Source organism: Pan paniscus, chromosome 2 (assembly GCF_029289425.2).
Source record: "Pan paniscus chromosome 2, NHGRI_mPanPan1-v2.0_pri, whole genome shotgun sequence".
Taxonomy (NCBI): domain Eukaryota; kingdom Metazoa; phylum Chordata; class Mammalia; order Primates; family Hominidae; genus Pan; species Pan paniscus.
In genome coordinates this window covers 42,639,292-42,896,979 of record NC_085926.1, presented here as the reverse complement: position 1 = coordinate 42,896,979, position 257,688 = coordinate 42,639,292, and the positions used below count along the sequence as shown (strand labels likewise).

At 45.4% G+C, this 257,688-nt stretch overlaps 7 protein-coding genes, 1 long non-coding RNA gene and 2 pseudogenes across 25 annotated transcripts; 5 read left to right on the top strand and 5 right to left on the bottom strand.

The window, feature by feature from the left end:
• Positions 1-16,751: 16,751 nt before the first annotated feature.
• ZNF662 (zinc finger protein 662) lies at positions 16,752-33,605 on the bottom strand. Of its 10 annotated transcripts, none has more exons than XM_034956225.3 (5): positions 28,340-33,605; positions 27,960-28,092; positions 27,583-27,699; positions 22,767-22,868; positions 16,752-21,742 (listed from the first exon to the last, which is right to left on the bottom strand). In XM_034956225.3, exons 2-5 carry the CDS (start codon positions 28,000-28,002, stop codon positions 20,715-20,717), a joined length of 1,290 nt encoding a protein of 429 aa, XP_034812116.2. In that variant the 5' UTR covers positions 28,003-28,092; positions 28,340-33,605; the 3' UTR covers positions 16,752-20,714. The 10 variants fall into 10 exon arrangements, with proteins under 10 accessions (XP_034812116.2, XP_034812111.2, XP_054965716.1 ...); XM_034956220.3 differs by lacking the exon at positions 27,960-28,092 and having other exon boundaries at positions 28,340-28,466; positions 30,047-33,605; XM_055109741.2 differs by lacking the exon at positions 27,960-28,092 and having other exon boundaries at positions 27,583-27,696; positions 28,340-28,466; positions 30,047-33,605.
• A 2,516-nt stretch (positions 33,606-36,121) lies between these two features.
• Positions 36,122-55,450, bottom strand: LOC100972427 (uncharacterized). The gene is made up of 3 exons (XR_010111530.1): positions 55,238-55,450; positions 48,757-48,920; positions 36,122-39,412 (listed from the first exon to the last, which is right to left on the bottom strand). It is a non-coding gene; the product is annotated as an uncharacterized LOC100972427 (long non-coding RNA).
• Positions 45,000-47,293, bottom strand: LOC134729953 (heterogeneous nuclear ribonucleoprotein A1-like; annotated as a pseudogene).
• A 5,122-nt stretch (positions 55,451-60,572) lies between the features above and the next one.
• CYP8B1 (cytochrome P450 family 8 subfamily B member 1) lies at positions 60,573-64,263 on the top strand. The gene has a single exon (XM_003809295.5). It carries the CDS (start codon positions 60,636-60,638, stop codon positions 62,139-62,141), a length of 1,506 nt encoding a protein of 501 aa, XP_003809343.1. The 5' UTR covers positions 60,573-60,635; the 3' UTR covers positions 62,142-64,263.
• A 2,001-nt stretch (positions 64,264-66,264) lies between these two features.
• Positions 66,265-129,268, bottom strand: ACKR2 (atypical chemokine receptor 2). Of its 2 annotated transcripts, XM_055109739.2 has the most exons (4): positions 129,235-129,268; positions 124,291-124,350; positions 114,199-114,279; positions 66,265-71,972 (listed from the first exon to the last, which is right to left on the bottom strand). In XM_055109739.2, the coding sequence occupies exon 4, from the start codon at positions 71,933-71,935 to the stop codon at positions 70,781-70,783; it is 1,155 nt and encodes a 384-aa protein (XP_054965714.1). In that variant the 5' UTR covers positions 71,936-71,972; positions 114,199-114,279; positions 124,291-124,350; positions 129,235-129,268; the 3' UTR covers positions 66,265-70,780. The 2 variants fall into 2 exon arrangements, with proteins under 2 accessions (XP_054965714.1, XP_003809344.1); XM_003809296.7 differs by lacking the exon at positions 129,235-129,268 and having other exon boundaries at positions 124,291-124,546.
• A 28-nt stretch (positions 129,269-129,296) lies between these two features.
• HIGD1A (HIG1 hypoxia inducible domain family member 1A) lies at positions 129,297-147,076 on the top strand. 4 transcript variants are annotated; one of them, XM_055109740.2, is made up of 5 exons: positions 129,375-129,416; positions 131,833-131,953; positions 137,105-137,223; positions 145,215-145,349; positions 146,057-147,076. In XM_055109740.2, exons 3-5 carry the CDS (start codon positions 137,127-137,129, stop codon positions 146,104-146,106), a joined length of 282 nt encoding a protein of 93 aa, XP_054965715.1. In that variant the 5' UTR covers positions 129,375-129,416; positions 131,833-131,953; positions 137,105-137,126; the 3' UTR covers positions 146,107-147,076. The 4 variants fall into 4 exon arrangements, with proteins under 4 accessions (XP_008959741.1, XP_008959742.1, XP_003809351.1 ...); XM_008961493.3 differs by lacking the exon at positions 131,833-131,953 and having other exon boundaries at positions 129,297-129,416; XM_008961494.6 differs by lacking the exon at positions 131,833-131,953 and having other exon boundaries at positions 129,308-129,386.
• On the top strand, positions 131,965-137,093 carry LOC129397392 (protein MIX23-like; annotated as a pseudogene).
• Positions 147,077-159,805: 12,729 nt separating the features above from the next.
• Positions 159,806-227,488, top strand: CCDC13 (coiled-coil domain containing 13). 2 transcript variants are annotated; one of them, XM_063602271.1, is made up of 16 exons: positions 159,806-159,923; positions 174,737-174,963; positions 175,870-176,018; positions 180,374-180,516; positions 181,066-181,155; positions 185,528-185,644; positions 186,874-186,978; positions 189,822-189,983; positions 193,067-193,243; positions 196,960-197,166; positions 199,264-199,403; positions 199,903-199,986; positions 202,283-202,405; positions 219,562-219,716; positions 223,073-223,187; positions 223,733-227,488. In XM_063602271.1, the coding sequence occupies exons 2-16, from the start codon at positions 174,743-174,745 to the stop codon at positions 223,890-223,892; spliced, it is 2,148 nt and encodes a 715-aa protein (XP_063458341.1). In that variant the 5' UTR covers positions 159,806-159,923; positions 174,737-174,742; the 3' UTR covers positions 223,893-227,488. The 2 variants fall into 2 exon arrangements, with proteins under 2 accessions (XP_063458341.1, XP_054965701.1); XM_055109726.1 differs by lacking the exon at positions 199,903-199,986 and having other exon boundaries at positions 223,733-224,525.
• A 1,969-nt stretch (positions 227,489-229,457) lies between these two features.
• On the top strand, positions 229,458-239,698 carry HHATL (hedgehog acyltransferase like). Of its 3 annotated transcripts, none has more exons than XM_063602273.1 (12): positions 229,458-229,588; positions 231,356-231,474; positions 232,533-232,600; positions 233,214-233,327; positions 233,457-233,651; positions 234,007-234,216; positions 234,679-234,850; positions 235,212-235,356; positions 235,480-235,515; positions 238,541-238,742; positions 239,141-239,282; positions 239,484-239,698. In XM_063602273.1, exons 2-12 carry the CDS (start codon positions 231,369-231,371, stop codon positions 239,606-239,608), a joined length of 1,515 nt encoding a protein of 504 aa, XP_063458343.1. In that variant the 5' UTR covers positions 229,458-229,588; positions 231,356-231,368; the 3' UTR covers positions 239,609-239,698. The 3 variants fall into 3 exon arrangements, with proteins under 3 accessions (XP_063458343.1, XP_003809337.1, XP_063458342.1); XM_003809289.5 differs by having other exon boundaries at positions 229,493-229,626; XM_063602272.1 differs by lacking the exon at positions 229,458-229,588 and adding an exon at positions 230,997-231,082.
• Positions 239,699-239,711: 13 nt separating this feature from the next.
• Positions 239,712-248,346, bottom strand: KLHL40 (kelch like family member 40). 2 transcript variants are annotated; one of them, XM_003809287.3, is made up of 7 exons: positions 247,867-248,346; positions 245,589-247,079; positions 244,057-244,217; positions 243,642-243,749; positions 243,305-243,490; positions 241,354-241,500; positions 239,712-240,477 (listed from the first exon to the last, which is right to left on the bottom strand). In XM_003809287.3, the coding sequence occupies exons 2-7, from the start codon at positions 246,738-246,740 to the stop codon at positions 240,366-240,368; spliced, it is 1,866 nt and encodes a 621-aa protein (XP_003809335.1). In that variant the 5' UTR covers positions 246,741-247,079; positions 247,867-248,346; the 3' UTR covers positions 239,712-240,365. The 2 variants fall into 2 exon arrangements, with proteins under 2 accessions (XP_003809335.1, XP_054965702.1); XM_055109727.1 differs by having other exon boundaries at positions 248,059-248,114.
• Between the last annotated feature and the right edge of the window lie 9,342 nt (positions 248,347-257,688).

Below are 257,688 nucleotides of genomic sequence, written 5' to 3'. Positions count from 1 at the left end.
TACAAGTCTTACCCAGAATATGCAAGAAAATGTGAATGGTTATACGTTTTATTGATCTTGTTAAATTTAGCATTTGGATTGTTATAGCATAATCAACGAATCACACATTATACAACCAGGACTTCTCTTGAATTGCTGTAATGATTGCACTCCTAGAATGTGATGTCTTTCGATGTTGCTGACGCCTCTCACTTCCATACATTACCACTGGCAGAGAGGATTAGCAATGGACCATGGGCAAAGTGAGAGCAGTCAGTTTACCCAAGAAATATTCATCCCCTGTCCAGCAGAGCTTAACACTGTCCCAGGAAAACAGCATGACTACATCAATCAGAGGTAAGAAAGGATACCTATCATGATGAAAAACCTGTTGAAAGCACTTAGAGGAAATAGGTGTGGCCACCCCAGAGAACTTCCTGACATGCTGTGCCAAAGCCTGTGGAGAAGGTAGAGTAACTGCTTTGATGCCAACAGCGAAGGGTGTGAAGAATAAGGGACATTTGCTCCCACCTCCATTGTCCTTGGGTGTTGTGTATCACATGCAGTATCACTGTAGGAAGACAAATGAGCACAGGCTGACACAGGGGCCCACACATGCAGCTCACATCTGCTGCAGGGGTTTGCAGTCGTCCCCTCATAGCCCAGAGCCCTGAATTCACCCTGTGCCTGGCATAAGTGAGAGCCACCCAAAGTCACTGCCGTTCTGGTAGCTCAGTCTCTTTTCTTTATTTTTCAGGGTTTTTAAAAGTGTGATTCTTTTTGAAAAATCAAGAAATTCACCTTCTCACGATGTAGAAAACTGAAAAGCGCATGGCCTCACCCTTACAACAACAAAAAACAGCCAGATAATCTAAAATTTTCTCTTGAACACATCAGAAAGCTAAGATCTGGGGGCAAACGACTTAATCTAAAATCTGATGTAAGACAGGCACTTTCAAGAAGAGATGGTTGTAAGCACTTGTTTACATAGGACAGATGCCATTGGATGCCATGTAAGCTGTTAAGGAGAAATCAGCTAAAATGTTTAATGAGTTGCTGAGGTCCAAGTGTTGGCTAGCCTGAGAATATAGAGACTACAGAACTCCTGTGAACCACAGACACAAGCAGAATTTCCACCCACTTGTATATTCTTCTCTATGGACATCATCAAATGTGTGCACACACACATACACACATACAATTGAAGGTAAGGCAAGAAGAATCTTATGAAAACCTCCCCCCTAGAAAAGACATGAATCCCCATCCAGGTCCTTCTCTCCTATTTCCCCTACAGAACAAAAGCCCTAAGCCTCTGAGGATGAAAAAGCAAATCTTGTCACCCTTAGGGACTGGTTAAGATCCAGTGGAACTGAAGGGAATAAAGAGAACAAAAAGCTCTCCATTCACAAAATAGCGGTAGAATTGCATCCTGGTTCCAGACCATGGAGGTGTCCTACAGCTGAGGATAGGGCAACATCACTTAATAGACCCCACACTTAAGTCTCAGAGACACAGTGCCTACCTAAGATTAAAGCTGAATCACAACAGAAAATGCCATCCCTTCTACCACCATCAAAATATCAAATGCTGAGTCAATAAGAATAGCAATCTACTGCTAAAAGAAGGATAAAAACATGGAGAAAGACCCCTCTCTGAGGTACAGGAATGAAGGGAAGGCCTAAAGGTAAGAGTGGTGCAAACATTGAGAAAATCTCCTTTAGCAAACCATCCCACACACTAAACTTAAGGTAATACTAGAAGAATTTGAAGCCTGTGGATAACCATAGCAACAAAAACATCTAAACACAGTTTAACTCCTGATTAGATCAACTCAAGCCTTCACAATAAAGATCTACCGAAAGAAAAAGTATGCCTGTTTCATTTTTGCCTTAGCCACTATACGTATTTGTGTGTATGTATGTGTATGTGCATATATGGGTGTATACTATATGTGTATAGTATGTGTATATAAATATATATACATACACGAATATTTGGATACAGCCAGAGAAAAAAGACACATTACATACAGAGAAACACAAATAAGAATTATAACCAATTTTGCATCAGAAACCATGCAAGCCAGAGATAATGTAGTAACATCTTTAAAGTGCTGATAGTAGGTCAGAGAAAGGTCAGGAACTTGTCAACCCAGAATTTTATATCCCGCAAAAATATTTTTCAATAATGCAGGAGAAATAAAGACTTTTTCAGATAAACCAAATTCATTGCCACCAGATCAGTACCATAAAAAATGTTAACAGGTATTCTTCAGGCAGAATGAATATGATACCAGACAAAAACTTGGACGTACACAAAGAAATGAAGACCTCTAGAAATGTCAAGAAATGAAAATAAATATAAAATTTACTTTTTTCTTATTTAAAAATTTCTCTAAAAGATAAGTCACTGTCAAAAGCAAAAATAATATCAAGGTACTATGTTAATACCACATGTAAAAGTTAAGCCATGACAAAAAATAGCACAAATGTTGGGAGAGAAGGTTTGGCAGTTTGTGTTGCAAAACCCATACACTACATGAGAAGTGATATTATTTGGAAATAGACTCTAATTATAGATATATATTGTAAGCTCTGAAAATATGCATTAAACTTTTCAGTAGAAATAACAAATCAATTATGGGGGTAACACAGAATCACAGAAAATCCTCAATTCAAAAGAAGATTTAAAAGAGAGAGAGAGAAAAAAAAGAACAGATAGAACAAATACAAAACAATTAGCAAATGATAGATTTTAATTCAGTCATATCAATAATTATATTAAAAGTAAGTGCTCTAAACACACTAATTAAAAGACAGAGGCCTGGCACAGTGGCTCACGCCTGTAATCCTAGCACTTTGGGAGGCTGAGGTGGGCAGATCACAAGGTCAGAGGTTCAAGACCAGCCTGGCCAACATGGTAAAACCCCGTCTCTACTAAAAATACAAAAATTAGCTGGGCATGATGACGCGTTCCTGTAATCCCAGCTATTTGGGAGGCTGAGGCAGGAGAATTGCTCGAACCAGGACCCAGGAGGCAGAGGTTGCAGTGAGTCGAGATCACACCACTGCACTCCAGCCTGGGCAATAGAGCAAGACTATGTCTCAAAAAAAAAAAAAAAAAAAAAAAGAGAATGTAAGATTTGATTTTTTTTAAAAAAGCAAGAATCAACTGCATGCTGCATACAAGAAACATGCTTTAAATATAAACACATAGAAAATGTTAAGTAAAAAGATGGATGAGGTTCTAGGTAAGATATAATTAGCCTATTCTACCTAGTTGTTTCCATTAAATGCAGGTCTAAACCTTGGGTAGGATGCATACAGTAGGTATTTGACTCTGAAAGGTAAATAGGAGCAAACTGTTCGAGGAGGAACAGAAGTGAAAGTACCACAAGATTGACAGTGAGTTTACCATTTTTTTCTTCTCATATTCCCTAGCCTGAACTATACATAGCCCAAATTCTGGAAGTGTGCATCAGCAGAGACAGAAGTAAGGGAGAAGCCCTCAAGTTCTATAATAGCTCAAGGCATGGAAAGGAGTCATCTGATGCTCCAGAAGAGAATAGAAATCCTCTGATTTCTTTTCTTTGTACTTCCATGCCCCAGTCCCAAGTAATCTGTGCTGGGGATAGAAGCAAGACTAATGGGTGTTGTCCAAAACCTAAAACTCAGAGAGAGTAAGAATCTTTCTCTCTGATCAGAGGAGCTGTGATCTCAAGAGGGTGAGAGAAACTCAAGCTGCTTTTTTTTGTTTCTCGGTCCTCTCACTGCTTACTGTGACCATAAGGGAGTAGCATACAGTTTCAATTGCAAAAAGTTTATAACAGAGAGGGCTAGATAAAACCTCAGCTTTCTACCTGGAGGATCAGAAAGGAGGGGCAAGGGCCAGGCACGGTGGATCACGCCTGTAATCTTAGCACTTTTGGAGGCTGAGGAAGGCACATCACTGAAGGCCAGGAGTTTGAGACCAGCCTGGCAAACATGGCAAAACCCCATCTCTACCAAAAATACAAAAATTAGCTGGGTGTGGTAGTGGGCGCCTATGATCCCAGCTACTTGGGAGGCTGAGGCACGAGAATCGCTTGAACCCAGGAGGTGGAGGTTGCCCTGAGCCAAGATTGTGCCACTGCACTCTGGCCTGGGCAACAGAGCAAGACTCTGTCTCAAAAAAAAAAGAAAGAAAGAAAAAAAGAAAAGAGGGGCACAAATAGACCAGAAACTACTAGCGAAATTTCAGAGAAGGTTGAGGTCAGTAAAACAATTTGTTAAAGTTATTTATAAACTCCTGGGTTTATTCCTGAGCTACACATGCATGGATCTGACCCCAAACAGCATAGACAGAACTAAATATGGAATACATCACCTCCCAAGCCCCAGAATGGCCACTCGGTAGCCTGCACAGGGAACAGATATGGATAGTACTACAAAAAGTTTTGAAAAATGAACTGATATTAGGATTAAAAAAAATCAAAGAAAAATTGCCAGATTTTGCACCCTGAACCCAACAGGGTTGAATTACTGCTTTTTAAAAAAGTAGCACTTATACTTAAAATTTAAACATGCTTCGAGGTCTCATAATATAGCATTCAAAATGCTTAGGATACAATACAAAACTACTTGGCGTACAAAAAAAATACCCAGAAAAAATATTGTTTCATTGAAAAACAAATCAACAGATGCTAATGTTAAGATGACACAGATGTTAGAATTATCTCAAAAAGACTTTAAAGCAGCTATTACAAAAATATTCAAACAATTAAGAGTGGGCACTCTTGAAATGAATGGAAAGACAGAAAACCTCACCAAAGAAATAGAAAACAAAAGAACCAAATGAAAATTGTAGAACAACAAAAAAAAAACAAAAAAACAAGAAACTCAGTGTATGAGCTCAATGGCAGAATGGAGAGGACAGAGGAAAAAAACAGTGAACTTGCAGATAGATTCACAGAAATTACCTAATCTGAAAAACAGAGGAAAAAAGATGAAAAATGCAAAGTGCCTTAGGGGCCTATGAGGACAACATCAAAAGGTCTAACATTCACGTCATCAGAGTCTCAGAAGGAGAAGAGAAAGAGTGTGGTGTAGAATGAATATCTGCAGAAATGAAGGCTGAAAACTTTCCAAATTTGATGGAAAAACATAAACCTACAGATTCAAGCTTAGTGAATTCCAAATAGGATAAACACAAACCCAGGCCTAAATACAGCATAATCAAACTACAGAATAAAAAATATTTAAAAGCTAAGCACAGTGTCTCAAGCCTGTAATGCCAGCACTTTGGGAGACCAAGGTGGGAGGATTGTTGAAGTCCAGGTGTTTGAGACCAGCCTGGGCAACATAGCATGATCCTGTCTCTACAGAAAAATTTTAAAAATTAGCTGGGAGTGGTAGCGTATGCCTGTGTCCCCAGCTATTCAGGAGGCTGAGGTGGGAGAATTGCTTGAGCCTGGGAGGTCAAGGCAGTAAACCATGATCTCACCACTGCACTCCAGCTTGGCCAACAAAGTGAGACCCCATCTCAAAAAAAGAAATGTATTTGAGAAAAAGAAAAAACTTGGAAGCAGACAGAAAAAAAAATGCATTATTTATAGGGGAACAATGATTCACATTACTCTAATTTTAAATGGAACAATATTTTTAAAGTGCTACAAGAAAAGAATTTAAATGGAACAATTTTTTGTGTGTGTTTTTGAGACAAGGTCTCACTCTGTCACCCAGGCTGGAGTGCAGTGGCATGATCTTGGCTCACTGCACCCTCCGCCTCTCAGGTTGAAGTGATCCTTCCACCTCAGCCTCCTGAGGAGCTGAGACTACAGGCATGCACCACCACGCCTGGTTAATTTTTGTATTTTCTGAAGAGATAGGGTTTCACCATGTTGGCTGGGCTGGTCTTGAACTCCTGACCTCAAGTGATCCACCCTCCTCAGCCTCCCAAAGTGTTGGGATTACAGGCATGAGCCACCATGCCTGGCCATAAATGGAACAATATTTTTAAAGTGCTAAAAGAAAATAAATGTAAACACAAAATTTTATGTTAAGTAAAAATATCCAAGGGCCAGGTACAGTGGCTCTTGCCTGTAATCCCAGCACTTTGGGAAGCCAAGGCCGGTGGATCACATGAGGTCAGGAGTTCAAGACCAGCCTCACCAACATGGCAAAACCTCATCTCTACTAAAAATACAAAAGTTAGCTGGGCATGGTGGCATGTGCCTGTAATCCCAGCTACTTGGGAGGCTGAGGCAGGAAAATCGATTGAACCCAGGAGGCGGAGTTTGCCATGAGCCAAGATCGTACCACTGCACTCCAGCCTCGGCGACAGAGCAGGACTCTGTCTCAAAAAAAGAAAAGAGAAAAGAAAAGAAAAGAAAATGTCCTTCAGGATATTTTTCAATGTTTTACTTTTTCAGGGAGGTCTTACTCTGACAAACATTTAAAAATAGCAAACCCAGGCTGGGCACGGTGGCTCACACCTGCAATCCCAGCACTTTGGGGGGCCGAGGCAGGCAGATCTCCTGAGGTCAGGAGTTTGAGACCAGCCTGGCCAACATGGTGAAACCCCGTCTCTATTAAAAATACAAAAATTAGCCAGGTGTGGTGGTGGGCACCTGTAATCCCAGCTACTCAGGAGGCTGAGGTAGGAGAATTTCTTGAACCTGGGAGGTGGAGGTTGCAGTGAGCTGAGATCGCGCCACTGTACTCCAGCCTGGGCAACAGAGTGAGACTCCGTCTCAAAAAAAAAAAAAAAAAGAAATAGCAAACCCATCCCCAGCACTCACAACTCTTTTCCTTCAAGTATATGTGATTTATTCCTTTTGCTTATTGCCTTTTCCTCCTGACAACAATATGAACTCAAACACAGTCAATTCACTGTTCTGTCCTCAGCATCTGGCACTTAATAGGCACTTGTGAAATACTGTGTCACAATAGGCACTTGTAAAATACAGAAATATAGTGTAGGGTGACCACATATATAGTAGTCTGTAGACTATGTATTGTGGTCACCCCACAGACACAGTCTGGTCTCTCACCCAAAATTTGGTTTGGATGTCTAGATTTAAGACATCATGCTCACACCAAGCGGGTAGAAAAAGATTTACTACTCCCATAATGAGTAATGGCAGGCTCCCAAGCTGGTCTGAATGGCTTGAGAGAGCAGGGGAAAGGCTCTGGTTTCGGATTCTATGGTGTTTGGAAGGTGGGGCTGAAGTGAGGGTTTCTCCATATGGGACACGTAAGGAAAGCAGCACCTGAGGTATTTTTTATCAGCTTGCCCAGATATGAAGCAGATGGAGAAAGAGGAGTGATGGGGCTTGAAATCTGTCAGCAATCAACATCAAAAATGGAGCCAGACTCCTTATTTCACTATGTAGCATGCAGTGTGGTCTTAGCATTTCCTGGTTATCTGGCTGCTGGGACAGACTAATAAGTGTCTAGTAAACTCACATACACTCACCAACTATCACTGTATCTACTCACCCCAGTGCAGGGAAGCCTGAAGGCTATGGCAAAATCTGAGGCTAACACGTTTGAAAGCTCATTAAACATTTCCAAAAATAAATGGGATCACCTCTCTCCATACTCCTTTTGTCTATATATACTGCCAAAGTGAAAACCAAACATTACCAATTCCTTGCTCAAACACACTCAGTGCCTAATTCAGTTTCTCCAATCCCTCACGTAAGGATTCAGGACTCCACAGTATGTCCCAACTCATCTCCAACCTGACCTCCCTTACCTCCCTGCCCACACATTTCACTGCAGCCACACTTAAATTTCATCTGTGCCATAAATATGTTCCTGCCTGTGCCTATTCTGTCTGCAATGCCTGCCTGCCCTTCCTTTCTTTCTATCCATATCCCCACTGCCAAATGTTCAGATGTACTTTCTCCATGAATCTTTACTAAGACCTACAACTAAATAACTTCCTTCCCCTAAATAAACCTATTAAAAACTCAACCTACCCATCCCACTTACAGAAATTATTCTCACAGTTCCAGGCATTACAGACATTTGGTGCCTCTAAGAGACTTTTAGTTGTCCCTCAAAATGTTTTTCCCTTGTTGACAGAGATAAAACAACAAGAATAAAATCCTTGCATTTAACTGGTCAGGTGAATGTTCAGAATAAAGGCATTTCCCAGATGCCTTTGCATGTAGACATGGCCACAAAATGTGAAAACCAATGAGCATGTGAGTCAGGACTCAGCAATAGTGAGCTATCTTGGGCCACACACCCCTGTTCAAAATCTGCCATTGACTTTCCTTCATACTTACAGCAGAATCCAAAGCAATTACCATAGCCTAGTGGGTCCTGTATGACCTGACCCCTGCCTCTGTCTTTGATGTCATTTCTTCCTATAATAGTTTCCTGGGGCTGCCATAACAAATTACCACAGGCTGGGTGGCTTAAACAACAGAAATTTATTTTCTCACAGTTCTGGAGACTGGAAGTCCAAGATCAAGGTGCTGGCAGGGTTGGTTTCCTCTGAGCCCTTTCTCCTTGGCTTGCAGATGGCTGCTCTCTTGATGTCTCTTCACATGGCCATGCCTCTGTGCATGTGCACTCCTGGTGTCTTTCTGTGTGTCCTAATCGCTGCTTCTTTTTTTTTTTTTGAGACAGAGTCTCTCTCTGTCACCCAGGCTGGAGTGCAGTGGTGTGATCTCGGCTCACTGCAACCTTTGCCTCCTGGGTTCAAGCAATTCTCCTGCCTCAGCCTCCTGAGTAGCTGGGATTACATGTGCCCACCACCACCTGGCTAATTTTTGTATTTTTAGTAGAGACGGGGTTTCACCATGTTGGCCAGGATGGTCTCCAACTCCTGAGCTCAGTTGATCCTCCTGCTTCAGCCTCCCAAAGTGCTGGGATTATAGGCATGAGCTACCGCACCCTAATCTCCTCTTCTTATGAGGACAACAGTCAGATTGGATTAGGGCACACTCTCATGGCCTCATTTTGATTTTATTACCCTTTAAAGGCCCTGTGTCCAAATACAGTCACATTCTGTGGTACCAGGGGTTTGGGCTTCAACATATGAATTTTTGGAGGACACAATTCAGTCCACCTCCCATACTCTGAACCCATCCCACTCCTAAGCATTGCCGTCTCAATCTCTCTCTCTCTCTCTCTGCTTACACACTGCAAGCATGCTCCCTCCTGCCTCAGGGCCTTCCTATTTGCTATTCCCTCTACCTAGAATGCTATGCTCTCACTCATCAACACATCTTGCTCCCTATCTTACTCTAGTCTCTGGTTCAAATGTTCCCTCACCGGAGTTTGTCTTTGACTGCTCTATCCCTCTCTATCCCCTTTACCTGTTTTGTTGTCCTTCATAGCACTTTCTATTACTTGGCATAATAATTTATACATTGTGGGGTTCTCCCTGTGTTAAAAATATACCTGGGATTTGTTTTAATTGGTTATAGTAATTGATAGGCAAAGAAACAACTGCCTTTGAAAGAATTTATTACATACAGCTCCCAAGAGGAGGGGCATGCCACACCATGCAGAGCCATATGGGAAAGTACCAAGCCAGGAGGCAAAGAAGTGAAGCAAAATCATAGCAAAGGCCTTTATTATGTAGTGGCAGGAAGCTGTTAGGTGGCAATGTCCTCTATTGTGCAGGAAGTGAGACACAGATATTGGGGTCTACGGTTAGAGGTTTATAATATGATTTCACATGCCTGTGAAAGGCTTACTGCAGGAGATATAAACAACTTTGGCCTTTAGTTTGACCCTGTGATCAATGGATGCCAATTTATCAATTATATAATCTATAAATGCTCATTAGAACCTCTCACATTTTGATGTTTTGCCAATATATTCAAATATTAGTTCAATAAGGGATTAGATTCCCATATAACTGGTTTAGTTTGCTCTTCATGTATTTCCATGTCCTAAGGGCATCTCTTGCTGCCACCACTCTGTTTCCAGGCTTCATCCTGTCCTCTCAGGCCAGGTGCACTTCTGTGCATCTATCTCATCCTACCTGGGACCTCTCAAACGTCATCCTGCTGGTGAATACAAATGGATACATCTTCGCCTTTGGACACAGATTCAATGAAATGCCTCCATTGACTTACCTCAAAACTCAAGTGAACAGAAGTTTGAAGGAACCCAAGTTCACCTGAGGCCTGGCTATAAAGGACACAACTGTCAACCTTTGGGTTAATTCCTTTCATTGAGAAAAGTATGATTCTCATGAGCTAAAGGCAGTACATCAGCAAGACTGGACTGATCACAACTCCTGAATAGAACCTCTACCCCAGGCTCTATTTTAACATTTAACATTGTACATTGGTAGCATGACTCTACGCTCACAAAAGGGAGATAACAGGCACCCATCAGAATGCTGAGGTGAAGCACAGATGAATCTAGGTAGAAACCTGAGAATACTGTAAGTTCCATGGATCCAGACCCATAATCACAAGATCACATGATCACAGGAGAGGAGACTGGGGGAGTCAATGGATAGAGGATTTATAAGCCAAGAAAAAAAAATGGAGCCCCAAAGTGTGAAATCCAAGAAGGGGGTCATGTGAACCCCAATTTATAGCCAGTTTTTCAGAAGAATAAGTGACAACCTACTACTTGTGATTGGCACTTGAAGTGGGAGGCAGTCGTGTGGGAGTTAATATGTGGGAACTAACCCTACTCTGGGTAGTGTTGAATTGAATCAAATCATAGGACATCTAGTTGGTGTTTGCTGGAAAACTGGTTGTTGGTGGAGTGAAACCCCTACATATTTTGGTGATCAGAGGTGAAGTGTTGTGTTAAGTGGTATGAGACTGGGAAAAACACTTTGGTTTTTCCTGTCTCTCACAGAATTAAAGTTTCCAAGAGAAGCATCAGAAGAGTGGAAGGTTGGGACCAGCAAACCACAAGCCCTAGGCCCCAAACTAGGGTCAAGTGGAAAAGCAGGGTATAATAGTGAAATGGCCCTCCTCTCCACTTCTGCAGCTCCAGTGATGCTGTTCCTACTCATTGTCACACTGGAATGGTTGCAGGATGAACACGATCCTCTGGAAATGGAGACATCTTCTGAAGGTAGAGGAAACTGCAGTCTTCCTGCCCCCGACTGCCACTCGCAGAGGTTGGGAATGTCAGCCTCCTCCAACCCAGTCTTTTCTATGGTATTTTCCTTACTTTGGGGGGGGACTGTAATGTTACCTATCTTTTCTTTTACAATATTGGGGGTGTTCCACCCCCACCTTAATGACCACAGGTATGCGCACAGGATGGACAGGTGAGTGGCAGCTCCCCGACCCCACTCTCCTCCCAGTTGGGGCTGGGGCACATGGACCAAGGGCCCCATGCAGCTGGCTGGCCAGCATTCCCTGCCACGCACCCACAGTGTCTTCCCCTCCCCCAGCCGAGGTGTGCAGCTCAGTCCAACAGCAATAAAATATTTCTCTCCCTGTTGGAGAAACCCACTGTCATAAGAATAAGAGGATATTCCCCCAGGTATCTTTCCCACCCTGCACTTAAGCTGTTTTTTGTTTTTGTTTTTTTCCTTTCTCTACCCTGTTGGCAGTTAACACAGCCCTGTACTTAAGCTGTTTTTTTATCTTTCCTCTACCCTGTCAGGAGTTAACTTTTATGCAAGAGGATTTTTTTTCCTTTTAGAAGACATTTTACTAGGCCGGGACCCAAATTCACAGGACACCCTTTTTTCTCCCTTGTTGGAGGAGGGCTCAATTCCACAGCTTCACCTTAGTATTTGGCTTATGCTAAGGAGTTCATGTAACCCCTGAGACATATTTCTGTCCCAAACTCAATTCCAAGCTTATAAACTTGAAGGCTACTGACAGCAGGGGGACAGGGTGTGCATAGGCAAGAGTGGACAATCCCACCACCTAGACCCCTGTTAACATGGGTGAAAGCCGCACTGACACCCATGGGCAGCACCCTTTCATGGTCAGTGGAACTTAGGGATATACGGATGGAAGAAGTAAAGAAGGCCCTTGTTTCTTCTCTTCCTCACATACCCCAGGCATTTGCTAGGAAGAGAAAGGAACCAAGGACACCTGCTTCCCTCTTTCTAAATGAGAAGCCATTCATCTTCAATCTAGTTGGCTTGGAATTGAACTTGGGGGATGGGGACCCAGAAGCCTGGCATGCCGGCAAAAGGGTAAAAGTTTTTTTTACCAGTCAGGCTTTTGGCCTCCCTCTCCCTGTGCAAACCAGTAAAAGGAATGCTAAGGATCACTGTTTATATTCTCTGTAAAGTTTTGTTTAATGAAAAAGGATTTATGAGGTTAATCTTAAGCTGTAACCAACCTGGTGTGCTTTGCATGCCTTAATTGAGACTTGTTGGTTTGACCTGTGAGGTTACTTTTGATAAAGATCAAAAGCCAGAAATATTGGTTGCTTGGTATGGCTAAAGTCAGGTAATAAGGAATTTAAAAGGACTTTATTAAAGAGTGCTCAGCTTAATTAAAAGTGGATATCCAAGGCCGGGCACGATGGCTCATGACTGTAATCCCAACACTTTGGGAGGCCAAGGTGGGCAGATCACCTGAGGTCAGGAGTTCAAGACCATCCTGGCCAACATGGTGAAACCCCATCTCTACTAAGAATGCAAAAATTAGCTGGGCCTGTAATCCCAGCTGCTCCAGAGACTGAGGCAGGAGAATTACTTGAACCCAGGAGGCGGAGACTGCAGTGAGCCAAAATCGTGCCACTGCACTCCAGCTTGGGCAATAAGAGGGAAACTCCATCTTAAAAAAACAAAAGTGGATATCTGAGATCTAGGTATATTTAAAAGGCCTTTATGTTTTTCTCTTCTTGGATCTTGTTTTGCTGGAAAAAGATTTTTTTTTCTGTCAACTGAATTATTTTTCTCCATTTTGCCTTGCCACCCTTAATGCATGCATGAGAGGCCCTAAGATAATCTCTAAAAGCCTGAACTCCTTGGGAAAAATGGAAAGGCAACACAGATTCCATTTTGGGAGAAACCTCTGTTTTCCTCATGAACCCAAGGAATTAAAAGCAGATAGATCCCTCTCAAAATCTGTTTTTGTCTTCTAGCCATAACTGTTTATTGGGCCCTGGAAACAGCATGATTTCCTGGCCATGCTCTTAAAGGGTCCACCCAGAGGCCAATAATCCAATTAGGAGATTGGTAAACAAAAAATCTTATAGCTACTGATCTTCTTCTGTATATGTAGTTATATATGTGTTGTGTTTGATGTCTATTAAAAAGAGCTCTAATTAACTGGCATAAAGAAAAATAAGTGCTTAGATCAAATATATTTTGAAGAAAAAGTAAGAGCTGTAATGCCTCCTAGTTCACGTGACTTTAATCTTTGAGAAATAAAAACAGTCTTAAAGATTATTGATAAAATATAAATGTCTTCAAAATGTAAATATGTGGTCTAAATTATGCAGTTTAGATACTAGGTTTGCTAAATGTTTTAAGGTTATGAAGTACTTCTTTGGCTTTTGAGAACTGTTCCACTTGCCTGCTTTACAGCTTGGTAAGGCCTGGGGACATATGGAATTAACCACTCCTCTCACTATACTGAAAAGAGTCAAGCCTGACCTGCCCCTAGAACATAAGTAAAACAACTTACCAAGTTTTACATTAAAGTTAAGAATTGCTAAGAGTTCGCAACCTACTCATCTGACAAAGGGCTAATATCCAGAATCTACAATGAACTCAAACAAATTTACAAGAAAAAAACAACCCCATCAAAAAGTGGGCGAAGGACATGAACAGACACTTCTCAAAAGAAGACATTTATGCAGTCAAAAGACACATGAAAAAATGCTCACAATCACTGGCTATCAGAGAAATGCAAATCAAAACCACAATGAGATACCATCTCACACCAGTTAGAATGGCAATCATTAAAAAGTCAGGAAACAACAGGTGCTGGAGAGGATGTGGAGAAATAGGAACACTTTTACACTGTTGGTGGGACTGTAAACTAGCTCAACCATTGTGGAAGTCGGTGTGGCGATTCCTCAGGGATCTAGAACTAGAAATACCATTTGACCCAGCCATCCCATTACTGGGTATATACCCAAAGGACTATAAATCATGCTGCTATAAAGACACATGCACACGTATGTTTATTGCGGCACTATTCACAATAGCAAAGACTTGGAACCAACCCAAATGTCCAACAATGATAGACTGGATTAAGAAAATGTGGCACATATACACCACGGAATACTATGCAGCCATAAAAAATGATGAGTTCATGTCCTTTGTAGGGACATGGATGAAATTGGAAATCATCATTCTCAGTAAACTATCACAAGAACAAAAAACCAAACACCGCATATTCTCACTCATAGGTGGGAATTGAACAATGAGAACACAAGGACACAGGAAGGGGAACATCACACTCTGTGGACTGTTGTGGGGTGGGGGGAGGGGGGAGGGATAGCTTTAGGAGATATACCTAATGCTAAATGACGAGTTAATGGGTGCAGCACACCAGCATGGCACATGTATACATATGTAACTAACCTGCACATTGTGCACATGTACCCTAAAACTTAAAGTATAATAATAATAAAATAAAATAAAATAAAATAAAAAAATATGAAAAAAAAGAATTGCTAATAGTTATTATCATAACATGTAATTGAGACTCCTGAAAATAGATTTACATGCAAGGTGTGTAAGAACAGTAAAATGTGTTTTTAGTAAAAGATTATAAGAAGGCATGGAAATGTAAATTTTTGCCTAGCGTTAAAGGATTGTTTTAAATTAGATAAGATAAAGCTAAAGGTTTAAACAAGTTATGGAAGGTTTCTAAAAGTTAATCTTGCAAAAGAAATTCTGTGTGTGAACATTAAATTCAAAAGGGTATTTATGGTTTTTCTGTACAATTGAGCATTGAAATAAAAGCACAACAAGGTTTTCTTAAGGCACTGATCTGCTCTTTAGCAAATTGTGTAAAAGGTTATAAAAGGTTTATAAGAATCTTACCTCATGGTCAAACTGGTTAAGATTTGATAGAATGGTCTATAAGATTTCATTTTTTAAATTGGGGTTGACATTAATAGTAAACAAATGCAAGGGTAAAATTTGGCTTTCTCTCTCTTGAACAGATTTTCATGTAATAGTAAAGGCTAAGGAAAGGTTTTTGCTTTTTCAAATTTTTGAGTTATCATTTTGGCAAAAATAATTACTTATAGTAACCTGGAATTCTATTTTTTTTTCTTGAAGATGGAGTCTTGCTCTGTCACCCAGGCTGGAGTGTAGTGGCACCATCTCGGCTCACTGCAACCTCCACCTCCTAGGTTCAAGCAATTCTCGTGCCTCGGTCCCCTGAGTAGCTGGAATTACAGGTGCCTCCATCACGTCCAGCTAGTTTTTGTATTTTCAGTAGAGATGGAGTTTCACCATGTTGGCCAGGCTGGTTTCAAACTCCTGACCTCAGGTGATCCACACACCTCGACCTCCCAAAGTCCTGGGAATACAGGCGTGAGCCACCATGCAGGGCCTGGAATTCTATTTCATAACATCAAGTGTTTTAAACATCTAATATATGTAACAGGCTTCCCAAAATCAAATTTCAGCTTCAAGGTTGTCTTTCTTACCCCTTGCTGTTGGATGCTACAGAGGGCCCCTGGAGCATCCAGAAGAGAGGTAAACAGGATTATTTGACATGTTTATGTACATGGAATTGCCAAAATGATGTTTAATCTTCATATTATATTTTAGTGAATATTAATATGTTCCAAAATTGTGTGGGATGTCTACAGTTCTAATGTCTGAGTATATGCTATCAATATCATAATTAAGGTTATTATGATATTGTATCAATATCATAATATCATAATTAAGGTTATTATGTTATTGTAAACCACAGAGATAACCAAATTTTCTTTGTCAATGTTTTTAACTGTATCTACCCTGGACATTTTGTCATTCATACACAATTGTCTTATTTTGATCCTCTTTGATAAAGGATCCTTTGATAAAGGATGATTTATAATCAGCCATAAGGCTTTGACAGGTGCTCTCAAATGCAGGTTTCTGATAACCTTAGAGATCGTGACATTGGAATAAAGGAAAACATGCAGGACTCATGAAGAGCTGAAATGTTCATGAATATCAAACAGAACAAGAGTTAACAGAATGTACTGAACTAAAAGAAAACTGAAGTAATCTTTTTTAAAAGTTTTTGCTTGAAATATTGCTGTTCCTTGTTTTGTTTTCAGAGTTAAGGAAATTTATTTTGAGCCATTTACAGCCTTTAATAATTGAGTAAGGTATACTCCTGTGATCAAAATTTGGAGCATATTTGTTTCTCTCCTACTTGCTTCTCCAGAATTTGGAAACTAGTTGCAAGTATTCTTAATTTATAGCAATACAGTTTTTTGCATCAGTGCAATAAGAATCACTTTCTTTTGCAACAGGACACAATTGGAGAAACTGGTTGTTTTACCAAGGCTTTGATTGGAAGGGTATGCTTCCCTTTTAGGAATCAAGCTTGACTTAACAGAGCCGATAAAAGCCCCTTGGGAAAACTGAGTTCATACCTTGTCTACACAGTCCCCATACAGGTTTCCTAACCTGCAGTAAGTAAGGAATGTCATATTCTAAAAGGCCCAGGAACCCCATATTCTTGGGACCCCAAGAAGAGAGGAATTCACCCAACTCATAGGTATTTGAGGGTACAAACTCATGGCTGGGCTCAGCTTTAAAAGTCCTAAGATTCCTTGCAGAACAGAATTCCATCAAAACCAATTTAAAAAGCCTACGTAAACATAATTATTCTTGCTGCACTTTATGGAAATAATCAGACCAAATACAAGACTAAAGTTTATTTTGCAAACAACTCAGTCCTATCAAGATTTATTTTTAACAAAAATGAGAACTGGAGAGAAATTATGTTTCAAGACTTATACATTTGTCATTAGATTTTAGACTCATTCGTTGTTTTTAAGTTTTTGCCCACATTTTAAACTAACACTGCTTATTCCTGTGAACCAACCAGCAATCTCTGGCTGCAGCTCAGAAGCAGCAAAAGGGATGAGTAATGTAAAAATCTGGATCAATATTCTAGTTCTGGGCAATTACCCTGCAAATCCTGCCAGATGATTGGACTAAATAAGGTGCCCATAACCTGGAGGTTTCTTTTTTGGGAAAATAAGACCAAGGGAGCTAACGAAAGCCAAGCCCCAAACACCCCAATCTTAGCAGGCATAACTATAGCTACCAGTTATCTGGGTGTGTCAGCAGCCTTAGGATTTTTTTTAGCTGTCCTTACCATCCCCGCTTTGTTTCATTTTGATTGTCTTCTAATAACCTGGTTTGTCTCTTCTCACCTTCAGGCCATTGAACTCTGAACGTTCATGCAATTGGAACCTCAAATGATGGCCACCTTTTACCAGGGACCCTTAGATAGGCCTCTGAGGGAGATCTCACTGCTATTTTCCCAAAACAGTGCCCCCATCAGCAGGAACCAGTTAAGATCGATCACTACCCTTATCCTTATCCTTATTCTAAGTTAGATGTACTTCTTTAGAGGGGGGAATGATAGAATCAGGAGACAGCCAAATGCTGCCCAGGTCACTGTGCACAGGGGGATTGCCTAAACATGCCCATGATGAAAAATTCCGTTCCTTAACACATACACAGTAAGGGAAATAATGTGGAGTGGCTCAGACTAAGGGCCTGCCTGCACACTGGGAGAATGGGGTGTAGCCACCAGGAATTCATGCAGGGGGAGAAGACTAGGCTCTTCAGCTCATGTGTGGTGGCCTGGTATTCAGTTTAGTGAGATGGAAAACCTGCATGCAGGACCCCTCTTTCTGTTGAGAGTTTTCCTTTTCACTTAATAAATTCTGCCCTCCTCACTTTTCAATGTGTCCCTGTGACTAATTTTTCCTGGTCATGAGACAAGAACCCAGATTTTAGCTGAACTAAGGAGCAAAAATTCCTGCACTAATGGTATGACTTAAAGCATCACTTAGTAGTATGCATGAAATTAACCTTAGGTCATGAGAGCCACCTATTTATTATTTTTATTTTTTTGAGATGGAGTTTCACTCTTGTTGCCCAGGCTGGAGTGCAATGGCACAATCTCGGCTCACTGCAACCTCCACCTCCCAGATTCAAGCAATTCTCCTGCCTCAGCCTCCTGAGTAGCTGAGATTACTGGCATGTGCCACCACACCTGGCTAATTTTGTATTTTTAGTAGAGACGGGGTTTCTCCATGTTGGTCAGGCTGGTCTTGAACTCCCAATCTCAGGTGATCTGCCCACCTTGGCCTCCCAAAGTGATGGGATTACAGGCGTAAGCCACTGCACCCAGCAAAAGCCACCTATTTAGATGCTCAACTTCCAAGCAACTGAGATGAGATAAAACTGAGAAGCTTATGAGACTACTGAGCAAGAGGAAAAGGTGACACTGAGGAGCTGTATGAGAAAACAGTGATTTCAAACACAAGACAGTATTAGTGTGGCTAAGTTGCAAATAACAGAAAACTCAACTCTAACTCATTTGACAGATGTTTATTGGCTCACATAGCTGAAAAGTTCTGAGGCAGCTCTGCTTCAGGTAAAGCTTGGTCTAGTGGCTCAAAAGATGTCACCAAGGACCTAGTTTCTCTCTGTTTAGTCACTGTTTTCTTTGGTATTGGCTTTATCCTTAGGCTCCATATGGTAGCACCTGGAAGCTTGAGAATCTCCCCTTTTAACAGAAAAAAAAAAGTTGCTATAATTCTAGGTCTCACATTTTCCTATGTGCCACACAGAGGACAGATAATATCTCCTCTTGTAGCTCTCGATGAAGAAAAGCCTCTCTTTTCCAGAAGAGCCAATATCTCCTCATATCACAATGGCTCTGTGGCCAAGGGGATGGGATAAACTGATTGACACAAGCCAAACAGGGTCCACTCATGAAGATGGTGGTGGTGCCAAACCACATAGCTGAGAAAGGATAGCTTCCCAAAGAATACCCGGGTAACTGTTCCCAGAGAGAAGGGGAAGAGATGATGGAAACCAATAAAAGATGACCACGTCTAAAAATGTTGTTTTATAAACTCCTGATTTCAAGTAGAATTAGTTAATTCTATAATTCTTTACTTTCCTGTGTAGACGCTACATGTTCCTCGTGTTTGTTTTATCTTTGGTCCTGGACCTAGGGAGGGCATTTCTGGCTCTGATGCCAATACTGGATTATGTGAAAACTTTTCAACTATTGACTGGATGAAGCTATCTAACAAAGCATTAACCACCACCAGAAAGTGACCATTTCTCCCTCCCTTGGCAGTGGCCTCACAGCTTATCAGAATGTAGACTATCATGGTAGTGAGGGATGGACAGACTGGAAGAGGATTTAGGATAGGAAGCAATGAGAGGGCTGGAACTATATAAATTTTTATGAAAATAATCTCCAGTTGAGTTTACATATTCCCAATCCCAGAATGATATCTCATAAAACAAAGGCAATGAGGTCTCTTAAGACCTGGATTGGCCAGGCGTGGTAGCTGAGGCCTGTAATCCCAGCACTTTGGGAGGCCGAGACAGGTGGATCACAAGGTCAGGAGATCGAGACTAGCCTGGCTAACATGGTGAAATCCCGTCTCTACTAAAAATACAAAATATTAGCCAGGCATGGTGGCGGGCACCCGTAGTCCCAGCTACTTGGGAGGCTGAGGCAGAAGAATGGCATGAACCCAGGAGGTGGAGCTTGCAGTGAGCTGAGATAGCACCACTGCACTCCAGCCAGGGCAACAGAGTGAGACTCTGTCTAAAAAAAGACTTGGATTACCCTCTGCTGTTTCCCTAAATTACTTTGGTGGCCTCAAAAGGAAAGCAACTTCTGAAGAAAAGGTCTTAGAGTTCACAATTTAACTGCAATGTTGCTTCCATCAAATAAGGTTTTCAGTGAGACAGAGTTATGAAAAGCAATACTAATAAACACTTGTATACAAAGAGTATCTACAGAGATACACAACCAGTAGCAGTGATTGCCTCTGGGGAGAACTCAAGAGATAGGAATGACAAGGAAATTTACTTTTCACTGAACACCCTTTTCAACTATTTCAATTCTTTTTTAACATGAGCATGCTATATCTAGTCAAAGATTAATGTTTCAGGATTTGAAAAACATAAAAGAAATGTACTGTTGGTCCTCAGAGTCATTTAGCTGGGGTTAAGACTAAAAGACATGAGACTATTAGAAAAATATAAGATGGCACATAATTAAATACTAACTTGGGTGGTACTGATTACAAGTAGATGAGGAAGAGAGATCGTCTTAGTTGAAGGAGCTAGATCTGAGTGATGAAGGGAAACTAAAAGCACAGGAAAATAAGCAAATAAAAATGGGCAGAGACATAAATATGTACAATTAAGTAAAGAACAGTAAACTCTGCAGTCAGATAGGCCTGGCTCCAATTTCAACTCTATAACTTACTAACTGAGCAACCCTGAATGAGTTTTATAACCTCTTTCAACTCTGATTTCTCATTTGTAAAACGGGGAGAAGAGCACCTACCTTAATAGGATTGTTATGCAAATTAATGTATGTAAAGTGGTTAGCACCTGATACAGAGTAGCTGCCCAACTAAATGATGCCTTGTTAAAACATCACAGAACAGAGGGACCAGTCTTGCTAGAGTACATGGTAAATGTTCAAAAGGGCAAGATAATACTGGCTATTTAAGTTAAGGGTTACAGCAAATTGTGAATGGTCATCTCATTTTGTCTCTAGGGTTCCTGCAGCATAAGAATTATAAACAAGTATCACCATTATGCACTCTCTAATGTTCAAGAAGGTGAGAGATCTGACAGTTATAGGGTTTGTCTCTAGCATGGCGCCTCTGGTGCTTAATTAAGACAGAATTCTGACTGAAGGCCTTCCCACAGTCATTACATTTATAGGGTCTTTCCCCAGTATGGATTCTTTGATGTCGAATAAGATGTGCCTTGCAAAAGAAGCTTTTCCCACAGTCAGTACATTCATGAGGCTTGTCCCCAGTGTGGACCCTCTGGTGCTGAGAAAGATCTGAGTTCCACATGAAGCCCTTCCCACAGTCCTTACATTCGTAAGGCTTCTCCCCAGTGTGCATTCTCTGATGTCGAAGAAGGGCTGGGTTTCGAGTAAAGCTTTTCCCACATTCTTTACATGTGTATGGTTTCTCACCAGTGTGGATCCGTTGATGTTGCGTAAGGCTTGTGTTCTGACTAAAGCCCTTCCCACATTCCTTACATTCAAAGGGTTTCTCTCCAGTATGTATTCTCTGGTGACGAATCAGGTTTGACTTCCAAACAAAGGCCTTAGCACATTCTTGACATTCATAGGGTTTCACCCCACTGTGAATTCTCTGATGTGCGATGCAATGTGATCGAAAACTGAAAGCCTTCCCACATTCCTTACATCCATAGACCTTCTCTCCATTATGAGTTTTCTGGTGTTGATCAAAGTCCTCATTTTGATCAAAACACTTGCCGCATTCCTCACATATATAGAATATTTGCTCGTTTAGAATTTTGTGATGTATACCAAGGAGGTTATTGACATCAGTATTCCCTGAACTCTCTTCTACTGAGATCATCTCATCCTTGACAATCACTTCTATAATATCATTTGTAGAACTTTCCATACGTCCCCCATTGAGGTAACCAGGCCATCTCCCTAACCTGCTTTTCTCTTCACAGGTTTTCCCAAACCATAATTTCTGGGATCCACACCACCGGGGTCCACTTGATAGGACCATGAGGTCCTGTACTTCCTCAATAATTTCCTCCTTCAGAATAAAATCTTCTTTCTTCCTCTTCAACACACCCTCTGAAAAAAGAAATTGGAGCTTCAAATGTCATCATTATCCATGACACAGCAACTAAGGTCACCAAGTGGTATTAATACGTCCACTTCTCTCCAAGTGCCACCCATGTCTCAGTGGCCCTGTCCCAGCTGAAAATGGCAAAAACAAGGCTAATACACAGAAAGAAACCAAAAGTAAAGACAGCAACTAGATAGAATCCCTGCGGGCTATGATTCCTGGCACCAAACGAAGGACCAGGGTAGGCTCTCAGAAAACAGGTGAATTGAATCTAAGGAAAACAAAGTCAGAATTCCTCCTAGGTAGCTGAGTACAGTTTATACCATGAGAAGAACAGGCCAGGACTTAGGACAGAGGACCTGTTCAGAAATAAGGAATCCTTAGTGGTATACCTGAGAACCTGGGCTTGTCACATGCAGCAGACAGTAGCAAGAATGAGCTTCCTCATACTTTTCAACACTAAAAGGAAGTATAGTCTTCTCTTTCAATCCAATCACCAAGTTCACCATGAAACCATGGGAAGTGCTTTCTCAAACTACTCCAGGCAGAACTCGGAAAAGACTCCCTCCTCTTTGTTCTCATAGTGTCTTATTCACATTCTGTTACAGTTTCATCATTTTTCTGTAATTATACATTTATGTATCATGTCCCATGAGACTGTGAGTCCTTCCGGGATAAGGGCCATATATGACTTGATTTTTTTAATCTCTAACAACTAACACAATGAGTAAAATACAGCATCTACATTAAAAATATTGGGTGATCATAGCAGCTAGATGGGGCAGGCCATCTGTTCAGTTTAAGTCTAACGCAAAAGACCCATCCTAATTTAATTAATTTAATTAATTGAGCTTGTCCTAATGAAAGTTGGAAGCTTAGGGTTTAAGTTTTCTCTTAATTGGTTGATTTAAGGATCTGGTCCCCATATTTGTTTAGAACATGAATGGCAAAATGGACTTTTACATCTTATAAAAGAAAGATAGGAAAAGATGTGACTGAGAGAAGAATGCTCATTTCCCTCTCACTTACCTGGACAAATCAGGCTTGGACCCTCTCCTTGCAGTTTCAGGTTTAATGGCTCTTCCACCTGCTCAGGATGGGACATCCCAGCAGGCTTTAGAAATGGATATCCTGCCAGGGTCAAGATACAAATAAGGCTGACTCAGTCAGAAGAGTGAGGCCCATCAGGAAAAGAGCAGACATGGAAGTGGTAGGGAGAGAATAAAGGTGGGTGAAAAGATTGGTAACATAGATAAGCAGAAATTTGATGGTACAGAATAATAAGGATAGGCTGGACGTGGTGGCTCACACCTGTAATCCCAGCACTTTGGGAGGCCGAGGTGGGTGGATCACCTGAGGTCAGGAGTTCAAGACTAGCCTGGCCAACATGGTGAAACCCCATCTCCATTAAAAATACAAAAAAAATTAGCCAAGCATGGTGGCACACACCTGTGGTCACAGCTCCTCAGGAGGCTGAGGCAGGAGAACCGCTTGAACCCGGGAGGCAGAGGTTGCAGTGAGCCGAGACTGTGTCACTGCTCTCCAGCCTGGGCGACAGAGTGAGACTGTGTCTCAAAAAATATATATATATATTTATATATATAAAATATATAAAAATATATATTTATATATATAAAATATATAAAAATATATATTTTATATAACACTATTTATATTTAATATAAATATATTTTATATAAGATATGTATTTATATATAAAATATATTTATATTAAATATATAAATATATGTATTTATATATTAAATATACAAATATATAATATATATAAATATATATTAAATATATAAATATATAATATATAAATATATATTATATATAATATATAATATATATTTAAATATATAAATATATAATATATATTATATATAATATATAATATATATATTAAATATATAAATATATATTATATATTACATATAATATATAATATATATATTAAATATATAAATATATATTATATATTACATATAATATATAATATATATATTAAATATATAAATATTATATATTATATGTATTATATATAATATACTATATATTATATATTATATGTATTATATATAATATATTATATATAATATGTATTATATATTTATATATGATATATAAATATATTATATATTATATTATATATAAAATATAATATGATATATTATATATTTATATATCATATATCATATATAATATATCATATATAAATATATATCATATATCATATATAATATAAATATATGATATATCATATATAATATAAATATATATGATATATCATATATAATATAAATATATATGATATATCATATATAATATATAATTATATATGATATATCATATATAATATATAATTATATATGATATATATCATATATAATATATATAGAGATGGACTATATATATCATATATTTTATATATAATTATATTTATATATAATGTATAAGATATATATTATATTTTTTATTTATATATTTATATATTTTATTTATATGATTATATATTTTATATATACATATATTTTTAATTTATATATTTATATATTTTTATATATATTTATATAAAGGATAGAAAATACTGGAACAGAGAAGTTGTAATTCCATCAGTTCCCAAAGATATGAAACATATCACTCACTTTAAAATGTCAAGAAGAAATAGAAAAGATGAAGGCCTCTTCTTCACCTATCCCTAGGAGGTGAAATCAAATTCACATAGAATAGAATCAGGATAGGATGGAATTGCAAATAGTTATTCATGAGGACTTCCTGTCTAGCCAGGCTATTCTGGGAAACCGTAATCTCCTAGTTTCCTTCCTATCCATTTATTGCTTTCCATTCCACAAAGATTCAATGGATGGGGTCTCTCTATGGCATCCATAAGAAATGGACTCACACCCTCACTCAGCCATTTCCAAAAGTCACTTCTTACTCAATAACAGACACCTCTGTTCACAGAGATCTACTGTAATACACCTTACTTCTGCTTTCGCTAGAACTGTCTCTTTGTAACCTTCATCCAAAACCTCCTAAGAAACAGATCAATTCTACACCTTCAAATGACAACCTTTTCTGTTGCCAAATCCAGGGACTATGTATCCTCTGAGTATTAACTTCTGTAAGACAAAAGTGGACTTTGAGTAGTGACATGTATGTGCCAAGGAAGTCAGCTGCACATCAGAGAGTTAGAATTTTGCTCAAGGAGTAACTTAGCTGTTGGTTTTCTACCTAAAGCAAAGCAAAGCAAAGATGAGAAATTCCCTTAGGTGGTGAGGAGAGGAAGCACTAAGAATGCAGAAGACGCTGTGGTGGTCTCCCCATACCCCTTCCACTACTCCCCACTGTAAAGTAGCTATGCCCTTTGTAGGGGGCTGGAGTGGGGAGTTGGGTATCCCAACTCCACTTCCTAGGGTAGGCTCTGACTTGGCTAAGCTAAGCAGGTTAATCCCATCCCACTCACTACATGAGAGACTGATTCAGAGATCGGCAATTCAGACCAAGTCAATCAGTGCACAGTAGTTACCTTGCCACAGGGATTGATTTAGAGCTGGCATATGACTTAAGGTAGTCCATTAGAGTATACTTGGCACTTTGACTCACAATGTTTAAAGCCTAAGGACGGCCTGCCAGGTTTCTTCACCTAGGTATGAAGCAGCAGAGTCCTGTTACTACCACCAATCACCTTACAACCAAAAGGGGAGCCAGACTGTAGACAAAGCCAACACATACGGAGACAGAGCAGAGAATGTAATTCTGATCAAACTATACCTGCAGCCCACTCTACCTCAGACTTCCCAGTTACATGAAACAACAAATTCTTTTTGTTTAAGCCAGTTTGAATTGGGTTTTAATACCTGCAATCAAGAGTATTCTAATATGAAAAGACAGAACAAGGAACTGTGAGAATGAGGAAATTTGGAGCACAGCTCAAGTCACACTGCGCCCACATAAAAGCCCTATGGGAAGATGAAATGGGGCCAAGGAGGCAACCAGGAAACACAGTTATCACTAGGAAACTAAGAGTAAGAAAGTCCTGTTGGGCCTAAAGTAATCCCAGGGTTTTCCCCTGAGGAATAGGAACTATCTGGCTGAGGGTTGAGAGTTCTTGGTTTCTAATGATAAAGATGGCCATTATATCCCAAGCTGGAAGACTGTAAACAGGCCAGGAAGTAGAAAGGGCACCCAAGATCAGAGTAAACAGGAAACTCATGGGGCAAAGATACGTGGTAGCCATAACAGCAGCGATGGGGAAGAGGCAAAACAGGTTAATGAAGATGGCACACAGAGGAGCCAGGATGAATAAAACAAGAACTCAAGAAGATATAAAAGCTCTCCCTCTCCCCTTCCCCCTCCCCCTCTCCCTCTTTGCACAGTCTCCCTCTAATGCCCAGCCGAGGCTGGACTGTACTGCCGCCATCTCGACTCACTGCAACCTCCCTGCCTGATTTTCCTGCCTCAGCCTGCCGAGTGCCTGGGATTGCAGGCGGGCGCCGCCACGCCTGACTGGTTTTCGTATTTTTTGGTGGAGACGGGGTTTGGCTGTGTTGGCCAGGCTGGTCTCCAGCTCCTGACTGCGAGTGATCTGCCAGCCTCAGCCTCCCGAGGTGCCGGGATTGCAGACAGAGTCTCGATCACTCAGTGCTCAATGTTGCCCAGGCTGGAGTGCAGTGGCGTGATCTCGGCTCGCTACAACCTCCACCTCCCAGCCGCCTTCCTTGGCCTCCCAAAGTGCCAAGATTGCAGCCTCTGCCCGGCCGCCACCCCGTCTAGGAAGTGAGGAGCGTCTCTGCCTGGCCGCCCATCGTCTGGGATGTGGGGAGTGCCTCTGCCCCGCTGACCCGTCTGAGATGTGAAGAGCGCCTCTGCCTGGCCGCAACCCCGTCTGGGAACTGAGGAGTGTCTCTGCCCCGCCGCCACCCCATCTGGGAGGTGAGGAGCGTCTCTGACTGTCCGCCCCTTCTGAGATGTGAGGAGCTCCTCCGCCCGGCAGCCGCCCCGTCCGGGAGGTGGGGGGCAGACCCCGCCCGGCCAGCCGCCCCGTCCAGGAGGTGGGGGGCAGCCCCCGCCTGGCCGCCGCCCCGTCTGGGAGGTGGGGGGGGCACCTCTGCCCGGCCGCCCCATCTGGGAAGTGAGGAGCCCCTCTGCTAGGCCGCCACCCCGTCTGGGAGGTGTACAGCTCATTGAGAACGGGCCATGATGACGATGGCGGTTTTGTCGAATAGAAAAGGGGGAAATGTGGGGAAAAGAAAGAGAGATCAGATTGTTACTGTGTCTGTGTAGAAAGAAGTAGACATAGGAGACTCCATTTTGTTCTGTACTAAGAAAAATTCTTCTGCCTTGGGATGCTGTTAATCTATAACCTTATCCCCAACCCCGTGCTCTCTGAAACATGTGCTGTGTCCACTAAGGGTTAAATGGATTAAGGGCGGTGCAAGATGTGCTTTGTTAAACAGATGCTTGAAGGCAGCATGCTCGTTAAGAGTCATCACCACTCCCTAATCTCAAGTACCCAGGGACACAAACACTGCGGAAGGCGGCAGGGCCCTCTGCCTAGGAAAACCAGAGACCTTTGTTCACATGTTTATCTGCTGACCTTCCCTCCACTATTGTCCTATGACCCTGCCAAATCCCCCTGTCCGAGAAACACCCAAGAATAATCAATAAATACTAAAAAAAAATTTTTTAAAAAAGAAGATATAAAACTATGGGAACACAGAGAAGAAATGCAATCCCACTAGTGTCTACAACACTAGATTAAAAAAACACCTATCTATGACATTTTAAAGATCATGACAAGAAAACTGGTCAGATGACCGGCACGTGTGCCCTCACTCACCTGAGGAGATGCCCCTTGGGGCCTCTCCATCCAGAGCTCCCCGAGGAACCAAGCACCAGGGTGTTTCCCCTCGCTCCAGCTGGGAAATCAGAGCCGGTTTGGGAAATGGAAATGCTGCTTAAGAGGAAAGAAATGGGACAGGCAGGTGAGTGGCGTGGCACACAGTAATCCCAAGGCTCCTCCCAGGCCAGTGTCTTCAGGGGTAGGAGGGGAAAAAAACGGAAATAACTAGGAAGAACAAGAAAAGGAATTCCAGGGGAAAGGACAAGAGAGGGGCCAGGAGACTTACAAAGGTCAGGAAGTTGACAGACGACTCAGTAACTGAGTCAGCAAATGGATGATTTCACTCATTGAGGAATTGAGTCCTCAATTCTTACCTGTCCTCTCCCTCTTAGAGCTCTCAAGTTCAGACATCCTCATGAGGATGCTTGGAATTAGGCTGGATCTTGCAAACCGAGAGGGCAGGGAACTGAAGGCTCAGTGGAGCACCATGAATTTGCTCTCTTCTCACTATACCCACAACACAAGGGTAGGGGTTTGGCACCTCTCACTCTGGAGCAAGGAAGTCCTGTATAAGGCCCAAACTGATACCAGGACTTCCTACTTTCCAACGACTGCTGAGGTTAGGTCATTAAAAATCCAAGAGCCTGAAGCTGCCATTGAGCTGAGGGTTATCAACAACTCCTGAGCCTTTGAGAAAAAAGGAGCCAGCAAACTCTGAAGGGTGGAGGCAGGGCCCAAAGGGAGAGACCCTTACCCAGGGAAGCCACAGCCCCATAATTCTCCAGCATCACATCCCTGTACAGGGCTCTCTGAGCAGGGCCCAGGCCGATCCATTCGTTCTCAGAGAAGTAGACGGCCACATCCTCGAAGGTCACTGACTCCTGAAACAACATGTGTTCAAATGCCCTAGGACAACCCCAGGACCAGGCCAAGAGGAAGGGGAGACAGGGCACCAAAAGGTACTGTGGGGGTGCCTGTGGGGATTCTGGATTCTGAATGTCTACAGGAACTCTATCAGCAGAAGATTTTTGCCTCCTATGTACAAAGAGACAAGGCATCAGCCATCAATTTTCTCATGTCTCTTCATCTTTATTTCAGCAAACATTTTCTCCTCTTTTTCATGAGTCTGCAAAAGTTTTCTTGTTTCATCCTTATACCCCAAACCACATCTGTGCTCTAGGTCCCATCCTGTCTCCACAATGTGTCCTCCTTCAGAGGTCACCCACCCTTGATAACAACTATCATTTATTAAGCCTGTGCCAAGCACTTGACATATATTCTTTGTTATGTCTCATAGCCTACTATCAGATCCATTTTTTAGAAGAGGAAACTGAGACTCGGAGGGATTAACTTCCCCCAAAGTTCCAGTACTGAGACAGAACCCAGGCCTGCTTGACTCTGGCTCTTGCCTGTTATGCCACACTGCCTTCCGTCCCCATTCCTGCCATCCCTGCTGCCCCTGTATAGGACTCTTCCTCCTTTGTCCTCCCCAGTCACTGCCACCAGCCACAGAGGCAGCTAGGGCTCCTCAGAACATTCAGGTTGCTCTGAACACTGTACTCAACAGGGCAGATCCTCGTTGTGACTTTACTCCCTGCACCCCCACCACCCGCAACACACTCTCACAAAGATCCCACCTCACTTGCTTCCCCACGTCCCAATCTCCATGTCCCCATTTTCTATATCTCTAGGAGTCTCAGCTCCTGCACTTTCTTTCTCTCATCCTCTTAAGAAACAAATACTGCTGACCTCCAGCCATTGGGACTTCCTGTAATTCTCAGCCACTGCCTCCTTCAGGGTCTCAGTCTCCACACTGTGGAGGAGCCCATTCTGGTCCACTGCACTTCAGTCCTTGCGCACTAGAAAGTCTCCACAGCTATTTATCCAGCACTCCAGGGCTCCAAGGCTTTGGCTGGCTCAACTTTGTCTGCCTAATAGAGTCCACATTCCTCTGCACTACAGACAATTCCATTCACTACTCACAGACCCAGCTTTCCTGGCCAGGATCATCAGCCACCACCACTCTCATCTCCGATCCTCTCACCATTCCATTGGGAAACCAAACTTTCCTCACCCTGTTCTGTGTCCTTGCACCTGCGGCTACTCTTGCCTGAATATCCAGTTCTTCCCTCCTGCTCCTGCATTGCAAATTCCTTTTCAACCTAATACCCAGCTCAAACATAACCAGCTCTGTAAAGGCGGCTCTGAAATTCTGGCCATTCATCGCCCCCCACAGCACTCTGTGCGCTCTGCCCCAGCAGTCGGCTCAACCCCGTGCCGCTGCACGTCTGCTCTCCTTGAGGCTCAGGTCCGGGGGTGTCGACTCCGCTGTGCTGCCTGTCCCTCGAGGCCCCTCACTCTGGGTTGTACCCCCATTTCCCAGCCGCCGCACCACCCCGTCTCCGGGCCTAGAACCCAGGGCAGGGCCAAGATTGCTTCCAGGCTCCGGCCCCGCACTCACCCGGCGCGCCCGGGGCAGCGCGGGCTGTCCCGGGAGCAGCTCGAGGACAAGGCCGAGGCGTGTCCCGCTCGCCAGCGCCACGGCCGCCATAGCCCAGGTCGCCCTCTGGGAAAGCGAGCGCGCGCCAGACCAGACCAGAGGCTGTTGGGGTCGCGGAGGAGCGCTCTGCACCTGGGCAGGCCTGACACGGCTACGCTGCGCCCTGCAGCCACCGGAGTAAGACCCCGACTCCACTCCCTGCCCGCCCCACGCCCGACTCCCCGTGCTCCACGCCCGCCAGGCCCCAGCATCCGGGAGGCCGGGGCTCGGGCCGCTCCGGTTGCTCTAGGACGGCGGAGGGCGCCGCATCTCTGTGGTCCTCCTTTCTCGCTCGGGGAGGGAGGGGAGAGCGGTCCGGTTCTCCTGGAGACACGGACGATCCCAGGGACCGCTACCGGGGTAGGGGTGCAGGCAGCTGGGGAGGAATCCTTCCCCTGCGCTCTAGGCCACCCCTTCCTCTCCAGCTCGCTGCACCCTAGGTGGACAGATATTTGCTGATAGGAGGTAGCGGGTACTTCACTAGACTGCACCTGCTCTTTTCTCTCTCCTTTTACCAGTTTTTGCATTCCCAGAGCAGACCTGTATTTTATGTCTTTTAACATTCTCATCTTTGTGCCTCTAACATGCGCCCGATGTGTAGCACCTCCTGGGGAGTTATTTCTTTAACTGCCAAGGAATATTTGTAGAATTGTCCACGAAAAGTCAAACTGTAAAAGATTTGAAGGGATTTATCCTGAGCCAAATATGAGTGACCATGGCCTGTGCCACAGCCCCAGGAGATCCTGAGAACATGTGCCCAACGTGGTCAGGCTACAACTTGGTTTTACACATTTTAGGAAGACATAAGACATCAATTAATACATGTAAGATGTACGTTGGTTTGGTATGGAAAGGTGGGACAACTGGAAGAGGAGGCTTTCAGGACATAGGTGGATTCAAAGATTTTCTGAGTGGCAATTGGTTGAAAGAGTTAAGTTATTGTATAAAGACTTAGAATCAATAGAAAGGGATGTCTCAGTTAAGGGCTTGTGGAGACCAAAGTTTTATCATGCAGATGGAGCCTGTAGCAGGCTTCAGAGAATAGACTGTAAATGTTTCTCATCATTATCACACTACCGGATAGTCTGTGAGACTTAAAGAGGCTGTTCTATCAGTCTTAAGGTCTGTGTTGATGTTAATGCTGGTCAGCTGGTCCTGAATTTCAAAAGGTAGGGGAGCATAATGAGCCATGTCCAACTCCTCCTTCCCATTATGGCCTGAACCAGTTTTTCAGGTTAACTTTGGAATGCCCTTAGCCAAGAGGAGAGATCCATTCATATGGTCAGAGGGCTTTGAATTTTATTTTTGGCTTACGGAATAAAAGAATGAATAAATGTTGAACCAGTTTTTCAGTTGAAGAAAGTAAGGCCCAAAGAGAGAAAATGGCTTACCTAACATTATGCAACATGCCAGGAAATTAAATTTTTTAAGAAGTGTGAAAATAAAGATTATTCAAATGAGAACAAAGACTATTATTCAGAGCTTGCTATATATGACAAGAGAGTCAGCCCTCATCACTTGCATTCAGCAGACTGAAAGTCAGGCAGAAGAGTGGGGAAAGCTTCACAGTGGAAAAAAGGAATGGCTTCAGGTATTCCCTTATTGGAAGTTGCTGGCATGGGGAAACTACAGGCGGGCTAACTAGAAGCAGGGAATCTTATGTAATTGGTAGGGGGAAATTTTTGGCTTTCTCTGTTTGGTCCTAAGTTGGAAGTAGTATGGGAAAAAGTAGAGAATCTGATAGTTTTTAATCAAATTGCTACCCCATCTCTACAAAAAAAAAAAAAAGAAAGAAAGAAAGAAAGAAAGAAAAATAGCCAGCTCCTGGCTACTCAGAAGTCTGAGATGGGAGGATCACTTGAGCCTGAGAAGTCAAGGCTGCAGTGAGCTGTGATTGCACCATTGCACTCCAGCAAGAACCTAGAAAGAAGAAAGAGAAGAAGAGAAAAGAGAAGAGAAGAGAAGGAAAGAGGAAGGAAGGAAAGGAGGGAGGGAAAGAAAGAAAGAAAGAGTGGGAGGGAGAGAGGGAAAGAAAGAAGAGAAGAAGGAAGGAAGGGAAGGAGGGAAAGAGAGAGAGAGAAAGAAAGAAAAAGAGAGAGAAAGAAAGAAAAAGAAAGGAAGGAAGGAGAAGGGAAGAAGGAAGGAAGGAAAAGGGAGGGAGGAAGGAAGGAAAAGGGAGGGAGGAAGGAAGGAAGGAAGGAGGGAAGGAAGGAAGGAGGGCACGGAGGGAGGGAGGAAGGAAGGAAGAGATCAAATCCCAGCTGTTTGGGGTCAATTGCTACCAGGGTTATTGTTTTGATTAGTGGACTGGTTGCCACAGATAGTGATTTAGTGGTTTGACTTCCTAGAGTGGTTACCATAGAAAATGGGTTGGCTTCCTGGACTGGTTGCTACAGATTGTGTGACACAGTCCTGTTTTTCTATGTAGTATGGCCATTGCCCATTTGTATATTCAATGTCTCGGGGTGAATAAGGTAGGAAGATAAACATAGAATTCAAGTCCACAGGCTCAGATGCTCTGATGCCTGAATAGCTCCCCAGGTACTAAGCACTTACAGATACCATACCTGTGAAAAATCACAGAGCAAAAGAGACCTCAGATGGGCTCCCAGTCTTGTTTGTATGCAAGAAGATGATAGAGAGGTTCATAAATGGACACTACCTGATAGTCTGTGAGTACTGAGATGGAAGCAGTAACTCTTACCATGGGGAAGATCACTAGGTAGTTGAGCATACAATGAAGTCTCTTAAGATTTTCTTGGTGACAAGATGGAGAAAACTGGACTGGGTGACAAAACAATTATGAGGGTTTTAGCTCAGAACAAGGAGCCCTGGAGATGCACGATTACTAAGTCATCGTCCACCAGAAGGAAGGTCTCTTATGGCTCTGAATAGTGTTTTTGTTCAAAACTTTTAGAAATCTGAAAAGGAGAAGAATAGGTAGTCTATTATATTTACCTATATTTTTACTCATTCCATTGTCCTTTCTGTCAAACACACACAGCAGGCAAAGCCATGGCCTGACTGATTTGGCTAATAAAGATAAAATAGGCAGGGTGCAGTGGCTGACGCCTGTAATCCCAGCACTTTGGGAGGCTGAGGCAGGCAGATCACCTGAGGTCAGGAATTCCAGACCAGTCAACATGGCAAAACCCCTTCTCTACTAAAAATACAAAAATTAGCTGGGTGTGGTGGCATGCGCCTGTAATCCCAACTACTCGGGAGGCTGAGGCGGGAGAATCGCTTGATCCTGGGAGGCAGAGGTTGCAGTGAACCAAAACACCACTGCATGCCAGCCTAGGCAACAGAGTGAGACTCTGTCTCAAAAAAAAAAAAAAAGATACGATAAGCCATTTTTAGACTCATACAATGTATTATTTGTAGACAAACAGGCCATCTCTCCAGGTCTTCATCCACCTGCTAAAAAGAATGCCATGAAACAAAACGGAGCTGGATGCCTGCAATGTGAGTTGTCGGATACCCCATTTCTGAGGAGCCAATTTTAGACTGCAACAAAGTAGACTATAACACTACTTTTTGCAGTCTAATATTGGCTCCTCAGAAATGGGGTATCCGACAACTCACATTGGGTTGAGTGACGAACCAATGTGGTGGCTTATGCTCTTGAGAATTCTTAACCGTATGTGTGGTAGGTTGGGAGGTGGAATTGTGGACCTGGGAGGACCCACCCTCCTCAGGATATAACTGCAGACTACAACATTACTTCCTTCTGGGGGACGAAAGTCTCATGCTTCATCAGAACCTCGGAGGCAATGAAAAACTGTCTCATGACAGCCTCCCATAGGAGATAGGGAAGGGAGTGAGGGATGACCTTGTAAAGCTCCTCTCATCCTCTTGTGTTCTGGAGGATCACAAGATAATCTGCTAAGACTTAGATTAGCTGCTGTTCATGCCTTTTCCTGTGTGGCCTATGTAGATATGTGCAAGATAGCCAGGGTACCACAGCAGAGTCATTCACCTACAACTCTACCTCCCAACTTATCACACATATGGTTTAGAATTCTCAGGCGCATAAGCTGCCACTTAGGTTCATCAGATACTCTAGTTAATTGTACTGATAAAGGCTTGGACCAGATCCACTCCATTTCTCCTAGGCAACATCAAATCAGAGTAACCATGATTACGAGTCCCTATAGTTTAATCAGGCCCACTGGATGGTAGATATGTTCCCAATCCAGAACCAAGCTAGTTAATACGGCTGAATGCAGGCGAGGCAAGAGGTGTTGGTAATGACACATATCGCACCTGAACTGACCAGCAGGAAATCCAAAACAATACAATTATCCACTATCAGTCATGCTAGAGAATTTAGAACAATAAGTGGTCTGTGAAAAATGTACAAAAGTGATAACAGAATGAGGCTAAAGGGAATAATATCAACTTTCAGAAAGTTAACCTTGTTATGTTATATCTTAGTGAGGCTGTTCCCCTTCTGGAGCCAGTGGCTTTGGGAAGATTCTGATAGTTTTAAAATTAAGATTGTTTGTTGGCCAGTGGTCAAGTTGATAGTGGTAGCAGAAGTCTAGGTTAAATTGGCCAGATATCCTGCAGATAGTAGTGAAGAGAAGTTAATTGACCTTCCTTCTGAAACCACCTTTGCAAAAATTATAACTGAGAAAATTATGACGGTGAAAGAGATCTGAATTAACCGATTCCATCTTGCTTTTAACCTCCAAGCTGTCATTGTTCATTCCTGGGCACAGGCCATACTAACTTTGGGAGGAACTTACTTAGTTTATAATTTAACTTTGAAACAAAGATGGTATCAGCCCTTTCCCAAACAAACCCCTTTCCTGCCTGGAGACTAGACTGCCCTTGCAGGACTAAAAAATTAGCCACAAGATTAGAAATTACGGTTTAAGAGTCATGCAGCTGGAGGCTGGAAGATTCTAAACCTCCCCAAATTGTTCCTGGGGATAATATCACTCTTATAAAACCTAAGATCAGTGCTTGAGATGTTTTGCAGAACCTGCGCGCAGTGGATCAGCTGGCACCACCCAGACTGGTAAACTGGCCCATCTGGTATTGTGGCCCCCACCCAGGAACTGACTCAACACAAGAGGACAGCTTCAACTCCCTATGATTTTATCTGTGACCCGGCCAATCAGGACTCTCCACTTTCCAACCGCCTACCCACCAAATTATCCTTAAAACCCCAACCCCCAAGTTTTCAGGGTAATTTGAGTAATAATAAAAACTCCAGTTTTCCATACCCTGGCTCTTTATGAATTAAACCCTTTCTTTATTACAACTACCATGTCTTGATAAATCAGCTGTGTCTAGGCAGCAGGCAAGGAGAACCTGTTGGGCGGTTCACCTCTGCCCTGACAACCCAGAGTCTAAGGTGTTCTCTTCTTACCAATCAGGGTTGTCGTTCCTCTCATTCCACAGCTACGTGATCAATGTGACTAGTCTCTGCAACAATCACTCTACCTATTTCCCAACTCTCCTGTGTCTTACCCACACCATACACTCAGACTCATCTCTAGTTAGTTCAGTAGTTTCTTTCTTACATAATTTGTAGCATCCTAGAATGTCTCCCACCCTCTGAAATGTGGGCCATGCCAAGACCACCTTAGGAGTTGCCTTCTCATATTTATGATTTATGATCACTATAATCATTATCTATAATTGCCCAAATCCAATTAGCACAGCTGGGTGGCAACACACACACACACACACACACACACACACACACACACACACACACACACGGTGTCAGTCTCCCGCCCCCTGGCTCTTATTTCCTACTGTCAAACTGCAGTAGTTCAGTTTCCCAGGGTTAAGCATAGGAGGGGAAAAAATAGAGAATAATTAATTATGTGCTTATGTCTCTTGCAGTCAGGGCCTTCTCCCACTCCTGAACCTTGTGAAAGTGTTACTGACAGTGAGTCTGCAAACAGTGGCGAATCCGCACTGATCCCAACCCTTGTCTTCTCAGAGGAAAGATTTCAACTGAAAGACCGAGGCAAATTTTAAAGCAGAGGCAAAGGTTTATTAAAAGAAGCAAATCACACTTGGAAGAGGGCCAAGTAGGGAACTTGAGAGATCAAGTGCCCCCCTCAGCCTTTGGCTCAGGATTTTTATAAACTGGCTTTTGGTTCCGGGGTTTTTCTTCTCCTCCCTTGATCCCTCCATTGGGGTGGGCTGTTGCTCAGTTGTGACATGTGCAGTGGCCTGCTAGTACTTGGGAGAAGCCACATGCACAGTGTGTTTACTGAGGTTGTGTGCATGCTCACTTGGAGCGATTTTCCCTTACTGGTTGATCACCTCCAGAGGAAGGTCATATACCAGTCAAACACCACCATTTCCCCCACTACTTTTGCCCCATGCTTAAGACCAGATCAGGGACTGGGCACGGTGGCTCACGCCCAGCACTTTGGGAGGCCAAGGCAGGTGGATCATTTGAGGTCAGGAGTTCGAGACCAGCCTGGCCAACATGGCAAAACCTTGTCTCTACTAAAAATTTAAAAAAATTAGCCAGGTGTGGTGGCAGGTGCCTGTAATCCCAGCTACTGGGGAGGCTGAGGCAGGAGAATCACTTGAATCCGGGAGGCAGAGGTTGCAGTGAGCCGAGGTCGTGCCACTGCACTCCAGCCTGGGTGACAGAGTGAGACTCCACCCCAAACAAAACAAAACAAAAACAAACAAAAACCTGATCAGGGAATTGTGATTTGCTGGCTCCAGATGTTTTCTATCTGTTGCAGAACTCCTCTCTGTCTTGGTCCCAGTCATGGCCACTTCTCATTTCAGAGGGACAGTTTTATGATAGCCTGACCATTACCCAGTGAGTGCCTGCCATTTCCAGAACCCTCTCTACTGCCACCTCCTGGGTCAAGTGAATGGCCTCTAGTAGCTCTAAGATTTGGGGCCTCTACTTAGTAGGAGTATCCCAAGTTGCTGGGTACTCCCTTCCCTTCCAGATAGTGGCTTGGGCATGAAGCACCAAAAAGGCATATTTGGAATCTGTATAAATGGTTATTCTTTTCCCTTCCCCTAGTGTTAGGCCTGTGGTTAAAAGATGAGTTTTGCTAGTTGTCCTGAGGTCCCCAAGGATAGAGCTTTAGCCTCTGTGTACCCTGCATATATAGTTTCATTCTGAACAAAACTGCTCCCATCTGAAAACCACATTTTGACCAGGTTGTCCAAGGGCTGATCCTTTAAGTCTTCCCATCTGGCATAAATTTGGTTAAGTATCTCACAACATGAATGTGTTGAGTCACCCTCTCCTGGTAATGGCAGTAAGGAGGCTGGGATGAGGGTGGAGCACCACTCAACTGTTACCTGTGGGATTTCTAACAACACTTGATACTTTAGCAATCTGTTGTCAGTGAGCCATTGTGGCACTTTTATGTCCAGTAAGGAGCTTATTTGTTGGACATCAGGAGCTGGATTGATTGTATCATGGTGATTTTGAGGACCTCCTCCAGTAGGAGGGCTTGTGCAGCCACTACCTTGAGGCAGTGTGGCCACCTGTGTGCTACTGGGTCTAGGTTCTTTAAAAAGTAACCTACAGGACATTTGATTGACCCAACAGTTTGAATTAGGACTCCTAAGGCTACACCTTGGCTTTTGGTGATGAAAAGCTAAAACAGTTTGCTTAGTATGGGTAGCCCAAGGGCTGGGGCTTATGAGAGAGCAGTCTTTAGCTGCCTAAAGGCTTGCTCCTGATCTTTTTCCCAGAGAAGTGAGTCCCTATCAGTCCCTTCTTTTAGAGTCTAATATAAGGACTTAACAATCCCACCATAACCCAGTCTAAAGTCTGCAATATCCTGTGATCCCTAGAAAGGCCTGATGCTGATTTTGGGTGGCTGGGATAGGTATTTTAAGGATGGCCTGTATCCGTTCTGGGGAGAACTTATGTTCTCGAGGGATCAGGATTATCCCCATGTATTGGACCTCTTGTCTTAGAAGCTGTGCCTTGGCCTTGGATGCTTTGTACCCTCTGTCTGCAAGAAAATGTAGTGTCTGGACTAGATGTTGGATTCCCAGTTGTCTTGTGGGGGAGGAGATTAGCAGGTCATTCACATACTGTAGGACACATCTGCCCCCTCAAGAGTCAGGTCTTGAAAATCTTTAGCCAAGGCTTGCCCAAACAAATGGGGACTATCTCTAAAACCTTGCAGAAGCACAGTCCAGGTGAGCTGTTGGCTCCTTCCTTTTTCATTTTCCCATTCAAAGGCAAATAGCAATTGGGAAGATAGGTCTATGGGGATACAAAAGAAGGCATCCTTCTGGGGTGTCTGGGTCAAGGTTAGTATGTTTCACTTGGGCCTAATGTAGCCTCTCTAAGAAAGTAGTGGGATTTTCAAGAGAGTCTTGATCTATTAAGGCCAATTTATTGTAGTTTACAGGCTTTCCTCTGCTATCCTTCATCCCCATTATGGGGATGTGGTTCACTGCCCATATACCCCCCTGGGTATTTTATTCCCAGTTGGGGGCCAACCTGGAGAAGGGCAGTGGCCCTCACAAGGTAGCCACCAGGGTCAGTCATGTGCATTGCACTTGCAAATTGCTGGGCTGCCTCCATAATGGAGTCATGTTCTCCCTTAGAGTTTGGCCTAGTGTGACTGTGAAGTCCTCCCAAGTAAGTTCAAATGTTAAGCCTAGTTAATGGAACCCTTCAATGCACTAGTCAGGGTTTTCCATAAACTTCCATAGCTCCATTTTAATCTGGCTCAGGTCTTACATAGTGAATGGAGTCTGGACTCTAGTTGACCCAATAGGGCTGCTAACCTCCTGAAGTGGGGATAACTTAAGGGGGTGGTATCCAGAGGGTGGCCCTGGGTAGGGAGGGGAAGGCTATGGGACTGGGAGACTTGGATATAATGGGAATAAAAGAGGCAATATTTGAACTAAATTCCACCTTTGGTTCCTCTGGGGCTTGAGTCCTGTGCAAATCTGATAAAGGGTCTCCCAAATCTACTGGAGGAGGTTGCCTGGTGATGGCTGCTATCATCACTGGGTCCATTTTACAAGCCCAACAAAGGTCAGGGTTGTCTCTTACGGCCATGAAAGCCTGTGCATAAGGGATTTCTGTCCATTTTCCCTGCTGGCAGCAAAACGAATCTAGTTGATGGATAGTATTAAAATTAATACTTCCATTTTCTGGCCAAGATTGCTGGTCCCCAAGTCCATATCAGAACCAGGCTGTGTGACAAAAAAAATTAGCCTTTTCCTTTTTAGAGCTTGTGGGTCAAACTTTTCCCAGTTCTTGAGGATGCATCCAAGGGGTGTGTCCTGTGGTATGGAGATGTGATTGCCCATCTGCGAAGAGAGAACAGAGGAGAGAAGGGGAAAAAAGATACCCCCTTGTTTCCCTTCTATCTTTTGCCTGCATTTATGGCATCAGAGTGAAGAGGCCATCCTCCATTCATTCTAGGGGTTCCTAGGGGTTCCTTCACATACACAGACCAGAGTGAACAGGGTATCCCCATTCATCCTTGGGGTTCCTGCACTTATGGCAGACCAGAGTGAATAGGGCATTCCCCCATTCAACCTACGTGTTCTGGAATGAACCAGTGCTTACCAGGTACCCCTAACTTTGGTTCCATCTTGTTTTATGGAGGCACGATTACCCACCTGTGAAGAGAGAACAAAGGAGAGAAGGGAACAAGAGGACATCCCCCCTCATTCCCTTAATCCTGCCATATGGCAAACCAGAATGAGCAGAGTACCCCCTGCCCCATTCATCCTTGGGACTCTGGAATGAACTGGTACTTACTGTGTACCCCTAACCCTGATCCCATCCCATTTTGGGGATCAGCCTTCATCTCTGTTCTATGGATAATTTGGTCTCCTGAACCTGTGGCCTTGGGCTGGCCTGTATCTCTGTCTACAAGACCTTGTAGTGACCTTTGTCTGGAGCATTCTTGCAATGAAATGGTTTCCTATCCTCTCATGTTCCCATTCCCCATGTCCTTTTAGGTAAATGAGGACCCTGTTCCCAGCCAATAGCCTTAAAGAGACTGGGCTCCTTTTTCCCTGCATGCAGCCTTTGAGATCTAAGTGAGTGTTGAGGATGGCATGAAGGGGGACAGAGAAAGGTAGGAAAATTTCATCCTCTGTAGGCAACATGCAAAAGTAATGTTTAAACAAGCAGGGCAATTCTTCTGCAACAGGTAGGAAGGGAGGAAGCATTGGGGCTGCTTGTGGAAAGCCTTTGTTCTTTCACAGAAACAACAACCCCCAGTCCCTAGGGGACAGTACTTGTCTACCTTCTTGATATAAAGGAGAAAACTCCAGAGAACCAGGGAATTTTGAACAAGGGCTGTTATGGTGACGTTATGGTCACCATAATGGTGAAAATGGCAGAATAGGGACCTCTAAAAATTTTCTCTTCTAAAAAAAGTGATTAGAAAACTAGCAAAAAAAATTGTCAGAATCAACTTTTCCAGGATTCTAGAAGTTAACCTAAGGCTTATAGCAACCTAGAGATGATTTATTCAAGAAAACAGCTGAATCTTGGTAGAAGCAACAAGCTTTGTGGTGTTTTAACTTGCCCTATTCCCATCCCCCCCTCCAGTTTTGCAGTATCCTTGAAAACCAACAGCCCACAATCATAGTGAAAATCAGCAGCCTGGCAGCCACCAGAGGGGGAAGATGGGGTTGGAGTTCCTTCAAAGCCTCATTCCTGGAAAATTGTCATTATTTGACCTGTCTAGTGGTTCCCTGGAAAACCCCACTTGGGGTTTAGATGAGGGGGGTTAATGAGGTTGGATTAGACCAACCTCATTATACCCACTCCCTTGCTAACCACAATTAGGCTTTCTTCCCTAAAAGTAAACAGAAACCAGACCTTTCAAAATACTCCACCTCTGATATCAACCAACTGCCTAATGCTATCACTCCTTTTTGACTGATTAAAAACCACCAACCATTGAGTGGTTCTGGCCATTCTACAGAGAATGCACAGTAAGGGTGAGGCACATCCTCTGCTTCACCTTTTGACATCAGAGGGCCAAAAACTTCATCTTCAGATCATGCTAATGATGCCATTTTTTGAATATGGGTCCCATGGAGAACAAAGTTCAATTGTGCATGTGCACGTGTCTCCTCAAAACTACTCATGACTCTTCCTATAGATTACTGAATATGTATATTTGGCTGTCTTGCTCAGCATAAATTCCTATTTCCTTTTCACCTCCCTCAAAGTGTGTTTCTGGCTTCTGGCTGGAGGCTATGCCTCCCAGCTTGTCAGAATGGCCACCCTGTAAGCTGCAATCCTTTATGAGAAATAAAGGTCTCCTTATCAAATGTATGAACTTCATTATTCTTTGGTTGACAGTATTTTAGAAGCACATAACTTGTTTAATTTCACAGGTTTATAGCTGGAGGAGACTTTGCCTCAGGATGAATCGCACCTTTGAGTCTCACTCATATCTGATTTAGATGACAGTCTGGACTTTAGACTTTTGAGTTGATGCTGGGACATGTTAAGACTTATGGGAGTGGCTGGGCACAACGGCTCATTCCTGTAATACCAGCACTTTAGGAAGCCAAGGCAGGAAGATCACTTGAGGCCAGGAGTTCGAGACCAGCCTGGGCAACATAGTGGGACCCTATCTCCACACAAAAATTTTTTAAAAATGAAAAAACAAAAAGGCTTATGGAGCTATTGGAATGGAATGAATGTATTTTGCCTGTGAGATGGATATGAATGTTGTAGGGCCAGGGGCAGAATGCTGTGTCCTTCCAAAATTCATGTTGAAACTTAATCTTTTTTTTTTTTTTTTTTGAGACGAAGTCTCACTCTTTGGCCAGGCTGGAGTGTAGTGGTGCAATCTTGGCTCACTGCAATCTCCGCCTCCCAGGTTCAAGTGATTCTCCTGCCTCAGTCTCCCTAGTAGCTGAGATTACGGGCACGCACCACCAAGCCCAGCTATATTTGGTATTTTCACCATGTTGGCCAGGCTGGTCTCAAACTCGTGACCTCAAGTGATTCACCCGCCTCAGCCTCCCAAAGTGCTGGGATTACAGGCATGAGGACATGCCCAGCAGATGAAACTAAATATTTATTGTTATGGTATTAAGAGGCAGGACCTTTTGGGAAGTGGTTAAGTCATAAGAGCCTCATGAATGGGACTAGTGCCCTTATAAAAGAGGTTGAAGGGAGCTCTCCAACCCCTTCTGCCATATGAGGACACAGCAACAAGGCACCATCTATGAAGGATGGGCCCTCACCAGATACCAAATCTGCTGGTGCTTTGATCTTGTACTTCCAGAACTACAAGCAATTGATTTCTATTGTTTATAAATTACCCAGTCTAAGGTATTTTTTTATAGCAGCAGGAAAATACTAAGACAAAGGAGCCCCCTGCAATTAAATATGAATTTGAGAATCAGCTTTTCTATGTCTGTGAAAAAGTCTATTGGAATTTTGATTGGGATTGCATTGAATCTGTAGATCACTTTGGACTGTATTAACATCTTAACAATGTTAAGTCTTCCTTCCTATTCATGAACATAGGATAGTTTTTCATTTATTTAAGTCTTTAATTTCTTTCAGTAATAGTTTGTAGTTTCAGGATACAAGCCCTTCACCAGCTTGGTTAGATTTATTCCTAAGTATTTAATTCTTTTAGATGCTATTGGAAATAAAATTGCTTTCTTAATTTCCTTTTTGGATTATTCATACCTGCTATATAGGAACACAACTGATTTTTGTTTTGATTTTATATGCTGCAACTTTGCTAAATTAGTTTATTAGCTCTACTAGTTATCTTTTGGACTCAGATTTTCTGTATACAGGATCATGTTATCTGAGAATACAATTTTCCCTCTTCCATTCAAATTTGGATGACTTTTTTTTTTCTTCTACTATTGAGCTCTAACTTTATCCTGTTTGGGATGGAGAAGATATGTATAATATCTATCTTTATAAATCTATTAAGACTTGTTTTGTGGCCTAACATTTGGTCTTTCTGGAAGAATGTTCCATAAGCATTTGAGAAGAATATGTATTCTGCTGTTTTGGGGTGGAGTGTTTTATATTTATCTGTTAAGTCTAGTTGGCTTATTGCATTGTTCAAATTCTCTATTTTCTTATCCTCTGTCTGAATGATCTATCCATTATTGGAACTGGGGTAAATAAGTCTCCAACTATTACTATAAAAATGTATTTATCCCCTCAATTCTGTCAATTTTTGCTTTATGTATTTTGAGGGTCTATTATTAGGTGTGTAATGTTTATAGCTGTTTAACTTGCCTGCTGTATGGAATATTTTATTAATATATTGAAACTGCCATGGCAAAATTATAACTGATACAGTGAAAGAGATCTGACCTAACCAACTCCATCTTGCTTCTAACCTCCAAGCTGTCCTTGTTCGTTCCTGGGCATAGGCTGAACTAACTTTGGAAGAAACTTAGTTTATAGTTTAAAACAAAGATGATACAGCCCTTTCCCAAAACAAACCTCCTTCTTGCCTGGGGACTAGACTGCCTTCATAAGACTGTCAAATTAGCCACAAGATTAGAAGTTATGGTTTAGGGCCAGACACAGTGGCTCACGCCTGTTATCTCAGCACTTTGGGAGGCCGAGACAGGCAGATCACTTGAGGTCAGGAGTTCAAGACCAGCCTGGCCAACACGGTAAAACTCCGTCTCTACTAAAAATACAAAAATTAGCTGGATGTGGTGGCAGGCGCCTGTAATCTCAGCTACTTGGGAGGCTGAAGCAGGAGAATTGCTTGAACCCGGGAGGCGGAGGTTGCAGTGAGCCGAGATTGCACCACCGCACTCTAGCCTGGGTGACAAGTCTCAAAAAAGAAATTATGGTTTAGGAGTCATGTAGCTGGAGACTACAAGATTCTGACCCTCTCCAAATTGCTCCTAGGGATAAAATCATTATTGTAAAACCTAAGACCAGTGCTTCAGATATTTTGCAGACCCTGCACTTGATGGATCAGCTGGCACCACCCAGATCAATAAACTGGCTCAGCTGGTGGTGTAGCCCCCACCCAGGAACTGACTCAGCGCAAGAAGACAGTTTCAACTCCCTGTGATTTCATCTCTGACCAATCAGCACTCCCAGCTCACTGGTTTCCCCCTGCCCACCAAGTTGTCCTTAAAAACTCTGATCCCTGAATGCTCAGGGAGACTTATTTGAGTAATAACAAAACTCTGGTCTCCTGCACATCTGGCTCTGCATTAATTACCTTCCTCTATTGCAATTCCCCTCTTTTGATAAATCAGCTCTGTCTAGGCAGTGGGCAGGGTGAACCCATTGGGCACTTACAATATAACATACTTCTTTGTCTCTTATAACCTGTTTGTTGTATAGTGAAACTATACCCATTAAACACTTAATCCCCATTTCCCCCACACTTCAGCTTCTGGCAAACACCATGCTTTCTGTCACTATAAATTTATCACTCTAGGAAACTCATTTAAGAGGAATCATACAATGTTTGTCTTTTTTGTTACTGGCTTATTTCATGTCGCATAATATCTTCAAGTTTCATCTGTGTTGTAGGAAGTGTCAAAATTTCCTTCATTTTTAAGACCAAGTAATATTCCACTGATGCATATATACCACATTTTATCCATTCATCTGTCACTGGTTACTTCGTTGCTCCCACCTTTTGGCTTTTGTGAATAATGCCGCTATGAACACAAGTGTGCAAATATCTTGAGTTCCTGCCATCATTTCTTTTGGATATATACCCAGAAGCAGATCATGTGGTAATTCTATGTTTAATTTTTTGAGGAATCATACCATTTTCCAGAGGCTGCATTTTACATTCCCACCAGCAATACACAAGGGTTTCAATTTCTCCACATCCTCACTATCACTTGTTATTTTCTTTTGGTTTTTTAAAAAATGATAGTTTTTCAGAGTTTATCTTACTTGGAGTTTGTTGAGCATCTTGAATTTGTAGATTTGTATTTTTCATTGAGTTTAGGAAGTTTTCAAGCATTATTTCTGTGGCAGGCCAGGTCTCACTAATGCAGGCCTCCATAACAACTGTTTTAGTACTAAGTGGTTAAGTTAAATATTCAAAGCTGAAACAGCCAATGCCCTTTATACAAAGGCTGGAATGTAAGAAATGCCCACCAAGGGTTTTGCCTAGGCCTTTCCTGGGCCTTAAAGCATTACAAAACAACAAAGGAATTCTTAATAGGACCCATTTAGAATTTAAAAAGTTTTACCGGGGATCTGAAGGAACTCCCCAAACCTCTGCGATTTAGCAGGAGACCAGATAAGGGTAATCACCTCCGGCACCTGGACCCATTTAGATTAAGTAAATTTACTGAGGCTCCAGAGGAAGGTTTTAAAGACTCAGACCTTAGTTATAGATTAAAAGAAGCTAATCACTTATGTCTTTAGATGAATGCACACTTACACGTAGACATATAGCTTAGAAGGTATATAAGCTTTGGAAAACTTTGTAATTTTGAGTTGGTCTGGCAATAATTTCCAGGCCTTCTCCCTGTAACCGGTTACAGAAATAAAAAAACTCTCTTTCTCCCCAGTTCATTTGCATCTTGTTATTGGGCAGCGAGAAATAGCAGCCCGACCCTCAGTTTGGTCTGGGAACATTTCTTCAACTAGTCTTTCTGCCTCTTTCTTTCTCTCTTTCCTTCTGGTATTCACATTATGCATATGTTTGTCTGCTTGATGGTGTCCCCTGGGTCCCTTAGGCTCTGTTCACTTTTCCTTTTTTTTTTTTAATTTAAGACATTTATTCAGCATCACCATTAGGCTATTACATTTAGCAATCAATATCATGGGTGCAAAAAATAAAACTACATTAAAACCCTTTGTTGGAATGCTTTACACTTTCCACAGAACAGAAACTAAAATAACCTGTTATGCAATTATTCACAAATACAGTCCTCAAGCTTTTTGCCCATACACATAAGCATTTGTCTAAAACATGTCTTCTTTGTAGCAGCTAAGCCCTGCCATCACCGTGCTTGGCTGAGTTCACAAATCTGTAGTAACCTGTAGCTTCCATCACTTCTCTGGCTCCTCTGTCTTACTAAGCTTTGTTTCCTAATTAAAATCTTCTGCCACTGACATATCTACTGCTGCTACTGGAACCGCCATAGCCACCTTGGTTTTGTGGTTTGGCAAAGTATTGGCCTCCACCACCATAGGGGCCAGAGCTTCTGCCTCCAAAGTTTCCTCCCTTCATGGGTCCAAAATGTGAAGACTGATTGTTGTAATTGACAAAATCATTGTAGCTTCCACCACCTCCATCATTACCAAATCCATTATAGCCATCCCCCTGCCACCATATCCACCACCACCATGGCTGCCACCAAATCCACCATGACCACTGAAGTTTCCTCCACGACCAAAGTTGTCATTCCCACCAAAACCACCTCCACGACCACCACCAAAGTTTCCAGAACCACTTTGACCTCTTTGGCTGGATGAAGCACGAGCCATCTCTTGCTTTGACAGGGCTTTCCTAGCTTCACAGTTGTGGCCATTCACAGTATGGTATTTCTGAATGACAGTCTTATCCATGGAGTCATGGTTGTCAAAGGTTACAAAGGCAAAGCCCCTTTTCTTGCCACTGCCTTGGTCAGTCATGATTTCAATCACTTCAATTTTCCCATACTGTTCAAAATAATCTCTTGGATGAAGTTCTTCAGTGTCTTCTTTAAGGCCACAAATATTTTTTTCACAGTCAAGTGGGCACCTGGTCTTTGAGAATCTTCTCTTGAGACAGCTCTCTTTGGTTCCACAGTTCTTCCAACCACCTTGCATGGCCTTGCATTCATGGCTGCATCCACCTCCTCCACAGTGGCACATGTCACAGACCCAAAGCCCCTGGAGCGCTTGGTGTTTGGATCTCTCATTACCATGCAGTTTGTGAGTGTTCCCTATTGCTCAAAATGGCTCCTCAGGCTCTCATCAGTTGTTTCAAAGCTCTACCCTCCAATGAAGAGCTTCCTCAGCTGTTCGGGCTCTTTAGGAGACTCTGACTTAGACATGATGGCAGGGAGAAAAGAGACTTTAATGATGCTTCTTCGGCAGTGTCCACAGGCAAAGGAACAAGCTGATGAATTTATCTGCCAGCCTACCTCTCTGTTCACTTTTCTTCATCCTTTTTTCTTTCTGTTCCTCCAGTTCAATAATTTCAATCATCCTATCTTTAAGTTTGCAGATTCTTTATTTTACTTGCTCAAATCTGCTTTTAACCACCCCCACCCCCACCCCAGTGTATTTTCCCTTTTTGTTATGATACTTTTCAGCTCCAGAGTTTCCTTTAGGTTTCTCCTTATCATTTCTATCTCTATTGATATTCTGATTCTAATTCGTACATTGTTTTCCTCTTTGTCCATGATTACCTTTAGCTCTTTGAGTATCTTTAACCCATTTCCCATTTGCCGTGAAAATATTCCCCAGTGGCCCTTGCAGTCCAGTGAATACACCACGATAACTCATGGATTACAGTCCTAACCTTACCCCCAAATTCTGCCCACTTATTAAATACTATCATCATATACATTTCTGTTACATTAGGATTAGAGAAAAGTTCTGTTTGGAAATAACTCCAAGAACAGTTTTTATACTTTATTTTCACATTGAAGATCAGTCTGATTTGCTTCAGCCTCAAAGAGTGTGTTTATGTAAAATTAAATGAGTACTGGCGGTGAGCTGCAATTTTTTTCTAAACGAGAAATGGGTTAAGACAGTCATTCTAAAGTCTTTGTCTATGAAGTCCACCATCTGGGCTTCCTCAAGAACATTTCTTATTGATTTCTTTTATTCCTTTGAATGAGCCATACTTTATTGTTTCTTTGTATGCCTTGTGATTTTTTTTGTAGAAACTGGACATTTGAATTTTACATTGTGATAATTCTGGAAATAATATTATCCCACTTATCCCAGGGTTTGACTTTTAAGAAATATTTTAGAGTGTCTGTGCTAGGGATCATCCTGAGGTGAAAGTTTAAGGTCTTTTCTGAACCTATGTCTTTCCCTGGGTATGCACACATGGCTTCTAAATTCCCCCATACACACAGTTGTTTTTGAATGTAAAAAAAAACAAAACAGGCGGAGAGGTGGCTCATGCCTGTAATCCCAGCACTTTGGGAGGCCGAGGCAGGTGGATCACGAGGTCAGGAGATCGAGACCATCCTGGCTAACACGGTGAAACCCCATCTGTAGTAAAAATACAAAAAATTAGCCCAGCATGGTGGTACATGCCTGTAGTCCCAGCTACTCAGGAGGCTGAGGCAGGAGAATCGCTTGAACCCGGGAGGCGGAGGTTGCAATGAGACGAGGTCACACCACTGCACTCCAGCCTGAGCAACAGAGCGAGACTCCATCAAAACAAAACAAAACAAACAAACAACAAAAAACCCAAAGGTGCAGCTCCTTTTAATGTTTTAATGCCCTAGAGACTGCTTCAGCCAATGGAGGTGAACCAATGGCAGCCAGCCTCTGTAGCTACACCTCATTGATAAGAAGCAGCTATCAGCAATTATAACACAGAGCCCCAATATCTGGAGGACAAAGTCCTAATTTCCCACTCTGGCTTCAGCAAGCCATGTCAGAAACATGTCATGGCTGCCTGCCATGAGACTTATGGGTAGGTATCCAATACAAGCTGAAATCAACCAATATTAGCCACAATTTACCAACCAACCTTTCCTTTGGAAGCTGCAAGTATTCAAATTGATCCCAGAGTTCCAAAATAGTCACTTTAGACAGTTCTGCCAGTACAATGCTCTCTAGGTGATGAGATGGATTTTTGGTGCTTCCTCTTCCACCAACTTCTCTGCTCAGAAGTCCTCAGTAGTTCTCCACCGCCTGTCAAATGAGATCCATGCCTCAGGTGAATTCAAGACACCCCAGAATAGGCACCAAGCCATCTTTCCAACTGTTTGCCAGATCCTACTGCACAACTGTCACAAGGATGATAGTGATCGACAGGAAGGTAACATCACACATGGACAAAGGATACTAATCCAATCTCTTCATGGAAAGTCATGCTTTCCTGGCCCCCAAATTCCCCATGAAGGTGCATGATTGCTAAAGATACTGCTTGATTGCAGTGGAATGCAGTGGAAGTTCAACCAAGTATTTTACAAAGTTCTCCTTGCCTTGGGCTGCAGGGGGTGGGGGGACTTAGACTCTCCAAGCTACTCTAGAAACTATGGCATTAAGATCACATCATTTACACTTGCAAATGCATTGGTCCCCTCTTACCTGCAATTTCACTTTCTGTGGTTTCAGTTACCCACAGTCAGCCATGGCCTGAAAATATTAAATGGAAAATTCCAAAAATAATTCATGTTTTAAGTTGCACGCTGTTCTGAGTAGTGTTATAAAATTTCACACCACTCTGCTCCATCCCACTGTACACCAAAAGTATCTGAGAAAGGACTTAATCAATTTTGAAGTTTATTTTGCCAAGGTTAAGGACATAACCCAAGAGACAGGTATGTGTCTTTTTCCAAAGATGATGTTGAAGTCTTCAATATTTAAAAGGGAAAAGCAGGCTGCAGGGGAAAGACAGAGGTTATGGTCATTACTGAATCCACATGTAAGAGAAAAGGAGCAGGTAGGGGAATATTTAATTATGTATTCATCTCATGCTAAGTAAATCTGCAGGTTACATAAGATAAGGTGAACATAGAGTAGCTACCTGTGGAGATTTTTTACCTTTTATCTGTAACTATCTGCTCAGGAACAAAAGGAAAGGCAACTTCTTGCATGACTCAGCTTTTAGCTTGACTTTTTCCTTTCAGCATAGTGAATTGGGGTCCCAAGTTGTTATTTTCCTTTCACACCACCCAGGACATGAATTATCCCTTTGTCTAGCATATCCACGCTGTATATACTACCTGACCATTAGTCACTTGGTAGCCATGACAGTTATCACATTGACAGATCACAATAAGAAGGGTGAGTACAGTACAATAAAATACTTTTAGAACGAGACCACATTCACATAGCTTGTATTACAACTTATTGTTATAATTGTTCTCTTTTATTATGAATTATTGTTGTGGATCTCTTACTGTGCCTAATTTATAAGTTAAACTTTATCGTAGATATATATGTATATGTACAGAAAAAAATATAGTATATATAGAGTTCAGTACTATTCATGGTTTTAGGCATCCACTGGGGATCTTGGGATGTATCCCCTGCAGACAAGGCAGGACTACTGTAACTACTAACAACTCTAATTTTCTTGAGGGTTTGGTGTGCATGTGGATTGAAGGTTAGTTTCCTGGATAGCATGTTCATTAGAGTTATAGTCTTCAGGCCTGCCTGAGTTGTACCTGCATTGACATATCAGATGAACTGGACTTTCTTCTTCAAGCACATCTCACCACCTCTTTAGATGCCTTTCTTCACAGAGTTGATAGAAATGAGACAGCCAAATGCTGCTCAGGTCATTGTGCACAGGGGGCTTGCCTAACATGCCCACAGCGAAGAATTCTGTCCCTTAACACATGTGCAGTAAGGGAAATAAATCAATGTGGAGTGGCTCAGACTAAGGGCCCACCTGTGCACTGGGAGACTGGGGTGTAGCCACCGGGAATTCATACCTTATGCAGTGGGGAGAAGCCTGGCCTCTTCAGCTGGTGTGTGGTGGCCTGGTATTCAATCTGTGAGGTGGGAGCCTGTTGGCAAGACCCTCTTTTTTTTCTCTGAGCTTCCTATCAATAAATTCCACTCTCCTCACCTTTCAATGTGTCCATGTGCCTAATTTTTCCCAGTCGTGAGACCAGAAACCAGATTTTAGCTGAACTAAGGAGCAAAAAATCCTCATCAGCGTTTGCCTGAAATACCTTACCTTTCCATTCACAACCTGACCCTATATATTCTTATTAGCCCAACTCAAATGGCTTATTTTTATAAACCCCTTTCTGACCCTATTCCCTTTCCCCCAACAAAATGTGACACTGCTCTCAGAATCCATTGGCATTCGGCTCATACTGCTTTAGTATTGCACATTTGATATTACGTGCTTATCCCATTTAATCAGTGAGATCCTTGAAGGATGATTTAAAAATCCAATCAATCTTTGTCTCCCTGAGACTAAGATACTACCTTGCATATGGTTAAGCCTGCAATAAATTATTTGTTGCTATGAACTATGGAACTGTATATGGACAACTTGTTTCTCTAGCTCCAATTTCTCCCATTTTAGGTTTCTCTGACCCACTTAGCAGTAAAGCTGGCACAAACTGGCTGTATTAAATGTTTGGCTCTACCACTTAATAAATGTGTGCCCAAGGGAGAGTTCCTCACACTCTGAGCCCCATTGTTCTCATCTCTAAAATAAGACTGAATGCCTGCAACAGTAATCAGAGATGGAATTGGAGAATTATTCGTCCATTCAACAAACATTTATAGAGTATTTACTATGTGCCAGGCAATGTGCTAGGTCTTGAGGATACAGCAATGGACAAGACATAGTCCTTGATTTTAAAGAGTTTATTGTGGTGCCAGCACACACTGACTCAGGAAAGCTGATTATCACAGGTAGCAAGTATCTGGGGCTGGTGGTGCAGGTGGTAAAGGAATTTACCAAGACAGCTGTAGGTAAAGAAAGACAGATTTATTACAGAAAGTATAAAAATATGTTGCAAAGTTGCAACAGGCAGCACAGCAGGAAATGGGCTGTCTACAATGAGGCAGGGGCTGGAGGGAAGTTTTATAAGGTTCTGCTCTTGGGGCCACTTGCGGACAGGACAAGTCATTGTGCCTGCAGGTTATTTGTGATTAGCCATCTCTCAGAACAACTGTTCATTGTTCTTCCCCACCTGGGGTTCTCCCCTACCTAAGGTCCCTTCCTCATTGTTGCTTACTTATCAGGACTCCATGCTGACGATGCACATCTCTTTCCAACTCCTCCTTCAGTGACCTTATATGGGTGCCTGAAATTGGCCAGGGGCAATGTATTTACAATATGAAACTGGCCAACTCTACCAATCAAGACTTTTTTTTCTTACAGTGCCAATTTACCAGCACGCCACTGAGGAAGATTGACTTTTTATTTTTATTTTATTTTATTTTATTTTATTTTATTTTATTTTATTTTGAGACAGAGTTTTCCTCTGCCACCCAGGCTAGAATGGAGTGCAGTGGTGCGATCTCAGCTAACTGCAACTTCTGCCTCCCAGGTTCAAGTGATTCTCCTGCCTCAGCCTCCCATGTAGCTGGGATTACAGGATGCGCCACCACACCCGGCTAATTTTTGTATTTTCAGTAGAGACAGGTTTCACCATGTTGGCCAAGCTGGTCTCAAACTCCTCCTGACTTCAGGTGATCAGCCCGCCTCAGCCTCCCAAAGTGCTGAGATTTCAGGTGTGAGCCACTGCGACTGGATGAAAATTGATACAGAGAATAAAGAAAGACACTAGATCATTTCACATAATTATAAATGTTTTGATGAAACTAAAATAGGTTAATAATACAAAGTACTTTAAAAAGAGACTACTTTACATAGAGTAGTCAGGGAGGGCCTTTCTATAAGGTGTAATCTGAGTTGAGGCAGTGAATAATTGAAAGAAACCAAGCGAGGGATACAGCACATCCCTGTAGTCCCACCTACTTGGGAGGCTGAGGCAGGCAGATTGCCTGAGGCCAAGAGTTGGAGGCCAGCCTGGACAACATAGTGAGATCTTATCTCTTAAAAAATGAATAAATAAAATAAACCAGTTGTATTAGTCCATTTTCACAGTGCTGATAAAGACATACCCGAGACTGGGTAATTTATAAAGAAAAAGAGGTTTAATGGACTCACAGTTCCACGTGGCTGGGGAGGCCTCACAATCATGACAGAAGGCGAAAGGCACGTCTTACATGGTGGCAGATGAGAGAATGAGAACCAAGCAAAAGGGGTTTCCCGGTACAAAATCATCAGATCTCATGAGAATTACTCACTACCACGAGAACAGTATGGGGAAACCGCCCCCATGATTCAATTATCTCCCACCGGGTCCCTCCTACAACAGGTGGGAATTATGGGAGCTACAATTCAAGATGAGATTTGGGTGAGGACACAGCCAAACCATATCACCAGTCATGCAAATAGCTAAGGAAAGAACATTTCAGGCAGAAAGAATAAAGACAAAGGACTTGAGGAAGGCCCTGGGACTGGCAATATGGCAGTGGATGAAGAGCTGAAGTTCTGAAGTAAATAGAGTGATTAGACTCTTGGCTGTACCACTTGCTAGTAGTGCAACTCTAGACAAGTTACCAGCCCTTGAAATCTCAATTTTCTCCTCTGTAAAATGAGGGCATTTTTGCTTCATATGGTTGGGTGCATAAAATCACTAACATAGCAAGTCAGAGACCCAAAAAAAGGCCTGCTTGCAAGGTAGGCTCCTGGCTAGTGTCTGGGAACTTCACTTTCAAAGTGCGTCCAGTCAACACTTAACCAATAAGAGTAGTTCATTATGCCTTGACTATTTGTACAAACATGATTTATAATGAATATCTGCTTTCCTTCTAGGAGTCTGGAATTTTGGTATGTGCTAGGCAGAAGGTGACTACATGACCAGTCCCCCGATAAAAACCTTGGGCACTGACTAATTTTTGCGCTTCCCTAGTTAGAAACATGGCATATATGTTGCTGCGTTTCCATTGCTAGGAGGAGTAAGCTTTGTGTGATCTCTCCTGGCAGGGAGAAAGAACTCGGAATCCTGCACATAGATTCCTCCAGACTCCACCTATGTCTTTTTCCCTTATGATCTGGTTATGTATCCCACCAGATGGACAGGCAGAGAATTCTGGCTCTTCCTCAGGCAGAGGCTGGCTTGCCCGTGGGAATTCAGCCCACGTGGCTGCCCTCCCCACCCTCCCAAGGGGCTAGGGACCAGCAATCCAGTTGTAATCAATCTTAGTCATGATTACAACTGTATTCTGAGTCCTGTGAGTTCTTCTACGGAATCTCTGAACCGGGTTGATATAAGGGTTAGATGGCAAAATACGTGAATTTCGTGTAATATTAGCTCAAGGTAAGTTCTCAAAATAAGAATGGTGATGGTGTTGGTGGCGATGGGAATGATCAGCATAGAGCCATCCACTGGCTAGAAGCTCAATGCCAATCATTCCAATTCCCACCCTATCCCTCCACCCTCTCACACTATATGCCCTCGTTATCTCTTGGCAAATTAGTGAATGTACAATCCAATACCTTTATAATAGCATCTCACTGCTGGCGAGTACGTCAAATTCAGTACCTCTTGTTTTGACACATCAGAATAAAGGTCCAGAAGGGTAAAACAAAATGTTCTGGGTCATGCCATAAATTGGTGGAAAAGTTGGGACAAGAACCCAGGTTTGCCTTTTATGTCCTACACTGGTTCTACGACAACCTGGTATATGTGATTCAGGCTAGCAGTAAGCATAGTGACCCTTGAGTCAGGCTGTCAAGAACCCAGGCTGCCATGGAGGGGGTTCCTTCCCCTCCAGGAAAAACAGAAGGAACCTGGAAAGCTAGAAAGAAACAAAAAGGAGCCATACATAAGCCCTAAGTGAAACGATTATTACCTGCTCTAAAGGCAGGGTGAAATAATTTCTCCCCTGTATTTCCATTTCAATGGTACTACTTACTGCTGGGGGCGAGGCAGCGAGCAAGAGGTGGCACATACTGGGGGAGCAGTCAATATCATCCAGAATTAGAAAAAGGGGCAAACAAGACTCAGGGAAGAGCTAGTGCATCCGGACTAGAGAACCCACAGCGGAGAACCCCAGTAAAGGAACCACAGCAGATAAATAGAATCCTCAGGTCAGTGCCCAGTTGCTCAAAATTCTGGGCCATATATAGAATGAGAAGTCATGACATCAGACAGGAACATGGAACTACTAGGGCCCAGTGTAAAAAACTCAATCCACTGTCCTGCCCACCATGGAATGTGCAAATGAGGTTAGCAATAAAGGAGCTAACCCCCAAAACCCCCCAGGACAACCAAAATGATGCTCTTGCCGGGCTTATGCCGTGAAAACTGCCACGGGCGTGGGCCGAGGGGTAGTGGTGGGTTCAGCGCGCGAGTCGGAAACAGCTGCGGTGGGGAAGGAAGAAAGCAGCGCCTTCAGCACGTCCTCCCGTTGGCCCGGAACCACGCCCTTACCGGGGGCTCGGCCGCCGAACTGACACTCACCGCTCCTGAGCACAAAGAAGGTGCGAAGTCCCGCAGAGCGACCGCCAGAGGTCAGCAACACACTGCCTACTCCCCGCCGCGCCTCCCGGAGACTCCCTCGCTGAGGCTTCGGGGGCCGGAAGTGAACCCGCACCCTTCCCGAGCGCCCGCGGGCCCTCTGGCCGTCCCGGAGGCCGCCTCCCCGTGTGTCTTTGGTCCTACCTGGCCCCCTAGCCCACCATCGTAACCCCGCCCCGGCCCCTGACAGTTCCCGGACCGAAGGGGCGAGGAGGGGACGTGCCGCCCGCTCCCGGTGTTGGCTTGGGTTGCTGGTCCCCAGCCCCTCGGGAGGGAGAGGAGGGCAGTCCCGTGGGCTGACTTCCCAGGGGCAAGCCAGTCTCCGCCCAAGGAAGAGCCCGTATTCCCTGCCTGTCCATCCGGCAGCCCTGCGTGGCCCCCGTGGGCTGGCCCCGTACACAAGCGTGGCTGGGCCGGCTGGCGTGAGAGGGGTTCAGTGCCACCGATGTGTCAAAGTCCTAACCCGCACAGAGCCTGCCGGTTCTGCACCCTGTGGAGATTCTTCCCCCTTCTCCGAGTGCCCTGGGCTCATTGGCCCCAGGGTGGATATGCTCTCGGTACCTTGGGACCACCCTGCTGCATCCCCTGACCAGCACCCCTCTTCGGCCGCTAGCACCTCCACCACACACAACACACATTGACTGGGTCTTGTGGTCCTCCAGGCCTCCGCTGAATCAGTGTGGCCCAATCAGTGTGGCCTTCCTGGCTGCCACCTCCCTTCATGCTCTGCTCTTCTTTGCAGCATTTGTCACAATTACAGCCATACCGCGAAGATATTGCGGGTTGGGTTTCAAACCTCCATAGTGAAATGAGTCGCACGAATTTTGTTTCCGGGGAATATAAAAATTATGTTTAGACTATACACCATTAAGTGTGCAAAAGCATTATATCTAAAATACATATATATACCTTAATTTTTTTAAAAAACTTTATTGCTAAAAAATGCTAATGATCATCTGAGCCTTCAGTGATTCCTGTCTTCACCCTGGACTGATCAGGGTGGTGGTTGCTGAGGGCTGGGGTGGCTGTGACAATTTCTTAAAATAAGACAACGATCAAGGTTGCCGCACCAGTTGACTCTTCCTTTTAGGAAAGATTTCTCTGTAGCATGGAATGCTGTTTGATAGCATTTTACCCACAGTAGAACTTTTTTTCAAAATTGGAGTCAGTGCTCTCAAATTCTACTGCTGCTTTACTAACTTTATGTAATATTCTAAATTCTTTATTGTCATTTCAACAGTGTTCCCAGCATCCTCGCCAGGATTAGTTTCCAGCTCAAGAAACCACTTTCTTAGCTCATCCATAAGAAGTTACTCCTCATCCGTTCAAGTTCAATCAGGCGATTGCAGCAATTCAGTCACATCCTCTGGCACTACTTCTAATTCTAATTCTCTATTTCCACCCATCTGCAGCGACTTCCTCCACTGAAGCCTTGAACCCCTCAAAGTCATTCATGAGGGTTGGAATCAACTTCTTTCAAACTCTTGTTCATGTTGATATGTTAACCTCCTCCCATGAATCACAATTGTTCTTAGTGGCTCTAAAATGGTGAGTTCTTTCCATAAGGTTTTCAATTTACTTTGCTCAGATCCATTAGAGGAATCGCCATCTACAGCAGCTATAGCCTTACGAAATGTATTTCTGAATACTAAGACTGAAAAGTTGAAATTACTCCTTGATCCATGGGTTGCAGAATGGATGTTGTGTTAGCAGGCATGAAAACAACATTCATCTCTTCGAACATCTTCCTCAGAGATCTCGGGTGCATTGTTACTGAGTAGTAATACATTGAAAAGAATCTTTTTTCTGAGCAGTAAGTCTCAGCAGTGGGCCTAAGTAAACCATGCTGCAAACAGATGTGCTGCCATCCAGGCTTTGTTTTGTTTGTTTTGAGACAGGGTCTCACTCTGTCATCCAGGCTGAAGTGCAGTGACATGATCTTGGCTCACTGCAGCCTCAACCTCCCAGGCTCAGGTGATCCTCCCACCTCAGCCTCCCAAGTAGCTGGGACCACAGGCATGCACCACCATACCTGGCTAATTTTTGTAGAGACAGGGTTTCACCATGTTACCCAGGCTGGGCTCCAAGCTCTGGGCTCAAGCAATCCACTTGCCTTAGCCTTCAAAATTGCTGGGATTGCAGGCGCGAGCCACCACACCTAGCCTTGCTACTTATAGAGTACAGGCAGAGTAGATTTAGCATAATTCTGAAGGGCCCTAGGATTTTCAGAATGGTCATGAGCTTTGGCTTCAACTGAAAGTCACCAGCTACCTTAGCCCCTAAAAAGAGAGTCATCCTACCCTTAGAGGCTTTGAAGCAGGGCATTGACTTTGCTCTAGGAAAGTCCTTAGATGGTCTCTTCTTCCAATATAAGGCCGTTTCATCTACATTAAAAATCTGTTGCTTAGTGTAGCCATCTTCATCAATTATCTTAGCTACATCTTTTAGATAACTTGCTGCAACTTCTTCATCAACACTTGCTGCTTCACGTTGCACTTCTATGTTATATAGAGATGGCTTCTTTCCTTAAACCTAATGAACCAACCTATGCTACCTTCAAACTTTTCTCCAACTGCTTCCTCATCACTTTCAGCCTTCATAGAATTGAAGAGAGTTAAGACATTGCTCTGGATTAGGCTTTGGCTAAGGGAATGTTGTAGCTGGTTTGATCTATGCAGGCCACTAAAACTTTCTTCATATCAGCAATAAAGCTGTTTTTCTTATTATTCATGTATTCACTAGAGTAGCACTTCTAATTTCCTTCAAGAAATTTTTTCTTTTGCATTTACAACTTGGATAACTGTGTAGTGCAACAAACCTAGATTGCAGCCTATCTTGGCCTTCCTCACTAAGCTTAATCATTTCTGGCTTGTGATTTAAAGTGAAATTTAAAGTGATTTAAAGCGCAGCTCTTCCTTTCACTTGAACACTTAGATGCCATTGTAGGGTTATTAATTGGCCTAATTTCAACATAGCTGTGTCTTGGGAAATAGGAAAGCCCAAGGAGAGATAGAAAGAGGGGAGAACAGCTGGTCAGTGGAACAGTCAGAATACACACAACATTTACCAATTAAGTTTGCATCATATATGGGCCCAGTTCATGGTGCCCCAAAACAATTACAGTACTAACATATCACAGATCGCCATAACAGCTGTAATGATAATAATGAAAAAATTTGAAATATTGTGAGAATTACAAAATGTGACACAGAGACACAAAGTTAGCACACACTGTTGGAAAAATGGTGCCAATAGTTTTGCTCAATGCAGGGTTGCCACAAACCTTCAATTTGTAAAAAACATAGTATCTGTGAAGTGCAATAAAGCAAAGCACAATAAATGAGAAATATGTGTATAATTACTTTGGGCAGTGATTTAATATCTTTCTCCCTCCATTAGACCATAAACTGCAAGAGAGCAGGGACTGTGTCTATCTCATTCATGATTATAATCCCAGATCGTAGCAACATTTCTGCCAGTAAGTGCCCAATAAATATCTAGTGAATGGATAGATGGGGCTTCTCCAAGGAAGGAGGGAATGAATAGATGAGTGTGGGTTAATGAATGAGGTAAGAATGAATGTGAAATAATGGTTCATCCATTAAAAACTAGGGGACACGGTTCAGTTCATTGGATTTGGCCCAGTTTCGGACCGAATTCTAAGGTTGAGGAGAGTTGATGATGCCAAGTACTGTGGTGGTCCTGAACAATTAAAGAGGGATTCTGGGAAGCAGAGTGTGGACAGTTCCAACTCCCTGCCAAGGGGAAGCTCATAGGCAAAGGAAGCTCACTCCAGAGGGGATATGGAAGTTCCATACCCTCTTTTGTCTGAAGAGCCGAAGTCCCTGTTTTCAGGTCGTTAGGAAGTTAAAAAGTAATTTGGAGGTTATCAGAACTGATTGAATTGAGTTTGAACCTCACCTATTGCAACAATGGGCCAGGCTGCTTGACTAATGCCTTGGCGTCAATGGTACAGTTTTCTCCTTCTTGAGCTGCTGGCAGAGACCTGGGCTGACATGTCTCAGAAGGCCCTTAGTCAATGATTAGCTTATCTCAAGGCCCCAAGCCAGGGCAGCTGTCAAAGAGGGTCCCCACTGCATTCTGCACCTAGATCCTCATTGTGAAATGAAGTATGAAGTGATTGAGTGAGGTCTCTATTGTCTCTGACATTTTACAATTCCAGGATTCTGCCTTCTTGTCAGAGAAGTGTATGTATAGGCAAGCAGTTGGGCAGGTGAGAGGGCTCCGGGTGAGAGGCTCAGAGACTGAGGGCTCAGCCTCTGCTTGAAGAGTCATCATCTGGGAGGCTCTGTGGCCTCCTCAGATGAGTTCATTCACACTCATACCCCAAGATGGAGTCAACACCCCCTCCACCATCTCAGCCTTCTCAGCATCTAAAGCCCCGGCATCGATGCCTCTTTTTTTTGGGTTAGGGGTCAGAGCTGTTGTGGAAGGGCATACAGTCATTCTTCACTTGCCTTTGACTGTGTACTCTGTGCACATGGAGGTAGGAGCAGACATGACTTCAACAAGGTCATGCCCCCTTGGCAAGCATCTTTGAGACCAGAGAGGAAGACAGACTAGGGAAAGAATGAGGAGATAAGCACGGGCTGCTGTGAGGTCCAGGGGAGCGGGCAAAGGTAAGAGAAAAGGCTTTAGGATACTAACTAACATATATGGAGCACTAGCACGAGCCAGGCACTATTCTAAGTGCTTTTCAGGTGTTATCTCTTTTTGCCTCACAACAGCACCTACAAGGCACTGTAATTATCCCTACTTCACAGATGAGGGAGTGGAGCCACAGTGAGGTTAAGTTACTTGACCAAGGGGGCCAAGTAGGAATGGAGGCATTTGTTGAGTCTTCTAAAGATGAGGAAAGAGTGGAAGTGAGATTTTGTAAGTGCTTGATTCATTTCTACCAACTGAACTGGCAAATAAATAAAAGCATGAGTAAATGGGGATATAAATAGTCTGTCAGCTATGGGGGTGGGAGTGGGCTCAAGGCAGGCTTAGAGAGAAGGTGCAAGAGCTGTCTGAAAAGGTCAGAGCAAAGCATGAAGCTGGTGAGCAGCTGTGACCATAGCTGGAGGCTTCTCTCTGAGCTTTCTCCTGGTTACCTCCTCCTCCCCTACGTGACCAGTCAGCCAAGTGTTAAGTCCAGGGGAACATTTTGCTGCTTCCAAGTACTGTCTCACTAGTGTTATTTGCCATAACTTGCGGCCACAGGGCAAGGTCCAGGTGCTCAGACCTTTACATCCTGGACTTTCCAAGGCCTCCCAAAGCTCTCTGGCACCCAGGGAACAGTGTGCGTGTCGAGAGCTTAATCCGCAGGAGCATAGCCATGGTTCTCTGGGGTCCAGTGCTGGGAGCTCTGCTGGTGGTCATTGCTGGATACCTGTGCCTGCCAGGGATGCTCCGACAACGCAGGCCATGGGAGCCCCCTCTGGACAAGGGTACCGTGCCCTGGCTTGGCCATGCCATGGCTTTCCGGAAGAATATGTTTGAATTTCTGAAGCGCATGAGGACCAAGCATGGGGATGTGTTCACAGTGCAGCTAGGGGGCCAGTACTTCACCTTCGTCATGGACCCCCTCTCCTTTGGCCCCATCCTCAAGGACACACAGAGAAAACTAGACTTTGGGCAATATGCAAAAAAACTGGTGCTGAAGGTATTTGGATACCGTTCAGTGCAAGGGGACCATGAGATGATACACTCAGCCAGCACCAAGCATCTGAGGGGGGATGGCTTGAAGGATCTTAATGAGACCATGCTGGACAGCCTGTCCTTTGTAATGCTGACGTCCAAAGGCTCGAGTCTGGATGCCAGTTGCTGGCATGAGGACAGCCTCTTTCGCTTCTGCTATTACATCTTGTTCACAGCTGGCTACCTGAGCTTGTTCGGCTACACGAAGGACAAGGAGCAGGACCTGCTACAGGCAGGAGAGTTATTCATGGAGTTCCGCAAGTTTGACCTTCTTTTCCCCAGGTTTGTCTACTCCCTGCTGTGGCCCCGGGAGTGGCTAGAAGTGGGCCGACTCCAGCGTCTCTTTCACAAGATGCTCTCCGTGAGCCACAGCCAGGAGAAGGAGGGCATCAGCAACTGGCTGGGCAACATGCTTCAGTTTCTGAGGGAGCAGGGGGTACCCTCAGCTATGCAGGACAAGTTCAACTTCATGATGCTCTGGGCCTCCCAGGGGAACACGGGGCCTACCTCTTTCTGGGCCCTCTTGTTCCTCCTGAAGCACCCAGAAGCTATTCGGGCTGTGAGGGAGGAAGCTACCCAGGTCCTGGGTGAGGCCAGGCTGGAGACCAAGCAGTCCTTTGCCTTCAAACTCGGTGCCCTGCAACACACCCCAGTTCTAGACAGCGTGGTGGAGGAGACGCTGCGGCTGAGGGCTGCACCCACCCTCCTCAGGTTGGTTCATGAAGACTATACCCTGAAGATGTCCAGTGGGCAGGAGTATCTGTTCCGCCATGGAGACATCCTGGCCCTCTTTCCCTACCTCTCAGTGCACATGGACCCTGACATCCACCCTGAGCCCACCGTCTTCAAGTACGATCGCTTCCTCAACCCTAATGGCAGCCGGAAAGTGGACTTCTTCAAGGCAGGCAAGAAGATCCACCACTACACCATGCCCTGGGGTTCGGGCGTTTCCATCTGCCCTGGGAGGTTCTTTGCACTCAGTGAGGTGAAGCTCTTTATCCTGCTTATGGTCACACACTTTGACTTAGAGTTGGTGGACCCTGACACACCACTACCCCATGTTGACCCGCAGCGCTGGGGTTTTGGCACCATGCAGCCCAGCCACGATGTGCGCTTCCGCTACCGCCTGCATCCTACAGAGTGAGCTTGGCCAAGCCAGCTGCAAACCTGGCCAGAGGAGTTCTATTGCATCTCTCACCTGTTCTCACCCTTCTGCAGCCCCAAGACCCCACTGGCCACCCCTCCCTCTGGTCCTGTGGCACCCCCTACCTCTGTTCTGCCTGTCCTCGCTCTCTCCCCGCCTAGTCATCTGACAGGCTTATCGTTCTCTTTAAAATACCATCTCTCAGAGTGGGTTCTGCCGAACCCTCCTCTCACAGGAAGTCCAGAGGAAGGGGGAGTATCTGTGGGCAACTTGGTTTGGGAGATGATGCCTGCCTTGAGAAGTCCTGAGTACAGAGACTGGTTCCCCCCAGACATGAGTAACATGGCATCTTGCAAACATCAGCCTCCACTCTCCCAGCTTGCTTTAGTTTTTTCAGCAACACTTATCCCACATCCTATGGAATTCAGGTTCTAGAACAGTGTCATCCAACATAAATATGAAGCAAGCTACATGAGTAGTGGGGTTTTTTGGTTTTGTTTGTTTGTTTTGAGACAGAGTCTTGCTCTGTTGCCGAGGCTGCGGTGCAGCGGTGCGATCTCTGCTCACTGCAACCTCTGCCTCCTGGGTTTAAGCAATTCTCCTGCCTCAGCCTCCCCAGTAGCTGGGATTACAGGCACCTACCACCTTGCCCAGCTAATTTAGTTTCCTGGTAAACACATTTTTAAAAAGTAAAATGAAACAATTCATTTTTATAATATACTTTACTTAATCTAATATATCCAAAATATTGGCATTTCAACGGGATCACTATTAAAAATTTTAACGTAATAGTTTTTACCTTCTCTTTTTCATCCTGTCTTCAAAGTCTGGTATGTACTGTACTTTTGCAGTTCTTCCCAGTTCAGACTAGCCACATTCCAAGTGCTTAATTGCCGTGTGTGGCAGGTGGCTGCCCTATTGGATAGCACAGGTCTAGAGAAATGATACCTTTTTTTTTTTTTTTTGAGACAGAGTCTCACTCTGTTGCCCAGGCTGCAGTGCAGTGGTGTGATCTTGGCTCACTACAACCTCTGCCTCCCGGGTTCAAGTAATTCTCCTGCCTCAGGCTTCTGAGTAGCTGGGATTATAGATGCGCACCACCACACCCGGCTAGTTTCTGTATTTGTAGTAGAGACGGCGTTTCACCATTTTGGCCGGCCTCCTTGGCCTCCCAAAGTTCTGGGATTACAGGCATGAGCCACTGTGCCCAGCCAGGATGTCTTTAATGTAGGAATCATTCAAGATCCCTCCTCAGTGCCCATGTCTCCCCCACCTCAGGGTGCTGTCAACCCTCCCTTGGTTTCCATGATCATTGCTGAACTCAGAGCTTTCTTCTATCCCCAGACCCACATGGGAGTCTCCCAGCACCTCTGACTCAGCTTGGCCAATGCAGAACTTGGCATCTCAGCCCCTGCCTCTTCCCTGAACCACTCCTCCTCCTGATTTCCCTGCTCTCTCTGCTCAGAACACTACCATTCACCCCATCTCCCAGAGACACTCTCCCTCCTCCTCTTTCACCTTCATACAAGCAGGCCCCCGTCCTATCAGTACACCCCCCTGTGATGCCTCTGAAATATGTACCCTCCTCCCCTCTCCTACTGTCATTCTTATACCTGTGATCTCTGCGTTTCTCTTCTACACTGCTGCCAGAGGCCTTTTTGCCAAAAGCACTGCTGATTGTCACTCTTTTACTTTCCTGGTTCCCCTTTGACTTCACACACTTGACGTTTACATTTTGTCACAGTTGGTCCCCCTTGCCTTCACATACCTGATGTTTAAATTTTGTCACGGTTGGTCTCCAAACTTCTCAACTTTGCCAACTTTCTCCAGTGAAACCATCAGTAGAGGCATTGCTGTTCCTGCCCATCCCAGTGCCAGCTACTCCTTCCTGGAAGCCTTCCTGGATTTCACGCATCCCATCCTCTGGCCAGAAATGGCCTCCGAACTGTGCAGCTCCTGCAGCACCATTTGTATCATAGCATATCTGTTATGTGTCGTTGCTTTCCGTGTCTTGGTTTCTGCCTGCTGCCCACTTCCCTAGACTGGAGCCTACTGGGGCATGGTATTTTATTCATTTCTGACCTCCAATTCCCTAAGTGGAGATTAAATGTTAGAAACCTGACTTCCAGTCTCTGCTAATTTACTTTCAGTCCTCAAATCATTTCCTGGCCTCAGCCCTCCAATCTATGAAATGAAGACAATCCCCCTTCCCAGCGTGCTTATCAGTGCTACAAGAGGGTGAGGGGGTGGCTGCCATAGCTGCAGCTGGCTGATGGCAGGGCTCCAGCTGGAGCTGGGACAGGAGGAAGAATGATTGTGGGAGCTGGATAGAGTGTCTTGGAGGAGGTGGGCCCAGGCTGCATGGACCCCCCGACCCAGCGACCAGCCAGTGGAACTTCTCTCTGCTACTTTTATCTTACATCTCTGGCAGCCTCACATTTCTCCTGAGGCTGCCTGTTCTGCTCTGCCAGGAGAGTAGGCAAGGGCCTGAGCTGGGGTGACAGTCTGTCTCCAACTAGCTATGTGACCCTGGTCCAGGGCCTGCATTTCTCTGAGGTCAGCTGCCCGCAAATGCTGATGTCTGCCTAGGGCTTGATAGAGCTCTGCCTGGTTAGGAGAAGCTGAGATATCCCATCCTATTCTACAAGGACCAGGAGCACAAGGAGAAGAGTTGAGTAGGGGGCATGGAAGGAGGAGAAATGGGCTGGAAGGTGGAAGACTATCCATGAGAAATGTACCAATGACATCTCTGCCCAGCCAGGCCCTGTGCCCAGTACAATGGGGCTGGGGCTGTGGGGAAGCAGGAACAGAGCCTTAACACACCTCCTTGGCCCTCCCTAGACCTTGGTGCTGTGTCTCCTTTTGTGCCTCACACCCAAAGGAATATGGGCCAGGAGAGTGGCCTATGGATTGGCTGGGGTGGGGCTGAGGGCTGGAGTTCCCTGAGTCAGGACCAGAAGGTCTCAACTGGGAGTGACCATGTGCAGATAGGAACTTAATGGACCCTGTGGCCTGTCTGAGAGCTCCAGAGGAGATGCTTGGGACCTAGAGAAGCCTCAGCGGGTGAGGTGTGAGGTGAATGCAAGTGTACCATCCCACAGTCAGGGATATCCAGCATAACAACAGGCCTCCCAGGAAGCAAGAGCCCCCCAGGATTGGAGTGTGGGCAGGGATCCCAATGCCCCATGCCCGCCTGCTGGCATGGGAGGGGCCCATGGCCCATATAGCTCTCTGCCCCCTGCATGAGGACTGCTGCAGCCAACCCTGGCAGAGGCCTTGAGGCAGGAGGAAGACTGCGACCGCCAAGGATGCCTCTAGTCACCACCCACCCAACCTGGTCATTCTGTCCCCAATTCCTCATTTCTATGCCAAATATTTTCTTCCTCTCATCCTTTTCCTCATCAGGACCTCAGAGGAAAGCCCACTAAATGTGTTCTCTCTGAAGATAGTTTATAATAAAGCAAGATCGGGGTGGCTTTCCAATGGTGGAATTTCAGGCACCTGGGAAAGAAAAGAGATGCTTTTCTCATAGAGAATTAACTGGAGTCAAAACATCACATTTCGTGGCATTCAGCGCAGGCAGCAGCCCTGCCCACAGGCAAAGCAACTTCTACACTTCTCCCTAGGTTGGCCCATGGGAAGAGTCCACCTTGCCTCAGAGCCTGAGGGTCAGAGGAATTCTGATTGCTTTCCTGAGACCCCTGGGAAAGGTTTGAGCAGTGCAGTCAGGGAGCCAGACTTTGTCAGGCCTCTGGGAAGACAGAGAGCAACAGGAGGGACCAAGGCCCAAACCCGGAAGTAAGGCTGGGGTGGAGAGGGCTTTATCCTGGGCCTGGGCTGTGAGAGCTGCTGAGCTGCTCTCAAACTATATTGCACCTAAGACAGTGACAGAGAACCAAGTACCTGCAGCTAGCTCTTGCCCTCTCCTTTGGACATAGGCTTCAGGGCACTACTTGTTATATTCCTGCCTTTTGCAGCAAGTACACACTCACACATACACAGAGAAAGGCATGAAAGACAAATAGGACTGGGCGAAGTGGCTCACGCCTGTAATCCCAGCACTTTGGGAGGCCGAGGTGGGCAGATCACTTTAGCTCAGAAGTTTGAGACCAGCCTGGCCAACATGGCGAAACCCTGTCTCTATTAAAAATACAAAAGTTAGCTCATGCCTGTAATTCCAGCTACTCTGGAGGCTGAGGCACAGGAATTGCTTGAACCTGGGAGGCAGAGGTTGCAGTGAGCTGGGATCATGTCACTGCACTCCAGCAAGACTCCGTCTCAAAAAAAGAAAGAATAGGAAAGTTGCAGGCACATAACCAGACCCACTTGGACACAGTGATACAGCTGCATCATAACCACATACACAACCATATATACTACACACAGCCCACATAGTACACGTACTTCCCAGACAGATAGACACACACACACACACAAATCCACCAATGCTGGTGTGACAAGCCCTGCTGGGTGTCCCTTGCTTGACATCCTATCTGTGCATCATGGGCACAAAGTCAGGGCCTCTGAGCACCTAGACTGGTGCAGCTCAGGCTGTATCTCACCAGCCAGGCTGGCACACGAACAGAAGTTCCTTGTAGGACAAGATTTCCGGAGCTCTAAAGTAGAATTCCATCCTCCGCGTCCTCAAACAAACATCCACCTTCAGATCTAGAGCTTCATTTCCCAGGGAACTAGGAAGCTCAGAGTCCTTCCTCATGGTGGGGAATTGGGGGCCTTGAGGAGAGATAACTAAAGGCGGAGCTGAGAGAGATTGGATGTGGGGAAGGCACAGGGCAACTGGTGCTACATAAGAGACTGCCAGATGGCATGTGACACATGTGCTATAACTATGCCATCAAAAGCTCAGGGGAAGAGAAGAAATAGCGGGCAGAATACTGCTTGCCTGCTCAATCCTCTATCAGCCATTCGCTCCAAAAAACAAAACAAAACGAAACAAAAAAACTTATCCATTCATTCCAAAAAAAGTCTACTATGCTCTGAGCATGTGTTGAAGCACAGGGGATGCAGAGTTTACACATGGCAAAGTCCCTGCTCTCATGGAGCTTACATTCACCCAGCCGTCTGTTTTCCTACCCTCCATTCCATCCACCAAAAAGTTTCCTTTCCTGTGTGCCAGGTTCCACGTTCAATTGTGCAGGGCAGACGTGCTGGGACGTGGGCAGGCTGCACCAGGTAGTTCTATGAGGTGGGAAGAGCAGTGGGTGCTTTAGAAGCTCGGGAGAGAGAGATGCCATGTGGGCAGGCAGCTCCCTGGGGAAAGGCTTCTCAGTGGATGTGTCAGGGGGCAGGGAGAATGCCAAGCATTAGAGATATGAAGAGAAAAGCACTGGGCACAGTATATCAGTCAGAAATCTTTAGGTTGCAAGTAACAAAACAACATGACTCCACAAGGAAAGGAATTTATTGGTTCTTGTAACTGTCGAATCCAAGATTGGGACGAGCTTCAGAAGTGCTTTGATTCTGAGGCTCAAACAGTGCCCTCAGGATCTGCTCACTCACATGCACTATCTCCTTCACCTTCTGAAGTCTGGGTGGAGGAAGGAGTAGCTCCAGATCTCAAACCCTCTCAGCTTCGGTTTCATGCCTCTCTTCTCACATGTTCTAGTGACATTGCACTTCATTGGCTCTACCTAGGTCATGTGCCCACCCCTTAAAAAATCACCGTGACCAGGGAAATGTGAAGGCAGTAATTGGCCCATGTCCCATGCTCCACCCAACCTCCTCTCAAAGCACAGGGCAGAGTGACCAAGCAGTGGAGTCCCAGAGAAAGTGGGATTCAGTTATAAAACAAGGGTGAGGGAATACCTGGCTGGAAATTATCCTAATTACATGAGGGAGCCCACAAGAGCAAAGGCATAGAAGTTGGAATGTTCAGGAAATGAAAAGGGAGTGGAGGAGTATGAGGGCTGGAAGATGTATGGGATCCTATTTGCAAAAGCCCTAGCCTTGACATCAGACAAAGATTTTGGACTTGATTGTGCAGGTCCCAGGGAGAGGTGAAGGCTCCTGAGATGGGGCCTAGGCCAAGTGTGTTCACTGCCTCCTTCTGCAGACTGTACATGGTCCTGGGACATTCCCTAGGCAGAGTACTTCAAGGCCCTCCTGATTGCCAGATGCTGGGTCCACCATCAAGGCTACGAGAATGGTCCTTTTAATAGCATTTCCCAGCTGGACTACAGAGAATGTGGAACCCTGGTGAGTGGAAGGCCTTAGGTTCTTTTTCCCCAGCAGTGCCAGAAGGAAAATGCTCCCTCCTCCACCCATGCATTTAACAGATACTTTCTGAAAACCTACACACCAGGCCCTGTGTTAGGGGGTTGGGTACAGCAGTGAGCCTAACCAAGATCCCTACCTTGTGGAATTCACCTGGGACAATGTGGGTGGGGACAGTAGCCATTGAACATCACAAATAGGAGAAACATATACAATGTCTGAAAGAAATAAGCACTATTGAAAAAATTTAAAAATAGAGCATCAGGAAGATCAGGAGCGTCAGAGATGGGCCAGTTTGTGTTAAATAGGTTGGACAGGTGAGTGAAAGGTGGTATCTGAGCTAAGACCTCAGAAGGTGAGAGAGTGAGCCAAGCAGACAGCTGAGAGGAGAGCAATCCAGGAAGAGGAATCCCCAGGGGGATGTGTCAGGAGTATTTGAGATCAGTTGTGTCTGGAGCACTGGAGGCTGGTGGACATAAGGGCAAAGAGTGTAGCCAGGGTGGGGGCAGATCACACAGGCCTTAAAGGATTACCGTAAGGAGATGGGCTTGTTAAATAAAAACTATGGAAGGCCATTGTTTTGGACTAACCTCCTGCACTAGGTCCCAGCTGACCAGACCAAACCAAAATGGAATCTGTCGTATTAAAGTTCCATGTCCTCAAACCGAAACTAAGTTGTTATCTGACCTTTGAGACTCCTGGAGACAGAGTTAACAGCCAAATTCCCAAACATGACAGTTTCAGTTGGCGTAATAATGCAGACAGTAACCATGCTCATGATAATGAAGTTCCCCGTTTTAATCATTATTAAAAAGTAACCTGAAGAAAACTGATGTCAACCACCCTGTTCCGGCCGCATATAGAAGTAACTTTGAAATGACGAATCTGGCCCTGTGCAGTGGCTCACGCCTGTAATCCCAGCACTTTGGGAGGCTGAGGCAGGCAAATTGCTTGAGCCAAGGGGTTCCAGTCCAACCTGGGTAACATACTGAGACCCTGTCTCCACAAAAAATACAAAAATTAGCCAGGTGTGGTGGTGTGCTCCTGTAGTCCTAGCTACTTGGGGGCTTAGATGGGAGGATCACTTGAGCTCAGGAGGTGGTGGCTGCAGTGAGCCATGATTGTGGGATTGGACTTCAGCCTGGATGACAGAGTGAGATCCTGTCTCAAAAAAAAAAAATCAATCTTTTTTTTTGTTCTTCATTTCTTTCTGCCTTTGACAGCCCCTTCCTGTCTATAAAACTAACCTCTTCTACCCAGCTCATTGCAGCACTCTCTGTATTTTATGGAGTGAATCTGTTCTTGATTCAATGAGTCTATTGCCTGATTCTAGAATTGCCAATAACGCTAATTGAGACCTTTAAACTAAATTTGTTGTAATCTGGTGTTTTGACAGGCTGCTGCTCTGAGGGAGGCGGAAGTAAAGACCGAGAGTGTCAGGATCACTCTGGCTGCTAGGTGCAGATGAGATGGGAGGAGAGCAAGAGAGAGGAAGGACAGGGGCCAGTTGGAAAACTATTACAGCAATTCTCCAGCCTGGCCAACATGGTGAAACTCTGTTTCTAATAAAAACACAAAAATTAGGGCCGGGCATGGTGGCTCACACCTGTAATCCCAGCACTTTGGGAGGCCAAGGCGGGTGGATCCCAAGGTCAAGAGATCGAGATCATCCTGGCCAACGCAGTGAAACCCTATCTCTACTAAAATTATAAAAATTAGCTGTGCGTGGTGGCACGCACATGTAGTTCCAGCTACTCAGGAGGCTGAGGCAGGAGAATCGCTTGAATCCAGGAGGTGGAGGTTGCAGTGAGCCGAGATCGCGCCATTGTTGTCCAGCCTGGGCAACAAGAGTGAGACTCTGTCTCAAAAAAAAAAAAAAAAAAGAAAAGAAAGAAAGAAAGAAAGAAAGAAAAATACAAAAATTAGCCAGGCATGGTGGCAGGCGCCTATAGTCCTGGCTACTTGGGAGGCTGAGGCATGAGAATTGCTTCAACCCAGGGGGAGGAGGCTACAGTGAGCAGAGATCTCGCCACTGCATTCCAGCCTGGGTGACAGAGCAATAGAGCAAGACCCTGTCAGAAGGAAGGAAGGAAAGTAGGAAGGGAGGAAAGGAGGAAGGGAAGAAGCGAGGGAGGGAGGGAGGGAGAGAGGGAAGGAAAGAAGGAAGCAAGGAAGGAAGGAAGAAAGATTGTAGCAATTCAGAAAAGAAAGCGTGGTATCCTGGAAGCAAGTGAAGAAAGTGAAGGAAGAAGGCAGGGGCGAGCAAATGCTGCTGATGGCTGAGAACTGAGAACTGACCACTGGGTTTAGCAACACAGTCACTGAGGCCCCTGGAGAGAGCACTTTGAGTGGACACCCAATTGAGCTGGTTCCCATCTGTTCCCACCAGACCAAAATTTGGTCACTCAGGCTGATTTATTCCCCACATCCTCCTTGTTAGGGGAGTTCTCAAACTGCCTCTCTCCAAGGTCATTCATGCCAGTCATTTCTTCTTGGGCAGTAAGTATGCTGCTCTCAGAACAGCTGGATAATGAGGCCTGGGCAGTGCCAGGTGCCAGGTGCCATCCAAGCACAGCAGCCAGGAAAGCCTTCAGGTACTGGCGGAAGCGGTGACTGGAGAAGGCATACAGGATGGGGGAAAAGCAGCAGTGAAGGAAGGCGATGCTCTCTGTCACCTGGAGTGCGTAGTCTAGATGCTGGCTGACCTCACAGTTCCCGAATACTTGCAGGTCCAACAGCGTATGCAGAAACAAGGTGAGATTGTATGGGAACCATAGCACGAAGAAGGCCACCACCAAGGCTGCAGCTATTTTTAAAGCCCGGCCCTGGCCTGCGGGCCTCAGCCTCACCAAGACACAACCAATACGGGAGTAGAAGAAGATCATGGCAAGGAGTGGAAGGAGAAACCCTAGGAGGTTCTGCTGGAAGCGGAGGAAGAGCTTCCAAATGGTCCCATGCCCGCCGAAATCTGCGTGGCAGTTCCACACACCCTTGGGATTTTCATGTGTCTGTACAAAGACCATATCAGGGATGGAGACGGCCAGGGACACAGCCCATACTATGGTAACAAGGAGCAGGCTCTTGGCCCGGGTCCTCAGCCTGTGGTAGGGCTGAGCATGAACGATCTCCAGGTACTTGTCCAGGCTCATGCAGCTAATGAAAAAGATACCACTGTAAAAGTTAATAGTATAAAGAGTGCTCACCATCTTGCACAAGAAACTCCCGAAGACCCAATGCCAGGCCACGGAGATGCCCCAGAAGGGCAGTGTCACCAGAAACAGAAGGTTGGAGATGGCCAGATTCAGCAGATAGATCTCAACCATCCGCCTGCGAGGCACGTAACGGAGCAAGACCATGAGAAGAAGGAGGTTCCCGCTGAGGCCCAACACAAAAATCAGGCTATAGAAGACTGGGAGGAAGACTTTGCCAAAGGACACCACTGCATCCTTCCTGCAGAGCATGAAGGCCACCTCATCCAGGTAGTCATAGTAATAGAAGCTGCTATTCTCAGAATCGGCATCCTCAGTGGTGAGTGGCTGCGGAGAGGCAGTGGCGGCCATGTTGGAAGGAAGTGCCCAGTCCCGACGTCCTGTAGTGCTGCGGGGGGAAAATATGGTGAGACCTAGCATTCTCTACCTTTCTCTAAACCCACTTTTGCTGCTGCCCTGGGATGTCCAATAGACTCTTCAAATCTACATCAGCACCTGCAGTCCAGCAAGTAAGAGCAAAAGCTTAGGGAGCCATCTGCACCACTTAATAGTTATGTCACCAAGATATCCCCTCACCTTTGTCTTATAACTGAATCCCACTTACTCTGGGACACTTACTCTTGGATAAGTGACTAACCTTCAGGTGTTCTCAGAGTATTTAATTATTTCATTATGGTTTTGTTTCTTCATTTAAAAAGACCTATAGTGTCTTTCAAACTCTTCTTTATTCTTTAGGGATATCAATTCATCTATTTAATGTGTCTCCTGACCCTTCCTCATGTATGGTTTATAATTTTTTTAATGACAGCTTAGCTTCAGTGGGGCTTTTTAAAAAAAAATTTGTTTATTATACTTTAAGTTCTGGGATACATGTACAAAACGTGCAGGTTTGTTACATAGGTATATACATACCATGGTGGTTTGCTGCACCCATCAATCTGTCATTTACATTAGGTATTTCTTCTAATGTTATCCCTCCCCTAGCCCCCAATCCCCCAACAGGCCCGGATGTGTGATGTTCCCCTCCCTGTGTCCATGTGTTATCATTGTTCAACTCCCACTTATGAGTGAGAACATGCAGTGTTTTGTTTTCTGTTCTTATGTTAGTTTGCTGAGAATGATGGCTTCCAGCTTCATCCATGTCCCTGCAAAGGACATGAACTCATCCATTTTATGGCTGCATAGTATTCCATGCTGTGTATGTGCCACATTTTCTTTATCCAGTCTATCATTGATGGGCATTTGGGTTGGCTCCAAGTCTTTGCTATTGTGAACAGTGCTGCAATAAGCATATGTGTGCATGTGTCTTTATAGTAGAATGATTAATAATCCTTTGGGTATATACCCAGTAATGGGATTTCTGGGTCAAATGGTATTTCTGGTTCTAGATCCTTGAGGAATCACCACACTGTCTTCCACAATGGTTGAACTAATTTACACTCCCACCAACAGTGTAAAAGCATTCCTATTTCTCCACATCCTCTCAAGCATCTGTTTTTTCCTGACTTTTTAATGATCATCATTCTAACTGGGGTTAGATGGTATCTCATCTCATTGTGGTTTTTATTTGCATTTCTCTAATGCCCAGTGATGATGAGCTTTTTTTTCATATGTTTGTTGGCCGCATAAATGTCTTCTTTTGAGAAGTATCTGTTCATATCCTTCACCCACTTTTTGATGGGGTTGTTTTCTTCTTGTAAATTTGTTTAAGTTCTTTGTAGATTCTGGATATTAGCCCTTTGTCAGATGGATAGATTGCAAAAATTTCTCCCATTCTATAGGTTGTCTGTTCACTCTGATGATAGTTTATTTTGCTGTGCAGAAGCTCTTTAGTTTAATTAGATCCCATTTGTCAATTTTGGCTTTTGTTGCCATTGCTTTTGGTGTTTTAGTCATGAAGTCTTTGCCAATGCCTATGTCCTGAATGGTATTGCCTAGCTTTCTTCTAGGGTTTTTATGATTTTAGGTCTTATGTTTAGGTCTTTAATCCACCTTGAGTTTATTTTTGTATAAGGTGTAAGGAATGGGTCCAGTTTCAGTTCTCTGCATATGGCTAGCCAGTTTTCCCAACACCATTTATTAAATAGAGAATCCTTTCCCCATTGCTTGTTTTTGTCAGGTTTGTCAAAGATCAGATGGTTGTAGACCTGTGATGTTATTTCTGAGGCCTCTGTTCTGTTCCATTTGTCTATATATCTGTTTTGGTAGCAGTACCATGCTGTTTTGGTTACTGTAGACTTGTAGTATAGTTTGAAGTCAGGTAGCGTGATGCCTCCAGCTTTTTTCTTTTTGCTTAGGATTGTCTTGGCTATATGGGCTCTTTTTGGTTCCATATAAAATTTAAAGTAGTTTTTTCTAAGTCTGTGAATAAAGTCAGTGGTAGCTTGATGGGGATAGCATTGAATCTATAAATCACTTTGGGCAGTATGGCCATTTTCACGATATTCATTCTTCCTATCCATAAGCGTGGAATGTTTTTCCATTTGTTTGTGTCCTCTCTTATTTCCTTGAGCAGTGGTTTGTAGTTCTCCTTGAAGAGGTTCTTCACATCCCTTGTAAGTTGTATTCTTAGGTATTTTATTCTCTTTGTAGCATTTGTGAATGGGAGTTCACTCATTATTTAGCTCTCTGTTTGTCTGTTACTGGTGTATAGGAATGCTTTTGATTTCTGCACATTGATTTTGTATTCTGAGACTTTGCTGAAGTTGCTTATCAGCTTAAGGAGATTTTGGGCTGAGGCGATGGGGTTTTCTAAATATACAATCATGTCATCTGCAAACAGAGACAATTTGACTTCCTCTCTTCCTATTCGAATACGCTTTATTTCTTTCTCTTTGCCTGATTGCCCTGGCCAGAACTTCCAATACTATGTTGAACAGGAGTGGTGAGAGAGGGCATCCTTGTCTTGTGCTGGTTTTCAAAGGGAATGCTTCCAGATTTTGCCCATTCAGTATGATATTGGCTGTGTGTTTGTCACCAATAGCTCTTATTATTTTGAGATATGTTCCATCAGTACCTAGTTTATTGAGTTTTTAGCATGAAGGGGTGTTGAATTTTATCGAAGGCCTTTTCTGCATCTATTGAGAAAATAATGTGGTTTTTGTCATTGGTTCTGTTTATGTGCTGGATTACATTTATTGATTTGTGTATGTTGAACCAACCTTGCATCCCAGGGATGAGGCCGACTTGATGGTGGTAGATAAGCTTTTTGATGTGCTGCTTGATTTGGTTTGCCAGCATTTTATTGAGGATTTTTGCATCAATGTTCATCAGGGATATTGGCCTGAAATTTTCTTTTTTTGTTGTGTCTTTGCCAGGTTTTGGTATCAGGATGATGCTGGCCTCATAAAATGAGTTAAAGAGGATTCTCTCTTTTTTCTATTGTTTAGAATAGTTTCACAAGGAATGGTACCAGCTCCTCTTTGTACCTGTGATAGAATTCAGCTGTGAATCTGCCTGGTCCTGGGCTTTTTATGGTTGGGAGGCCATTAATTACTGCCTCAATTTCAGAACTTGTTATTGATCTATTCAGGGATTCGACTTCTTCCTGGTTTAGTCTTGGGAGGGAGTATGTGTCCAGGAATTTATCCATTTCTTCTAGATTTTCTAGTTTATTTGTGTAGAGGTGTTTATAGTATTCTCTGATCGTAGTTTGTATTTCTGTGGGATCAATGGTGATATCCCCTTTATCATTTTTTATTGTGTCTATTTGATTCTTGTCTCCTTTCTTCTTTATCAGTCTGGCTAGTGGTCTATTTTGTTGATCTTTTCAAAAAACCAGCTCCTGGATTCATTGATTTTTTGAAGGGTTTTTCATCTCTCTATCTCCTTCAGTTCTGCTCTGATCTTAGTTATTTCTTGTCTTCTGCTAGCTTTTGAATTTGTTTGCTTTTGCTTCTCTAGTTCTTTTAATTGTGATGTTAGGCTGTCGATTTTAAATCTTTCCTGCTTTCTCCTGTGGTCATTTAGTGCTATAAATTTCCCTGTAAACACTGCTTTAGCTGTGTTCCAGAGATTCTAGTACATTGTGTCTTTGTTCTCATTGCTTTCAAAGAGCTTATTTATTTCTGCCTTCACTTCATTATTCACCCAGTAGTCATTCTGGAGCAGGTTATTCAGTTTCCATGTAGTTGTATAGTTTTGAGCGAGTTTCTTAATCTTGAACTCTAACTTGATTGCACTGTGGTCTGAGAGACTGTTTGTTATGATTTCCATTCTTTTGCATTTGCTGAGGACTGTTTTACTTCCAATTATGTGGTCAGTTTTAGAATAAGTGTGATGTTGTGGTATCAGGATGCTGAGAAGAATGTATATTCTGTTGATTTGGGGTGGAGAGTTCTGTAGATGTCTACTAGGTCCACTTGGTCCAGAGGTGAGTTCAAGTCCTGAATATCCTTGTTAATTTTCTGTCTCGCTGATCTGTCTACTATTGACAGTGGGGTGTTAAAGTCTCCCATTATTGTGTGGGAGTCTAAGTCTCTTTGTAGGTCTCTGAGAACTTGCTTTATGAATCTGGGTGCTCCTGTTTTGGGTGCATATATATTTAGGATAGTTAGCTCTTCTTGTTGCATTGATCCCTTTACCATTATGTAATGCCCTTTTTTGTCTTTTTGATCTTTGTTGGCTAAAGTCTGTTTTATCAGAGACGTCCAAAGACTAGGATTGCATCCCCTGCTTTTTTTTTTTTTTTTTTGCTTTCCATTTGCTTGATAAATATTCCTCCATCCCTTTATTTTGAGCCTTTGGGTTTTCTTTACTCCTGTCACCTGAGGATTTCCCTTGCTTTTTGAGAATTTTTAAATATTTTATTTGTAAGTAGTTTCACATCAATATTTTTAATGACAAATATTTAATATTTTAAACATTTTATCCAATATTTCTGTTCGCAGCAGAAAGGTGTGATCCATCATGTTGATGGGCTCAGAACCTACTAAACTTTTCTCCCTCTTAGTTTCCTTATCTTTAAAATGAAAATAATAACAGTGCCTGTCTTGTGAGGTTCTTGTTATGCTTAAATGTAATAATACATGCAGAGCACTTTAAGTTCTACAAAACTGACTGGAACACAGCAGACATTCAATAAATGTGAGCCTAAATTATTGCTTTGCCCAGAACTGAGTTCATCATCTCCCCACCAGCCCCTTTCTTCTTTCCTAGGCCTATCTAACTGAATGACTCCACCAACTACTCAGTCACCTAAGACTGAAATATGGGATACCTTGCAGATTCTTTCCCCATCACCCTCACCACCACCACCCTGTGAGTCTCTCCTCTTGAATCAGCCCACTTATCTCTAAGTCCCATAAAAATATGTACAAGATACTCTTTTAATAAAATTAAGACAAATGAAACAAAACATATATACTTTGAAGGAGTACAAATAGATTACAGGAAGGCATAGGAATGAGAGGCACCAAATTCAAGATGGCAGGTGCCTGGGCAGAAGCCAGCAGCATGGGATTGGGGTGGACCATGGAGATGGGACAAGTCACTGTCCACGGTCAAGTGTCCTCTAAGGCAGTGACATCCCAGGATTTTATTGCATTATTTAAAATAATTTTTTGACGAGAGCTTCACATAAACCAGTGATGCAAGTATGTCATGAACTAAGAATTAGGCTCAAACCTGTAGTGTGTTCCAGGAGAAAGACAGGGAGAGAGAGAGACTTCATATTGAACAAAGAGCATTCACCAATGGGGAAGGGGGCTTGAGGAGGAGAGAGGAAGGAGATAAAAAGGAATTTGTGGTCCAAGCAGGCAATCGTGAAGAGCCACTGAAGAGGGGCCTGTAGACTGCTGATGGTCACGGGCCACAAACTGAGAAATGCAAATCAGCTCTACCCCGTACTTCTGAATTTTACTTTTTAATATTTTACTTGCATGAGCTTGAACTTTTTAATATGTTCAATACCCCCTTGTATTTCTTCTGTAAATTATTTATTCTTTTAATGGGTGGGATGCTCATTTTATGAGGTCTTATAATAGTGAGGATGTTAGCTTTTTTCATATGTATTGCAAACATTTTCCTTAGCCCTTTCTGATAAAAGTTTTATCCCCTTTTTTCAGGCAGACTTAGAAAGAAATGTTGACTCGGGTCCTCAGTTGACCCAAAGTATCTATGATACCATGATCTCATGGCTGGTGGAACTATTCAGTGCTGCTGAAACAGAACCTCTCCTGAGGGAGCCCTGGAGTCCTCCCACTCTGTGAGCCTCTGCCCCACCCTTGGGCTCCTATCCAATGGCATCTGGACCAGATGCTGTGGAAGCCACACATGACCTGCCCCCACCCCAGGAGCTCAGCCTGAGTGGCTTTATCTAAGGCCCAGCTCTGTTCCTGATCAACCTTAGGAACTTTACCCAGTGCCTTTTTTTGCTGGTCTTCCTGTCCTCTCCTCTGCACCAGGGGCCTCCTGGCCTTCAACTCCTCCCTTTTCTGGGCAGCAGTAAGGACACTCCTAGCACATGGCTGGTGCTGGGAGCCTGTGAGCTGCTGCAGAAGGAGGATGTGAGGAGTATACTCGGGCCTTATCAGGGCTTATTACTCAGGAGTTGACATTGATTAAACACCAGCTCTTCTGAGCTGCTGACATGGACCTTGATCTTGACTTGATTTCTCGAAGTCCCCTGACTTTTGTTTCAGCAAACAACCAAGTCTGATGAATGTTTCAATCAAAGCCAGAGGTCAGAGTCAGCAGAACCTGCTAGTCCAGGCCACCTTTGTTTTCTCTCTACATGGAACACTCTATTCCCTTCCCACTCGAGGTCTTTAGCCTCCTGATCTTTCACTCTGGGAATCTTTTCTGGTCATCCTCACTTCTGGAGTAACCATCCTCCTATCACTTTCATCAGTAAAGCCAACAAGAATGACAACAGCCATCAGGCCTTTGCCCTCCTGATCTCTCACTCTGGGAATCTTTCCAGGTCATCCTCACCTATGGAGCAACCATCCTCCTATCACTTTCATCAATAATGCCAACAACAGTGGCAACAGCAATCAGGCCTTTACCCCTGATCTTTCACTCTGGGAATCTTTCCAGGTCTCCCTCACCTCTGGAGCAACCATTCCCTCCTATCACTTTCATCAATAATGCCAACAATGACAGCAGCAGTCAGCACTCCCATATGCATGTTACAGCTGGCCAGACACCTTCATATGCACTGCAGTAGCCTTATAAGGCAAATTGGGAAGGAACCGTCAGTCCCATTTAACCCAGGAGCAAAGCAACTTTACCAGGGTCACAGAGGAAGTCACTAGTCAAGTTGCATCTGAAATCCAGGTCTTCAGACTCCAGGCACATGGTACCTTGTCCCTGGTCCCACCTCATCCTTAGCCTCTGTTCTGCTCTACCTAGCAGTTACAAAAAGGAGTCACTGAGAAAGATGTGATTGAAGGCTGGGTGCGGTGGCTCATGCTTGTAATTCCAGCACTTTGGGAGGCCAAGGTGGGTGGATCACCTGAGGTCAGGAGTTTGAGACCAGCCTGGTCAACGTGGCGAAACCCCATCTCTACTAAAAATACAAAAATTAGCCGGGCATGGTAGTGCACACCTGTAATCCCAGCTACTTGGGAGGCTGAGGTAGGAGAATCGCTTGAACCCAGGAGGCAGAGGTTGCAGTGAGCTGAGATCACACCATTGCACTCCAGCCTGGGCAACAAGAGTGAAACTCCATCTGAAAAAAGAAAGGTGTGATTCAGTCTTTGCTGGTTGCCCAGGATCTTACCCTCACTGGGAGATATCCAGGGCTCACCTCCCTTAGGTCTCTCAGGAAAGTCGCAGTTGAGGCAACAGGAGGAAAGATATTGTGATGAGGATGCAGCCATGTTAGTTGGGCTCCTTCTATGAGTTGAACACTAACATGTAATTTTCTCATCCTATCTTCACCATAGTCCTGGGAAGCAAAGTGATTATAATCCCCACTTTCCAGATAAAGAAACAGGTGTGGATAGGTGAAGCCCAATTGTCCACAGCCTCAGATTAGCAAATGGGGGGCCGGGGATTGGATGGCCCTCACAACGTGAGGTGGAAGTGACGACCCCTTCCCCCCCACACTCCCTTTCAAAATGGATCAAACTTAAATTCGAAGGTTGAGGTTCCGACAGTGGGACTTCTGGCCTTGGCAACTAGTGGCAGGAAGGTTCAAAGCCAGTGGTGTGCTGACAGCCAGTCATATGGCATCTGGGAGGCATTAAACAAATGATCATGCAATTAACCAACTCTGCGTTCAGTGACGTTAAGTTGGTAACCTGAAACTGGGAATATTTACACCATGGCAAATGCTATAAATCAAGGCTTTCCTCTCGTCTGCCATCCTACCTCCCCTGTGCCCCCAGCCCAGAGCTTGTTGTCAAACCTTCACCAGCACTCCCCTGATCAGGCCCCCACAGAGCTTGACCAAACCCTGCTTGACTCAGCGAACCCTCTTTTGTGTCTCCCACCATCTCCCCTCTTCCATCTTAGACATCAATTTCACGGCCGCCCTCCCTACAGCCAAGAAGCCTATGGACAGGGTCATGTGTAGGTCCCTCAGGGGCTGAAAGCACACCCATCCTGAGTGTACTGTTCACAGTGCAGCTGATTCAACATGCAAACTGACCAAATAAACAAGATTGAATGTGATCTCCAGAGGCCACACCAGCCTTTGAAATATGAAGCCAAGGACACCGTTTGATATCACTTCTAGTGGAAAATACTTTTGCTGGCTTCCTTTGAATGTGGAAATCATATCCTCCTTTAAAATACAATCTAGGGTAAGGGCTTTAAATATATTAATTTATTTAATCCTCACATTTACCTGATAGAAGTAAATACTATTATTAGCCCTGTTTTAGAGCTGAGGATGCTAAAACACAGGGAAGTTAGAGAACTGGCCCAAGATCACAGAGCAATTGAGTAGTAGAGCCAGGATTTGAAATGGGTGTCCATGCTCTTAAATGCTAGGTTACAATACCACTCAAAGAAAATAGTAAGCACAGCCAGGTGCGGTGGCATGCACCTATAGTCCCAGCTACTTGGGAGGCTGAGATTGGTGGATTCCTTGAGCCTAGGAGTTTGAGACCAGCATGGGCAACATAGCGAGACCCTGTCTCAAAAAAATAACAACAACTAGGTTGTAGATCCCCTTCCCTGAGCTTTATATGTAATAATGCACTGACTTCTCACAATAACCTTATAAAATGGGCCCCATTTTACAGATGAGGAACTGAGACTCAGAGAAGGGGAGTAACGTGCCCAAGGACACACAGCAAGTATATGGCAGAACTGGAAACCAAGTTCCTGCAGCTGGCTCCAGAGCTGGAGCCCCAAATCACACACTGGGAGTTCAGCCTGTGTGTACCCCTTCCTCGGGCTTGCAGGATGAACAGCTGCCTTCTGGATGGTCTGCATGGGAAGCATATTTGGATTGTGACTTATAAAACACAATGAAGATAATAGAAACCAGCCCTGACACTTACACAGGGTTTTGTGTTTCCAGATACCTTTTTTTATCCCAGTCATTGCTGTGTCTTCCTGGCTCCCTCGTGAAGGGGTGAACAGGTATCGCCTCTCTAGTTTCCCAGGAAATCCAGGGCCACACTGTAAGCTAGGCACAGCTGGCCAGAGGAATCAGCTGGCCTCTGATTCCAGATCACGGCACACTCTCTCTCCTTACTTTTTTAACATGTTATTTTTTCCTGATTGCCATAATAATATATATTCAATGTAAAATGTGGAAATACAGTGGAAAAATAGAAAAGAGGCCAAAAAACAAAAACAAAAGTCCCCTGAGATGCTACCACTGCAAAAATAACCCGCAGGAACATCTTAGTGTATCCTGTTTGTCTGTTTTCATGCCCAGAGCCACGTCTGGTACACCAGATTACACAAAGTCTGGCTGGAAGGGAGTGGCCTTGTCCATTCCTCAGCAGGGCAGGAGTCCCCTTGGCAGCTTCCAGCTAGACATAGCTGTCTGCTTCTCCTGAGATATGTGAGGCCTGCCTGCTCCCCACGCTCCCTGGGACCCCACATCACTCAATGTTTCCTGGCCTGGTCAGGAGATAGAGATGTTTGTGACATATATAAAATCACAAGAGTAACCCTCCTCCCAAAACTTATTTCAGCTAACAAAAAGTAAGCACTTTCAGAGCCCAACCCTTCAAGGAGCTGCTGCTGCAGAAGGTGAGACTTTCCTGTCTTTCCCAGAATGTTTTTTGATGTTTTGTTTTTTGCCTCTGTACTTGTTGCCTGTAATGTTCCCATGAGAACTCCTTGCGTGTGTATTTCAGCATGAAAATGAAACCCCACTATCCCCAGGAAGGTCAGGACACTCAGCATGGTAGAATAGACAGAATAGGCAGGGTAGAACAGACAGAATATAGCTTAACTCACTTCTTAATGGCTGTGCAACTCTGAGCTCATTATTTAACCTCTCTGAGACTTAGCTTTCTCACCTATAATCTGCCTCCCTTGCAGGGTTATTATGGTAAACTAAGGGCCTGGCATATACTATTGGTTCTCTTCCAGCCCCTAAAATGAATAAACTCGCTGATTAAATGACATTTGATTCAGGCTGGGGTGCATGGGAGGAGATCCAGGGACTATTTGAATCTGGAACTCTTTTGGGCAGAAGGAAGGGGGCCAAGAATTTGGGAAAGGAGCAGGATGGGGAGAGGGTGGACATGTGCAAAAGAAGAGACCACAGAGCTGTGAAACTTTGGCCCTGGGAGAGAGGCCCTTAAAGACCATCTCATCTGCCCCATTATCTTACAGCCAGGAACACTGAGGCCCAGAGATGGAAAGGAATGCCTGAGCTCCCCCAGCCAGGTTGGAGAACCAACTCTCAGGGGTTTTCAGAATCTGCAAAGCAGATTCTCAGAGCCAGAGTCAAGGAAGGGAAAGAGGTCAGAAGACCCATCACTCTCCAGGTGCTGGAAGCAATTGCTCCAACAGCTGCCCTGGAGAGAAAGCTCTGCACTGACTTAGCACCTCCCTCTTCCCAGCACCTGTGCCCACTCCCCAAGCCACTGGGTTCAGTCTCTCCCTGTGTCCCCTGGGAAGTCCCACCCCCACCCCGCACCCCGAGTGTGGCTATAACCTACCAGAGCGAGAATGACTTGCTTGAGAATGTCCACCACAAGCCTGGGAGGAGAGCAGCAGCGCCAGGTGCCTCTTCCTCAGGGAAGTGCAGACAGAGTGTAATTCCTTTCCATGCGCTCATCCCCTCTCTGGACAGCAGCCTATGTATATCCTGCTTTCAACTGGAATAAAAAAATCCCTTTGCCCTTGCCCCAGCCCTCATCTCAGCTGCATAGCCATGAGCTATTTCTCTCATTGATAAGAGTCAAGCTCAGATGACTCCCACCCCATAAAAGAACATCCCCCAAAGATAGTGTTTGGAAAGCATGTATCCCCTCTCTGGAATGATTCCCTAGTAGCTGGGTCAAGTACACTAACAGCCCATCCCAGAGGTCCAGGCCTTTGTTTACCCTGTGTCTACCTGAAGGGCCTTCCCAACATCACCTTCAGCTTCTTCATCCTGGATACCTTCTCAGCAAGATCTCAGTCCCATTCTGCCCCAATTCTAAACTCCACCCAATCTCTTTTTCTGGCCATAACTCCCACTGAGCAGGGCTGTGTCTGCTACACCCACTGTGTCACCAATAGTTTCATCTCCCAGACTTTCCAAATCATCTTCCCTCTTTCTTTCCCTTCTCCCCGACTCCCTTTCATGGCATCTCTGTATGATTAGCTGCCTATTTAACTATCTGTTCCCCTGCTGGGTCAGGAGCTCTCAGGGGAAGGACCATATCTGACCCACCACCCAGAGCCCAGGGACAGGCAAGAGCAGAGACTGAATGACTGAATGAATGTGGATATATGATGCATTACCTGACACATGCTTAGCAGTATGAGGGTCTGCCTTCCCAGGACAGCACCTGTGGTCCAGGATCAGTATCTCAGCCACCCTCACCTCCAGTCCCACTGCCCCCTTGACACACAGCAAGTGCTTGGTGAATGCCTGTTGTCTCCACCTGGACTGAGCAATAATAGAGTAGTAATGTCAGGTGGTTAAAGGCATGGCATTGGAGTCACACACAGCTGGGCTTGGATCTGGCTCTGCATTTACTGGCTGTGTGACCTAGAGATGGTGGCTTCACCTCTCTGGGCCTCGGTTTTTGCATCTTTATTGGGGGTACAGATAGTCCCTCAGACAGGCGTCAGAGAACGGAATGTCCCAAGAAGATGGATATGGACTTAGACATTTGCCTTTCTCTGGGGTCCACAGGCTACCAAGAATGGACATTAAGACTATGATGGGTTTTTACTCACGCAGAAGGAAGCAGGGGACCTTTCAAGTGAGGCCTCCAAGTTTCTCTAGGCCAAACACTAGTTTCCAATAGAGAGACCCAAGGAGCTGCCCAACAAGAGCCACAGGGTCCTCGGTCCCTCCCACAGAACAGCTAAGTTCTAGGACCTGGGCTCCTTTTTTATTCTCCCTCACCTCCCCCCTTTTGTACATCCTTATTTTAAAATAATTTTTAGACTTGCAAAATAAAGCACGAGATTCCTGGATACCTGTCTGCCAGCTTCCCCTAATATTAACATCAGTTAAATTGCGTTTAGCCTAAGGCTAAACATATATTTTTATATACTTTTAATATATAAGACATGTATTTTATACATTTAATATATAAAACGTACATATTTTAAATTTGGCATAAAGATTTCTCCACACATAATGAACTGTAACCAAACTGAATGTATAAACAGGCTATAACCTATTCTTGTGCCAATTACAGAGTTTCAGCCAATCGCATGTGGCCAACCATTCAAATGGTGTTCAAATAAGGCAAACGCCAAGCTGTAACCAATCCAGCTGTTTGTCCCTCACTTCCATTTTCCACATCACTTTCCTTTTCTGTCCATAAGTCTTCTTCCACATGCAGCAGCACCCAAGTTTCTCTGAACCTAATCTAGTTTGGGAGGCTGCCCGATTCTCAAATTGTTCTTTGCTCAATTAAACTCCATTTACTTTGCCTAAGGTTTTACTTTTTTTTTTGACAGAGTCTCACTCTGTTGCCCAGGCTGGAATGCAATGGTGTGAGCTCAGCCTCGGCTCACTGCAACCTGTGCCTCCCAGGTTCAATAAACTCTCCTACCTCGGCCCAGTGGCTGGGATTACAGGTGCCCACCACCACGCCCGGCTAATCTTTGTATTTTCAATAGAGGCAAGGTTTCACCATGTTGGTCAAGCTGGTCTCCCACTCCAGAGCTCAAGTGATCCACCTGCCTCAGCCTCCCAAAGTGCTGGGATTCTAGCCGTGAGCCACAGCAGCCGGCCTCTAAGGTTTTACTTTTAACACATCTACATAATCACAGTACTGACTAAGAATCTAAACAAGGAAATTAACATTGACATGATACTATTGAGTAATCTACACACCTTATTCAAATTTCAACAGTTGTCCCACTAATGTCCTTTCTCTGGCCCAGGATCTAAACCAGAATGCGCTTGGTTCTTATGTCTCCTTTGTCTCTTCATTCTGGGGCAGTTCCTCAGTCTTGCTTTGTGTTTCATGACCTTGACAGTTTTGAAGAGTACTGGCCAGTTCATTTGTAGAATGTCCCTAAATTTCAGTGTGGTGTTTCTTCAGGATTAGACTGAGGTTGTGTATTTTGGGCAGGAACAACACAGAAGTGATCTTATGTCCTCAGTATACGTATCAGAGGTACATAATTTAAAGATGTCTCTTTCCTGGTGATGTTAACTTTGATCACTTGAAAAATGTGGTATCTAACAAGTTTTTCCACTGTGAAATTACTATTTACCTTTTGTAATTAATAAGTATCTTGCTACTTTGAGACTACACAAATATCCTATTTCTCATCATGCTTTTGTCCACTAATTTTTGCATCCATTTATACTTTCCAACAGTAATTATTACTGTGGTTTTTTCCAAATGGTGATATTCTATTTCCATCATGTATTAATTAGAATTCTTTCTACATGTATTAATTAGAATTCTATTATAAGAAAGAGCTGGGCCTGGCACAGTGTCTCTTGCCTGTAATCCCAGCAGTTTGGGAGGCCAAGGCAGGTAGATGGCTTGAGTCTCAGAGTTCGAGACTAGCCTGGGCAACATGGCGAAACCTCATCTCTGCAAAAAATACAAAAATTAGCCAGGCGTGGTGGCATGCATCTGTAGTCTTAGCTACTTGGGAGGCTGAGTTGAGAGGATTGTTTGAGCCCGGGAGGTGGAGGCTGCAGTGAGACAAGATTGTGCCGTGCACTCCAGCATGGGCAACAGAGGGAGACCCCATCTCAAAAAAAAAAAAAAAAAAAATTTTTTTTTTTAAAAAAGAGTTAGCCTTTCTTCTTAAGTATTTATATTAGTATGAACTCATGGGTATTTATTTTATCCTGTTACTCTCATTATTTATCTTGCTGTTCAAATTGTCTCATCCTCTTTTAAAATATTTCAACCCATCTGTTTCCTGTTAAGCTGCTTTTCCTAATGAGAGGTGGCCCACGGCTAAGTCACTCCCTCAGTGTCACTCCCCAGCCATAGCACGTCAGACACTCCCTGGTATGCAGGGCAGGTGGTTGGGAGACCTCTGAGCCTTTGTGTGAGCAACTAGGTTTCCCATTTCCCTGAAACTCACTGAGGCATCTTCCCAACAAGGGCTGGGCTTTTTCCTGGAATGGGCAGGTTGCAGTCGGAGGAGTCAGTCCTAACTCCACAGGCAAAGAGTTCCAGGAAGGGCTGAGCCTGGCCAGGTAGCCCCAGATCCCCCACCCCCACCCCTGCTCTCCATCAGGCATCCTCCCTCCAGCACCACCAAGCTCATGCTCTGATTGCCCCTTCTTGAGTCTGGCAGCTCTTGACAGCCTGGTTTTTGATGGGAGAGCCCTGGGTTGGCCCTGCCTCATCCTCTGTCTCACTGTTTCTTTCTCTTTTATTTCTCTGTCTTCCTTGGGCAAAATTCACCCCATTCTGGCTTAACTCATGAGAGAGTCAGTCCAGTCCTTCTCTAGGGCCTTAAAACTTTGAATTCCTAGGCTACAAACTTGCCCTCCAATTTAGAAGCCTGGTTAGAGCCCACATTTACTCACTTTTATTTGCTGTTATGCCAGAACCTCAGATCTTCCTAACATGCTCCATTGACGGCACAAAAGGAAGGAAATGATGCTCCTCTCACCTCTTCCACTTCCTCTTTCTGTGCTGTCCCCAGCCTGGCCCCCGCTGGCCACTCAGACTGTGTTATCTCCTCTTTTGTACATCTGCCCAAGGCACCCTTCAGCTAAGGGGTTATGTATAATCCTTTCCCCAACTGCCAGTCCCTTGCCTTGCTACAAATGCATTTGTTTGAAATCAATATATGTATTCATTTATCAAAATATCTTCACTTACATATTTACTACATGTTAGAATCACAGAGTGGTTCTCCAGACATCTGCTTTGTGGGTTAGGCCAGGCTGAAGTTATCACATCCATTTTGCAGACAGGGTTGCCAGGATTCAGAAACCCCGTCACTTGCCCAGAAACACAGTTGATAGCAGCCACATGGACTTTCTGACTCCTACTCCGGTGCTCTTTTGCTCATTGTCTTTGTGAATATTCTGTGTAATTATTTGCTCCTTTTTGCTCCCCAGCCCCTCCACCTCAGATCTGGTTAGTGATTCCAGGACAGAATTATTGCTTGCTCATCTGAACATCCCCCACTGCATAGCCCAGCCAGCACTGGACACACAGTAGACACTCAGTAAATGTTTGTTGGGAGAATGCAGGCTTTGATGTAGAAAGCCTTCCTAGAATTACTTGCTCTTACCTAACAGTGGTCTTACTGCTTCTTATACAAAGACTCCACCACCTGAGGCTTTCTGGGACTCAGTTTCCCTGTCTGTAAAGTGACTATAGAGCAAGCTTATCCAACCAACAGGCCACATGCAGCCCAGGACAGCTTTGAATGCAGCCCAACACAAATTCTTAAAATTTCTCATAACATTATTAGTTCAGCCCAAGGTCAGGGACAAAAATAGCAGCAGCTGGGTGCACCCTCGGGTTCCAGGCAAAGAAGATCACATACTGTAAGGCTAGGAAGTTGGTGTTTGCAGGTGACCCTGGAAGTGGGTAAGTGTCATGGACAGGATGAGCTGTCAGCTTTCTGGAGCCAGTTTCACTTCTTGGGAACTATTTTCTTTTAAATATTTTCAAGGTCTCTGGAAACTGAGAAAGCTGACAGCTAATCAACAGTTGAGAACTGGAGACCTTGCCTGATCACTCCTTCACTTTATCACCCCATCTATCCATCCAGGAAGCCCTTCCTGAGTGCCTGTCCTGGGTTTCATTCCAGACAGGGCACTAGGGGCCGAACAATAATGCTGATGCTTACATGGCACTTGGGCTGGACAGGACACTGTTTCAAGTGCATTACATGTATTAATTTGTCTAATCCTCCCACCAACCCAATGTTATAATGAGGAAAATCAGGCACAGAGAGTTAGGTAACTTTTCCAAATTGCAGCACTGGGATTTGGACCAGACTACCTCCACCCCCACCCTCAGCCTCCACCCAGTTAGTTTACAGGATTTTCCCTTCTGAATCAGATATTTTCCCCTCTCCCCAGATACATTTTGTAGTTTTATGACGTTGTTTTTCTCTTTTCTTTTGTTTTCTTTTTTTCTTTTTTCTTTTTTTTTTTTTTTTTTTTGAGACGGAGTCTTGCTCTGTCGCCCAGGCTGGAGTGCAGTGGCACGATCTCAGTTCACTGCAGCCTCCGCCTCCCAGGTTCAAGTGATTCTCGTGCCTCAGCCTCCCAAGTAGCTGGGATGACAGGCATGCGCCACCATGCCTGACCAATTTCTTTTTATGGTTAAGGGTGGGGCCAGGGGTTCCCTAGGGGTTAAGGCACTATTACGTTTTTTAAAATGTCAGTCGGAGGCTGAGGTGGGTGGATCACCTGAGGTCAGGAGTTCAAGACCAGCTTGGCTAACACGGTGAAACCCCGTCTCCACCAAAAATACAAAAAAATTAGCCAGATATGGTCCCATGCACCTGTAGTTCCAGCTGTTCAGGAGGCTGAGGCACAAGAATTGCCTGAGCCCAGGAGGTGGAGGTTACAGTGAGCCGAGATCATGCCACTGCACCAACCTAGGTGACAGAATGAGACTCTGTCTCAATCAATCAATCAATAAAGTGTTAATTGGTGTTTTCCCACCATTCACTTTTCTTCTACTCAAACAGTGAGACTCAGGAAGGGTCTTTGAATTTTTTCTTGGTCTTTGAATACAGGAGTTTGAGAAAATTAAGGTTCTCTTTCTATTCTATACCAAACTAAAAAAGCATTCCCCAGGCTGAGAAGGTAAGAGGCAGCAGGGAAGCAGGTCAGTCTAAACATTAGAGGGACACTGTGCCCTGTCTTATGGCCACGGTCCTGGTGTTTGCGGGACTTAGGGGGCACAGGGACATGGCACATGGGGAGTCCAAGGTGAACAGGGCCACAGGTAGCCCCATCCCATGCCCTAGCCTGAAGCAATCAAATGAAGTCTTCAATGGGCTGCCAGGCCTGAAGGTGCTAGTGGACTACCCTGAGTGTGGACACATAGGCTGGTGTCCAACAGGGAGGCAGGATGCTGATGTCTAAGTGGAGGCCCGTGTGGACAGGTGCCACCAAGAACCAGGTGGCACCATGCTCCCTTGCACCTGGGCAGTAACCAGTTTCCTGGAACTGATGTAATTCTGGGCGAGTGGTGACCCTCACAGTGACTGCAATTAAGTTTCCATATCCTGTAGAATGGGGGTCTCAAAATAGAAAATAGCTTCTTCTAGAAAACTACAATCATATTTTCTCATCTACATGAGTGTGTGGCCAGAGGTGCTCACTGAAGGCACCTTTGGAATCCCCTGGCAGAGCTCCTGTAGCAGGCACCATTGGTGGCCCTCGTCTACCAGAGCTCCCACCTGCTGGGCACACACTGGCTGACTTCCAGCTGTGAGTACCCACACTGCTCTGTCTGTGGCCTTGCTCTGGCTAACAAAGCCTGTCTTGCCCCTGCCCACCAGTGCAGCATGCCAGAAATTCCAGGACATAATGTTCCCTGCCCCCCCCACCAAGAACCCTCAACCAATGACTGAGGTCAGTTGGTGCCTAAATACCCCACCTCCCTTGCCCTTGGGTGGAATAACTCCAAGGTGTGTGCACTGCACTGTCTCCCCGAGTTTCTCCTGGGGGATTAAGTCCAACCACCCACAGGGGAAGCTGGTTTGCTAACACACTCTTCACTGGCAGCCTTCCTTCCTCTGCCTCACCTCCCCACTCTCCTGCCCATGTCTCCAACTTCCAGATAAACTGTTAGTGGGACCATATGACATTGCCAATATTTGAGATTTTTGACCTATAAAAATGGCAATTTCATATAGTTCAACCTAAAATTTACACTCAAATCTTTGTCTCAGAGTCTGCTCCAGGGCTATTTCCCCTCCAATGCTTATCTACCTGCTTTATCCAAAGGCTGTCCGCTAGGTCTCCTCCTGTCCCACAGCACAGCGGGTTCCTGGAGAGGTAGAGGTGGGACAACAGGGAGGCGGCTCCAGGAATGAGCACGTGCCCCACCCACATCACATATCAGAGTGGGAAGTGTGGCTACAAAATGAGGAAGTCATGAAAGATATGGAAATGTTGTAACTGGAAAAGTGATGGAATGTTTGGAAGCAGAAGCTCTGGGTGTGGGCTTGGAATCTGGAAAAGGGAACATGGGTTCATGGCCTGTTTGGCCTGATCCCAGTCCTCTCTCCTAAAGAACTCAATTCCCTCTAAATGGAGAGTTCTGGGCATATAAATAGGCTCAGGAACACTTTGGCTAAATCAGAACACCAGGCATAAACATAGCACTTTGCCATCTCAGTTAGCCACCCAGCAAAATTAACCTGTTTCTGTGGCTCACAGAGTATGGAGACCACCCTGCTAGACAGCAGGGGAGGAGGAGAATTTGGATGAGAATCCAGGCCTGTTTCCATCTAAGCAGTTATTTTTGTCTGTATCCCACAATAGGAAATGTATTTTACCAGGCAGTCTATTGTACACATACACACACCTGAAAAAAAAAGTTTCACAAAATAATATTACCCAACTACCAATTAAAAGGATAGTTTCTATTCCTTTCTGTTTCATAGTTTTTAAAAGCTGAACATGAGCTGGGTATGGTGGCTCATGCCTGCAATCCCAGCACTTTGGGAGGCTGGGGGGGCAGATCACTTGAGGTCAGGAGTTCGAGACCAGCTTGGCCAACATGGTGAAATCCCGTCTCTACTAAAAATACAAAAATTAGCTGGGCATGGTGGTGGGCACCTGTAATCCCAGCTACTCTCGGGAGGCAGGAGAATCACTTGAGCCTGGGAGGCAGAGGTTGCAGTGAGCCGTGATTGTGCCACTGCACTCCAGCCTGGACAACAGAGAGAGAGAGAGACTCCATCTCAAAAAATAATGAATAAATAATAAATAAATTTAAAAAAAGCTAGACATGGCTCATTAACTGATTTCTTTTTTTTTTTTTTTTTTTTTTGGAGACAGAGTCTTACTCTGTTACCCAGGCTGGAGGGCAATGGTGCAATCTTGGGGCTCACTGCAACCTCCACTTCCCAGGTTTGAGCAATTCTCATGCCTCAGCCTCCCGAGTAGCTGGGATTACAGGTGCCCACCACCACACCTGGCTAATTTTTGTATTTTTAGTAGAGATGGAGTCTCACCATGTTGGCCAAGCTGGTCTCAAACTCCTGATCTCAAATGATCCACCTGCCTCGACCTCCAAAAGTGTTGGGATTACAGGTGTGAGCCACCATGTAATTAACTGATTTCATAACCTGCTTCTGGGTGGTGACCTTCAATTTCAAATATTGCCCTTGAGTGTATTCAGAAATGAATTGGGTGTGGACAGAATTTCTGGGCTTTTCCCAAACACTGTGCATTTGCTGTCAGCCTCTGTCCCATTCAGGGGTTCAGGAATTGCTGGACTGAGCCAGAGGAACTTTGAAAAATTCATAAGGTGAAGAGGGTTCCTATCTCCTAATCCAGTGATTAAAATGAGGCATTGCTGTCACCTTCATATTTTTTGCCACATCCCTCTACCACCTATACTATGTATTATTGTATAAATATATCTTCTATAAATCAACTCACCACTCTTTAAAACTTAAATACTCACTCTAGTCCTGTTTTATGGAATATTATCAGTAAAATCACACATTTGATGTTATTTCCCAAGGCAAACAAATAAAAACATAACTAGAAAAATAAAACATGTTTGTCCATTCCACCTTAACTCATCAAACCCATGACTTTCCCTGCCCAGTTCCTTTCACAAGAAAACCATCCTGTCTCTGCACAGTTTGTGCTGTTTCTAATGCCCAGAAAGGCCTCAACCTCTGTCTACCTCTCCAATGACAATCAGTGCCATCACTGTGGCCGACAACACCTAAACTCATCTAATCTTCACACCAACCAACCCTATGAAGTGTTAGGGTCATTTCCATTTTACAAATGAGGAACTGAGGCACAGAGAGATCAGGAAGACTTGCCCAAAATCCCAATGCTAGGGAGTGATGGAGCCAGGTTTTGAATCCAGGCTGATGAGAGAGCCTGTGTGCCTAACTACTAGGTGTTCCTGGCCCCTTCTAAAGCTGCCCATCCCAGTCTCAACCCTAGTATCATCCCTTAGAGGACACGTTCCTGGACTACCCAGCCCATTGGAGGCCTTTCGTGCCTGCTGAACACTGTGATCTTGCCTTGTTTAACAAACACTTAGCACTCTTTGCTAGTTGTCAGCTCACAGGCAGGTTTCCAGCAAAGCCCTGGGAATAGTCAGGGGCAAAAGGAGATGAGTCAGAGGCAACAATTAAAGGAGTCTTAATCTAAGGTCCATGGATCCCCAAAGGACCCATACCTGGTATGCAAGAGATCTGAGCTTACATGAGAATAAGATTACATCCTTATTTTCACTAACCTCTAATGGAAATTCAGTATTTTCTTTCATTGGAATGTCACCCATGACTTTGTCACCAGTGAAATCCCTGATAGTTTCATTTCACATTACCATCAGAACAGACATCTAAAAATATTTACACTCATTACTTCCTGGAAATTCAGACCCACTGCTAGATCTTGTATTTAAGGCATTAATAAAGATACACATAAATAGCACACACTATACTACAATTTTTTAAAAACTTGGTAACTATTTCAATGGGATTGACATTCTTAGAAACTTCAGTAGAATTGATAATCATATGTGTTTTATTTTATGCATTTTAAAACATGATTCTGAGAGGGGCCCCATAGGCTTCACCAGACGGCTGGGGGTAGGGGTGGGGGCCATGGCACAAAAAAGGTTAAGACACTTGGCCAGGCTCCTTGACTCACACCTGTAATCCCAGCACTTTGGGAGGCCGAGGTGGGCGGATTGCCTGAGGTCAGGAGTTCGAGACCAGTCTGGCCAACATGATGAAACCCCGTCTCTACTAAAAATACAAAAAAATTAGCCAGACGTGGTGGCATGCGCCTGTAATCCCAGCTACTCAGGAGGCTGAGGCAGGGGAATTGCTTGAACCAGAGAGGTGGAGGTTGCAATGAGCCGAGGTTGCGCCATTGCACTCCAGCCTGGGCGACAGAGCGAGACTCCGTCGCAACAAAAAACAAAACAAAACAAAAAAAAGGTTAAGACACTCAACATAGAGTATCATAATTTAGAAATGGGTTTTGGACCCAGACGGACTGGAATTCAAACGTTAGTTTTGCCACTTACAAGTCAAGTTACCCAGGCCTCAGTTCCCTCACCTGAAAAATGGGCATTACTACCTACCTTATGAGATTAGCATTTAGCACCTGAGTAAAGGTGATTTCCTAACCCAGCTGGACTTCCTAGTGAGGCAAACAATGCGTGGGACCCTGGGATAGGGTCCACCTTTCTCTCTGCTTCCTATCCCTCCCACCAGAGAAGTCATTTGTCTCCCTCAGCCTGGCGAACCCAGCTCTCTGTAGCAGGACAGAAAGTCTGGCCTCAGACTCTTCTTGGATACTCTATTTCATTTCCTTTTTTTTTTTTTTTTTTTGAGACGGAGTCTCGCTCTGTCGCCCAGGCTGGTGTGCATTGGCGCGATCTCAGCTCACTGCAAGCTCCGCCTCCCGGGTTCACGCCATTCTCCTGCCTCAGTCTCCCGAGTAGCTGGGACTACAGGCGCCAGCTACCACGCCTGGCTAATTTTTTTTGTATTTTTAGTAGAGACGGGGTTTCACCATGTTGGCCAGGATGGTCTCAATCTCTTGACCTCGTGATCCACCCGCCTCGGCTTCCCAAAGTGCTGGGATTACAGGCGTGAGCCACCGCGCCCGGCCTGCTCTATTTCATTTCTGAGCCCAGGATCTGCACCCACACCCAAAATTAGCTGCGACTATCAGAGACTCCCAAGACAGACCAGATATCTTGCTATTATATTTTAAGCCTTTACATGCACTTCTACATTTGTCCACTGGATGGGACTGGTTCACATTCTAAACACCGCAGCCCAACAGGGCAGAGTCAGAACTTCACTCAGAGAGCTGGAGCATCCGATCATCCTCTCCTGCCTCTCCCATCTCACTCAGATTTATTTTTATCTTTTCAAATACAGCCTGATGTACCAAAAAGTTCTCACTTTGTGCGCCTTTCCAGTAACCTACCACCCTAAGTATGGTAGCAACTCTCCTGACTTCTAATATTACAAGTTAGCTTCTAAAAATGCTAATCTGTCGTATAGAATATATTCTTTTGTGTTGGTTTCATTTGTTCAACATTATGTTTGCGAGATGACGTGCAGTTGCAGTTCATTCATTCTCACTGCTTCAAGGGCTCCATTGGGCAAATATGCAAAAAATGTATTTGTATCCTCATCTATTGCCTTGGCATTTGAGTAGTTTCCAATTTGGGGTTTGCTTTGCTGCTGCACTGTTGATGGGAGTTATCAGCCCTTCAAACCACCCAAGATTGATTCGGAGCTCCAGACTGATGATGCCACACTCATCAGGAGGATTTGAAAAGAGTTACTACTCACGTAGTGAGGCTTTCTGGGGACAGCAGGGCCCACACTCAAGCAAAAGAAGGGGCACGTGGCTCTGGTTTTTATAGTGGCTGGGCAGAGGGCAGGCGCGTCCAGGATGAAGGATCCCTCTCCCACAGGCTGGAGTTTGTGTGGTTTGAACTGCCCGTCTGCACCAAGGAAGGGAGCACCATGAGCTACCTGTAAGCATGTCCAGGTGTGGAGAAAATGAGAAAGGGGAGTGATGGGGCTTGAAAGCTGTCACAGTAAAACATCAAAAATTGAGTCAGACTCTTTATTCCAGAGTTATTACAAATGTGCTGCTATGAGCATTCTTATTCAAGCCTTTTCTGTTGGGTATGTTTCGAGAACATTTGACTTTGGCAAATACTACCAAACAGTTTTTCAAAGTGTCTGCAGCAAATTACATTCCCTCTAGCAACATTTACAGATGCACCACAGTTTAATCCATTCTGTAGCTGAGGGACATTTGGTTTGTCTCCAGTTTTTTTGTAATCAACAAATAAATCTGCCACAAACATTCACGTGCAGATCTTTGTGTGAACATAGGTTTTCATTTCACTTGGGTAAATACTTAGGAATAGAGTGACTATGTTGAATGGTAAGCGTATACTTAACTGTGTAAGAAACCAGTCAAACTGTTTTTCCAAAAGTGACCATACCATTTTTGCATTTCCACCCACAAAATATGAGAGTTACAATTGTTTCACATTCTCCTAAGTTCTTGGTATGGTCAGTCTTTTTACTTTTAGCCATTATAATGAATGTGAAGTAGTATCTCATTGTGGTTTCAGTTTGCATTTCCTTATGAACTAATGACATTGAACGTATTTTCATATGCTTCCTTGACATCCCTATACCTTCTTCAATGAAAGTGTTTTTTCACATATTTTGCCCATTTTTTACAAAATTGGGCTGTGTGTTTTCTTACTATTGAGTTCAGAGGATTATTTCCATATCCTTTATAAAAAGTCTTTTATCAGATATATGATTTGCAAATATTTTCTCCTAGTCTGTGTCTTGTGTTTTATTCTCTTAGTGTCTTTTGAAGAGCACACATTCTTAATTTTGGTGAAGTCCAAGTAATTGACTTTTTCTTTTATGGATTATGCTTTTGGTGTCTTAACTAAGAAATCTTTGCTTACCCTAATGTCATAAAGATTTTTTTTCTCTTATGTTTTCTCCTAGAAATTTTATAATTTTAGGTTTTACTTTTAGGCCTATGATTGATGAGTCTGTATTAGCAAACCTTGGAAGGCTATTTGAAAGAGGTTTCTGATAATATAAATTTATGTATCTTCAGTGTCCAGTAAACACTGAAAATACATAAAGAGGGTCATATTTCTGTACATAAAGTCAAATGTTAAGGATTTCTGCTAATTCAGAATTTAACTTTCAAAATAAATGGCATGGAAGTCCAGGGAGATGGGGGCTGATTTCCTCTTTGTATACTCCCTTTTATAGATGTATTGCCTACAGCGTATATTTAATAGTGTGACAGTTAATTTTAGATGTCAACTTGACTGAGTTAAGGAATACCTAGAAACCTCATAAAGCATTATTGTGGGGTGTGTTTGTGAAGGTGTTTCCGGAGGTGATCAGCATGAGAGTATGAGTGGACTAATGTGGGCGGGCACCATCCAATCTGCCAGGGACCTGGAGATAACAAAAACAGAGAAAAGGTGGTCTGCATCCATCTATCTGCTGGAGCTGGAATACACTCTTAGTCTCCTGTCAGAACTGCAGGCTCCCAGCTGGTCGCAGTGGCTCATGCCTCTAATCCCAACACTTTGGGAGGCTGAGAAGAGAGGACTTCTTAAGCCCAGGAGTTTGAGAACAGCCTGGGCAACACAGTGAGACCCCATCTCTAAATATATATATATTCAAAAATTAGTCAGGCATGGTGGCATGCACCTGTAGTCCCAGCTACTCCGGAGGTTGAGGTGGGAGGATCACTTGAGCCTGTGAGAGTGAAGCTGCAGTGAGCTGAGATTGCACCACTACACTCCAGCCTAGGCGACAGAGTGAAACCCAATCTTCCAAAAAAAAAACTTCAGGCTCCCCAGCCCCTGGACTCCAGGACTTAATACCAGTGGCCCCCCTGCTTCTCAGGTCTTTGGCCTTAGACTGACAGTTACACCATCCGTTTCCCTGGTTCTCAGGCCTTCGGGGCTTGGATAGAGCCATGTTTCCAGCATCCTAGGGTCTTGCACATTATGTCCCAAGGGTGAAATAAACACAATCAGATAACTTTAAGGAAGATGCCAAATCCTGTGTTACACCAACCATTGAGTTGTCAGACAACCACTGCAAAAGACATTTGAAAGAGAAACACGGTGATCAGAGGTGGGGAAGAAGGACCTTCCTGGTAGGCACCAGTAAACTATGACAGTAAGCAAGATGATGACTTAAGAGACCAGCAGTCAGTATTAGCCCAGCCGATTTCACACACTAGTCCTGAGGTTATTTATCTGGCATCTCCACACAGTCCTAGGAAACTTATCTGTAGTCTTCACTCAGTCCATCTTGAATGCCACACAGTAACTCCCTTTCCTTTCTTGGCTAAAACTGCCGCAGGGCTTTGGCAGACTCTGAATTGTATTCAAGTTCACCTTGTGCACTGCTGGTTGTGCACCTTGTGGCTTGTCACCCTCGTATCCTCAAGAATGGTCTAGAGCCCCACAGAGTCATGACAATGGTCAACAGAACGCCACAGGGCCCTTTCCATCTGAGTTGTTTCTCTGGATTTCTTTTAATAGACCCTGGTATACTGCTGGAATAGAGGTGCCGTATGGAGTCTAGGGTGGTCTGGGCTGCAAAGGAACACAGAACCTAAGTGAGGACTTGATAATAAGAAAGCAACAGACAAGTAAGAAACCTCTTGGGGTTGGAATGCCAGCTAGATAACCATGTTGATATGGCCTGAGTCCCAGGATCTGGTGGATTGTGGAATTGCAGCTCTAGGGTTCATCTTGATCCTTGGAAGAGATTCAGGGCACTTAAAGCCTTATTACAAAGTTTTATTTAGTTTTGCTGGTGCTATAGTTTTGCTTCTATCTCATCACAACTTTGGAGGTGGGAGAGAGGTGTGGTTTGTAATTTATATATATGTTTGGAAAATTGTTCCATAATACGTGAATTACTCTCAGTTTAGATATGAGATTTTTCTGGGGAGGAATGCATTCCTGGAGCAGTTCTTCTGACTGTAGTAATACCTGCCTTTCTCAGGGGTTGCCTCAGACCACCCAGAGAATAAGCATAACACAACTCAGACCTGGCAGACAGCTTCTAATGCACCAATCATCTCTTCTAGGGTGTTTCTATGATGCTCCTTCACCCAACTGTACCCCACAGTAAGATGCCCAGGCTCGGGTGGGCAGAAGGAGGAAGGAGGGACCTGGGAACCATGAGTCACCCATTTCAGTGGAGGTTGAATACGCAGAATCAGGAAGCACAGAAATCCACACCCATATCATAATGAAATTGCAGCACACCAAAGGCAAAGAGAAGATCTTTAATGCAGCCAAGGAAAAAGCACAGATTACAGAGAGCAGACGCTGAGACTGAGAGTAGACTTCGTAGTGGCCACAGTGGGAGCCGGAAGCCATGGGATACAGTGAGTGTGACTTGGGACTCTTCACCATCAAATTAGAATCAGGAGTTGAAATTGATGGTTGTTCAAGAATCTGCTCACGGTAAAGGGCATTTCCAGATGGGAAACAGAATTTATCACAACACGAAACTCAGGAGAGTGAGACTCAAGGAACTCACTGAAGAACGTACTTCCAGCAAAAGAAGAGTGGTCCTGGAGAAAGGGTGTGATTCTGAGATAGGCAGATGAACAGAGCAGTCAGTGAAGGTATGAGCAACGGAAAGCAACGTGGACTTTAAAGCTCTGTTAACTGGGTGACCCTGGTTATCTGGGTTGCAGGGAGAAAAATTAGAACCCTCACCAACACCACACAGCAAATAAGCTCTGAATGTTTTAAAACCTAGAAGATGCTATGGGAGAGCATCTTCATGAGCTCTGGAGACAAAAGGCCTTCTTTAACAAGGTCCTAAATGCCCAAACAGTGAAGGAAAACATCAAGAAATTCAGGCCGATCGTGCTGGCTCATGCTTGTAATCCCAGCACTTTGGGAGACCGAGTTGGGTGGATCGCTTGAGCCTAGGAGTTCAAGACCAACAAGGCAAAACCCCATCTCTACCAAAAAAGTGCAAAAATTAGCCAAGGGTGGTGGTGCGTGCCTGCAGTTCCAGCTACTCGGGAAGCTGAGGCAGGAGGATCACTTCAACCTGGGAGGCAGAGGCTGCAGTGAGCCGAGATCGGGCCACTGGCACTCCAGCCTGGGTAGCAGAGTGAGAAACTGTCTCAAAAAATAATAATAAAAAAAAATTTGCCCGGGCACAGTGGCTCATGCCTGTAATCCCAGCACTTTGGGAGGCCAAGGCAGGTGGATCACGAGGTCAAGAGATCGAGACCATCCTGGCCAACATGGTGAAACCCCATCTCTACTAAAAATACAAAAAATTAGCTGGGCATGGTGGTGCGCACCTGTAGTCCCAGCTACTCAGGAGGCTGAGGCAGAAGAATCACTTGAACCCGAGAGGTGGAGGTTGCAGTGAGCCGAGATCACACCATTGTACTGCAGCCTGGCGACAGAGTGAGACTCCATCTCAAAATAAGTAAATTAATTAATTAATTAATTAATTAAAAAATTAAAATAAAAAAAATTACCCAGACGTGGTGGCTCGAGTCTATAGTCCTACATATTTGTGGGGCTGAGGTGGGTGGATCACTTGAGCCCAGGATGTCAAGGATGCAGTGAGGCATGATCGTGTGACTGTACTGTAGTCTAAGCAACAGAGTGAGACCCTGTCTTCCCTACCAAAAAAAAGAAAACACACAACATTTATCCATTAGGTTCTCGTCTTATATGGACACCCAAAACAATTGCATAGTAACATCAAAGATCATTGATGACAGATCACCATAGCAGGTATAATAATGATAATGTGGCTGGGCACAGTGGCTCACGCCTGTAATCCCGGCACTTTGGGAGGCCGAGGCAGGTGGATCACCTGAGGTCGGGAGTTCGAGACCAGCCTGACCAACATGGCAAAACCCCATCTCTACTAAAAATACAAAATTAGCCGGGCGTGGAGGCACATGCCTGTAATCCCAGCTACTCGGGAGGCTGAGGCAGGAGAATTGCTTGAACCTGGAAGGTGGAGGTTATGGTGAGCCAAGATCGCACCACTGCACTCCAGCCTGGGCAACAAGAGCGAAACTCTGTCTCAAAAAAAATAAAAATAAAAACAATGAAAATGTTTGAAATATTGCATGAATTACCAAAATGTGACACAGAGACACAAAGTGAACACATCCTGTTGAAAAAATTGCTCTTGTAAGACTTGCTCAACACAGGGTTGAAAATCTGGATTTCTAAAAAAACACACATAATCACTAATATGTTTATCTGTATCCAATAAAAGAAAATGGTCTTAAAATACAATATGAATATGATCAATAAAGCCACAGAAGTCTGGTTTTGTAATGCAGTTTGTTTTTTTAAATGATCTCTCAAATCGTCATTCCCATTAAGTAGTATGTGTGGTCAAATCCTATTCTAGAACTGGGCCGTACAGTAGTCACTAGCCATATTTGGCCATGAAGCACCTGAAATGTGACTAGTCTGAACTGAGAAGTACAAGCATAAAGCACATGTCAGATTTCAAAGACAGTACAAATAACGGAATGTAAAATATCTCACTAATAATTAATAATTGTATAGTGTACACTGCTCGGGTGATGGGTGCACCAAAATCTCAGAAATCACCACTAAAGAACTTATGCATGTAATCAAACACTATCTGTTCCCCCAAAACCTATTGAAATAAAAAATACTTTAAAAAATGAAAATAAACAAAATATCTCATTGTTATGTTGATTACATCTTGAGATAATTTGTTTATATTTTGGGTTAAATAAATACATCATTCAAATTAATTTCACTTGTTTCTCTTTAGGGCTTTAATGTTGACTATTAGAAAATTTAAGGCTGGGCAACTTAGTGAGCCCTCATCTCTACAAAAAAATTTATAAATTAACCCAAGCACAGTGGCTCATGCCTGTAATCCCAGCACTTTGGGAGGCCAAGGCGGGCAGATCGCTTGAGCCCAGGAGTTCAAGACTAGCCTAGGCAATGTGGAGAAACTTCATCTCTACAAAAAACACAAAAATTAGCTGGGTGTGGTGGCACATGCCTGAAGTCCCAGCTACTCGGGAGGCTGAGGTGGGAGGATCACTTAAGCCCAGGAGGCAGAGGTTGTAGTGAGCTGAGATTGTGCCACTGTACTCCAGCCTGGGCAACAGAGTCAGACCCTATCTCAAAAAAATAAAAATAGAAAAATTAGCCAGGTGTGGTGGCATGCGCCTGTAGTCCCAGCTACTCAGGAGGCTAAGGTGGGAGAATCGCTTGAGCCTAGGAAGTTGAGGCTGCAGTGAGCCATGATCATGCCACTACACTCCAGCCTGGTCGACAGTGAGACTCTGTCTCAAAAAAAAAAAATTAAAATGACACATATGGATCATATGGTGGCTCACCTGTTTTTATTGGACAGCACTGGTCTAGAGTATTTCATTGCTGTGCGTTCCGTATGCGGTGACGGAGTGCCCTAATCTGATAGATGAACTGGTGCAGGTTTTTGCATTTTCTTAATTTGATAGCACTACATTTTCTTTTTCTTTTTCTTTCTTTTTTTTTTTATCCTTTTTTTGAGACAGAGTATTGCTCTGTTGCCCAGTCACCCAGGCTGGAGTGCAGTGGCGCAATCTCAGCTCACTGCAACCTCCGCCTCCCCAGTTCAAGCGATTCTTATGCCTCAGCCTCCTGAGTAGCTGGGATTACAGGTGCCCACCACTACACCCAGCCAATTTTTGTATTTTTATTAGAGACAGGTCCTCACTGTGTTGGCCTAGCTGGTCTCAAATTCCTGGACTCAAGTGATCTGCCCACCTCAGCCTCCCAAAGTGCTGGGATTACAGGCATGAGCCACCATGCCTAGCCTGATGGCAATGAATTTCTAACAATTAAGGGTCATGACATCTTAAGAGATGGAGGCTTTCTGGTATTAGGCTGTTCTTGGTGCAGTTGCCACTAGAGGAAAGGGGAGGGTCATCTCTATCTTTCCAAAAATCTCAGTCTCCAAAGTTTTGTGTTTCATTTCACTACCATTAAACCATATAATGATTTAATACCAATTCTAAGTACAAAATTCATAGACATAATTTCTGGCTGAATAAATTGGTTCTACCTCTTTAAATTTCTAGTGATATTAAGGCCCATGTATTTCCCTATGTTCACTTGATTTTGAAACTATCAAACCTTTCACCTACTAGTAATTGCATTTTTGGCATCATGGTCCATGAAAGGAGAGTCAGGAGACAGTAACCACAGTAAGTTGAACAGGGAAAGTTTAATATAAAGATGTATTGACTATTTGAAGAGAAGTAACTACTACAAGGGAATTGAAGAGAACTCTAAAGAACATCCTAGGCAGAGGGAGACTACTTACAAAAGTACTAATTTGGAAGAGAAGGGAGCCCTGCCCCAAAGCTAGGATGCAGACCTCCTTTGAGAGGGTGCGATTGCAGCTACTGGATGGCACAGATGTTCAACTGGGTTGCCCTAGATGGAGCTCATCCACACTCAGCAGCTGGGGCTAGCAGGCAGGAAACTATGGGTCAAAACTGGCAAGCAGCATCCTGGGCAACTGAAGCTGGAGGGCAAGAAACCACTGCCATTGGCCAATGAAATTAGCCCTCCAGCGCCCCCTGCTGATAAAGTTTAGCATCATGCCAGCTGGCAAAGAAGAAATGTTTTAACATCACAAAGCAATGAAGGTTGGATTTGAAACAGGCAGGCATTAAGTGACAAAAGGTACACCTCCTTTAAAGGTGGGGGGTCTGCTGTTTTGCTCTTGGGATATTTTTAACAGGTCCATAAGAGACTTTTCACTGAAAAGAATTTTCCCAACATCACTAAGGAGGTTTTGCAACTTCTCCTAGGCGAGCGTGGCAGTCTCGGATTTCACCTTTTATTTTTTGTTTTTCAACCCATCTCGCACACTGATAGCCTTTTACTCTTTAAGCCTCGTCTTCTCACAAATCTCTGGCTCCATCTGGCCATGATGAGAGTTTCTGTTTTTCTTTTTCTTTTCTTCTCTTTTTTTTTTTTTTTGCCTGAAGTTTAATTTCAGAAAATTATAGTCCCAGGATCACTCTCAGAAAACCACAGGTTTTTAGTCATTTCTGGTACACCAATCCCAAATTATACAGAAAAAAAGACCAAAATGTTTAAAATTAACTGACTTGGGGGAGGTTGGAGTTCCCTTCCTCATGCAGACCGGAGCATCCATAGAATGTCTATCTAGCCTAAGGGGATATAGAATGCACCTGATTTTGAGGGGTCTGGGAAGAGAGGGATAAAGAGAGGCCACACAGTCCAACCAACAGCCCAGCAGATTCAGTTTCTGATGCTTGCCTGAAGCAACAAAGACTTTCTGAAAATAAAAAAAAAAGAAAAGAAAAAAGGCAGAACTTACACCTCATCACCAGGAGACAAAGGCAGGGAGGGGGACTTGAAATAAACACATTACAGGATTTCACCAGCGGGGAGCTTCTTGTGTCCTGCACTACACCTCTTCTCCTCTCAGAGTCACTATTGCTCCATATCTTATTTTCAATATGCCAAATTTGGGGGAGGGGACAGACAAAATTTTAAAACAAGATTTTGCCACTTTTAGGGGTTGCATTACAGAATGAAGGAAGAGGAAAGAAGAGTTTATCAATCAAAGGCTGGGCGTGGTGGCTCATGCCTGTAATCTCAGCCCTTTGGGAGGCTGAGGCAGGGAGATAACTTGAGGCCAGGAGTTCAAGACCAACCTGACCAAGAGGGTGAAACCCCCATCTCTATTAAAAAAAAAAATTAAATAAATAAGAAGTGCTTATCAATCAGAGGCTAACGACCAGCATCCTCCAATTCCTTAGACATACTTCCTTTGATACAGGAATACTATCTAAGACCCCCTCTATGATTGCCACATGGTCATTGGAGGAGGAGAGGCCTTGGGACAGTTAGGCAGGAAAGAGGAAGCCTCATAACATTCAGGAAGAGAAATATGAACCCTGTTATAAGGGGCATTTGAAAGAGGGTATTGAAAACAAAAATTTGAAAACAAGTCCCAATATTTGTTTAGTAAATATTAGACATCTATGAAAGAATCACAATGTTTGTTAGTTCAGAGTTTAGGTTTTGGAATATGAGACCTGAAACTGGATTATGGGGGCTGATTTTCTTTTGAGAATAGGGTCATGTAGGATGACCTGCTGCCCCTAAACTCTTCTTGCCTCTACGCATGTACCCCGGTGCCCTTTGCAGTCAAGGTACAGCCCCTTCAAGTTTTCCCATGTTCTGTTTTGTGTCTCATTTGCCTCTCAGTTGGCATGAAGACTAAAAGAGTTACGTCACATGGCAGAGGACAGAGTGCAGATACAAGGGGTTGATGGTCAAGAGGTCCCTCTCCTAATCCCAACTGTGCTACAGGAAGAAGGGCAAGCCCCAATCCTCTTTAGGCCACAGGGTCCCTATCTATAAAATTAGAGAGGGTACAACTCCACGGCCCTATCGGAAAAGTGATAGGATGAGTGACCCGAGGGAGCTAGAATATGGGGGAAAGGTGACAAGAATGAGCAGCAGAGCCAAGAGCTCATGGCCTGATCTCCTGGTAGGAACATTAGGGAAAGTGACTCACTCTGGGCCAACCAGAATTGCCCCTCATTCCTGGCCTACCACTCCCATTTTCTTCCCTCACCTCTTTGGGAAGAGAATTTCTGATGAGTCAGAGATGGTTTACCTTTGTCACTAGCTCAATAGGGGCTATTGCCTGGAACAGAGTAATGTGGATAATTCATTTGCATCTAGTGAGCTAATATTGTTTGGAAGCTGACACACCTATGTGGACTTATGAACAGCAATTTTCCTGTGCCATGCCTCTATCAAAGTCCAGGTTTGCCACCTTCTGGTATTTTTGCATTGATGAAATGTGTATCTTACACATTCCAACCTCTGTGGCCTTTTACTCACCCTCATTTTCTTCTCCCCTTCTCTCCATCCAAAGATCGCCCATTCTTTCACCCTGTTCAAGTCCACTCTATACCAGGACACCTGCTCTGTTCCTTTTCTAACTCTTCAATTCCTTCCAATTTCAGATGGCTTGATGCTCCCCTCTCCCAGGAGTGTTTTGCCCTAAACTGACTGTCAATAAATGTGACCATGATGATCACAATAAAGATATCACTCATTTAGTCCACTGATATATACAACTATGGGCCTGCTCTTATATTATCCTCCTATTTCATTTAATGTGTGCTACCATAATTGCAGGTATTGTACTTCACATTATGATTCTATTTTCAGAGGTTACTAGAGAAAAGAGTTTGCAGTCTGTCTTGATAACCTTCTTCATCACACTGTATTCTTGAAAAGAATCCCGATTAGCCCCCCAAATCATCAGTCTTTGTCCTGAATTAGACAGAATAAAGTGTCTAACTGGCATGTGAGATGAATTCGCCTCTCCAAATCTCCATATCTCCAAATCTCATCCTCAGACCTTCCCAGAACATTCACAGACAGGTAGGCACTAGGAGAATAATAAGTCTCAGAAAACATTCCTTTTGGTTCCCCTTAAAACAAGATGTTGCCACTTTTAGGGGCTGCATTGTGGAAGGAAGGAAGGGAGAAGAAAGAAGTGACCTTCTCACAGTCACTTGATCTGACTTTCCTTATCTGAAATCAAAATATAATGCAAGCTGGCCAGGCGCGGTGGCTCACGCCTGTAATCCTAACACTTTGGGAGGCCAAGGCAGGTGGATCACCTGAGGTCAGGAGTTCAAGGCTAGCCTGACCAACATAGTGAAACCCCATCTCTACTAAAAAATACAAAAATCAGTTGGGCGTGGTGGCAGGCATCTGTAATCCCAGCTACTTGGGAGGCTGAGGCAGGAGAATCACTTGAACCCTGGAGGCAGAGGTTGCAGTGAGCAGAGATTGCACCACTGCACTCCAGCCTGGGTGACAGAGCAAGACTCTGTCTCAGAAAAGAAAAGAAAAGAAAAAAAAAATATATATATATATATAATGCAAGCATCCTTTGACATATCCTCCTGGGATTAGAATTTATGACTACAGCTCTTTCCTTTCCCTGTTGACTTTACACATGATTTTGCAGGCTTATGGTTTATTTTATGGAGAAGACTGAAGGGTGTGTGGTAGCTAAAGGGCAATTCATTTTTCCTGCTCTGCCCAAAGTTAGCAAACAACCATCAACAAGTCCTAAATGGGAGTGTGGGGGCGTCTCCCTGTGGGTGAGAGTGTCCACGCACAGGCTGGATGATGACTAGAAATCAGAAACCCTGAGGGCTGTTCCAGCCTCACAATTCCACAAGCCTCTTTCCCACGCATGGGGAGAGAGACAAAGTGAACAAGTCCAATCCCCTAGTGCCTTCATCTTGGCACTTGGTCAAATCTTGTCTTAAAGGTTTCCTACATTGGTATCTCGTAGACCTCTTAACTAAAATGTAGGTTCCCCAGAGGCAGAGTACACTGCCTTGCTTCTCCTTATCCATAATCCATTGTAGGTTGTTTATGGCTCTGGATTGACAAAGTGCTCAATAACCAGCAGATTCTTTCAGCCTTTCGATGACATGCTTTAAAGTTACCACTAGAAGTAAGGTTTCAGTGATATGGAGATACAGTTACAACATGGCTCTGCACAAAGAAACACATAACATCAGAATTTAGAAAGATTGAATTGGAATAAAAGTTATAATACAGTTATAGGTGTTGGCAGAATTATAGAAATTCAAATGAAGAAACTACATTTTACTTAGGGAGATGGATTAAGAAATATTTGACACAAGAAATCCTTTGGACCTGTGACTCAAAGAATGAATAATGTTTAACCAGGTGAAAAGTGAATACCTAAAACTGATATAAGTAAGACACTCCACCCAACAACTGCAAAATACATGTTCTTCTCAGGTGCACATACAGCATTCTCCAGGACAGAGAATATGTTAGGCCATATAACAAGTCTCAATGCATTCAGAAGAACTGAAACCATATATAATATCTTCTCCAACCATAATGGAATTAAACTCAATCAATAACAGAAGGAAAAATTTGGGGAATTCAAAACCATGTGGAAATTAAACAACACACTCCTAAATAACCAATGGGTCAAAGAAGAAATCACAAGGGAGATTAGAAAATACTTTGAGATGAATGAAAACAAAAATAAAATGTACCAAACTTATGGGACATAGTAAAAGCAATGCTTAGAGAGAAATGTGAATACAGATATTTTTAAAAAGAGACCCCAATTCAGTAAACTAACTTTTCGCCTATGATTCTGGAAAAAGAAGGGCAAACTAAACTGAAAGCAAGCAAAAATAAAGGCAAAATAAATATTGGAGTACAAATGAATGAGAGAATATGAATACAATAGAGAAAATCAACAAAACCAAAGGTTGTTCTTGGAAAACATCAGCAAAACTGACAAACTTTTAACTAATTGACTAAGAAAAAAGGGAGAAGACTCTAATTGCTAAAATCAGAAATAAAAGAGAGAGAATCACTATAGAAAAAAAGATTATAAGAAAATACTATGAACATCTGTATGCCAATAAATTAGATAATTCATATGAACAAATTTCTAGAAAGACATAAACTACCAAAACTCTCTCAAGAGGAAAAAGAAAATCTGAATAGACCTATAACAAAGAAAGGAATTTCATTAGTAATCAAAAAATGTCCCACAAAGAAAAGCCCAGAACCAGATGACTTCACTGGTAAATTCTACCAAATGTTTAAAGAATTACCACTAATCCTCTCAAACTCTTTCAAAAAACAGAAGGGGAAGAAACATTTCCCAACTCATTCTATGAGTCCAGTATTACTCTGATACAAAAACCCAACAAAGACATCACAAGAAAAGAACCCTACACACCAATATCCCTTATGGACCATATATAGATTCTCAGACACACACAACTCCCTAAACAACATACTAACAACCCAAATCCAACTACAGATATAACGGGTTATACACCATGACTAGTTAAGCTATTTGCCAGGCATGCAAGGTTAAACCGTTCAACATCCGAAACTCAAACAATGTAAGACAACATATGAAAAGAATAAAGGACAAAAACCACATGATCACCTTAACAGATGCAGAAAGAACATTTGGTAATCTTCACCACCTTTCCTGATTGAAAAAAAAAAAATTCAATAAACTAGGGAACATCCTCAACCTGATTAATGGTATCTACAAACAAACAAACAAACAAACAAAAAACCCAGAGCTAACATCACACTTAATGGTAAAAGACTGAAATCTTCCCCCTCCCTACCTCAGATCACAAACAAAACAAAGATGCCCACTTTCACCACTTTTATTTGACATTGTACTGGCATTTCTAGTCAGAGCAGTTGTGCAAGAAAAATAAAAAGCATTTGCACTGGAAAGAAAGCAGTGAAATTTCCTCTATTGGCAGATTACATGATTTTGTATATAGAAAATCCTAAGAAACACACACACACACACACGCACACACACACACACACACACACACATCAGAGCTAACAAGTTATCTCAGCAACATTCAGGATACAAGATCAATATACAAAAAGCAACTGTATTTCTATATACTAAAAAGAAATTAAGAAAACTATTATATCTACGATAACATAGAAAAAATAAGATACCTAGGAATAAATTTAACAAATGAAGTGCAAGGCCTATACACTAAAAACTGTAAAACATCATGGAAAGAAATTAAAGTAGACCTAAGTAAGTGGAATTACATTTCGTGTTCACGGATTGGAAGACTAAAGGTTGTTAAGAGGGATGTACTCCCTTCATTGATCTACAGATTCAACACAATCCCAATCAAAGTTGCAACTGCATTTTCTACAGAAACAGACATGCTTATTATAAAATTCGCATGGAAATGCAAGGAACCCAGAATAGCCAAAACAACTTTGAAAAAGGACAAAGTTGGACTCACACTTCTTTTTTCAAAACTTACTACAAAGTCACAGTAATCAAGACTGTGTAGTACTGATATCAGAATAGTCATATAGATCAATCGAATAGAACTGAGAGTCCATAAATAAACCCAGGTATCCATGGCCAATTGATTTTCCACTTCACATCCATTGGGATGGCTATAATTCAAAAAGAGAAACATGGAGAAACTGGAACCCTCATACATTGCTGCTGTGAATGTAAAATGGCACAGCCACATTGGAAAACAATTTTGGTAATTCCTTAAGAACTTAAACATATGGTCTGGTATATGCCCAAGAAAATTGAAATCATATGTCCCTAGGAAAACACATATACACAAATGTTCCCAACATTCATGATGGCCCAAAATTGGAAACAACCCAAATGTCTACCAATGGATGAATGGATAAGCAAAGTGTGGTATATCCATGCAGTGAAATATTATTCAGCCATTTAAAAGGAATAAAGTATCGATACATGCTATGACATGGATGAACCTTGAAAACATTATACAATGTAAAAGAAATCTGATACAAAAGTCCATATATTGTACGATTCCATTTATATGAAATGTCCAGAATAGGCAAATACCCAAAATAGATTCATGGGGCAGGGGGAAGGTGTGGAGATGGAAATGACAGCTAATGTGTGTCACTCATGTTTGGCATGATGAAAAATGTTCTGATTTTAGACAGTGTGATGAGTGTGCAACTTTGTGGTTATATTAAATTGCATAATTTAAGAGGCCGAATTTTATGTATATAGTCAGCCCTCTGTATTCATATGGGTTCCAAATCCATGGATTCAACCAACAAAGGACTGAAAATATTTTTTAAAAAAATTTAAAAATAACAATACAGCAATAAAAAAATACAAATTTTTAAAAATACAGTATAACAACTATTTACATAGCATTTACATTATATTAGGTATTATAGGTTGAGTATCCCTTATTCAAAATGCTTGGCACCAGAAGTGTTTTGGATTTTGGAATTTCCTGGATTTTGAAATATTTCAAAATATAAATAATGAGATATCTATGGGATGAGACCCAAGTTTAAACACATTTATTTATGTTTCATATACACCTCATACACATAGTCTGAAGTTAACTTCATACAATAATTTTGTGCATGAAACAAAGTTTTGACTGGGTTTTGACTGCAACCTATCACATGAGGTCAGATGTGAAACCAATCCCCTGTGGATACGAAGGGACGACTGTGATTGTCTCAGTGTTCTAAAACTCAGATCTAAGTTATGGAATCAGAATCACAGTGCGATATACTTAGTGTAGAACAAACTGGGACTAATTGCCTTTATTTGATTGCTTGCTGCAATAATGTTAAGGGAGAAAAGCAGAGCACAAAAGTCAATAGATTTTATTAATTCATTCCGCAAAAATGTATAGGTTTCTTGCCATCCTATGCAACTGTGTTAGTTCCCTCAGGGCATATACAAAGCTGAATGGTGCTTAGCTCCCCTCTTATGGTCTTAGAAGTTGATTGCATGGCTTAGAAGAGCACACAGTGCAGAGAGCCCAAAGAGGGTAAGTTCTGCTTGCTTACTGAGTATTGGACATGTCAGGGCAAGCCACCAAACTTCCAGTTCTGAACATCCCAGACAAGTCTGTCTAGGAAGAGAATGACTGGAGACACGAAGGCTGACAGGCTACACAGGAGAGAGACACTTGAATAAATTATAGAATGAAGGTCACACCCTGATCTCCCAGACAGGAGAGAAAGCAGTTGAGCATCCTTTTGTCTGGAGCCCCTGATTGAGGAGAGGGAGATATTGAGACAGATTACTCTGACTCCTGACCAAGTTCAGTACAAATTCCCCTAGGCAAGGTGGCAGGGGAGGGGATGCTGTAAGAAACAAAAGGAAAAACTCAAACGCAAAAGTCACTCCATGCTAGGCTTTATCGGAGATGAAGAAAACAAGAGGAAGGGATAACTTTTTTAAAGTGAAACCTGGATAGGAGAAGACTGTCCCGCCACTTCAGCAAAGTGAAGACAGGAGGCACAGCCTAGACCATGTGGGGCCTGGTGGAATAATGGGGCTTAGCCTAGAACCAAGTGAAAGGAAGGGGACAGCATCATGCAAAAACAAACACTGGAGTGAGCGTTAATGATTGACTCACATCAAAGGAACAGTGTTGTGGTGGACACACAGCCAAGACTACAGAGAGGGGAAGAGACACAAGCCTGAGATCTGGTGGATACAGCAAAAAGATCCTAGCTTTCATGATTGGGGAAGGGGGGCAGATTGGAATAACAATTATTCTGTTACTGGTTTTATTCTTTTTTTTTTTTTTTGAGATGGAGTCTTGCTCTGTCACCCAGGCTGCAGTGCAGTGGTGCAATCCTGCCTCCACCTCCCAAGTAGCTGGGCTGGGATTACAGGCGTGCACCACCACGCCTGGGTAATTTTTGCATTTCAGTAGAGACAGGGTTTCACCATGTTGGCAAGGCTGGTCTCAAACTCCTGACCTCAAGTAGTCCACCTGCCTTGGCCTCCCAAAGTGCTGGGATTACAGGTGTGAGCCACCGCACCCAGCCTGTTTTTATTTTTAACTGTGCCTGTTGTATTCTTCCCTCTCTGAGTTAGTGGGCCCTGGGAAGTTGAGGCTACACAGAATACAAAGCAAAATGCTAGAAGTGACTCAAGAAAATACAAGTACTAGGAAAAGGGAGTGTGTTTCAAAAGAGGGACAGAGAGCTTTAATTTAGAGACCAGGAAGAGATTCTATTCAGGTAGTGACATGTGAACTTAAAAGGATGTGAAAGGTTTTAAAAATTGTTTTGTGATTATAGCAACAATATAAATTTAGTTTCATAAATATATTTTTAAAAACAGAAATAAAAATCACGAAGTATTCTACTGTTCAGATAAAGCCACCATTACTATTTGAGGAGTATATCTTTCCATATTTTATTTATTTATTTATTTATATCTGTCTCATCTATCTATAAATACCTAGAAGTCTATGCATATAAATAAATATAGATGTAAACCTAAGTTGTATGTGTTTGTAAATATATACATATATGTATTTCAAAACAAAAGTTTTGATTGATAAAGATTCCGACAGGGGAAAGAGAAGATTGAAAAGTATATTCTGGCTGGGCGTGGTGGCTCACGCCTGTAATCCCAGCACTTTGGGAGGCCGAGGCGGGCGGATCACGAGGTCAGGAGATCGAGACCATCCTGGCTAACACAGTGAAACCCCGTCTCTACTAAAAATACAAAATATTAGCCGGGCGTGGTAGCAGGCCCCTGTAGTCCCAGCTACTCGGGAGGCTGAGGCAGGAGAATGGCGTGAACCCGGGAGGCGGAGCTTGCAGTGAGCCAAGATAGCGCCACTGCACTCCAGCCTGGGCGACAGAACGAGACTCTCTCTAAAAAAAAAAAAAATATATATATATATATATTCTATAAGAGAGAGAACAATCTGAGCATAGGCAGCAAAAAGAAAAGATAGAGAGGCAAGAGAGTGTTCCAGAAAGGGCATGAGCTAAACAGTACTGGGTTCAAATTCTACCTCTGCCTCTATGGAAACCCAAGCAAGTTACCTAACCACACGGAACCTCAGTTTCCTCCTGTATAAAATGGGGGTAATAATACACACTTGTAGAGTTGTTTAAATGATCAGAGACACTTTCGTATGTCAAGTGTGTAGGTCAAGTGTGCAGCAGTGCACGTAGGAAATGGAAGTGAGCTAAACAGGACTCCTGTGTGCGTGTGCTGTTGGCGTATTGCAGACTGAGCAGCTGTATGTGGTTTTTCTTGCTTCTAGTGGAACACATATGTAAGGAAAAGGGATGCCAGGGACAACTCACTCACTATAGCCTGTGGATCACAAGCATTCTGAATTAACGGTAAAAGCAAATTAGCCAGAAATTGTAACAGGTCTTTTAAAACTATTGATGAGGCCAGGCATGGTGGCTCATGCCTGTAATCCTAGCACCAGCACTTTGGGGTGCCGAGGCGGGTGGATCACGAGGTCAGGCGTTCGAGACTAGCCTGGCAAACATAGTGAAACCTCGTCTCTACTAAAAATTTAAAAAATTAGCCGGGCATGGTGGCAGCCACCTGTAATCCCAGCTACTCGGGAGGCTGAGTCAGGAGAATCACTTGAACCTGGGAGGCGGACATGGCAGTGAGCCGAGATCGCACCGCTGCACTTTAGCCCAGGCAACAGTGTGAGACTCCATCTCAAAGAAAAAAAAAAAAAAACTATTGATGAACTGTCCTTAAGCAATAACCCACCCAATTCCTAGAGAACTCACAAGCTGCACCTTAGCCCAGTCCCACTGCCTTGTGATTTCCTTCTGATCAGCTATATTGTACTAGGCAACAGGCCAAGGTTACTAGCTTTTTTTTTTTTTTTTTTAACTGTTATTTTAGTGCTCATAATCTTTGAAAATCTCTTCTGGCCCTCAGAAAGCAGGGTAACACAAGGACATTGGTGGCTAACATTTGACTGTTGGGTTGGGCAGATTATATTTCTTCTTTTTTTTTTTTGAGACAGAGTCTTGCTCTGTTGCCCAGGCTGGAGTGCAGTGGCGTGATCTGGGCTCACTGCAAGCTCCGCCTCCCAGGTTCATGCCATTCTCCTGCCTCAGCCTCCAGAATAGCTGGGACTACAGGCGCCCACCACCACACCTGGCTAATTTTTTGTATTTTTAGTAGAGATGGGGTGTCACCATGTTAGCCAGGATGGTCTCGATCTCCTGACCTCGTGATCCATCCGCCTCAGCCTCCCAAAGCAGATTATATTTCTTTTCTGGTTTTCCCTGAAACAGGGTAGGCAGGTTCCTGTCCCTGAGCAAAAACATCAACATACGGAGAGTCACTCAGGAAACCAATTTGGGTGAAGTATCTGTTTGCATAACCCATTTTTCTTCCAGAGCTATAAAAGTAATTATTCATCCATCTCTGACAAAGGAGACCATTATCCTGTTCTTACTGTGATTTGGATCTAATTTAGATGTCAACTACATTTATGAGTCCTCAATTTATTATGCAATCAAGATAAACAGATGGTGTCTCATAATCAGTATGAGGGCAGAATGACTTGGAGAGCTTGGAGATGAGCCAATAAAAACCTGTTTGCAGTGCCATTGAGTGTGGCAGTGCCTCCCAGAAGAGGTACCTCATCCTCACAGAATTAGCAGACCATAAAAACAGCCCTAATATTTGGGAGAGACAAAGTGAAGGAAATCAGAGAGGCAGTCAATATTCAAGGAAGTGCAGGAGGAGAAAGGGGGGCTCTGAAAGGAAGACTGTGTAAATGGTGGGTGAGCAGGAGGGCTAAAAAGCCAGAAGGGCCTGCAGCCCCTGCCTAGCTACTGCAGCCCCAATAGCTGAAAATGCAGCCAGCATCATTGAACTCAGCTGCTTACCTCAAATTTGCAGAGAGGCAGCCTTGAGTAATTCAATCAGTACTGACTGGAGGGCTCCTGTGTGCAGGTCACCAACAGGCTCTGTGGGCAATACAAAGAAGGACACAATAGAGGTTCTGCCGCCAGGGGGGTTGTAACCCAAGGTACATGCATAATCATGGAACTCAATATCATACCGTGTGCCAGGAAACAGTGAGGGAGCCCAGCTCTTTTCTACTGGAAAGAGCTGTTTGCCTGTGGTCAACAGAAAGCTCTTAGTTCCAGTGATCAATGTTGTTTTGTGTAATCTAGTCCCATACTTATACAAATATAGATTATAAAAACAAATCAATCTTTTTAGTTACATAGAATTACATAAAATTATGAGTTTCTAACTTTAAAAATCAGGATATAACCCACATAAAACTGAATATTATAAAGACCAAAGTCTTCCTACTCATTCTCTACTAAAAGACATATTTAATAACAAAATATATGCAAGATAAAGTTATACAGACTTTTAAGAGGAGATGGTTGTGTTGTTAATCTCAAATTCAAAAGTCTTCAGAACAAGTAAAAGAGGCAGGAGAGCTTCGGCTTAGTCAGGAAAATTCTGTGCCCACCTTCCCACCTGCCCCCCATTTCCCCCACCAACACCCCAGCAAAGAACTAACAGAAAGAACAAAAAGGAATTTGAGGAGCTGCAAAGAATCCAAGATCCATTTTTTAGTGACAACCTGACAGCATTTTGTTTGAAAATGTTGTCAGTAAAAACAATCTATGGGCCAGGTATGGTGGCTCACATCTGTAATACCAACACTTTAGGAGGCCGAGCCGGGCAGATCACCTGAGGTCAGGAGTTCAAGACCAGTCTGATCAACATGGCGAAACCTTGTCGCTACTAAAAATACAAAAATTAGCTGGGTGTGGTGGCACTTGCCTGTAATCACAGCTACTCTGGAGGCAGAGACAGGAGAATTGCTTGAACCCGAGAGATGGAGGTTGCAGTGAGCCGAGATCGCGCCACTGCACTCTAGCCTGGGTGACAGAGTGAGACTCCGTCTCAAAAAAATTATGCCAATGTCTTTCCTTATTTGATCTGTTTAAGTGCTTTCCTGTGTAAATGATCCTCTCAACATTACTGCTTGTAGGAAGCAGCCAATTCTGGGCCAGTTTGCTCAGAACACATCACTATGAAAGTGAAAACTCAGTCTCATGTCTGCTGTAGCTCTTCCCCTAGATCTTCATAGAGCTGACCCCTGGTCATTCAGTTCTCTGCTCAGATGTCACTGGCTGGATGTGAAGAAAGGAGGAAGTGGCATCAGGGATTGACCCAGGTTTCATGTTTGGTGAATGGGATGGACAGTTGTTCCATCAAACACGTCAGGGAATTTAGGAGAAAGTGCAGGCTTGTGCGGAGAGAGATGTAGAGAGCAGAGAAGAGGGGAGGAGAGAGATGGTTAACACGGCTCATTTATGGACACGTGGAGTCTGTGGAATACCAAAGTGAAGACGTCCAACACAGTTGAATAGATAGCTCTGGAACACAGGCAAGAAGTGTGGCAGACAGAGGAGAGAAAAGAACATCAGCATACAGATGAGAATAAAAAACCATAAAAGTACATGAGATTACTCTAAGAGAAGGGCAGAGAGTAAGAAGGAAAGAGAGCACAGAACCCTAGAGCACACCAATATTTAAGGGACAGAGGAAATAAATTCAGTCACTGTAACTAAGAAAGAATGACCAGACTGGAAGGAGAATGAGAAGAAGAGTGTCAATGGAAGATTCATAATGTCAAATATGATAGAAGAGTCAAGTAAGATATGGGCTGAGAAACTGAAATATGTCCATTGAATTATGTCCTTTACTATTGTTGTTTCAGTAGCGTGACAAGAATGGAAACCAGTGGGTTGAGAGAGCTGGGTTGGGGGGAAGATGTGGGATGATATGTACACTTTTTTCTCCTAAACTGAGGAGAAAGAAAAGAGAGCAATAGTTGGAGAAAGGATGAAGAATCTAGGAAGGAATCTTTTTTAAATGGAAGAGTATGAGAAGCCTGGATGCAGGGGCAAGGAGAGGCTGAAATTACAGGTGAGAGAGCAAAAAGCTGACAGATTCAATGGCAAAAAATGATGGAATCCAGAGCACAGGGTTTGATGGGTGTTGAGTGGGAGGAGGGTACCCAAAACCAGAAGAAACGACTGATGGAGACGCAGGTAGGGTAAGAGAGGAGGAAGCTGAGAGAATTTTTCAATGCTCTCCGTGAAAACGGTTAGTGGGGATATCAGGGGAATGGAAGTTGAGGCTGAACAAGAATAAATGAGAGAATTGATTTAGAGAAGGGGTCAGAAAACTTCACGGTCTAAAAAAGAAAAGTGACTTGCTTGAGGTTGCATTGCTGGTTAATGCTTAAGAAGATAGCAGCAAGAGGAAGGGGCCTGGTTTGGTGAGAGGATCTAACATGTACTGAGGCTCTATTACATCCCAAGCACTCTTCTTGGTGCCTTATGTATGGTCACTTAGATCACACAATGCTATCCTATAAGGCATATACTTACTAGTATCCCCATTGTGTTGATGAAAAATGTGAGGCTAAATAACGTGTTCAAGGTCATAATGTCCATAAGCATTTAAGCTGTTATTCAAAGCCGTGTCTTTTGACTTCAGGCATGGTAGCAATCCAGGGGCCCAAAGCCAGTGCCTTTTCCACTCTACCAAATTTTTTTTTCATTAGTACTTGTTAAGTGTCCTGCTGTCCCCAACAGCAATACAAAATACTGAGTGCTAGACAGGCATGGTGGCTCATGTCAGTAATCCCAGCACTTTGGGAGGCTGAGGTGGGCAGATCACCTGAGGTAAGGAGTTTGAGACCAGCCTGGCCAACGTGGTGAAACCCTGTCTCTACTAAAAATAGAAAAAATTAGCCAGGTGTGGTGGCAAACACCTGTAATCCCAGCTACTCGGGAGGCTGAGGCATGAGAATTACTTGAACCCATGAGGCAGAGGTTTCAGTGAGCTGAGATTGCACACTGCACTCCAGCCTGGGTGACAAAGCAAGACTCTGCCTTAAAAAAAAAAAAAATGAACTGAGTGCCTCAGTTCATTGACTTTTTCCACTGAGTTTCCTCAGCGGAAAAGTCAATTCAAGACTAAAATATTTAAAGTATAATTTTTTGTTCACTACAAAAATTATCACTACATAAACACACAAATCCTGCTGCCACTTTGGTTGCTAATGGGAACCAGTTGATGAAACCAGCAATATAAAAGGTAAGACACTATGTAAACTAAAGAGATCAAAGGTGGCTTCTAGCTCCTAGCTTCTTCTTTGCTGAAGTATACCATATTGATGGTGAGCATCTTATATTTATGATTTTTATGGAAACCCTCAGTAACCAAAAGACATTTTAAAATGCAAAGTACACACACACACACACACACACATACACATACATGAAACTATCAATTGTGTTTATAGGTTAGCTGAGTAGTATCTACGGGAACACACAAAAAAACCCACAGAATGTCGTACAATTAATACATATAACACTTACTATATGCCAGTTAATGTTGGGGTTTTATATATCATTTAACACTCCCCACAGTCCTACTAAGTAGGACCTATTATTGTACAAATGAAGAAACAGAGGCACAAGATGATTAATTAACTTGCTCAGTGTCACATAACTAGTAAGCAGCAAAGCAAACCCCAGAGCCTGTGGAGCCTGACTCATACCAAATTAAAAGTGGCTGTGACTTTTCTCCCTCTGGAGAGTTTTGAGCTTTCATTTTAGAGCTGTTCTTCCTAAAGGGTAGAGGAATGAACTAGGTACCTCCCTTGAGAATTAATGTTCTGGAATGCATAAAGTGTGAGAAAGAAAAATTGTCACCTTAGCAGAACATGGTCGGATATGATGCCAGCTGGTCCTTCTGGAAAAATATTAGTGTTTCTTATAAAACACCTGATAGATTTGAATAAGCAGATCAAGGAAGAGTCTGGTTACTTTTTGCCAAGAGAAAATTTTTTGTTTACTTAAAAGCTTCTACCTTTTAGGCAAGTTTTAAATACAACTTTGAAACATGTAATTAATGTGTCTGGGAAGTGTATTTTTGTCTAAAATGAACAGCTTAAGTACTATTCCATGACTCTGCAGTGTAAAGGGTACTAAATTGGAACACATTATGAATAGCCTGTTAGGGCAATTTTCTGACATGGAATCTTCTGATGGCCTGGCCCCTAGCCAATTCTCCCTGGGGACTGGTCTTTAAAGATTATTGCTGCCTCAAAGTGGCAGTCCTTGTCAAGAAGTAGAGATAACACTACTGCATGTAACTACCTCTACATCCTTAAGACCAAGGGGAAAATGGTCTCAATACACAGTATGTAATGGGTTATTACTGAATAGTTTCAAATTGTCTGGCTAAGGCTGACACTCCCTTTCTAATCCATTCTATTTCACTTCCAATAACCTCAAATGCCCTCTGCTCTTGTCAACATCCTGCTCCAACGTCTTCAGGCGGCACCTAATAGAACATTGTCCGGGTTCTTTAATTAACATGGAAGGTCCTCCCCACAGTGACTCACTTTTCATTATTCTCTCTGACTCTGCTCTAGTCACAAATGTTTGCCTTTTCACACTTGCTGTCCTCTGTGACACAGCTACAATCCCAGAGTCTGCCTCTATTCTTCTGCCCTCTGTTTGCTGTTTCTGAAATATCCTCCCAATTTATTTACATCCTAGTCATCCTTCAAGGCCCACTTAAGCCCCAGTCCCAAGAAGCCTTTGAAACTGCTCCACTTACTGTGATATCTACCTGAAATTTCATTCAAAGTACTTATAAACTGTCTTTGTTATTTCTATATACTTGTTCCTTCTACCTACTTAGATTATAAATTATTTCATGGCAGGGACTGAGTCTTTAACTTCAGAATCTAGTACAGGTACTTGGCACAATGTACGTATTCAATAATTGCTGATTGTGACTCCCAAATCTGGTATAAAAACACCGGTAATTATTACCAATTTTCTCAAAAGGTTTAACCTTCGTTTAAACAAAGTTCGACAAAGATCACACAGTACTTTTTAAAAAGGATGTCAAGAACAAGGTAATGTAGCTTTTAGTTGGGCCTCAGCATAAACAGACATCTGAATTTAGAAGCCTGTTTCTCCTATGGAAGATACGATCATGTGTACACAGCTATTTGCAGCATGAAAAGTCACAGAGGCTCTCTGAAGAGGGGAAAATAGCAAAGCTGGCAGACACTTTTTGTGCTGCCTTTCTTTCTATAAATTACAGGTGGGTTGGTTTAATACCTGAAAACCCAAATAATGTGTTAAGTCTTCTGCATCAATTATACTTCAAAATGACGCCCAATACGAAGAACGGAATAATAGATGTTGCATGTTTGTTACCAATTATAATGTCTGTATTATGAAAGATGTAAGTGTGTCATTGTCATTTTCTTGTAACATGATATGGTATAAAGTGTAGCAGAATAATCTTCACCAAAAATTGACTGAATCATCTGATTATGTTTCAGATATTTATCACCATCATTCACCAAGATTTTAGTTTCTGCATACTAATCAGAAAGAGAGAATTTCTCCCACAAACAGGCAATAAAACCTCAAATAACTAGGCATAAACAGATGTTGTCTCTCGTTATTACATTAAGTTTGGGTAAAGTGTGAACTTCTTAGAATTTGCAAGGAGAATTCAAGTTTCCCAGAATGAGACTAGGGTCATTAATGATACTGCGAAAACTTAAAAACAGCTCACCATGGAACAAATTCCATCTATTCCTCAACAGAGCTTGAAAAACAAAATACAACTTCCTAATAAATATGGCAGTTTTCAGTCTTTATGCTGTGAACCAGTGAAGTATGCACATGATGCAGAAAATAATAAAGGCACATTGTACCAAGTTACAAACTCTTGAATTTGTATGATATGGTTTGTGTCCCCACCCAAATCTCAAGTCAAATTGTCATTCTCAGTGTTGGAGGAGGGGCCTGGTGGGAGGTGATTAGATCACGGGGGTGGACTTTCTCCTTGCTGTTCTCTTATAGTAGTTCTCACAAGACCTGGTTGTTTAAAAGTGTGTAGCACTTCTTCCTTCACTTGCTTTCTCCTGATCCCACCATATAAGACAGTTTTGCTTCCCCTTCATCTTCCACCATGATTGTTAAGTTTCCTGAGGCCTCCTTAGCCATGCTTCCTATACAACTTGCAGAACTGTGAGTCAATTAAACCTCTTTTCTTTATAAATTACCCAGTCTCAGGTAGTTCTTTCTAGCATTGCGAGAACAGACCAATACATATATCTTTAGAATAGATTATGTAGGGCAAACTGAACCAAGATTTTAAGTTAATATTAGATACTATAACATACTTATTTAAAAACAGATCAAAATCAAACCCAAAAACAAACCCAAAACATACTATAGCTCTTGGACTAATTCTTACTTGCAAATTATCTTGCTTTCGTTATTCATATTTTGTCCCAAAGGCCCTAATGCTAAATAAAATAAAATAAATTATGGAGCTTTATTTTAATCAAATTCAATAACATTAACAGCATTGTTCACATTAACATAACTGTCTAAATCAATCACTTTACCACATATATGATTAGAACCAAAAGAAAGCTGAAGGCCGGGCATAGTGGCTCATGCCTGTAATCCCAGCACTTTGGGAGGCTGAGGCAGGTGGATCACTTGAGATCAGGACTTTGAGACCAGCTTGGCCAAAAAGGTGAAACCCTGTCTCTACTAAAAATACAAAAAAATTAGCCGGATGTGGTGGCACATGCCTGTAGTCCCAGCTACTCAGGAGGCTGAGGCAAGAGGATCACTTGAGCCTGGGAGGCGGAGGTTGAAGTCAGATGAGATTATGCCAGTGCACTCCAGCCTGAGCAACAGAGTCAGACTCCATCTCAAAAAAAAAAAAAAAAAAAAAAAAAGGCTGAAAATTGCCCAACCACTTTTATTAAAGGTTTTCAGTTTTAAGCTGCATGGAATACTAAGAGGTCTGATTCCATGACCTGGAGAGGTAAGCAAGCAAACAGAGCACTGGGCTAGTTCTCAGGAAGGCAGAGTTATTCAGATTCTGCCTGTAAGTGTGTCATCTAAAACATCCACTTACATTCTCAAAAACTGTATTTTCATTAAAAGAAAGGAAATGGACTAGATGAGCTTTAAGGCCCCTTTTAATACCTAACACTGAGACTCAATCTTCAGAAAAAAATTTAGAATGCATTGCTTTAAACCTTTCCTAAACATTTATACTTTGTCTCTCTCATAAAGCAATATTAGAAGGTATGACTATCTAGGAAATAAATTGTATCCATCCCATTAGTTTCAGTAAGGGCTTGGCACAACAAATGCAGTCCCATTACAATACTCCTAGCCAAACAAGGGCCGTTATGCACTATACAACCCTGAGGGAAAGAAAACTGAAGGGGGCCAGCCCCTCCACACCTCTGGGTATTCCTCGTCAGGTGGAACGAGAGACTGAGAAAAGGAATGAGACACAGAGACAAAGTATAGAGAAAGAACAGTGGTCCCAGGGGACCGGCGCTCAGCATATGGAGGACCCGCACAGGCCCCGGTCTCTGAGTTCCTTCAGCATTTATTGATTACTATTTTCACTATCTCGGCTAGGGGAATGCGGCAGGAGAACAGGGTGATAATGGGGAGAAGGTCAGCAGGAAAACATGTGAGCAAAGGAATCTGTGTCACAAATAAGTTTAAGGGAAGGTACTGTGCCCGGATGTGCACGTAGGCCAGATTTTTGCTTCTCTCCACCCAAACATCTCAGTGTAGCAAAGAGTAACAGAGCAGCATTGCTGCCAGCATATCTCGCCTCCAGCCACAGGGCGGTTTTCTCCTACCTCAGAATAGGAGGAATTTACGATCGGGTTTTACACCGAGACATTCCATTCCCAGGGACATGCAGGAGATGGAGGCCTTCCTCTTATCTCAACTGCAAGAGACCTTCCTCTTTTACTAATCCTCCTCAGCACAGACCCTTTACGGGTGTCAGGCTGGGGAGGACGGCTGGGTCTTTCCCTTCCCACAAGGCCATATCTCAGGCTGTGTCAGTTGGGGGAAACCTTGGACAATACCCAGGCTTTCTTGGGCAGAGGTCCCTGCAGCTTTCCGCAGTTCGTTATGCCCCTGGTTAATCGAGAATGGAGAATGGCGATGACTTTTACCAAGCATACAGCCTGTAAACATATTGTTAACAAGGCACACCCTGCACAGCCCTAGATCCCTTAAACCTTGATTCCATACAGCACATGTTTCTGTGAGCACAGGGTTGGGGCTAAAGTTATAGATTAACAGCATCTCAAGGCAAAACAATTTTTCTTAGTACAGATCAAAATGGAGTTTCTTATGTCTTCCTTTTCTACATAGACACAGTAACAGTCTGATCTTTCTTTTCCCTACAGAAAATGTATGTGCCTTGTTTCAAAATAGTGAGGAAATGAGGGCCTGCCACTGTGGCTCACACCTGTAATCCAGGCACTTTGGGAGGCTGAGGTGGGCAGATCACTTCAGGTCAGGAGTTCAAGACCAGCCTGGCCAACATGGTGAAATCCCATCTCTACTAAATATACAAAAGTTAGCCGGGTGTGGTGGCAGATGCCTGTAATCCCGTCTACTCACATGAGAATCGCTTGAGCCTGGGAAGTGGAGGCTGCAGTGAGCCAAGGTTGCACCACTGCATTCCAGCCTGGGCAACAGAGCGAGACTCTATCTCAGAAAAGGAATGAGGAAATGAAGTCGGTGTTAGGAATCACCCTTACAATTTTAAGGAAATTGAACACTCGAACAAAGGATTTTTAATGAAGCAATTTTACTTTTGCGCAGAGGGGTGTCTCTTCGGCCAGTTGCCATGAGAGCGCACTTGAACAAAGGGGCACGAGGGCCTTTATTTTTGACGCAAGTCTTGCCTTTGTATTCTTTTTTTATTGGTCGTGGTCGGGTCGTACAATTTAAACTAATTTTGGTTGGCTAAACATTCGATTTTTTTTAGATAGGGTGAGCATGTAAAAGAAAAAGTGGAGGGAAAGGGGAAAGGGTGTTTGTAATGAGCTAGAAAGTTAGTCTTTTTTTTAATAAGGAAAGGAATGTAAGTTGGTATTGATAAAACGTGGTATTGTGGCGTGCCTGGGCATTTAACAAAGGCAAAGAGGAAAAAAGGAGAAAAAGGAGAAAAATTGGGGGGGGGGTACTATGAATTAAAGAATAAAAGATTGATCAGATTATTTGAAGAGAAATCTTATCATATCCCACATCAGTTTATCAATACACCCAGTCTTTTTAAACAATTTCAACAAAAAGTTAATTTGTTTGAAATGGTTAGTTGACTCCTAACTCATCATTCCAATCACATTACCAACAGATTGAAAGATATTCTGCAACTTAATCGCATTACCAACAGACTGAAAGATATTCTGCAACTAATTCCAATAAAATGTTATTTTTTAAACGATGGATCACTTTAGAATTCAGGAAATATCTATGTCAATACTGTTTTCTAATTTCCTATTATTTATTCTTTCCTGCTGTTGGGGCTCAGAAAATGATACCCCAAAGTGAAGGCCTCAGAAGCAGCCTCAGAAGCAAAGTTTCTAACCAACCTGTCTTACCCTCCTGTCTATCTGTCATACCCTCATTCTCTCCCGAAGCAAGTCATAGAAAATAGAATTCCTCTTCCCCAAGGCTGATTACAGAAACCAGAACCTCTAAGCTTCCCCAACTTTTTTTTTTTTTTGAGACGGAGTCTAGCTTTGTTGCCCAGGCTGGAGTACAGTGGCGCGATCTCGGGTGACTGCAACCTCTGCCTCCCAGGTTCACACAATTCTCCTGCCTTAGCCTCCTGAGTAGCTGAGATTATAGGTGCACGCCACCACGCCTGGCTAATTTTTGTATTTTTAGTAGAGATGGGGTATCACCATGTTGGTCAGGCTGGTCTCAAACTCCTGAGCTCGTGATCCACCCGCCTTGGCCTCCCAAAGTGCTAGGATTACAGGCGTGAGCCACTGTGCCCAACCGCTTCCCCTACTTTTTGTCTAAGAATTGGCCATAAAGAAATTCTCTCACCTGCCGTGTTCGATAGCAGCTCATAAGACCTCCATTCCAGAAAGGATCCTGTACTGTATCCTGAAAGGAGAGATGCTACAATCGAAAGAAAGTTCAAGAATCTGAACAGACAGGTCTTGCTAGGTTTTCTATTACCATTAGCTCATATCCTTTGTTGTCCAATCACATTTCTACACGACTGTCCCTGTTTCATCAAACCTAAGCATATAATGAGACAGAGTCACCTGTATCTTTGGGTCTTCACTCTGAAGGCTCCTGCATCATGTAAAACTTTGATCAATAGGAGGCTGAGGAAGGCAGATCATGAGGTCAGGAGATCAAGACCATCCTGGCCAACGTGGTGAAACCCCATCTCTACTAAAATACAACAAATTAGCCAGGTGTGGTGGCACACACCTGTAGTCCCAGGTACTTGAGAGGCTGAGGCAGGAGAATTGCTTGAACCCGGAAGGCGGAGGTTGTAGTGAGACAAGATCACGCTACTCCACTCCAGCCTGGCGACAGAGCAAGACTCTGTCTCAAAAACAAACAAACAAAACAAACCTTGATCAAATACAGTAAATTTATAATGTTTTTCTCTTGTTTTTGTTTTGTTTTTATCTTTTCTTTTTTGAGACAGGGTCTCACTCTATGGCCTAGGCTGAGTGCAGTGGCACAATCTTGGCTCACTGCAGCCTTGACCTCCCAGGCTCAAGTGATCTGCTCACCTCAGCCTCCTGAGTAGCTGGGACTACAGAGGCACACCATCACACCCAGCAAATTTTTGTATTTTCTGTAGAGACAGGGTTTTGCCATGTGTCCAGGCTAGTAATTTTCTCTTGTTAACCTGTCTTTTGTTATAGGAGTGTTAGCTGTAACGCTTATGATGGGAAAGAAAGGGATCATCCCCTTTCCACCCCTACACTGCCTCTGTTTATGTTTTCTCCCTTAAACTGACAGGGCTGGTACACTTTTGTCGAAAGATGGGACTTTTTTCTCCTAAATTCAACCGTCATTCAAACTGGGTCAGACTAATGACAATTCTACCAAGTAGTGTATACCAGTAGCCTCAATAAAGAGATTTTTGGGGGACAAATGTGCATCTTCCACGCAGTTGTAGCCATAGAGTGCATATCTAACTTCCTTAAATTATCTATGTGGATCTGTCATCCTATAATTTGTCTAAATCCTTATTTTTTAATATTATGAATAGAGTCCAGCTTATATATAAAAATGTATTTTCTTTCTATGTCTTAAAAATTACTTGCTGTTGAGCGATACTATATTCCTAAAATATAGCGGAATCAAAATTCCTAGTTTACAGTCCCCTACCTCTATTACTTACTAGCTATTTGACCTTTATACCAATCAATCATCAGAGATGATTGAACCAGAGCAACTCCATCTTGAATAGGGGCTAGGTAAGATAAGGCTGAGACCTACTGGGCTACATTCCCAGACAGTTAGGCATTCTAAGTCACAGGATGAGATAGGAGGTTAGGCATTCTAAGTCATAGGATGAGATGGGAGATTGGCACAAGGTACAGGTCATAAAGACCTTGCTGATAAAACAGGTTGCAGTAAAGAAGCCAGCTAAAACCCACCAAAACCAACATGGCGACGAGAGTGACCTCTGGTCATCCTCACTGCTACACTCCCACCAGCACCATGACATTTTACAAATGCCATGGCAACATCAGGAAGTTACCCTATATGGTCTAAAAAGGGGAGGCATGAATAATCCACCCTTTGTTTAGCATACAATCAAGAAATAACCATAAAAATAGGCAACCAGCAGCCCTTGGGGGTATTCTGCCTATAGAGTAGCCATTCTTTTATTCCTTTACTTTTCTAATAAGCTTGCCTTCACTGTACTCTATGGATTCGTCTAGAATTATTTCTTGCAGGAGATCCAATAACCCTCTCTTGGGGTCTGGATTGGGAGCCCTCAATAGTAATTGGTTTAAAAGGTGCTTATCCTTACAGCTTCGAGGGCAAGGTCTGACTCTTTTTGCACAGTACACAGCAAGGAATTTTTAAAGCAATAGCTAACATTTTTCATGCCAAGCATGGGGCTAACATGCTACATATATTTCCTCTTTAACCATCATTCGTGTTACCCCCCATTTTACAAGTGAAAAAAGTGACACTTTGAGAAATCAAATCCAAGGTCATGGCTAGTATGTTGCCAACTAGTTGCTCTCCACTGATGGGGCAGTATATCTTATTCTCTGGAAATTAACAAGTTAGCTGATGTTAGTTTGAGGCATATACATTGCCTTCAGAAATGAATATGCTTTGGTCACTGCTGCTATTAGCCTTTGTGTTTACAGAATCAAGAGACTAATGACTTCCGGTTGACCTTCATATTGAAGGCAGTGGGGTTTATCCTATAGTTCCTGACTATCCCTACTTATCTTTTAAACCCTCCAGTTATTGCAGCATTTACATCTTTCTTCATTTACCATTATTGGATTTCTATTGAGCACACAGGCAGCATTCAAGGAGATACCAGGATCATCCAGACAAAATATGTGCCTTCAAGGAGCTGAAAGCTACCATATAATCAAAGTATGAAGTTCTTTTTTTTTTTTTTTTTTTTTTTTTTTGACAGAATCTCTCTCTGTCACCCAGGCTGGAGTGCAGTGGTGCGATCTTGGCTCACTACAAGCTCCGCTTCCCGGGTTCACGCCATTCTCCTGCCTCAGTCTCTCCTGTAGCTGGGACTACAGGTGCACACCACCACACCCGGCTAATTTTTTGTATTTTTAGTAGAGACGGGGTTTCACTGTGTTAGCCAGGATGGTCTCGATCTCCTGACCTGGTGATCCGCCTGCCTCAGCCTCCCAAAGTGCTTGGATTACAGGCGTGAGCCACCGTGCCCAGCGAAGTATGAAGTTCTTAATCATCCATAGCATGAAATGTTTCTTACATGTATCTTAATTATGAGACGAACGATTTTCAAAATCCTGAACCCATGACATTTAGTTCCTATCTGTATGACAGAGCACTTAGTAGTCCGCCTTGTTTTGTGGTTATATCAAGAAACTCTAACTTAATCACAGATTTCTCCATGGTGCAGTTGTAGATGCTTTGCATCTGAGGACTAAGCTCTGATTTTTTTTATCATGCCCAAATTCCTATCTAAGGGGTCTGGGGAGTCATGCCCCACAAATAATAAGTTATCATCAAATGGGTTTTATTTAACTCTATATATCGTGACTTACTTTCCAACTTGACTCTGGCATAACATTATGAGACAAGGAAGAAAATAAAAATATTTTACCCCAAAACATGTTTCTTTGCCATATCTTGAAATGGCCATACAAAGCTGTCCTTTGCGGGGAAAAATTCTCATCTATAAAGAATCCCTATAACATAGCTAGATCTTTTTCTTCCAGGCCCCCCAATCCTAAAGAGATTAAAAGTCTAGCACCTTTCAAACATCTGAATAGGAAACATTTGTCATCTATTGTCTCTAAAGGCAGCCACTACAAGGCTTCAAAAGAACCTTGGTCTCCACAATCTTTTATCTTAACTTGAATATTCCCTTTCTGTTGATCCCAGGTCTTCAGACAAACTCAACCAATTATCAACCAGAAAATGTTTAAATTTACCTATAGCCTGGAAGCCCCCTCCCCTCTCGCCTTTGAGTTGTCCCCCGTTTCTGGACCAAACCAATGTATTTCTTAAATGTATTTGATTGATGTCTCATGCCTCTCTAAAATGTATAAAACCAAGTGTGCCCGGACCACCTTGGGCACATGTTCTCAGGACCTCCTGAGGGCTGTGTCAGGGGCCACGGTCACTCACATTTGGTTCAGAATAAATCTCTTCAAATATCTTAGAGTTTGACTTTTTTCGTTGACCCACCAATTGGCCGGATTGTTACTCATTATTTACTTGACAAACACATTAGGAGCCCTGTCCCCGGAAGCTCGCTGTCACGAGGGGCCTCTGACATCTCCTTCTTGAGAGAAAGGTCGCCTGGCCTGGGTGAGGTCGTAGTTCCCGCGACCCCGTGCTTGCAAGTACTGGCTGCCTCCTACTATAGTGTAAACTCCAGGAAGGATCCCACGGGGGACCTGACAGCTCACGGTCCTGGCCGACAACCGCCCTGGGAGCGGAATGGATGGAGCCCGCAGTCGTCCCGGCGCACTGGGCAAGCTCTGCTCCCACTGTGGCAGGCCAGATCTCCATTAGCAACCAGAGCAGCTCTCACCAACGCCTCACTGTCATTCTGATGCATGTATAAGTTAAACATTGGAGAAACTGGTGCCTTAAGAGAATTGGAGAAACTGGTGCCTTAGGAGAAAGGCTAGAATGTAAAGACAAGTCCATTAGGATCCCGCCTGAACTTTTTCAGCCCCTAGAGTTTAATTAAAATAATGGAGTTGCTCTTGCACACCTTGTACCAGGACCCACTTTAGATTATTTCCAAGGCTCTGAAGCAATTGTCTAGACACCTGACCCTATTACCGTTAAAGATTGGCTTGAGTGAAACACTTTGGCTTTCGACTTGTAAATGCACTGAATGTATTTAAGCACCAGAAAAACTTGTATTAATAATTTTGAGTTGGTCTGGTGAGTTACTCCGACCTTCTCCCTGTAACCTGTTGCAGAAATAAACTCCGTTCTTTCTCAGTCTGTCTGCATCTCGTTACTGAACGGCGAGAACAAGCAGTCGGACCCGGGTGGGTCGGGGAACACCACCTCACCCGCAGCCGAAACCCCTCACCCGCATCCCTTCCCGGCCCATGAGGCGTCCGCAGGCGGCGGCGCTCGGGACACGGCGTTCGCGGTGCTCGCCTCCGCTGCCCGAGGGGAAAAGGGCAGGAGAAATCTGAGGAGTCCTTGGGCCAGGAGCCAAAGCCCCTCAAGTGCCCGGGCGCGAACCCTGGGCGCCGAGCTCTCACGTCTGTCTCCGCCAGTACGCTAGAGCCGGGGTAGTGGGCCCGCACTCACCGGCCCAGCCAATCCGGGACCCGCTCTGCGCTGCCCCACCCGCCGCGCACACGCACGCGTCCTTTTGCGGCCGCTGGCCTCTGATTGGCTGGGACGGCTGTGGGTGGGGAGAAGCCGGGAGGACTGGGTGCGCGTGCAGGGATCCGGAGCAGGTAGGCGTGTGAGAGGTTTTCTCGCTCTAGGTAAGCGAAACAAGCCGGGGGACTGCGAGCCAGGGACTCGGGCCGCGGGGCGGGAAGAAGTGGGGCAGCGCTTGGCCAGGCCGAAAGGACTTTGGGGGTGGGGGCTGGGAGTCCGTGTCTCGAATGAGGGAGGAGAGGTGGAGTTGCCGGGGCTCAGGCCCGGCCTCGAGCATGGGCGGATGAGAGGAGTCGGGAGCCGAGGCCTAGGGTCCTTCGGGTGAGGGGAGACGGAGCCAGCGAGGAGATGGAGCAGAAGCTTGTGGAGTGAGTTGCCGAGCGGGGAAGACTCGCTGATGGGGTAGTAATGAGAGACGGGGGCCAGAGGGTGTTGACTGGGCCCGACGGCGGGGAGCGAGGAGCGGGAGCGTCCCCGGAGCTTGGAACATTCTGAAGAGCGGGCTAAGCGGCAGGCGAGGCGGGATAGGAGAGCGAGCGCTCCGGTCACGGAGTCACGACAAGGTCACAGGAAGAGAGGCGGCGAGGAAGGTCGGGAGGTTGAGGGGAGGGCGTACTAGCAGAGGACCTTCCAGTCCTGGGCTTGCTTTTCTCCCGGACCTGGTGTTTCCTCCACCCTGGGAAAGTGATAAGGCCTAGGGCCCTGTGTAGTGCTTCTGTGACCGAATTAAATTTTTCTCCTGCCGAGTCGGCGGGTTAGAGATTACAAAGCACAGCGTAAGGGCAGAATTAGGAGCAGCCGACATGATGCAGCAGTGATATTCGCCTTTGTCTTAAATTCCCGGAGTGGGAAGCAGCTATTTCCCTCTTCGGAGTAATCCCCACGACAGCGATCCCTGCTTCCGGAAGTACAAAGGCACTTTCGAGTAAGACAGGTGTGGATGGAAAGTTCTAACAGGTTGAAGCGGTGACAACCTGGTCATGAAGCTCCAGCATGACACACATATTTGGAGTCCTGTATACTAGGAGTTCTCTTTGTGCATCAGAGTCACTTGAAGGGGCTTCTTAAAGATTCCTTGAGCTCTGCCCCAGACCACCTGAATCCGAATCTCCATGCTGGGGCCTTGGCAGCCATTTTAAACAAGCTGATGGGCGACTGATGCAAAATCAGTTTGAAGCCAGCGTTGCTTTAGATAGTAGTTCCCGTGACAAAGTGACTGTGAAGAAAGATCCTTCATTCAGCCTGTTACGTCTCCTGATGCTGGACGGCTCATCTTCCCTTAATGCCTCTTTAGGTTCCCTGTGGAAAGGTCTTCAGTCGTGTCTTACTAAGCGTACACAATTAATTTGTGCTCTCCAAACTGACTTTAAATATCTGGTTACTGGTGCCTTTTTTAGCGTCTATTCAACTTTCTGACAGAAATCTGGGACAACTACTGTGGGTGGATGAGAAAACGATAATGAAGGAAAGTCTGGCAGTGGTGTAGTGAAAAAAGTCTTTTCAAATCACAATTGAAATTGTTAGATGAGTTAAGTCACTGAAGAAGATTCCGTTTAACTTAGGCATGATTTTTTTATATATATCATTCAAAGAGAACAACGTGGGCTTCTGTTGAGTAATGGATTCTTAAATTTTCTAATCAGAATTCTTATCTGCCAATTTAATCTAATTTACATCAGCAGCGTAAGATTGATGCTTTGGCAATATATCGTCAATCAAAAGAACCCAGGACTCTCTATCAGAAGAGCTGGATTCTAATCCTACCCCACCAGACATGTATTCCTTGTACTGAGCAATTCGTATAACCCTCTCACAACCCTTTCCCCACCTGTAAAATAAGGCTATTGGCTTGGATTATTCATCTGATTTGTTACTCTCAAATTATATGATTAGAACTTATTGTTCCTGGTACTTAACCAGTTTTCAATTCAGGTGGCTATAAACCATGAATACTTTGGAAACTTCTACGTGGTAATTAGACAGTTATCAAAATTTTGTATTCAGAGAGTATTTTAGATATGTACTATATGGGAATTATAATATTTTGACTACAGAATAACAAATAACTGATATGTGTTGGATTTTTAAATATTAATCCTTACTAATTTTATTCTGAAATGTACACATAAGGTATTCTGGAATCACAGACAGATGATCATCTGTCGTTTCAAGCAAATAATGACCATTTTGTTCCCCACACCCTGATGCTTACCGCAGGGGCTACTTTCTGAAACCCAGGTCAAATGCCCTATCCATACAAGCTTCAGAGTCTGTATCATAGATGAAGAACGGAGAAATAGGTTTTCTTCTGTTCTTGATTTATATACAGGAAAGAGACAACTAACCCCCCTCCCTCCTGAAAGGAGAAAAAAAAAAAAAAAAACACCTTTTGCTCCATTGACCTGTTGGAGAATTAGAGTCAGCCAGATGTGAGATAATTATAAGAAAAACTACCAACTTTCTTGCTATTTTTAAAAAACGATTTATGTCCTGTTTTTGTTTGTTTGTTGGTTCCCTCAGCAAGGGTCTTGCCTGTTGCCCCGGCTGGAGTGCAGTGGCTGGATCATGGCTCACCGCAACCTCCACTTTCCAGGCTCAAGCAGCCCTCCTGCCTCAGCCTCCTGAGGAGCTGGGACTACAGGTGTGCACCACCATGCCCGGCTACCAACTTTCTTGCTTTTAAATTCCCAAATGATTTTTTAGTTTAGAAATGATTCAGGCAAAAAAGGGGAAAACATGCTTTTATATCTGCAGAAGTTTTTAGTTTTTAAAAGTGGATTATGGTATATAATAGTTTTGTCCCCTGTGTTGCAAGGAACTAAGACCTCAGGTTATTTCTCTTTTCATAGGTACAATATAAGAAACATAAAAGAAATAAGCACTTAGGTACATACAGTTTGGCATTTTTCTTACTGATTAAACTCTACAAATCTGTATGATTGTTATTTTTTTTCTACTCAATATTACTGAATAACCTAAGAATGCTTTCAGTTGTTGAGAAATGTAACTTTTAAATGTATTCAAGAAACATTTGTAGTGTACATATTATGTATAGGGTATTGCACCAGGCAGTGGAGTTGGATACAGGCAGAGCAGGTATTGGTCCCTGACTTCAAGGATTCTAGCAAAAGAAACAGACAAACTGGTGCTTATAAGGGTTATAAGGAAAGTACAAGGTCCTATGGGACTGCATAACCAAAGCACTTACGAACTTAAAGAGACAAAAATTTCTGAGAGGAGGTCAATTAAGATGTGAACCTGAGTCCAGTATGGTGGCACCCAGTGGTGGTGTGAACTGTGAGGAGTTCGCCGAGTTCCAGGAATTACTCAAGGTGATGTGGACAGTTGATACAGACTAGTACATTAATTAAACACTACAGTTCCAACAGCTTCCTTTGCAGGGAAAATTGATGCCAGCCAAACCTGTAAACAACTTTGAGTCTTTGATGGCAGCTCATGCCAGTAGGGACAGAGTCATAAAAAACTATATAGCCCAGACCTCAGCAGTAGTAAAAAACCTCTGAGAAGAGAGAGAAAAGAATTTGGATGATTTAATATTGTTAAAGCAACTCAGAACAGAGCAGACAAAGTTGAAATGGATGTAGTCAGAATGATAAATGACAGGAGCTGGAAGGAGTTTAATGAATGCTGCCGAATTCACTTCAAACCTCCAAATAAACAAAATAAACGGAGATACTTTTTTTTTTTTAAAGGACCGGGTCATCTCATAAGAGCTAAGCATGACAAATGTCAACAGGGCGGGCTTCCTAGGATGATTTCTGAGCCAATAGTCCAAGACCTTTTGTTGATTTCAGCCCTACTTAGGCAAGACCTCAAATATAAATAATTCTGATAGTTATGGAGAAATCAACTGCTATTTTATACTGATTCTGTTAAAAAAAAAGTTTTGTAACTATTAAAATAATGTTCTGACTCAGTGTAAAAAAAGAAAAACCAAACCTGAAAAAAAAAATGGGAGGAGTTAGCTAGGAAAGAGTATCTGAAGGGGATGGAAAGGGAGGGAAACTCTCACAAGTAGAGGAATCAGCTTGTGCAAAGGCTTAGAGGTATAGAGAGCATCTTAAAAATATTTAATGTGGTCAGAATGTGGGGTTGGGAAGGGAAGTGAAAGGATTTGTGATAAACTTCCCCTTTGAGAAGGTCATGTTTTTTTTTTTCTTTTTCTTTTATTTTTTAAAATTTGAGACAGAGTCTCTCTGTGGCCCAGGCTGGAGTGCAGTTGCACAATCTCGGCTCACTGCAACCTCTGCCTCCCGGGTTCAAGTGATCCTCCTGCCTCAGCTTCCCAAGTAGCTGGGATTTCAGGCATGCACACCACTATGCCCAGCTAATTTTTGTATTTTTAGTAGAGATGGGGGTTTCACCATGTTGGCCAGGCTGGTTTCGAACTCCTGACCTCAAGTGATTGCCCACCTTGGTGCCCCAAAGTGCTGGGATTACAGGCATGAGCCAGCGCACCTGCCCGAGAAGTTCATGATTAGATATGAAGGCAACTAGTAAACATACTGGCCTAAAATAAATACAGTGTTTAATCTCTCCATCCAGTCCATTTATGCAGTTTCTTCAAAGCCAGTCTCAAGTGTTTCTCTGTGAAACGTGCCAAACCTCCTTTAGCTAAAATACATCACTCTCTCTAAATTCAGACCTTGTCTGTGTTAGGCTTTTGACAACTAATTACACTGTGATTGAAACCACCATTGCAAAATTATAACTGAGACAGTGTAAGAGATCTGACCTAGCCAAAAAAAGATGGAGCCAGGCATGATGGTTCACGTGTATAATCCTAGCACTTTGGGAGGCTGAGGCGGGCAAATCACTTGGGGCCAGGAGTTTGAGACCAGGCTGGCCAACATGGCAAAACCCCATCTATACTAAAAATACAAAAAAAACCAGGCATGGTGGTGCACACCTGTTATCCCAGCTGTTAGGCTAAGGCACAAATCACTCAAACCTGGGAGGCAGAGGTTGCGGTGAGCAAAGATCGAGATCGTGCTCCAGCCTGGGTGGCAACTAGACCCTGTCTCATAAAACAAAAATAGAAAAATAAAGCAAAGATGGTAACAGCCCTTTCCTAAAACAAACCCCCTTCTTGCCTGGGGACTAGACTGCCTTTGTAGGTTTAATGAATTAGCCACAGATTAGAAATTATGGTTTAGGAGTCGTGCAGCTGGAAGTTATAAGATTCTAACCCTCCCTAAAATGCTCCTAAGATCAGTGCTTGAGATATTTTGCAGACCCTGCACTTGATAGACCAACTGGCACCACCCAGATCAATAAACTGGCTCGTCTGATCTTATGTCCCCTACCTAGGAACTGACTCAGCACAAGAGGACAGCTTCAACTTCCCATTTCATCTCCAACCCAACCAATCAGCACTCTATTCTCTGGCCTTCCCCCACCCACCAAATTATCCTTAAAAACTGATCCCTGAATGCTCCAAGAGACTGATTTGACTAATAATAAAAATCCTGGTCTCCCACACAGCTGGCTTTGGGTGAATTGCTCTTTCTCTATTGCAATTCCCCTGTCTTGGTAAATCAGCTCTGTCTAGCCAGCGGGCAAGGTGAACCTGTTTGGCAGTTACATGATTTCTCTTTTTTTAAAAAAAAAAAACAACAACTAATTTTTGAACGATTACTTTAGTGTTTATATTGTATTATTCAGATATATAGTGAGTATCTTGAACCTTGAGCTTATTGAACCTTATATATAATAAAGCTCATTACTTAGGAGTTTATTCAGTTAAGAAGTAATGGAGTACAAAAAGAAGGTTTAAGTCCAATCTAAATTTTCTTTTATTTAGCTAAGATTTTCTTCTATGTCAGATGACAGTTGAGTCTTCTCAATGAAGGTGAGGCTTATAGGGATGAATTCACTTTCTAAACTAAGCACACCACCCCCTCCGGAGTTGCATTTTTGTTGAGGACCTTAACTGCCACTGACTCCCCTTGAGTAGCAAGGTGTTGAATGAGAGGTACTTTTATCAAAGGGAGCATAATGCACATGAAAAACCCAGAAGTGAAAGTAAGATTTTATATGGGTGTTAGGATGGGCATAGACTTTTAAGTTTATTGTAATTGACACTAATTAGAGACTTGTATGCCTACACTATGCTTCAGGCCCTTATTTTATCTGTGAGTAAAGTTTATTGCAATTCAAAATAGTTCAGTGAAGAAAGTATACTTTGTTATTGTGGCTAAAATGAAATTGCATTTGTTAATGCCTCACTGTGATAAAAGGGCTATTCACGGAGATGACTGAAAAGGAGGAAAGGAGCCTTTGATCCCTGTGATAATGAAAATGAATCCTTTTTTTTTTTTCCTATCCCGTTACTCATACACTATCAGGCTAGATCTTGCCTTTGGGATACCATTTAAAGGAATTATAAAAAGAGGGTAGAGTTTTAAAAGGAAGCCTAGGGGATATAAGGTATGTAAATGAAGGCAGATCTGAAGCTTAGAAGATATTAAGAAGACCCTGAGGGTAATTCAGTTTTGTGCTGCAGTGATGTTAAAAGGTGCTAATCATAGGGTCAGGTGTGGTAGCTCATGCCTGTAATCCCAACACTGTGGGAGGCAGGTGGATCACCTGAGGTCAGGATTTCGAGACCAGCCTGGTCAAGATGGTGAAACCCCATCTCTACTAAAAATACAAAAAAAATTAGCCAGGCATGGTGGCAGGCACTTCTAATCCCAGGTATTTGGGAGGCTGAGGCAGGAGAATCGCTTGAACCTGGGAGGCAGAGGTTGCAGTGAACCAAGACTACGCCATTGCACTCCAGCCTGGGCAACAAGAACGAAACTCCATCTCAAAAAAAAAAAAAAAAAGCTAATCATAAGCTGGCACAGTGGCTCACACCTGTAATCCCAGCAGTTTGGGAGGCTGAGGTGGGTGGATCACGTGAGGTCAGGAGTGAAACCCTGTCTCTACTAAAGAATACAAAAAAATTAGGCATGGTGGTGTGTGCCAAATGGAGGTTGCAGTGAGCCGAGATCGTGCCACTGCACTCCACCCTGGGCAACAGAGCAAGACTCGGTCTCAAAAAAGATAAAAAACTAATCATAGGTCATTAAAAAAATCTAAAAGGCTATGAAGGAGACATTTCTACCAATATTTAAAATAAAAGCTTTGTTCTTAAAATGAGTAAATAATGAGCTAGGTAGAAACTTTGGCTATTCAGAATAATCTTTTCCCCAGAGGCAACCACCATGGATAACAGATTACTGTAATAGATTGGAAACTAATCTGAAGTGAAAATTGAAGCAAGGAAGCACATTGGAATAAGTAAATCAGCAGTTGAAAGCAATAAAGACTGCATTTAACTACACCAAAAAGTGCTAAGTAGGATTTCCAACATGATATTGAAGGTTCAATAGGAGTTGTCAGTTTGGTTTGAGTAACTTAAAATTGTCAAGTTAAATAGTTGATTAAGGATGAAGATAGCCAGAAAATTAGTAGCTGCTATTTTAATTGATAAAAGTAACATCAATTTAAAATTTTTCACTATTTTTAATTAACATGGTGCTAAAAATGAATGGGTTGTACAGGAGAAACGGCAAAACAATAGGGGGAATAAGTGTATACAACTCTCCCTTGAGAGTGACTGTACATTAAAACTACAGTTAATTTCTAAAAATATTTTTTAACTTTAGGATTATGGATAACATATACTAAGATTCTCATGGAAGTTAGGAATATTTTAAATACATCCAGATATTTAATAATGTTCAGATGCTTTTAATTACAGAACCTCATAGAAATTCTTTCTCAGGGGGATTCTTCAAGCAATCACTATGTCAACAGACACAGGTGTTTCCCTTCCTTCATATGAGGAAGATCAGGGATCAAAACTTATTCGAAAAGCTAAAGAGGCACCATTCGTACCCGTTGGTAAGTTTGACTGACATTTTAGTAGTCTTGAATATGGTAGAGCCGTGATAATTTGTTCATTTAGCAATATCCTGAAAGAATGTATTTTCCATTTTTTTCTTATGTTGAAATATGCTGAGATTGGCACGATATAAATCTCATCATAAAGATTCTTCTGTATGTATTCAGACTTTTTTTTTCTTTTTGGAGACAGGGTCTCTTTCACCTAGACTGAAGTGCAGTGGCTTGATCATAGCTCACTGCCCCCATCCCTCGACCTCTCAGGTTCTTGATCCTCCCACCTCAGCCTCCTAAGTAGCTGGGACCACAGGTGTGCACCACCACGCCCAGCGAATTTTTGTAGTTTTGTATAGACACGGGGTTTTGCGATACTGCCTAGGCTAGTCTTGAACTCCTGGGCTCAAGCAATCTGCCTGCCCTCAGCCTAGTGCTAGGATTATAGGTGTGAGCTGCCACTCCAGCTGAGACTTCTTATTTTATTGAGTCTTATTTCAGTGCATAATGTTGTACTGGGGGACCCCAAGACCATCCTCAGGTTAGATGATTGGGCCAAGACTCATAAGACTCAAAAATGCTTGTTACAGTCATAGTTTATTACAGCAATGGGATATAGGTTAAAGTCAACAAAGACATGTAGAATGAAGTCTAGGATAAACCAGACACAAAATTCTAGGTGTCCCCTTCCCAGGGAGTCCCACAGGGGGAGAGGGGGTGCATTTAATTCTTCAGTACTGATGTGATATGTGGCAATACATGCTAAGTCTTGCCATCCAGGGAAGCCCACCAAGCCTTGGTAACCAGGTTTTATTGAGGTGTCAGCTGTGACTGAAATTAGCTATTCAGTCTCCTATCCCCCAGAGGTTGGACTCGCAGGCATATTAAAATTCATTTAATATGCAGTTAAAACAGATGAAAGGTGAAATTTATGGTATATAAATTAATCTTAAGAAAGTTTAAAAATTTTTAATCTTACAAAGAATTTTAAAATTACCTTTAATGCCACCATTTAGATATAACTGTTGTTACCATTTTGATGTACATATTTCTCCAGTTGTTTTTTCTTTTTTTATCTTCACAAATTCAGGATCATACTAAGATGCATATATGTATTATAATTTTTATCTCATGTTTTTAACTATGTTATTCGAAACTCGACTTTTTTTTTTTTTCCGAGAAGGAGTTTCACTCTTGTTGCCCAGGCTGGAGTGCAGTGGCGCGATGTCGGCTCACTGCAACCTCCACCTCTTGGGTTCAAGCGATTCTTCTGCCTCAGCCTCCTGAGTAGCTAGAATTATAGGTGCCCGCCGCCACGCCAGCTAATTTCTTTGTATTTTTAGTAGAGATGGGGGTTTCATCATGTTGGCCAGGCTGGTCTCGAACTCGTGATCTCAGGTGATCCACCTGCCTCGGCCTCCCAAAGTGCTGGGATTACAGGCGTGAGCCACAGTGCCTGGCCTAAAACTCTACTTTTTTTTTTTTGAAACGGAGTCTTGCTCTGTCGCCCAGGCTGGAGTGCAGTGGCAGGATCTTGGCTCACTGCAAGCTCCGCCTCCCGAGTTCACGCCATTCTCCTGCCTCAGCCTCCCGAGTAGCTGGGACTACAGGTGCCCGCCACCACGCCTGGCTAATTTTTTCTATCTTTTAGTAGAGACAGGGTTTCACCGTGTTAGCCAGGATGATCTCGATCTCCTGACCTTGTGATCCGCCCGCCTCGGCCTCCAAAAGTGCTGGAATTACAGGCGTGAGCCACCGCGCCCGGCCAAAACTCCACTTTTAAGAATGACTTAATTTATATGATATAAATTACTGTTGTATATAACATTATTATAATCCTCTTGGTAGAAATTTATGTGATTTCTAATTTTTCATTATTAACAATTAAACTACTGAGCATCCTTTTAGATGGCTCTCCAAGAAGTTAAAGGACTTTGAAGTCTCTTGAAGGAATTTTTCTTCTGACCATATAATTAATAAGTTAGTTGCAAAAGTACATAAAACAGAAAGGTACCATGTCCTGTGATCCCGACTCTGAAAGACAACAGCAGTCTGTACAGTCTGTCAGTGTTTTCTTCTCCGTGTACTACCATAAACTATTATTTATAATTATTTTTAGATGAAATATTTTTCTTTAGCCTTGTTCATTATCTTTTTATAACAATGCATATAGGAACATTTATATTTTTAATAATTGAATCATTAATTTTGTAGATATACAATGTTTTGTAACAGTGATCTATAAAATTTTTTGGTTGTATATTCCCTCAGTAAAAAATCATTGAGCACGTACTTCCTGCCAGTGTGTTGTGTGTTTACCTATTTTTAAGTCATTTATAAGTACTTTTGTTCTTACACATTTGGTACATTATGAAATACGCAGAAAGACATTTCAAAAGGATAAGATACAAATATAAAATTTTCTGCTCTTTAATGGGTTGTCATTTATACATATCCCTTCTTGGGAGTACATAAACCCTACATTGATTTAACCATTGCTGTATTGACGACATAGGAGTTGTTCCCATTATGTTGATTTTACAAACTGTTGGAAGACTGTGTGTGTAAAAATTAAATATCCTTATATACTTAATTGTACCAAAACAATGATTTACACCAATAGGCTGTGATGGGCTGGTTTTCCCATACTCTCAGTAGCACTAGATATTATCATTCTTTGAGCATCTTTTCATATGTATTGGTCATTCAGGCTTCTCTTCTATGAATTAGCTTTTTTGTTTTTGCTTTTGTTTCTGTTTTAACTAGGTTGTCTTTTTCTAATTAAATTATAATTATGTATTTTAGGTATTAATGTTTTCTTAATATGTTGCAAGGCCTTCATGATCCTGGGATTACTTAGGTTCCTGTATTTCCTTATGTTGTCCATTTATCATTGTGATACTAATCTATCTGGAATTTATTTGTAGGTATGACATGAGGCAAAATCTAACTTATTTTCCATATGGATACTTTAATTTTCTATCACAGTGATTTGGGTATCTGTTTTGCATTCTTTTTCCACTTATTTGAAATGTGAACTATGTCATATACTAAACATATGAGAGATTTGTTACTCAACTACTGTATGTATTTTGTTGCTTTGATCTGTCTGCCAGAAACTTAATGGTATGTTTAGATACCTCATAAGCCAGTACACTTTCACTATTCTACCTTCTCAAAAAGAGCTTGCCTGTTTACTTTGAAATTAGCTTGTTAATTGCAGCTACTCAGCAGGCCAAGGCAGGAGAGTCACTTGAGCCCAGGAGTTCAGGGCTGTAGTGTATAATGATCATGCCTGCGAATACCCACTGAACTCTAGTCTGGGAAACATAGGAAGACACCGTGTCTGAGAAAAAGAAACTGGCTTGCCCAGTCCAAAACAGGGAAAAATGTCTCATTTTTACATTTGGATTACATTGAATTTATAAATTTGGAGAGAATGGAAATTTTAGAATGTGGTGCATCTACTGATTTTCATTCAAACCTTTTGTGTCCTTAAATATGATTTTATTGTTTTCTCTAGGTCTAGAAATTTAATTTCTCTAGATATGCTTTTTAATGTATTCATCAAAGTAATCTTTTTTCTTATTGGTTCTAGTTGTTTTTCTTTCTTTCTTTTGAGACGGAGTCTTGCTCTGTCGCTCAGGCTGGAGTGCAGTGGCACAATCTCAGCTCACTGCAACCTCCGCCTCCCAGGTTCAAGCAATTCTTGTGCCTCAGCCTCCCGAGTAGCTGGTATTACAGGCGCCTGCCACCATGCCTGGCTAATTTTTGTAGTTTTAGTAGAGACAGGGTTTTGCCATGTTGGCCAGGTTGGTCTCGAATTCCTGACCTCAAATGATCCACCTGCCTCAGCCTCCCAAAGTACTGGGATTACAGGCGTGAGCCACTGCACCTGGCCTCTAGTTGTGTTTCATTTGATTCTCTTGGATTTCCTATACACACAGTTAGATGATCTGCAAACCAGTAGAGTTTCTTCCTAATTATGCGTATAGTTTTTTTTATGTGATTTAAAATTGTTTAGGATATCCAGGCAACAACAGCAGTATTCACATGTATCCCTGTCTTATTCTGATCTTTAAAGGGAACTTTTTTTTCTTATCTCTTTTTCGTTTTTTAATAAAAAATAAGGCTGAGCACTTTGGCTCATTCCTGTAATCCCAGTGCTTTGCGGGGCTGAGGCAGGAGGATCACTTGAGCCTAGGAGTTCAAGACAGCCTGGGCAACACAGTGAGACCCTGTCTCTACAAAAAAAATTTAAAAATTAGCTGGGCATGGTGCCACATGCCTGTAGTCCCAGCTACTTGGGAGGCTGAGATGGGAGGTTGCTTGAGCCTGGGAGGTCGAAGCTGTGGTGAACCATGATCATGCCACTACAGCCTGGGTGACAGAGCAAGACCCTGTCTCTAAATAAATAAATAAATAGATAAAAATTAAAAATGGAATATTTATAGTGTTTTAACACTAAGTACAATTTGTATTTGCTTTTGGTGTCTGAACTATATTCTAATTTACTTTTACTATTCAGATGTTCACATAGTTTCATCTTTCATGAATCTTAAGAGATTTTTCCTTTTTTTTTTTTGTTCTTGGATGTTCTTCCAGTGAATTCTTTTTTTTAATTTATTTTTTATTAAAATTTTTTTTTTTTGTAGACACAGGTCTCACTCTGTTGCCCATGCTGGTCTCAAACCCTTGGCCTCAAGCAATCCTCCTACCTCAGCCTCCCAAAGTGCTAGGATTACAGGGATGAGCCACTACTCCTGGCCAAGATTTTCTTATGTAAAAGCAATGGTTAATTCCCAAAGTAGGCCAGGCACAGTGGTTCACACCTATAATCCCAGCACTTTTTTGGGAGGCTGAGGCAGGCGGATCATGAGGTCAGGAGTTCGAGACCAGCCTGACCAATGTGGGGAAACCCCATCTCTACTAAAAATACAAAAATTAGCCGGTCGTGGTTGGCACATCCCTGTAATCCCAGCTACTCGGGAAGCTGAGGCAGGAGAATCACTTGAACTCAGGAGTCGGAGGTTGCAGTGAGCGGAGATTGCACCACTGCACTCCAGCCTGGGTGACAGAACAAGACTCCGTCTCAAAAAAAAAAAAAAAAAAAACTCCCAAAGTAAAAACCTAATGATCATGGTTGATAATATTATTCTAATACATTTTAAAGTTGATAAGCTAGTATTTGGTTTAGGAATTTTATATCTATGTTTATAATTTATATTGCTTTGTAATTCTCTTCTCATGGCTTTTTTTTTTATTTTTTAGTTTTTGGAGACAGTCTCGCTCTGTCGCCCAGGCTGGAGTGCAATGGCAGGATCTCGGCTCACTGCAGCCTCTGCCTCCTGGGTTCAAGTGATTCTCCTGCCTCAGCTTCCTGAGTAGCTGGGACTACTCCCGCCACCATACCAGGCTGATTTTTGTGTTTTTAGTAGAGACGGGGTTTCACCATTTTGGCCAGGCTAGTCTCGAACTCCTGTTTTCAAGTGATTCACCTGCCTCGGCCTCCCAAAGTGCTTGGATTACAGGTGTGAGCCACTGCACCCAGCCTCTTATGTTATCTTAATTTTGTTTTGGTATCAGGGATTTGTTTTCTTGGAAAATATATTGGAAAAAAATGTATTGCTATGTTTTTAATGCCCTGGAATATTTTAAATAACATGAATTGAGAATGCCCTTATAATTTTTATTAGACCTTGTTAATGAAACTGTTGGGGTCTTTATCTTTTGGGGATAAAGCATGGATTGCCCATTTAATTCTTTCTATGGTTATTGGTATAGAAAGGTTTTCTACAACTTCTTGAATCAAATTTAGGAATTTGTATTTTCCTCAGAAATCATTCATTTCACCTAGATTTTCAAATTTAATTGGCAAAGAGCAATCATCTCTTATTTTTAAAAATCTCTTTATCACTTGTGATTATATCCACTTCCTCATTCCTAATGTCGTATGTTTATTTTCTCTTTGATCAGACTTCCTAGAGGTTTTACAATTTTATTTGTTCTAAGAACCAGTACTGTTTTTATTTTTCAAATAATGTTTGATAGTTTCCTAATCTCTCAGTTTTTACTTTAACCTCCAAATCTAGTTATTGGTGCTCAGCTTCTCAGTGGTTAGAGGGGGGGTATGTGTGTGGTTGTTTTACGTTTTCATTGCTAAGTTTTGGCCTTATGGTAGTCATCCAGGAAGAAGGACTTTTTGGAAGTTGGAATTTTCTTTGTGGCCTAATAAGTGATTGGTTTTGTCAAAGCTTCATAGACATTTGAAAGAATGTGGGATCTCTGTTTTAAATTAAAATATTAAATTTTATTTATTTTTAAGAATTTAAGTAAGTTTATTTAATGGTGCCGTGCAATTCTGTAGCTTTAGTTTGGGGCTTCTTATTCTGTTGTTTTCTGAAAGAGACAGATTTTCCCATTTTGTTATCTTCTAATAGAGCTAATCTTGTGTTCCTAACAATTTTTGCTCCATTTATTTATTTTGCTGCTATATTAGATTATTTTAAAGTTTTATGACTTTAAAAATTTATATATATATATATATATATTTTTTTTTTTTTTTTTTTGAGATGGAGTCTCGCTCTGTCGCCCAGGCTGGAGTGCAGTGGCGTGATCTCGGCTCACTGCAACCTCCGCCTCCCAGGTTCAAGCATTCTCCTGCCTCAGCCTCCCAAGTAGCTGGGATTACAGGCGCATGCCACCATGCCCGGCTAATTTTTTGTATTTTTAGTAGAGATGACCAGGCTGTTGGCCAGGCTGGTCTCAAACCCCTGATCTCAGGTGATCCACCTGCCTCAGCCTCCCAAAGTGCTGGGATGATGGGTGTGAGCTACTGCTCCCAGCCCTAATTTTTTTTTCCTTCTTATGATTTGGAAGTTCTGCGGCTATTCTTACACTGCTTGCTGGTGGTTATCTTTACATTGTCAAACTAGGATGTGTTTTTTTCATCTATTTCCTGTATTAAAATGAATATAAATTTATTCCCTAAGACCTTTAGCACACGTTTTGTTGTAATAATCATAGCCTAATTTAAGATTCTTAATTTTGCTATATTATACCAGTCATTTTCAAGGAACCAGTACAGATTTTCCTGTCTTTATTGCTCACCATTATATCTTAACCATTATGTCTTCATTTCTTGAACTGTCCATTTTGACTCACTGTTTTTATTTGACTGGATATTTTCCTCTAGGTTTTTGTATCAGTACCTGGGTGGCAGCTTGGGAAAGAGAGCTCTCCTGTAGTCCCAGTTATTAGGGAGGCTGAGCCAAGAGGATCACCTGAGCCCGGGAGAACAAGGCTGCAGTGAGCTATGATTGTGTGGCTGCACTCCAGCCTGGGCAACAGAGCAAGACCCCATCTCTTAAAAAATAAAATAGTAAATCTTAAAAAGAAAACATGGAAGGTCATGTCCTGAATGCTTTTGCCCTCAAAATGAATGAGAGTTTGGCTCTGTATAGAACTCTAGGATCATAATCCTTTTAACTGAAACTAATATTGCTCTATTCTTTTCCTTTATTTACTTCTTCCCAGTACAGTATCCCAAAGTTTGAAATATTCAGGCAATGTTTCTCAGTGGTAGTAGTGTGTAGGATTGTCTCTGGTATATTAACTGATTACCTTGAGGGAGGGAAATAGGACAGAGAGGAAATGGAATAAATTCATTCTCTAAGTCAAGACCTTTGGCACACTTTCGTTCTGATAATCATAATCTAGGTTCCTGTTAATTCCCTAGCACTTTTTTAAAGGAGTTTATCTACTGGCCCCACAAACCCACGTTTTTAAAGATAATCCTGACTTTCTGGATCTGTTGTTGTTTGCTTAAAGATTTTTGGTTTTGATAGGGGAAAACATGAAAAACTCAATTTGTATGTTAGCTAATTAATGATCTGATAAAGAATCCTCATAAAAATAATAGAATGTACATTGACTGATGGTAAAGTCATCTTGGTCCCTTCTCATGCATCTGACATACTTGTTACTTTGTTTTACAGGAATAGCGGGTTTTGCAGCAATTGTTGCATATGGATTATACAAACTGAAGAGCAGGGGAAATACTAAAATGTCCATTCATCTGATCCACATGCGTGTGGCAGCCCAAGGCTTTGTTGTAGGAGCAATGACTGTTGGTAGGTTCCTATAGGAAATTTCAAATTTTCGTTCCTCATTAAGGTATTTCTTTACAAACAAAATAGGTAAATATTTTTAGCTGACCTTTTAGCAGTTGGAGAATATCACTTATACTCATTTTCATGTAAAAAATGAACTAATGAAGATAATTCAAGTAGTGACATAGTTTTTCTATGATATATCCTACTAAGATTTTAAAGAAAAAAAAAATCCTGTCAATCACTGAGTTTATAATTTCATTGAAGAGCCTAGACATGTAATTGGGGTTGGTAGTAACATCTGTTATCTGGGAGAGACATACAATTGCTATTTTATTGTGTTTTTAAAGGAGAGATTCTTAAAGTTTAGGTATTACATGCTTCTTCTATTGGCTTTATAATTCATTGACTTTATCTGGTATTATGTAGCAAGAGTGATTCCTTTCAAAGTTACCAGATAAATATTGATTGTTCTTTAAAAGAAATATTGTAACATGTGAAGTAGCCATACCAGCCCTTTGCTACTTGGGAAACTACTGTATGTAACAAGAGTTTTAGAGATTTAAGATGTTTAAGAAGGCAAGAGTATAAGCTTCCTAGGGTCTTATTCCCCTTGTAAATATTCCATGCTAGCAATGGTGCTACTTTCAGCTATTTTATGAACTGGTTTTTATTTTTGAATATTTAAGAAAATACTGAAATGCTTAACTAGCATTCTTTTTCTTTAGGTATGGGCTATTCCATGTATCGGGAATTCTGGGCAAAACCTAAGCCTTAGAAGAAGAGATGCTGTCTTGGTCTTGTTGGAGGAGCTTGCTTTAGTTAGATGTCTTATTATTAAAGTTACCTATTATTGTTGGAAATAAACTAATTTGTATGGGTTTAGATGGTAACACGGCATTTTGAATATTGGCTTCCTTTCTTGCAGGCTTGATTTGCTTGGTGACCGAATTACTAGTGACTAGTTTACTAACTAGGTCATTCAAGGAAGTCAAGTTAACTTAAACATGTCACCTAAATGCACTTGATGGTGTTGAAATGTCCACCTTCTTAAATTTTTAAGATGAACTTAGTTCTAAAGAAGATAACAGGCCAATCCTGAAGGTACTCCCAGTTTGCTACAGAATCTCACATATTTTGGATGTTGCATAAGAGTCCTATTTGCCCCAGTTAATTCAACTTTTGTCTGCCTGTTTTGTGGACTGGCTGGCTCTGTTAGAACTCTGTCCAAAAAGTGCATGGAATATAACTTGTAAAGCTTCCCACAATTGACAATATATATGCATGTGTTTAAACCAAATCCAGAAAGCTTAAACAATAGAGCTGCATAATAGTATTTATTAAAGAATCACAACTGTAAACATGAGAATAACTTAAGGATTCTAGTTTAGTTTTTTGTAATTGCAAATTATATTTTTGCTGCTGATATATTAGAATAATTTTTAAATGTCATCTTGAAATAGAAATATGTATTTTAAGCACTCACGCAAAGGTAAATGAACACGTTTTAAATGTGTGTGTTGCTAATTTCCATAAGAATTGTAAACATTGAACTGAACAAATTACCTATAATGGATTTGATTAATGACTTATGAGCAAGCTGGTTTGGCCAGACAGTATACTCAAACTTTTATATAATATACAGAAGGCTATCACACTTGTGAAATTCTCTTGTCTAATCTGAATTTGCATTCCATGGTGATAACATGGTATATGTATTGTTATTAAAGTAAGTGACCCATGTCAAATGTCTTTTATTTATTTCATGAGGAAAAGCTTTCTGTAGAGGAACAAATTTGAGAACAAGTTTCAGGAAATTGTCTTTTTTGTTGTTGTTCTCTAATCATGTTCTCCTTTCTGTTTCAACGATTTTAAAAATATTTTACTTTATGGTATGTTTTATTTTTTTCCCTTTTGTGGGTAATTTTTGTTCTATTGATTATCCATATAAATTTTTTTTTTTTTTTTTGAGACGGAGTTATTCTCTGTCATCTAGGCTGGAGTGCAGTGGCACGATCTTGGCTCACTGCAACTTCCATCCCCCAGGTTCAAGTGATTCTCTTGCCTCAGCCTCCCGAGTAGCTGTGATTACAGGCATGCACCAACATGCCTGGCTAATTTTTGTATATTTAGTAGAGACGAGGTTTCACCATGTTGGCCAGGCTGATCTTGAATTCCTGACCTCAGGTTATCCACCTGCCTCAGCCTCCCAAAGTGCTAGGATTACAGGCGTGAGCCACCACACCCAGCTGATTATCCATATAATTATAACACTCTTCTATTTATTTTCAGTCACCAATAATTCCTTTTGAGCAATATTTAAGCCTAGCATATTTCTTCCTTCCCTCCTCCTCTACTACCCAGTTCTGGTCGATATATTATTGGATTTTACTCTTATACTGTTTGTTTGTTTGTTTACTTATTTATTTTGAGACAGAGTCTTGCTCTGTTGCTGAGGCTGGAGTACAGTGGTGTGATCTGAGCTCATGGCACCCTCCACCTCCTAGCTTCGTGCGATTCTGATGCTTCAACCTTCCGAGTAGCTGGGATTACAGGCATGCGCCACCATGTCGGGCTAATTTTTGTGTTTTTAGTAAAGGCGAGGTTTCACCATGTTGGATGATCTTGAACTCCTGGCTTCAAGAGATCTATCTGCCTCAGCCTCCGAAAGTGCTGGGATTACAAGCATAATCCACCACACCTGACCTACTTTTGTACGTTAAATGTGATTATACTTCTCTTTGACTTGTCAGCTTAGCTTTAGCTGATACACTCTGGTGCCCAACTATTATTGTATCAGTGAACTTCCACTTTCTTTTCCTTTTCTCTCAATTTTGTATCATTCCTACATTGTGAGGACATATAATATTTACATTCTGTTGTCATCCTCACATTTCTTAGTTCCACAGTTTACATGTATTTGAAACTCAAACATTCCCATTAATCTCTTGGTCAGCTGAAATTAATGATTTAATAGTTTCCTTAAAAAAGACTCATGGAACAATTTCCCTAAATTTTTGCCATGTCAAATATGTTTATCTGTAGCCTTTACACAGTAAAAACAATTTGGCTAGATAATACAATTCTCAGTTCATATTTTTCTTTGGAATATTAAAGTGTTGCTATAGAGAAGCCTAAAGTCATGTGACATTTTTCTTACATAAGTGATTTGATTTTTTGCTTGGCTGCTCAAATTATTCCTTTATCAAGTCCAATAACTCTAACAGGTCTTGGTATTGACCTTTCTGGGTCAGTTTTCACTACATTTTCAGAAAATTTTCATTCTAATAGATGAATACTCTTGGTTTTGTTTAAATAACTAATTTGAGAGTCATTGATCTAGACAAATGGCAGAGGATGGGGGAGAAGAACAAGTGAAGGGTTAAGATGTTAATGAGTGTTCATGAGAAATTTGTGGGATTGCATGTCTGAAAAGAATGGTAAATGGTACATTAGGTGGTTCAAGTGGATGTGATACTATTTTTTATTGAATGAGAGCTGGGTTCTTGGTTCTGCCACTCCTAACCAAGCAGCCATGGTTTCTTATCTATAAAATGGGGACAGTATCAGTGGCGTCGGGTTGTTGGGATTAAATACAATACTGACTATAAAGGGCTTACTTAGCATAGCACCCAGTGCATTAGTAAGCTCAATAAATGGTTGCTGTTTCCATTATTACTGTGTTAACTATGGGAATGCAGTAGCACAGGAGACACATGAGCCTTGCTTTCAGAATTTATAGTCTAGCAGGGAAGGCTGGCATTAAATAAGTGATTACAATTGTAGGGGCCAAGGGAAAACTTTACCTTCACCCTCTGAAGGTTTACTGAAAAATCAACTGACAAAAGGCAGATTATTAGGAGAAAAAACATGCAATTATTTTAATGTGTATATCACAGGGGAATGGCATAATGATTACTCAGTAACCCAATAGGGTACAGATGTTTATATATCCTTCTTCATAGGGGAAGGGGAGATGGAGGAAATGTGGCAATTTGAGGGATAATGAGTTATTTTTAGGGGGATTCAGTGGACTTAAAGAACATACGATGGCCTAAGACAAAGTCTGGCCTACAGGGCAGATAATAGTTTGTGACAAGTCTGTCCAGATATGTTGACAGATTTGTCTCTCTTCCTGCAATATGAATTAAACTAATGAAAACTCCGTGCCGGTGCAGTGGCTCACACCTGTAATCCCAGCACTTCGGGAGGCCGAGGCAGGCGGATCACTTGAGGTCAGGAGTTTGAGACCAGCCTGGCCAACATGGTGAAACCCCCTCTCTACTAAAAAAAATACAAAAATTAGCTGGGCATGGTGGCATGCACCTGTAGTCCCAGCTACTCATGAGGCTGAGGTGGGAGAATTGCTTGAACCTAGGAGATCACGCCACTGCACTCCAGTTTGAGCAACAGAGTGAGACTCCATCTCAAAAAAAAAAAAAAAAAAAAAAAACGGAAAGGACCAGGAGTAATTTCCCCCCCCGCCTTTGGCAGGTCTAGACTTTAAGCAGATAAGGAAACTTCACAGAACAGCTTCATGGCGGGGAGGGGGTAGGAGGTCAGAGAGACCTTGAGGCTGCATCTTCAGTCCAGCATGTCAAAGCATCGTATTTTGGGGTATTTGTTTCTGAGTCCCAACACAATAAAGGATGATAATTATTAGGTAGAGGATGCAACAGGAACATCCGGCTGGGGGAACCTAACCCAGGGTTGGGGTTGGAGAAGTTCTCCCTGAGGAAACAATGTTCTACTTTACGGAGATAGTATGTTGATTTTTCATTGAGAGTTAGAGTCCATGGGTTAATGTTGGATATTATTGGAGTGTTGGTGTGTGTGATTGCTTCCATGCCTCTCCTCCAGTTGTCTGAGGGCATGATGGCCTTTCTCATCCAAAGCACGTGGCACACATAAGTGTTCAGCATTTGTTGAATTAATTAGAATTAAAAGGTTTGGGGCTTCTACATTCAGAATCCTACTGTCCGTAGAAGGTATGTATTTCTAGTTACTGAACAACAGTGACATCTGGTGGTAAGAGTTGGAATTTGACTCCACACTTAAAAGCCCCCTAAATACACTCGACTTCTGAATCACAGACAGATTTTTGGAGTGGAAGGAGTATTGGTCATGTAGGCCATGTCTCTTGCCTCAGAGATGAGGAACTGCTGCTCAGTTTCAGGGACTTGAAATTTAGGTTGTATCCCCATGTACATCTATAGTTTTATCACATCATAACTACCAGACCAGAACAACACTGAATGAACATAAAGTATTTTAAAGTTCTCATGTCAGAGTGGAACTGCCAAATATTATTTATACACTTGGTCCCATTTGAAAGCTGTTTGAATAGAATAGGAAAATTTGAGAGAGGCAGCTGGGACATGCACCCTGACTGGTTTGCTACTTTTATCAGTGAATGATTTACCTGATATGAGTTCATGGAAGAACTAACACTGCTCATACAATCTAGTTTCCTTGCCTACTTCCCCATTAGTCACTGAACGAAGCAAAAGAAAGAATTTGTTTGTAGCAAGACAAAAGTTAGAAAAATTTCCCCCTGAATTCAGCAGTAATAAGTGAGTCTACGGTGGAGGCCGGTGTCCAGTTGATCCCCTCAGAGGAACCTAAGAACAGGTCCTTGCAGTAGTATTCTGAGCTTCTTACAACGTTGGTGTTAGGTCTTTTCCTATCCTGAATGCAACTCTGAAGTGTTAGGACTGACTAAAATTTTGCCATCACATCTTTGAGTTATGGTCCTTACCTAATCTCACCTTGTCTACAACCCTATCTGTTGTCTTCCCCACAGTGCCTCTTCCTAGCTCACTCATTTCTGTCAATGATAACCCCATCTCCCGCTGTCATCCCCTGAGCTCAAACCTCCTGGGCTCAAGTGATCTTCCCACCACAGCTCCCCAGGTAGTTGGACTACGGGCATGGGCCGCCACACCCAGCTGATACTTGTATTTTTTGTAGAGATGGGATTTCACCATGTTGGTCAGGCTGGTCTCAACCTCCTGAGCCCAAGTGATCTGCCTGCCTCAGCCTCCCAAAGTGCTGGGGTTACAGGCATGAGCCACTGTGCCTGGCTTATATATATGTATTTTTTAATTGAGACTGGGTCTTGCTCTGTCGCCCAGGCTGGAGTGCAGTGGCATGATCATAACTCACTGCAGCTCTGTCTCCTGAGCTCAAGCAATTCTGCCTCAGCCTCCTGAGTAGCTGGAACTATAGGTGCACACCACCACACCTAGCTAATTGTTTCAGCCTTTATAGAAAGGAAGCTGAAGAGATTCCCACATACAAATGGTCTTTACTGTGGAAGTGGTAAATTAGATACTATTAAGTGCACAAGGCATTGGGGACCTAGTTAATGAGAGAAATGAATAATTACTAGGATCAGGTGACTCACCCAAATGTTTTGAAAGACTATGATGTGAGCCAAGAATGGAATTGAGAAATTTGAGGATAAAATAAATATATTAGCAACCTTGTGCTGAAGGCTTGGTGGAGAGCCAGGGTAGATCTCATCTATCAGAGAGGTCCCTTGGAGCTAAGGATTGACGAATCTTGGCAGAACATTGAGTTTTCTAATAAAGTCAACATATGATGAGTGGGACCACATCTATACAAACACATCTTAGACAAAATAGTTCCGTGGATAAAATAAGATTGACTGTAGCCAAATGGTGTTAAGCTAAACACAAAATGTGCTGGAGGACTCTGGGAGGCTAGTAGCTACCAAAGCCCAAATCCATGGCAAGTTGTACAGGCAGAACTTCCAGCACAAAGGGGCTTGAACCTGGAGAAAATGAACAATTTTTATCTATGTAGGGCTCCTGATTGTGAAGTGGAATAATTTAATAAGGCTTAACCCTGGGCCAAAAATATCCTCTAGGCAGTTTGTTTCTGTTTGTTCTGAATCCATGCTCACAATATCTTTCTGATGACTCTTTTGGCTTTGTGGGTGCCTGATGCTGGGAAGGGAGAGTCTCTGGACATGGGTCACAACCCACAGATATAAACGAGAGACTTAGTGTTCCTGGTTTGTATGTCAGTTACACGTGACTGGTGTAAGTCTAGCCCCAAGAGATACTCATGGTATAATGACCAAATTGGATTTGGGGCCTGCAAAGCTGAGGTCTAGAATGAGAGCTGTGAAATGGAGAGAGCCAAATGAGGCCTTGGTTTTAAGCTGTAGCAGAACTTACTTCCATTACCAGGCAAAACAGCTAAATCTGTAGTAATTAATATATGTGACTACTAAAATAATAAAGATAACTGAAGAGAATTTCACATTTTACAAAGCACTTTCATGACCTATTTGATTATCATGATAATAAAGGTACTATTACTGTTTTAAGAAGAAAGTTGAGGTTTGTGACTTGACTAATGAAGTCAAAACTCAGGTATTCCCACTTCTGACTTTGTTCATTTTTGTTTCTCATAGTAAGAGTAGGGCCACTGTTTATGTTATGTTTACTTATTGGTGGGAGAGAGAATTTCAGTGATGGGAAATATATTTGGTGACTATTATCATTAAGATAAATAAGCATGGGTAAAAGTCCCACTTTAAAGTTGGAACTACATGGAACTGTGGGGAGAACCTAATTTAGGGATTAGGAAAAAAAGCCATTACACCCACACAAGTATGCACAGCTGATTTTTAAAACCTTTATTGTGGTAAATATACATATAAAAATTACCATTTTAACCATTTTTAAGTGTACAATACAGTGGAACTAAGTATATTCAAAATGCTATGTAACCATCACCACCATCCACCTCTAAAGTCTTTTCATCAGCCCAAACAGAAACTCCATGCCCTTTAAGAATAACTTCTGGTTGGATGTGGTGGCTCACACCTATAATCCTAGCACTTTGGGAGGTCAAGGCAGATCGCTTGAGCCCAGGAGTTCGAGATCAACCTGGGCAACATGGCGAAACACCATCTCTACAAAAAATACAAAAATTAGCTCGGTGTGGTGGTGCGAGCCTGTGGTCCCAACTACTTGGGATGCTAAGGTGGGAAGATAACCCGAGCCCAGGTGGTCGAGGCTGTAGTGAGCTGTCATTGCGCGACTGCATTCCAGCCTGGGCGATAGAGCGAGACCCTGTCTCAAAAACAAACAAAAACCCCCAAACCTCTCTACTTGCCCCGTTCTTCCACTCCCTAGCATCCTCTATTCTACTTTCTGTCTCTATGAATTTGTTCATTCTAGGTACCTAATATACATGGAATCGTACAATATTTGCCATTTTGTGTCTGGCTTATTTCACTTAGCATAATGTTTTCAAGGTTCATCCAGAGTTCAGAATTTCATTCTTTTCTAAGGCTGAATATTCTGTGGAGTATATATACCACCTTTTGTTTACTCATTCATCTGTTGAAGGTTGCTTGGGTTGTTTCTACCTTCTGGCTATCGTGAATAATGCTGCTATGAACACTGGCATACAATTACCTGTTTGAGTCCCTTCTTTATTTTTTATTATTACTTTTTTTGTAGAGACAAGGTCTCACTATGTTGACCAGGCTGGTCTCGAGTTCCTGGCCTCAAGCAGTCCTCTACCTCAGCCTCCCAAAGGGCTGGGATTACAGGCATGAGCCACTGTGTCTGGCCAAGTCCCTTCTTTCAAATCTTTCGGGCATATATTTAGAAGTGGAATTGTAAATCATATGGTAATTCAATGTTTAACTTTTTGAGGAACCACCAAACTGTTTTCTACAGTGGATATACCATTTTACATTCCCACTAGCTATACATAAGGGTTCCAAATTCTTCACATCCTGGCAAACACTTGTTATTTTCCATTTTTTGTTTAATATCCATCCTAATGGGTGTGAAATGGTATCTCGTGGTTTTGGTTTGCATTTCTCTAATGATTAGTGATGTTGGGCATGTTTTCATGTGCTTATTTGCCATTTGTATATCTTCTTTGGATTAATGTCTATTGAAGTCCTTTGCCCATTTTTGAATTGGGTTTTGTTGTTGAGATAGCTAACCTGATTTTTGACAAAGGTGCAAAAGCAATTCAATGGAGGAAGCATAGCTTTCCAACAAATGGTGCTGGACCAACTGGACACCATAGGCAAAAAAGCAAAAAAGAACCTTGATCTAAATTTCATACCTTTATATAAAAATTACATCAAAATAAATCATGGGCATAAAACTCTAACGCTTTTATAAAAATGGGGGGAAATCTTTGGGACCCAGGGCTAGGCAAAGAGTTCTTTCTTAGACTTGAAATCAAAAGCACAATCCATAAAAGAAGGAATTGATAAATTGGACCTTGTCAAAATCAAAGCCTTTTGTTCTGTGAAAGCCCAAGTGAAGAGGATTAAAAGATGAACTACAGATTCGGAGAAAGTATTTGCAAACTACGTATCCAACAACGGACTAGTATATAGAATATATAAAGAATTCTCAAAACTCGACAGTTAGAAATTGGGCAAAAGACATGAACAGACACTTCACCAAAGAAAATATACAGATGACAAATAAGCACATGAAAAAGATGTTCAATATCATTATCCGTCACGTACATTAGAACCACAATGATATCACTACACACCTATTAAAATGACTAAAATAAAAATAGTGACATCAAGTGCTGGCAAGGATGTGAAGAAACTGTGTCACTTAAACATTTCTGGTAAGAATGTAAAGTGGAACAGTCACTCTGGAAAACAGGTTTGGCAATTTCTTCTAAAACTAGATATGCAGTTACCATACTACACAGCAATTGCACTCTTGGGCATTTATTCCATAGGAATGAAAACTTATGTTCACACAAAAACCTATACATGAATGTTTATAGCAGCTGAATCATAATTGCTCCTAACTGGAAACAACCCAGATGTCTTTCAGTGGGTAAATGGTTAAACAAACTGGTACATTCATACTAGAACTACTCAGCAATAAAAAGGAATGGATTATTGATACACACAACAACTTGGATGAATCTCCAAGGAATTGTTCTGAGTAAAAAAAAAAAAAAAAAAAACCATCCTAAAAAGTGTACATGCTGAGTTATTTCATTTATATAACATTTTTGAAATGACAAAATTTTAGAAATGGAGGACAGACTGGTGGTTGTAAAGGGTTAGGGACTAGGGCAGGAGGAGGAAGGGAAGTGTACATAGTCATAAAATCACAACAGAGAGATCCTTGTGATAGTAAGTATTTGGTATCTTTTTTTTTTTTTTTGAGACAGAGTCTCACTCTTGTCGCCCAGGCTGGAGTGTAATGGCGCGATCTCAGCTCACTGCAACCTCCACTTCCTGAGTTCAAGCGATTCTCATGCCTCAGCCTCCCAAGTAGCTGGGATTACAGGCAAGCACCACTATGCCTGGCTAATTTTTGTTATTTTTAGTAGATATAGGATTTTGCCATGTTGACCAGGCTGGTCTTGAACTCCTGGCCTCAAGTGATCTGCCTGCCTCAGCATCCCAAAATGCTGGGATTATAGGCGTGCATGAGTCACCATGCCCGGCCAGTATTTGATATCTTGATGGTCATGGATACACAAACTGACACGTGATAAATCAAAAGAAAAGGACAGTTAAATTGGAGAAATCTAAGAGGAGTAGGTTGTATCGATGTCAATATCCTGGTTGTAATATTATACTAAAGTTCTGCAAAATATCATTGTGGAGAACTGGAAAAGTATACAGGGGATCTCTATTATTTTTTACAACTGCATGTGATTCTATAAAAATCTCAATATAATTTCAAATTAAAAAGCAAAAAACAAAGGGCAGTGTCCTACAGATACTTCTGGCTAGAGAAACAAAGTGGGCTGGAATTAACAAACATCTGTATACTGTACATGAGGAAATACTGGTGACCCAGATTGGATTCGCCAGCTTCTTGGATGATAAAATGTCAAGCTTATAAACTAAAGAAAATTCTCAAAAGAATTTTGGGCAGAAAAAAAAAATGGCATGAGAGCCTTAGTGGTGACCGTGGAAAAGTAACAAACCTAGAGGAAAATCATCCCTGCTTTTTAAAAAATGGGTTACTGCAAAAATGATATCCTCGTCAAAAATAATCCTTGGATTGCTGGAGCAAATGTTACCCCTTTCCCAAACTTTCTAATACACACATTCTAGAATGTCGGTTCTGAAATTCTCTTGCATCCTTAATTTTCTCACAGCATGTTCTTATTTTAATGAAAACCTGGCTTTCTGCTAGGATCCATGCTTTCCAGAAGCCCTCTAAGTAGACCTGGCTATTCCTTTTCCTATGCCACATAGTCCCATCGTGGTCATGAGGCAAACGAATGATACTCCCCACTACACACACCATATAAAAAAAACCCTAATCCTTTGAGGCCCACATCTACCTGAATCCTACTCTTTATCCTGTCTCTCTTTGCTGCCACCTGTATATTATACGTCTCCCACCCTCAGCTCACCAGGCAGCAATTGGAGACCAACGGGAAAGATCCATTTTTCCTTTATCAGGAAACTTTGGGTTTATACCTGCAGTGCTGATGGCAGTCTAGTGCCGTATCTTATGTATGCATGTCTATGGGATGGGTATTCATTCACCTTATGAGGAAAGAAAATAGAAAAACAACTGCCAAGGTTTTCAAATTATGAAGGCCTGGATAAATATTTGGGCAGGAGCTGTGGCTCACGCCTGTAATCCCGGCACTTTGGGAGGCCAAGGTGGGCGGATCACCTGAGGTCAGGAGTTCAAGACCAGCCTGGTCAACATGGTGAAACCCCGTCTCCACTAAAAATAAAAAAATTAGCCAGGTGTGGTGGCGGGTGCCTGTAATCCCAGCTACTCAGGAGGCTGAGGCAGGAGAATCGCTTGAACCTGGGAAATGGAGGTTGCAATGAGCTGAGATCGCACCACTGCACTCCAGCCTGGGCGACACAGCGAGACTCTATCATAGATAGATAGATAGATTAGATAGATAGATAGATAGATACATACATACATAGAAATCTCCCTTGAATCATCTTTTTTTTTTTTTTTTTCTTTTTTATTGATCATTCTTGGGTGTTTCTCGCAGAGGGGGATTTGGCAGGGTCACAGGACAATAGTGGAGGGAAGGTCAGCAGATAAACAAGTGAACAAAGGTCTCTGGTTTTCCTAGGCAGAGGACCCTGCGGCCTTCCGCAGTGTTTGTGTCCCTGGGTACTTGAGATTAAGGAGTGGTGATGACTCTTAACGAACATGCTGCCTTCAAGCATCTGTTTAACAAAGCACATCTTGCACCGCCCTTAATCCATTCAACCCTGAGTGGATACAGCACATGTTTCAGAGAGCACAGGGTTGGGGGTAAGGTCACAGATCAACAGGATCCCAAGGCAGAAGAATTTTTCTTAGTACAGAACAAAATGAAAAGTCTCCCATGTCTACCTCTTTCTACACAGACACAGCAACCATCCGATTTCTCAATCTTTTCCCCACCTTTCCCCCCTTTCTATTCCACAAAACCGCCATTGTCTTCATGGCCCGTTCTCAATGAGCTGTTGAGTACACCTCCCAGATGGGGTGGTGGCCGGGCAGAGAAGCTCCTCACTTCCCAGTAGGGGCGGCCGGGCAGAAGCGCCCCTCACCTCCCGGACGGGGCGGCTGGCCGGGCAGTGGGCTGACCCCCCCCACCTCCCTCCCGGATGGGGTGGCTGGCCGGGCGGGGGGCTGACCCCCCACCTCCCTCCCGGACAGGGCGGCTGGCCGGGCAGAGGGGCTCCTCACTTCCCGGTAGGGGCGGCCGGGCAGAGGCGCCCCTCACCTCCCGGACAGGGCGGCTGGCCGGGCGGGGGGCTGACCCCCCACCTCCCTCCCGGACGGGGCGGCTGGCCCGGCGGGGGGCTGACCCCCCCACCTCCCTCCCGGAGGGGGCGGCTGGCCGGGCAGAGGGGCTCCTCACTTCCCAGAAGGGGCGGCCGGGCAGAGGCGCCCCTCACCTCCCGGATGGGGCGGCTGGCCAGGCGGGGGGCTAACCCCCCCACCTCCCTCCCGGACGGGGCGGCTGGCCGGGCCGGGGGCTGACCCCCCCACCTCCCTCCCAGACAGAGCGGCTGGCCGGGCCGGGGGCTGACCCCCCCACCTCCCTCCCAGACAGAGCGGCTGGCCGGGCAGAGGGGCTCCTCACTTCCCAGTAGGGGCGGCCGGGCAGAGGCGCCCCCCCCCACCTCCTGGACAGGGCGGCTGGCCGGGCAGGGGGCTGATCCCCCCACCTCCCTCCCGGACGGGGCGGCTGGCCGGGCGGGGGGCTGATCCCCCCACCTCCCTCCCGGACGGGGCGGCTGGCCGGGCGGGGGGCTGATCCCCCCACCTCCCTCCCGGACGGGGCGGCTGGCCGGGCGGGGGGCTGACCCCCGCACCTCCCTCCCGGACGGGGCAGCTGGCCGGGAGGGGGGCTGACCCCCCCACCTCCCTCCCGGACGGGGCGGCTGGCCAGGCAGAGGGGCTCCTCACTTCCCAGTAGGGGCGGCCGGGCAGAGGCACCCCTCGCCTCCCGGACGGGGCGGCTGGCCAGGCGGGGGGCTGACCCCCCCACCTCCCTCCCGGACGAGGCGGCTGGCCGGGCAGAGGGGCTCCTCACTTCCCGGTAGGGGCGGCCGGGCAGAGGTGCCCCTCACCTCCCGGACGGGGCGGCTGGCCGGGCGGGGGGCTGACCCCCCCCACCTCCCTCCCAGACGAGGAGGGAGGACGCTCCTCACTTCTCAGACGGGGTGGCTGCCGGGCGGAGGGGCTCCTCACTTCACAGACGGGGCGGTTGCCAGGCAGAGGGTCTCCTCACTTCTCAGACAGGGCGGCCGGGCAGAGACACTCCTCACATCCCGGACTGGGCGGCAGGGCAGAGGTGCTCCCCACATCTCAGACGATGGGCGGCCGGGCAGAGACGCTCCTCACTTCCCAGATGTGATGGGAAATTTGCCTCCCACCCCCATATTGCCTTGAAATATAGTAGTGTCTTACATTGGAAGGTGCCATTTAAAAAAAAAAAACAAGTATTTTCCTTTATGAAAATAAACGATGTTCATTATTTTAAAAATCCTCTAAAGTGTAAAAATAAAAACACAGCACTGCTATTCCACCACCCAAATATAACCACTTTTAATATTTCTATTTCGGTCTTGTTTTAGTGCCTAGTTTGAAATAAACACAACTTTATTTATTTAGCATTGCTATATTGCGTCCTGCTTCCTTCACTCACCATCATAACATGGCCTTTCCCCACACTGTTTTACATTTTTCAAATATATCTGAATGGCTACTTTAAATTTCATGGTGAGATCGTTTGCTTTTTAACTCCCCAACAGGAGAGCGGAATGGGCATCTCTGTGCAGAACGTTTGGTCCACAAAACTTTTTAAAAAATATACTCCAGAAGATTTAAACTCTCCAGCGCACTCGAGATCGTGCCCGCTTGGATCCAGCCCAGCGCGCCATCAGCGCCTCTGTCACTTTCAGAACTCTTGGCGCCCCCTCGGCCCCCGTAGAGTAGCGTTGAAAACGCGCAAGTGACGTCGCTTGTTTCCCTGGTGACGGTTGCCAGGGCAGCGCGTGTCGGCGTCCGGAGGAGGTGACCTAGCCGCCGCGGTCCTAGAAGGGAGAAGTGGAGAAAGACCGCTGTAAGTGCCGGGGAGAGCGGAAGGGCCCGGGCCGGAGCTGGGAAAGCCCGCAGCTGCCGGGGGCGCGGAACCGAGCCCGAGCGCAACCCCAGCCCGAGCGCGCTGCCACTGGCCGGGCGCTCACCGCGTGCTGGGCGCCCAGCGAGGACTCTTCCCCTTCGTCCTTTGAATCTTCACACACAGCCCTCTTCTAACCCAGGCAGACGCTTATTTTCCATGCAGTACATGGGTTAATGAGGCGCAGAGGGTGGGTCGCCTGCCCCAAAGTCATAGCGTAGATGGCACAGTCAGAACTCGAACTCAGGTCCGCCTGACAAGCGCTGTTTGCTGGGCCTCTGCCACTGGGCCCTCTCGCACCGCACTGAAAGATGCGACCCGACGGCGTGCACTTCCGCATCTCCCAGTTCCCCTTCCAGGCCCAGCCCCCACAGGACTGGGGACTCGCAAGAGGGAGTTCCCCTCCAAGCCCGGAGTCCAGCCCTGAGAACCAGAGCATCACCCCGCTCCCATCCCAAACCCATCCCTACGAAGATGCTAGCAGTGCACAGGGCGCCAAACTAGGCATCCGTGGGCGGCCTCCCCACACCTCCAGGCCCCTAGACTGTTGTTGAGAATACTCGAAAAGAACACAGTAAAAGAAAAGAAGAAAGAGAAGGAGAGGGGAAGAGAAAAACAATAAAAAAAGTGGCAGGCCGATGGGGCAAGGGGTCTCAGTCCTTCCTCACTGGTCCCTGTCACCTATGGTCCCATATCCTGTGGGATCTTGCTTCCTCATAGGACTCCAGAGTGCATGCCACTCTTCCTACTCCCTGGCTCTAAGTCCTACCTGAGCCAAGAGTTCTTTCCATGCAGCTGTAGCCTTTATTTTTTTTTATTATTATTACTTTTTTTTTTTTTTTTTGACGGAGTCTCGCTCTATCGCCCAGGCTGGAGTGCAGTAGCGCGATCTCGGCTCATTGCAACCTCTGCCTCCCAGGTTCAAGCGATTCTCCTGCCTCGGGCTCGAGTAGCTGGGATTACAGGCGCCCGCCACCATGCCTGGCTAATTTTGGTATTTTTAGTAGAGATGGGGTTTCACCATGTTGGCCAGGCTGGTCTCAAACTCCTGACCTCAGGTGCCTCAGGTGATCCGCCCACCTCAGCCTCCCAAAGTCTTGGGATTACAGGCGTGAGCCACCACGCCCGGCTTAGCCTTTACTTTTAAAAGAAAATAGACTTAAAGCAGATTTTTAGAAGCATTAAGCAAAAAACAGTTCCTTTATACATTCCGTATTCCCATTTCCTTTGTTGTTAACATCTTACACATTGCATTGGTGTGGTACATTTGTTATCATTGATACAACTATATTGGTATGTTATTACTAACTAAAGTCCATAGTTTACATTAGAGTTCATCTGTTGTTGTTGTTGCTGCTGCTGCTGTTTTGAGACAGGGTCTCACTTTGTCACCCAGGCTGGAGTGCGGTGGCATGATCATGGCTCACAGTAGCCTCCAACCCCTGGGCTCAAGCAATCCTCCCACCTCAGCCTCCTGAGTAACTGGGAACACAGGCACATGCCACCATGCCCGGCTAATTTTTTTATTTTTTGTAGAGCTATGGTCTTGCTATGTTGCCCAAGCTGGTCTCAAACTCCTGGCCTCAAGTGGTCCTCCCACCTTGGCTTCGTAGAGTGTTGAGATTACAGGTGTGAGTCACCACACCTGGCCAGTGTTCATTGCTTAAGGTTGCACAGGTCTACAAGTTTTGCTAAATGTGTAATGCTGTGTATCCACCATTAAAGTATACAGAACAGTTTCACCTCCCCAAAAACCCCCTAGGCTTTACTGTTCATTCTTCCTTCCCGCCAACTCCTGGAAACCACTGATATTTTTCATTTAGAAGGGATTTACAATCACTGGTATCTTTTACTTCTCTGTAATTTTGCCTTTTCCAGAATATTATACAGTTTGCAATTATACAGCATGTAGCCTTTTCAGACCGGCTTCTTCACTTAACAATACACATTTAGGTTTCTTTCATGTCTTTTCGTGGCGTGATAGCTCATTTCTTTTCATCACTGAATAATATTCCCTGGTATGAGTGTACCAGGTTATCTACTCACCTATTGAAGTACATCTTGTTTTTTTCTCATTTTTGGTAATTATGAATAAAGTTACTGAGTCCGGAATTGTGGGTTCTTGGTCTCACTGACTTCAAGAACAAAGCCGCAGACCCTCGTGGTGGGTGTTATAGTTCTTAAAGGTGGCGTGTCTGGAGTTTGTTTCTTCCTTCTGATGTCAAGATGTGTTCAGAGTTTCTTCCTTTTGGTGGGTTCATGGTCTCGCTGGCTCAGGAGTGAAGCTGCAGACCTTCGCGGTGAGTGTTACAGCTCTTAGGGTGGCGCGTCTGGAGTTGTTCATTCCTCCTGGTGGGTTCATGGTCTCGCTGGCTTCAGGAGCGAAGCTGCAGACCTTCACGGTGAGTGTTACAGCTCATAAAAGCAGTGTGGACCCAAAGAGTGAGCAGTAGCAAGATTTAGTGCAAAGAGCGAAAGAACAAAGCTTCCACAGTGTGGAAAGGGACCCCAGCAGGTTGCCACTGCAGCCTGGGGCAGCCTGCTTTTATTATCTTATCTGGCCCCACCCACATCCTGCTGATTGGTCCATTTTACAGAGAGCCCATTGGTCTGTTTTACAGAGAGCTGATTGGTCCGTTTTGACAGGGTGCTGATTGGTGCATTTACAATCCCTGAGCTAGACACAAAAGTTTTCCACTTCCCCACTAGATCAACTAGATACAGAATGTCAATTGGTGCATTTACAAACCTTGAGCTAGATACAGAGTGCCGATTGGTGTATTCACAATCCCTTAGCTAGACATAAAGATTCTCAAAGTCCCCACCAGATTAGCTAGATACAGAGTGCCGATTGGTGCATTCACAAACCCTGAGCTAGACATAGGGTGCTGATTGGTGTGTTTACAAACCTTGAGCTAGATACAGAGTGCTGATTGGTGCACTCACAATCCCTTAGCTAGACACAAAGGTTCTCCAAGTCCCCACTAGACTCAGGAGCCCAGCTAGCTTCACCCAGTGGATCCTGCACCAGGGCCCCAGGTGGAGGTGCCGGCCAGTCCCGCTGTGTGCCCGCACTCCTCAGCCCTTGGGCGGTTGATGGGACCAGGCGCTGCAGAGCAGGGGGTGGCGCTCGTTGGGGAGGCTGGGGCGCGCAGGAGCCCACGGTAGCAGGGGGAGGCTCAGGCATGGCGAGCTGTGGGTCCCCAGCCCTGTCCCACGGGGAGGCAGCTAAGGCCCCGCGAGAAATTGAGCACAGCAGCTGCTGGCCCAGGTGCTAAGCCCCTCACTGCCAGGGGCTTGCGGCCAGCCGGCTGCTTGGAGTGTGGGCCTGCGGAGCCCACGCCCACCCAGAACTCTCACTGGCCGGCAAGCGCTGCACGTAGCCCCAGTTCTCACCGGCGCCTCTCACTCCACACCTGCCTGTAAGCTGAGGGAGCCAGCTCCGGCCTTGGCCAGCCCAGAGAGGGTCTCCCACAGTGCAGCAGCAGGCTGAAGGGCTCCTCAAGTGCCGCCAGAGTGGGCGCCAAGGCCGAGGAGGCGCCCAGAGTGAGCGAGGGCTGCGAGGGCTGCCAGCACGCTGTCACCTCTCACTATGAACATTTCATGTGCAGGTTTTTGTGTGGATATATTGTTAAACTCATTTAGGTAAATATGATCACTGGATCATATGGCAAGACTATGTTTAGCTTTGAAAAAGACTACCCAATTGTCTTGCAAAGTGGCTTTTCCATTTTGCATCCCCACCAGCAATAAATAGAAATTCTTGTTGCTTCACATTCTTGCCATCATTTGATGTTGTCAATGTTTTGGATTCTAGCCATTCTAATAGGTATGTAATGGTATCTCATTTTTGTTTTAATTTGCAATTTCCTGATTACATATGATGCTGAACATCTTTTCATATGTCTATTTGCCATCCATATTTCTTTTTTGTTGAGGAGTTTGTTCAGATCTTTTGCCCACTTTTCTTTTTTTTCTTTTTTTGAAATGGCGTTTCACTCTTGTTGCCCAGACTGGAGTGCAATGGCATGATCTCGGCTCACTGCAACCTCCACCTCCCAGGTTCAAGCAATTCTCCTGCCTCAGCCTCCTGAGTAGCTGGGATTACAGGCTCCTGCCACCACGCCCAGCTAATTTTTATATTTTTAGTCGACACAGGGTTTAACCATGTTGGCCAGACTGGTCTGGAACTCCCAACCTCAGGTGATCCACCCACCTCAGCCTCCCAAAGTGCTGGGATTACAGGCATGAGCCACCATGCCCGGCCTTGCCCACTTTTTAACTGGGGTATTTTCTTATTATTAAGTTATCAGAATTCTTTGTATATGTTGGATGTAGTCCTTTGTCAAATATGTGTCTGGCAGGTTTTCTTCCACTCTCTATGGCTTCTCTTTTCTTTCATTTTCTTGTTTTTATTTTTTTTATTTTTTGAGTCTTTCTCTGTAGCCCAGGCTGGAGTGCAGTGGAGTGATCTCAGCTTACTGCAACCTCCACCTCCCGGGTTCAAGCGATTCTCCTGCCTCAGCCTTCCGAGTAGCTGGGACTGCAGGTGCACACCAACATGCCCAGCTAATTTTTGTATTTTCAGTAGAGACAGGGTTTCACCATGTTGGCCAGGCTGGTCTCAAACTCCTGACCTCAGGTGATCCGCCTGCCTCAGCCTCCTAAAGTGCTGGGATTACAGGCATGAGCCACCATTCCCGGCCTCTTTTCATTTTCTTAACAGTATCTTTCACAGAGTAGAAGTTTATAATTTTAATGAAGTTGAATTTATCAATTTTTTTTGTTTCATGTATCATGCTTTTGGTATTATATATGAAAACTCATAGCCAAACCCAAGGTCAGCTAGATTTTCTCCTGTATTACCTTCTAGAAGTTTTGCATTTTACATTTCAGTATATAACCCATTTTGAGTTAATATTTGTGACAGGGATGAGGTCTGTGTCTAGATTCACTTTTTTACATGTGGATATTCGTTGTTCCAGCACCATTGCCTTTGTTTCTTTGTCAAGGATGAGTTGACTCTATTTATGTGGATCTATTTCTGGTCTCTTTATTTGGTTTCATTGATTCATTTGTCTGTTTCTTCACCAATACCACACTGTCTTAATTACTATCATTTTATAGTAAGTCTTTTTTTTTTTTTGAGATGGAGTTTTGCTCCTGTTGGCCAGGCTGGAGTGCAATGGCACGATCTCAGCTCACTGCAACCTCTGCCTCCTGGGTTCAAGCAATTCTCCTGCCTCAGCCTCCCAGGTAGCTGGGATTACAGGTGCCCACCACCACACCTGGCAATTTTTGTATTTTTAGTAGAGACGGGGTTTTACCACATTTGCCAGGGTGGTCTTGAACTCCTGACCTCAGGTGATCCACCCACCCGCCTCGGCCTCCCAAAGTGCTGGGATTACAGGTGTGAGCCACCACGCCTAGCCTAGTAAGTCTTAAGGTCAGGTAGTGTCAGTTTTCCACCTTTGTTCTTTTTTAATATTGTGTTGGATATTCTGGATCTTTTGCCTCTCCACATAAACTTTGGAATCAATTTGTCGATATCCATACAGTAATTTGCTGGGATTTCTTTATTGCAATTGCATTGAATCTATAGATCAAGTTGGGAAGAACTGACATCTTAACAATATTCATTCTTCCTATTCATGTGCATGAGATAACTATTTGTTTAGTTCTTGATTTTATCAGAGTTTTATAGTTTATAGTCTTTTCCCAGAGTTTTATATTTCTCCTAATATAGATCTTACACATATTTTGTAAGATTCATACCTAAGTATTTCAATGTTTGTGTTAATATAAATGGCATTGCATTTTTAACTTGAGCTTTCCGTTGCTTATTGCTAGTATGTGGGAAAACATTTGACTTCTGTATATTAACCTTACTTCTTGCAACCTTGCTGCAATCACTTATAAGTTCCAGGAGTTTTTTTGTTTTTTTTTTTTTAATAGATTCTTTGAGATTTTCTGCATAGACAATCGGTCATCTGCAACCAAGGCAATTTTATTTCTTCCTTTCCAAAATATATATCTTTTATTTCCTTTTCTTGGCTTATTCCATTAGGTAGAACTTCTAGTATGATGTTGAAAGAGAGTAGAGAGAAGGGACATCTTGCCATGTTCCCAGTCTTAGGGGTAAAGCGTGTAGTTTCTCACTGCTAAGTATGATGGTAGCTGTATGTTTTTTGTAGATGTTCTTAATCAAATTGAAGAAGTTCCCCTCTATTCCTAGTTTACTTAGAGCTTTTATCATGAATGAGCATTGGATTTTGTCAAATGCTTTTTCTGTGTCTACTAATATGATTGTGTGACTTTTCTCCTTTAGCCTGTTGATGTGATAGGTTTATGTTAATTGATTTTCTAATGTTAAACCAGCCTTGCATACCTAAAGTAACTCCTATTTGGTCATGTGGTATAATTTTTCAAATACATCATTGGATTCAATTTGCTAATATTCTTGGAGAGGAAGTTTGTTTGTTTTTGTTTTTTTTTTTCTTTGAGACAGGATCTCGCTCTTTTCCCCAGTCTGGAGTGCAGTGATGCAATCATGGCTCACTGCAGTGAGAGGAAGATCTGAGAATTACCTCCCCTCCTTTCACTTGACTGGCCCATCAAACTCTTTCTTTGCTGCAAAACTCGCTGTTTTCAGTGCATTGGTTTTCTGAACAGCAGGCAAGATGAACCCATCAGGCTGTTACTTGCTTCCAGCTGTCTCTTCTTCCTCTTCCCTCTCCTTCCCTCTCTCCCACCTCCTCACTCTACACCTTCTCCTCATGCTGCTTTGTTCATACTCTAGGTCTCAACTACCTGAGGCTCCAGCTCAGACTTCCCTTCTGAACCCCAGACCCACCCAGCATCTCAGCCAGCCAGCTGCCCACCCAGCATCTCAAAGTCCACCACCTTGTCTGCAGCGTGGAAAACTGCTCCTCTGTCAGGGCCTGCTATCTCCCCAGTCACTCAAACCCAAACCGCCTAGGTTTCTCCCCTCTCCTTCTCTGCATAGTTGCCTTCAGTCCCTTCCATTTGGCAGCAATTCCTGTTCCCCCTCCTCCATCTCCACTGCTGCAGTTTTGATTTAGGCCCACATGGCTTCCCAGAGACCCCCTCCTAGCTAGGCCCTTTGCCTCCAGCTCTGCAGAAGGCAAAGCTGATCCTGTGTGCACCCTCTGAACATCTCCAGCGCCTCAGGATAAAGTCCAGGCTCCTTAGCTGGGCAGATCAGACCCTTCTTCTGGTGCCTCCCCAAATGTGCCCTGCCCTCTGGCCATTCTGAACCTTTCATAGTTCCCCACACTCATCACATTCTCTGCACATGCTGTTCTGGCAGGAGAGCCCGTTGCCCCCCACTCAGGCACCGTCCCTTCCCCACCCAGGTGAATTTCTTCTGCATTCAGCTTCAAATTGACTGAGATGCCTGCCTCTCCTGCAGCTTCTCTCTCCCCAGACAGCCTCTCAGAGTGCTTAACACCTCTCATTCTCAAACCAGCTGAACGTTAGGCTCACCTGGGAAGCTTTAAAAATACAAAAATGTTAGCTGGGCGTAGTGGTGCACGCCTGTAGTCCCAGCTACTCGGGAGGCTGAGGCAGGAGAATCGCTTGAACCCGGGAGATGGAGGTTGCTGTGAGCCGAGATCGTGCCATTGCACTCCAGCCTGGGCAACAAGAGTGAAACTCCATCTCAAAAAAATAAAAATAAAAATAGACACCCTGGCCACAGCCCAGATAATTAATTTCAAATCTCCACTGGCCTCATGAATAGCACAGATTAGATACTAATACTCTGGGGGCCGGTCTGGACCACAGGTGTCCTCTCAGTGCAGGCATTACTGTCTATCCCAGAGGCTTCGTTGGGCCAAGAGCACCACTTTTCATACAGTGATAATGATAATTATTTCCATGCATTCTTCCACTTAATCTCACAAACTCCCTGTGAAGTTCGTAAGTATCAGAGTCCCATTTTACAAATGGGAAATGAAAGCAAAGAGGTTAAGTAATTTGCCTGGGGCACAGTGTACATTCAATGAGTACCAGTTCCTCAGTGACTTCAAGTGCAAATTGGGAGTGGAAAAGGAGAAAAGCTTTACAAGTTACTGTGTTCATTCATTCAGTGACAATTCTACAAATGACAGTTGAAGGCCTGTTCTGGGCAAGATGTTGAGATTTAGCAAATGAATAAGGTATTAGGACCCCTGCCCTTAAGAGGTCTCTTTGTAAAGGGAAGTAATGTAAATAAAATAATAGATAATTATAATACACTGAGGTTAAGTTTAGTGATCAAGGGGTGCCCTAGGGATTCTGGGAGTCCACAGAGTGCCCTGAGGGGAATCCTAGAGGCTAACTGGGAGTTAGTGGGAAGGTAAAGGGCTGAGATGGGGAGGCCTGGGAGGAAGGCCTCCCAGGTAGAGGAGTGGCTGAAGCCAGCCTCTGAGATGCCACTGGGCTTAATCCACAGCAGGAGCCACAAACCCAAAACATCTGCTGTGGCTGATGGGAAATAAAAGTGAATCCAGCAGGTTTAAGAGAAAGAACAACATTTATGTGCAGTGATAATGGGCAGCTGATGTGCCAGCTGCAGCATCTGGAAGTGGCAGGGACAGTGGTTTAATGGAAAGAACCTATTATGCACCAAAGGAACTCTCTGCATAGCAGCTGCTGTCCGTGTGGGACGATGGGCCCAGCATTGCCAGATCTGTAAACTTTTATAAAAGAAGCTGGACTATGGGCCCAGCATTGCCAGATCTGTAAACTTTTATAAAAGAAGCTGGTGTAAACTAAACATAAAATTCAGAGGCCCCCCATCCATCTGAATGGACTTCCTTCTCAGCCAGGGCACTCCAAAGTTAACCTGAAAGACCAGTTCAGGCCTTGATGGGAAGCAAGGGTTGGACACGCCTCATTATGCCCTCCTCCCTTTTGGAATTCAGGAAAAGTTGACCAACACTTAACATCAACACAGACCTTAAGTCTGATAAGAAACATTTACAATCTATTCTCTCTGAAGCCTGCTACCTGGAGGCTTCATTTGCATGATCAAAACTTTTATCTCTTTTATTCTAACCCAGACATTCCTTTCTATTTATAGTAACTCTTTTAACCAATTACCAATCAGAAAAATTTTAAATCTACTTATCACCTGGAAGCTCCCCCCTCCCAACCTTGGAGTTGTCCTGCTTTTCTGGACCAAATCGGTATATATCTTAAATGTATTTGATTGATGTCTCAGGTCTGCCTGAAATGTATAAAACCAAGCTGTGCCCTGACCACCTTGGGCACGTGGTCTCAGGATCTCCTGAGGGCTGTGTCACAGGCCATGATCACTCACATTTGGCTCAGAATAAATCTCTTCAGACTGGGTGCAGTGGCTCACACCTGTGATCCCAGCACTTTGGGAGGCTGAGGCGGGTGGATCACTTGAGATCAGGAGTTCAAGACCAGCCTGGCCAACATGGTGAAACCATGTCTCTACAAAAACATACAAAAATTATCTGGGTGTGGTGGTGCATGCCTGTAGTCCCAGCAACTCAGAAGGCTGAGGCAGGAGAATTGCTTGAGCCCAGGAGGCGGAGGTTGCAGTGAGCCAAGATTGTGCCACTGCACTCCAGCCTGGGTGACAGAGCGAGATTTCGTCTAAAAAAAAAAAAAAAAAAAAAAAAAAAAGTACATCTCTTCAAATATTTTACAGAGTTTGACTGTTTTTGTTGACACTGGAAATCTGATATTGAAACTACAATTCTTTGAATGTTGGCAACAAATTCAAATCCTAACATAGTGTTCTGTAAGAGCCAAACAAAAATGTCTGTGGGATGTGTTAAACTAACTGTAGCCTAAAGCTGCCTTCTTATATATTCTAAGTTCAGCCTAAAGGTTTCTCTGTACGTAGTAAACTGTAACCTGACTAGGAATTTAAACAGACTGCAATCTACTCTTGTACCAGTCACAGAGTTTCAGCCAATCACAGGCAGCCAGCTATTCAAATTGTATTCAAAAAAGGCAAACAGCCAGCTGTAATCAGTCTAGCTGTTTCTGTACCTCACTTGCGCTTTCTGTTCATCACTTTCCTTTTTCTGTTCATAAATCTTTTTTGACTAGGTGGCAGCCCTGGAGTCACTCTGAATCTGTTCTGGTTCTGGGGGCTGCTAGATTTGTGAATCATTCTTTGCTCAGTTGAATTCTGTTAAATTTGATTTGTTTAAAGTTTTTCTTTTTTTATTTTGGAGACAGGGTCTGACTGTCACCCAGGTTAGAGTGCAGTGGCGCGATCACAGCTCATTGTAGTCTCAACCTCCTGGGCTCAAGCTATGCTTCCACCTTGGCCTTCCAAAGTGCTGGGATTACAGGTGTGAGCCATCATGCCTGGCCTAACGTTTATCTTTTAACAAAGGATATAGCCTTTGGGCCAGCTATTATACTCACATGTATTGTTTATTACAATGAAAGAATACGGGTCAAAATCAGCAAAGAGACACATAGGGCAGAGTCCAGGAGACACCAGGTGCAAGCTTCCAGTTGTCTTCTCCCAGTGGAGTCATGTTGACAGTACTTACTTCTCCCAGAAACAATTCGTGGCAACTTACATGGAGTACTGCCAGCCAGGGAAGCTCCCCTGAGTCTTGGTGTCCAGGGTTTTTATTAGGAGATGGTTACGTAGGTACAGTTGACCTTAGTCACTCGGTCTCCAGCCCCCTCCAGCCTACCCCGCACCTGGCAATGAATCACATTGTTAATTAACATGGACTGGAATGGCCCAAGGTCCCCAGGTGAAGAAAAACACTCTCATCAGGAAGGATGGTCCAAGGGCTCAGAGATTCTCTCTTAGGAGCGGGTCAAAGGCCAAACATGTTTTTTGGAATGTGCGGGTGTGCACAATACAGGTTTTCTGAGTTAATTCTTTATAGTTCCTCTTACTGGGCAGAGCTGCCTGGTAAGGAATTTCAACATAACACCAGCTTCTGCTTTTGTTTGACCTTTGCCAAACCCTGGGCTCAGCCCACAGCACATTAAAACCAGCTGGGCAGCAGTTAAACCATCCCATGCTTGGTCTCCACTCCAGACTAATTTAAATCAGATTCTCTAGGGGTGGGCCTGGTTATCAGCATTTTTAGATTGTATCCTGGGGATTTGGTATTGAAGCAAGTTTAAGAGTAACTGGGTACAGGCTCTGGGACCACCCCTGTGTGTGAGATGGAGATAAGTATATTAAGAAGGTACAGATAGAGCAGTTGAAGCTGTTTGGGTAGGTAGAGTATTCCTCCTGGCGGGTCAGAAAAGGACCATGGTATTCATGCTGGGTGTAGGAGGACCAGCAAGATTTAGGCCTTGAGGGGAGAAGGAGGTATAGGAACAGAGGAGCATGTCAACACAACTAGCTAGAAGTTAGCATTATGAAAGGGAAAACAGGCTAGAAGGACACAGAGGCCAAATCCAAAGCGCTTAATGCCATTGGACTTGGCTTTGTGGCTAAGGGGCATCTGCTGAAGCTTTTTGCACAGGAGTCTGTCAGGCTCAGAGCTGTGGTTTAGAGAAACTTGTCCCTCAGCAAATGTTATTCATTTGTTCAGCAAGTATTCATTCCATGCCTGCCATATACCAGGCCCTGCTACAGGCACTGAGGATACAGCAATGAACAACACAGTGCCTGCCATTGTGAAGCTGGTGGGGAGGGAGAGAGGCAGTCAACAAGTAAACAAATCAAAATATAATGTGTCAGATGACTCTCAGTGCCATGGAGGAAGACAAAACAGGGCAAGGGCATGGGGAGCAAGGGCAGGGATGCCTTCTACAATAGGATATGAGGAGACCTCTGTGATAAGGTGACATTTGAGAGGAAGTAGGTAAGGTAGATGTCTGGGGGAAGGACATTCCTGGAGAGGTAACAGCAAGTGCAGATACCCCAAGGTGGTTATGAGCCTGGTATCAGTGGGAATGGAGACATGGGGGCAGATTTTAGGACATTTATGGAAAATAAACAAGATTTATGATTAATTGGATGATAGGTAGATGATGTGGCTTGAGGTTGGTTTAAGGCAGGGATGCTTACCACTGGCTACACTTTAAAATCGTGAGGGGAGCATTTAATAATTCCAGTGTCTGTGCTCTATTATTTCATTTATGTGAAGTTCAAACAGACAAAGTATCAAGAATGTACAAGAAACTGATCATTCAGTAACAGTGAGTGATTGTATTGTGACTGTAAATTGTATTGTCTAATACAATTTAAAAATGGGCAAAAAATGTGAATAGACACATCACAAAAGAAGATATACACATGGTCAACAAGCACATGAAAAGATGCTCAACATAACTAGTCAACAGAGAAATACAAATTAAAACCACATTGAGATACCATTTTATTTTTATTTTATTTTAATTAATTAATTAATTTATATTTTATTTATTTATTTATTTTGAGACAGAGTCTTGCTCTGTCACCCAGGTTGGAATGCAATGGCGCAATCTTGGCTCACTGCAACCTCGGCCAGGCTGGAGTGCCATGGCGCAATCTTGGCTCACTGCAACCTCGCCCAGGCTGGAGTGCAATGGCTCAATCTTGACTCACTGCAACCTCTGCCTCCCAGGTTCAAGTGATTCTCCTGCCGTAGCCTCCTGAGTAACTGGGATTACAGGCCTGTATCACCACACCCAGCTAATTTTTGTATTTTTAGTAGAGATGGGGTTTCTCCATTTTGGCCAGACTGGTCTCAAACTTCTGACCTCAGGTGATCCACCCACCTCAGCCTCTCAAAGTGTTGGGATTACAGGCATGAGCCACTGTGCCCTGCCTATTTATTTATTTATTTATTTATTTATTTTGAGACAAGAGTTTTGCTCTTGTTGCCCAGGCTGGAGTGCAATGGCATGATCTCAGCTCACTGCAACCTCTGCCTCCTGGGTTCAAGCAGTTCTCCTGACTCAACCTCCCGAGTAGCAGGGATTACAGGCACATGTCACCACACCTGGCTAATTTTGTATTTTTAGTAGAGATGGGGTTTCATCATGTTGGTCAGGCTAGTCTCGAATTCCTGACCTCAGGTTATCCACCCACCTCGGCCTCCTAGAGGGATGGGATTACAGGGATGAGCCACCATGCCCGGCTGAGATACCATTTTACATACTAATGAGAAAGTCTAAAATTTAGACTGACCAGCCTAAATGCTGATGAGGATGGCACAACTGGGACTCCCATTGCTAGTAAGAATGTAAAATGGTACAACCACTCTGGCAAACAGTTTAGCAGTTTCTTATGAAGTTAAACATAAATTTACCATATAAGCCAGAATTTTCACTTCTACGTATTTACCCAAGAGAAATAAAAACATACATTCACACAAATACCTTCTTATACATGAATGTTCATAACGGCTTTATTCATAATAGCCAAAACTGGAAACAGCTCAGATGTCCAATAACAAGTGAATGTATAATCAAATTCTTGTTTAAACAATGTAATATTACTCAGTAATAAAAACGAATGAGCTTATAATGTGTGCAATGACATTGATGAATCTCAAAAAGGTAATGGTGAGCAAAAAATAAGCCAGACACAAAAGGCTAACGACTGTATGATTCTAGTTATATGAAATTCCAGAAAAGGCAAAACTGTAGTGAACAAAAGCAGACCAGAGTTTGCCTGGGATTGGGATTGGGATTGGCTGGAAATTGACTGCAAAAGGGCACAAAGGAGGATTCTGGGGTGATGAAAATGTTCTTTCACGATGGTGGAGATGGTTTACACAAGTGAATATATTTGTCAAAACTCATTTGTACACATAAAATTTGTGTTTTTTTTTTTTTTTTTTTGGAGACAGGGTCTCACTGTTATTCACAATGGAATATAGTGGCACAATCATGGCTCACTGCAGCCTCCACTTCCTGGGCTCAAGCGATCTTGCCACCTCAGCCTCCTAAGTAGCTGGGACTACAGGCATGCACCACCACAACCAATTTTTTGTAGAGATGGGGTTTTGCCATATTATCCAGGCTGGTCTCAAACTCCTGGTCTCAAGCAGTCTACTCACCTTGGCCTCCCAAAGTGCTGTGATTGCAAGGCGTGAGCCACTGCACCCAACCTGGTGGATTTTATTGTACATAAATTATTCTTTGATAGACTGACTAAAAAGAAACCAGACAAAATTAATCTTAGGTGGTAGCAGTCAGAATAATGGTTACCTTGGGGGATGATTCACTGGAAGGGGCACAAAGTAGCCTGCTCAGGGACCGTAAGTGCCCTGTACCTTGATCTGGGTGGTCACCACCGAGGTATATGTCTATGGAAAGATTCACTGAGCCGTATGGTCAGGATTTATGTACTTTATTGCATGTGAATTATACCTGAATTTAAAAAGAAAAAGAAGAAATGATGGCCAAGCCCTGTTCCTAGAAACTGGGATTTAGCTGGTCTGGAAATGGTCCCAGGCATTGTTATTTAGGAGTTCCTAGGGGATTTCAATGTTCAACCAGAGTTGAGAACCATTGATTTAAGGGACAGGCAAGAGTCAAGTGTTGAGTCTGAGTGATGGAGACTATTCTGATGCCATGTGCAATCTGGTGGCATGTTCAGGAACTGGGGAGGATGCTCAGTTCAACCTTGGGTTTCTAGTGATCTGAGGTGAGGGTGGAGCTTCCAAGCTTCTGCGTGGACATACATGCAACGCAAAGCAGTAAACTCCAAGGCTGGGGCTGCAGACAGGGCGGACTGTGTGCTGAGTGCTCGGTGTGGAGTTTGCTTCAGCTGAGGCTTCTTTTCTGATGCCTAGGGCAGGATGGCAGCAGATGAAAGCTCACAGAACACTTTGCGGCTCCAGTTCAAGGCAATGCAGGAGATGCAGCACAAACGGTTACAGAAGCAGATGGAGAAAAAGAGGGAAAAAGAACTGAGCCTCAAAAGCAGAGCTGACGACCAAGAGGAGCCCTTGGAGGTTTCAGATGGCCTCAGCCTTCTCCACGCAGGGGAGCCAAACTCGAAAAATAGCTTTGAGAAGAGGTAAATGCAAGTTTGAAATCTCTCAGGGGTGTGTGTGTGTGTGTGTGTGTGTGTGTGTACCACCGGAGCTATAGCAAAACTTGTAAAGTGCAGCTAAAGTGATAGAAGGAAGCTTAGAGCCTTAATTATAGCTGCATTTAACAAGTTTTGATACAGCTTCTGTGGTCAATCCATTCTAAATGCTTTATAATACATATTATGATTTCTTCTTAACCCATAAATAATTTAGGAGTATAGGGTGTTTTTCAAGTTCCAAGCATATGATGAGTTTTGGGTTTTCTTGTTTTATTTCTATTTTTTATTATTGATTTCTAAAACAGTCACTTGCCATTAGAGAAAATAGTCTGTATAATGTTATTATTTAGAATTTGCTAAGATTCCCTTTATAGCCTATAATACTTTTTTTTAAGAGACAGAGTCTTGTACTGTCACCCGGGCTGGAATGCAGGATGATAGCTCACTGCAGCCTCAAGCTCCTGGGTTCAAGCAATCCTTCCACCTCAGCTTCTAGAGTCACTGGGATTACACATGTACACCACCATGCCTGGCTAATTTTGTTTTCTTTTATTTTTAGAGACAGGGTCTTTCTTTGTTGCCTAGGCTAGTCACAAACTCCTGCCTTGGCTTCCCAAAGTGCTGGGATTAGAGGCATGAGCCACCACACCCAGCCCTGTAATATATTTTTATGCATGTTCCATGGATGCTTAAAAGAAATATGAATTATGAGTGGGTTTTTTTATAACTCCCTATTTAAGCCAGCTAATGAACGACATTGAAATCTTTCTTCTTTCACGTCAGTGTGTCTGCATCTGCGTGTCCATCTGTCCACCTAGGCAGTGGAGGCCTGACCCCTGCTCACCAGGGCCTTTGCCTTGGAGGAGCATTAATTCTGCCTTTGCCTTGTAGGGTGCTTGAAGATGAGATTGAACACCTTCGAAATGAGCTCAGGGAAACGGTGGACGAGAACGGGCGATTGTATAAGCTGCTGAAGGAAAGGGACTTTGAAATCAAACACCTCAAAAAGAAAATAGAAGAGGACAGATTTGCCTTCACAGGTAGCTCCACCATTGTTGTGATAGTCCTTGCCCTGCAGTCCAGGGACTTCAGATAGGGCAGACAGCAGGTTCCAGAGAGCAGATTCCCAAGAGAGTGCCAAGGGTCAGTTGTGATCAAGCTTGTCCAGAGGAGTCCTGGAAGTGAGGGAGAGGGTAGAGGAAAAGAGCAGCCCCAGGGAGGCCAGCCCACCAGAAAATGGGAGCACAGGGAGCAATGAGGGATTTTAAAATGGGCCAGAAGGGCCAGCAGGCAAGCATCATAGACAATGTTGGTGATCCAGCTGGGACTCATGACAAGCGTTCGCCATCATGCTCGCAGCATGTTCAGGGGCTGGCAGGATCCATTTCTCCTTGGTGCACTGGCTCACATGTTATGTTGTGAACATAAAAAAGGCCCAGCAGCCTGCAGTGAGCTATGATCACCCCCACTGCACTGAACCCTGGGCAACAGAGTGAGATCATGTCTTGAAAAAAAAAAAAAAAGCCCCAGTAGAGCCAGGTATGAACTCTACAGCACCTGCTGTTGCTGCTCCAGAAAGGTAGATGAGTCACCTGTTCTAGGAGGATATCATGGGACCCAACCACCAACAATGTGTGGGCTGGGTCTTGGCCCTGTAAGTCTGGGCTAGACCTTAGCTGTGTTGGTGGAGACCTCATGGTGGCCCCATGAGTCTGGTGAGGACCTTGGCTTTGCAGGTCTGGGAATGACCTTTGATCATGGTTGTGAGCTGGACATTGGCTCTGTGGTTATGAGTTTGACTTTCGCCCTGCTGATGTAGTGAGGACTTTGGACTTGATTGTCCTCTGTTATGTATATACCCATTGAGCAATTCCCAGATGGCTAATAAATAAGAAAGTATTATAGATGTCACCAATCACAGAGAGCAACAGGGCTGACTCAGCATCTACCAGACTATCGTCCTTGCCTTTGAGAGTAAATGCGTTTGAGGATAGGTACGTTCATAGGACCAAAGCTCTGGTCAGTCAATGCTGAATTACAAAGCAAGGGGAATTTGGTATCCTAAAGACTCATGGTAGCCTAATGCACCTCCCTCCATTCTTTGACCTTTTCTGTCTGAAACAAAAAACACAAAGCCTGGCTAAGGAAGCCTACACTCAGCCTGGTTACAGATTCAGCTGTGGAAGGGGCCACTTGCACTTTTGCAAGGCTGTAGAGAAGCTGATGGGCTCCAGGGGGAGCAGGAGATACATCTCCACCCAGCAGACCTGGGAAGCAGATCTGGGGTTACTCCCTCTTCCCCAGCCCCTCTCATTGTTAACTGTCTCTTGCAAGCTTTGCCAAAGCCCAGACTTGGTTGTGGCCTCATCTGACTGCCAGCCCTAAGCGTCCCTGAAAACCACTTAAATCCAGTCTTCACTCTGAAGTCACCATTTCTGATTTTCATTCTCACGTTTTGGAGAGAAAATCTGACAAGCCCATTTATGTTTTTAATTTTTTTCTTTTTGAGACAGAGTCTTGCTCTGTTGCCCAGATTGGAGTGCAGTGGCACGATCTTGGCTCACCACAACCTCCACTTCCTGGGTTCAAGTGATTCTCCTGCCTCAGCCTCCTGAGTAGCTGGGATTACAGGTGTGTGCCACCACACCCAGCTAATTTTTGTATTTTTAGTAGAGACAGGGTTTCACCATGTTGGCTAGGCTGGTCTCGAACTGCTGACCTTGTGATCTGCCCGCCTCGGACTCCCAAAGTCCTGGGATTACAGGTGTGAGCCACCGCGACTGGCCTCCATTTATGTTTTTAAACTGTGCTGCAAGTGACAGGCTACTGAGAGTTGATAGATCAGTTTCTTTTGGCTGGATTTTTAGTGATTCCTTTGGGTTTTGTTTGCTTACTATATTTTTTGTATAGTTTTTTAGTGATCTAGTGGTTACAAAATATTTATTACCTTTTCATAGTCTACATAGAACTAATATTTTACCACTTCAAATGGAATGTAGAAACTTTACCACCATTCAGGTCCCTTTACCTCTCCCTTTCTATTGCAGTTTTTATATGTATTATATCTATATATATTGAAAATCCCATCAGTCAATGTTATACTTTTTGCTCAACTATTATACGTATTTTAAAGAACCCAAAGGGAAAACTATTCTATTTAGCCAGATAGTTAGCATTTCTGTGTTTGCCCATCCACTGCCGCCCCCATTTATCAAGGGGTTGCAGCTTCAACAGTAGAGCTTGCCTGGAGACAGGGTTGGGAAAGAATAGGAAAAAAAAATACCCAGAGGATTTTTTCCATTCTGTCTGAGCCCCACTTCCTGCTCTTTGGACTAGAAAGACCTTCTCTTGAACCTCTTTCTGATAGCCAGTTCCAGAATTTGTGCTGATTTGAGTCCTGGGAGGAAACGTACCACTGGACCATTTGTAATTCTAGGTCCGGTTTCCTTCCCCAATATGCTTGCTACCATTTATGTCCGGAACCCTCAGGTAGCTGCTTCACACATCCTATCCAGGGCTTTTGGTTGTATTCAGCAAAAGAGACAGGGTAGAGTGCACTTACTCCATCTTAACCAGAACCAGACCTCTGCTGAAACTGCATTTCTTTAACTGCTAGAGTTCATGATTTTCACAGTGATCCTTTATTATCACCACCCCCGTTACCCTCCTGACACACAACCTATTAAAGGAGCCAGGGAGCAAAGTGTGCCATCTTGGCGCTGAATGGGGCCTGTCTCCCTCTAGATACTCCAGGGCTCCAGGTCTGCTCTGAGCCTTTTCTCTTGGTGTGTCCTTGTCTTCTTCAGCAGACATGAGATTCCAAGGGCAGCTACTCCTAGTTGCCCCACTCACTGCCTCGCCCAGGCTGGCAGGAGCAAGCCTGGGCTGAGGTGATTTGAAAGCCATCAAGTGCCTGTTTGCTTTCCACCAGTTGTCACCCTTCTTCTTGTTCTGAAGCATATGATGGTCATGTTAAAAAGTAGGACTAAAAAATAGGACTGCCAGTTACTCCCTGCTATGGTGTCAGAAGTGTTCAGGAAACTTGCAGACCATCTGACCACCTCTGCCATTGCACAGATAGGGGAGCTGCACTCCAGAGAGGGCAAGGGACTGTCAGGGCTACCCACCTGGTCGATGACGATGCTGGACTAGCTCCCGGTGCCTGCCTTCCACACAGCTCCCATACCATACAACTTCCCCATTCACATCCTCCAGCCACCTTCCACAGCCTCCTTCCTTTGCCCACTGCAAGTAGCCTTCCAGCTACTCTGGAGTCCTTGATGGTCCTCAGATACTCTAAGCACATTCCACCTCCAGACCTCTGTACTTGCCATTTCCTCTGCTTAGAATGTTCTTCCTAGGTGAGAGCACTCTTCATGGTTTGAGCCCTCAGTTCATTCACTCAGGTCTCTCTTCACACATCACCTCCTCAGAGAGCCTTTCCTGGCCACTCCATCTAAAATAGCATCACCTCCCTCGTTCTTACCCCCTTGCCCAGCTCCAGTGTATTTCCTAGCACTTATTCCTGCTACATATTAGAATACATATTTATTTCTTTGATGTTTTAAATTATCTGTCTTCCCTACTTGAATGTAAACCCCATAAGTCTTTTTTATCCACCACTGAATCCCTAACACCAAGAGGACCCAGCACTTGGTAGAAAATAAATATTTGCTAAATGAATGTATGCCTTTCTATTGGGTAGGTGTTACCACCAAATTCTAAGAAACAACCACATAATCTCAGCAGCAGTAAGCATTTATTTAGCTTAAACATCTGGGGGTTGGTTGGGGATTGGCCGATCTAGGCCAGGCTTGGCTAGATTGGTTCCACTTTGTTCAACATGTCTCTCTTCTATTCTTGAGACCAGCCAGCCAGGTATGTTCTTCCTGTGGAGAGGGCATAAGCAAACACAGCGAGTTTAACTGCACGAGTGCTTTTCAAGCCTCTACCTTATCTGCACCTTATCTGTTAACATGCTATTGGCCAAAGCAAGCCAAATGGTTGAGCCCAGAGTCATAGAAGGCCCAAGGGGACTACATCCTGCTCATTAGAGGGCACAGCAAAATTACAGGGATATGGATGTAATCCTATCACTGAGGATTACATGAAGCATCGGAGTGATAAACCTGAGTCTCACAGAATTAAAACTCTGCTTTCTGTTTTTATCATTTTCCTAGAACATACTGAACCTCTGAGTGGCTGCATTTCCACTCATTGGAGTTGAGTCCCAGGGCTGCTAGGTATATGGTGACCCTCCTAAGTTAGTGCCCCTTTATGAGCATTCATGCCAAGCAGCTTTAGCTTTTAAGACCCTGGTGCTGTTAGTGGTGGAGCATGAGTTTGATGTGTATGCCTGTGTTTTTAATTGACCTCACCATTCCTTTCATTTTAGGGACAGCCGGTGTAGCCGGAGACGTGGTCGCCACCAAAATTGTGGAGCTATCAAAAAAGAACCGGCTGTTGATGGCAGAATCAGAGGGTGCAAAAACCAGGGTGAAGCAGCTGACCAATCGCATCCAGGAGCTGGAGCGGGAAGTGAGGGGCCTTGGTCATTCTCCCTCTGGAGGGGACTCCTAGCATGGGCAAGAGGGAACCTCCCTAGCTTCTCCATATGTAGCTGGGAGAGCTGAAGTTGGAAGGTTAAGAGGCTTTCTCAAGTCACGCAGTATATGGTGGTGCTGCATTTTAAATCCAATTCTGTTGCCCTCCAACAGGCTTCTTGGTGTCTCTGGCCTCATCTGTTCATCTGTAACCTGAAATCCATCATTCTTTTTTGCCCCGCCTCCTAGACTATTGTTGGAACTTCAGGAGACAGATTATAAGTGTACCATTATTATTTATTAAGCTGTTAGTAAACCCTTGGGCTACTTTTATAGTACGATTAGGGAATGGGTCAGACAATCAATTAAACCCTCTCCATTCCAGAGCGGTTTCTAAAGGAGAATGCTGCCATTAATGATCCTAAAGTGAGCTAAAAGGACACACCACCAAGATAGGTAACCACACACACAATGGCACCAGAGTGCTTTCCTTGGGCTGCACAATCGCTGAGCAGAGTATTAAGCACGAGGTTTGCTTTTTCAGCTGCAGACAGCCCTGACCAGGCTGTCAGCCAAGGGGGCCACCGACGCAGGAGCCAAGCCACCGAGGGCCCAGATGGGAGACAGAGCATTGGTATGAATTCTCTTCTGTGCTGGGAAGTCTGTGAGGCAGCCATGGGCCTGGGCCTCCCCTCCTCCACAGGTGTGTAGGTACCTCTACCCGGGGTCCACCCCCAACCCACAACCCCGCTGCCGAGCCAGGTGCCCATTGTCTACCATTGCTGCATCCTCAGAGCAGACATCAGAGAACAGTACTGAGTGTATGGCCCGAGGCCAAGAATGTCGTGTCGGAAGCTATGGAGGGTGTAGCTCCAACTCTGTCTCCAGAAAGGAAGGCTGGGAGGAGCCTGAGAACCCTGGAACACTGGAGCCTGAGGATCAAGAGGGAAGGCCTGGTCCAACTGACCTCCCACTGTCAGCCCAGCCATCTCCTGTACAGCATCCTCACTGGGGACACATCCAGACTCCACCTTACTCCAGGGACAGGGAGCTCACTACTGCCCAGTGGAATCCTGTTCTTTATGGGGCAGTTCATATTATGAACACTTTCCCTTTCGTGGAGCTCCAAATCTACAGAGTAAAAGTGGCTATTGGAAATGGGGACTTGTTCCCCAGAGCCCATTTTACTAAACCAGTGACAGTTCATGAAACTCAAGAGGTGGGAATTGCAGATCCATGAAAGGAAGTCAGTCTGACCTAGTGGGTTGGTTTATCCCCAAATCAGATAGTAAATATCATCAGAGTCTAACATTCCAGGAGGCTTCACCAAGGGTTTTCTTGGGAAGCCAGGCCAGTTGGTGAGAGAGGCAGCCAAGCCCCAGGACTCCCAATTTGGTGCTTGTTTTCTAGCCCCATCTTCCCTGCTGCCTGCACCTCAGGATCAGACTGCCCTGTGCCTTCCTTGAGGATAATTCAGTCCTCGCTGTGCAGTGATGGGCCCCTCAGGTTCCGGCGGGGATGGGCCCTCAGGTTCCGGGGTGAATGTGCCTCCTCAAGAGTAGTCTTGTGTAAACCTGTCTCATTGCTGGGGAAGTAGAAGAGGGGCTCTGCCCTCTACAGGGGCTGGACTGAGTATTCTTCAGGGCCTTTCCTGGCTTCAGGGGACACTGCTAAGCTGCCCCTGGTTTATTCCACGCATTGAGCACCTCCACATTCTGAACTAGGGCTGCCCTGGATAGGAAACTGCTTGTTCAGCCTGATGGGATTTTCTAAGCCCTGTGGCACAGAGAATCAAAAATAGAGCCTCGACCGGGTGAGGTGGCTCATGCCCGTAATCCCAGCACTTTGGGAGGCTGAGGCTGATGGATCACTTGAGGCCAGGAGTTCAAGACCAGCCTGGCCAACATGGTGAAACACCATCTCTAGTAAAAATACAACAATTAGCCAGGCATAGTGGCGAACGCCTGTAATCCCAGCTACTCGGGAGGCTGAGGCATGAGAATCGCTTGAACCTGGGAGGCAGAGGTTGCAGTGAGCTGAGATAGCGCCACTGCACTCCAGCCTGGGTGACAGAGTGAGACTGTGTCTCAAAACAAACAAACAAACAAACAAACAACTACAACAACCACCAAAAAAACAGAGGCTCTGTCTATGGAGAATCCCAGAGGAGGAATGAGAAGTCATTCGAAGGCAGGATGTGGACAGGGCCTTCAGAGATGGCCCCGGTGCTCTAAGCTCACAGGGGAGTCCACCCTCCATTAAGGTTGCAGCTGGAAGGTGGGACGGAGGAGGGCGTCCCTGAGCTGGCCTTACTGGAGAAGGAAGATGGGGAAGGTGAACTGAGTGTCAGCTGGATAACATTTGACTGCAGCCCAGAGCTCACACGGGAGAAAAGGGGAACGAAAGCCAAAAAAGCTGGGGTAAAGTCACCCATAGAGGGAGCCCTTGAATGGCAGCTGGAGCAGGAGTTTTGACTTTATTCTGTGGCCACAGGGAGCCTGGGAGGTTCCAGGTTCTGAGAGAAGAGTGTGTGATGGGCCGCAGGTCTCAATTCATCAGCACCACGTGTTCTCCCTGGCATCTCCTGATCAGAGCGAGAGCAAAAGCAATGTTTCCCCTCATAGGCTGCTCAGGGCGGCCCAAGCCCGAGCCACACTCCAGAGGCCTGCAGGCTCAATCCACATTCCAACCCTAGGCCTCCAAAGCACATTCCAGAGTGGAGCTGAACACCCTTCCCTCTGCTTGGGGCTTCAGGAGGCCATGATGTGAGTAGCGTTGGCATCATCTGCTCCCCATGTACTGCGCTTTAGTTATTTTCTCAAAGAAAACAGCCTCGGGTAGGGGAGGGAGCGTACCCATACCCAGGTCCCCCACAAAGCCTGTGCAATTTCACTCTGGGCAGAAAGAACTCTGAAATGGCTTAGAGGTAGGATTAGCTCAACTGCCTAAGCCAGGAGGACAGGGCCTGATCCAGCCCTCTCCAGAACACCATCTAGCCCTCAGCCCACTTGTCAGCTGCCCACTCAAGCCAGGCTAGGCCTGCCAGCATTGCCCTCCATCAGGACCTGCCCCAGACAGCACCCTTGACATGCGTTGTCCTAGCAACCCTCACAGGTTCCCTGGAGATTGGCATTACATATCCCCATTTTACAGATGAGAAAATGAGGCTTGGACAGGGCATCACTGCCCAGGTTCTAGAGCCAGATCCAATCTGTATGCTTTTTCCATGCTCTGAGCAGATCAAAGAGATGCTGCAGGATCACTGCAGCCATATGGAAGCACATGTACTCCCACAGCTCTCAGCACCCCCACTGTCAGGGCCACTGGGGCTCATGGCGCTAGAGATCTGACAGGCAGGGCGGGGCGTGGCAGGGGGTGGAGGGGTGTTGCTTCCCAACCCAGGGCAGATTCAAAGCCACACATTCAACAGGAGAAGAGGCAGGCACCCAACAGAGTACGCAGGGATGGCAGGCGGCCAGACAGGAGGAAGAACACAGAAGAAAATATACTTTAAAAAAAAGGATGGCTGGGCACGGTGGCTCACATCTGTAATCCCAGCACTTTGGGAGGCCAAGGCAGGTGGATCACCTGAGGTCTGGAGTTCAAGACCAGCCTGGCTAACATGGTGAAACCCCATCTCTACTAAAAAATATACAAAAATTAGCCAGGCATGGTGGTGGGCACCTGTAATCCCAGCTACTCGGGAGGCTGAGGCAGGAGAATCGCTTCAACCTGGGGGGGCGGAGGTTGCAGTGAGCTGAGATTATGTTTCATATAAGTTCCGAGTTGGCACATTCTGTTCACGTTGGCTGTTCTCTTTAGCCTGATGGTGGTGCTCTGAGGAAGCGGAGCAGGAAAGTATTTGTATACTCATTCCATAGATGAGGACACTGGATGAGGCCAGAGTTTCTGGACCAGGTGTTCATGTCTAGTTTCTTTGGCCAGTGGTTTTCAGCTGGGCTGCCCAGAGCCTCTGGGGTCCATGGAACTTCCCGGACCCAGTATACTTGGATCTGTCTTTCACACTAGCATTCAGAGGAGATTTTGTTTGTGCCTGCTAGAGAAAGGTCAGAAAGCCACTGTAGTACCAGCCCTGCTTCCTGAAGTTCAGCTGCTTTGCCCTGTTGGGGCAGCAGCAGAGGGCCTCAGCGTCATTGCCTGATGGGATGCTCAGCCTGACAACCAACGTTCCTGTGGCCACAATGCCCAGCATTAACAGCAGCTTAAATTGGAAGAGTCAGCCAGGGCAGGGGAAGGACGAGTGTTCTTTCTCATCCCACCTGTGTCACCCCAACCAGCTGTATGCCTGAAGGCAAATTACCTCCCCTCTCTGGGCCTTATTTTCATCATTATGGAAGGGGTTTAAATGGGCTGACCTTGAAGGTCCCTTTGTCAAATATCTATGAGTCACAGGAGTGTCTATTGAAGACAGAGAAGTAGTCAGCCCATTTAAGAAAAATTTCCATCCAGATAGTTTAAATAAAACATGGGGTTATAAAAAAAAAAAAAGACATTGCTAAGAGTTTCAGCAGGCAGTTTTCATGGTTGCTGTAGTTCTTCAAGCCACAGAGATGAGCATTTGGAAATTAAAATGGGTCCTTATTTCTATTCAGTGGTCACTGCTAGGAAAGTGTCTGGGAGGCGTGGAGCCTGCCGCTTCCTCCAGATGCTTCACCTCTAGGGTAAGGCATACACCCACATGTGTGTGTGCAACACTCTGCAAAAAGCTCAGTCCCAAAGTTAAGCTGCCAGGATTCAAATCCAGGTTCTACCTTTATTAACCAGGTAGCTCAAGTAGAGGACTTACCTTCCACCACCCTCCATTTTGCATCTATAAGGGGCTTACAAGAGAACCTACCTCACAGGGGTTTATGAGGATTAAATGAGTTCTTCCATGTCAAACACTTAGCACAGTGCCTGGCACAGACTTGGATAAATGGGGGCTATGATTACTATTCCCATGTAGGCAATAAATGACTACTTTCTCTCCTGTCCTTCCCAACCAGCTGGAGACCCCAGAGGTGAAGGCCCTGCAGGACAGGCTGGTGGCCACCAACTTGAAGATGAGTGACCTCCGCAACCAGATCCAGTCTGTGAAGCAGGAGCTGCGGATGGCACAGAAGGTCTTTCAGAGCCAGGGCTTGGGGCTTCTTGTGTGGCTGGGGCTGGACTTGGGAAGAGCACGGCTGGCACAGTGGATTCCATTCTGGAGCCGTGAGTGCTCAGTCCCTTGAGCACACTGCTTGCTCTGGGTCAGGCTCCAGTTCCAGTCCTTCCTCCCACCAGCCCTTGGTCCATAACCGTTTGGTGGGCAGAGTCGCTGGCTACCTGAGCCTGCCACCCCCACCCCTGCAGCATACATGCCCTTGTGGTGCCTGCCCAGCTCTAGACTGAGGAGGACAGCACTGTCCACCCAGGGAGAGTCCATTAAGCCTTCCCTGCACTACTTGTGCCCCAGTAGATCCTGGGTCTCCCCTTAATGTCACCCTTACTTAACTTGAAAGCCTGCCAACACCTGCCTTCTTCTCTGCTATCTGTAACAGAAAATGAATAGGTTACTTGTGTATTAAAGGACCCTTTCAAAGGAAAATGCTCAGACTTGGGACACAGGCCCAGCTGGTTCGTTATTTATTTTTATTTACATAGCGAATTCTCTGGCATTTGTCTTCCCTGCTGGAACCACTCAGACTGGCCAAGATTTCCAAAACAGTGTTCTATTGTGGAAACAAGCGCCAGAGACTTGGTACGCTGGATCGGGTTTCTGTGACAGGCTTCAGAGGGGCCCAGGTCACAAGCTGGAGCATATTGTTTCTGCCTCAAAGCCTTGAGGTTGGGCCTGAGTGCTGCACTTCAACAACCGCAAAGCTGGGCCCTTCTTGGACCACAGCACCCCAACTGACATTCAGTAGCCCACCTTTTGCTGCACTCAGAGGTCCACTTGTCCGTGGGTTTTCACAAAGGCTAGGGTCCTGTGGCGATGTACTTCCTATAGCCAGAATTAGCTCAGCACTAGGTGACAGGTGAGTGGGTTAAGGAAGCAGGAGTTGGTCAGCTTTGTGGTTCAGTCATCCCAGAATATGTCAAGAGCAAGGGGCCCTATCTGGGCATTGCTGGCAGTTTCTTGGCTGCTCTAAGCATTGCCAAGAAATGCCAGGGATGATGGGTTTACTACTTTCCCAGGGAGAGCTGCCCTTGGGACATGGAAAACTGACCTTTGAGGGCTATGCTCTGAGATGGGAAGAAGATTGTGTAGGTGAAGGCTGCTTCTGAATATGCTTCTAAATACGTAGCAGCATCAGGGTCTGGTGGAGCCCTCTCTTTTGGCCACACTGAAGGCCCTGCCTTATTTCAGGTTTTGGCCAGAGAGGTTGGGGAAGACGTCAACGTTCAGCAGCTCCTATCCTCGCCAGGGACCTGGAGGGGTCGGGCTCAACAAATTCTTGTTTTGCAGAGCAAGGTGAGTGAGTCATCAGACTTCTCCTGGCCTGAACAAAGGATTTAAAACGCCCCAGAAAGAGCTGCCCTGACCCCCTTAGAGACCTAAGCACACAGTACCCAAAAAAGGCCTTTAGGTCCCACAGTGCACTCGTGTGGGGTTGTTGTTTTACCTTCTCGCCAACCAGCCTGATTTTAATTTGTTATTTAATGAACAAGCTCTTATATAACACTTAGCACATGCCAGGCACTGGAGCTTAACAAATGCCAACGCCTTTGGTTTGATTTATTTTACTCCAGGCATCTTTTTTTTTTCCTAGTTTATGTAAATTTGCGTGACTGTTGTAATTGTAAGCTTTTTCCAGTTTTGTCCAGATGCTTGTAGTCTTTTGAAAGTTTAATTACCCAATAAAAATTTAGCCTTGTCTCCCTCTTTATTGTCTGAATATTTTGGAGCATACCAAAAGCAGCTAACAGCAGGGGCTCTGGAGCCACACTGCTCAGATTCAAATCCCAGCTCTCCACTCACCAGCTGTGTGACCTTAAGCAAATTCCTTTAGCTCTGTGCCTCAGTTTCCTCATCTGTATAATGGGGATAATAACGATGCCTACCCCACAGGATTGTTGGGAGAATTGAGTCAATACTTGTAAAATGCTCAGCACAGGGCCTGGCATGGAGGAAGCACTGTATAAAAGTTAGGTGTGGTTCTTTTCCCTTTGTCCCTTCAAACTGAGAAACATGTGAGAAGGTGTATGACTTCCACCATTTGCCAAGCATATCACCCTTGTTCCCAGGGACTTCGAGGGTCACAGTGGCTTTTATCTTCAGTGTCTCCCATGGGATCCTTGAAGCCAACATAAAGGGGGAAAAACTCCAAGAAGCTAATAGATGATAGTGCATGGCCTTGGGGTTCAAGAAACCTGAGTTTACGTTTGGCCACCGGTCTGCCAACTCTGACCTTGGGCAAACCCCTTCATCTTCCTATGTCTTCATCTTCACACCTGTGAAATGGGGTAACATAAAATAACATTTGTAAAGCACCTAAGACAGTGCCTGACCATAATAAGCACAAAACAACTTACTTCTTATTGTCATTAAGTTACATGTCAAATTCTTTTTTTTTTTTTTTTTTTTTATTGAGACAGAGTCTCGCTCTATCACCCAGGCTGGAGTGCAGTGGTGCGATCTCGGCTCACTGCAAGCTCCGCCTTCCGGGTTCACGCCATTCTCCTGCCTCAAGCCTCCTGAGTAGCTGAGACTACAGGTGCCCACCACCACGCCCAGCTAATTTTTTGTATTTTTAGTAGAGACGAGGTTTCACTGTGTTAGCCAGGATGGTCTCGATCTCCTGACCTCGTGATCTGCCCGCCTCGGCTTGCCAAAGTGCTGGGATTACCGGCATGAACCACCACGCCCGGCCCTGTATGTCAAATTCTTAAAGGTAACAGTATTCTTTAATGATTAAATGGAATTGCCTCACAGCGCCACACGAGGGCACTGGTGGGTGCCTTCAAAGCTGTGCTCCTGCCCTTTGCCAGGGAGCCTAGCGAATTGTGCTTCCTTTCCTGGCTCAAGTTTACCAACATTGTTTTGTCATTTGGTTGTGTTGACAGGGAAACCAGGGTCAGAAGGACCCTAGGAGTTGTCTGCTTCTACCCTAGCGTTATAAGGGTGATAAGGGCATTGTTCTGTGGGATGACATCTACCTGCCACTTGCTGAAGGCCCACATGTGCCAGGCTGTGTTGACAGCTTCACCTAGACCATCTTGGGATTTTGCAAAGTTACCTAATCCTAAAAATAACCTGTAGCATTTAAAATGCAGATTCCATGTCCCTTCCCCTAGAACTGTAGTTTGTTGATCTGGAGTAAGCACCAAGATTTCAGTCCAAGAAGAACCTCAGAGGATTCCCAGGCTCAGACAACTTCACAATACTGAATCCTCATAACAGTGTTACGCAGGGCAGTGTTACTCTTAGGCCCATCTTACAGATGAGGGAACTGAGATTCAGAGTTACCTGTGCGCAGTCACACAGTCTGTGAGGCTTTGAGGCAGTCTCTCTGTTTCCAAACCCTGCCTTCCCCTCTGCAGTATCTCCTGTAAGTGACTGCCATCTTCCGAGAAGCCCACCCAGTCTTAGGTGGTCTGTCTGTTAGAAAGTTCCTCCTTGCCCAGCACTTTGGGAGGCTGAGGTGGGCAGATCTCTCGAGCCCAGGAGTTCAAGACCAGCCTGGGCAACATGGTGAAACCCCGTCTCTACCAAATTTTATATATATATATATATTTATATTTATATTTATATATTTATGTGTGTGTGTGTGTATATATATATATATATATATAAAATTATCCAGGCACAGTTGCCTGTGCCTGTGGTCCCAGCTGCTTAGGAGGCTGAGCTGGGAGGATTGCTTGAGCCCGGGAGGCAGAGGTTACAGTGAGCCATGATTGCACCACTGCACTCCAGTCGGGGCAACAGAACAAGACCCTGTCTCTAAAATAAATAAATAAATAAATAAATAAATAAATAAATAAATATTCTTTCTTGAACTGAGACCTGCCATCCTATCCATCCCTGGTTCCTGGGGCCATAGGTCTGCTTTCCAGCCTCAAACAGCCCCTCAGAAATAGGGTGATTTTTCTCATTCACCATTTTTCTAAGCTGAACTTCCCTGGTGTCTTCCAATGTGTTGCTCAAGATGCCAGCTCAGATTGTCCCCCACCCCTAGTCCTCCTCAGATGGGGCTACCACAGCCATCTAGAGAGGTGGTTCCATCTTCAGTCCGTGGGGTCTCCTATCACACTTCTGAGTAGAAGAGGCTGGCAGCAGACCCATTGTGGAACGACAAGTTTTACCATCCTCAGGTTCAAGAGCTTGAGAAGCAATTGGGCCAGGCCCGGAGCCAGTCTGCGGGAACAGCCAGTTATGAGTTGTCTGTCTATCCAGACCCAAGGAAGCTTTCGGCACAGGAGAAAAACCTGCTGAGGATCCGCAGCCTGGAAAGGGAAAAACAGGAAGGCTTGGAGGTAACACGTGCCTGAGGAGGTCAGCCGGGCATGTGGGAACGAGAGATCATGATGGTGCCTGCAAGGGCTCTGAGGCACATGTGGTCAGAAGTCTGAGCCACCCCTTCTAGGCAGGAGACACCTGGGGACCTGGGTCACCTCTGCATGTTCCTCATGTCCTGTCAAACCAACCTGAGCTGCCTGACTGGGACCTCACTGTGAGCCCATTTAATGAACTTTTTGTGGCCCCATCCTGGCTGTTTTGGAGGTGCTGTACCTGAAATTCTCATTGTAAAAGGGAGAGGGGGAGGGTCATGGCCCCAGAAGTATGATAGGGTTAGATGGGGCTTAAAGGGGGAAAGTTCCAGGCTGATGAAAGAGGTGGGCAGGCTGGACTCAACACCAGGGGCCGCATCTCACTGGCTGCATTGGGAGTGTCAGAACTCTAACTCTACCAGGTTTAAGCAACAAAGAGAAGTCATTGGCCCATGTAAACGAACAATCCAGAGGTGGCCTAGCTTCAGGTGCAGATCGGGGCCTTGCTCTCAGCACCTTCTCCTGGGTTGGCTTCACTCTCTTCCACAAGGACCCTGGGTAGTCCCAGCTTCTCTCCTCCAATGCAGCCTCTACAGACAAAGGGTTTCTCTTTCCCAATAGTTCCAACAAAGTCCCAGAATTGAGTGTCTTTGGTCTAGCCTGGGTTATGTGACCATCCTTGAGCCCATCACTGTAGCCAAGAGTACAGGGTGTTTTGATTGGTCAAGCTTCAGACACCTGCCCCAAAGTTTGAGGGGATGAGTTAGCCTCCCCAAACTTGCAATGAGAGTAGGGAGTAGGGGCCACTTTAAAGAAGGTAACAGAAGCAGCATGAAGAGGTGCAGGCAGGCCATACAACAGGCCCACGTAGTGGCCCTGGCAATGAGCTACCTAACAGTGAGGACTTGCCTTTTCATCTGGAGACTTTTGTCTGTGAGCATCAACGCTGGGTTAGGCCCTGTGTTAGGAATGCTGTAACCATGACCACATTGCACCTCCCAGCGCTGTAGACCATCAGCTGTGAGGAGGGAAACAGAGACCGCAGAAGTGGACAGGGCCTGCTGGGCTTTGTATGCCAGCCAGGACTTTTGGCCTGTATCTTGAAGGCTGTGGAGAACCACCAAACGGTTTTTGTTTTTTTTTAGATGGAGTCTCGCTCTGTTGCCCAGGCTGGAGTGCAATGGTGTGATCTTGGCTTACTGCAACCTCCGCCTCCGGGGTTCAAGTGATTCTCCTGCCTCAGCCTCCCAAGTAGCTGGGATTACAGGCACCTGCCACCACGCCCGGCTAATTTTTATATATTTAGTAGAGACAGGGTTTCACTATGTTGGTCAGGCTGGTCTCAAATTCCTAACCTCAGGTGATCCACCTGCCTCGGCCTCACAAAGTGCTGGGATTACAGGTGTGAGCCATTTGCCCAGCCCACCAAAGGGTTTTAAGTTGTGGAGGGAGGTGGTCAGCTGTGCATTTTGGAAAGGTCACATGGTTGGAACAAGAGGAGGAATGGGTTGGAAGAGGAATGGAAGGCAGAATAGTAATCCTGGAGACATGACCAAAGATCTTTGCCAAGATAGTGGATTGTCATGGAAGGGCCAGACACCTGGGACAGTGAGGACAGACTTTCTAGGGCTCAAGGACTGATTGGACTTGGAAGAGAGACGAGGAGGAAGAGTTATAAAGGACTTCTAGGGAGTATAGTGGGTGGGTAAGGGAGACAGGGTGGGTTCAAGAAGAGAAAGGGAGTTGAGATTTGGAAATGTTGGGTTTGAAATGCACCTAGCTTGAACTTACATGTTAGTGCAGAACAGATTATGTTGAACAGTTGGGCTGACCATAAGCTGCAATAGCGGGTGGAAGGAAACAGCTTCCTGCATGCATTCCCTCTGGCAGGCACCCATAAGAGCCTGGAGTGTGTAGGCAGGAGAGCAACAGGTGAGTAATGGCTGCCTCCCTGCAAAGGGCTTGTGTCCTATAGATTCATGTTTTACTTGTTTTGCATTTCTGTAATTCACTTCATCAAGGATATGAAAATACTTTTCCAGCAACAATTCAACCTCAGGATCAAGCAGGTGATGTCACCCACTGCCCAAGCTCCTCCTCAATGTCTCCATCTTCTCTTTGTGGGTTTGCCTGATCTAACCTCTGCCCCTTCACTCACTGTGCTCCAGCCACACACCTTCTACCCCAGGGCCTTTGCTCTTCCCTTCATCTCCTTCAGTCTCTGCTCAGATGCCACCTTTTCAGAAAGGCCTTACCTGACCATATCCTTCTCGCTATTCCTGTTTCCTACTTTCAAATTAGCATTTGTCACTATTTGACATTATCTGTCTCCTCCATTAGGATTATCAGCTCCTTGAGGACAAGGACTGTTTTGCTTTTTGCTGTCCCCCAGCATCTATAACAATACTAAGCCCATAGTAGGCCCTCAGGAAACCATAGTAGGAAACCTCAGGAAACCCACAGTAGGCCCTCAGGAAACCCTCGAGAATGAAGGGATGATTGAATGAGAGACTCTGAAGATGTGTGCTGCATGTGAGTTTCCAGTTGGTAGCTGACAAAGGAAGGTGCTGTCAGGGGTTGTGCCAAATGATCATGGAGGAAGTGGGAGAAAAGACCCTCCTTTCTCATTCTAGCTCCTGGTGGTGCAAGGTGCTGCAGTTGGAACCTAGCCCAGCACTCTTTTTCTAAAGTATGGCTTTTCTCTTTTCCCCTGCTTGGGGAGGGGCTTAGGGGTAGGACTGGCTGTGCTCTCTGGAGGACACACGCAGTTGGCTGGCTGCTTTCCTCTCATGTGCTAGGAAGCCTGTGTCTCAGGCTGAGGTTAGGAGCGCTGTCATGCGTTAGTGCTGTCATGTGCTAGGGGAAGGGTGGGAGGCTGCTGGCCACCTGATATCCCTGAGAGGCCTGGGCTGGGAGTCAGGGCCCTGGCTCTAGTGACTTGCTCTGTGGCATTCAACAAGCACCCCCACCCCCAGCCCCGGGCCTTGCCATTGAGTAGGAGCCAGGGAGCAGATGTGGCCAAGGTCCCACACAGCCCTGCTGCCCATGCCCTCACTTTCTAATTACAGAAACTTGCCAGTGAGCGGGATGCCCTCCAGAGAGAGCTTGAAGAGCTAAAAAAGAAGTTCGAGGGCATGAGGTCTCGGAACAAGCTGCTGTCAAGTGAGATGAAGACCCTCAAGAGTCAGATGGGAACCCTGGTGGAGAAGGGCCGGCATGATGATGAGCTCATCGACGCCCTCATGGTATGGCCCCACCAATCAGGCAGGGCGAGAGCCAGGGGTGGTTCCCCAAAGGATGGGCCCCAGCCATGGCCAGAGTGAGCCCTCACTCACCCCTCAATGCCACCTGTGTAACCCCAAAGCCCGTTGCCTCCAGATGGCCCCAAGTACCAAAGCCCTGCCCCAGGGACGGGAGCAGCTCAGGGAGGCTGCCTGAGGGCAGGTAGGGGGCTGTGATGGAGCAGTACCAGGCACAAGGCACTGGGCCTATGGACCCCAAAAGAGACAGAAATGTATTGGGGGAAGGAGGTGGGATTATACCCTGGGTTATTTTTCAGCAAGGAATGAAAGGGACAAGAGGAGCCAGTACCAGTTCTTATCTCTGCAGTGGCACAGAACCCTTCCTCTTCTGGGCATGTTATAATGCTTAGTCCCTAAGATAACTTCTAGGATCATATATTTTAATCCCACTTCACAGATGGGGAAACTAAGACTCAAATTCATTAGATAACTCATCTAAGACCATACAACTGAGTTCAAAGCAGGTTTATCTGACTATAAAAACTTCCTGGATTAAACGTATCTCAAAATAATAAGAGCTATTTATGACAAACCCACAGCCAATATTATACTGAATGGGCAAAAACTGGAAGCATTCCCTTTGAAAACCAGCACAGGACAAGGATGCCCTCTCTCACCACTCCTATTCAACATAGTGTTGGAAGTTCTGGCCAGGGCGATCAGCAAGAGAAAGAAATAAAGGGTATTCAAATAGGAAATGAGGAAGTCAAATTGTTCCTGTTTGCAGATGACATGATTGTATATTTAGAAAACCCCATCATCTCAGCCCAAAATCTCCTTAAGCTGATAAGCAACTTCAGGAGTCTCAGGATACAAAATCAATGTGCAAAAATCCCAAGCATTCCTATACACCAGTAACAGACAAACAGAGAGTCAAATCATGAGTGAACTCCCATTCACAATTGCTTCAAAGAGAATAAAATACCTGGGAATCCAACTTAAAAGGGATGTGAAGAACCTCTTCAAGAAGAACTACAAACCACTGCTCAATGAAATAAAAGAGGACACAAACAAATGGAAGAATATTCCATGCTTGTGGATAGGAAGAGTCAATATCATGAAAATGGCCATACTGCCCAAAGTAATTTATAGATTCAGTGCCATCCCCATCAAGCTACCAATGACTTTCTTCACAGAATTGGAAAAAACTACTTTAAAATTCATATGGAATCAACAAAGAGCCCGCATTGCCAAGACAATCCTAAGCAAAAAGAACAAAGCTGGAGGGATCACAGTACCTGACTTCAAACTATACTACAAGGCTACAGTAACCAAAACAGCATGGTACTGGTACCAAAACAGATATATAGACCAATGGAACAGAACAGAGGCCTCAGAAATAACACCACACATCTACAACCATCTGATCTTTGACAAACCTGACAAAAACAAGAAATGGGGGAAGGATTCCCTATTTAATAAGTGGTACTGGGAAAACTGGCTAGCCATATGTAGAAAGCTGAAACTGGATCCCTTCCTTACACCTTATACAAAAATTAATTTAAGATGGATTAAAGACTTAAATGTTAGACCTAAGACCATAAAAACCCTAGAAGAAAAGCTAGGAAATACCATTCAGGACATAGGCATGGGCAAGGACTTCATGACTAAAACACCAAAAGCAATGGCAACAAAAGCCAAAATAGACAAATGGGATCTAATTAAACTAAAGAGCTTCTGCATGGCAAAAGAAACTACCATCAGAGTGAACAGGCAACCTAAAGAATGGGAGAAAATTTTTGCAATCTACCCATCTGACAAAGGGCTAATATCCAGAATCTACAAAGAACTCAAACAAATTTACAAGAAAAAAACAACCCCATCAAAAAGTGGGCAAAGGATATGAACAGACGCTTCTCAAAAGAAGACATCTGTGCAGCCAACAGACACTTGAAAAAATGCTAATCATCACCTGTCATCAGAGAAATGCAAATCAAAATCACAATGAGATACCATCTCACACCAGTTAGAATGGCAATCATTAAAAAGTCAGGAAAAACAGATGCTGGAGAGGATGTGGAGAAATAGGAATGCTTTTACACTGTTGGTGGGACTGTGAATTAGTTCAACCATTGTGGAAGACAGTGTGGCGATTCCTCAAGGATCTAGAACTAGAAATACCATTTGATCCAGCAATCCCATTACTGGGTATATACCCAAAGGATTATAAATCATGCTACTATAAAGACGCATGCACACGTATGTTTACTGCGGCACTATCCACAATAGCAAAGACTTGGAACCAACCCAAATGTCCATCAGTAATAGACTGGATTAAGAAAATGTGGCACATATACACCATGGAATAATATGCAGCCATAAAAAAGGATGAGTTCATGTCCTTTGCAGGGACATGGATGAAGCTGGAAACCATCATTCTCAGCAAACTATCACACGGACAGAAAACCAAACACCGCATGTTCTCACTCATAGGTGGGAATTGAACAATGAGATCACTTGGACACAGGGCGGGGAACATCACACACCAGGGCTTGTCCGTGGGTGGGGGGCTGGGGGAGGGATAGCATTAGGAGAAATACCTAATGTAAATGATGAGTTGATGGGTGCAGCAAACCAACATGGCATATGTATACCTATGTATCAAACCTGCACGTTGTGCACATGTACCCTACAACTTATGTATAAAACAACAACAACAACAAAAACAAAAACTTCCTTGATTAGTAAGGCCATACTGCTTTCCTAACCCTACAGCTTGGACTTTTCTCTGTGGGACCAGAGGCACCAAAGTTTGGTGTCAGATTCCAAGTTGTGCCTGCAGGCCCAGAGGGGTGATCATGTCTGGCTTGGCTGGGGTGTTTGGGGGATGCTGGCTCAGGCACCTACCTTAGTTCATGATCACTTTACATGATAGGGTGGTGAGCGGGGCACAGAAGACCAGAAATCTAGGCCTGCCTCTGTCAGTATCTCACTGTGTGACCATAGGCCAGTCGCATCCCCTCTGAGGCTCAGCAGCCAGTTTTAAAAATAAGTCGCAGGGCTGGATGTCCTCTGAGGTCCCTGCATGTCACCATTCTTTGTCATTGAAGGTGGCATGATGAGAGCTGCAAACTAGTCCCAGTCATGCTATTCACCAGCAATATGCCCTTGGGCTCTCTGGGCCTCAGTTTCCTCCACTCTGAGGTGAAGACAACAGCCCCCACCTGTTCCAAATCACTGACATTGTCCTTTCTGTTGGCCCCAGGCAGGAAGCCTTTGCCCAGGAGTCTCCTTGAGGGCTTTTCCTTGGGATGAGGCTTCAGTCAGGTGCTAATGGATCCCTGGCAGGGGTCCAGGTACTGCCTCCAAGGGCAGTCTCCCAGCCAAGCAGGATCAGGTTTCCTTTTAGCTAAATATCTCCCCCACCGGGTGAGGAGTCACCATCTGATCTACTTTCTGTTGTCTGAGAGCCCCTTGGATCTTCTTGGCCCCAAACTCAGAGAAGGAAGTTGAGGACAGGAAAAGAACATGGTCCCCACCTGCCTGATTCAACATCCCCTGATGGCAGGCAAGGAAGGTGTTCCTGCCTCTCGAGGGAACAGGATCCCACTGTTAGGTTCCTGCAGGCTGCTTTGGGGTGAGGGAGGCAGTCTGTTCTTGTCCTCCCCAGCCCAAATGGCCATGACTGACTCCACCTGCCCTCCTGCCTGGCCCCCCAGGACCAGCTGAAGCAGCTACAGGAGATCCTAGGCAGCCTGAGTCTGCAGGAGGAGAAAACACGAGTGTCCCAGCACCACCTGGACCAGCAACTGAACAGCGAGGCTCAGCAGAGCAACAGCCTAGTCTCCCAGCTGCAGGCCATGGTAGCTGAGCGGGAGGCCAAAGTGCGACAGCTGGAGATGGAGATCGGACAACTCAATGTGCACGTGAGTAGGGCACTGGCACAGCGCCCAAACCCATTTTCAAGCCGGGCAATTCCATCCAGCTCCTTCCACTTCTTTCCACTTGCCTTAGCTCAGGCCAGACTTCATCCTTCCTGGCTCCACTTTGGCCACCTGCTTCTATCTGGCTCCCCAACCCATTCTGCACACAAACCTGATTGTCCTTGCTCTACTTAAAATCTGTTCATGGCTTACTGTCACCCTCGACCTCACCTGGTTCTCAAGGACCCAGGCACCTTCCAGTTTACCCTCTCCCATCCCCAGCTGTGGCCTTATCCTCAGGATTCAAGATGGTGGCAGTAGCTCCAGCAGCAGGATGAGAGAAGGAAAGCCACACTTCATTCAGCTTCTAGGCACCACATGACTAACTCTTGCTGCCACCCCTCCTGCATCTTCTCTTCACCCCTCCCCTTTCCCTACACTCTACTACCCAGGCACCATTCAGCTCCTGCTTGCTCCGCACTCCAGGGCTACGCGCAGGGTGAAGCACACTCCCTCCCCTCCTCCCCCATGGCCTCGGTCTGGCCAGCTGCCCCTCAGCCTTTAGGTCTTACCTAGTCAGGAGCTCCTCCAGGAAGCCCCGGGGCCCCTGTTCTGTGTTGTGTTCCCCTCCTAGGCACTCTCCTAACTCCCTATGCATCCCCAAACCAAACTTCTCTCACACTGGGTAGTCATTTTCCTGTTTTCTCCCCTGCACTCTCTGTAAGGGAGCACAGACCGTGGTGCCTCAGTGCCTGGCACTGGAGCAAGCACACAGTAGATGCTCAATAAATGCTTGTCTAAGGCATGAGCTTGTAAAGATATTTTGTCTTGGCAGGTGCCTTGAGGGCACAGCTTGGGGCTGCTAGGAGTCAGGCACCTTCACCTTCCTGGGGTGGTGGTGGGGCTGGGTGGTGTCCTTGGGGAGAATTTCTTGACAGGCATGCAGGTCTCCCAGTGACAAAGGAGCCTTGCAGCCTCTGGCCCACTGGGAAATTGACTGGCTCAGCCAAAGGCATGTTGCAAAGCAGCCCTGCTCTTTGTTTCTGGGGATCCGTGGTTTGTTCAGAGGTGAGAGCCCAAGAGCCCCTCGGCCCTGCCTCAGTCTGGCATTGGCTGACCAGCCTGGTTTGTCCTGTAGCCTCTATTCCCACAGGCCAGGGTAGCCTGGGTCCCCAGGACTGGCTGTGACATAGTGCTGTGGGGCTGAAGGGGAGCCTGGGGGCACGAGGAAGTCTGGGAACAAAGCACATACAGCAGTGAATGGGGACTCACCCTGCTCCCCATCCTGGCTCACTGGGGAGGGAAGTCTGAAGGGGAAGATTCCAGCATCTTCACCTCACCACTGTCCTTTCTCCAGGCACACAGGAGAAGACTGTTCCTACCTCCGAGGTCACCAGCTGAATGGGGGCCAAGCATCACCCACCAGACTTAAGTCGGCACACGTTTCGAGTTTTCTCAAAATGGGTGGGGCTGGGGGACAAGCCAGGTTGTTAGGGGCTTACACCGGTTGTCCACTCTGGTGGCCTGACCTCCTGCTGGGGGTCCTCTAATGTTCCTGTCCAGTCCAGCCCCAGCAGGTATCCAGAAGAGGAAGGGGTTGAGGGAGGGGTGGGGGCCTGGCAGGCTTAGCCTCCACCCAAGGCTGCCTGCCCTCACTGAGTCCCTGCCAGCCTCTCTGGCTGCAGGTGTCTGGAAGGTCCAGGTGTTCCAGCTGAGGAAGGCAGCTGGCCTCAAGTCACACCTGGTGTTCAACCACATGTGGGTGGGGCCACCTGGAGAAGCGGACCCACTCAGAGACGTCAGTCTCTGACCTGCCCCACATGCAGGGCCGTGCACCTCCCTCTGGAACCTGAATGTAGAACAGCTTCCTGGCCCAGTCACCGTCCTCACACCATGTAGCTTTCTTTCTGAAGAGAGGCATTATTAGATGTCATTATCATGCAAGTAGTGCCTTCACCAAACAGGCCTCGCTTTTCACTCCTGAAAAGAAGCCTCTTTCATATCCTCTGAAAGCCCCGAAATCAAGCCAAGGTCCCCTCCTGCCTTCTCTAGGCCTCTGAGCCAAAGCCCTGAGGATGGAACCCACATCTGTTCCTACAGTATCTTCGGAATAAAGGAGTGGGTGAGGGGTCCAGTGGTCGCGAGGTCAGCCCTGCCTATACCCAGTTCCTGGAGGACCCAGGCCTGACCAAGACCCCGGCCTCAGCAGGCGATCATGTTGGCAGGCTTGGATCTTCTCGGTAAGAAAACAATGGGAGGGAGGGGTTGGAAAGTGAACATTAATTATTCAGAAGAAAGGTTGTTTCTTGCTACCTCTGATGGGAATCCACGGGTGCAATTTTAAGATGACTATGCTATTGTTCTTCCAATACGTGGGCCTCTCCTATGACATTAGCTCTGCGTCTGCAGAAATGAGCCGGTTAGGCCCAGATTTTATCACTTCAAGAGCATGCTGGTTGCAGCTCTCTGTAAGAGCCTCTCTGAGCTGGCCTCAAAAGTTTTCTGCCCCTGGGGCCCTCAAACAGACCCGTGTTGGGTTGTTCAAGGCTCTGGTGTCTCCTGTTCTGTCTCATTTTGAGCAAACAAGAGTTCTGGAAAGAAGGGCAGCAAATCCACAGGACTGCTGCAAGGGTTTCCTGGACCCCTGCTGGCCACTGCTCCACCTCACATGCAGAGGTGAGGCCCAGTAGGGCCTGGTCTGCCTTCCCAGGCTGATGGGCCCCTTCCGCCTTTACACAGCTCTGTGACCAGCCTGGGCCACACACTGGTGGAATCTGCTCTCACGAGGCCTTCCCTGCCCAGTCCCCACAGGACCTCACCTAGGTATGGACCCCCGACCCCTGGACTCTCACAGTTTTTTCCCATTCTTGATTGCTCAACCAGTATTGCCATCCCATTAAAAGGAGGGGAAACTGAGGCCAGGCAAAGTCCAGGGACTCTTCCGAGGTTACATAAAGACAGGGAGGATCAGGGAAGTCCTGTCCAAGATGATAGAGTAAGCAGCTTCAGAACTAGAATCTTGGCCTCTGACTCCCAGGCTAGGGTTCCTGCCTGCTACCTGAGAATTAACCTGAGGAACCTTCCTGGGCCTGGCTTCTAGCACCTTCCCTCATCTTCTCTTGCTCATTGAGAATCAGCCTCTAAGGGGAGAATTTCACATGATATGGGTTCCCACTGATATCCCCTCAGCCCTTGGGTCCCCTCTTTGTTGATAGAATCAAGCCAGAGGGTGTAAATGGGCCCTTTGTTCCTACTGCCAGCCCATAGACAAAGGACAGCATTGTCCTGCCTCTAAGCCCTGTCCCGAGCCCTGCCCACTGTCCACTGGAGCCGTGCTCCTGCTGTCAGCACTCCCCACCCTGACCCCTCAGGCAGGTCAGCTCAGGTTCCAGGCAAAGCCTCCAAGTGGCCCCAGTCCCTCATCTCTGTGGCTCCAGGCAAACTGGTCCTTCTCTGGGCTGCTATCCCCGAAAAGTGGGGGACAGCATGCTGCTGACACTTGGCAGCATAGGGTCTGTGGGCCAAAGCTGCCCCACCCATCAGGCTGGGGTCACAAAGGCACTTGGGGAGAGTGGGCTGACACTGAGCCACAAGGCATGTGCCACACTCCTTAGGGTGGGAGGTCTTGTCACAGCACAGGGAGAATGGGGAGGCTCTGCCTCTCTGAGGTTTTAGTCACAGTAAAGAGAGCAGGAAGATGGACAAGATGACCCCTTCGAGCCCCTTCCAGGCCTGTGTGGCTGTGACCTCTGCGCCACACAGAAATCAGGAGCTGCTGTGTGCCTTGGCTGCCCAGACTGCTGGTTGTCAGGCTTGTTTCTTCCACAACACACAAATACTTACTAAACTCGACCATGTGTGGGCCCTACCCTCATGGAGCTTACAGTCCCCTCCCACAGGTGACAGGACAGGAATTCACAGGGCAGAGTGATCCCAGAGAGTATGTCTATTCGGGCTGGCATGGTTTGAACCCATTCCCTTCAGGTGACTCTGGTGGGGTGCCTGGGAGGAGGGCAGAGTGAAGAATCGGCCCTTTGCTCCTGCTCCTCCTCTTCCCACATTCTAGAACTGGGGAGATGAATGGGGCTTTCCAAACTGCAGTGCACACACAGAGCCCCTGCTGATCAGCCAGGTCAAGTGTGGGTTCTGATTCAGCAGGTCTGGGGTAAAGCCTGGGATTCTGCATTTCTAACAAGCTGCTAGGAGATGCCAGAGCCACCGATTCAGAGACCACTTGTAGTAGCAAGGCCTTAGAGCATATTTAGGAGTCACAGAGGGGTCTGCAGTTCTCGGAGCCCATCTAAACCACCCCTCTCAATGTTTAGTGGGGGAACTGGGGCCAAGAGAGAGGAAGAGACCTGCCCAAGACCACAGAGAAGTCAGCCCTCAGGATCACATGCCCCAGCCCAGTTTTCAGTACACTGCCCAGCTCTGCAGACTTCCCTATGCCCTGTACTGCTAGAAAAGTAAGCTCAGGGTCTCACTGGGAAAAGTGGGGGCACAGCGGAGAGCAGCTTGGAACTCACATGTGGGCTCTGGGGGGTTGAAGTTGGGGGGCAGAGTTTACCTTCTGTCCTGGCTCCAGCCAGCAGGTAAGAGGGAAGCAGTGATGGGTTGGCTTAGGGCTGGAGAAAATTGAACAAGTCACAAAGCCAAATGCACAGGCTCCAGGAAAGTGGGCTGGGCTTGGGGACCAAGCCAGAAGATGCAGGAGGGCTGGGAGAGACTGGCAGGGACACAGAGACTGGGAACACCTGACACTGGGTAGGGCAGCCAGGCCCCAAAGGCCACACAGATACCCAGGGCACCCCAGGTCCCCAAGAGCCACCTGCCACAGCACCAGACTAATTCCAGGCCCCCACAGGGCTTGGATGGACAGAGGTACCAGTGTAACTCTAGTTCTGGTAGGTTCAGCTTTGGAGCCTAGGGACTTCAGCAGGACCAGGAATGGTGGGCAAAGAAGCCAGCAGGGGAGGACCTAGAGGGACTGGGTTTGCTTCCTATGCTCTGGCTGACATTCGCCCTGAATGTCCTTCTAGTCCCTCCAACCATCACAGGGGTAAGTGTTATTTCTAGGCCTCGGATGACCTCTGCCCTCTGCCCTCCACCCTGGTCCCAGGTTCTCGGACTCCCCAGAACAAAAAGGCTGGCAGGCACAAGTGACAGAGATCAAGGCCCTCTGGCAGGCTGCCGAGGTGGAGCGTGACCGGCTCACCGAGTTTGTCACTGTCCTGCAGAAACGGTAACACATGGCACCCAGGGATCTCTCCCATAGGCCTGCATGGGGTGGGGACTGGGGCCAGGCCTCATTTATGACTGGGTCCCCCTCACCTGAGAGCTCGGCTCCCAGTGTTGGTCCAGGGCATTCCTAGCCACAACTCATGTGCCCCACAACCTTGGGGCCTTGTCATCACACTGTGTTTTGCCCTTAGGAACAGCCCCATTCTACATGCACCCAATGGGACTGTTGTATGGCATGTGGACATTGCTGGGAGTCTCAGGGGAGAGACACCCAGAAGTAAATCAGTCAAATCAATCCATCAATAATTAAAATCTGTGATGAGCCTGGCACTGTGCTTGGTGCTGCTGGAGGGTTTGGTGGGAAGAAAACACAAGCTAGACTGACATCTGGAATCGCAAAGAACAAGAGAGGTGCTGATAGCTGGGGAGGCAGGGAGGGAAGCACGAGGCCTGGGGCACTGGACCAGGAGGTATGGTTTTCTCTAAAGGGTTGTTGACAGACTTCCGTTCAGATAAATCAGTGCTCCTCGCTCAAATGATCCTTTTGGCAAGAATTGCAGGTGTCCAGGCCAACACATGGCTCAACCATGTGACCTCCACACTGAAAAATATTAAGCACACCACTGAGTTTCTGCCCTAACAGGCTATATCATGTATCAGTCAAGGCTCTTTGATGACAGACAATAGAAAGCAATTCTGGCTGAATTCATTGAAAGGCAGATTTTTGGAAGGTACTGGCAGACTCCAATGCAGAGAGCAGGAGAGGAGCCTGAGAAGGTGCAGGCATCTTTGGTAGCAGGAAACCCTGGGCAGTTCCCTGGGCCACTGAAATGGCATGGCCAAATGGCTTTTAGCTCTTGTGCCCATGGGTTCTGGGAGAGAAGGTTGAACTGGCCAGTGCTGCGCCCGTATCCACCCCACATGTGAGGGCACTCTGACTGAAGTTCCTCCGGGTGCTCACAGAATGCAGGAAGGGTAGTTTGCCAAAGGGAAAATGGGGGTACTGATAGCAAAAGAAGGAGCTAGGGGTGCAGGGAAGGACAAAACAAAGGATGCCTGCTACCTAAATAGTGAGTGGTCAGCTTTGCTTTCACATAGTACATAGAGAAGATGTGAATTTCAGACATACTCAAGTATATGAGAAAAGCAACATTGATTCTTTTTCTATAATTGGAATGTAATGGATAGTACAAGTCTTTAGTCTATCAAGTAGTAGAAACATACTCAATGCAGGCTTTCTCTCTCATTTCTCTTGAGTTACATCCGAGTTTGGGGGTGTGTGAAAAAGGTGACTCAGTTAGCTATTGCTGCATAACAAACCATCCCAAACCTAGTGGCTTCAAACACAATGGTTTGTGCTTTCTCACGATTCTGTGGCTTGGCTGGGTAATTCTGCCCCACATAATGTCAGCTGGGGTCACTCACTGGTCTTATGCAGCTGGCACCTCAGCAGGGATGCCTCAGTTCTCCTTCATGTGGCTTCTGTCTCCATGTGAGATCTCATTTTCAGGGCCTCTCCACACAGGGCTAGGATTGGGGTGAGGCAAGCAGGGCACCTGGGGTATGAAATGTAAAGAGGTGCTCACACCCAGTCACGTACATGCAACTCTCTGTCTGCCAATATGCTGGCCCTTTTGGGGTCCTTGGGTTCCTCTTGCTACTCTGTGTCATTCTGGGGTGTTGGGGCTCGTGAGGCTGTGCCAGGCCCATCAACCAAGACCTGTTGCCTTTTTTCCTTGAGGTTATTGCTAAGTCCCTGGGCTGTAACAAGAAAAGGGAACCCAGGTACCTTCTGCACTCAAATTCCCTCACATCTATTTGGTTTAAAACTAAATGTTTTAAACTAAAACCATTTAGTTATAACTAAATTGGCCAATCATCAAAAATGATGATTCCTTTCAAAACTGATGATTGGCCAATTAAACCAAATGAAGTATTTTAAATTAAAACTAAACTTTTTAACTAATGTTTTAACTATCCCAAAGTACAGGACCTTCCTTTCTCAGAGATCCTCAATATCTACTCCTTTCTTTATCTGCAGAGTCTGTCCCAGCCTTGCACGGGGGAGGGTGGGGGGGGGGGTCTTTCTCTGCCTAGCTTCCCTTCTCCTCTACTCTGCCCTACAATTTCCAGCTGCCTCAGTTGCCCTCCCCCACCCAGTTCCCTAATCCTGTGTGCTCATCCCAGTGAGACTGCGGTGCTCTGCCTGCCTGCCTCCACCCCACCCTGCAGTGGAAAGGGCCTTAGGCAGAAAGCCAGGGCCATGGGCGAGCCGAGCTCAAGTCCTTCCTTTCCTCAAGTCTTGTATCCAGTGTGTGTCGTCCTGTTGTCCATTGTCTGAAAACAAGTTTTTTCTTACATTTTATCCATTTTTCTAGTTACTTACAATAGGAGTTGGTTAGTCCACCATGACAAAAGTCACTAAATACGTCTCTTTTTTAAAAAGCACGTAGTCGGCTTTGTTCTTAAATTTAATCTGGGAATTTCTGTGTTTGAACAGTATCGTTTAATCCACTTTGATTTTGGTAATATTTAATCACTTTAATTAATATTTTATATTTGCCATGATTTTTCTTTGTTCCTTTTTTTCTCCTTTCTTCCCTTATATTGGACTGATCAAGTTTTATTTCTCTTACTTCTTTACAAGTTTGGAAGTTAGACATTCTATCTCTGTTCTTTTAGTGGTCACCCTTAACTTTTAACATCAAACTCAGCAATCTAAAGTTAGTTGCTTTTGCTACTATCACTTTAAGCAAAAGAATAAATTTAGAATGTTTTAACTTTGATTTCTCCGTTTGTGCCTTTCATGTTGCTGTTTCCTAATATTTCTCTTCCACATTCTTTTTATAAACCCTGAAATTAAACCCTCCAAAGTAAGTCATGAATATTGAATAGTGAATATTCGTTTCCTTTTGCCAACATGTTTGAAAATGTCTTCACTCACTGTTACTTCTTGTATCTCAATCTTCCTTCTAGGTTCACTTTCCTTCTTACTGAGATGCCCTTTAGTTCAGTGAGGCCATGTAAATAGTAAACTCTCTGAGTGTTTGCTTATTTTTATTTTATTTATTTATTTATTTATTTATTTATTTTTCTTTTCTTTTTTTGAGACCAAGTCTCTCTCTGTCACCCAGGCTGGCGTGCGGTGGCATGATCTCAGCTTACTGCAACCTCCGCCTCCCAGGTTCAAGTGGTTCTAGTGCCTCAGCCTCCTGAGTAGCTGGGACTACAGGTGTGAGCCACTACGCCCAGCTAATTTTTGTATTTTTAGTAGAGATGGGGTTTCACCATGTTGGCCAGGCTGATTTCGAACTCCTGACCTCAGGTGATCCGCCTGCCTCAGCCTCCCAAAGTGCTGGGAGTAAGGGCGTGAGCCACCACGCCTGGCCTGTTTATTTTTAAATGTCTTTATTTTGCCTGTCTTGAATGAGAATTTAAGAGAAATTTGGGCATACAATTCTAAATAGATGGGTATTTTTTCTCAGCACTTTCAGGCTATCCCATTGTTTTTTATCATCTACTATTGCTAAAAAGAAATCTGCTATCAGTTTTATTGTCATTCCTTAATAGATTTGTCCTTTCTCTCCGATGCTTCTTCAGATTATTCTCTTTGTCTTTGAAGCTTTGAAATTTCACTGTGATACGTATATACATATACGTATATACACACACACGTATATATGTAATATGCCCATATATGTATATATGTATATATGTGTGACTTTACATATATGTAAATATATATATTTCATATATACATGTAAATATGTGTGTATATTTTTGTATATATGTATATGTAAAGTATACATATGTAAATATATGTAAATATGTTATACGTAATTTTATCTACTCAGAAGTTAGTATTCTTTTTCAATCCAAGGACTTTATATATTCCCAAGGACTGCTATCCATATATTGCCTCTTCCTCACTCTCCCTATTCTTTTAATCTAAAATTCCTAGTCCATATATGTTAGACTTATTCTTTCCTCCATATCTCTTTACCCTTACTATTTTGGGCTGAATTCTGGGTGATTTCTCCAAATCAGCTTTCTAGATCACTAAATATCTTCAGCTGTGCTTCATCTACCATGAAACCTATTTTGATAACTGTATTTTTTGGTAAAAGCTCCTGTTCTCAGCCAGGCACAGTGGCTCACGCCTGTAAACCCAGCACTTTGGGAGGCCGAGGTGGGTGAATCACCTGAGGTCAGGAATTCAAGACCACCCTGGCCAACGTGGTGAAACCCCATCTCTACTAAGAATCCAAAAATTAGCCAGGTGTGGTGGCAGGCACCTGTAATCCCAGCAACTTGGGAGGCTGAAGCAGAATTGCTTGAACCCGGGAGGCGGAGGTTGCAGTGAGCCAAGATCACACCACTCCACTCCAGCCTGGGCAAAAAGAGCAAAACACCCCCGTCTCAAAAACAAAACAACAACAACAAAACCCTCTTGTTCTCTTTCTTATAGCATATGTTCTTTCATTACAATTTTTGCCTTTCTCCTTTTAATAACTTTGAACTTATTCCCTTTAGAGTTTTCTACCATCTTCATTAATTAGGATCCTAAGTAATGTCTGTCGGCTCTCCCCTTGTAGTAAATTATTTCCTTGTGTGGTTTCAATTTTTGTGATTTTATGAGCTTATCTTCAGTGGGGCTTTTTTCCTTGTAGGAGTTCTTAGGTGATGACCTTGTTTCTGTGGAGGTGTTCTGCATTTGTCTCTGTGAAGCTTTTAGGGTTTCAGTGGTCTCTGATTGGTACGTTATGTGAATTTATTGGCTTAGATTCCCTGAACACATGAATGCTGTCCTTGTGTTTCAATTTCACATGATTGGTGCTTCCTCCCCTCCTCCCCATTTCCCAAGGCCCTGTTAGACTACAGGCTTCCTTACTACTTTCCTGAATTGTAGATGGATATTATCTTAGTCCTCTTTTTTTTTTTTTTTTTTTTTTGAGACAGGGTCTCACTCTGTCACCCAGGCTGGAGTGCAGTGGTGTGATCACAGCTCACTGCAGCCTCAACTTCCCGGGCTCCAGTGATCCTCCCACCTCAGCCTCTGGAGTAGCTGGGACCACAGGCACATGCCAACATGCCCGGCTAATTTTTGTATTTTTATAGACTTACATTAAATGCATCTTTACATTTTTATGGGAGTATATCTGTATCACAAATTCCTAAAAAAGAAATGGCTGAATCAAAGAATATGCACATTTAAAATGTTCACAAATCATGACAAATTGCCTTTTAAAATGAATCAATTTACATTCTTACCAATAATGTGAACTGTTTTCCCCATACCCTCACAGTTACTATGTTTTATTAATCTTTAACATTTTTGCCAAACTAACAAGGAAATGCTAATATCTCCTTGTTTTTATCTGCTTTGCTATGACCAAAAGTGAGGATAAGTATATTTTCCACATAACTTTTATGTTTTTTTCTTTTAACTACCTATTCATGCCATTGCACATGTTTTAGAGTTGTTTATATTTTTATTTGACTTATAAAAGAACACTTTATGTATCATATATATGGTATTATGTATATAATGTGTAATATTATGTATGTTTGTCTTCATGAAGATTTTGTGTCATTGTGCTAAATTCATTCTTAGCATTCTTAGGTAGGGGAAACCTCCTTATCTGAGTATTTTTTACCAGCACCCCCACAGTTACAGTCCCCATGAAAGCAAAATTTTTAACATTGAAACAGTCATCATTTGACTATTTAATATTCTTCACTTCACATTGGCATTGGGTCACTTTGGTCAGACTCTTGAAATACAATGAAAATCAATTATGAAGCAAAAAGGTAAATCTTTCAAAATATTTGGAATTTCATGAGATTGATGCACATGAGTTTGGAGAACTATTAGAATCGCAATCAAAGACATTGACAAATTAGGATCTAGCTGAGTTAGGCCTGTTAACAACTGAAGAAAATCAGTGAGACCAGAGATTGGTCAAAAGAGAATAATCAGAATATCAAAGGGTGCAAGAGGTCTTGAAGCTTACGGACATCTGTAGATCCCAGGCAGGAGGAGCAGCCTCAGGTCTGGAGAGGGGGCGAGGACAAAGAAGGAGCTGGTTTTGGTGCGTATTTGCAGGAAAAGTTGTAGAGCCTGCTGATAGATTGGAAGCTGAAGATGAGGAAGAAAGAGAAGGCAAGGGTGACCCCCGGGTATCTGGGCTGAGCAACTGCATGAGTGAGGATAATATTTATTGAGATGTGGAAGGCACATTATAGGGGAGAAGGAGAGAAATCAAGAGATTGCTTATTCCTAAAATTTTGTGGGAATTCACAATGTGGTTTGCTATTTTATATGATGTTTTGCTGTTGGTTTATTATTTCCCCTATTATAAATGGAGTTAAACAAAATGCATACATTATTGAAATTCATAACAGAAAAGTGAAAGCCCCTCCCCGACAGTTGAGTCAATAGCTGCCACATATTCCTTTTTGTTTTCAGTCAAGTGGCTGAATTATGTTATCCTTATATTTATTTGTTTTTAAATTTTTAATTTGTTGTAAATTTTTTAATTAGATCATATATTATGCATAATCTTCTGCTACTTATTTTACTTAGTATATTGCATTTTCATGTCAGTACGTTTTCCTTTTATGGTTACAGAATATTTTATTGCATAAATCCACTGTTATTTATTTACCATTCTTCTATTGATGGGTTATTAGTTTCTGATTTTAAAATACTTTATTGTGTTGTTTCCCTCTATTCTCATTTTACTTTTGAGTTTTTAAAGTCAGGAATAGCTACTGATTTTACCAGTGCTTCTTCAGTATCTATTGGAAGGATTACCTGATTTTTTCCTTTAACCTAATTCCGATGTTGAATCTTACAGCTCTAGTGTTCTTGGAACTATGTTGTGTTACTCTCTTACAATGCCATTGAATTTAATGTTATTTCTTTTTTCCTCTATTTTTACTGTGGTAGGCAGAATTCTAACATTCCCACCCCCGATATACATGCCTTATAAACTTCTCTTCCCTTGAGCGTGGGCAGAACCTGTGAATATGGTAGGATATTATTGCCACAATTATGTTAACTTACATGGCCAAGGGGATTTTGCAGAGCTATTTAAGGTTACTCATCAGATGACTTTGTGTTAATCAAACAGGAGACTCTCTGAGTGGGCCTGACCTAATCATATGAGTCCTTTTAGTCTGAGTTTAGCTGTCAGAGACAGAGGAAGCCAGAGTGGAAGCAGCATTTTCTTGCTGGCCTTGAAGACATTCTCCTGCAAACTGTTACAGGAAAGGGGGTTTTGATCCAGACCCCAAGAGAGGGTTCTTGGATCTCATGCAAGAAAGAATTCAGGCGGAGTCCACAGTGCAAAGTAAACGCAAGTTTATTAAGAAAGTAAAGGAATAGGCCAAGTGCGGTGGCTCACGCCTGTAATCCCAGCACTTTGGGAGGCCGAGACGGGCAGATCACGAGGTCAGGAGATCGAGACCATCCTGGCTAACAGGGTGAAACCCCGTCTCTACTAAAAATACAAGAAAATTAGCTGGGCGTAGTGGTGGGCACCTGTAGTCCCAGCTACATGGGAGGCTGAGGCAGGAGAATGGCGTGAACCCGGGAGGCGGAGCTTGCAGTGAGCCGAGATAGCGCCACTGCACTCCAGCCTGGGTTACTGAGCGAGACTCATCTCAAAAAAAAAAAAAAAAAAAAAAAAAAAGGAAAGGAATAAAAGAATGGCTACTCCACAGGCACAGCAGTCCCCAGGGCTGCTGGTTGTCCATTTTTATGGTTATTTCTTGATGATATGCTAAACAAGAGGTGGATTATTCATGCCTCCCCTTTCTAGGCCATATAGGGTAACTTCCTGATGTTGCCATGGCATCTGTAAACTGTTATGGCGCTGGTGGGAGTGTAGCAGTGAGGACGACCAGAGATCAGTCTCATTGCCATCTTGGTTTTGGTGGGTTTTGGCCAGCTTCTTTACTGCAACCTGTTTTATCAGCAGGGTCTTTATGACCTGTATTTTGTGCCAACCTCCTATCTCATCCTGTGACTTAGAATGCCTTAACCATCTGGGAATGCAGCCCAGTAGGTTTCAGCCTTATTTTACCCAGCTCCTCTTTAAGATGGAGTTGCTCTTGTTCAAATGCCTCTGACATTTTCCCCCCATCCCTTTTATAGGAGAACCATTAATCCTAAGGGTTGCAGAGGGACGAAGATCCATCTTTTGTAACTTCTCCAGGCTGAATAGGGGCGATGATATTCCTCCCTCTTGTGTTCAGGGTAGTGAGGAGCTCAGTCAGAAAGCATCAGTATGGTGAGGGCCATTCATAACTCTTGAGTCCAACAAAAGGTGATATCTGGAAGATTAATAAGGTTCAATTTAAGGAAGTATTCAGTAAGCTTATCCTGCATTCCTATACAAAGAGTACAACAGCAATATATTCCACAACAGTAAAGCAAGGTAAGTAAAATTATCCCAAGTAAACTAAATTAGAAGGCTTTCCATGAACTGGCCAACTGTTGGAACCAAGCTGATATGGGGTTGCTAGCCAATTCCAATACATGCCCAGAATTAGAATACTGATCCAGATTTTTACATGACCCATCCCTCGTGTTTCTTCTGGACAGCAGTCAGAGATCACTGGCTGGCTCACAGGAATAAACAAGGTCAGTTGCCCAAGGGGTTTTTATTGGCTCTACAAGTCAAATTTGATTCCTTAAAGGAAAGCACACCATTCAAGTCAAAGTTTTGGTAAAATAACCAGTTTCTCCAATTGTGTCCTGTTGCAAAAGAAAACAGATTTGTATTGCAATTATGCAAATAACTACGTTGCCATAAGTTAAGAATACTCACACATAGTTTCCAAATTGTGGAGAAATCAGGTAGAGAGAAACAAATATGTTCCAAATTTTGTTCACAGGAGTATGCTTTACTCAATTGTTAAAAGCTGTAAATAGCTGAAAAGTTTCCTTGACTCTGAAAAACAAAACAAAGGATCAGCAACGTTTGAAACAAAATTAAAAAGATTACTTTAGACTTCTTCAGTTTAGTACATGCAGTTAACTTCTGTTTGATATTCAGGAACATTTCAGCTCTCTATGAGTCCTGAAAGTTTTTTCCTCTATTCTAATGTTACAATTTCCAAAGTTATCAGAAACTTGCATTCAAGAACATCTGTCAAAGTCCTGTAGTTGATTATAAACCACCTTCTAAAGAGGATTAAAACAAGACAACAATTGTAGATGATAAAAAGTCTTAGGACAGCCACTATTAAATCCACAATTGACTAGGAAATTTTGGTTGCCTCTGTGGCACACAATGATTTTATGTAATAATTATTAATAACACATTAAGTCATATCAGAATTATAGGAGTTTTAAAAATAATTTTGGAACATATACCAGTAACACATTTATACAAATATAGTCCGACGAAAGCCAAACACTATTTCATTTTTGACAATGCTTTCTATATGATTTTTATACCCAATAAGCCAAATGTTACTGTTGCATTAGTGCGTTATTGATGTCAAATCCAATTCTTAATAAAACCTTATAGATAAATTTATTTAATCTTAATCAGTTTGAACATAAGGTGAGATTCTTACAAATTTTGTATAGCCCTTTACAAATTTTTGTTAAAGAGATCATAGGCAGGTTTTTGCTCTAAGAAAAACCTGTTGTGCTTTTATTCCAATGTTTAATTGACGGAAAAGCTGAATAATACCCCTTTAACTTTAGTCAGTATGTTCACACACAGAATTTCTTTTACAATTAATTTTTCACAAACCTTCCACCCCTTGCTTAAACCTTTAGTTTTATTCTAACTTAAACAATCCTTTAACCTTTAATCTAGGCAAGAAAAATCCACATTCCCATGACTTCTTATAATTTTTCACCAAAAACACATTTCACTTTCTTTACACACCTCGCATGTAAAACTGTTTCTTCAGTAGTCTCAATTACATGTTACAGTGATAACTCTTAGCAACTTTTACTTTTGGTGAAAACCTTGGTAAGTTTGGGATTTTAATTATGTACTAGTATGGAGCCTAGGACAGCAAACAGAAGTGCAGATAAGGTCTGACTCTTTCCAGCGTCTAACTTCTAATGTGTCCCAGGCCTTACCTAGCTGTAAAGCAGGTAAGTCATACAGTTAAGAGTCATAATGGCATTTTACAAGGCATTTAGCAGGCCTAACAACCTTCAAATTACACAACATTTCTTGCGTAAATTCCCTTTTTTTAAACAACTAGTCATTTTACTTTAGGACGAGAATTTACCATACAACATCCTTTCTTACATAAAATCTCTTTTCTTTATAACCATCTTTGCATAGCTAGGGGGCATGGCTAATTCCACATGTCCCCAGGCCTTATGTAGAATCTAATGCTCCAAAGTAGGTAAATTGAACAATTTTCAAAAGTCAAAGAAGCAGTTTATGATCTTAAAGAATTTAGTAAATGTAATATCTGATCTGCATAATTTAGACTAAATGTTTACATTTTTGAAGATATTTTTATACCAATAATCTTTAAAACTCTATTTCCCAAAAATTACTTAAGTCACAGGAACTAAAAGACATTATGCTTTTTATTTTTCTGGTAAAATATTTAAGCTCTTATTATTTTCAAACCAAATTAAAGTTCTTTCATGTATAAACATCACACACATAATACATATACATATAGACAGAAGATAAAGGAGTCATCCCCTAAGCTGGGAATGGAACCCTGAACCCAGGCTGCCATTGTGAAAAGAGAAAGCATGGCCACATGGTTACAAGGTCAAGCTCCCAAGGATTTACAAGACAAGAAGGAAACCTCATCCAGGTTTTTCAGGGATCTGCAGCAAAGTTTGTAACTGACCAGTTTGCTGGGCCGTCTTGAAAAGCAGGCTTATGGGTGTCCTAAGCCTGTGTTCCATCATAAGGTACCCCTCTTTATGATGGAACAATACAGAAAAACACATAAAGCACACCAGATTCGCTGCAGCTTAAGACTAGCCTCACAAATCCTTTTTCTAATTAATTAAAACTTTACAGGAGATAAACAATGATTTTTACCAGTCTGCACAGAGAGAGAGAGAGAGAGAGAGAGAGAAAGAGGAAAGCAGTGCCTGAGGCAGAGTGGGGAAGGTGAGGTGCTCAGAGAGGCCAGAGAAAGACCCCCCATTGCAGCGACACTGAAAAGTTCAGGCGGCTGCTTGTCAGTAGTGAAGGGATCTTTTCCAGCAGTCCCATCCGCTCTCAGCTTTCCCTTTTAGGGAAGAAAAAGCTCCCCATGTCCCACAGTCCTGTACGTGCCTAATCTTGTCACCCGTAGCCATCAGCGAAGAGTGCGAGACAGATTAATCCAAAGAGAATAGCAGTTAACATCCCGTAGTGCCAAACCCATTTTTAGCTGAAAGGGACTTTACCAAGAGGAACTTTACTGAGAGGACCACTAACTCCCTACATCTTAGAAGGGACTGTAACCCTCCTAAGTTGGGCCTCTAACCCAAGGTCAGTCAAGCATCTTTGTTTTTTATTAAGAGGGGCCTCTGACCCACTTTGTCTTAGGAGAGATGCTAACTCCCCTAAGTTGGGCCTCTAACCCAATCCCATCCTTTACCCGGGTTTATGTACCCCACTTACCCAAAGTCATCCAATCAGTGCTGAAGTCTATTTCCTTTGGGTTGGGGGGTTCTCCTCAGTATCATCCCTTCTGTGGTTCACCAGAAAGATGTTACTGGATCCCACCACTTACCTAAAGTTAGCCTTTGGGTCAGGGGTTTCCTCACTATAGTCGCTTCCGTGGTCACCAGAAAGATGTTACAGGACCCCAACACTTACGCAAAGTTAACCTTTGAGTTGGGGGTTTCCTCACTTTAGTCCCTTCAGTGGCCACCAGAAAGATGTTACAGGAAAGGGTCCCGATCCAGACCCCAAGAGAAGGTTCTTGGATCTCATGCAAGAAAGAATTCAGGGCGAGTCCACAGCACAAAGCAAAAGCAAGTTTATTAAGAAAGTAAAGGAATAAAAGAATGGCTACTCCACAGACACAGCAGTCCCCAGGGCTGCTGGTTGCCCGTTTTTATGGTTATTTCTTGATGATGTGCTAAACAAGGGGTGGGTTATTTATGCCTCCCCTTTCTAGGCCATATAGGGTAACTTCCTGGCATTGCCGTGGCATCTGTAAACTGTCATGGCGCTGGTGGGAGTGTAGCAGTGAGGACGTCCAGAGGTCACTTTCATCATCATCTTGGTTTTGGTGGGTTTGGACCACCTTTTTTACTGTAACCTGTTCTATCAGCAGGGTCTTTATGACCCTGTATCTTGTGCTGACCTCCTATCTCATCCTGTGACTTAGAATGCCTTAACCATCTGGGAATGCAGCAGTTGGTTTCAGCCTTATTTCACCCAGCTCCTATTTAAGATGGAGTTGCTCTTGTTCAAACGCCTCTGACAAAACCACTGTGCTTTGGAGAGAACAACATGGCGGTGGATGGTTGTGGTATTATGCAATAACAACACAAAATGGACAAAGACACATCGTTAGACCCAGCTGGGTAACATACCTGAACTCCAGAATAGGGAGAAAAATCTAGGAGCTGACAACCAACCAAGTCATTAGCCAGCAAGAAAATGGAGACCACAGTCCTAGAACTACAGGGGACTAACTTCTGCTAACAACCTGAGTGAGCTTGGAAAAGGATCCCATGCATCAGATGAGATAGCAACTCCTTCTGACACCTTGACTTCAGCCATGTAAGACACTGACAAATTAGCTAGGCCAACCTTGGACTTCTAACCTACAGAAACTGTGAAATAATAAATTTGTGCAGTATATGTATGTTTTAATTGTGGTAAGCTATATACACCAAACATTTGTCATTTTAACCATTAAAAGTATACAATTCAGTGGCACTGATTACATGAACAATACTGTGCAACCGTTATCTCTATTTCCAAACTTTTTCATAACCACAAACAGAAACTCTATTACTATTAAGCAATAGCTCCTCATACGCCACCTGCTAAGCCCAGCATCTAGTAACCTCTTTACTTTTTTTTTTTTTTTTTTTGAGATGGATTCTCGCTTGTCGCCGAGTCTTGAGTGCAATGGCATGATCTCGGCTCACTGCAACCTCTGCCTCCCGGATTCAAGCAATTCTTCTGTCTCAGCCTCCCAAATAGTTGGGACTACAGGCACCCACCACCATGCCCAGCTAATTTTTGTATTTTTAGTAGAGATGGGGTTTCGCCATGTTGGCCAGGCTGGTCTTGAACTCCTGACCTCAGGTGATCCACCCGCTTCAGCCTCCCAAAGTGTCGGGATTACATGCATGAGCCACCATGCCCAGCCAGTAACCTCTTTTCTATGAATTTGCCTATTCTAGATATTTTGTATAAGTGGAGTCATACAATATTTACCCTTTCGTGTCTGGCTTATTTTACTTGGCACAATGTTTCCAAGGTTCATCCGTATGGTAGCATATGTCAGAACTTCATTCCTTTTTATGACTGAATAATATTTTATTGTGTGCATGTACCACATTTTGTCAATCTATTCATCTGTTGATGGACACTTGGATTGTTTCCACCTTTTTGGCTATTGTGAATAATGCTACAAGAACATTGCTGTACAAGTACCTGTTTGAGTCCCCGTTTTCAATTTGAGAAGTGGAATTGTTTGATCATAGGGTAATTTTATGGTTAGCTTTTTAAGGAGCCACCAAACTTTTCCACAATGGCTGCACCACTTTATAGTCCCACCAGCAGTGTACAAGGGTTCTAATTTTTCTATATCCTCACCAACATTTATTTTCCTTTTTTTCAATAATAGCCATCCTAGTAGGTTTGAAGTGATATCTCTTTGTGGTTTGGATTTGCATTTCCCTAATGGCTAATGATGTTGAGCATCTATTTATGTGCTTATTGGACATTTATATATTTTCTTTGGAGAAACACAAGTCTTTTGCCTACTTTTTAATTGGGTTGTTTGTCCTGTTGTTGAGTTGTAGTAGCTCTTTATGTTTTTTGGAAATTTTTTATTGTTTCAAGCCACTATTTGTGGTAACTTGTTATGCAGCGGTACTAATACATTTACCCTATTATTAACTGGGAAATCAAGTTTTTTTAAACTTATAGGAAGCCATCTATTTCTTCTATATTGTGGAATTGTCAGAATAGCAAAAATCATTGGTTCCTTGGAGGTTAGATAGAACTTTCTTGAGAACCTGGCTTGGCCTGATTTTTTTTTTTTGGAGGTAGATCTTTGACAACCTTTTTTCAAATTTAGATTTTCTGTGTCTTCTTGAAGTAATATTAGTACATCTTGTTTACTTACAGAATTAAACATAATAATGCTTATGCAGTGCCTTAACACAGTAGTTGGTATGTGGAAAGCACTCAAAAAAAGTATTAGCTGTGCTGTTGTTATAAGATTTTTCTCCTTGTCCTGGAGTTCAGGTATGTTACCCAGCTGGGTCCAAGGATGTGTCTTAGTCCATTTTGTGTTGCTATAACAGAATACCACAGACTGAGTAATTTATAAAGAAAAGAAATTTATTTCTCACAGCTCTGGCGGCTGGGAAGTCCAATATCAAGGTGCCAGCGTCTGACAAGGGCCTTCTTGCAGCATCCCGTGGTGGAAGGCAGAAGGGAAATGGCATGGGGAAAGTTGAAGAGGGGACAAAGTTATCCTTTATCAGAAACCCACTCTCATGATAACTAACACACTCCACTACTGACCAGTGGAAATTTCTGTGATGATGGAGTTGTTCAGTATCTGCACTGACCAATACAGTTTAAGAACTTGAAATGTCACTAGTGTGACTGAGGAACTGAATTTTTAATTTAATTTTCATAAACTTTTTTTTTTTTTCTTTTTGTTACAACAGAGCCTCGCTCTGTTGCCCAGGCCAGAGTGCAGTGGTGCGATCTCGGCTCACTGCAACCTCTGCCTCCCAGGCTCAAGTGGTCCTCCTACCTCAGCCTTCCAAGTAACTGGGACTACAAGCACATGCCACCGTGCCAGGCTTATTTTTGTATTTTTTGTTGTAGATATGGGGTTTTACCATGTTGTCTAGACTGGTCTTGAACTCCTGGGCTCAAGTGATCCACCCACCTATGCCTCCCAAAGCACAGGCGTGAGCCATCGTGCATGGCCTGAAATTTAATTTTTTTTTTTTTTTTTTTTTGAGACAGAGTTTCGCTCTTGTTGCCCAGGCTGGAGTACAATGGCACAATCTCAGCTCACTGCAACCTCCACCTCCCTGGTTCAAGTGTTTCTCCTGCCTCAGCCTCCCAAATAGCCGGGATTACAGGAGCATGCCACCACACCTAGCTAATTTTTTTTTTTTTTTTTTTGTATTTTTAGTAGAGACGAGGTTTCACCATGTTGGCCAGGCTGGTCTGGTCTCAGACTTCTGACCTCAGGTGATCCACCCACCTCGGCCTCCCAAAGTGCTGGGATTACAGGTGTGGGACCCCGGGCCCAGCCCCTGAACTTTAATTTTAATGGCTACATGTGGACATGAACCTCGCAGTCGCTGTGTTGGGCAGCACAGCTCTATCATATTCTATCACGTTCTACAGTATGAATATGTTACCACTTACTTGTTTGTCCCCTGATGATGGGCCTTTAGGTTGTTTTGGGTTTTTGCTTTTGCAAATAAAATCTCAAGGAATATGCTTAAATATGTGTTAGTAGCTGTTTACTGTGTTACTATACAGCTTTTTATTAGTAGTTGTATACTGTTCAAAATTGTTGTCATTCTGTTCCTTTTGACCCTTCACCAAGGTGGAAAGATCACTTCCTCCAACACTGTCAGTTTCAAGGCTGCCCCTCTAATTTTCAGGTGTGCATGTAACTCTTGGCTTGGGTTAGATCTCAGGGAGTTCTGGCTTTCTCACTAAATGAACCTTTAGTATCACAGAAGTCTGAAATGGCACACCTAGCCACAGGAAGGACCTAAGCTCAAGCTCCAGTGGGATTAAACAAGTGCTTCATGTGAAATAACATTTATGACAGGCATGTAGAAAACAAAACAATAAGCTTAAGATAATCACTAACTCCAAGAAAAGCGAACAATTAAATGAGAAAGGACATATGACACTGTGCGTCATGGCTCTAATTGTCCTAACATAGACAGGCTTTTGGTGTCTATGCCCTTTGCTCCCTGCTGTTACGCCTGTGAGTGCTTTATGTTACATGAAAAAGAGATTTTGCAGATATGATTATTGTTATGGACCCTAAAATGGGAAGATTATCCTGGATTATCTGGTGGGCTCAATCTAATCTTTTGAGCCCTTAAAAGCAGAGAAATATCTCCGTCTGGGATTATTCAGAGAGATGCTGTGGAGGAAGTCAGAGAGGGTAGTGAGATTCAAAGTGTGATAAGGGTATCTAGCTGGCTTTAAAGATGGAGGGGGCAAGGTGGCTCCTAGAAGGTGAAATTGACCAGCAGCCTGCAGGGAACAGGGACCTCAGTCCTTCAACTACCTGGAACTGGATTCTGTCAACACTCTGAATGGGCCTGAAAGTGGATTTTCCCCCGGAACCTCCAGATAAGAGCCCAGGTCAGCCAACCTCTTGATTTCGGCTTGTGAAACCAGAAGCAGAGAAACCCACTGAGCTTGCCAGGCCTCTGACTTAAAGAACTGTGAGATAATAGATTTGTGTTGTTTTAAGCTGCTAAATTTATGGTAATTTGTTATAGCTGTGATAGAAAACGGATCCCTAATATCAATTCATCCAAAAACGTATACAGGTGATTCTGTTTCGTAGGGGGAGAGTACTAAAATAAAACTAAATTCTTATTTTGCATGACAGGAAGTCAAAAGATTATATTTAAACCTTATATAAACCTAAAAATAGCAACATAAGCATCTGTAGAAATATGGCAGTAAATATTAAAAGAAACAGCTAGAAGTGTTATAAGTGATTGCTTTTAGAGAGCAGGAATTGGGAATGATGGGGCTGGGAGTGGGCTGATAATTTTTAAATTTTAACCTTGGAGAGGACCATATGGTGTTTAAATGCATGTTCCTGTGTTACTGCAATGAAAATGAAGAGGTCCCATCACCACCAATGTAAGATGTGCCCATCTCTCTAAGGGCCTGAGCAAGTGGGGTGGGGCCTGCCCCTGCCTGCCAGGGCATGTAGCATCCCCTCCTCTCTAATCACCAGGGTGGAGGAGAGCAACAGCAAGCTCCTGGAGTCGGAGAGGAAGCTGCAGGAGGAGCGACACCGCACCGTGGTGCTGGAGCAACATCTGGAGAAGATATGCCTGGAGCCAGGGAAGGCATCAGCCTCCCAGAGAGCAGCTCCCAGGACCAAAACTGGTAGGGGCCAGGGCAGTAGTCTCAGTGCAGGGGGTGGAGGCAGTGTTGCTGCTAACAGAGGAGCCAGGCAGCTGCACTGTTCAGCCCATCAGTGTGCATGTGGGAAGCAGAGCTTCCATCAGGGTGGAGCTCTGCCTGCCTCCACTGTGGGGTGTTCTTTCCCCGGGCCTCTCAGTCAGAAGCAGGAGCCCCAGAGCTCCATTGCCTCGTGTGGCCCTGGCCTGGCCACCTGTAAGCCCTCAGCATGAGGTGGCAGTGCTGAATGCCCCCAGCCACCCTAGCCCTCAACCCTCTATCCTGAGCTGACTTCATTCAAAGTGGTCATGGGGCACAGCTGGTCTGCTGGGGAAGCCCAAGCAACAGTGGCTGAAGCAGGGGAGGAGTCCCTTTGTGCCTCCTGCAATGGTCAAGTTGATATAAGCAGGAAGTAGCCTCACCAGAGGTTTGGGGACCCAAGCTCCCTCTGTTTTGTGGCTCCACTATTCTCAACATGCAGCTTCCATCTTCTGGTCTACAATGACTGCCTGAGCTTTCCCATCAGCATCAGGAAGGGGAGAAGGGAAGGAGACAAACTTCTCCTTAACTTTTACGGTTGCATATGTCACTTCTGCTCTCATCCCATCAGCCAGACAGTTGGGCATAGCCAGGTGCAGAGGGAAGCTGGGAAATGCTGTCCTTAACTGAAAGGTCTATCGCTCGAACACAGTGGTTCTCAAGGTGCAGTATTCAGACGAGCAGCATCAGCATCTTGTGGGGCTGGGGCGAGCTGGAGGATGCCAGAGCCAGAAGCCATTTCTGGGATGGCTGACTCCCAGGGAGGAAGGGTCTCCAATGTGGAGGGGCTGGGCCTGCCTCTGTCTGACCTCCCATCCCACCCATCCCAGCCCCCTCCAGGCTCTGGAGTGGAGGTGCTGCTGCCCCCACTGCACCCTCTTTCAACACCCCAGTAGTCCCCCAACCCCTCCCCAGCCAAGGATGGTCAGACCCTTGGTCTCAGTGCTCAGCCCAGATGAGGTCAGAACGTTTCAGAAGGGTGTGCCAGAAGTAGGGCATAAAGAGGGTGTTGGGGCCACTTGCTTTCTCTTCTCCCACCAGCAGGGCCAGGAGCTTCTGAGAATCCAGGCCGGGAAGGAAGGGTCTCTGGGGCTTAGCTTTGCTGACCCTCTTGGACTCTCAGGAATATGTTCCCTAGGATTGTGGCTTCTCCAGGCTGGGGCTTACCTCCTGCAGGGCAGCAGGACTTCCAACCAGGGAGAGCTAAGCCACAGCAGGCAAGTCACTTTGTTCCCTGCTGGACAGTGAGGGCAGCTGCCTGAGGGAAAGTGTCCAGGTGGCCTCTGCTGCCTACTGGCTTTTAACATGGGCAAAATCCTGCCCCTCTGGTGAGCAGAGCACCACTTAACCGCCTCCCCCTGGCCCATCCGTAAAATGAGGAGGCTAGATTTATAATTCAGTCCCCCATGGCAGTCTCACTCCAGTGGGGGAGCTAGACATCTGAGCAGAGATGGAGGAACTGGGAGGGGATGTGGCCTGCAGATCCCCGAGGGAAGGACAAGTGTCGGTGCTTGGAAGCTTAGCTGGATGCTTGGAGGAACAGGGAGGAGGCAGGGAGGCTGGAGTGGTCCAATCACACAGGGCCTTGAGAGCCAAATAGAATTCACTGAGGCTGCCAAAGCTCTAGAGGCATAAACTATGATCCCTTTTTTTCAGCTAAGGAAACCAGCTCAGAGAGGCTGATAGTTTGCCTGAGGCCTCTCAGCAGAGGGCGAAAGCCAGGTCTGCTGATGCCAAGTAATTTACTGTGGGTCACACCACCTCTGAGGGCCTTTTCAGTCCCGAGGTTTTCTGATGCTGTGATTTTGCCCAAGTTCGCCACCACCAGTTGAGCTTTGTCTTTTTTTTTTTTTTTGGAGACAGAGTCTCACTCTGTCCCTCAGGCTGGAATGCAATGGCGCGATCTCAGCTCACTGCAACCTCCACCTCCCTGGTTCAAGCAATTCCCCTGCCTCAGCCTCCCAAGTAGCTAGGATTACAGGGGTTCGCCACCACACCCTGCTAATTTATGTATTTTTAGTAATGATGGTGTTTTACCATGTTGGCCGGGCTGGTCTTGAACTCCTGACCTCAAATGATCCACCCCCCTCGACCTCCCAAAGTGCTGGGATTATAGGCATGAGCCACCGCACCCGGCTGAGGCTCTTTTTGATTCCCTGTGTCACAGGGCTTAGAAAATTCCATCAGGCTGAACAAGCAGTTTCCCATCCAGGGCAGCTCTAGTTGGGGATGTGGAGGTGCTCAATGCGTGGAATAAGCCAAGGGCAGCTTAGCAGTGTCCCCTGGAGCCAGGAAAGGCCCTGAAGAACACTCAGTCCAGCCCCTGTAGAGGGCAGAGCCACTCTGCTGCCTCCCCAGCAATGAGACAGATTTACACAAGACTAGTCTTGAGGTGCATGCCTCCATTCCTGGCGAATTTTTGTGTATTTTTAGTAGAGACAGGGTTTCACTGTGTTGGCCAGACTGGTCTTGAACTCCTGACCTCAAGCAATCTGCCCCTGTTTGGCCTCCCAAAGTTCTGGGACCACCCCACCCTGGGCTGCTTTGTCTCCTTTTTGTGAACATTCTGTACCTTTCAACTCCAGGACCCTGAATCCCCTGCTTCCTAGTATGAAGCTGCTGGCCTGGATGGGGACCACTGGTATGAGGGCATCAGGTACAGTGACAGTCTAGACTCAGGCTCAGCCTGCAGGCCAGACCTCAGGCTCAGCTGGCTTCTCTTTTTGAAAACAAATTACCAGGCTGGGCATGGTGGTTTACGCCTGTAATCCTGGCACTTTGGGAGGCCTAGCCAACATGATAAAACCCTGTCTCTGCAAAAAATACAATAATTAGCTGGGCATGGTGACAGGCACCTGTTGTCCCAGCTACTCAGGAGGCACAAGAATCGCTTGAACCCTGGAGGCGCAGATTGCTGTGAGCTGAGATCACGCTACTGCACTCCAGTCTGGGTGACACAGCAAGACTCTGTCTCAAAAAAAAAAAAGAAAAAAAAAAAGAAAACAAATTACCAGAAACTTGTAAAGTATAAAGGTGGAGACAGGGTGGTGAGGAACCACCCTGGTACAAAGCGGGCAGAGTCAGGGCTGTAGCAGAGGCCAAAGCCAGGGGCAGAGGCATGCAGAGGAGGCATCAGGGAGGGCTTCGGAGGGAGGCAGAGCTCAGAGTTGCCCTGCACCCCGAAGGCGGTGTAGCGTTTCACCATGTGGAAGAGCAGGCAGTGGGCAATGGCGGGAGGAGAAGCAGGGTGCTAGCACAGGGCTGTGGCCTCCTCACAGAAAGTGGTTGCTGCTGCCCCACAGGTCTGCCCACCTCTAACAACAGGCACAACCCAACCAGGAGCGAGAAGAAGGACCCATCCTTTGCCCAGCTCTCCGATGTGCCCGTGGAATCCCAAATGGAAGAGCTGACAACCAGGTGCTCCCCTGCCCCGCCTTCCTGAAAGGGTAGGGTTGTCTGAGAGGAGGTGCCTCCATGGGCAGAGGGACTGTGTCCCTCCCCTTGCACTTTTGACTCATTTGCCCAGAAGGCTTGTCCTGTTTGGTCCTGGGTTCTAGGCCTGCAATTCAGGGACTGGCCTTCAGAGGACAGAGGGCCCGGCCCAAACCCCAATGACCCATAGTCCAAGAGAAATTTTATCAAGCATGGATCACTGAACCCAGTTTCTCACTACGTTAAACCTTTTAAGATCCCACGCAGCCATGGGAAGGGAAAGACGGGAGCCTCTACAAATTGGAACTCAATTTGTAAGGGGCCTTGAGGTAGCTTACATTGCAGGGAGCCAGGCCCATAGAGAGGAATCCATGGTACCCACAAGAGTCAGTGAGAGGAGGAGATGGGTCAGAGGGAAGCCTGAGCCTGAAGAGCAGCCATGCTGGCAACCACATTCCCAGGGCCCTCTGTCACCCATGCACACCTGTATGCAGCTCCAGCCACACTGAGCACTGTCTCCTGTGGTCCAGGCTGGCCATCCAGGTGGAGGAGAATGAAATGCTAAAGGCTGCCCTGGGCAGTGCCCTGCGGGGAAAGGAGGAGGACTTCCGGATGTACCATGAGATCCTGGGCCAGGTGAAAAGTGTCTTCCTGCAGGCCCTGCGGCAGCAGAAGACAGGCAAGCAATAGGATGACAGCCCAGTGTCGGCCTGGCCGGGTGGGCAGCCTCAGGTCTTGAGAGGATAAGACTCTGTCTGAGGACTCCATCTGCTCCGGGAAGCCAGCCCAGGGCAGCCAGCTCAACCACTTCTACCAGAAGAGGCTCCTTAAGGATGACCAAAACCAATGTCTCAGGCCAGGAAGGCAGAAGAGAAGCCCTGGTGGGACACTGCAGGAGACCCTGGGCCGGCTGGGTTACAGCAGCAGGGAGGCCCAGCAGCCCACTGGCAGAGGCGAGAGCTCTGGGACGGCAAGGCGGCTGTGAATGGACAGATGCAGTCCCTCGGGCAGGTGTTCATCGCCCTCATCCTAGGTACTAGCCCTGGATGTCCCCATGGCTTCACACACAGAAGAGCCCTTGGTTACCCTAAGTGGGCATATCCCCCATGCCACTCAGCCCTGCCCTATCCCCTCACCCCCATCCCGGCTCCATCTGTAGCCATCCACACCCTACACAGACTTGGGGCACTATGCTCTCAACCAGTTTGTCAGCCCACTCCTCAGGACACTTCCTCAGGTGCAGACCCTTGGACTTGTAATAATAATAAGTATTTTCATAATCACTGCAGCTCCCAGTGAGTGAGCATCTACTGTGGCAACCTGACCCCATTCAGTCCTCTAATGACCCAGGGGTTTGTTGTCTTATTTGACAGATGAAGAAACTGAGGTTCACAGAAAGAAGCTGAGCTAATATTTAACTGCAGTCTGCCTGACCCCAAAACCAGGGTCTTGCCGTTCAGAGATTACCCAGGGTAGGCGCACCCACCCACCACTGAACAACCCCACCCCTAGGCAGCAGCTCCAAGAGGCATCTTCGTTTGCTCACCAAGACTGCAGCTGATGGATGCTGGTGGCAGAGGGCCGAGGTGGGGCTCAGCTGGAGCTTCAGGCAGAAGGGTTTTGAGGTAGTGGCTCCAGTCAAAGGTACAGTGCACCTCCCTCGCCATGGTGAACTTGGAGGGATGCTGCAGGGGCACCCTAAGATCCGCAGGCCTCTATGACTGTCAGTGTTGCCCTTTCTCAGCTGTAACTATGCACTTATAGCTACAGGAAGGAGTGGCCCCAAGGAGGGTCACTCATAGCCACACACCCCAACTCCGACACCCTGGCCACACAGGTGCACCCACAGCCCCACACAAAGATGCAGATGCACACACATACCTCAATTCAGGAGCATGCAACTGTACGTGCACACAGGCACCTCCATGTGTGCACACTCATGGACACACAGGTGCAGATGAGCACACACATGTGGATGTGGACACACATTCCCACACGTGAAGACATAGCCACTTGTGTGTTGCTTGTGCAGTGATGCACAAATGCAGGTGCACATACTGTGAAAACACCCCCTTCCCCAGGAAAAGCCACTGGGGCTCCTGCGAGCATCTTGTCAGCTCCTTCCTTGGAAAAGCCACTGCGGCTCCTGGGACCCTGTCTTCTCAGCCCCTTCCTTGGGGATGGGGCTATGGAGGGACCCTAGCTGGCCCCCACTCCTCAGGGAGCCCCTGACCCTGCTTGGGATCACACGGATCTAGAGATCCCACAGCAAGTTAGAGCAAAGGCCACCGGGATGAACTGATGATTCTGGTGGGGTCCTAAGGGTCTCTGGGAAGGAAGAGTTTTTCTCTGGTTCCTTGTGAAGGAAAATGGCCAGGCAGAGAGCCAGGAGAGAGAGGGTCTGTGCTTGGAGGGGACAGTGTGTGACAGCGAGGGGTGGGCTGGATGTAGAGTCTGAACACAGAGGAGTCAGCACCTTCTCCTGCAGGCCCTGAGGAGCTCCAGAGGGTGATCTGAGTATGAGGGGTACAGGCTCTGGCCTCAGTGCAGTCCCAGGGAGTGAGAAGCAGGCATAGGATCAGCCATCCTTCCTCAAGATCACCTCAGGGAAGTGCAGAGATGGCGTGACCCACACTCCAGCCACTTCAGGGTGGTTCTGCTGCCCTTCCTGGGCTATGCCTGAGAAAGGAAGGAGCATTAGGTCATGGAGTCTGGACAGGTGGGGCTGCCTGGGGCATACTTCTCTCCCCACTTACCAGCTGTGTGGCCTTGGGCAAGTTATTTAACCTCTCTGATCCTCCACATTCTCATCTATAAAATGCAGACAATAATAGAATCCTCCCTCAGGGGGCTGTTATTAATATGTATGTCAAAGAATAACCCAAAGACGTTTCACTAATTATTAGCTCTCTGTTTATTTCTGTACAAGGAACATGTATCTATAGACTGATTTCAACAAGAGTTATATAACAGAGAGGGGAAAGAAAAACTGCAGACAGGCAGGCACGGGAAATCTTGTTTGCACATTTTTGGGTAAACTGATTTGCTGGTGTCTTGCTTTGGCCAACTCTGTATATAAAGACGAGTGTTTCAGCTTTCAGATTCCACAGGCAACCTTGACAGCATTGCTGTGGTGCCATGTGCGGGAGTGCCTGTCATGTCTGCTGGCACCTACCACCGGGCACCTCCCCACCCCTAGCTTGGTTAGATCAGGTCTGCTCCATTCCCTCATTGGAACCCTCTGCAGGGTTCACTGAGATAAAGTGTCCATTGCTTACAGCAGCTGCTCGCACACAGTAAGCGCTTAATAATTATTCGCTCTTAGTGTTCCCTCCATTTGTTCAACCAGAACTTGTTGAGCAGTTCCTCTGCCCCAGGCACAGAGGTGCCGAGGTGAGGCAAACACAGTCCCTGGCCTCCAGGAACTCTCAGATCAGCTGAGGAGAGAGACAGACTGGTCACAGGTCACCATTCCATCCAGCCAGTCGGCCACCAGGCAGTCAGTGAGTGCCAACAGCATGCCAGCCTCTCCAGGCCTGGGAGGGACCTAGAGGTGAATCTGACTTGCTTCCTCCTTTCAGGGAGTTTCCAGTCCAGTCAGAGGTGTGGGAAACGCTATGATGGAGCTGAGTGGGGAAGGATGCAGGACCGGGCTGCAGCACCACAGGGCTTCCCCCACCATCCCCACCCCATCCCTGTGGCAGTTCCCAAGTTCCCAACCTCCTTGATCAGATCTGGGTAGAGAGGGGGCTGTCAGGGAGTCCTGTGTCCTTCACATCTCCCTGAGGCAAAGGAGCAAGGAGGGGTAAAGGGAAGGTGGGGAGAGCCTGGGAGAAGGATTTTCAAGGGAAGGAGGTCGTCAAAGGGGTCAAAGATAGGGACCCTGAGAAACCTAACCTAGGTGGGCCAGGTGCACAGCCAGGCAGCTGGTCTGTCCAGGTTAGTACCAGTGCCTCTCCTGGGTAGCACCATCTGTCCTGGGCACCCTGAGGATGACCTCCCTGTCCCTCAGGCAGGTGGGCAACAGGTGTGCTGGATAAGACACCAAGGGCCCTGGCCAGAGCCACGAGGAGGTAGTTGGAGGGGAGGGTGCAGGTGCCCTGGCGGGTTGAGGGGCAGGGGCAAGTAAAGAGTTAAGTGGTGGAGTTGCCTCACGTGAGGGCTCTCCCTGCCACACCCCAGACAGGTGCTGCAGGTCTTGGTGCTCAGGTTCCAGCACTGACAGGTGAGACCTGGCTGAGCTGTGGACGTAGTTTGGCCACTGTCCCCACAGGGGCCTCTGGGGCACCACAGCTGAGCTGGGCAAGGTTGCAGCCTGGCTCAGGCTTAAACACACTACATTGTCACTGGGCCCCTCCCCTGCTCCCAGGAGCCCAGGGCAGGGTGACCTCCAGTGGGTGTGCTCCTCTGGACCCCCACACCCAGGGGCCAGAACAAGCTTCTCCTCCCCACCCCCAGCCAGCTCACAGCCAGCCCTGAGCACAAAGAAGTCGGCCTGCCCACCTTCTCCCCACAGGTGTGCCTTTACATACACTGACTCTCCTATATCCGTGAGCCTTGCACACACACAACACACATATACACACAACACACATATACACACGTATGTACGATACATGTGCGCACACAAGCAATACACAGGATACACATACACAGCAAACACATACCATGAACAACCTACAACACAAAACGTACACACAGACCCACACACAACTGATACAAAACACAGTTGCACACATACATGCAAACACACAGGATACTTTCCTCGCATTTTTACTTTGAGCAACAACCAACCAAAAAAAGTCTGAAAATTGAAAAGGGACTCAGATTTGAGAGAATTGTCCTCACTCCCCACCATATCTTTCCTAGTGGCCCTTGTGGCATTTGGGAAGCTGGCCCCAGGGCCAAGTGCTGGTCTTAGCTCAGTCAGCTTCCTGTCCCTCACGTGGGCTGGCCTTGCCAGGTGCCCTCCCCTGCCACCCCCCTCAGACACAGTGGAGCTGGCCTCAGGCTGTCCAACCATAGATCCCTGGGACTTCCCTAGCCCTCCACCTCTCTTGCCATTTCCGCACACCACACTCCCTGCAGACCCTGCTGTGTGTGGGTCACCCAGGGAAGGCCTCACTTCTGAGTGTAAATCCAGCCTTTCCAGGCCAGCGTGTCTATGTGCTCAGGAGGCAGCTCACTGCCTAAGTGCAGTCTCTCCCCTTCCTGGGCCCTGATGGGTGGGGAGCAGCGCCTCCCTCCTGCCTCCTCAACTGAGCCTGAAGCTGGGGTCATAGGATCAGCAGGGGCTCCAGGAGCTGTCCTGTGACTGATCACAGCCACAAAGCTCCTTCTACCCCCGAGAGCCTCCCCACAAGCACACACATGAACAGGTCTCCGTAGATAGCACAGACACATACAGCTGCCTGAGACTTGGCCTCAACCGAGGGGGCACTGTCAGAGGTTCTTAATCTCAGGGGCACCTTCAGGATAGGCCTCCCCTCAGGTATCCAGGGCTGAGGCCTTGGATGCTCCCTTCCAGAATGAGGGCCCTGTCCTACCAGGACTCCCAGTTGGTTAGGAACACACCTGTCTTCCTGTCTGCCTCCACTCTGCCATCGAGAGGATACCAGCCATTCCAAGTACCCACAAGCCTTGCCAAGTGACCCTGCTAGCACCCCTCCATCCAGGACACTCCCTATGGGACAGGGCTGACTTATGGGGATCCCTCTCAGCCACATGTCCCATGCCAGTTCCAGTCCCATCAGGCAAGTCAGCCCTCCCTCAGGCACTGATGCATGGCCAGCCAGGACTCACAGCATAATGAAAAGGACAAGGTCATGGGGCGAGACAAGTCTGCCCTGGGATAGCCCTTAGGAGGTCATATGTAAAGGTAGGAGCTGGAGTCCCTGGAGCCCAAGCATGAAAGTGTGTGCATGTTGTGAGTGTGTGTGGCTGTGGTGGGGGCAGGGCTTACAAGCCTGGAGAGGCTGGTGGGACCACCAGGAGTCTTCCTGGAAGAGGGAAATCCTGGGTAGCAGTGAGAGAGAGGCACAGGCTCTCTAGGAGCCAGGGGAGGCAGGCTGAAGAGAGGCCCAGGTGTCCCTGTCTGAGCCTATGCTACTGGACACCCTCCCCCAACCCAGTACCCGCCCCCCTTCAAGGATCCTCCCTGCGGCTCCCTGTGGCCAGCAGCTCTGCAGCACTCGGCTCTGCTCCACTCTGCTCAGCTCCACTCCAGGAAGGCCACCTCCTCCTCCCCCTCCTCCTCCCGCTGTCACCACTCACCGCTCATAACCTCAAGGGGGTGGGGACCCCAGGGCTGGACACACCCCACCGTGGCCCCAGAGCTCAGCCGGTCGGACGGACGGACAGTTGGAAGCCGGACCCCAGAGCCTGAGGTGGGCAGTGTGCCAGGGTCCCTTGCGGCCTCCTCAAGGTCAGTGCCAGCTGGGGATGCAGCTATTCTGGGGCTCTTGAGACTTGTGGGGCACACCCCAGGCCCTCATCCCAAATCACAGGCCCCAAAAGGGGCTTTACCCCAGGGGCATCTGGGGCAGGCAGGACCAGGGGAAAGGGTATGCCCCTGTGTCCACAGGCCAGCCCTGGTCTAGGGGTCTATCAGGAGAGGCCCCAGGCTGGGGGCCAGCTCCTTGCAGAGGCCTCGCTGGGGACACCCCGCACCGGCCATGGGGAGCTAAAATTGGAAAGTGGTGAGTGGGAGGCAGCTGACAAAGCTATTTCGCGGGCTCTTTACCATGCTCTGGTTTCAAGCTCCTGCTCCATTAACCTGATCCCCAGGGCCTCTCCACCCCCACCCAGCTGATGAGGAGGTGCCTCCACACTCAGGCCAGCAGCACAGCCATCAGGCTGGCAGCCTCTGCTGTGGGCAGGGGCAGTGGTGGTCTTCTCTTACCCCAGATTCCAGAGGGGGTCACTGAGAAACCCGATCCTGAAGGGAGGCGGGCAGAAGTCTGTCCCAGGTCTGCCATGTGACCTTGACAGGTCCCTGCCCCTATCTGGCCCATGACCCCTCCATCTGTACGAGGAGACTATCGGCTGCTGGGGGGCCCAGGGGAGATGGCTACAGGGCTGGGGATGAAGATTTAGGGGAGGATCAAGGGTGGGCAAAAGGGCCACATCAGCCACCTCTTGGCCCCGTCAGCCCAAGAGTTGCCTGGACATGTTCCCTGCTTCCTCCCTTTAATTTGGGTCCTATGTCTGTATCCATGGAGTCCTTGGGAAGCCCCTGAGCCAGGCTGAAGCAGGATAGGAAGGGTAAAGGTGCTAGCTGAGCCGTAGTACGGCCCAGCAGTTCTCCAGGGGACAAGCTAGGCCCCTGCTGGAGGGAGTGGCGAGACTCAACCGGGGCCTGATTCTGGTCAGCACCTTGGACAGCAGCCAGTGCCCTCCCTGGCCCCGCCTGGCCCCACATCCGCTACTCCAGGGCACCTCCTCAAATAGCACAGCCTCCAGCTGGTGCCCAGGGCCTGAATACACAGAGCGCTGAGAGAGTGGGGCAGTGTGGTCACGGACACAGGCAGGGACTGGGATGTGACAGGCTGGAGCTCAGGGACTTGTTGGGGGAATGGGGGTCAGTGACAGGCTGGAGGCTTAATGCGAGGATGGAGGCTTGGCTCTAGGGGCAGCACCTGGGGTGGTCATGGGATCTCAGGGAGGGGAGTGGGAGTCAGAGAAAGGGTCTTAGAGAAGCTGGGGCTTTGTGAGGAGCTAAGGGAGACTCACTGATCGGGGTGGGGACCCTGCAGGCAGAAACCTGATTGTAGTGATAGAGGTGGGTTTTCTCCGCACGCAGGTCATTGGGGCCCTGGCAGGAGAGGTTTTGGCAGAGGGTGGGGCCGGTGCCTCTGGAAGGTATGAAGATGTAAATGAAGGTGAGGGAGGCAGGCTGCGAGTGAGGGCTCTGCCGGCAAGAGCCTTGATGGGTGGGGTGGGGACAAGAGCAGCAGCTGGGATGGGGCACTGGTGTTCGGTGGCCTGTGAACTGTGGGGGGCACAGGGGCGGGCAGAGTGATGGTACAAGGTCCCCAAGGGGCTGGAGGGGCAATCTCTCTTCAGAGTGGGGTCCCCACTGGGGTGGTGGGACCATGAGGTGGGGCTAGGCTGGGCTGGAGACTGTAATTCCCTCACCCAACCTGTCTCCCCAGCCCTGTCCAGGCTATGGGAATCAAGACAGCATTGCCGGCGGCTGAGCTGGGCCTCTACTCTCTGGTGCTGAGTGGGGCCCTGGCCTATGCTGGCCGGGGCCTCCTTGAGGCTTCACAAGGTAATGGCTGTGCCCCAGGGCAGGTGGACAGGTCCCTTCTTCCCCTGGAGACCCTCAGGGTTCCAACCAGCAAAGCCAGAAAGTTACAGGCTCCAGACCTAGGGTACTCCTTCTAGAACACGGCTGGATCTCCCTTTTCAGCCCGGGGTTCCCATCTCAGATAGTCACTGGAGGCTGGGTGGAGCCAGGTTCAGTCACAGGAACACAGAGATGCAGAGACACTGACAGAGAAATGGACACAGAGTCACACACATAGACACACACACACACACACACACAGAGGCCTGGACCCAGACACGCACACACAGAGACCTAGACCCAGACATACACACACACACATCCTGACACACACACACACACAGAGACCTAGACCCAGACACACACACAAACACACAGACATATACACACACCCCCCAACACACACCCACACAGAGACCTGGACCCAGACACACACACACACAGAGAGACCTGGACCCAGACACACACACAAACACACAGACATATACACACACACCCCAACACACACACACACACACACACACAGAGTCCTGGACCCAGACACACACACACAGAGACCTAGACCCAGACATACACACACACACATCCCGACACACACACACACACAGAGACCTGGACCCAGACACACACACAAACACACAGACATATACACACACACCCCAACACACACACACACACACACAGAGTCCTGGACCCAGACGCACACACACAGAGACCTAGACCCAGACATACACACACACACATCCCGACACACACACACACACACACAGACCTGGACCCAGACACACACACAAACACACAGACATATACACACACACCCCAACACACACACACACACACACACACACACACACACACAGAGTCCTGGACCCAGACACACAGCGAGACCCAGAAAGAAGCAGATGCAGCACCAAAGAGACCCAGACCTGTGCCCCGCTCCTGATGCCCTCGCTCCCCAGGGTGGGGCAGCCTTGTCCACGGGGGAAGGTGGGGCAGGGGATGTGAAGGCCCCTCTCCCTGAGGCGACACTCTGTTCTCAGATGGGGCCCACAGGAAGGCCTTCCGGGAGTCTGTGCGACCTGGCTGGGAGTACATTGGCCGGAAGATGGTAGGTCCCCCACATCCCAGGGTCCCTCCCATCCCGAACCCTTCTCCGCTCTCCGCTGTTCCAGATGTTGGCAAGTAACAGAGAGCTTCTCACAGCTCGGGGGCCTCTGGCTTGAGCTTCAGTGCCTTCAGCTTTTTCACTAGCCCCTCCTGTATCCTCCTGGGACATCAAGTTTGCCCGGGCCCTGCTCACTTGGGAAATGGGTCGAATTAGTGGAGTGTGCTTCAGTGGAGCCTCCACTTTGTTTCCTTCCCAGAAACAAAGCAGTAAAGGGGGAATGGCAGGCAACGTGCGGAGGAGACGGGGAGCTTCAAGCGACCCGGCAGCCCCCATGGTGCCCTTCACTCCTCTCTACCCTCCTGCCTCGGTACTTCCTTCACAGAGGAGTGTGGAGACCTGCAGGCACTGCTCTTGTGTTTGCATAAAGAGGACACATTGGGTTTGGCTAGTGGTAAAAAATAATAATAATTATTAAATTTTAAAATGATAATAATAAAAGAAAACATGAAGGCTGGGAAAGGTGCTGGGGCTCTGACCAGCCCAGGTTCCAGCTCGTCCTGCCCCCTCTCCCACCCTCACCTGCCCCACCTCCTTCTGCCCCGGACTGCCCCAGGATGTGGCTGACTTCGAGTGGGTGATGTGGTTCACCTCCTTTCGCAACGTCATCATCTTTGCCCTCTCCGGACATGTGCTGTTTGCTAAACTCTGCACGATGGTTGCCCCACAGGTGAGCTGGACCTGGGCCACCCAGCCTCTCCCTGCCAGCTCCTCTTTCACCACAAGGGTTGTGGGAACCCCCTCCTGGGGTCCCGCCCCCATTTATATGGCGAAACTGAAGCCTTCTCCCTGCCCACAGCTCCGCTCCTGGATGTATGCTGTGTACGGGGCCTTGGCTGTGATGGGCACAATGGGCCCTTGGTACCTGCTGCTGCTGCTTGGTCACTGTGTGGGCCTCTATGTGGCCTCGCTTTTGGGCCAGCCCTGGCTCTGTCTTGGCCTTGGCTTGGCCAGCCTGGCCTCCTTCAAGATGGACCCCCTAATCTCTTGGCAGGTGTGAACTGGTGCAGGGGTAGAGGGTGTAGGGATAAGATCCCAAACCTCTCACTTCATCCAAAGTCCTTGCACCCCAAGTATCCCCAAGTATTCCCTTCACTTTTCCCCTGTCTTCAAGCCTTTGGGTATGTCCTGGCCACAAGGTGAGCACCTGCATCACAGGAGGAACTGCCAGATCATCCCCTGCTCCTCGCATTGCTGGGATAGAGCAGTGGCCAAAGTTAACTGGCTCTGGAAGAGAGGAAGGGACAGGACCAGGCTGGGCCCCTCTGGGAAGCTAGGGAGTGGGGAATAGGTTTTCCAGAGACAGGAGTCACCCTAGTGAGCTGGTGGCCTGTTCTTTCCCCCTCCAGAGCGGGTTTGTAACAGGCACTTTTGATCTTCAAGAGGTGCTGTTTCATGGGGGCAGCAGCTTCACAGTGCTGCGTTGCACCAGCTTTGCACTGGAGAGCTGTGCCCACCCTGACCGCCACTACTCCTTAGCTGACCTGCTCAAGTACAACTTCTACCTGCCCTTCTTCTTCTTCGGGCCCATCATGACCTTTGATCGCTTCCATGCTCAGGTGAGGGGACACCCTGTGGGCTTCTAGAACAGGGCTGAATCTCCCTTTTCAGACTGGGGTTTCCATCTCAGATAGAATTCCCCAAGCAGGCTGTATCCCCATCCTCAGGCATGATTCCAGGATGAAGCCGTGTCTCCCCTCCCTCCTCAGACCCCAGGATGGGGCCACCTTTCCCCTCCAGCAGGGACCCCAGGGTGGAGACATGTCTCTTTTCTCAGACAGGACTCCCAGGCCATGAATGTTCTCTTCCCACTCAAATGGGGCTCCCAGGACAGAACTGGGTCTCCCATGGCTGGCTGTGAATCCTCCTCAGACTCCAGGGTGACCTGTGTCTCCACCCTCAGGCAGGACTCCTGGATAAAGCCATGGCTCCTCCTGCCCCAAGTAGTTGGTGAGCTCCCCTCAGACAGGGCTCCCCAGGCAGGGCTTGCCTCTTCCCTCAGACCCTTCACATCCCCCCAGGTGAGCCAGGTGGAGCCAGTGAGACGCAAGGGTGAGCTGTGGCACATCCGAGCCCAGGCAGGCCTAAGCGTGGTGGCCATCATGGCCGTCGACATCTTCTTTCACTTCTTCTACATCCTCACTATCCCCAGTGACCTCAAGTTCGCCAACCGCCTCCCAGACAGTGCCCTCGGTGGGTCCACAGAAGAGAAATGGGGGCAGGGCTGCCACCCCAGGAAAACAGACCCTCTGCACCCCCACGGTGCCACAGTCAGGGAAGCTGAGGCACACAGGGCACAGCACCTGAGGGCATGGGAGCAGGGGCTTATTCTTTCTAATGCATGGGTCTTGGCATTAGCTTCATCCTGTGGGGCCAGAGCAGCATCCCACAGACCCCACCCACTTCACCAGGCATGACTGATTTCCACAATATGGGGGGTCTCCGTGGGGCGGGCAGAGCCTGGTGTCTCCCCAAGGAAGTGGTGGGACAGGGTCTTCATGGGGGCAGGACCCAGGCGATTGGACCCCAGGCAGTGACCGTGCCCTGCCCCCAGCTGGCCTAGCCTATTCAAACCTGGTGTATGACTGGGTGAAGGCGGCCGTCCTCTTTGGTGTTGTCAACACTGTGGCGTGCCTCGACCACCTGGACCCACCCCAGCCTCCCAAGTGCATCACCGCACTCTACGTCTTTGCGGAAACGTGAGTGCTGGCCAGGACGGGGGAGGCTCACCCCCTGGGACCACACCTTCCCCTAGCCTCTTCCCCCATGCCTGGGGAGCTCTGCACTTGATGGCAACATGCCCATCTGCTTTCCTCTTACAGGCACTTTGACCGTGGCATCAACGACTGGCTTTGCAAGTGAGTAGGAGTGGGGTGGGGGTGGTCACAGCCATCCTACCAGGTGTCTGAGCAGGGCAGTGCCAAGATGGGTCCACATTTTAAAAGATCACCCCTGGGCCAGGGGAAGCAAAGAGGGCAGTGAGGAGGTATTGGCAGAGGTCTGGGTGAAAGATACAGAAGTTAGGATTTAAGTGAGGGCCCTCGAGGTGGAGAGAGGTGGTGGGAGGAGGGTCACACAGTCAGCAGCCTGGACAGGACGTGGCCATGAACTGTGGGTGTTGGGAAGGAGAAGGAGATGACGCTCAAATTGCTATCTGCAGCCTGGGAGGATGGAGGGCAGTTTCCAGAGAGGGCTTCAGTTTAAGAAATGTATAGTTGCAATCTAGGAGACATCCCTGTGGAGGTTCAGGAAGGTGGTTGGGTCTGAGGGTCTGGGGTTTCTGAGGGTCCAGAGGACTGATGGAACTCAGAGTGTCCTGAGTGTGGGCAGGTGGTTTTTAGGCTTTGGGAGTGGGTAAGTCCTCAGGAGAGGGAGTGGTGTGAGAAGAGGAGAGACAGGGATGGCCGAGATTCGGCCTGCAAGAGCTCTGCTTGGAAGGAAAAGGAGCCAGCAGAAAGGACTGGAAAGAGTGGTTGGAGGGGCAGGAGAAGAATCAAGGTCATGTGCCACCCTGGAAGCCAAGGGAAGACCATCCAGGCATGGTGGGGGCAGCTGGGTCAGATGCCACTGAGCCTCAAGGAAGCTGGAGACCGAGGATTAGTGCTGGTGACATGGAGGTTTTCAGCCTTTCATGGGCAAGGCAGGGGCAGGTAAGGAGGGAAAGTCAACTGAGGAGTAGAGAAGTGTGTGATGACTCCTGGAAGAAGCCTGGGACTGCAGGGGGAAGACGGGAGTGGCTGAGGGAGAAGAGGAATGTGTTAAAGATAGGAGAGAATGGGACATGCTAAGAAGAATTATTCAACAGAGAAGCTGGTGATGCAGGATACAGGGGTGATTGATGGAGTGAGGTCCCTGAAGAGGAAGGAGATGATGGTGTCTAGTTCCAGGCAGAGGCCTGGCTTCAGTGGGAGGAGGAGGAAGAGAAGCCAGTGTGGATGCAGAGGAAGGCAGGTTAATGTAGACAAGTAAGGGATTCCACCTGAAGGCTTCAGCCTTCTCCATGAAGCAGGAGGCACGGCCATCAGCTGAGAAAGCCAGGACAGGGACGTGGAGAGAGGCAACATATATGCTTACCCCCACAACCCAGCCTGGATCCCCCCACTCATACTATCTCTCCACTCATACTTGTGGGGAGATAAGAATACAGTGGCCCTTGCAGAGCACGGGAGAAGCAGCTGACTAGAGAAATCTTGGCACTGAGTACCCAGGTGGTATTGGAGGTGGCGGGCTTATGAACTCCAGCATGTGAAGATGTGAGATTTCCCCCATGGGGCTTAGCTGCCTGGGTGTAGCTGAGGAGAAAGTAAGTGATTGGGCTCTCCCAGATGGATGACAAGGAAGAAGTCAGGAATAAGGGTTTTTAGATTATTTATAGTCATGACTCATTGGATATAAGCCTGCTAAGGACGGTGGTGAAGATGGGAGGGTCACAAGATCAATGGGATTGAAGAACTGAAGCTGGGGGGCCAGGAGGTCAAGAGGAGTTGGGCAAAGAATGGGAATTAGAAAGGAGTGAACTTTCAAGTGGTGACAAAGTTGGGGCATGGCCATGGGTGTGGGTGGCTGAGGTGGAGTGGAGAAAAAAGCCATTGGAAATGAGGAGGTCGAGGAATGGAGAGGCTGGTTATTCCTGGGTCTTCCACAGAACTTATTTAACAAATATTTATTGAGCACCTATGTGCCAGGCATTGTTCTAGGCACTGGGGATACAGCAGTGAACATGGCAAAGACCCTGAACTCATGGAGCTTACAGTCTAGTGGGGAGAAACAGACCATAAACAGGTAAACAAACATAAATAAGATAATTTTAGAGAGTGGTAAGTGTTATGAAGAAAATAAAATTGCAATGGGATAGAAGTTGACAACAGGGTAGAAGCTTCTTTAGTCGGGGTCTAGGCAGGCTTCTCTGAGGAGATGATATTTGAATTGAGATTTGAGTGATAAGGAGATGTGGAGCAGAGAATACCAGGTAGAGGGAACAACAAGGGCAAAGGCCTTGAGACACAAACCAACTGTGTGGGTGTAAAGGTAAGAAAGGCCAACGAGGCCAGCATGATGAACTGGGGGAGCATGGTGGCTGATGAGGTCAGGAAGGGAACAGAAACCAGACCACTTGGGATCTTCTAGCCAGAGTAAAGAGACTGAGTTTATTCCTATTGTAATGGGGAGCTATTCAGAGAGGTTAATCATGGAAGTGATGTGACCTGAGCTACACTCTTAAAAGATGCCTCTGGCTGCTGTGTGGAGAATGAACCATGGGGGCAAAAGCAGAAATGAGAAGACCACTTAAGAGGCTCTTGCAATAATTTATGTGAGAAGAGTGATCATCTTGACTAGGGTGGTGGTGATAGAGGAGGTGAGTGGTGGTCAGGACTGAGAGGAGCCAACAGAATTTGCTGGCTTGCTTGGATGTGGGTGATGAGGCAAATTGAGAATCCAAGATGGCACCAAGGCTTATACCCTGAGCAACTGAATGGATGGTGGTGCCATTCACTGAGATGAGGACGGAGCGGGGTTTGAGCAGGGATAGGGGAATCTGTCAGTCAAGTGACATGGCTAGTAGCAATTGCATATACAAATCAGGAGAGACTGGGCTAAAGACACAGATTTAGGGGTCATCGTCATAGAGCTAGTACTTGAAATCTTGGGTCTGGATGAGATCATTTGGGAAGTAAACGAACAGAGATAGAGAAGCTATAATGTCCCAGGCTGAGCCTGCCACAATTTGAAGTTGGTTGGAGGAGGAGCTGCTCCGTGAGGTCAGGAATGTTGAATGCACCCAGGGTGACAGTGTTGAGGAGGACGCCCTGTTGTGTGTCCTCTCCCATCTCATCCCTGCCCTTTCCCACACTCCCAGTGGCCCTTCTCCCATCTTTCCTGCAGATATGTGTATAACCACATTGGTGGGGAGCATTCCGCCGTGATCCCAGAGCTGGCAGCCACAGTGGCCACATTTGCCATCACCACACTGTGGCTTGGGCCTCGTGACATTGTCTACCTGTGGTCATTCCTTAACTGCTTTGGCCTCAACTTTGAGCTCTGGGTGCAAAAACTGGCAGAGTGGGGGCCCCTAGCACGAATTGAGGTGAGCAGGGAAGACCTGGGGCTGGGACTGGCTGGGTCATGGAGGGCGGGGGGGCACTGCTGCTTTCTGGAGTTGTCCAAACACCTGGCCCCCAATCCAGAACTTTCTCACCACCACCCTCTTAGTTGTCAGAGCAATGGCTCACTCTGTAGGAATCTGCCCCTCCCTCCCTTCTATGAGGAATGGAGCACCTGGGCCTTGCCATGTTGGTCAGGCCTTGCCCTCTCTCTGGACCTGTTTCCCCATGTTTAACAAGGAGGGCGAGCTGACCTGGGGCTCTCCGAGACCCAGACATAGCCCCAAATCCTGACTGGCCAGGTGGGTAAGGCTGCTGACCCACCACGTCCTCTTTCCTTTGGCCTCTTGTCCTGCTGCCCATGCTTTCCTGGACCGGATAGGCCTCTCTGTCAGTGCAGATGTCCCGTAGGGTCCGGGCCCTGTTTGGAGCCATGAACTTCTGGGCCATCATCATGTACAACCTTGTGAGCCTGAACAGCCTCAAATTCACAGAGCTGGTTGCCCGGCGCCTGCTACTCACAGGTGAGGGATAGGGGTGTGGGAATACAGAAGGTGCCAGGCATCAGCCTCAAGGACTGTGACCTTCCAAAATGCCTCCTATCTCCCTCATCACCCCTGGGACTCCAAAGGAAGGGCCCATCAAGCGGGGAGAGGGGTGGGAAGACAAAAGTCGCTGAGGATGCAGTGCTGCTCCTGAGCATCTGTGACTCCCTCCCCACACAGGGTTCCCCCAGACCACGCTGTCTGTCCTGTTTGTCACCTACTGTGGCGTCCAGCTGGTAAAGGAGCGTGAGCGAACCTTGGCACTGGAGGAGGAGCAGAAGCAGGACAAAGAGAAGCCGGAGTAGGAGGGAGCGGGTAGAGGGATGGGCTCTGCTCAGCTATTCTTGGGCCAGATGGGGCCTGACCGATAGAATAAAAGACTTTTCTACAACAGCTTGGCTGCTCCCTGACCCTTCTTCCCACAGTCCCCTGGCTCCACGTCCATAGTGGCTGAGGAGCTGGAGGCTCTAGGCCTCAGGCAGGGGAGGGTTCCCACCCATAGGGTGGAGGGGACACCAGATGGAGAGCAGAGACCATCGACCTTGGCAGCCCAACAGCGGAACACTGAAGCCCCAAGTCTTCAACACACCTGCTCACTGACTCTTGGAGCACTGATGCAGACCCTGAGCTGCTTGCTCAGAAGGCGCTTTATTCTTCCTAAAGAAGGAGACATATCTGCACTGTACACTGCACTTGATGGGGATGCTCCCATCGGACAGACGAGAAGGCTGAGTCCTGTGGGGAACTTTGCCAGCACACTCAGCCAGGCTGGGGCAGGGCCAGCACACGGCCTGGGATACCGCCCTGTGGTTCTGGTTCATGGATCAAGACAACCTAGGGGGATATGGCAACACCGAAGAAGCCTCTAGTTTCTCACCCTTGCCCAAAAGTCCAGGACTAAGCAGCACTTCCCTTTCCTTGGCTGACGCGGCCTCTGAGGCACCATAACTGGATCCAGGTAGACTCTGGCCTCTCCTAGCCTCTTTTCTGGAGCCCCCACAAGGCCAGGCCAGTGAGGGTCGCAGGATGGGAGGGGTGCTTAGTTCAGTCTGCCTGAGCTGGTCACATCTTAGTCAGGCGCAGCACGTTGAGCCGCACTGGTAGGAAGGTGGCACCTGCCGCATAGGCGATCTCCCGCAGGACACCCTCCCATTTCTTCTCCTCCTCATTATACCTGGGGATGAGAGAGAGTGGGGACAAGGATGGGGAGCTTGGTCAGCTGAGTCCAGAGTGGAACGCAGCAGAGAGGGGTGGCTGAGAGCACTTGGCCCATCTCTAGGGAGATCTGCTCCTGAAAATCCCCAGGCTCTGGGAAAGGAGACCCCCCACAAGACCCACCCCAAGGAACACCCACCCCACACTCCAGGAAGGGTCTTTCTCCCCAGGAAAGATCACCTCTCAAGGGGTGTTCCCATATTCCTCAAAGTTCCCCTCCAGGAAGGTCTACACTGCCCACACCACCCCATCAATGTCCTCTCCTTGAGAATTTCCATGCTCCATTTCTACTAAGTCTCACGTCTCAGCCTCTGGCAGCACTGCTCCCCAGGGGCTGCCTGCAGCAGTGCGGATGGCTGCAGGTTCAGGAAGGAGATGCCCCAGAGGCTAAAGCTTCCTTCCCCCACCCCCACAAAGGACGAGCCATAGAGAGCAATGGTTCTGAAAGGCCAGGGCTCCAACTGTTTCCCAGTCCTAGTGGCAGCCCTCCCTCCAGACCAAGCACCCGGAAGGCAGGAGAGAAGAAAATCCGGCTGCTATTTGGGCCCTGTTTCTGTGAGTCTATGACCTAAGCTTGGGTCTGCTCCCATCTGCAACATTGTTGCTGCTCCACAGTGGGGCATGGTGCCATCTGTGCAAGCCCAGACTTTCCCAACAAACTGGTGAGAAACGGCCAAGCAGGGTATGTTGGCTGTTCCTCCCTACAGGACTCCCTAGAAGAGGGATCCGCTTTGCCCCCAGAGGAGCTTGCCCAGTGCCTTGGTACCCCACCATGGTGCTATGGGGTGTCAGCCTTGCTCATGATGCCCCCTTGCCTCCCCAGGGTGGGACTCACCTCCAGATGTCATTGAGCTCTGTGGGAACCAGCTCTCCAGACTCCGTCTCCAGTGTGGCAAAGCCACCAATGGCATAGAGGGTACCCACCAGGCTGACCAGGCTGAGTGAGCTACGCTCCTGCGGGAAGGCCTCGAAGGGTGCCCACCTGGGGGTGTGTGAGAAGGTGCATCATTGGGATGCCTCGGCAAGCCCAGTGACTGTCCCTGCCACCCAGTACCCACAGCTCCAACTGCAACCCTTTGCAATCCAAGTCCCAGGCGCCCATGCCCCCAACCCCATTCCCCTTCCCTGTCCCTCTGGTCTTCCCTTCCTTCCCCATTCTCTTGCTCCTCCGCTTTCCTTTCCTTGTCCTCTTGCCATTCTATCCAACCTGTCCAGCAAAGTCCACCATGGATCTCCCCACTGCCCCTACTCCTCTCCTGAACTAACTCCACCCTCCAACTCACAACCCCAGCCCCTAGCAGGCCCCCAGCTTTGCCCTGGACGCAGTCCTTTTGCCCCTCAGCGGCCCCTGCAGCCCCACCCACCTTGCACACCTGCTCTATCCTTCTTCTCCCTTCACAGCCCAGTTGTTCTCAATGTATCTTCGCTACCCTGGCTCCTGCCTTGGGCCTTAGTCCCATCCTCCAAAACTGACCTTCCTGAGGTCCACAGCCACTGCACACGCACTGAGGTCCTACAGCACACAGCCCTGCTGACGTGACTTTCCTCACCTATCTCTTCGGCCTCACCTTCGTGGCCTCCTTCCTGGATAATGCAGCTGCCTCCACCATCAGGGCTTGGACCTCAGCTCCTCCCATTTACACTCTCTCTCCCGAGGGAGCTTGGCCCCTCCGTGTGCTACTGACCCCCAGATCTCTCCCTCCAGCTCAGCCCTCTCTCTCCCGGGTGGGGTCCTTTTGGACACCCCCAGGTACTTCAAGTCCACATGTCCTAACTGGACCCTCACTTTCCCTACCCAATCCCAATGATTATCCAGTAAATGGCCTCCCACCCTCACTCAGAAGCATGTACTTCTCCCCCTCTCACCCCCACATCCAATCAATAGCTAAGCCCTGTTTCTCCCACCTCCTAGACTCTTGCTACTCAAAGTGTGGTTCATGGCCCAGCAGCATCAGCATCTCCTGGGGGTGCGTTAGAAATGCAGACTTACGGGCTTTCAGCCCTCTGCATACCGAGAATCAGAATCTGCACTTTAAGGCGATCCCCAGGAGATTTGCATGCCCATCACAGTGTAAGAAGCCCTGGCCTGTCTTTGTCCGGTGCATCCCCTCAACCCCATCCCCGCTGTGCCCCCAGCTCCAGGCCTTTATCACCCCTGACCTTCCTGACCCCTGGGAAATCCCTAATCTGCTCTCTATATCAGTTGCCATGAAGTACTTTAGTAGAACACAGATGAGATACAGTCCCTCTCCTGCTGGCCCCCGCTCCAGCCCCAGCACCGCCATCCCACCTCCATCACCCACCCACCTCCACCCAGCTGGAGCAACACCTTCCCTCCTATAGGCCTTGAGTTTTTTCTCCAAACTGCCTCAGCACCACCTTTCCTTAGTCTGGGGCAACCTCCTCCCACCACCCTCACCCCTTTTGCGAGCTGAGTCCAACTGTCTCTCAGTTCAGTTTTCTCTTTTCTGATGTCCCAGGCAGGGCAGCTTCTGTCTTGTTCGCTGCTATATCCCTTGCACCAGGCCATTGCCTGGTATGAGTCCCTGAATGAGGAACCTGGCATCTCCTCCCCCAGCCCTGGGAGCCCCCTCCTGCAGACCAGGCTGGCCATAACCCTTGCCCCGCCTCCCCACCTCACTGCTGATCAGGAGAGAAAGCCTATTTCTATACTGATGTCCAAACTCAACACTGGAGACCCAAGACAGGGACTGCAGCTCCTGCTGGGGCTGACAGAAGCCCAAAGCCACGCAGTTGTCCTTGGCGGAAGGGACAAGCTTTCATACTTGTTGTCTGTGATGCTGTACACTTCGGCAGAACTGGTCAGCCCTGTGTCGGTGACCCCAGCTGCCACGATAATGCGACCATCATGGACAGTGGCCCCAAAGAGTGAGCGGGTGGTCTGCATGGGTGCCAGCTCCTTCCACTCGAACTTCTTGGGGTCATAGACGCACATCTTGTTCAGGCACTTCCTGTGGGGTGGAGGGTGGGGATGGGTGGAGAGAAGCAGGAGCCCAGCCACGCCTCCCTGCAATCACCTGCCGGGGCAGCCAGGACAAACCCCTGACAGCCTCTGGGAGATTCTACCTCTGCTCCACAGACTCACTCCAGGCCCAGCCTCACCTGTCACTGCCTTTGCCGCCAATTACGTAGACAAGGTCCATGTGGGAGAGCACTGTGTGGCCATACACCGCGTAAGGCAGTGGGTCCGATTCACCCCATTTGAATGACCTGGAGGAGACAGGAGTGGGGGTGGGGGAGGGCACCCATCCAGGCTTGGCTCAGTCCCTGTCTCTGCACCCATCCGCCCATCCACCTAACACATATTTGAGATGTGTCAGATCCATTGCTGGAACTTCCCAGGCCTCTCAGTTCTTTGATCCCACCCTGCCCCCCAACCTCCCCGCCCTTACCCAAGCCCACCTTCACTCTAAGCACAAGGCTCTAGCTCCAAATCCCACCCCAGGCCCTAGACCAGCTGCGGCCTCCATGCCCCACTCACCCCCACGGAGCTCAGCCCCACCCCAGCCATGCTCACAGCCTGTCGTAGCACATGACCGAGTCCAGGCAGCGCTCGCCGTCCTTGATCTCTCTGCCACCGACCACGTAGATGGAGTTGAGAGCTTCTCCCAGGCCAAAGAGGCAGCGGGGCGAGGGCAGCGGTGGCATCCCCAGCCACTCTGAGTCCAGATGGTCAAACTGCAGGCCAGGTGTCCAGTCAGCTACCGCCCCCCACTCCCCCAGCCTCAGCCCAGCCCCATTCAGTCCCACTGCCCCAGATCACGGAGGAGGTCGGGAACCCAGGTAGGGCTAATACAGCCTGGAGGTGCCCTGAGAAACAGTGCCCCTCCTACCATCAGGCTGAGAGCAGATGAGCGTCCCCCACACCCAGGCAGGCTCCTGGCAACCACCATTATAGCAGGCAGTAGGGCACCACAGCACAGAAATGAGGGGGAGCTCTGTGAGGGAGGTCCAGCTATGGCCTTGCTTTCCCAGGCTGAACAACTCCCAACTGAGGCCTGCCTGCCCCCTCCTCTCCACCCCATCCCACTGTTCAGGAAACTTCCAAATACGGCCCTGCCTTTTCGCCCTGTAAAATCTACAGTCCACAGCCTTGTCCACCTCCACAGCTTTATAATTAAGATATTAATACTAGGGGTTCATCTTTTTGGAAAGTTTTCTGAGGGCTGAGCGCCTTGCTGATGAGCACTTTATAAGCATCATTTAACCTTCCAATGACTTTATCATGCGGGAAGGAGAATATCCCCACTTACAAACAGAGGCCCAGAGAGAATAAACAATGTGCCCACACTGCTGAGCTAGTAGCTGGTGAAGCTGCCCTCATCCCCCAGTGCAACCGTAAGGCCTGTGAGCTTAACCCTGGCACCAAGCGCCTGTCACCCCTCTTGCTGATCAGGCCTCCCTGAGCACACCACTCACCAGGCTCAGCCCCAGTTCTATCCCTTGCTTACCATTCCTTGGCCAGAAACACTGCCATCTTCCCCTTCACATCTCCAAATCCCACCCCACTGGCAAGGCTCAAACTTATATGGCCAGTCTCCAGGAAACTGTCTCTGCCCTTTGAGATCTCACAGTCATACCCCAACTCAGACCTGGCACTCCACTCTGCTGATCCCTCCTGGGCCTCAGTTTCCTCATCTGTACAATGGGAGGACCATACAGGATTGTTCCTTTGTCTGGGACACTGCTGTGAGCTCCGGGCCTGGCCTTCATGCAGAGGCCCTGCCCAGGATCCTCACACCGACCTTGCTCCTCCTTACTGTGCCCCACCCCAACCCCTGTGCAGGGCCAGGGCCTCCAACATATGCCAACTTGGGGCTACCACACCCCTGAAATTAAGATACCAAAGTTATGCTGCTTTTTGGCAGCTGCCTATTGACTGTCTTCAACCTTCAAGTAGGTGGCTATCAGTCAACCTCCCCAGTCTACATCTCACCCTAGACCCAGTGGCATTCCCTTGTGTAGACACAAGCCCCTTCTGGGCCCCAAGACTGTCCACAGTGCCTAGAGCCCAGCATTAGCTGGCGGCTCCCAAGGCTGGTCAGGCACCTGCAGGAAGTATGCGCTCATGGGGTCCTCTTTGTTGTCTTCGTTGTAGAAGAGGCCTCCAGCCACGAAGACCTGGTTCTCCTTGGTAACCAGGCTGACGTGGTTCTTGGGGACCTGGTTGGAGAGGGAAGCACAGTAGCACTCGTTGGCTGCTGGATCGTAGGCCACAGCGCCCTCCTCACTGATCATGAAGATGAGATCCTGCAGGAACATGCCGAAGCGCAGGGTGTCATTGAGGATCCCAGGAAGGATACGTTCGGCCTCCTCATCCTCCTCTGCTTTGGCTTTGCTTGTGCCCTTATCAGCCTCCTTGGCCCCGGCTCCATCCTTCCCCTTCTTTTTCTTCCGCAGCGTGGTGATGCGGCCCTCGTGTGCATCCTTCACCATCTGCACCTTGCGCAGCAACTCGGGCTGGGCACGCACGAGAGGGTGGCGCTCCACGCGGCTTTCCAGAAAGGCGCGCGGCAGCAAGCGGCAGCGCACGCTCTCGAAGACGGTGGGCAGCGCGCGCTGGCGCTCAGCCTGCGCCTCGGCGTCGCCGCTACCCGCCCACCGCATCACCGCCTCGAACACTGCCTCCTCCTTCTCCACGTTAAGGCCGTCGCTGGAGATGATGGCGATGAGCTCGTCGGCCGAGAGTCCGAGGAAGTCAGCGTCGCGCGCCACCAGCGTGAAGTGAGCGCAGATGAAGTCGCGGGCAGCCACGGCGAGACGCGCGCAGTCGAGCAGGAGGCCGAGACGGAAGACGGCCAGGCAGTTGGAGAGGCACAGGCGCTTCTGCAGGAAGGACACGCAGATGGTGAAGATGGAAGGGATCTGGAAGCGGTGCGCCGCGGCGAACAAATCCTGCACGCTCGCCTCATCCAGCGCGATCTCTGATGTGTACAGGTAGTGCAGCACCTGGGCCACCACGTCCGGGGACACCTCCTCCAGGTGCAGCTCGCCCGCGCGCTCCGGCTCGGCTAGAAAGCGCGCCCGGAAGTAGGGGCTGCAGGCGGCCAGCACCAGGCGATGGCACGGGAACTCGCGCTCGCCCGCCCGCACCACACAGTCGAGGAACTTGCCATGGTCCAGCATGTCTTTGAGCCCGTCTTGCAGGAGCGTCTGCTGGTACAACCGCTGCTCCTCCGCCTGCTCCAAGCCCAGCGCCATGGTGGGTGGCCTAGGGTGCGGTGGCGGTGCCAAGGGGGCTCCTCTCTGTACCCCTGCTTTCCTGCTGGGGCTTGCTTAGACTGAGCAGCTGTCTTCGAGGGGCTATATATAGAGGTGGCCGGGTCCCTGTAAGGCGAGCCGCCTGGCCTCCTGCACATGACGCACAGGGGACAGCTGGGCAGAGGCCCCCTCCCGGAGAAAGACTTGACTCAGCCCCGGGGGCTTATGGGACGGGGGTGGGGTGTCGGGGCCCTTCTGAAAGATGAGGGCCTGGCTGCCTCATTTCTAAATGGAGCACGGAGAGGTCTTGACTCTGGATTCTTTGGTCAGGAGATGCCCCTAGGGGAGAAGGTGGCCTAAGCTCTGACCCTCAGTCCAGAGACGGGAAAGCATTGGAGCCTCTCTTCCAGGGTCTCCCTTCCTTCATGCTTTCTGGGAACATCTGTCCTGGTGCCTCCATCTTCCTCCCCGGAATATGTCTCACTCCAGCTACCCCTGGATACAGGGTGCTTGGGTTTTCTGGTCAGAAGTTGGACATGGTGTTCACTTTTTGGCGGCCCTGTTGCCCTGCCTTTATTTTAAGAGGCAGGGTCTCACTATGTTGTCCAGCCTGGACTTGAACTCCTGGGATCAAGCCATTCTTCTGCCTCAGCCTCCCTAGTAGCTGAGATTACAGACATAAGACACCACCCCCGTTGCCTCACCTTTAAAATGGGAAGAGCTTTTCCTCTTTCTGTACCTCCTGCTTGCAAGAAAGCAAGAAGGTACCTTAGGTAAACAAGGTTGCCACTTTCCTATGAGGCCTGGGGCAGGGCATGTCGCTCTGTTAAGCCACAGTTTCCCTTCCTACACAATGAGGAGGTGGCAAAGTTAGATGCTAAGGACCTCAGTTCAACTCTGCTGGAAGTTTAGAAGCACCAAGGTACTGTGTCCTGGGAGTACACTATTAGTTTTAACACTTCTAAGGTGTCAGATGTGCTAGCAAATTAATTTCTTAGGATTCTACTATTCTAGGTTTTTAAACCCCCGGGGTTTTAACATTCTAGGGAGTGACATTCTGAATTCTAGTGTTCAAAAAGTAACACTACAAGTTTAATATTTCAGGACTTTAGCTATCTATACTCACTATTCTTGGTGCATATTAGGCCAGACCTGAGACTGCCTGGCCATGGGGCCCCTGCACCTTGTCTATGGTCTGAGGGACCAGGGTTGAAGCCCAGGACAGCCAGTCTTGATGCCTACCTTGTTCTAGACTACTGACACCCCTCCCCACACCCTCCCCACCCCGCCCCACCGCCACACACACACACACACACACATCAGCCTCAGTCACCAAGATTAACTTGTTCCCAAAATGCCAGAGGCTGCAGCTGTGTGTTAAATTTAGCCCCCAGGACATTGGAATGAACTATTATGAGGCACACCCCCATCATTCCTCTGAGTCACTTGTTTATAACGTCAGGCGGGGGAGTGGGGGAGGGGGGTGGGTATAGGAGAGATGACAGCAGGCTGGGCTAGGACTGAGTCACCTCCCTTTTGTGATCTCAGCAATATCACTCTCTGTCCCTTTTTTTTTTAGATGGTTTCGCTCTTGTTGCTCAGGCTGGAGTGCAATGGCGCAATCTCAGCTCACTGCAACCTCCGCCTCCAGGGTTCAAGCAATTCTCCTGCCTAAGCCTTCCTAGTAGCTGGGATTACAGGCGCTGACCACCACTCCCGGCTAATTTTTTTTTTTTTTTTTTTTTTGGATTTTTAGTAAAGACGAGGTTTCACCATGTTGGCCAGGCTGGTCTTAAACTTCCGACCTCAGGTGATCCGCCTGCCTCGGCCTCCCAAAGTGCTGGGATTACAGGCGTGAGCCACCGCGCCTGGCCTCTGTCCCTTTTAAATGGTGCATCTGATCATCACTTGCTCACCCCACCAGCAGGTCCCAGAGGGACACAGCACCTGAGCAAGCTCTGGAGGTGGTCCTGTCCCTCTTGCTGAAAAGGCAAGGGCTCACTCAGGGAGGGCAGGTGGTGAGCTTCCAGCCCAGCCCTGGACTGCAGGGCACTGCTAGCAAGCACAGCCAGTGAGGAGACGAGGCTTGAGAGGCTAGGCACCTTGGCCAAGTCACACAGCGGACATGGGCTGCGCCAGGATTTGAAGCAGATCTGCCCTCTTCCAAAGACTGTGGGAACCCTTCCCTACCTTGCTGCCTCTCATGAATTAACAAAAATGTTCATCAATCGTAGTCTCATTTTCAAAGACCAGGCCAGAATACTGACTGAACAATTTACTTAGATTTATCAAATGACTTGATGAAATATTTTTAGATTATGATGGATCCCATAGTGCTCACTCCCTACCAGGCATTCAAGTAGAACATGTGTATGTGGCTCATTCATTCATCAAGAACCTGTGCACTGCTTTAAATGCTGAAGAGTCAGCAGTGAGCAAATCAGGCAGGAATTCCGGTCTTCATGGAGCTTACATTTGTCAGGAGGTCGGGGCAAGGTTGGTAGGGGAGACAGAAATAAATAAATAGTTATACGGGGCATCAGATGATGGTTATGGCTGTGGAGACAAGTGAAACGGAAGACGCATGGGAAGTGGGAGGAGGAGGTGGTAACGATTTTAAATGGAGTAGTCAGGATGGACTCACCGAGAGGATCACATTTGAGAGGGGTCAAACCGTGGAGGATTCCCAGTGGGGAAACAGCTGGAGCAAAGGTCCTGAGGCAAGAGAGTGCCTGGCACGTTCCCAAAACAGCACGGAGGCCAATAGGGCTGGAGCAGTGAACGAGGAGGTGAGTAGGAGGAGGTAAGGGGAGAGGTTAGGGTAGGGGATCATGCTGACCCCCGTGGGCCAGCATCAGGACTTGGGTTTTCCTCTGAGTTGAAACAGGGAAACACTGTGTTTTATTTTTTATTTTTATTTTTTTGAGGCAAGGTCTCGCTCTGTCGCCCAGCCTGGGTGCAGTGGTGTGATCACAATTCACTGCAGCCTCGATCTCCCGGGCTCAAATGATCCTTCTACCTCAGTCTCCTGAGTGGCTGGGACTACAGGCACCTACCACCACACCCAGCTAATTTTTAAAATTTTTGTGGAGATGGAATCTCACTATTTTGCCCAGCCTGGTCTCGAACTCCGGGCCTCAAATGATTCTCCCACCTTGGCCTCCCAAAGTGTTGGGATTACAAGTGTGAGCCACCATGCCCAGCCTCACTGTTTATTTTTAAATTATTATTGTGGAAAATACAAATACATACAAAAGTAGAGAGGATAATATTCTGACCTCTCATGTACCCATCTCCCCACTTCAATAACTGTCAAGTCTTCAAGTCACGGCCAACCCCGCTTCATCTCTATCTCCACCCACTCTAATCAACCCAGAGGTTGCATGTGGGTGTAGAAAAAGAGGGGAGAAAGGGTGACTCCAAGACTTTTAGTGGAATCCAAGGGAAGATGTCATCTCATTTCATCCTTTTAATTTTTACTCATTTAATCTTCACACCAAAATTATAAGGTAGGTATTATTTTTCCCATTTTACAGAAATTGAAATTTAGATGGCCAGCAAATAGGAAGCAGTCTAATATTTTAAAAATAACTTTAATGAGGCATAAGTGGCATGTGATAAACTACACATATTTAAAGTGTACAATTGGATAAGTTTTGACATATGTATACACATCCGTGAAACCACCACCACCACAATCAAGACAGGGAGCACATCTGTCACCCACGAACTTTTCCTCATCCCCTTTTAAAATCTCTCCTCCATCTCTTCCCACACACCCCAACCCAATCACTGATCTGCTTTCTGTCACTATAATTCATTTGCATTTCCTAAAGTTTTATGTAAGAGGAATCATACAGTATGTACTTTTTTTGTCTGACATCGTTCACTTAGTATAATTATTTTAAGCTTCATCCAGGTTGTCTACTCAAATTTTTAACTGATAGCTTCTGCCTTCATTAGGAATCTTAGTATATCACAGGGTCATTTAAGAGAAACACAAAATGGGGCCGGGCGCAGTGGCTCACGCCTGTAATCCTAACACTTTGGGAGGCCAGGGCAGTGGGTGGATCACCTGAGGTCAGGAGTTCGAGACCAGCCTGATCAATATGGTGAAACTCCGTGTCTACTAAAATACAAAAATTAGCTGGGTATGGTGGCGTGTGCCTATAGTCCCAGCTACTCGGGAGGCTGAGACAGGAGAATTGCTTGAACTCAGGATATTTGGGTGGCAGATATTTGTCACACTTGGTGGCCTTCCTGCATCTCCTAAATAGTCTTCCTATGTTTTGGACAGTTCCCACGTAAGTAGTCCTTCTTCCCTGTGGTAGAAACCAGAATTTATTTTCCCAGCTTCCCCAGGAACACAGACATGCCACTGAGCTCAACCCATTGTATGCGCCCATCCCAAAACTTCAGTTTGGAACAGGAAGCAGGAACCTGCAGCATCCATATTTTGGCAAAGGGCTGATGGACAGCAGTGTTGGAACTTCTGGAGTCTACTTTCCACTGTCCACCATACAAGCTGAGGGATCTGTCCCTACTGGCTGTGGTTTGGCCATTGTCTGGGCTATGTATCCTGCAATCCTGACTCGAGCATTCCTGAAGTTTCTGTAATCTGTCTGATACCACACTAGCCAGTGAAGATTCTGTGGTCTGCTGCTAAGAGGGCTGTGTGATGTTGAAAATCATTTCAGGAGTATACCAGCAACAGGTGCTCAAGGGTGAGCTTGAGAAGTTGAGAGAATTTCTAATGGTCTGCTTGCTTCTTCGCTGACTTCTGGGTTAAAGGTGGCCTATGATGCAAGAAGTTGAGATGCTGGAAATGCTCTTACGTTACATAAAAGGATCCAAAAACAGGCAGCCCAGAATGTTGGAGTGGATTTATTAGGTATGTCATCCATCCCCACCTGTGTTTGCTGAGAGGGCTTAGAGGACACTTTTGCCCATCACTGAGGAACTTGTTGGTGAGAAATGCTGGCAACTTTGACCTGTCAAGGGTGTGGGTGGGAGCCTTTGCCTATGAAGTGGCCTTCCTGCTTTCAGGGAGGATAATGGGATCTTAGGGTTGACAATGGCCAAGGAATGGCTCATAAGCACCATAGGCAAAATGGGCATGGTTACTGTAATAAGCAGCAGGGCTGGAGTGGGTGGTAATCAGATGGTCTGACCTACAGAGATCCTTGGAAGTGACTAATGGATTGTGGGTTTCCTAAGAATTGAAATGGGTCATTCTACTAAAGTTTTCCTGATACGTATTCTGAATCTGGAATTTTCTTCTCTGCCTGCCACATTTCTGCTAATCCCTCTATCCATAGACTTCACGCCTTACTCATTTTCATGGAACCAAATTCAAGCCTGCTTCTGATCGAAGATCTCATTTTGTAGCAGGAGAAGTGAGGCAAGCCTTCCAGTTAATGGTGGCAGATAAAATACACATTTTAATTTTGCTTCCTTTTGAAAGCTCACTACAATTAAAGTAGATGGTAAAGAGAAAAAAATATATAGCATAAACTCTCAGGAACATAGTATACAACATACTCTACAGGGACATAACAATACCACCACGGATTCTGGAAAGCAGGTGATGTGTGATGAGCAGCGTAGCAGTCCTGACTCTAAGTCAGCAGTGGGAAGCCCAGATGCAACTCTTCTATACCTCAGAATCCACAGAGAAGGTCCAGAATTGGCAACACCAGGTACCTTTAAACATACAGGAGAATCAACCACCACCTGGTAGAAGCCAGGTGTTTCATTTCCAAAGAAGATAAACCAGAGGGCTCTTGACTAAGACACTCAGCAGAGGTGAAGGCAGTGGTGCAGTGTGAACACTGGGTAATTAAAAGAAACTCCATGTTCTAAATGGAAAAACCTACTCCCACTCAGCTCCCAGAAAGCTGGCAGGTCAGCTATGACCTCCAAATAGAGAATTGAAATTGAGGGATCTGACAGCCCAAGAGGAAACAAAAAGATATCAGTAAGCCTGGTCAAATCATCCTACAGTGAAGCCCTCTAATTAACAAGGCCCTTCACACATGCTGAGTTTCCATTGAGCTCTTTGGCGATTGATATGGTTTGGCCATGTCCCCACCCAAATTTCATCTTGAATTGTGGCTCCCACGATTCCCACGTGTCATGGGAGGGGCCCCGTGGGAGGGAATTGAATCATGGGGGCGGGTCTTTCCCTTGCTGTTCTCATAATGAATAAGTCTCACAAGAGCTGATGGTTTTATAAAGAGGAGTTGCCCTGCACAAGTTCTCTCTCTGCCTGCTGCCATCCATGTAAGACAGGACTTGGCTCCTCCTTGCCTTCTGCCATGATTGTGAGCCCTCCCCAACCATGTGGAACTGTGAGTCAATTAAACCTCTTTCCTTTCTAAATTACCCAGTCTCAGGTATGTTTTTGTCAGCAGTGTGAAAACGGACTAATACAGTGATCTACTTTTTTAAATGTTTGAAAAGACGACTTCTGGCCTGGACAAAATGGTGTAAACTTGTTTCTCCCTGCTCCTTCCTGTCAAGTACAACTATGAACTGTGAAAACAATGCAAGAGGCAATCAGAAGATAACACTGAAAGCTGGCAAGGGAATTATGCATTAGTTTGGGACCCTAAGAATAAAGGAACAACTCAGTGGCAGGATATCTTATGTGCCCCCACTCAGTGGAAGAAGATGACCCAGGCCTGGTGTTTCCTGACACCCAGCCTATCAACAGAAGGCAGCCAAAACAGGCTCAGCCCTCTTACAATTTGAAGAGGAGTCCCTCTGACAACTCCACATGAGCCCAGCACCACCAGAGGGGAGATTACTCAGGTGCCCCACTAACAATTAGCAGCCAGGGGAAGCACTCTCCTTTCACACTGGGCCCGAAACTCACCTCCCCTGCCAAGAGACACTGGGCAGCCTGACCTGGGAACACCCCTTCTGCCCTCTCAGGCAGCACCAGCAGGAACCAGCAGGAGCTCCAGCAGCACCAAAGAAACCAAGCATATGAAAAGAACACCACAAAGCCTCTGAGAATTAAATTGTCATTGGAACCTCAGCCCACTGGAACCTCAGTCCTCAGACCAAGATATGCATGATAAATGTAAACAAGGCGACTGATGTTGCAACCAAGGAACTAAGTAGGACCCAGAGTCTCCTAACATGATGGCCAAAATATCTAAGACACAACTGAAACTCACCTGTCATACCAAGAATGAGGAATATCACAACTTGAATGTGAAAAGAATCAACTGGCACCAACACTGAGATTAACCAGTTGTTAGGATTATCTGGCAAGGATTTTAAAGTGGCCATCATAATAATGCTTCAACAATTGATTCAAATTTTATTGGAATGAATAAAAAAATTTAAAATCTCACCAAAAAAGAAGTTATATAGAAGAACCAAATGGAAATTATAGAACTGAAAAATACAGCCACAGAAATAAAAGCCTACTAGATGGCCTCAATAGGGGAGAGATGACAGAAGATAAAATTAGTGCTTGATTGAGGACAGATCAATAGAATTTACCCAGTCTAAGCAACAAAGACATAATATTGTGGGAAGAAATGATATATGTATATGTGTGTGTGTGTGTGTATACATATATATATATATACATAGAGAGAGAGAGTCAGTCTCAGGGGCCCATAGGACAATAACAAAAAAATCAATGTTTGTATCACTGCATATCATTGCAGTCTCAGAAGGAGAGGAGAAAGAATGAGGCTGAGAGAATAACTAAAGTAATAATGCCTGAAGACTTCCAAAATTTGGTTAAGACACAAACCAGCACATCCAAGAAGCTGAGAAAACCCCAAACAGAATAAAACCAAATAAATCCATGCCAAGACACATCATAATTAAACTTTTGAAAACTAAAGACAAAGAAAAAAATATCAAAAGCAGACAGAGAGAAACAATACATCACCTGTAGTTAAACACCAATTCAAATGACAGTGGATTTATCATCCAAAACTATGGAGGCCATTTGGGAGGCCTACGCGAGCAGATCACTTGAGATCAGGAGTTCAAGCCAGCCTGGTCGACATGGTGAAAACCCATCTCTACTAAAAATACAAAAATTAGCTGGGTGTGGTGGCACACGCTGGTAGTCCCAGCTACTCGGGAGACCAAGGCAGGAGAATTGTTTAACTCAGGAAGCAGAGGTTGCAGTGAGCTAAGATCATGCCACTGCACTCCAGCCTGGACTCTAACACTCGCTGGACACAGTGAGACTCCATCTCTAAAAAAAAGCAAAACTATGGAGGCCAGAAGGAAGTGGTACAACATATTTCAAGTGCTGGGGGAACTATCAGCTGTGAATTTTATATCCAATGAAAGTATCTTTCAGGAATGAAGGGGAAGTAATCCCAGAAAATCCCTATAAAAAGCTTACAGGAACTAATCAATGAGTTCAGCAAAGTTGGAGGATATAAGATTAACACACAAACATTAATTGCATTTCTATTTACTAACAATGAACATGAAGAAAATGAAATTTAAAACTTAATACCATGTACAGTCATTCAAAAGAAAATGAAATATTTAGGCAAAACACATAGAGGATATGTATGCCAAAAACTACAAAATGCTGATTAAAGAAATAATGGAAGAGCTAAACAAATGGAGAGACAGAGTGTGTTCATGGGTTGGGAGACAACATAGTAAAGATGTCAATTCTCCTCAAACTGAATTATAAGTTTCATTCAATGCCTATCAAAATTCCAGCAAAGTTTTTAATAGATTTAGACAAGCATATTCTAAAATTTATATGGAAAGTTAAAGACCCTCAAATAGTTAGAATAATCTTGACAAAGAAGAATAAAGTGGGAGGAATCACTCTACCTGATATTGTCTTCCTATATAGCTACAGTAGGCAAGATCATATGGTATTGGCAAAGGGATAAACATATAGATCAATAGACCCAAACAGAGGACCCAGAAATAGATCCAAATAGGCTCAACCGATTTTTTACAAAGATGCAAAAGCAGTTCAAAAGTTTTCAACAAATAGTGCTGGAGCAATTAGACATCCATAGTGGAAATAATAACCTCAACCTAAATCTCACAACTTACACAAAAATTAACTTGAAATGGATCATGGACTTAAGATGTAAAACATCTAAAATGACTTTGAGCCAGGTGTGGTGGCTCATGCCTATAGTCCCAGCTCCTCGGGAGGGTGAGACAGGAGGAGGATTGCTTGAGCCCAGGAGTTCTGGGCTGTAGTGCACAGTGCTGATTGGGTGTCCACAATAAGTTCAGCATCAATATGGTGACCCCCTGGAAGTGGGAGACCACCAAGTTGCCCAAGGAGAAGTGAACTAACACAGGTTGCAGATGGAGCAGGCCAAAACTCCCATGCTGATCAGTAGTGGGATTGCACCTGTAAATAGCCACTATACTCCAGCCTGGGCAACACAGCAAGACTATTGTCTCAAAAAAAAAAACTTGAAAAAGAAGAAAGTTAATGGTCTCACACGTCCTGATTTCAAAACTTACTACAAAGCTACAATAATCAAAACAGTGTGGCACTGGCATAAAGGCAGATAATAGATTGTGATAGTTAATTTTAGGTGTCAGTTTGACTGGACTAAGGGATGTCCAGATACCTGGTAGAACATTATTTCCAGTGTGTCTATGAGGGTGTCTCTGGAATAGATGAGCATTTCAATCAGTAGTGCATTGTTGATGGGAATGTAAAATAGTATAGGTGCTGTGGAAAACAGTATGGCAGTTCCTCAAAAAATTAAAAATCGGCCAGGCACAGCGGCTCATGCACTTTGGGAGGCCAAGGCAGGTGGATCACGAGGTCAGGAGATTGAAACCATCCTGGCTAACATGGTGAAATCCCATCTCTACTAAAAACACAAAAAACTAGCCAGGCATGGTGGCAGGCACCTGTAATTCCAGCTACGGGAGGCTGAGGCAGGAGAATGGCATGAACCCGGGAGGCGGAGCCTGCAGTGAGCCGAGATCACGCCACTGCACTCCAGCCTGGGCGACAGAGCGAGACTCTGTCTCAAAAAAAAAAAAAAATTAAAAATCAAATTACCATGTGATCTAGCAATTCCACATTTGAGTATATACCCAAAAGAACTGAAAGCAGGGCCTTGAAGAGATATTTATATACCCATGTTCATAGCAGCATTATTTGCAATGCCCAAAAGGTGGAAGCAACCCAAGTGTCCATTGATGAATTAATTAATAAGCTAAATGTGGTATATATATTATTCAGCCTTAAAGAGGACGGAAATTCTGACACATGCTACAACATGGATGAAGTGTGAAGACATTATGCTAAATGAAATAAACCAGTCAAAAAAGACAAATATTGTATTATTCCGCTTATGTGTTAAATGCATAGAGATAGAAAGTAGAATGGTGGTTGCTAAGGGCTGTGGGCAAGAGGGAGGAGGGAGCTACTGTTCAATATGTACAGAGTTTCAGTTTGGAACGATCAGAAGAGCTCTGTGGATGGATGGTGGTGATGGCTTCACAACAGTGAGAATGTACTTAATCCCATTGAACTGTACACTTAAAAATGGTTAAGAAAGTAAATTTTATGTTATATGTATTTTACCATAATTTTTTAAAAAAGAACACAGAGACCCTTGGCAATCCCTGTACTGGACATGACTCAGAGAATAAGTAACTGAGCATCTTCTAAACAATATTTAAAACCAAAGTATAAAACTTCTAGGAAAAAAACACAGGAGAATATTTCAGCATTTAGGGCTATGGAATAAGTTTTTACACTTAACACCAAAAGCATGATATATAAAAGGAAAATGTGATCATCTAGATCTTACCAAAATAAAAATCTTTTGCTCAGCAAAAGATCATGTGAAGAGAATAAAAAGACAAGCTACAGATTGAGAAAAATATTTGCAATATCTAGACATACAAAGATCTCCCAAATTCTAAAACATACAAACAATCCAATGAGAAAATAGGCAAA

Bases quoted from the DNA above. Each gene is read 5' to 3' on its own strand.
- HHATL (XM_063602273.1), top strand. From the start codon at position 231,369: ATGGGAATCAAGACAGCATTGCCGGCGGCTGAGCTGGGCCTCTACTCT. The intron at 234,217-234,678 runs GTGAGGGGACAC...ACATCCCCCCAG, and splicing joins TTGATCGCTTCCATGCTCAG to GTGAGCCAGGTGGAGCCAGT. The intron at 238,743-239,140 runs GTGAGCAGGGAA...TGGACCGGATAG, and splicing joins GGCCCCTAGCACGAATTGAG to GCCTCTCTGTCAGTGCAGAT.
- CYP8B1 (XM_003809295.5), top strand. From the start codon at position 60,636: ATGGTTCTCTGGGGTCCAGTGCTGGGAGCTCTGCTGGTGGTCATTGCT.
- KLHL40 (XM_003809287.3), bottom strand. From the start codon at position 246,740: ATGGCGCTGGGCTTGGAGCAGGCGGAGGAGCAGCGGTTGTACCAGCAG. The intron at 244,218-245,588 runs GTGCCTGACCAG...CCTGGCCTGCAG, and splicing joins TGAGCGCATACTTCCTGCAG to TTTGACCATCTGGACTCAGA. The intron at 241,501-243,304 runs GTATGAAAGCTT...ACACACCCCCAG, and splicing joins TACAGCATCACAGACAACAA to GTGGGCACCCTTCGAGGCCT.
- ACKR2 (XM_055109739.2), bottom strand. From the start codon at position 71,935: ATGGCCGCCACTGCCTCTCCGCAGCCACTCACCACTGAGGATGCCGAT.
- HIGD1A (XM_003809303.6), top strand. From the start codon at position 129,661: ATGGAGCAGAAGCTTGTGGA. The intron at 137,224-145,214 runs GTAAGTTTGACT...TTTGTTTTACAG, and splicing joins GGCACCATTCGTACCCGTTG to GAATAGCGGGTTTTGCAGCA. The intron at 145,350-146,056 runs GTAGGTTCCTAT...CTTTTTCTTTAG, and splicing joins TGTAGGAGCAATGACTGTTG to GTATGGGCTATTCCATGTAT.
- ZNF662 (XM_034956218.4), bottom strand. From the start codon at position 28,643: ATGCCTTGTCTCTTTGTACATAGGAGGCAAAAATCTTCTGCTGATAGA. The intron at 27,700-28,339 runs GTAAGGGTCTCT...TTTCCTCTTAAG, and splicing joins TGGGGCTGTGGCTTCCCTGG to CAGCATTTCCATTTCCCAAA. The intron at 22,869-27,582 runs GTGAGTGAGGGC...TGACCCTGGCAG, and splicing joins CCCAAGGGGCATCTCCTCAG to GATATCCATTTCTAAAGCCT.
- CCDC13 (XM_063602271.1), top strand. From the start codon at position 174,743: ATGGCAGCAGATGAAAGCTCACAGAACACTTTGCGGCTCCAGTTCAAG. The intron at 189,984-193,066 runs GTAACACGTGCC...TTCTAATTACAG, and splicing joins AAAAACAGGAAGGCTTGGAG to AAACTTGCCAGTGAGCGGGA. The intron at 197,167-199,263 runs GTGAGTAGGGCA...CTGTTCCTACAG, and splicing joins TCGGACAACTCAATGTGCAC to TATCTTCGGAATAAAGGAGT.